The 288,358-nt window shown below is 40.3% G+C and overlaps 1 protein-coding gene across 4 annotated transcripts; it reads right to left on the bottom strand.

Annotated features, from left to right (window-relative positions):
- Window positions 1-58,413: 58,413 nt before the first annotated feature.
- On the bottom strand, window positions 58,414-198,721 carry Meis1 (Meis homeobox 1). 4 transcript variants are annotated; one of them, XM_027388074.2, is made up of 13 exons: window positions 197,133-198,702; window positions 195,030-195,256; window positions 193,119-193,260; window positions 192,549-192,599; window positions 191,697-191,747; window positions 190,242-190,388; window positions 166,794-166,905; window positions 118,576-118,721; window positions 83,816-83,892; window positions 64,674-64,732; window positions 63,491-63,580; window positions 63,089-63,182; window positions 60,864-60,992 (listed from the first exon to the last, which is right to left on the bottom strand). In XM_027388074.2, exons 1-12 carry the CDS (start codon window positions 197,142-197,144, stop codon window positions 63,124-63,126), a joined length of 1,173 nt encoding a protein of 390 aa, XP_027243875.1. In that variant the 5' UTR covers window positions 197,145-198,702; the 3' UTR covers window positions 60,864-60,992; window positions 63,089-63,123. The 4 variants fall into 4 exon arrangements, with proteins under 4 accessions (XP_027243873.1, XP_027243874.1, XP_027243875.1 ...); XM_027388072.2 differs by lacking the exon at window positions 63,089-63,182 and having other exon boundaries at window positions 58,414-60,992; window positions 197,133-198,721; XM_035452884.1 differs by lacking the exon at window positions 197,133-198,702 and having other exon boundaries at window positions 195,030-195,537.
- Between the last annotated feature and the right edge of the window lie 89,637 nt (window positions 198,722-288,358).

Below are 288,358 nucleotides of genomic sequence, written 5' to 3'. Positions count from 1 at the left end.
GCTCCTCAGACTGCTATACTCTTCACAACATGGCTAGAGACTAATTCTCAGACTGAATGCCTCTACCTCTTACACTTCTCAAATCCTTAGACTAAAGGTGTGAATTCTGATTCACTCCTCAGGGTGGTGTTAGACTGCCTTTCTCCTGAGTCCTGTCTGACATCCATAGATTGAGGCTGACTTTCTGTATCCTCAAGCAAGCTTTAATAAATCAGAAATAATATATCACCACAGAGCACTCACACATAAAATAAATAAATAAATCCCTAAAAAAAATCATTGGTCATTAATAGCCCTCAATGTCAATGAAGTCAATTTGCTACCATAATGGATAGGAAAATGTGTCCCAACAGTCTGCTGCATACAAGAAACACACCTCAACATCAAAGATAGACATTATCTCAGAGAAAATGGTTAGAAAAAGATTTTCCAAGCAAATGGACCTAAAAAACCACCTGGTGTAGCTATCCTAACATCTAACAAAACAGACTTCCAACCAAAATTAATCAAAAGAGATGGAGAAGTGCATTTCATACTCATCAAAGAAAAAATCCACCAAGATAATGTCTCAATTCTGAATATCTATGCACCAAATGTAAAGGCACACACATTTGTAAAAGTAGTAGTACTAAAACTTAAATCACACATAGAACCCCACACAATAAGAGTGGGAGACTTTAACACCTGACTCTCACCAATGGACAGATATACCAGACAGAAACTAAACAGAGGAATAACAGAACTAACAGATGTTATAACTCAAATGGACCTACCTATATCTACAGAACATTTCACACAAACACTAAAGCACAACATGGAACCTTCTCCAAAACTGACCACATACTGGGCCACAAAGCAAGTCTCAATAGACACAAAAAAATTTGAAATAACCCCCTGTATCTTTTCAGAACACTATGGATTAAAGCTGGATTTCAAAAACAACAGAAACAACAGCAAGCCTATTAACTCATGGAAACTGAACAACTCATCATTGAGTTACCACTGGGTCAAGGAAGAAATAAAGAAAGAAGTTAAAGGCTTCCTAAAATTCAATGAAAATGCATGCACAATACACGCAAACTTATGGGACACAATGAGAGCAGCGCTAAGAAGAATGTTCATGGCACTAAATGCCTGCATAGTGCTATGAATTTGGAGAAATCTAATATTAGCCTCTTAACAGTACACTTGAAAGTTCTAGAACATAAAGAAGCAGACACACCTAAGAGCAGTAGAAGGCAGGAAATAACCATACTGAGGACTGTAATCAACAAAATAGAAACAAAGAGAACAATACAAAGGACAAAAAGTTGGTTCTTTGAGAAAAACAACAAAATAGACAAACCCTTATCCAAACTAACTAAGAGGCAGAGAGAGAATATCCAAATCAACAAAATCAGAACTGAAAAGGAGACATAACAACAGACTGTGAGGAAATACAGAGAATCATTAAGTCATACTTCAATAACCTCTATTCCACAAAATTAGAAAAATCTAAAAGAAACGGACAAATTTTTGATAGATACCACTTACCAAAATTAAATCAAGACCTGATTTAAAAAAAAAGCTTAAATAGACCAATAGCCCCTAAGGAAATAGAAGCAGTCATTAAAAGTCTCACAACCATGAAAGGCCCAGGGCCAGAGGTTTTTAGCATAGAATTCTATGAGACTTTCAAAGAAGAGATAATACCAATACTCCTCAAATTATTCCATAAAACAGAAACAGAAGAAACATTGTCAAATTCTTTTTGTGAGGCCACAGTCACTCTGATACCCAAACCACAAAAAAACTCAACAAAGAAAGAGAGCTACAGAACAATATCTCTCATGAACATTGACACAAAAAATTCTCAATAAAATACTGGAAAAGCGAATCGAAGAACACATCAAAAACATCATCCACCATAACCAATTAGGTTTCATCCCAGAGATGCAGGGATGGCTCAAAATACAAAATTCTGTCAATGTACTCCACCATACAAACAAACTGAAAGAAAAAAAAACTACATGATTGTCCCGCGCTATGTTCTCGCCGGCAAGAATCACACAGGACACTCGGATCCTTCTGCAGGAAAGCTTTAATGCATCTTGAGAGAGGAGAGCATAAGCTTACCAGAGCGGAGACCCCGAGCCAAGAATCCCGTCCCTAATAAAGGCTGGCAGCAGCCGCCTGGGACGTGTCACCCTATGAATGGCTTCAGCTCCTCAGGCCATATGAGCCACGGGATAGGCAGAGATCAAAGAAATGGATAATTACCCAGCGCCTGCGAAATAATTTACATTCAGTGCCTGCAGGCACCATCATTGTAATGGAGAATGCAGGGACGGCTCCCTACACATGATAATCTCCTGAGTTGCTGAAAAAGCCTTTGACAATATCCAACACACTTTAATGATAACATTCTTGGAGACATCAGACATACAAGGGACATGCCTAAACATAATAAAAGCAATATATGGCAACCCAATTGCCAACATCAAATTAAATGTTGAAAAACTCAAAGCAATTCCACTAAAGTCAGGAACAAGACAAGGCTGCCCACTTTCTCCATACCTATTCAATATAATACTTGAATTTCTAGCTAGAACAATAAGACAACTAAAGGAAATCAAGTGGATACAAATTGGAAAGGAAGAATTCAAAGTGTAATTATTTACAGATGATATATATGATAGTATATATAAGTGACCCAAATAACTCTACCTGTGAACTCCAAAGCTGATAAACATAAAAAGTCAGTAGCCCTTCTATATACAAACAAGAAATGTGCTGACAAAGAAGTCAGAAAATCAACACCCTTTACAATAGCCTCAAATAATATAAAATATGTTGGCATAACTCTAACCAAGCAAGTGAACAACCTGGATGACAAGAACTCCAAGTTTTTGAAGAAGGAAATTGAAAAGGATGTCAGAAGATGGAAAGAGCACCAATACTCATGGATCAGTATGATTAACATAGGAAACATAGGAAAAATGGTTATCTTACCAAAAGTAATCTACAGATTCAATGCAACTCCCATTAGAATCCCAACTCTACTCTTTGCATACCTTGAGAAAAACAATACTCAACTTCATATGGAAAAACAAAAAGCAGGGTAACTAAAACAATCCTGTACAAAAAAGAACTTCCAGAGGTATCACAATCCCTGATTTCAAGTTCCACTAATAAAAACCACATGGTACTGGCATAAAAACATACAGATGGATCAATAGACATAAATCCAGCTATGGACAACTGATTTCCAACAAAAAGACAAAACTTTACATTAAAAAAAAGAAAGCATTTTCAACAAACAGTGCTGGTCTAACCAGATGTCTGAATGTAGAAGAATGCAAATCAATCCATATCTATCATCCTGCACAAAACTAAAGTCCAATTAGATTAAAAAACCTCAGTGTAAATCCAGATTCACTGAACCTGATAGAAGAGGAAGTGGAATATAATCTCAAACATGTTGGCACAAGAGACAACTTCCTGAACAGAACACCAATAATACAAGCACTAAGACTGACAATCAATAAATGGGACCTCATGAAACAGAAAAATTTCTGTAAGGCAAAGGACAGCATCAATGGGACAAAATAGCTACCTGCAGAATGGGAAAAGATCTTCACCAACCCCATATCTGACAGAAGGCTGGTTTCCAAAGTATATAAAGAACTCAAGAAACTAGACAGCAACAAACCAAATAATCCAATTTTTAATAGGTGCTTAGTCTTACTGCAACGTTGATATGCCATGTTTCGTTGGTACTCATAGGATACCTGCCCTTTCCTAATCAGAAATGGAAGAGGAGTGGATTGAGGGATGAGGAAGGGTGGAGGTGGAGGGGGGGGACTGGAAGGAGAGCAGGGGAAGGGAAACTGGCTGGGATGTAAAAGAAATAAATAAATAATATTTTTTAAAGTCTTGTCATGGCAGCACCTGATTGCAGTCCCAGAGCTGGAGAGGTGTAAACAGTCAGATCCTTGGGGCTCACTGGTCAGCCAGCATAGCCTACTTAAAAATCTCCAAGACAGTGGGATCCCTTGCCAATTACCACCAAAAACAGATGGAGCGTTACAGAAGAATGATGCCTGAAGTTGTCTTCTGGCTTCCAAATGCACATATTTACACTTGCATGAACATGCATATATTAGTTAGAGTTTTTATTGTTGTGAAGAGACACCATGACCACAGCAACTCTTATAAGGAAAACATTTACTTGGGGTGAATCTTTTACTGTTTCAAAAGTTCAGTCCATTATCATCATGGTGAGGAGCATGGTGGCAAGCAGGAAGACATAGACTGGAGAGGTAGCTGAGAGTTCTACGTCTTGCAGGCAACAGGAAGTCCACTGAGACACTGAGCATGTTTAACTTCAAAGCCTGACCCAAAAGTAACACACTGCCCCTAACAAGACCATAGCTACTCCAACAAAGTCACACCTCCTAACAGTGCCACTGCCTTTGGGGGCCACTTTCTTTCAAGTCACCACAACACATAAACACATACACAAAATACAATAAATACACAAAAAAATTAGTCAAACAAAAGAGGTATAAGAAATAACTACAAAATGAACAAATTGACAGCAATTAATATGCACCTTTCAATAATAGCTCTAAATTTTAATAGTCTCAATTCCATAGTTGAAAGACACAGACTAGCAGAATGTATTGAAAAACAGGATCCATCTCTTCTACCTTCAAGAAACACAACTCACTATAAATGATAGACACTAGCCTGGAGAAAGTTGTTGCAGGCAAATGGAGCTAGGAAACAAGATGTCACTGTTCTAGTATATGACACAATTGGCTTCAAACCAATACTAGTCAACGGAGGTAAAGAAGTTAACTAATTAAGAAAATATTACAATGCTGAGCATATACAAACTGAACATCTGAAGACAGAGATACCAAATTTCATAAAAGGAATACTAGAGGTAAAGTTATACATTAACCCTAGCAGTCATAATAGGTGACTTAATATCCCACTCTCACCAATTGACAGGTCATCACACACACAGTGTTGGGGGGGAGAAATGTCAATTAAATAAGATCATAGACCAAGGAACTTAATGGACATCTATAGAACATTCCTTCCAAACACTGTAGAAAAACCTTCTCGGAAGCCCATGAAACTTTCTCATAAACAGATTATATGTTAGGACACAAGCAAGTATTAACAAATGAAATAATTCCTCATAGTCTATCTGATTGCATTTGAATAAAACTACAAGTAAACAGCTGAAGACACCATAACACATTCACAAACACATGATGATGTAAAATACTATGAATGATGAATGGGTCCTTGAAAAGTTAAGAAGGAAATTAAAACAAATAATCGAGGAAACACAACACACCTAACTCTCTGGAACACAGAGAAAGCAGTTCTAAGAGGGAAATTTATAACTCTAAGTGCCTTGCATTAGGAAGTCACAGATGTCACTTAATAACTTAAAATGATACATCTTAGTGTCTTGGCAAAATAAAAGCAAAACAAAAATTAGTAGATAGAAACAATTAATATCAGAGCAGAAATTAACAAAATGGAAATTTTTACAGATTTTTTTATTTGAATTAGAAACAAGATTGTTTTACATGACAATCCCAGTTCCCTCTCCCTCCCGTCCTCCCCTACCACTCCCCTCCCCAACCAAAACCCTACCTATCACATATCATTTCTGCTCCCCCTGGATGGTGAGGCCTTCAAAATGGAAATTTGAAAAAGAACAAAAATTCATACAATAAAGAAGTACATGAAAAAGATGAATAAAACTGAAAAACTCTCAGTCAAACTAACCAATGAAAAAATGAGACTCAAATAAATAGAAGAAGAAAGGAAAAGAGAGGAACTGTGATAGAACCTATTGAAATTCACAATCTTTACACCTTACCTTAAGAACATGTATCCCATCACTGAACTAAAATGGCTAAAAAATATAGAGGAGTTTCTAAATGTGAATTAGCTATAAAAATAAACCAAAATTACATAAATAATTTGACAAAAATAGTGAGCAGTGAGATTGAAACAAATTTTAAAACTCTCCTGACTGCAAAAAGACTAGAGCCAGATAGGTACATTGGTAAAATTCTACAAGACTTTCAAAGAAAAACTAAAACCAATGTTTCTTAACCTCTTAAATCAGAAAAAGAGCCAGGCAGTTGTGGCACGCTTAATCCTAGCACTCCAGAAGCATAGGAGGGCAGATTTCTGATTTCAAGTCCAGCCAGGTCTACAAGTGAGTTCTGGCACAGCCAGGGCTGCACAGGGAAACCTTGTCTTGAAAACCAAAACTAAAGAAGAAGACGAAAAGAAAAAAAAAAAAAAAAACAGGAAGATCAGGAAAAGAAGGAACATTGCCAGCCCATTTTTTACAATGTCAACATTTAGTAATATAACAATCAGATAAAGAGACACGAACAAATATGTTGTAAACCAATGTCCTTGAAGAACATAGATGCAAAAATTATGAACACAAACACTAGGAAAGCAAATCTAAGAACACATCAAAAAGATAATTCAGGAGCTAGAGAAATGACCCAGTAGTTAAGATTGTATATTACTCTTGCAGAAGACCTGAATTCAGTTCCTAAAACTTATGTTTAACAGGTTACAGCTCCCTGTAGCTCCAGTTCCAATGGCCCCAACATTGTCCTCATACCTCTTTGAGCTTCTGCACTCATGTGCACATACCCACATGCAGACATAGATGCACAATTAAAAATAAGTCTTTTAGAAAGTTTTTCACTATAATCACAGTGATAAGGAGACGCAGAGATGATTCAATATATGCAAAACAAGATATCTGATATTTCATATAAATGTGCTGAAGGACACAAATTACATAATCATCTTAATAGATGCAGAAAAGGGCTTTCAATAACTTCAACATCCCTTCATGATAAAAGGACTGAAAAAACTGGAAATATAAGGAATATATCTCTACATAATAAAGGGTACATATAATAATTGCAGCCAAATTAGACCAAATGGGGCAAACTCCAGAGCATTTGGACTCAAGTCAGGAACAAGACGAGGGTGTTCATTTTCTCTGTTCTTATTCAATATAGTGCTGGAAGTCCTAGCTAGAGCAATAAGAGAAGCAAATGAAGAGGATATCAACAAGAAAGGGATAAATAAAAGTACACTTACTTGCAGATAATATAATTCTACATGTAAGAGATTCTAAAGGCTAAATCAGAAAATTCTCAGAACTGATAAACACTTTCAACAAAGTGACAGGAAAGAAACTAATATATAAAACCCAATAGCTTTCATACAAAGCAATAATGAACATGCTAAGAAGAAGTGAGAAAAATACTCCCATTCACAATAGTCTAAAAGGTAACACAATAAAGAAAAAAAATGGACCAAACCTTGTCAAGTGTACTGGTTAGTTTTTATGGTCAGCTTGATGCAATCAGCTGGGAATAGGGAACCTCAAGTGAGTAATTTCCATGACTAGATTTCCCTGTGGCTATGTCTGTAGGAGATTGCCTTGATTGATGACTGATGTGGGTGCCCACTGTGGGTAGCCCCATACCTAGGCTAGTGATTCTAAGCTATATAAGGAAGCTAGCTGAGTGTGGGGCAGAGAACTAGTCAGTAAACAGCATCCTTTCATGGCTTCCGCTTTAGGTTTCTCTTCGAGTTCCCCACCTTTGCTTCCCTCAGTGGTAGACTATGACCTGAAGTGCAAACTGAAAACAAGAAAAAAGACTCCAACTCCTATAAATTCCTATAGTCATAGCATTTATCACACCAAAAAAACAAAAAACAAAAACAAAAAACAAAACAAAACAAAAACAACACCAAGGAAGTGAAAAATCTCTCAGGAAAATTTCAAAACACTCATAACATAAACTGAAAAAGACATTGGAAGATGAAAATACATCCCATAATCATGGATTGAAAGAATTAAGATGAAATGTATATTTTACCAAAACAATCTACAAATTGGATGCAATACCCATTTCTAAAAATCTTAATACTACTCTTCACAGAAATAGAAAAATGATCTTAAAAATCCTTAGGAAGCACAAAAGATCTCAGACAGAGCGAGGAATTCTGAAAAAAGAAGTAAGGTTAGAGCTACCATCATACCTAATTTCAATCTATACTATAAAGCCATCATAACAAAACACCATGGTACTAGTGCACAAACAGACACATATGTCAGTGGGACAGAAAGACCCAGACATAAACTCACACATTTGGTTTATTACAAAAATGTCAAAAGTACTCAGCAGAAAGAAGATAGTTTCTATAACAAATTGGAAAACTCTAGAAGTAGACATGAAGAATGCAAATAGATCTTTCTATCTTGGTTTGCATAACCATCAACTTGAAATATAACAAAGATCTTACTGTAAGTCCTGAAACTCTGAACCTGCTAGAGAAAAAGTACGAACACTTCAAGACATAGGTGTAGCCAAAGACTGCCTCCTTTTTATTTGTTTGTTTGTTTATTTATTTGGGTTTTTTGAGACAGGGTTTCTCTGTGGAGTTCTGGAGCCTGTCCTGGAACTTGCTCTGTAGACCAGGCTGGCCTCAGACTAACAGAGATCCACCTGCCTCTGCCTCCCCAGTGCTGGGATTAAAGGTGTGCACCACTACCACCCCACTCTTTTTACTTGTTTTTATTTTATGTGAATTGGTCTTTTGCCTGCATGTATGTCTGTGTGAGGGTGTCAGATCCCTTGGAAGTGGAGTTACAGACAGCTGTGGGCTGCCTTGTGGGTGCAGGGAATTGAACCTAGGTCCTCCAGAAGATAAGCCATTGCTTTTAACTACCGAGCCAAATCGCCAGACCCTTGGCCAAACACTTTCTTAATAGGACACCAAATCCTCAGGAAATACGACCAAGAAAAGTGGGACTTCATAAAATCAAAACCCCTCTCAACAGCAAAGAAAACAATTAAGTGAAGAGATTGCCTACAGAATTAGAAAGAAAAGTCTTTGCCAGCTATCCATCTGATATGTACTATTAGTCAGAATACATAAAGAACTAAAGAGAATAAAACAATAAGAAAACAAAGCAATTAAAAATGGGTTAAGGAAGAATAGGATAGAACCAGGCCCCCCTGAACATGGGTGTCAGTTTGGGGGCCTGGACAGTCTATGGGGCCTCTGGTTGTAGAACAGCATTTATCCTTAGTGTACAAATGGACTTTGGGAGCCCATTCCCCATAGTGGGATACCCTTTCAGCCTAGACACATGGGGGAGGACCTAAGGCCTGCCCCAAATGATGTGACAGACTTTGATGATCCCCCATAAAAGACCTCCCCATTTTATGGAACAGAAGAGGGATGGGATGAGGGTTGGTAGGTGGCATGGGAGAATGGGAGGAAGAGGGAACTGGGGTTGATATATAAAATAAGATTGTTTCTAATTTAAACTAAAAAAGAGAAAAAATGGGGTAAGGAACTAACTACTGAGTTCTCAAAAGAATAGTCAACTTCTGTATCATTCGTTGTACAGCTTGGTTGACAGATACAGGAATAGAGAAGGCTGGAACTGGATGGGATGGGCTCTCTGATGGAGTAGATCGGGGCATTTATTACATACAGTTGAACTGGAAGATGGGGTTAATGCACACAGCTGAACAAAGATGTTGAGATAAACAAGGAAGCAAAGTTACTTCATACAATGAGGCAGGTTTACATAATGTCCATAGGACATCTGTCTCTGTAAGCGAGCACTTCTCAGGCCTCAGTCATCCTAGACGTGACAGCTGTGGGTGAGTTTCTACATACACTGTCAACATTTGTGCTTGGACCGAAGGAAGGTTTTTGCATTCCTCCTAAGCCTCACCAGGCACAGGCCTTTTCAGTCCTATGGGTCTGAGTTATTGGGGTCCTGGACATGGCCATGTCCAAGTCAACACATACACATTCACTCACACTACATTCACTCCTTACACTCAGGGCTTCCTCCACTCCTCACAGCTAACATGTTTTTAAAAGCATTCAATATATTTAGCCTTTGGGAACATGCAAAATGAAGCTCCTTTGAGATTGTGCCTCACCCAATCAGAATGACTGATATCTAGGAAACAAATGACAACTAAGACTGGCAAGGATGTGGGGAAAGAGAAGCCCCATTCACTATTAATGGGAGTGTAAACTGGTATAGCCACTATGAAAACCAATGCTGAGGTTTCTCCAGAAACAGAACTACCACAGAGCTCAGCTATGCTACTCATCAGCATATATCCAAAAGACTCCATATCCTACCACAGAGATCCATACACCTTCATGTTTACTGCCTACCCATTCACCAAAGCAAGAAAATGGAACCAGTCTAGATGTCTGATGATTGATGAATGAATTATGAAAATGTTGCACATAGGCACAAAGGAACTTTATTTAGCCATAAGGAAAACATAAAATTATGATTCTTGCAAGAAAATGGATAGGACTAGAAAATATGTTAAGTAAGGTGAAGCAGACTCAAAGACAAACACTGCATGTTGTCTCTCATAACACAGATCCAAGCCTCTGGTTTTATATATGTATAGAAACACATTTGTGAGGTATAGGTCATGAAACTAGAAAGGGACCATGAGAGATGAAAGAGATGTTACGGTTAGAGAGGAAGAGAAAAGAGGGTGATAAAATATATGTGACATGAAATATAAAGAGGGGATAGTGGGAAAGGAGGCCAGTGGGAAGAGGGACAGGAGTGGGAAAAGAAACTCAATGAAACCAAAGTCTGTGTGGAAATGCCACACACACAAAAAAAGCTGTTCCTTTGTATGATAATTTTTAAACTTAATATTTGAAGTCATCAAGACCGTTTAGTGATCTTGAGACTTGTGTGCATCCAAAGAATACTGTAATGAAAGTCAGAAACAGAACTGCAAGGCCCAAGTGAACTGCTATCACGTGCAGCTATGGAAGTCCAAGGAGCAGAAACAGGGCATGCAACTAACTGCTGAGAGCCATCAGTCTGCATATTTCTGTCAGCAATGGATCTAGAACTTCCATTGTCATCTGATCACTAAGACCACCTGAGAGACACATGTTGCTCTTAGCAATACAATCCCTAGGGATCCTGTGCCCCGAACCCGTGACATTCTGGACTAGCTGTCACATTCTGAGTGGTAGCTGATATGTGGCTGGTGTTTATAACATGTGTGCAATAAGCCACCTCTTCTGCTGTCTGAGCTGAAGGATACAAAGAGAAGTCACTAAGGCAATCAAATGGAAAGAATAGTTCCCACAGCAAAATAGTTGCTCCCCCCAGCCCCTGAGAGTGTCCAATGTTTCTTTAAAGATTCAAACAGACTGCCAGCAGCTTATCACATGGCAGTTACTATTCTGTGTGGTAGGCTTTAATCTCTATAACTAACCCTTTACACAGATCCTATTATCACTCCTATTCTAATGATGAGAAATATAAGCCTGGAAATGTTCAATTACTTCCTCCTGAGGTACACAGTCAAACTAGAAAAGTCTGGACTCAATTACAGGTGGTCTGACCACAGATCTGTGGTGACATCACCCATTAAATAACACCTTTACCAGAGAGGAGGGTCACTCTCTCTATCTTGTTTCTCATGGGGAAGCTATTTACTTCAATGAACTCTTAATTTGCTTTGGTTTTAAGATGCATTATTATTTACGTTGAATAACTCATCATTAAAATGGACTTTGCCTTCTGTATGTATGTGGCATGTATGCATATGTGTGGGTGCACATTTTGCATGTGTGTGGATCAGTCTCCACTGTTACTTATTAAGGTAGGATTTCTCACTGAGCCCAGAGCTTACTGGTTCCTCATAGTTCAGCTACCCAGCTTGCCCCAGGAATCAATGTCTAACTCTCCGGTGCTGAACTTACAAATGGCCACTATGCCTGCCTGGTTTTTAAATAGATACTGGGGGTCCAAAGTTGAGTCTCCATGCTTGCAAGGCAGGCACTTTATCCTGCCCCAAATTATCTTTCTTTTCCTTAAATTCATTGTCATCTTTTTCACAAGGTATTTTCTGAGACTCATTCCTTCTTACTCCCTTGAGGCCAAAATGAGGGTTACTCAACCCCCCAAAAAGTTCCCATTGATTCTCCAACTGCATGTAATCCCCTTGCAAATGTAAGTCTGAACTTTCCAAGAACTTCTTGAGTCTGTGCCTTGGTGAATCTACCTAGCTCTTTCTGCCAATAATGTCTTACCTATTTAGTTTGACTCTGCTTGCTTTTCTATCTCTGTACCTTGGTAATATTGATCCTAAAGAAAGAACTTAACCAGAGGTGACTGGCCCAAGGAAGGGACAAGGGTGGGTGTCTGAGTACCTGTGAGTGTAAAAGTCAGTCCCACAACCTTTCAAATAGGCAAAGCAAAATCCTTGTCCAATGCCATTCTGCTGACAGATTGCACGGAAGGTGTCTGCCATGAGCAGAATTAGCACTAAAGCAATTTCCCCTTTTTTGATGTAAACAATTGCCTATCAGGGTGCAAGCACTCAAGGTGTTTGAGCTACATGCTTATTTTAAGATCTTTAGTTTACTTTTAGATCTTCATAGGTCATTGACATCCCATTTAGCCCTGGTGACCCTGCGTATACAATTTTGATATATATTTAAAAGGTATGGTTGGGGATAACATTAACATCACCATCTCAGTCCACACATCAACAAGCAGGCTTCTGCGTGATCCTATATTCAATCACCCAAAGGTTCCAATGCAAACTGATGCTCAGAGCAACCAGCCTGGCTAGCTTTATTTCTATGCAGATAAAGGTACCAGCCATGCAAACTCCAATGAAATAACTTAATCAAACAATGAATACAGTATCTCAGACTTCAATCAGAGGGAAAAATAAATCACATCTGAGAACAGATAGGGTCTACTTCTTCATTTTCACTTGAAGCTCAGAAGTTATTGCTCCTCTCTAGTGTTTTTCTCCTCTGTAAGAGGAAGGAAAAGAATAATATTGTTGGATTATTTTTATCTTATTTTTTTAGTGAGGTAATCTCCCTTAGACTTGCATCACTAACAAAATACTTGAGAGAAATGGTTTAAAGGAGTGATGGTTTATTTTGTTCATGGATTCAAAGGTTTCTGTTCACAGCTGTCTGGTTGCTTCTAGACTGCATGAGACAAGACATCATAGCCCTGTTGGCAGAGCTGTTCATTTCATGATGGTTAGTAAAGGAAGACACACAAATAGGTGCCTAGGGCAAGATATAGTACCAAACAGACGCCAGTGGCCTACTTCCTTTCACTAGAAAAACCCTCCGCAAGTTTTTATCATGCCTCAATAATGCCATTAAATTATGAATCCATCAAAGAATTCATTGACTAGGTCAGGGCTCCTAACTCAAAGAAGCTAATCACCTCTCACCAGCCTATCACCCTTCACTATATATGGGTCCACCATGAGTGAGCTTCCATAAAGAGAGCCACCTTGAAAGCTGTTCCTTTATGCACACATTGTCAATGTCTGCATTTGTTTGGAAAAACCACATCAATGGTCTGGTCCCCAGGAACAGACTTGGGAACAAAATCCTCCTCCTGACTACATTTTTGGAAAAACTGTTGTAGTCCTTAGAAAATAATCCTCTCCTGGATACTGATACAAATAAAGACTTATCCTATAACTTTAAAAGTACATTATCATAAGGGACTAATCAGAGAAAAGTATTGGTCAGGCAGAATTTAAATGCACAAAACAAGAAAAGTTAAACAAGGACTGCGGAGATGGCTCGGTGGTTAAGCTCATTTAACGTTCATGCAGAGGACCCAAGTTCAGTTCCCAGTGTTCATGTTAGGCATCTTACAACCACTTCAGTTCCAGGGTATTCCCTGCTTCTTCTGACGTATGTGGACATCTGTGCACATGTGCATATACCCACACAGACAAGAATATACTTACCTACACAACTTAAAAATACAATAATGCAAATAACCTAAATGTCCACTAATAAGGATCTGGGGTTTTTTTTCCTCCTACAAATCATGTCAATTAAATAATGCAATTGGGCTGATGAGATGCACCATGGGTCAAGAAACCTGCAGCTAACTAGGCCTTTTGAATCAACATTTCCCAGTTTTGTGCTAGCACACTTTATTTCAAGTGCCTGTCAAAAAGGTCAAGCCCTTTTTAGAAAAGTGTGTGTGTGTGTGTGTGTGTGTGTGTGTGTGTGTGTGTGTGTTGGGGGATGTGCATTCTGCAGCAGAGAGGGGCACTGGAATGTTTGTGTGATGTGTGTGTGTAAGTCAGAGGGCAGCTTTATGGAGTCAGTTCTCTGTGTCCACATCTGTATGGTAACTGGGGATCCAACTCAGGTCTTCATGTTTGCATGCCCAGCTTTACTGAGCTGTCTCCCCAGCTCTCGGGGTATAAGAAAACAATTTCTTATTCACACTGACAAAAAGATATATTCAGAGATAATTATGTAAACTTTTACATGAAATGACAATTTACAAAATATCATGTTTGATTTAATTTCTCCTTTTGGAAAAACAAAAGAAAAGTGGAAATAAATTAAGTGGAAATAGGAGAATCAAGAAAAAAGGCGGCCCGGCGTTGGCCTGTCTCAGAAAAAAAAAAAAGGCAATAAAAAGGGAGAACACATATAATTTCTAGGTATGAAGCAGTCGTGGTTGTTGTACTTCTTTGTTTTCATGGTATTTTTCATGAAGTTCATATTTGTTTTGCAATCAGAAAATTAATAATATTTTTGAATAAAAGAGGTACATGTATTTTTATTATTTTAAGAGAGAAGCATGTACAAAATAGAAAGGTCTTGTAATCTTCAGATATATTTGTGTTTGCACCTGTTTCTTCGGTAATATGTTACCTCCCGTGAGTTAAGCTCACTTTGTCGCTGCTTTGAATGCTGCCTTTTTCCTTCCTCATTATGCATCTGTAGCTACTGGAGTCCCACTTGCCCATTCTAGCACTTGACTCTATTCAGAGAATTACAACTGAATTACATAGAGTGTCCAGAATAACACAGTACAACACCCACAGACCCTCATGGAAGTTCTAGGTGCTCAGATGGAAGAAGCTCACATTATTGGATCATATAAGCTGGCCCTGGGAGAGCCAGCAGCACCAACACATCCACAGAATTCTTCAAAGAGATTGTTAAATCCCACTGAAAGCAGTACTGTTTATTTCATTCTGTTTTCTTTCCTTCTGTTCATTTTCAGCTTCTTAGTCCAATTCATGGGTGTGTCGGTACAGAAATGTGATTTCTAATTTGCAGATGATACAATAGTATACGTAAGTGACCTGAAAAATTCCACTAGGAAATTCCTACAGCTGATAAACACCTTCAGCACAGTAGCCGAATACAAAGTTAATGCACAAAACCCAACTTCCAATATCCAACTGAAAAACTGAAAATGAAATGAGGGAAACAACACCATTCACAAACACCTCAAATAACATAAAATATCTTCACTTACCAAGTGAGTGAAGCATTGGTTTGAATTAGTCTTAATTCAAACACCCAAAAACTTCACTAAATGATGTAATAAGGAAACAAAATAATTACAGATCTGTTCTCCAATGTCAAGTTTTGATTACATATGCTTCAATTTTTCCTCATTGGTACATTATGGCATCATTCATGGGCTCCAGTATGCATACTACAGAGGAGGAACATAACTCTAACCCCTTGATAAGGAAGGGTTAGTCTTTTATTTGATAAATATTAAATTAGTTTCTATATATTTTTCATTTTCTCAATAATTCTAAGTAATAGAAATCAACGCATTTTCTTTTCTTTCTTTCTGTTACTAACAAATAAGTTTTTATCTTTAAGTCATTTAAAGTTACATTTTTCCTTTTTTCTTTTTTATTCTTCTCTTATATAATAATATATCCTGATCACAGCCTTTTGTCCACATTATCTTTTTTAAGGTTTACAGGTGTGTGTGTGTGTGTGTGTGTGTGTGTGTGTGTGTGTGTGTGTATGTCTTTACATGGTTCAAGTGCTCATGGAGGCCAGAAGAGGAGTGCTAGCTAGGTCCCTGAATTGGAGGTATGGTGGTTGTATTGGGGTTTCAGCTGCCAGGCATGAGTGCTTGGAAATGAACTCAGATCCACTGAAAGCTGTTTGAGCTCTTAACTACTGAGCCATATCTCTAGCCCCCACATTTCTTTTCAGGTAACATGAGGTATATTTTAACAAGGTATAATTATATAGTACTGAGTCTTTTAAAACAGATCTTACTTTGTGCCAAAATTGACCTTATGGGCAATGCATATTTCAATGATCTCTTTGCTTAAAACACTGAAAAGTCTTTGCAATATTAGATAGCAAAAAATTCAGTCTATTACTTCAACATTCTGTATCACTACTGATTGAAGATAGCAACCTAATTCACTGTGTATTATCAACAATTGCTTTGGACATGCTTTGAAAAGTAAGCCAGTTGCCAAAGAATAGCAAAGCACGAGTGTTAAAATTCCCACAACTGTAAAACCAAACAAAATATAAGACCAACAACAAAAGCCTGTCACAGACTCTGAAGTACTTCAGAGTATGAAATCTAGCCTCCTCTCAGCTCCAAGACTTTGCAGGAATAAATATGTGGGCTATTTGGTTTCTGTAAGAGACTGATTTTAAAAGATAGCATTGCATTGTGCACGCACGTGTGCACGTACACACACACACACACACACACAGAGATGCATATTACTTATCCATTCAAATGCAAATAGTTTGAAATATAACTGTACGATCACTAAGACTGAACTGAGTTTTTAAATTGATGTCCTCTATCAGAGATTGACACAGGTTGATCTGTATCATGAGAGAACCCATCCCCAAAAGGGAGCCAGAATTTCTGTCATACATTCTGATTTAGTGCCTTGTGAAGTAATGCGATAGAAGACAAGTCTTGCATTTGTCCCCTTCATGATGTAAACCTGCAATAAAGCAGACCATCCACATTTACAGTTTAGAGAGCTGAAAAATGTATGGTGTCCATATGCTTTCCTGCCTGTGTGCCCAGCACATGCTGGAACTAAGATCCCTACGCAGTTCTCAGACAGAAAATAGAAAGGCTTGTCGGGGAAGAAACGTCATGCCATAATGTAATAGAAGCTTTCAGAGACAAGTTGGCACAAACTGTTCCTAATGAAGCCCTTAAGATGCTCAAGACAAAGTCTTTGTGTACCAATGGCAAGAGCATTGGTTTAATATTTCACAGGATGTGACTGACTCCCTCCTTTCAGATAAATCATTGTGAAGGAATGAATGCTTTGAGACTATACTCTCAGAAGCTGGCCAACTACAGTCCAAAATGCAAATTGTATAGACAACCTGAAGTCTGATTGGAACTTAGCCATGCACACTTGCTTATGTTATGTTTATTGCCACTACAAACACAGGGCTGAGTGGCTGTAAAAAAAGATCTTAGAGCTGATAAATCTCCAAGTATTTACCATCTAGTCTTTAATGAAAAGTTTGGTGACACCTAGACCTTGGTGTTTACCTCCTAATGATCAATAACAAACTTCACAGATATTTCCCATTCTATAGGTTAGAAAACTAAGGCAGACTTGCTAGTGCAAATTGAATATTAATACAGCCTGTTTCCCACCATAAAGAAAGACACGTGCAACTGGTGACCTATCATTTCAATTTAGCACCACACCTCTGTATTGAAGACATGCTATGCAATTTATATTTTCTGCCATTTTAGAAGAACAAAGCTTCAACATAAAGACTTAGTCACATTTTTATATAATGTTCTAGCAAAATCATCAAATGAATTACAAATGAGACATGATGAACTGATGTTTAGAATGGGAAGGACATTTCTCACCAGGTGCTAATAATTCGAAGGTAGGTTTGACTGCAGGCTTCCTTGCATTAATATAGCATTCCCTTAATCAAAGGACAGCTTAAAAGAATATGAAATGAGCTGACACATTTTGACATGATTGCCGACTGCAGATCAGTTACATGTGCACTGCACATTGAGTGGAAAGTTTTAATTCCCCTAACTTATGGGTTTTAAATCAGTTCCTGAGATAAACATTTCAAACATAGAAGCATTCAGTTTTGAAACACTCACCCAAACCTGGGAAACGGGACATGTGCACAAAAGCCTTGACCTTCCCTGCATTTCCCCACTTTACTTTGAATTACAAAGTAAACTATAAAAGCGCCAGAGGAATATACACATAACTTTTCGGTTGATAGTGTGGGGAACAATTTTTAAACATAAAAGCAAAGGAAGACGCCATAAAGGAAAGCAGAGCGATTTGATATAGAAAACTCTAAAATATCAGTGTATCAAAAAGCTCCCCGCCCCAAAAAAAGGCTAAAGGAAAAGTAAAGAAAAACATGACATACAATATGAAGAGCTGTATCTTCACAAGATTTTAACAGTTATCAAAAATGAGAAATCGCATATACCGAACTATCCACTTAATGAATTTTAATGAAGTTCCTGCCCTGTGTCTGCTTGAGCTTCCGCAGGTGACCCCTGTTCAAGGGTGGACATGTATCCTAAGCATGTGTGACTTTCATTCTAAAAAAATCAACCCTCGGAGTCAGGCAGGCCTGGATCCTAGTTTTCACAACACCTCTTTGAGCCTCTCAACATCCTACTCCACCAAAGGAGTCTCTCCACTGCTTCTGCTCGGTGACACAATTCCTAGTATGCAGTACAGATTAAATAGCAGTGCCCACGGACTTGCCACTGCACACAAGCTCAGTAACCAGCAGCATCACAACGGTCCTACTCGTCACCTGTCAGCCGTGAAGGCCCACTCCACTGGTTCCTCCTTAATGTCACTCCGTTTATTTCTGTCTACAGAATCTTAGTTGGGGAAATCAGTTTAAAAGAAAAAGCTGCTGAATTCCTCAACAGTTTTTTTCATTGGCCACTGAGGACAAAAAAAACAAAAAACAAAAAAACAAAAAAAAACAAAAACGGACAAGTTTTTGTTTGGGACTTCCATCCAGGCAGGCTCCTTAAAACACAAAGAGTGTCTGGGAAGGGAAAGAGGAGATAAAATCGACAGACATTTGTCCTTGGACCTTCTACTTTTTCCCTACATGGAACACAGACTTCTGGAAGCAAAGAGCATCCCTTGACCTCATAGGTGGCAAGTCCCCACCAAAGGCCTCTGGATGGAAAAATCTCAACTGCTTTCCAGCTGGCACGGAGAAACGCTGACCCACTAGACTTTTTACTCTGTAGGGGGACATTCTCACTTATTTAAGCCACTGTTTCCAGGTGTTAATCACAGCTGAGCAGAACTCCCAACGAGTGTGCCAACACATGCTAACAGAAATGAAAGCAAAGGGTTCAACAGGCAGCATAACAAAGAAAAAAAATGTGTGTGTCGGTAAGTCCAAATGAAATAGTACACAGGACAGCATTCTTACTTAACCATAGAGGATGATAATCCAAATAGCTTACTTCACAATTACCAAATGTAGGGATTAATAACACTATGTTGTATTTTCTTTTAAAATGGTTAAATGCACTAGAAAGTGAAGTTTCTGTCGTCTCCCTTGTTCATGTTCTGCCCCTCACAGATTTTCTCAATACTCCAGAGACAATGTCAATCACCTATCTAGACTCTCATACTTTTATTATATAAGTATGTGCACAAAACAATATACTACATGACAAGCAGCATTTAAGTGTATTGTAGCCTTCATGTGTATGAGTTGTGTCTTTTCTACAAGTTGTCATTTGGCTAGATAACATAATTTTGATATTTATCCATGTGTATACATAGATAATTAGTTGATTCATGATAATATCTCAACACTTTTCCATGATAAGACTGGTTTACTATATATATAATTTTCCTATTAATATGTCTTTAAATATTCTTGGCAACCTCTCTTGTTGCTTCAACTTATGTATCACTATCTTGTATTTATTCTTTATTCCTCTTTTGGGTTTGTTGGTGTTTACAATTTCCTGTTTCTCTCTGGTGCATATTATTTGGTAAAAGTGTTGCCTTTGCTTGCATTGGTAAACTCAAATAATAAGAATATTTAGCTAATTATATATACATTTTTATGAAGTTACTTTACATTTAAAGTCAAATTATTCAAACTTTCCCTTCACTTAACTGAGATTCTATGTCACATAAAACCTATCATTTTAAGGGACATAACTCAGTGTCTAACACCTTCAAAGCTATGCAGTCATCATCACTATTTAATTTTAGAATCTTTTTACTATCCCCCCCAAAGAAATCCCATCCCCATTGCTAACTATTCATTTTAGCCACCCCCTACAAAGTGACAACCACTAATTTACTTCCATATATACAAATCTACCCTTTGAGGATGTCTTATATAAATTCTTAACAATATGAATTCTTTGTCACTGAGCATAATGGTTCCAAAGATTCATGCAGTACTGTGTTCCTTTTAATGGTTACATAGTATTTCCTCATGTGGGTGTGCTAGTTCTTGTTTATCTATTCATAGAAATTGTGGTCTCTTCCACATTTGGGCTACTCTGAGTAATGCTGCTCTAGGCATGCATATACTTGTTTGGAGATGAACATGTGTTTTCAATTCTCTTGGCTCTGTGCCTAAAAGTGGAATTGCTAGGTCATATGGAAACTCTATGTTTAATGTTTTGAGGGAGTGCCAGACTATTTCCAAACAGCTGTTGCATTAACTTTTCCTGGGAAGATGAGAGCAAACGCTTACTCACCCCAGTTAGGACTCCAACAATAGAGCAAAGAAATGATTCCACCCAAGTCTTCTTGAATTAATGGGTTTAACTGGGATTACTTACATTAGCTTGGGTGAGGGGGCACCTACAGAAACATGGAAAAGTTAAAAACATCTATACAACCCGAGAGAAATCCCTATCCCCCAGGCAGCCACTGTATCATCATGAAGGGGTGGGGCTGTATGAGATTGCACCCCATGATAGAATGTTATTGAGCCCAATATTGTAATGATCTCAATTAGGTATTCACAGCTGCTGAGTGTTCGAGAAGGCAACCTCATGTCAGGCTGGAGGACAGCACACCAGAACAGCAGCTGAACAATTTGGCATTCTCATCTGCCACGAATGTAGATTCTAATTTTGACATGTACTCTTCAACATTCCAACTGCCCCTCTTTTCTAATGGAAGCCATTCTTGTGGATGTGAAATAATATGGTGTGTTCAAGTGGCTTTAATTTTTATTTCTCTAGCAGTGCTAACCATATCTTCACTAGCTTAGTGAACATTTGTAAATCTTCTGAGGACAAATATTTATTGCAATCCTTTGAGTTCTTTCAATTATCTTCATTATTGTTTAAGTATTCATTATCCTTATATTCTAATAACTAGTACATTATTAGATATGTTTCCAGGTTTTCTTTGTCTTTTTATGTTACTTCACTGAGTCTAATTTATCTTTTTGCTTTTCCTTCATGTTTGTGCTTTTGTGTAGCCAGACTTTCTTGTTCCACCAGCCTCAAAATAATGACACTGAGACTTACCATTAATGATGAAAGCTGAGCCTTTAGCTTAGGCTTGTTCCCAACTAGCCCTTATAACTTAATTAACCTGTTTTCTGTTCATCTAAATTTTGCCACATGGCTTTTTACCTCTCTTCCATTGTGTATGTCCAAATCCTTCCATGTCTCTCTGATGTCTCTCTTGCATGCCTACATTCATCCTGACTTCCTCTCTCTCCCAGAAGACCTGCCTATTCTCTCCTGCCTAGGTATTGGCTATTCAGCTCACCTCTTTATTAAACCAATCAGAATGTGCCTTAGCAAAGACACAGCTTAACAGCATACATATTTGATGCTGTATTTAAAGAGGCATTGCTTAATTCAAGATAACATATTTATACTAATTTTTCTTCGAGAAGTTATATTGTGTGGGGGTGATAACAGCAATGTGATGAACCCTGTATGAAGATGTCATGATGAAACCCATGATTCTGTATGCTAGCCTAAATCTTAACCTAAAAATAAAAGCACTTCCAGCTCATACATGAGCCTTGTTGTACTTAGTTTTTACTTGTTGTAAGGCACTTGCCCAGCTCCATTTTTCTGCAGGAGACGACATAGCTATCCTTTCCTTAGTGGTCCTGTGATTCCTTAAGAAGTTCCTCAGAATCCTGGCATAACATTTTGCTGCCATTTCCCATAAAAGGATTGAAATTTTGTTTTCCACTTTTATCGTTTTTGATGTCTTGGATTTTGTGATGGTGTAAAGTGGGGGTCATTTTTTTTTCTTTCATCCATTTGACTAACATTTGGCACAGTAGTGTTTGCCAAACTTTCCCTCCATACTAAGCCACAATGCCTCTCTTCAATAATAAATCTCTACACAGGCTTGTATATGCTTCTGGATTATCTAGCTCATTCTACTATTCTGTCTAACATTTAAATTACCATGGATTTACAAAAAGTTACCAAATTTTCAATTTGTGAAACATCTACTTGGCTCTTTTTCAAATATGGCTCTTCTTTTCTGTAGTTTTCAGAGGTTTCTTTTGCCATGCTAATACTTTATCTCACTTCAGTTATTTGCAGTGTCCAGCTTGGGAGCTGTTAGTCTGTTTGGTCTATCTACTGATTCCTGCTTTTGGAAGTCCTCTCTTTATATTTTAGTATCATCCTCTGTGGAAATTTCTTTCTGCGAGAGCCTAGGAATAGGAGAATACCATTAACAAAGAGTTTTCACTTTTTTTAGGGTAACCTGTTTATTTGAATTTTCTACACCATGTCAACAAACCCCCTCCAGAGCCCTTTTTCCTAGCTATGCTGTTTTGAGTTCCACTAGGCAAAGTTTTTCTAGTGTCCCAAGCATATGCCAACATCCTTCCCACTTCTCTGGACATTTTTAGAAAAGGATTAGATCCCTCAGTGGTAGACAAGGCTTTTATGAAGACTTGTGCTACTATTTATTTTTAAGCACAAAATTCACGTAGATTGTAAAGTTAAATTTAAAACACAGCAGCGCAATCAGTGTTTGCACACACTACAGGTGAAAGAATACTATAATACGGGCATTATATTTCTTTATAATAAAGCCATACTGTCATTTTACTTTCAAATTTGATGATCAGGAAAAGTGCCATATGGTAGATCTTCCTCCAACAATGGGTTGCTGAATGATGTCATCTCCCTTCATTTAGAGAAAATGTGCCTATCATTCTGTCTTCTGGCTGGGCAAAGATTTCACACTGCTGGCCAGGCACTGTTCTGACTGGCTACTCTTCATGAGAAGATGCAATGTCACTAGCATCAGGTTATTTAAACCTAGACAACAGATGACAGAATTGGCAAGATAAGTCTTATCTTTTACCTTATATGTAGTGTTGACAGCTGCTATATCATCCAAAGATGTCTCTGGTCCATTCTTTTTGTTTCATTTTATTAAACTTATAGTTGGATATTTACAGCCAATTCTGTTTGTCAATTCCCATCATTCACAGATTTTGTAGTATCTCTAAGGTTTTTTTATAACACTTCTAGTTCTTTTAAGGAGAATTTAGCCATTGAGTACTGAATCAAAAATACCTTTTTTTTTTTAATGATGCAGATGACATACCATACCCATGACATTTCTGACAAGGGAAGTATCTGTGAAGTGGTATACAACTCAGAGAACTACCACTGCTAAAGTTAATCTTGTGAGTCTTTAGTAAATTGTAAGCCATTACTTTATGAGAAAGGTCTGTGTCCTGCTTAGTATGTCTTTCAAGTCTAATACCTCTTTAAAAGCAATTCCAAATGGAAGAACTGAAACCCACATTATGCAACGTCTGTAAGATGCATGAATCCTTTCAGAGACTCTTAGCAAAGTTAGCTAAGTAACTCTAGTAAAGAGAATTTTTTTCCAATCTGTATTATGATTTCCACATAGTAGTCATTATTAATTAATGGAAACTAATCATTTGCCCTTCTGTATTTAAAAAATAATCTATTCAAATTTAGGTGAAAATGTGCTTGATCCAACACAAATCTTTATCACATTTTCATAGAAATACACAGATCAGTAGAAACATAATGGGCAATAAGTAACATTTACTCAAGCTATTAAATTCTTGTAATGTTCTTTAAGAGAGGGAAATATGGAACTAATTTGAGATTATACTTTTAAGAATTCTTATCTGTATCTCTCCAGTGGGTTGTTATTTCTACACATCTGTGACTGTTATTAGAGAACTCTTTCATTTTATGATCCTGCAAGTTAGAACCAAAAAATATGTTTGGGGATTTCTGACATTATAATTGCCTTAGTACAATCAAACTATTAGAAATTTGACAGCTATTCATTCAATATAAGTCTTTTTTGTGTTTAATATTCTTACGGCAGATAAAGTTAAGCCACCCTGATAGTGAACCTCTTGGGGCTAGAGGATGTAGGATCATGGATTATGCAGATGTGTGAGCACCTGGCCCAGTGCTAAGGTTATGGCAGATGAATAATCTATAACTCCAATACTAACAATGCTGGGAATAGTCCAGAGTCCAAAGCCAAATTGAGAACATGAAAGATCAGCAACAGGATGACTCATTAATTGAATCAATTAATAATTTATATAGAGTCTACAGTGTGTTTTGAGTGTTTTAGTCTATAAAAGAAGAGGAACAGGAAAAATAATGCTTAAAGAAACACAAAATCACATTTTAGATAATAGAAAGGTAAAATGAATCTCAAAAGAGGGAACCAATGAGCAAGTAAGAATATTAGATGTAAAATCAGGTCAAATAGCAACAGTGGTTATACTATTTATAGAAATTCACTGGTGACTCTGTAGCAAGGGGGGAAAAGTAAGAAGACCAAATTTAAGACAACAAAAGTTTAGAACCAGGGGAGGTCTCAAGGGCCTGATGCCACATCACCTCACTAGGAAGACAAGACCTAGAAGACAGTACCCAGCCTTAAGGTCCCACAAAGAGGCCTTAGACTAGACTCCAGAGTATAAGATTCCAAGTGGCCACTGGAAGCACACTTCCAGCTCAGGGTTTCCCAGAAAATGACAGAAAGGAAGCTGAAGCCATAAAGAAAATGTAGCTTGGTAAGAGACAAAGGTCTTGAGTAAAGGACTTGGTTACAAACCATGGCCACTAAGGTCTGAATTTCAGGAGTCCAGGCACATGTAAGAAATTGTCCCTTTGATTTCCACATCCCAAGAATGATGTTTGAAGTGCCTGTTTATATGGGATGCTTACTTGACCACACCTGTATCCAGACCTTTTGCTTTTTTCAAAACACATACTTTTTTTTGTTCAAAAACACTAAACTACCATCTGAGAATGTCTATAGCATATCCAACCTTTCTCAGAATCTCCCAGACAAAACTCCAAACCCCCCAGTCTTTCCCATTTTCCATCTCAGGAGTGTGAAATCTTATTTTCCAGTTCTCTGCTCAAATTTAACAAGCCACCTCCTGTTTAACCTTTCCTGTGAAAGCTGAAAGCAGCAGGCTGTCATCTGGTTAACCTAGTGGTCTCTAACTTCTCCAGTATCCCCATCAGGAACCCAAGGCACACGGATTTCGTGTCTCTGATAACAGCAGTTTTCTGCCTTTTGTGTTCCATAAAGCTCAACTTTACAACTTAGCACCTTAGATATTCCAGGAAAGAGCCAACCTCCCACCCGTGTTGAAAACCTTTCTGTACCTCTGTAACTGTCCTCTCACCATCCGACTGAGAGAGAGGCATTGAGATAGCATTTAATTATCTCAGGACTATCAAAGACTGGTTAAATGATTCTATGTTGACGCTGGGGTTTTGTTGATGGTGTCGTTTTACTGCTCTCTGTGAAGATGTGCTCAGTTAAAACACTACGGCTCTCAATTAGGCAGCTGGGTGACGTATAAATATATATTTATGTTTGATGCCTAAGTGGCCGTTGGCTTCCCCACTGTTTTACTTAGCTAACAAAACAACTCTATCAAAGTAAGTATTATTCCAAAACCCAACTTCCTGTGCAGAATGCTCCCACATGCCCCATCAGTCTAGCTCTCTGATGAACTCCATCGTTTCTTATAAACTGTCCATGGCCCATAAATTTTCAAACATAAAGGCTATTACTGTGCTCTGCAAATCTGCTGAGAACCTGGCCCTTTCGACTCTGTCTTACCTGGCTGAAAACGAGACTGTGAAGAAGTGCCACCTGCAGGCTCCCCCTCTGTCCTCCCTTTCCCTTTCACTCAGTGAGAATTATGGAACTTGTACAAGACTGAAACAAGAGTTTGCGCTGGCTAATTCAAAGCAGCTTCAGCATCAAATTAGCATTTTTTGTTCTTGTGAGCACTACATGGAAGAATAGAGAAAGAAAGGGCTCAGGCAGTTTTATGATTAATCTAGACAGTGTAACTTAGCAAATCCATAAGGGAGGGAGGGAGGAAAAGAGGGAGAAAGGAAGGAAGGAAGGAAGGAAGGAAGGAAGGAAGGAAGGAAGGAAGGAAGAAGGAAGGAAGAAAGGAAGGAAGGAAGGAAATCTTCCTTTCACCTTCATTTATATTTTATGTTCATGGGAATTTTGTCTGCATGTATGGCTGCATGCCTGGTGCCCATGAAGGCCAGATAGCTGGGGACTGGAGTTACAGATGGTTGTGACCTGCCATGTGGATGCTGGGAATGGAACTTTGGTCCTCCTGGTGAGTAACTAATGTTCTCAACTGCTGAGACATCTCTCCGGCAAAAGTCCTGTTTTGAAATACAAGCTAAATCATTTGTGACAGTGGTGAGAGGAGACTAAAGGGAGCACACCTTATTATCAGTCTGCTGCAGCACGCTAAATAAAAGACCCAGAGACAGATATTGGAGTTCAAGCTTCAAGCTGAAGCTCAGAGAAGCAAAGCAGCCAAGTCGACAGCTCTTATCTCTACCCAGCTGAAAGGGCAATGCTAGCTAGTATGGCTGCTTTGTTATTTTGATCTCCAGTGGCTTTAATAAATCATAAACAATATGTCACCACAGTCTACATTACCAAGGACTGAGTAATTGGAAAGCAGAGACATCATCACCTGTGCCTGTGTGTACCCCATGGTTGATAATCATCCCCTAGAAAAGATTGATATTTGATTGAGTACAGAAGGTTCAGAATAAGGGGTGGGAACTGACACACCTGTGTCTCTGAGATTTCATTTTAGTTTATCACTGACTTCATTGATGTACTTTAATTGTTACAACAATGATTGTGTTGGTAGTTGGTTAACTCTCTAGGACAACAGTGGTATTAGCATTTTGCTTCAGAGAAAATTTAATACAAATGGATGTTCTCCAACCCAAAAACCAGTTAAATCCATCAACGTTAGACATTATGGTCTCAAAAGAAAATTGCTATATTTTAGGATTTTTCCCCAAGCAAAATATGGAAGAGGTACAGAAGACAAGAGAACGTGTGTGGGGGATTCTGTTTGATTCAAGCATCTTCAAGGGCTTTTTCCTATGCTGAAAGGGGTCCTCATCTCACCAGCCTCTACCCAGAATCTGTCTGTCCACCTTCACCTTCCATTCCCATCTCATTAAGTAAACAGTGAGCTGTTCATATCATCTGTTAGCCTTGTTGACAGAGAAATACAGTGTTCTGTTGAAGAATTCTTCTGGCAACATAAGCCAGAATAAATAAAAAAATAAATAAATAAATAAATAATTAAAAAAGAAAACTGTGGATGTTTTTATACATGTTAAACATCAAATGGGCCACTATATTCTAGGGGAGAAAAGACAGCCTCTGCTTAGTTACATTAAAACTTCCTCTCCTGGGCAGTTACAAACCAGATGCGAAAATATTCATCAAATAAACCGACCCTATCTAATCTAACGAATTTGAGGTAGAAGGGAACAAAGAAATGGAAACTCAGCAATTTGGTGTCTGAGATTAAATATGTCTTTTACCAAGACCCCATTGCTAAATTGCTACCAAATCCAGCACATAAAGGCAGCTTTATCTTTCATTTCTTGAAAAATATTTGCTGGACTAGGCATCAGAAATGGCACGATGTAATTTTCCCTGCTGTTTATATAAAAGATTTCCACCAAAAATTCTTTCCAATGGAAGTAATCAAGATTAAAATATGGTTCATTATCCACCGTGTGTTGCTGAAGCCCTTTTCTGAAACAATCCCAGGAGCCTGACGAAGATGTAAAGTGAGTATAGGAAGTTCACTGTTTGCTCAGATATTTGATTGTTTATTCAAAGTGCTGTGTGTTGTATAAGATGGGCTCATTGTCTTGTGCAAGTTTTCATTTTAGAAGATCATAAAACCTCCTGGACAACTTTTAACTGAGGAGTCATACGTAGCCATGTGTCAGATTCTTACACACAATGGTGTGACACTCTGCATCCTGACATATGTCCAGACAGAAGTGTAAAATTTAAGTTCCTTAAAAAATATTGCCTTAACTTTGGGAAGCCCCTTCTGGGGGCCTTACCCTGCCTGGGGAGTGGTGGGGGGATGGCTAGGGGCAGGTGGGATATTGGGGGGGGAGAGGGAGAAGGGATTGACATGTGAAGCAAGCTTGCTCCTAATTTGAACTAATAAAATAAAAAAATTGCCTTAGTTTTATAGAAAAACTATCTTGGAATCATTTACTGTGTCAAAGACACTCTTTTACAATTTTACTGTTGACAACTAATACAACAGACAGATGAGCCATTGACTTACACAGGGCTTTCCACGAAAATTTGATCAAACCAAAGAAGAAAGCAGATCCATAAGCAGTTCTTTTTCTTGTATGCTCAAAGTCATCTTCACCATTTACTGGCCTTGTGGACAGTCAGAAAACACAATTTCCCACTTTCATTATCCGCTTGGTTTGGATCAGGGTAGCAAGCAACTTGATCTTGAAGAGGAATCATTAACCTTGATAGCAACAATAGCTGGGCTATGTTAGGACACATCTAAAACCTTACCCTAACTTATTGTTTCACACACCATGACACAACTGCTTCTACAAATGTGATGATTGTTTTCAATTTAAAGTTAAGTTAGTTGTGAAATGATTGTCAATAAATTCGGTGTCTCCAGTTTCCTACATTTTAGACCCTGGTTGAAACTGGTTAACCTCCCCATGCTCACTGCGGAATTACTTAGGTAGCATGGTTAAACAAAGTCAGCTTGACGGAGAACTGGTCTTATTACAAAGGGCTTACAGGTGGAGCAGTTAAGTTAATCAGTAACCAAAAAAAAAAAAAAAAAAAAAAACAGATAAACCTAAGGTACCTAGTTTATTGCTGATGAAGGTGTGGGGCTTCTGAATAAATGCCCCTGGAAGCAAATCCTACAGAGATAGCCTACTTCAGTTGAAAACAGCTCAGATTTGGCTTGATGTGTGTTACTTATCTGTCCTTATAAGATACTTAAGTTAATTTGCTTTGGTATCACTGTATAGTTCCTTATTTCCATTTTTCTACAAGGCTTACTGTGCTGTCACTCAAAATCATGGAAGTCTTTCACCTAACCAATGACTCGTAGGCATATAACATCAGTAATTTTCAACAAGGTCAGGACTTGCTAGAAGGTTTTGATATTGAAATCCTGTTAAAAATGTTTTGCACGTGTGTCTGTGTGTTTGCGTGTGTATGTATGTATGCACATATATTCTGTGACACATGTGCAGCACTCAGACTAAGTAGGAAGTACCTTTGTCTGCTGCACCATCTTACCAGCCATGATATTGCAATCTTACTTGGTAAATCTTAACAGAAAAAAAAAAAAAAAAAAACCTTGAAAGAAACACAATTAAAGCCAAATTCAAAGTAACTGGTCAGTTCCTCTTTCATCCATAAGAAGATTTTAGTAAATACAATGGAAAGTATAAAATGATAATCCTTGTGGGCCTAGGCCCTATCCCAAAGGATAGGATAGACTCTGATGACACCCTATGACTCTATGTCATAGAGTCATAGACTCTATGACACCTAGCAGGGTCTAAAATGTAGGAAACTGGAGACACCGAATTTATTGACAATCATTTCACAACTAACTTAACTTTAAATTGAAAACAATCATCACATTTGTAGAAGCAGTTGTGTCATGGTGTATGAAACAATAAGTTAGGGTAAGGCCTCACTCTCCAGGGGGAGCAGAAAGGATCTGTGATAGGAAGGGTTTTAGTTGGTGGGGGGTGAAAGGGGAGGAGGAGAAGGAGAAGGAACTGGGATTGACATGTAAAACAATCTTGTTTCTAATTCAAATAAAAAATCATCTGCAAACAAAATAAAATAAATTTAAAAAATTTAAAAAATAAAATGATAGTCCTTTAAAGGTAGAGTATGTGTACAAAGTGTGAGTGTTTTAGGAATCTCTGTGTCTCAGTTTACCTGTCTTTAAAATAGTGCTTGGGAAGAAAAGAAAAGTGTTATATAGATTATAACCAAATTCCTTGCACATGCTTAAAACATGGGATCCTCTGAGTCCATTAACAGTCCTCAAATAACTCACAGATCGTATTTGTAACTTCAGAGTCAGTGCAACACCTCACAAATGGTCTATTTGTTCAATATCTGTATTGATTACTAGGTAGCTACAGACAACTTCCCACAACAGTAAGAGGAACATAAAACTGGAAAATTCAGTTCAATATATGATGAATATGGTTAATCAAGCTTACGCAACTAGTAGATTTCCCATGCTCCAGTGGACATTCCCACACCCCTCCACATGTAAACAGCATCAATTAGACCTAGATGGTTGATGTTGGAGGGGGCATAATGAAGAGATGGGTATGGGAAGAGTTGGAGGAGGGAAATAATGTTGTGGAATATTTCTTTACAGTGTGTGAAGATGTGTCACTGTGATCGGTTTAATAAAGAGATGAATGGTCAATAGCTAGGCAGAAAGAAGTTAGGCAGTACCTCTGGGGAAAGAGAGGTCTTGGGAAAGAAGAAAGGCAGAGTCACCAGCCTGACACAGAATCAGGACTTGCAGGAAGAGAGGTAAAAGCCATGAGCCATGTAGCAGCACACATATTAATAGAAATGGGTTAATTTAAGTTATAGGAGCTAGTTAGAAACAGGTGTAAGCTAAGGCTAAGCTTTCATAATTAATAATAAGTTTCTGTGCCATAATTTGGGGCTGGCAGTTCAAAAAAGCCTACTATAGAAATAGGTGGTAGATATGATTATATTTAATTTTATATGCTATTGTCTTAGTTAGGGTTCCTATTGTTGTAAAGAGACATCACGACCATAGCAACTCTTGTAAAGGAAAACATTGAATTGGGATGGCTCACTTACAGTTTCAGAGGTTCAATCTATTATCATCATGGTGGAGAGGGTAGCACACAGGCAGACATGGTGCTAGAGAGGTAACTGAGAGTTCTACACCTTGCACAGGCAACAGTAACTGGTCTGGGACACTGGGCATGGCTTTGGCATATATGAGACCTCAAAGCCTGCCTCCACAATGACACACTTCCTCCAATAAAACCATGCCTACTCCAACAAGGCCACACCTCCTAATAATGCTACTACTTTTATGGCCATTTTCTTTCAAACCACCACAATGACACCTAAAATTTTCAAAAATAAGGAAATGATAAAATTTAAAAAGTACATACATATACAGAGTAAAGGCTCAGGATATACCTCAGGTATAGAGAACTCCTCAAACATTAAGGGCTTAATTATTCTGATAGTTGATAAATTTCCTCTTTCTTTTGCTGTATCTTTAAATACATTCTCCATAGTAATTTTTATAAGACTTTGGTGTGGAGTTTGGTGTTTCATCTTGAGGGCAGGCAGTAGTTAATTCTGATTATCAGCTTGGTTGGGTTGAGAGACACCTATAAGGTTACAAGACACATTTCTGGGGGTGTTGGTGGATCATTTAATACATTGCAGGATATAAAATAGAGTAGACTGTAGGAGGTGATAACAGCTGGGATCTGAATGAAGAAGTGGGTCCTAGAGGTGGGGGACCTTTGGAGGGTAAAGCATGCACTCCCTCTGCTCCTTTCTTCCACTCTCTCTGCTTCCTGGCAGCCATGAGTGAGCAATTTACTCCACCACACACTCCTGCCTCTTCACAGATTAGAAACAACAGACCCAGCTGACCACAACTAGAATCCCTCTGCCACTGTAGTCCTTTCCTCCTCTAAGTTGGCTTGCCCAGGTTTTAGTCACAGCCATAGAAAACCAGAATAACACAAAGGAAATCTTCTTTTTAAAAATTATTTTTGAGAACTTTTAAAAGATTTATTTATTTACTTATTTATTTATTATGTATATAGAGTTCTGCCTGCCTGTATCCCTGCAGGCCAGAGGAGGGGACCAGATCTCATCACAGATGGTTGTGAGCCATCATGTGGATGCTGGGAATTGAACTCAGAACCTCTGAAAGACCAGCTCGTGTTCTTAACCACTGAGCCATCTCACCAGTCCTGTTTTGGGGGACTTTTTACAAAAGTATTATAGCCACATCACTCCCACCCCTCTCCCCCATATTCACAACTGACTGACTCCATTTAGTATTGCTTATATGCACATGTGTTCAAGACTGACCACTTGGCACCGGATGTCCTATCAGGAGCAAAGATAATTCTTCCTTTCTCAGCAGTCACCTGTAGCTCTCCATCTAGGGGTAGGACTATATAGAATTTCCCCTGCCCATACTGGCATGTCAACTGCTGTTGTCATTCTGCTGGTTTTGTTCAGGCAACCATATTGTTGAGATCTCATGGGTACAGTCCTTGTGGTGCTTAGTGGACACTATCTAGCAATCGGAGTTTTGGTCCTCTGACTCTTACAATTTTTCTTCCCTTTCTTCTGCAATTTCCCTTAAGCCTTAGGTTTAAGGGCTACTGTGGGTTGGACATCCCACAGTCCCTCACTCTCTTCATTTTGTTCAAAGTTGTAGATTTCTATAAAAGTCTCCATTTGTTGCAAAAAGACACTTTTTCATGAGGGATAAGAGATGCATATATTTGTGAGTATAAAGATAAATATAAGTATTTGGAATACAGTTATAAATTATGTTCTCTCTGAAAGGTTCTCTTTTCAGGTCCGTGACCTCACCAGCTTTGGCTAGGTTTGCAGTACCAGGCATAGTCCCTCCTGCTGAGTGAGTCCAATTAGACAGTGGTTGGTTACTCCCGAGATGAACATACCATCATTGCCCCACCAGGGGTATCTTGCCAGTCAGTAATCCTATCCAGCTGTAAAGCTTACCAACCATATCATCAGACTGGAACCTACTTAACTCTGAGAAATGACTGAAATGACATCCCCAGGTGTAGTGGTTCAGGTTAAAATCACAGCAATTCAGGAGGCAGAGATAGAAAGATTAAAAAAAAAAAAAGTCTTCCCCACTTATAGAGTGAATTCAGGGCCAATACCGGCAATTTAATGAGACTCTGTCTCAAAAGAAAATAAAAAGGGAGCTAGGAGCTAGGGACAGAGCTCAGTGACAGATGCTTGCTTGCCTGGCATGCTTGAGAACCTCTGTTTAGCCCTCTGCTTGGAGAAAAGAAAAGATAAAAGAATGAAAGAGAAAGAAAAAAGGAAGAAAGAAAGGGAGTGTGAGATGGTATACAAAAAAAATATTTTCACTCTAATAGTGTCTTTTAGTAAAACAAAAATAATTATAAATACAGTAAGCAGAATACAATGACATCTGGAACTTAATCTGTTGTTTTGAGACAAAACTCTTTTCCACCTGCCTGCTTCCTGCATTCAAGTGCAAAACCATGCTTTACTCATGAGCCTTTCATTTGTGTTCAACTCTGTGTGTATCAGGAAGTCAGAACTTTTACCTCTTGCTTGATGCTAGATACTAAAGTGAGAGTTAGAGAAAGATATGCTACTTAGAACAAATTTTAAGTTTTGTTTGTTAACATTAATTTCATCATAGAAATAGCATGCCTGTTTCAAGTATGTTTGCAACATGATGACAAAGTTTGTACAATCTCTGGGTTACCTGATACAAATGGCTTTAGAGGGTGCTCTGCTGAAGCATCCATTGAGTTAATAACAAGGCAATAAACATGAGGACTACACTACTAATGTGTTTTAACCACTAAGCAATCTACACTCCCCAAAATACCAATGGGCACAAAAGCTGAAGAAATTCAACAGTGTATATTTCTATACACTGAAGTTTGTGTGCAAAACTTTAGAGAGTAACAAACACATCAATAGGGAGGTAAGCAGATTTATGGAAATATCCATTTGAATTTGTTGGTTGCTTGCAGTGGGAGAGGGAGCAAAGGGAAAGGAATAAAAGGAGGAAGAAGGAGGAGAGGAGAGGAAGAGGAAAGGGAAAAGGGGAAGGAAGGAGGGGGAAAGAGGAGTAGGAAGTTAGCGACCTCCTTGTATAAGAATAGAATCATCTATCCTGGACTAACAGGGACTCACAGAGACTGAACCAACAAGCAGGGAGTATGTGACAGTTGTGTAACTTGGTCTACTTTCAGGGCGCCTAACTTTGGGATCAGGGCTTTCCCTAATACATTGTCTGGCTTTTGAGAACCTATTCCTCAGGCTTAGTTGCCTTGCCCAGTCTTAATACAAGGGAGGTGCTTAGTCTTACTGCAACTTGATATGCCATATTTTGTTGATATCCATAGGAGGCCTGCTCCTTTTTGGACAGAAATGGAGGAGGGGGGGGATTCAGGGGAAGGGGAGAGGTAGGGTAGGTACTGGGGAAAGAAGAGGGAGGAGAGACTACAGTCAGCAAGAAAATAAATAAATGAAAAATAAATAAAACAACACAGGTAGACAGGTCAACATTGGTAAAATGACTTCAAGAGATCCAAGCTTCTGGTTTTCACTACAACATCCTGCCCTGTGGTGTAGTCACTGAAGTCATCCATGGTTCCTGGCTTTCCCTTCTGCCTTGGTTATCACATCCCACTCTAACAAAGTAGAAGTAACAGACAGATGAAAGAAGGGTTTCCATCTAACTTAACAATCTCCTGTTCAGCCTTCCCAGAACTGCAAGGAACACTTCTGCTGCAGTCTCTTTGGGCAGAGCTCAAATAACTCTCAAATAACTCTCAAATTTGCTCAGTCACATAACTACTTAGCTGCAAGACATGTAGGGAAGGTGGAAAATTTTTCTAATTCAGCCAGCGTTGCAAGAGGAAGTGAGCCATACTGTAAGCAGCTTTATGAGTGGTAATGATTGCTACATTGTTAGAAGAAAAGGGGAGAAAAAAGAAAACTCGTGCGTGAAGAGCCTCCTCTATGCTCTACACCAGAGCTATAATTTATAGGAGAGATTTATATAGCTTTTATTCCTTGCACTAATCCCACAAGCCTCCCTACAATTCAAGCTCAAACTTAAATCTTCAATGCAATTTACCATGAAGTGGGGACTTTAGAGGGGGATTAAGTTATGAGGAGAGGGCACTCATGAATGAAATTAGCTGCCTTAAAAAAAGGAAGAGAGTAAATAGCCGGGTACTGTTCTATCCATCCACTCTCTGCCACATGAGTATACAGGGATCCTCTTCTACAGCTAACCAGGACTAGGCACTCGCTTGCTTATGGATCCCTCAGCCTCCAGAACTGGAAGAAATAAAATCTTTACTTATGTATTTCATTAAAACAACATGGAAAGCCTAAGCAATATCTATAGAGATGAGAAAAGGGATTCTCTGAATAAGAAAAAGACTTGCCAAAGATGAAGAAATAATTTACCACAGTGGCATTATTTGGCACTAGACTGATGCTAGTGACAGTTGCATTTATCCCATTCAGTCCCCAGCAAGAAGCCGGCATGCCAACCTCAAATTCGACCTTTTGATACACCAGAGAGGCCAAGCAAAGTTTAGGACATAGGTTATGATGATTTTCAGAACTGCACTGACCTCGAAAGAATGTTTCTGCCTTTGAAGTGAATAGTAATTCTTCTTTTACTAATGCGTTTATAATTCAACATATTTTAATGTCAAAATGTCTCAATTACAATGGAATTTGAGAAAACCTACTGCCAGTGTAGTTTTATTAAATCTCAGTGTTCTTTATATTGTGGGTCACCAAATTAACAAGTTTCTCTTGCACAACTGTCATTCTGATATTATACACAGTTCTGAAAGAGTTAAGTAAAGTGAGCATCATTTTTAATGATGGCTTTCATGTAAGAAACATGTGTATTTATGGATCTTCTGGTAATTCTCTGCATTAATTGCTTGACCTCAAAGTGACCGGAGAAGGTCAAAATTCCTGTAATGTCTCCAAGTGGCACATTTTCATGTCTAACTTAGCTGAAAAGTATATAAAAGCTAAGGCAGCCTGAAAGCACCCAAATAGCTCTGCAGTTGAAATGACCTCAAAATGCAAGTTAATCCCTCCAAGGTCAATTGTAATTTATGTTCAATTAACTGGCTCAAGAAACCTGTTTCAGACAGAAGCCAGAAATTAAGAAGTCCATTGCCTGACTTTTCGATGGGAAATGCTTTTTGTAATAGCCACCATCAGGGGACTTGAGTGAGAGGCTCTTGATAGCACTGTCCCTAACAGGGCAGCTAATTCTTCTCATGTTGGCCAACTAACTGCACTGCCTTGCTCTGGGGATGGTCTAAAAGCTTGAAGGTTTCAGATGGAAACTCTATTATTTCTGTCCTTACTTCACTGAATGTGAACAGATGAGCAAGCTTCAGTCTATTTCAGCATGGGATATATGAAGTTATGCATCCTTTATGATGCATCCAAAAGCACAGAAGTCAGGTTTGGAGGTGTTTCAACTGAGAAAATATAAGAAATTTGAACATCAAAATAAATAATGGTATCATAAATAATAATCCCTAAACAATGAATCCATTTGTCCATTTTAATAGAAATAAGTAAAGAAATATGGTCAGAAAAAAAAGCAAGACACTTCCTTAGTATAAAATGTTAAGTTATAAATAATATTAGAATTACAAAGTATTAGCTATAAATACTATAGAATATTAAGTACAAAAGTTGGTGGATACTACAAGATCAATGTGGATATTAATAACAGGGAGTAAAGTTTGATGAGGAATTGAATACTTACAGAAATGCTCCACAAATGCATTCCATTCTCCCAACAACATTTTATTAACACAGTGATCAGTCAGTGTCACCCATATGAGGACACACAGACATGATGTGTTCGTTGATACACATGCTAAGGCTACAGCACCTCTTCTGGGCACTGCTGTCAACAATACATAACCTAAGTCCAACCATAAGGCTGAAAAGACCAGCTACAGGATACTCACAAAACAACTGGATATCATGAAACGGGACGAAGGATAAAAACATGCCTCAGAATTAAGAATACTAGAAAGGCATGACAAGTGAAATGTAACATAAGACCTTAAGATTAGAGCTATAAAGATTGGGAAAAGATGACAGAAAGGACATTGTGACAACTGATGACATTTGAATATGGGATATGCGTTAGGTAATCACATTGTATCCTTGTTAAATTTCCTAAGTTGGATGATCATTCTACAATTGTGTTTTAAAAATTGTCCTTTTTGTAACATATACAGTGAAGTATTTAGTAGGAGGAGAGTATAACATCACCAAAATATTTGCAAATAATTCACTAAAAGAGTATATGAGTTATATGAAGAAAAGATTTTTCAGTTGAATAATATACAGGGAATAACATCTACATAAAGTCTAAAAGGAATATTTTCACTGTTGCTGCTACTTCTGTAAAATTTTAAGCATACATCATAAAGCTATTTAAATTGTTGCTAAAGTTGTTAAAGATCATAACATTAAAACTACGTCAGAACAAAGTCATTATTACTCCACATCTTGGCACAAATAAGATTGTGTAGAACCACAAGTTGTATCTGGTGTTTGGTTTAAAATACCCAGGAGAGTGGACAGTGGAGAAAAATGAGAGAGGAGAGAGGGTAAAGAAGGCAGAGAGAGTGGACTTGGAGGCACACACCTTTAACCCCAGTACTCAGGAGGCAGAGGCAGGCAGATCTCTAAGTTCGAGACCAACCTGGTCTACAAAGTGAGTTGCAGGATAGCCAGGGTTACACAGGGAAACCCTGTCTCAGAAAGAGAGAGAGAAAGAAAGAAAGAACGAAAGAAAGAAAGAACAAAAGAAAGAAAGAAAGAAAGAAAGAAAGAAAGAAAGAAAGAAAGAAAGAAAGAAAGAAAGAAAGAAGAGAAGCGTAAAGGAGAGAGGAGATAGAAGATAAATGAAGGAAAGAATGTAGGGAGGCAAACTTTCCAGGGTGCATTTTATTAGGCAGTCTCTCGATGTTTGTAACTATCTGAAAACTTTCTGTAATAGAGAAATTTTTAAAGTTGTTTTCCCTAAATCGAAGCCCATTCTCAAATTCTCACTCTGTCTACCTCCCCACAGTTCAGTATTTCCCAAGAATAATGGCCACAAAAATTCATGGGAGACAAACACATTTAGTGAATATCCCTCTACCTGAAGTAGAATCCATGCTCCACCTACTACTGTTTCTGAAGCAGACTTTGCAATAGACATGGGTGATTAGAAGCCAACAGCTACAGACAGGCTTTCAAATGTCAGATCTGGTTTGGGTCATCGGCAACATCTTCAGCAGACTCTGTCTTCAAACAATATTCACAGAAGTGCACAGTTGAACATCACTGGCATTCTTCTGTCGACACTATCATGAGCCAAGGAATATTTCAAAATTACTTTTAATTAAAAGTGCTAAATACATGAATTTTTAATTTAAAAAAGACTAAAAAAGAGAAAGTAGGGAGAAGTGGGGAAGAGGGGGAAGAAGGAGAAGGGGAGAGAGGGGGAACTGGGACTAGCATGTAAAATGAAAAAAAAGTTAAAAAAGACTCTAAAAAGGTGCCAAATGTTAGAATTAACCTGATATTCCTAAAATACTGAACAGAATTAGCCATATAGGATGACTGAACCAAAATTAGCCATACAGATGGCTGAACAAAAATAGGGAGGTAAAGCCATGAATTATACTTTCTGTTCAATGTCTAATTCTCATTAGAAACAACAGGAACACTGCCTTTAGACTTTAGAGTCAAGCTTCATATTAACTCATCTTATCATTGTCAGCATGATACATGAAATGGTCTGGCAGAGTTCTTGCAGAAAGCAGATGCATGGTGGGGCTAAGCAAAGCCAGCAAAGATGGAGAAGGCCATGGTACATAGTGCAGAGGTGTTTGGTTAGCAAAGAAAGACAGAATGAATGGCAGTTCTCTTAGAATGCACCCCTGTGCTAATCTTTCTATGGTTTAGAAAATGGATGCCTTCACTGTTTCTCACCTTGGAGAGGAATCCAACCTCTAAACCTCCCTGTGTTCAGTTACCAGGAGAGCTGTAATTGGGTGACTTAAGCAGGAGAAATTTGTTCTCACAATTCTGAATGCTGGACTTCTGAAATCAAAGTATTTTCAGGTTTTTGTTGGTGGTGATTGTTGTTGTTTTCTGGGATGCTGTCTTTGGCTAATTGGGGTCTGTCTTCTCAGTGCCCTCACCTAAATTTCCTCTTCTTATAAAGAAAGATAAGTCATTATCATTATCCACCCACACCCATTTAACCTTAACTCCCCTGTAAAGATAATATACAGTCACATTCTGAGATGTTGGGGTAGGACTTTAACTCTGAGGGGACTCAACTCAGTCCATAGTACTCTCATTATCTGAAGACGTGGCCAATGCATAGCAAGCTTTGAGCCAGGGTCATCAATTACATTTCATTATCTTCATCAATGCAAGCAAGTGTAAAACTTTCAACAAACTCCTTGGTTTGAGTTCTTTCTGTGCTGTTTTCTTTTCCATGTTATAAACTTAGATGTGACACTTTGCTGCCCTAATTACAGAGAAAGAAATGGGAGAAAAGTATTTAACATACATGGGAGCTATTTGATTGTATTTGTTGAGAAGGAAAGAAAGAGGGGGAGGGAAGAAAAGACAGAACTCCAGCAGTTATTTAAATAAACTTCTTAGAGCTCACTGCCCATTTGCCCTCTAATTAGCTAGAGAGCCACACATTTACTTTTTCATTTGTCTATACAACCAACAGGAGGAACTGCTACCAGGCAAAAAAGTGGATCAGTTAGTAAAGGACATTAGCAAATCACTCCCATGGGGATAAACCTGTGGGTCCAGAGGATGTTCAGGATCTCCCCACATGTCTGAAGACACTGCTGTTCTCATAGCTACTCCATCAGAAAGAAGAGATAGATTGTTTGAGTTTCAAGGTGCCTTGAGATATGGCGCAGTGTTGTAACTCTGCCGTTTGTTAGCAAAGCTGTGCAAACACCAAGAAATAGTGTCGGTGTGCACCAGTGGAAGGCAAGATCTTTGTCCTGCATCTTGATACTGAATTTTGCCTTCATTTTCTATCCCTACAACAGGGACTCAGAGACTGCACACTTGGGACTGTGAAACATATTCCAAACTTACATCTGTGACTCACACATTGTCATGGGAGGAAAACCTCAATAAGCACTGTTGACCAAATTCATGCAACATGCACAAAAATCTGTGGATTACTCTACAGTTGAATCTGAGTCTCAATGTCAGATAACAAGTTTTGCATTTTAGTCACCACCCTCCCCTACTTCTCATGGTGATGGGTAACCCTTAACATTTACCTCAAGACCTTTTTCTACATCTAGTGGGGACCAAGTGAAAAAAGTGTGTCCCCTTCTGCTCTCTCACCTACCCTTCACATGACATTCCTACTCTGTGTTGTAAAAAGATGCCAACAGCTCCTCAGATAGGGTTGGAACTTCATGTCAGGATTTAATCTGACTTGAGCTTGTGTAGGACTTTGCATATTTTCACAACTGTTTGTTCATATGTGTAACAGTCCTGTTGTGTCAGACCATACCATTTCCTTGAAGTCATCCAACATGTGTTACAATCTTTCTTTCCTCCCCCACCTGCAATGATCCCTAAGCTTTAAGGGGAGAGGGTGTGATAGTGATATGCATTTTGGGAATGATGAATCCACAATTTCTCAGTCTCTACACCTTGGCCAGTTGTGGGTCTTGGTGTTAATTACCATCCATTGCAAAAAGAAGCTTTTCTGATGAGAGTCTAGAGATGTGCCTCTCTATGGGTGCAAGGATAAGTCATTAGTTTTATTATTATGGCCACTTAGTAGAATTACAAAGCTAGGTTTCCTATAGGGCCTATGACTTGCCTTGCCACCAGTTCTTGGCCCCAATAATAGTACCAGGTATGAGTTTCATCTCATGGATGGGGCCTTAAATCCAATCAAAAAGTAGTTGGTTGCTCCCATGACATTCACAACACTATTTTATCAATGGGTGTGTCTTGTTAGGCAGGTAGATACTATAACTAGGAAGGTTCACAGATGGCTACAATCCATGATTAATTTTCTCCTCTGATAGTGTGTATAGCATCTTCTAGCACAATTAAAACTAGCCAGTAAAGGTACAGCTTTCAGTTCAGTAACAGCTTGAATTTTTGATGTTCTATGTGGTGTTTTTAGAAATAGTCTCTTACTATCAAGTTCTTGAGGGTAACAAAGCATTGTCAATAACCAACGATGTATGAGTGGGGGGTCTCTAGGACCTCACTAACCAACAACTCAAAAGAGGTACCCAATTCCTGCCTTTGGGCTTTTTATTTATTAACTTATGTTGTGTAGGATAAAACTCTGTGTTTATTATCCCTCTTTGTATCCCTTCCTCTACCCTGCCATTTTGTTCCCTCCCTCATTTAATCCTTCCTATTTCATTATTTTCCTTTACTGACAATTAATACCTGCTGAGGGCATGAAAGTCAGTCTTCCTTAAGGATAGGATACTTGGTAGGTGACCATGCTCCAAAGGAAACATGGACTTAATGGGTTTGAAAAAACACAAACAGAGGATAAAGAATTGAGTAGGTAGAGAAGAGGGTCTGGATCTGAAAGGAATTGGGAGAAGGGTGAATATGACCCTACATTCATTCTGTTACATAAGTGCATTGTATAAAATTTTCAACTAAAAAGAAATAAGATGACAACTTCATGATGAACTGCCCTCATAGTCCATATTTACCACCCATCTGGATGTCAATTTACCTTCACTTCTGGATGCTAAGTTCTCTCACTGTTGACTTACAGATCCTTCACCCACCTTAATGGATCTTTTCACTACTGGATCTGTCTTTCCTTAAATTTGAACATATTTGTCTTTTCCTCAGGTAGCCAGTCTTGTAGTGAGCACCTTTAAGCAGTGAGACATCTCGACAGTCTAGTAGAGTGGGCTCTTTGGTGACACAGTCTTAATTATGCCAGGTAATGTAAGTGACATAAATAAACTTATTCATTCATGAAGCTAGATTTAGAAAGAACCATTTTTGGTCTGTTGTTGGTATATTAACTAGGATGAACAGACATTTGCTTGCCTCTCCCTAGGAATAGCTAAGCTCTATAATTTGTGCCCAAATAGAAAATTACTGAACCAGAGTTCAGAAGGAGCAGTTTCATGGCTCCTGAAATGGATGACAAGACATGAAACTGAGGTTACATGTATGTGGGTGGAACATTTGTGAGGCAGTCCACATATGGCTGCCTTTCTCCATATAGTATGGGGTAATAGTAACCATTGCATGTTTTCTGTGAAGGTGGTAAGATACGGAACGAAGGCCTGTAAACATGGAGCATCCTTCAGGGGAATTCCTGGATGGCCATCTTCCTCTATATACTACACAGTGGCATGTCTCTGTGATTATTGAGATCTGCCACTTGAGCATAGAGATAGTCCCCACATGGCTGATGGATTTATATATTGCAATCCCTGAAAGTGGCATTTGGGATGGGCTGCTAATCAGGCTGTCTGGACTTTGCTGCAGGTGATGATATATAAACTTAGGCTTGGATGTCGACTTCTAAAAACCTTGCTTCAGTGTGGAGTAATTACAGTGGGGGAAAACAGACAAACAAAACATGTGGATACTATCCTATGGATTTAGCAGAAATGGAAAAAGAGGGTGATGAAATAAAAATGTTAGGTTGCTAATTCTTACAGATGGCAGGACATAAGGGAGAGAGAGAATTCAGAATAGGCCTGTGTTTAAGACCCTTTACTAGAATCCAAAAGTGTGGAGCTATGGGAAGAACTAAACATTGATGGGTAAAAGAGAAAGATAGAGGTGACATGAGACACCCGTGGACCTAACCCATACAGAAAAGGGAAAGTTGTGAGAAAGACAGATCTGAATAACTTTGACATGTCAGTCAAGCTTATTAAGTGCTGTTGAATCAACCAAAAGGGAAGAAGAGAAAAGCAAAGGAGTTAGTTAATTAAAGTCTAATATAGCATGAAAAAATAGGAAAACAGTAAAACAGCAGCAACAGCAATTAAATAGTTTGCATAAATTCTTAATTACCCTGTATGTGTAATAAAATGCATTTCCAGGTGACTGGCTAAGAGCTTAGTACCAGTGATCTGATACCCAGCTGAGTTGTTGGTCAAGCAGATATCTGAGGCTCCATTCATAGTACAGGCTATTGCCACTGCTATGGATTGTATATCACAACTACATAGTATGACTCTATTGATGAACACATTGGCTTCATGACATGAAGAAATCATCCAGAAATAAGTTGCAAGATTCTTTTATGCTGCTTGTGTTTGTAATAACAGATGGTATTCTACAGGCTGCTGGAGGAGATTGTTAGGAAAAAAAAGTCCTGCATGGATAAGGACCCTGCATGGCATATTACCAGCATGTCAAGCAAGATCACCCATGAGTGCTATAGTGGCATAACTAATATGGATGCAACCAAATTCTTTCTAATTGCATTTAAGACCTGCTTTACAGAAGAGAACTTATGTATGGTACTGAGCAAGGGCAAGAGCCCAAGGATGGGAAGGTCACAGACCCCAGTAGGAAAGCAACTGCTTTTTTTGTCAAACTGATGATTTGCCTGTCAAACTTCCCTCTAAACATCTGCATTTGCACACATAGATTATTACTTTTATCATCAGTCATGAGGGGAAATTTTTTTCACAGTGGATGGTGGTTAATATGGAGACTCATAACCAGTCAAGCTGCTGAGAATAGTTGTTGCTGTGGCATAGTGTCCTAATGCTCAGGCATAAATGGAATAAAATAATCAGACATCTCCAAGGCTCAGGAAATATCACAGAAAGGGGTCTAAGAGATGTAGGAAATGATGGTATGTTATAAATCTATTTCATTTGAATAGAAACATTGCCTCCTAAAAGAAAAAGGAAGTTTCACATTTAGGAAGCTAAGAAAAATTAAAAGGCTCAAGAACTCATGAAACTTCAACATGGGAAACTGAGAGATATACAAAACTCATAAGACTCATGATCTCTGTCCCCAAATTCATATAAGCCATGAACCATTTCAGGATAAAAGAGGCTCTCGGGAGAAGCTGCCTGGAAGGATTGGGGAGACCTCCAGTTGACTCAGCTTCCCCAAAGCACTTGTTGAGATAAGCTTTTTGTGGATGAACTGCCTTTGACTCACTGAGGTTCTGGTAAGTAATCCCTTATCCACATTCCTGTAAGTGACCCTAATAAGCTCATTGGGTCACCAAGTTAGACTTGGATAGTTTCTTTGATTTGTCATTCATTCTCTAATCCTGGGTGAATAGTCATCTGTCCACATTTCCTAGGAAATGTCACACAACATCATGACATATCCATGTCCATAACTATATCCATATATCCTTGATGGCTTTTATGGAAAGGCAATTGTTTACTTTTCCTTCAGTCTTGAAAAACATGGCAAATTATCTTAGCTACTAGCATAATTACTTCTAAATTTTTATCCCTGGCCAAAACCTTTCCACTAAATACAGAGTCAGTTTTTGATCATTTTAATAACCATCTCTAATTTGATAATCCAAAGCTCAAATGATGACCCAAAACTAGCTTATCCTTTTTATGTCTTACCTTTCCCTTTTTCTGAAGTTACTGTCCCAGAAAATAGGATCACAATTCCCCCCAATATTCCAAGTAAGAAAGGGTATTATGACTCTGGTCTTTATGATTCTTGTCTATACTTGTACCCATCTTTTAAGTGTCTTCCTATTCATCATTCCTATCACCTGTCTCCACCATTATCACAGCAGCATTTTACTTTTACTGTTCCCTGAGCTCTCCACTTTTATTTCCACTTCCATCATGGTATCACTCACAAACTAGAGGCCTGTAAGGTCATGGACAGACCTATTCCTTTTATATGTACTGAGCAATTCTATTACCTAGGAATAAACAAAAGAGTTGATCTAGGCTTCTAAACACCAAACTATCTACAAAGTCTCCTTAGGGTTACTGAGCAGTTCTAGTTTGTTCATGAAAATGACTCGATGGCTGTCCCAACTTGTTTTGTGACTGAATAGAATCCCAGTATAAATTAACTGAAGGCCCTCCAGCAAGCTGACTGCACATTACCTGTAAAAAATGCCATTTGTTTGTGGGCAGCATTACATAGTGTGAACCCCTAAAATCTGTGCTGTGAGAGTTAATTGTGCTAAATGGTTGAGATTTTGCAAAAGCACTAAGCTATCTTATACCTTTAGCGCTAACAGTTTTCAATTTATGTCCATCAATGTCCTACACCTATTGTTTGACTTTGACTTCTTTGGAAACTTTCTCTCGTGATTCACTGCCACTCCCTTGCCACACACCTTCTTCAGCATTCACAAATAACCACATTCAGAGATTAACAGGAAAGCTTTGCATTTAGAAACACAGGATGTCCACCAAGAAGCCACATTGTTTCTGGAACATTTGCCTCAGATGTTCTTGCTCCTCTGCATTCTACTCCATATTACAAACACTCCAGAGTATGCCTCATTTCTATTTTTCTCCCACCTTTCCATTGAATTTACCTGCTGGGATCTGCTAACCTTGCACTTTGTGTCCAGTCTAGGTGTGGTAATGGCTTCCTGCTATTTATTCACCTCTGAGCTGACATGCTAACATCTGGTTGGTCTCTGTGTATCCAATTCCATGCATTAAATTCTTGACGTTGAATAAATGCAAAAGAATTCCTGCTCAACAATTGAAATCTAACCTAAAACTATCGCTTCAGCCCAAAAAAAGCATTGGTGGCTCCCTTCCTTCTGGTTGTTGAGTTAATCTCTGTGTGCCCATGGCATATACTGTTGTAGGTTGGTGTTGTGATTCCTTACCAGTTCTACCCCATAAAGAGCTCTCAGGACAGGAACAATAGCTTAGTAATCTCAGCCATCTCCAATGTCCTACCATTGCTTAGTATACATACTGGATTCTCATGCTTTTATAACAGAATTTTTCAGCCTTTTAAATAATTTCATGTGATATGCTAAAAATTTGTAAGGATTTAGGACAAACACTCATATTGAATAACACAAAATTGAAAGGAAAGTTAAGCATTAGCATTTCCTTTCAAGTTCCAGAGAGATAAGCGGTGGTAATAAGGCTGGAGTTGCCTTTGCTCTTTCCTCTTTATTGTATGGCGTGTTGTTTCAATCTATTGGATTAGCACCCAGCCATTGGTAAAGTCACTGTCTATTCACTACAGCATGCTAAGTGACAATTGTAATAAGTACTCTGAGCATTTGCCTCCGGTAACTGTGCTGGTAAAATCAAAAGAAAGTGTTTTCAAGTTCTAAGAGAACCTTAGAACTTAGCGAGCATTGTAGTAGTTCCCTCTGAGTCCCAGTTCCTCTGGAAAAAAAAATTCTAAAAACTCTAAAATTCATAGAGTGCTATGGACTGGAGCATTATAACTCAGTATTCTTTAAAGCAATTTTATCTTAATTTTCTGTGGGAAATAATTCTCAAAATAAAAATTTCTCAATGTTATTTAAAGATTGGGAAACAGATCCACAAGTGATAGGATTCACATGTTCTATTGAGTCAGAATTACTGGCCAGAGTGCCTGGAAATCTAGTCACTAAGCTGGACATCTGAAAGTGGTCCCTTTTAAACTAATTCACAGGTATGGCACAACAAGCACTTTTCTAAGTGTATTGTGTTAGTGTGAACATTTTAAATTACATGTTATGAAACTCTTAACCATTAAATTACAACATCAAACAATCATTGTGCCCTTTAATACAGCAATATTTTTACCACAAGGAAATCAGAAAACAGAATATTAATCGTCCTCAGAAGATTATGGCAGGGTGTGCAAGAATAATTCATTTTTCTTAATCATAGCAGCATATTAACATTACAAATTTGCCTAGAGTTGACTTCCTGGGCTGGTGTGAATCACTATAGCTGCTGACTTGGCAAGGTATGGCCCTTGTGTCCTGTGAAATACTGCAGGTGCCAATTGCAACAAAGTCACCATTGTCTTTCTTTAATGAAGCCAGTAGAAACAGCTAAGTGTCCACAAGTGAATCCCAGGGTGTCTGGTGTCAGAGAAGGTCAATTACTGCAAGGTGGTAGACAATTGGAAATGCATTACCACTAACTGACATGCTTTTACGTTTCTTTCCAATAATGCACTGTTAGTTTATTAGAATAAATGAAAATTATTAAAGGAGAGATCTAAATTGTCAGACTTTATGTAAAGACCACAAAGCAATAGAGATTCTGGGTCATAGTCTCCACCAAATTTTAAATTGTAATTTAAGAGGAAATTTATCTGAAAAACTATGTTTGGTTTTATTTGTTATTTAGCATTTTGTTGCTTGTTTTCTTCATTTTTGTTTCATTGTTACTATGTTAAGAGTGGTCGAAATCCTTTGTTTGCTACTCATGATTTTTGTGGTCAGCAGCATGAATACTGAACAACACCCACTGTAATTTGTCCAGATTTTTTTTTTTTTACTGCAAATAAAATCTTATGGGCACTTACTAAGTTTTTTCACTTTACATCTTGTTGTTGTTCTTTGAAGTCATTTCGTCCCAACATGAAAATTCTATTGTTTTTTAAATTATTCATGTGAAAATGAATCGGTATTTTTCTATGTCAAAGAGTAGAGCTAGGGCAATGCTATGGAAAGTCACATTACAATAGTAAATATTGCCAGGTGTGGTAACTCACACCTATAATCCCTGTACTCAGGAGGCAGAGGCAGGAGGATCACAAGTTCCAAGCCAGTCTAGTCTACACAGATGGTTCCAGACCAGCCAGCGCCATACAGCAAGAAAAAACACTAAAGCTAGAAGTAAAATAGTAAATCATTACATGCATTACAAATGTCTGCTAAAGTGTCATATATTTTGCTCAACTTTACAAAATAATTAACCACTTCTTCTAAAGTCCTAATTTTTAAATGATTATTGTTTCATTCCTAATTAGTGCAAATCTAATTACTTTTAAAATAACAAGCATGGGATGAGATATATACAATTAACTATAATAATATCTTTCAAAAAGTTTGTAAATATTCTCTTTATCTTAATCTATGATCAAAAAATCCATTTTACATTGCAAAACTCAAACTCTTAACATTTTTTGGCTTTCATTGCCTTGTTACCAGATGCCAAAATTTGGCCTGTAAACGATGGAATTCTTTAGAGTTTTAATTTTCTTTCTGGAATTCTATAAGTATAGATATATATCTCATGTCTCTGATATTTAGATGAATTAAGTTGACTGAGTCTTTAAAAATCAACTTTTGAAAAGGTTAGCTCTCTTTCTCATGTTTTAGTCTCAGAGACAATTGCATCTCCATTTTCCTCTCATCTCCCCCAATGACTTCCATGTATCACAGAGAACTCTATCGACTTACTTTTTCCAGGGCTTTTAAAATGAAAATAATCTTCATTTTTTAATTATTAAAATCTGGGTCTCTGAAGATTTTTCTCAGGCTAGTCTCAGTAGAAAGTTCTGTGAATAGAGCTGTTACATCAATTCCCTGAATAATAGCTTAATTACTTATAAACTCTGGAAGCCATTACTTTATCATCCTTTGAAGTGCACAGGCAACTGGCCAGGCTGAGAGCAAAACACTTGTTACTTTTTCATGTAATGAGCTTAATTTCTTTTTTGTTATTTTTCGTTATTTTGAGAAGGAAACTTGGTGGGAGATACTTTAATGTTCGAAAGATTAAAAGATGTGTCATTTTGCTTCATAAATGGCCTCTGCAATTCACTTACAAAATACTCAAAGAAATATTGACGGATCTGCAGATAATGATTTATGAGCTTTTGGAAATCTTGGGAATTCAAAAGATAAAGCTGTGTCTGAATGACAACAATATTGTAAACAATATTGTAAAAGAGGACTGTCCTAGCTTTCTGCCTCTTAATTCATCCCTCATACACCCTACAAAGTTACAAGAGCAGCCTGCCTCTCTCTCCCGCAGCTGGTCTCAACTTCCTCGTTCCCTTCCTCCTCTGGCTGAGGCTTGAGGTTGCTGGGGAGTTGAGCCTGCAGCAGGCGAACCTTCCTTGGGGGAATCCTGGGTCCTCCCCACCCATTTTCTCTGTGGGTCTTTTTTCCCTTCCAGTTCATTGTCAGGTGTATTTTCCCTCTCTGGCAGAACATAGATCAACGAGAGTCCTGAACATAAGTGGTTATTGTGAGGTTGAAACACTGTATGTCTGAATATTATCCCAAAAATGAGGAAGGAGAAAAACAGTATGAAGGAGGGGGCTGGGGATTCTAAATTCATCTAGGCAAGATGGTGACGCTTCTGATGCGTGGCAGGTTCAGGTGGCGCAAAACCCATCTGGAAAGACAAGTCTTCTGAAAGCCTCTTCAGTCAGGCTGTACCTGAGACCAGCGGCTACCGTCTGACCTTGGTGGTCTTTGATTCCGTAACCTCCCTGGAGGAGTGTGTTTGACCACCAGTTTTAGGGAAAAGAAACCAAGGAGGGTGCACAAGCCACAAGGAGTCCAGAGGCTCCCTCATAGCTACCCAGTTGATGAGGGCCTATACCAGATTTGGGACTGCAAACTTCCGGACCATTTCAAATATTTCAAAATGCTATCGGCATACTTCTGATATTGCCTCCCTCCGCTGTACATAGTAATTGCTAGCCACCTTCCCTTTGTCAAACTCAATCCATCTAAGCATCCTGCTTTGGGGACCCATTTTACATTCTGCAATGCCCCTATTCCTCCCAAGACATATATGTCAAGGAATAAGGAGTTGAGACATGACATATTAATGTTTTTATCTGGGGACTCTATGCTCCCACGGGAAGGGAGGGAACCCAAGAGCAGAGGGCGGCGGAAAGCAAGCGAAAAGGAATCACTCCGAAGCTCCTGCGGAAATTCATATTCCGCGTATGTTCCTCCTTCGTCTAGAATAAATCCTGCAGGCCTCCCCACGCAAAGCCGGCAGCGTTTATTTATTTGCATGTCATGCTTATAATGCGGTAGAAAGCAAGACGGATCTTCTAAGAGGGAGGCGACGACGCTCACCTTTCAGGCTCTCTCCCCTAAATAAAAAAGAATTGACCGGCGGGGCGCCTAAGAATTTATCTTGAGTTTGCGGTCATTACCTCTATTATATGGCCCCAGCAATAAATAAGTCGGGTAGTTACTACCCAACAATAAAACTGTAGTGTGTGGGACACCTTACTATTACTTTCTTAATAATCTGCCGCTTCTTTCCCTTTAAATCTTCCAGTCTTGTCTTTTCACCCTTTTACAAGGATCTATCTTCACCCCTTGAGGTACAAGCTCTCTCGGATCATTTTTATATTTCGTGAACACAATATTTTTTTCCTGTCCTACACTTACTATTTTTCCTATTTCTGACTGCCTAATCTGCTTCAAGACAAAGAGTCAGCTGGCCCAGATCAAATGTCTTTTTCTCTCCCCTCTCTTATTTTAACTGCGTTGTGCGTCCCATTAACAAGGCGCCCCCACCCACCGGTGGAGGCTCTGGGAGGAAGGATGGCACTCAAGTTCGGCGTGAGGTGGCAGGTCCCATCGAGAAGGTCTGAGTCCACTCTCCCCTACATCCTCAGGCGCGCATCCAGGACCAGGCAGAGAGAGAAGACTGCCCAGAGTAGTTCTCTCGTGTGGCTGTGTGGCCATTCTTGGGGATCCCAACATTCCCACTTTCCAGGGCTAGCGCTCCACGCGGATACAGTGCGCCACGCATAGACGCGAGAGCCAGCAGCCCGGACCGTCCTGGGAAGTGGGACCTTGCCTCACCGCGCTTCCCTGGCAGCCGCCGCACCCCAACCCCAGCACCCCGGCTTGGGCCCGGAGAGGACTGGGGAAGGAGGAGGAGCGTTCACACCTGAGCTCACCCGGCACCCCGGCGGGCTTCCTGGCTCCAGCCCCAGCCGCCACCCACAGCCCGACGCGAGGCGCTGTCCAGTCCCCGCCAGAGCCCCGGAGAACCCCAGGGGCCCTCCGCCCCGCGGGGACGAGGAGCTCAGTCAAAGACCCGCCGGCGACTTCCCAAAGCACCGCCACTCTTGGCCTCGCTGCAGCGCCAAAAGTGACGTGCACCCCTCGGAGAGGACCGCTAGAGCCCCTACAAGCTGGGGTGGCCTGTGAGGAGAGGGCGGGAGATTAGGGGCAACCAGGCGTTTTGCCGGGCAAGGGAAGAAAGCCGACGGACCTGCGCGGTTTTCCCTATTGTCTCTACAGTGTAGGTCCCTCGACAGCAGGTTCACACAAGCAGCCCCCAACCAAGCAAGGTTTCTGTTTGTGTGACTTAAATCACAAATTAACCAAAGCAGGGTGAGGAGAGAGAGAGAGAGAGAGAGAGAGAGAGAGAGAGAGAGAGAGAGGAGAGAGAGAGAGAGAGAGAGAGAGAGAGAGAGAGAGAGAGAGAGAGAGAGAGACTAAGGGTGGAAGGATGGTGAACTTCTCACCTTTCTTTAATTTAGGTTCTATCTATCCACCCCGCCGGTGTGTGTGTGTGTGTGTGTGTGTGTGTGTGTGTGTGTGTGTGTGTGGAGTGTCCTTGTTAATTGCGTTTTGCTGGGGTGATCCTTAAGGACTCGAAAATCGTCTGGGAAAATATTCACGTTTGGGACAGAAAACATTTTTTATTTATATCCTTGACATTTAAAAGAGCAGAATTAATTTGTTCTGTCTACATTAGCATTGAGAGAAAGTTTCCGAAATCCACCCAGGGGAAGTGGAGGGGGGAGGAGAAAAAGAAAGCGCAGAAAGGAAAAGAAAAACGAGGCTTGTTTTTGTGTGTCTTCTCCCCTCTATCAGATCTGTAATCAATCACTGAAATAGGAAGCAGCAAAATTGTAAAGATTCGATAGATTAAAATGCAAATGGAAGGTAGAAAAAGAAACATTAACGCGGCCACCAAAGATTTAATAACCGTAAATCAAGTTTTTTTTTTCTGTTGCAGCTGCAGTTTGTGTGTTTATGTTTTAATCATGTTCACTCCATAAATAAATAATTTCTGAAACGAGACTAATTTTTCATTATTTTAACCGTGGGCTATAACACTAAATATTAAAAATAGAAAATGTACATAATGCCACATCCCCAACACAGTAAGAGAAAGATTTTGCACGACTGTTTTAAAACCAAGAGATTTCACTTGTGTGTTTTGAAAATCAAAGTACTATGCTAAAAACCTCCCTCAACTGACAAAGCCCAAAGTTTATTTCCCCTTTAATATTTTATGTTAACAATGCACAATTTATTCTAAAGATATGTGTGGCTCCGTATCCATTTCGGTTTCAGCATTTTCAAGGGAGGAAAGTGCCAGAATATTTAAATAACACAAAACACCATTTCAGAATGCCTTGATAGTTTCTGAGTAATAATATTTTATGAAAGATTCTGCCTTCTAAGTCAAGAAATAATTGATGGGCAACACAGTTAAAACTTTTCTTAGCTTTATCATTAACATTATTTTTCCATGTGGGGATATCTTATCTCTTTGTTTTATGATCATTCAATTTAAGCTTGTATGTCAAGGTGTCAGATTATTCAAGCTAACTTTTATCTAAGTAGTCTCTGCGTTAACTATGCTCAAAGTTTTCCATTTTGCTTTTTCACTTATAACATTAACTTCTTAATTTAGAATTTTACCATTTAATAAAACACCGGGATTTATTCTTTCTGTTCTTTTCCTCTTCCCTCCCTCCCCCCTTTGATCTTATTAACATAATAGAGGGCATTCCTTTTCAACATAGAAACTTTTCCTTTTGGTTATACAGCCTTGAAATGCTTAAAATAAGCTTTTTGCTCAATTCCGTACTTAAATGTGTTACAGTAGTCTCAGTGCCTCCTCTTCCTACAAATTACAAAAATAATCAAATCCTGGGCACACAATTCCTTCCTAAAACCTTGAAGTTAAATGTGAGCTGAGTGGACGTCCACCCTCCCCAATCCAGACAAGCAATCCTGTTTTCACTCTGACAACCCAATAATGCATTTAGTTTGAAATTACACTTAGACCTTTTCTTCTTTGTATTTTTCATTTACTCCACTGCAACGAGATGACTTGATTTTCATGGGATTACATGAACTCCATTGAGTATTAGTGGGGCATTTCTACTCTGCTAAATACTGCCTAATGGGCAAATGAACTTTTTCTTTGCTTGACTTTGTAGGCGGTTTTAGAAGTAGAATATGAAACTGATTTGGTTATTGTTGAGGATCGAACAGGCACAGCAGTCATTCATCTAAAGGGAAGAGAAGTCTCTGTAAAAGGCAGAAGGAAGGTCAGAATTATGGGGAATTATTTCAGTTTATTGCTCTTATTAATTAAACCGGATGTGGTTTTATTCTACACTTTTAATACCGACCTTGTTAGAAGCTCTGGGCTGCCTTGCTTCCCTTCACTCCCAATCCTTTTCATTCATTAGGTCCCTGTTTGATGGGGTTGCCTTTCCTATATTACACATCTTACTAGTTACAGTGGAAAATCTCACGTGTCTTCGGAAGATCACGCCCCTCCCTCCCCTGGGAAAAACAACACAAAACACGGTAGAAGAAGAAAAGCAAAAGACGCTTTTCGCACTCTCCTTCAGCATTTGTTTCGTTGAGATGCAAGACAGGTACTTGATTTAGCATTTAAGCAAAAGGTTACACAAACCGCGTTTTAGAAAGTGTTGGGGTGTACGGCAGGGTCAGCCCCAGATCAGATCATTTTTCGAATGCAGACCTAAAGATAATGAGTACTTGTTGTATTAAAGGGGACAAACAGTACTTTGGCTTCCTCTGACCCCAGAATGCACGGCTTGGTTTCATTGATCATCTTCCTTTATGAGATAATGCAATTACAAACATCAATAAGGGGCTGCAAGGGGAATCATTATGCGGTGACAGTGATAAATGACGGTGCAGAAATAGCATGCTTCCCCCCCTAACAATCCTGGAGCCCAGGGGCTCCGGGGGCTGAACACAGTCGCCAAGGAAACAGATGACATCCCAAACGGCACCAAAGGAAAAAATAAAATGAACAGTCTTTCTTTGCCTTTCACTCTTTTCCGTCTTCGGAAGAGTTAGTTTTGGCTCTAGCAGCAGCTGCCACACAGACATTTCGTTATTGCAGACATTAAAGACTGGAGTGAGCAGTGGGAGACTCCTCCCCTTCATCCACCCCCACCAGACACACAAACCTCGCTGTTCACACTTTAGAACACCTGAAAATGCTCGTCTCAAAGTCGTATTTGGGTAGGCTGAGGGACTAGGGGGGTTCAAGGTTTGCACAGCCATCACGTTGTTTACCACCCCCACCTCCCATTTTTGTCCAAGGGAAACTAAGTCTCCGGGGCAAAGTGGCGCCTCGCGGGTCGGCCAGGAAAGGGACTGTGCTAGTGGCTGGGCTCCATCTCCTCGCCGCGGTGCCAGACGCTGCTCTGTGCCAGGGGCCGGCGGTGGTGGGAGCAGGCGGCTGCTTGGGGAGTTTGCTGCCGCACTAGGTTTCTTAGAGATGAAGTTATCAGTGGGTTAGGGAATCGGTCTCTTTGAAACCCCAGGATATGCCCAGCGAATTTTCAAGGGGGATCTCTCTATACAATCAACGCCCACCCAAGTCAAGAAAAGTGGGTGAGGTCCGCAGGCATGATCTGGAGCTGGTTGCAGCAATTGTCCTGCGCCCCCCCCCCCACACACACACCCGTGCACCTGCAGGGACTGGGAGGGGTTAGACTCGGGTCTACAGGTGAATTAGGAGAACCTACCAGTTTTAGGGTGGAGGAGGAGAAACGTGCAGAGGTGTAAGGGAGGCCTAGGCAGAAAGGCGAGAAACAGGGGAGAAGAGACTGCCAGCCAGCCATCTCATTAGTCCCTCAGGTCTTCAACCCAGAGAAGGCGGGCACTATTTTCCTGACCTCCTTCTGGCACACTCTACGTGGAACCAGGGACTCATGCAGTGTTTAGCCACAAAAAGATGCCAGGGAGAGGATCGGGACCCGTGGGTGTATGAAGCAGGTGACTTTATTCTCTGCTCTCCTCATGGGCGATGTCCTAAGACTAGTTTTCTGTCTGGAGATTAAAATCACAGGTCGCAATGAACACAATGCGTTAGGGTAGAGGTGAGTGTGTTTGTGGGTGGTCAGGGGTAGGAATTATACATCCGATGGAAGGAAGACTAGCTCAAAATTAAATCCAGGACATCTCTGTCGGATTTCCATGAGATGGACTGAGCGCGTGGGCAGAGCAGGAGTCACTCACGGGCAGCTAAAGCCAAGGCCTTAAAAGTGCCTCCCATCTCCCTATAGAAATCCCTATTGTACCATTTTTAGGGCAAAGACTCTTTACAACGCAAACCTCTGACGGATTGCCCAACATATTGTTTGTGTTTTCCTTTCAGCTCCGCCTTGGAAATGAATGTTTCAAACGTGTTTGAAGGCTGGTTCGATGCAAAAGAGAGCCCTCCCCTTCCTATTAGTTGGGGCTTGGGCCTAGCCTGACCCCCAACTCTCCCTCCCAAGCGCTCCCCCCAAGACTCCTAGCCTCGGCTTTGTGTGCACCCTTGGCGCCACGGGTAGCCAAAGGGCCAGTGGGTGCCGAGTAGCACAGAAAAGATCAGAAAAGGTGCAGAACCGGACTGGGCGCCCCACACCCAAGCCCACGCCTCTCCTCTGTGTCCGAACGCCCACTGGGAGCTTGAATCATCAATTCCTGTTTTAACTGTCTTTCTAAGGGCCGGCCGAGGGCCTGCGGGATGGGGCGGGGGGGGGGGAATGCAGGGCTTTTTAAAGTAATCCCAAGGAGCTCCTGCCTAACACACCTGGGTGTTATACTACTCTCTGGAACTCCACCCTCCTGCCCAACCTGTCTGTCCCAGGTACCCTCCTGTCCCCAGGCTCTTGCTCCCTGTAGCATCGTGGGATTCGGAAGCCAGAGCTTCCTCTGGCAAAGTCCTCAGTGGTCAGGCAAACACAGACCACTCTGAGAGGTTCCAAGGGAAGGGACCCAGACTGTCTCAGAAAGCATTCTCTGCACACGCTTTCCCTCTGACCCCTGGACACCCAGTCTCCAGAGACAGTCAATCACTTCCTGACTTTGACTTTCAGGTGGGGGATGGGGAAGGCGTAGTACTCTTGTGGCCCGGAGCAGTGTGGGGTGGCGAGACCCACCGCCCACATACCCGACCCAGGCCAGACATCCCGCGTGGGGAAACTCAAGGGCGGCTGAGTCGCGGCTGCAGCTGGGTAAGCGGGCCGCTGCGGTTTCCTCAGGGACCCGGAGCCTGGCCCTGCCAGAACACTCGCAACTCCCCCCAATCCCCTCCCCACCACCACCCCGCCTGCTAAGGTGGAGCTGGAAGCGTCACTGAAGACTCAGAATCCCAGCGAAAGGGAGCAGCTTTCCCCTTTCCCAACGTTTGGACTTTGTCCCGGGAATTGCCCAGTAAGTGCTTCTGCCAGGAGTGAGATCCGGACACCCTCTCCTAGCCGGGCCAGGATCCCTGCACCCCGGCCGCTGCCTGCGTCCCGTGCCCGCCCCAGGGCTCCACAGACGACACCTCTCCCGGTGGCAAAACTCGCAGGCCCGGTTCCCTGCGAGGAGACAGCCTCCCAAGGAACTCCTAATACCATCCATACAGCTTTAATGCGCTTATAATTCGATAAGTGATTTCAATTTGAAATTGTTAGTAACTAATTTTATGGGTAATTTTTCCACATCAAATATTTAAGCATCAGATTAAGGGCGCCAGTTCCGACGCAGGATCATAAGGGGGTTTCTCCCCACCCACCCCCACCTCTCCATCCCCACCTCTTCATCCCTGTGCTCCGCCTCCCTCCGGCCTCCTACCGCGTCGTTTTTCCAAATCCCCAAAAGGTGGCAGTCGAAGCCGACTTTCCTCTTTTCCTGCTGCTCTAAAGAAAGAACTCGGGTGGGGGACGGCGGGGGAGGGGTGGAGCGAGAAGAGGGCCGGGAGGGACTGGACCGTGCCTGGACTTTGCAAGCTGAGCCTTTAAAACGTTTTCACCACCGCACTAGCAAGAACAGCGGTGAATTTCCTGGAAACATCTCAAGCCAAAGCAGCGTGCCTGGCGGCCTTGGTGCGAGCGGCTCCGCACACTCGCACTCAGCCCTCAGCCTTGAACAGAAGGAGAAGCAGTGAGGGACCCACCGACTTCTTCCCCCTCCCTTTTTTTTTAAGCTTAATATTGTCTATACTGTACAACCAAACTTGGTCCTTCGAGGCCCGGCTCTGCGAACTGCATAATGGGGGGGGGGGGGTTAAGGGCGGACAGACTGAGGAGGGAGGAGGGGGCGCAGCGGATGAATTGCAGAGCAGTTGCCAAACTTTTTTTCTCCCTGCTGCCGCTGCTGCGGCTGCCGGTGCTGCAGCCTTTGCTTTGAATGTGTGTAACTAGGAAACAGCAAGCCGTCTGAGAAGACGGAATTTCCAACGTGTAAAATGTTCTTAACGGAACCATTGAGCGAGTGCAATAAGGCGTGAGGGGGAACTAATCTTCCCATTTAAATGTTTGTGGCAATTTTATCTAAATGAATTTTAATGCTAAACGAGGGTAATTCCCCATTTGTAGCGCGTTTGCTTCTTTCCTGTGCTTCTAAAGCAGTCGAACATCGTGCAATGAACAATAACAATAAAAATACTGCCAAGGCATATTATTCATTTTGAATGTGTTATAATTACATTTGATTAAATATGATCGGGTAACATATTTTTTTAATTTTTGGAAAAAATACTTAAGTCCTTCTACAGTCTCATTCAGCCAGCGGACCTCCCCCCCCCACCCCACCCCAAAAAAAGCCTGTACAATTGCGTGCCCTGTTTAGGGGAGGGCGTTTTGTTTTTGTCCTTTAAGAAACATCAAAAACACTCTCCACACCTCTATTATTTCCCTCCTTCCGATAAGTGTCCTCAATAACCTCAAAGCTGGCTCTGAAATTTACAAGAGGAAAAGCTAAAACAGCATTAAGCAGGAGGGTGTCGGGGGCAGAAAGAGCGAGACCTAAGGAGTGAGGTTCACACAATCCGCACACCGAGGGGGGAATCCACGATACGATACAAAAGGTTGTTTTATTTTTTTCTGATTCCTGGACATTAATGATATTGATTCTTTTTAATCTCCGTGCCCCCCCCCCCTTTGCTTACACTCACTCTTTCCCTCCTTAAACCCTCCCCCTTTCCTCTCTTTTGCTCCCGTTCAGTTCCCCCTCCTCCCCCCATTAGCCAAGAGCCTCCAGAAAAATCAAGGCTGACTCCACCGGGCATGTACTGGGGAGGCAGGAATAAAAGGATAGTTAGTTTATAAAGTTTATTATTAATTTTAAAAGTAAATAACTGGTACTAACACATCACAGAAAATGATTTCACTAACATGGACTACTTAATGCAGCCATAGAACTGTCTCGGGGGGGGGCATGATAGGAAAGTTAAAGGACCCCATCATTGAGGTGGGGGCGAGGTGGGTGGCAGCGCTGGGACCAGGCTGCATGCAGTAGGTTAGGCCTCTCTCTTGCACATCCACGTGTTCTGAAACAAGGCCCCATAAACAAAAGGTGAGAGCCCACACCACTGCTCCAGCAGGTGAGGCGGGGCGGTGACTCACAGTCACCTAGTAAAGGCAGCCCACAGCTGGTTTCTCTTTCCAAACAGAAAACAGGATTACTGTGGGCGGGTTTATAAGGTGACAAGGGCCTGAATGTCAGACTGGAGTTTAAGGCCTCTGACCCATCCTTTGTTCCCAAAGCAACCAAAAGGCTTATTTTTAAAAATGAATTTGCCTTAATTAAAATATTTGTATATTTCTCTTAGCTTTTCGAAGCACTTTTTTGGAGCAGCGATTTTATTTAAGTGAAATTATAAGCTATTGCAGTTTAAACATGTTATTTTGAACCATTTAGCTGGCTGCCATGCAGAAATTCTGTACAGCTGTTCTGGAAAATTGGTTAATAACCAGTTTTATCCAATGAGAACATAGAGCATATTTATAAAAATTAGATTTTGAAGTCTGGCCTCTTCAATTTTATATAGTTAATTTCTTAATAAACATGTACTGCTTGTCCTAGATTACATCCTTGGTGAAAGGCTGACTGTGGGCTTTAGCTTTGCCACTGTATGCAAGCATAATTTCAACGATAGTGCAGGTGAATAATAATCTGAGTCTACAGCTAGTTTAGTGACTTTAACTCTTAATTTTGCTGATATTACCAGTTCATTAAGTCATCTTAAACCAGTGGTTACTGTTAAATAATTTACTCAGTGGTTACAATTTTCAAATATATGTGGCTCAGGAAGCTAATTGTTATATTTACTGTACTAATCATAAAGAATTGGGGGAGGCATATTTTTTTAAGTAGTAAGTCAGAATGACAAAAATAGTCGGGTTTTTATTATGGATTCTGATTTCATTTCTGTGCTCCATGACTACAACTGAGCTTGGAGTTCTCATACAATCCAAATTCCATCAAAATGCTAAGACTCATTGTGCCATGATTGTTATTAATAATTAGCTCCTTGTTGTCTTGATAGAAAAAGGCTATTGACAAGCATTTGTTTATCCACAACAAAAAGTATAATTAGCTTATCCCACTTAGTAAACCTTGTATGCATGCCAACTCATACCAAACTGCTACTTTTACAAAAAAATTGCAATAATACAGTTCATTTTTCCAGTCCTTTTTGCACAAAATTTATTTACAATGTCTACATAAATGCTCCAAGGTGGGACTATGGAAAAATACACACATGACCAATGCTTTGCTGAGAAATAAAGTCAACATATTAAAAATAAATCTTCAGTCTATGTTTTTGAGCTGCACAAAACAGGAAGTGATGTATAAGGTGATGGTTGTTGTCGCATGGGGACAATGATGCTTGATGTGACAATTAGGCTTCTAAACACACGGCCTTTTGGTTTCCATGCCTCCTCCTACCAGTCTCCTTAAGACACTGCCTGCAACAGCTGATTAATCATTGTTGATGACTGCAGTTTTTCCCATCCTTCCCGATTTACATCTGTTCAGGCCAATTCAAATATGGTGAGTAAATGAATTAGACATGCAAATTCAAGCCCCAGGCTAGAGAGAGGGAGAGAGAGGAAAAGAGAGAGAAAGAGAGAGCGCACATGGCTGAAATCCTAGGCAAGAAGAAAGATTCTTCTGCCTGATAGTTATTTTAATGCTCTAAAAACCCTGCAAATCAGACCTTCCTGTCCCTTGCAGGATAACTGTAAGGCTTTTTAATGTAAAGGAGGCTTCTGGAGGAAGTGAAGAGCTATGGAAACAACACACATAGTGTGGAAAAATTTCACATTTTTTTTAAAAAATCTATAAGAAACAACGTAATATGGATAACAGTATAATAGCATTTACAATATTTCACTCTTTGTTCTTTTAATGTCTTATATAGTTATTTTGCATGTCCCCCAAATTGACTTCAGTTGGTTTTCCTGCATTTTAAGAGTCCCTATGAAGAATTAGGGATGCTCCTTGGTCCAAAGTAGATGTCAAGAATGGAACTCCATAGTCATTGCAGAAAAAAAACATGATTTGAAATCAGTCACCATTGCAGACAATGCATAGTCCCTTAAGCTACTGAGCATGAATGTCCATGACTTGTCCACTCATTGTCGGGTCTCCTGTATTAAGAACCGAGGGGCTTGATGCTGACATTGGCATTCCAGGGTGGGGCGGTCCTCCATGCATCATCACTGTTGGGTGGTGAGGGTGTCCAGGAATGTACGTATGCATGGGGGGCCCATGACGCAGCTGAGCAGGATGGGGGGGCATCTGGGGCTGGGTATAACTTGGCTGTCCCATACTCACACCCATTGGACCACCCCGGGCTACATACTCCCCTGGCATACTTTGCAGCCCTGTAGAAATTCAAAGAAAAAAACAAAAAGAAAATATTATGGAAAAGCAACAGTGTGGTTCTGACTTTGGCAATTCTATGAAAACCAGGGAACATTGTGATCAAGGGCCTTGGGAAACATTCTTTTGATTCATGTAGAAGAAAACAAAATGAGAGATGTCAAAGCTGGGTATTTGAATTCACCACTATTTCCCTTGCACTGCCATCATTATCAGTCCTCCTACCAAGTCTAATTTAAAAACAAACTAACAACAACAACACAAAATCACCTACTAGTTTCTGATCTAAAGAAACGTTTTTGTCCCCTGAAGTATACTCTATCAAAAGTGTCTACACTGATGAGGTCACTCGGTGTTTCACAGGAAGCAGAACTAGGCAAGCTCACTAATGGTGACCACTTAAAATCCTGTACCTTTGGAAAAAAAAATCAAAACAGTTATCAATAAATTTCTTCCACATGGCCTCTTAGAGCTGGAGGAAAAGAAAAGCTTAACAGAATCCTGTCTACCTTACAATGATTTTGAGAACAATAAGAAAAATTGGACCTAAAACAATACTCCTCTTGCTTTGAGGGGGCCTCTTGTCTTCTGCATGGATTGCTCTAGTTGATGGAAACTGACGGGTGTATTGTTTCTGAGAGCCATAAGCTCCATCATCATCAAGGGTGAAAGGCATAACGCCATTGCTAAGTATGTTCAATTGGCTTTAGTTCTAAGTAATAGCGCACTGTGAATACGATGAACACCTTCGAATAAGGTCTCCAGGCTCTGGCAATGAATGGCTGCTTAATCTAGCCTAAAGGAACATTTTTGAACTAATGAAAATTGCTTATAAAATATACTGTACCCACAGCTCTTTAATCAAAAAAGATGATAATATTTTTTGTAATAACCTATTAATTTAATTGGTCACGAAGCATAAAATACATCATTTAAATTTAATTGACCCAGAAACTAAGAAACAATATTTAAATTAACTAAGCTGGAGAATTCCATGATGAGGTAATAAGACTGTTGATTTCCAAGCTCAATGGAATGCTTTCAGAGTGAATTGTTAAACTCATATTGGACTCCCACCCAGAGAAGACGACCAGCGTGCATTACCCTTGGCCTCAGCAAGAATTTTAAATAGTGTGTTAATATAATCAGGGGCACATCCAAGACTCTGAAATCGTGGCTTTTAATTTCAAAAAGGAAAGCTGGAGCAATGCTGTTGGGGTGATTTAGGAGATGAACTAGGGCTTTGGAGTTCAAAACAGTTTTAGTTGTTTGAACTCAAATTTCTGGGGTGTCTTTTTAGGGGAGAAAATGTCAGAATGAGAATCTGGGACAGTTTTCCTAGGCTCACTTCACTAGGCCTGCCACTGAAGATTGCATTAATGATCTCTATTTTTGTATACTGAATAAGTCAAATCCATTTGTCACACTGCAAGTGATGGCATACTTAATTTGGATATAGTCAATTAGCCTGGGCTAAGCCCTGAAGCCTGCTGTGCACACCTCTATTTTGTATTCTCCCTTTTTCCATTGCCACACGTAATCCCATTATGATGGACAGACAAAGGAACAAACTAAGAAAAAAAATCAAAGTTTAGTTGACTGAAGCTCAAAATATGCCTTTACTTACCCTAAGTAAAGCTGTGTTTATTTTACGTAAAAGAAGTTCTCTGTTTGGCTTTTTGGTGTCTTGCAGGTTAGTGTGGAAATGTAACTCATGCATCAACTGCGGTTAGACAGATTTATGGCACTTTGGGGACATGCTCTTTCCTCTCCTTGCACTGCTGCAGACTGCTTACATTTTGCAAATCAGTCTGTTGCTATGACAACCCACTCCCCCACCTCCTGACTGTTTCTTGTTTTGTCATGTGGTCAGTACTGTACAATGGCAACACACAGGATAAATGTATATCATACACAGAATTTATAAGCTTAAAACCTTGATCAAAACCAACAAGAAAATGAAAGAAGCAAGAAAGAAGAATTTAATGGAAATAATGAACAAGCATGAAGCTATGGGCAAGGAGAACATGAGAAAATGCAAGAGGAAAAAAAAATATTCCTAGGACAAAGTGAAAACAAAGACCCCATTTGTACTTACTTCCCCCTTGCTTTCGATTGGTTAGCTAGATGAAGTTACATGTAGTGCCACTGCCCCTCCATGCCCATATTCATGCCCATTCCACTCATAGGTCCTAGAAGGGAGATAAAAATCCAAGAAGAGGCCAGAAAATGAGCAAAGTCAACAGATAGTGCCAAAAGACCCTTTAACAAAACAGGTTCTAGACGCCAGCCAAGAGGCAGTGAGATCTTGAGCACATATAAAGGTCCTGGCTTCCCCTTTGCAGCGTCTTAGATGCACAGATGGTAAAGCAAGGCCAGGCGAGGAGGCAGGCAGCTTGAGAAAGCAGAGGGTGGGCTGGGTTTACCTGTGCTGACTGGGACTCGGGGAGGAGGACACTTTTGGAATTAAACATGAAAACCACACAAAACCGTGTCTCACCTGGAGCCCTGATGCCCATGTGCTGCTGGCCATCCATTACAAAGCCTCCCATTGGCTGTCCGTCAGGGTTATAAGGTGTTCCTTGGCTGACTACAAAAGTACACAGCACAGCTTCTTAATAACAGGAGGGGGAGGGGAAGGGAGAAGAGGGCAGGGGAAGGGAGGGGAGGAGACCGGAGGAGACACAGAGAACATACCAGCAGATACCATTTTTAAACCAAAGTTAATTATTTCTCTCAGACAAGTTCTATGCACCTCAGTGACTTGAGTTTAAAGTGCTATGTTCAAGGAACAGGGTATATAAAAAAGAAAAAAAATTATACTCGGGATTTTGTCTGGTAGCTCCATAACGGGCTTTGAAAGAAAACAGAGTTACTGGAATGTGACTAACCGGCAACTGACTCAGTACGATACTAGCAGAGCTTTCAATAGAGCTGAGAGATATTTCAGGGCAGAGCGGACAGTCCAAACCTGTATCAACCCCCCTTCTCGGCAAATTTGCTTGCTGCTTTTGCTACCATATTATAACACAAAACAAATCCTAGGGCTCATGACTGAAAAACAGAAAAGCTGTTACTTTTTAAAACTGGTAACACCAGAAGACAGATACTAATGAGCTAGGTCATGAGACTAAGAGCTGTGTATTTATGCCACTAACAGAATCCCAAGTTTTAACTGTACATGAAAAGCTGTTTCAGAAGTAAGCTGCCTTGGGTTATTAGAGCACACAAAAGCTCTACCTCACTGAATGTCTTTGAACTTTACTGAGTCCCACAAGTGATCCTGACCCCCTTGACCTTTTGACAGGTAATAAAGTTTACAGCAATTCCACACCAAGCCATGCACCAGGGAGTGGTCATAGTAGCAGAAAGCTGGGTAGGCAAACTCAGGGGAAACAAAATAACATTAATATATCCAATGTTTACAAAGAAGATTATAACTGAGCACGTGGTTTAAGAGTTACTTTTCTCCATTGGCTTTTTATTTCCTGCTTTCTTCAAACATTTTATAATGATGTTAAATTGATTAGTGTTGTTACAAAAGAAAACTGGTTTAATTTCCACGGCCAGGCACTCCTAGTACTCACTCCCAGTTCATTTACCGGGTAGAAGTTCTCCTGGTGAATGGCTTGAGGATGGCTTTCGCTTGCCTGACCTGAACACAGTCACTAGAGGGGACTTGCCTGCTCGGTTGGACTGGTCTATCATGGGCTGCACTATTCTTCTCCGAGCATTAATAAACCTGTAACCAAGAAAGCAAAGCATATCATTATTGAATAAAACATAAACAAATGGTAGAGGAAGAGATGAGCCATAGTAAGGAGAGTTTTGGCAAGCTGAGCCTGCCTCCTTTCTCTCCCTTCTGGACAGCTTCGAAAGCTACAAAACCTGTGACCCCGTGACCTCTGAGTACCAGGCTTAGGTTTCTGAGTTGATTTATGTTTGCCTGTTTTACCACAGTTGGACACTTCCATTTCATCTTTTCATGGGGGAATTAGCAGAGTTTTCAGGAAACAATGCTTGCCACCACTCTTTTCAGGAGGCAGGGCGGGGGTTGGAGGAGATAGGGAAGCTACGAGGACATCTGCGACCTCCCAATTACTGACATTTCAATCTTACATCCTCTGACTTCTTTTTCACAGTTTGCTTGATCCAAACCTCCCCTACCTTTTGCAAACCTAGTTTCATCTTTATGTCCACTGCTAAGATAACAGACCAAGTTAGCAGTACACCATCAGTTGAAGGAGCGTCTGGAGTTTATCACTATTAACTCACACTTCTGGGGACTTTAGAGAAATGCATTCCTTGGAGAGATTTCTTGTCCTGACTTTTTTTTTCTCTTTATGCAAAATCCGAAGTCAAGACAAGGTCACATCTACACAGCCACTGAATTTTGCTTTCTTCAGCTACTACTGAAAATTATAAACATCTTAAGATATTTAAGTTGCTCTGAGTTTATTTAAGAAATTGGTACAAGTCTTTTCATAGCTCCTCCATATGTCAAGTCACTGAAATAAAAAAAAATTGCAGCTAACTCCAAAGCCATCTTCACAAGATTCTAACTCTTAGGACCTATTTGTCCTGGGTTATAAGAATTGCATACCAAATCCAGAAAATAAAGAGTATGTACTAAGTTTTGAAACAGGAAGTTACCTTTAGTTCCCAACTCAATTCTGAGCAGGACATCAAAACTATGATAAAAGTTCAATAATGCCCTATTAGTAACTGAAGGACCCTTGGTCTTAAATAGTTTGTACATCTCTCTATTTGAGCAAGTAAAGCAGTTCTGAAAATCAAAACCATTACATAGTCAAGGATGTATCTTTAAAATAAAGATCCATACTTCATAGCATTTTGGATTCTCAGTACCCTAGATCTGTGTGTTCTTTCTGAGAAGTAACTAAAGTGAATGATGGATCTGATTCTTACTGAAAGGTACACTGTTGATGCTGACTATTAGAGGCCATGTATTGTATTAGTTTTCACATATGAAGTTCCTGAACTCTAATAAAAATATTTAAAATACAGATCTACAACAAATTGTGTTGCAAATCAGGTTATCATTATCTTATATAAGCCATGAAAATTGGAATCATGTGAGCAGAAGGTTAGATTAATTCTCCAGTCTCATTATAAACACAGGTGTAGCACAAACACCATGTGAAATAACCAATTAAAATGAAAAAAAAATCTGCCTTTTCATTAGCTGCCTGCACTGCATGACCAATTAGAAAATTATTTAATATTAATATTCTGCATATACCAAAAGTAATTTTCATAGTAACTAATATAGGTATGACAGCAAAGCATAGCTCTTTATGCTACTGTTCATTATCTCCACTGTAAGAAAAGAAACAGGGGTAAACTTTCTGTTTCAAATATTTTTAATATTATGGGTAGGGAGAGCAAATTTTTGTTGTTGTTTTTTTGTTTTTTGTCTTGTTTTGTTTTTGTGAGACATGTAACTCTGGCTGTCCTAGAACTAGCTCTGTAGACCAGGCTGGCCTCAAATTCACAGAGGTCTTCCTGCCTCTGCCTCCCGAGTGCTGGGATTAAAGGCATGCGCCACCATGCAAGGCTAGGAAAGCAAATTTTAACAGATGAGGAAAATTTTTAACAAGGCTCAGAGAGACTGAATGACTTATTTCATGTCATGTGCTACCAAAGAGATGTTAAGAGTTTACTGATGACACAAAGCACTGTAATCAACAAATTCTATTTTTTAAGTAATTTTTTTATTTAAATTAGAAACAAGCTTGTTTTACTGCTACAACTACCACACACCCATTGATGCATCACCCTCTAGAATACTGCATACTAAGCAGACATCTGAAAAGCAGCTGCTTCTGAGCCAGTTACCACTAAGAGCAACACTTATGCTAAGACAAGGAATAAGCATGATAATGAATATCTCTATGGCTCTATGAGTCCCTATGGCTGCCTAGCTTGAGTATACAGATAAAGATGAGGCTACTCAAAAAAGATTCTGAGACTCGGGTTTTCCATACTCCAACCTTGGCCTCCTCTACACTCAAACATGCAGACTCCCAAAGAACAGTGCATGGTACCCAGCTCAGGTTACCAATCCATGATCATTCATCCCACAGCACCAGAGAAAAACTGTAAAGCAAGTTTAGGAAGTGCTTTGTCACCTAGCTTGGCCATTGGCATGGATCTCCTCTATAAAATCCTACCAAATCAATGCCTAGCTCTTCTGGACTGAAGCCAACACAGCACAAACCATTTTCCCTGAAAGCGTGAACAGAGTGAGCTGCCGGAAGGTCTTGTTCTCCAACTAAAATCCTGCCATGGCACAGCGCTCTGGGGCAATTGAAATCATTTCAGTCAACACTTGAACATAACTATCATGTCCTCTAGGCTTCTTTCTCTTTTCCTTGGGTTAAACATCTATGGTTTTTTTTTTTTTTTTGAAAGACCATATTCTTAAAAGTTGTTTTTGTTTTTTCCCCCCTAGAGGTAAGTACCTCTCATATTTTAAGCCTCCTATACCTCAGGCCACTCTATTCAATTTCCTGAAATTATTTGTGTCTCTATGGAGGTCTGCAGAGGCACACTGGTCACATTTATTCCAGGCCTGTTCTGGTCCCCATGTGAAGGAGAAATTCATTACCACATCCTCTTAGCTCACCACACACAGGCAGTAGGTACTATTTACCTCTTTTTTGTGGAGGAGATACCTGGTTTTTTTTTTTTTTTTTTTGGTATGCAGATGTAAGAGATTCATAGTTATGTAGACACCAGGATGAGTGTCCTGTCATTAAAAACAAATGGAAATACTTGAAATCAAAGAAAACTCAACCACTTTAAATTGTTCAAAGAGGTTACAAGGTCTACATAGAACTTTCTTTCTTGTTCTGAGACAAGGTTGCATGGAGCTCCTGCTGACCTCAAACTTGTTTATAACTCAGGAGGATGACCCTGAACTCCTGAATGCTGAGATCACAGGCTTCTTAAATATGCCTGGTTTATGATGTACTGATGGATTACATCCAGGGCCTGGTGTGTGCTAGGCGTGCACTCTACCAACTGACCTACACCTTCAGCCCAACTTGATCTTTCTGAAAGCCATCATTTAAAAGCATTTCAATATAACAAAATATTATCAATATATTTAGTACACAGTAAATTCTTGTAACATTACTATAGTCTCTGTACTGCTATGAACAACTTGTGTCATGGTTTGAGGTCCTGGTGAACATCTTTACCTGGAAGTAACAAGTTAAACAGCAAAGTATTTCATTTTCTAAAGGAACACTTCATTTATATGTGGCATCATTTCACAACTTGATTCTCCTTGGTGTATTTTATCGCCATCAGAGACAACCACAGGTCTTTCCCCAAAAACTTCTCTCTTTGGAATTAGCTGCACGTAGCAGAGCTGTATTTAGAAGGCTTGGGGCGCGAATCCAGATACAAAAACATTTTCCTTCTGGGCAAAGCAATAAAATGGCATTCTCGCTCCTCCCACCATAAGTCAAACTGAGGTCAGCTCCCTTGTCCCACTATCTGTTTAAATAAACTGGCCTGGCTGTTTGTTTCTCAAGCGCCCTTTGACCCGTGTCTCATCCTCCCTGCTTTGGTGACAGAATGCTTTACTTTTCATTGTGAAAGAAGGAAAATTATCAAGAAACTTCCAAACCTGAAAACCAACAAATGCCTTTAGATTGAATGTGAACATAAATGGACTTACTTTTCTTCTTAAAACACTGTTATTTTAGGAGAAATCAGTAAAATAATTAATATATATATATAATATGTATATTATATATACATATTGAAATTACATCATGTAGTTAAAGAAAATAGTGTTTCTGAAGAGAAGGAAGAGAAGGATAAAACCCAAATTAGAATGTATAATAAAAAGACATTTTCTAATTGCTACAGGACAAGTTTTTGTTTAACAAATTCTATTCAAATATAACTGAGATGTAGATGTCAGGAATGTGACAGTGTGAGCTTGACTCATTCGCTGAGATGGGCAGTTGTACACCTTTTCTTAAAAGAATATAAGAATATAATCAAATATGCTACGATTTAGTTTTTAAAATAAACCTTCGAGGTAAGCAAGCTTTAAAAGCTAGAGATGTTTTATTTGCCCTTGTATATTACTGTACACACACACACACACACACACACACACACACACACATACACACCTTAATTATAAAGTGCTTTCAAGAACTAGACTCCCTTTCTGTAGGGGGTAAACAACCAAATTAAGGAAAGAAGCCCACATCTCCCTATGTATGCACCATAGAATAGAACTTCTGCTTGAGACCCAGTTCTCTTCTTTATCAGGCCAAGCTTTGCAAAGGAAAGTAAGATAGCAAGTTGACCTTCTAGTTTTCCTCCATGTCCAAATAAACAGAGATGTGTTTCTTTCTGACCTGGCCATTTGTTTAGGACCCAGAATCCTTATGGGGAGGAGTAAGAGCTAAAACAGGAAAGAAAATCTCGCAGCATCCAAGGTTTGAGATCATCCATAAATTGAATTTTATGTCTTCCATTTTATAACAACCAGACAAAGGTTGCAAGCTGCATCTGAATTTTTTTTCAACAGGGAAGTTCTGATTTCCTCTCTTCATTTCACTCCCCAGTTGTGTGTGTGTATGTGTGTGTGTGTGTGTGTGTGTGTGTGTGTGTGTGTATGCGGGTGTGTGTGTGTGTGTGTGTGTGTGTGTGTGTGTGTGTGTGTGTGTGTGTGTATGTGTGTGTTTGTATGTGTGTGTGTGTGTGTGTGTGTGTGTGTGTGTGTGTTATGTATGTGTGGTGAGTGTGTAAGTGTGGTATGTATGTATTTGTGTATGTGTGGTGTGTGTGGTTTGTGTGTATGCATGTGGAGTGTGTGTGTGTGTTTCCATTCTGCCACTGCACTTATCTCCTTTCATTTTCAATTTTGGTTCCAGAATGGGTTTCTAAGCAAGAGCTGGTGGTACTGCTTTCTGAAATGGACATTTATCCTTTGTTTACCATCTGCTTTTTGCCCTGGTCCCAAACTTTTTTGCTAAACTGAATTCTCACAAATCAGGAGGATGAGGAGAGCTTAGTGGGTACCTGGTAGGAGCATAGCACAAGGTAGAGTTGCCCAATTTCAAAGCCAACACTGTCTACAGTTTGATCTCCCTTCTGTAAGTCACTGGAATAATAATAAAACTAAAAGAAAAAACTCACCCATTCACCTTGCTATCTTCCCTTTACCAGTTCTACTCCTCGGTGTTTAATGTTAGCTTACAACTAACATAACTAAAGAGAGAGCATTTTTAGTTATTTGGGCATCTTACAGCCAAGCTAGTAATCCACATAAAATCAAAGTGGTTTTCTTTCCAAACAATGACCCACTTCTCTTTCAGTCCTGCAGTTGTGTTTACCAACTAGGGATAAGTAAATAGAATGGGGGTAGACCTGTGTTTATTGTATCATGCATCCTTCTAAGAATGGAGAAATGTCCTTTTCCAACACCCACAAATTCCCAAGAGGATACAATAATCCATAGTTAGGAAATTATTTCATGGGGGCAGATGGCTTGGCCAATTAAATGCTTAGGACAGCCAACAAGGCCTAGTGGTGGATGACTCTGACCTATCCACGCTTTTGCACACTCATGAATGTGAGCCTGCATATACATGCACACACACAAACACATACACACACACACACACACACAATTAGAAATAATCATACCAACTAGAAAGGCATATTAGTAAAAATGCATTGATTAGTATTAGTTCTACTTATAAATAGTTCCATATATATTTAGATAAAAACAAATATAATATATTCCTAAATACAATTTAACTACGGGAAAATTTTGTATATAGTATTCTTTATCCTATTAAAAATAAACAATAAGTACATAAATTATTTAATTTACATGGAATCTATTTTTTCTAAAGATTTTTCTTGTTTTAATTTCAAGAAGCCTGATGAAAACTTTAAATAAAAAAACTGATATTGGAAAACAATTGTAGAATTCCAGAATTTTATCATTTTTCTATAATATGAGCTTTCTTAACACATCTTTGAACCCTATGAGAGATAGTAAAATAAAACCATGTGTACTTTTGAAATAATCAGCATCTCCTTATAATTTTAAGGTATGTTATATAGACAAAGGCTACAGGAAAGAGTTGTAACCATGTTCCAAGAAACTCTTTGTTCTTTCTAGCAAAAAAATCTTTCTAGCTGAAAAAAAATCTTCTACTGAGAATCCTTATTGCAGATTTACATTTATGTATTGGACTTATTGGACTTAATGATCTGAAACTGAGAGTCTTCAGGGTTCAACCTCTCTACAAATCATTTCTTTGTGAAATAAAATTGTATAAAACATGTTAAGATGCTCAAGAAAGTTGACTCAATATCAAGTCAAACCTTATGAAATAATAATTTTGGTACTTTTTCTGGTTTCTTAACCTCCTCCAGACCCAGAAGCTCCCAGGCTGCAATACATCACTCATGTCTGAGGGTGAAGGTGGAGAAGTGCTGGGGAGACAGGGGAAGGGGGAGGCAAGCTCTCCTCCATACCTACTCCAGAAACATAATTTTAGATTGCTCAAAACACAGGAATTCCATCAGAGGATGAGAAGCCAGAGGCAGGGAATTCAGGAAGCACTGATATTGTCTAGCTTGAGCAAAGAAGTTAATTGTACATTGGTTTTCTTCAAAGCAGCCAGTGGAGGGGGTCATCACTTAATAGACAATGACAGTGCAAAGTAATAACAAAATCTATGTGCTATTTTGGACTTAGAACTGAAATAAGTTTAAGATAATTCATCACTGCATGGGTACACTTCATAGAAATTTCCCCTTGTAAACAAATGTCATAATACCATTTGGGTTCTAAAAGCCACAGGCTTTCTAAGAATCCTTTATTCTAGTTTAAACTCATCCTTGATTTCTACTTGCTGTCTTCTAGATCACTGAATTCTGAGGGCTGAATTTGGTGGGATAAATGGTTAGTGCATCTAGATAGGCTTCGTGAAGGAAGATTGAATGTTTGCAAATAACTTAAAGGGGTGGAAATTTGGTTCAGTCAACACAATGCTTGCTACACAAGCATGAAGAGCCGAATTTGATCCCTAAAAGGCACTTTAAAAAAAATAAAAAAAAAGCAGGGTCCAGTAATTTACATCTGTAATCCTATGACTAGGAAGGAAGAGACCTAAGTATCCCTGAGGCTCACTGGTCAATCAGTCTAAGGTGATTCAGACAGCTCCAGGTTCAGTGAGAGACCCTGTTTGACAAATATAAAGTAGAAAATAATAGAGAAAGACACTTGCTTTCATATAAGTACACACATACACGCTCGCAAATTTAAGTATCCATTGATTTTGAATATAGGTAACAAATTGACACACGAATTATCAACCTAAATGTGAAGATTTGAGTTTGCATAACCATCAACATAAGGAAAAATAGTAGTATACTTAAGTTACATTCATTTAAAATCGTTATCAGCACAATGTATGAGCAATTGCTAAAGGTGGTTAAACTTTCTCTACTAAGGAAGAAGCTACAGAAAGCATAAAAATATTACCAAAATGGATGTCACTTTTTATTTAGTAAATGAACACTTTTCTTTTAAATACTAATTTTCTCATTCACAATAAGCCAATAAGGTTATAAGGTTGCATGTAACTGAGCACCCTTAACACATTACTAAATGAATATATATATATATATATATATATATATATATATATATATATTCCTGTTGTTTTGCCAGCCCCCATTTTAAAGATGAGCAGGGATTTTATCACATAAAGTAGGACACCTTTGAGAGTGAAGAGACAATAAGCAATAACCAAGGAGCCACCCAGGCAAGTCAGAGAGGTGACCGTTTTAATGATTAGATAAGCATTATTCTTCCAAAGAATGCTGCCTTAAGCTATCATGTGTTAGAAGTATGACTTCCTCCATCAACATAAGACACCACTAACTTAGTCTTCTAAAGTGCCTCTGAATAGTTTGCTCTCCCCAACCCTTCCTTCAGTTGTCCAAGCCACCCACACCTTCACATGTACCAAGGGAAGGCTTCTCAAAATGTCCCTTGTCACTCAGTTTTTCTGGTCACAGAATTTAGTACAGAGCAGCACAGTCACCATGACCTGTGAATGGAGTTTGTGTTTATTCTTTACAGTGGTTGCTGGAGCACTCTGTTTCAACCAGTAAAACAAGATCTAAACTCAATGCCATGTCACAGTATGTACTGTGTAAACCCTAGAGATGGACATGGAGCTATGAATGCTGAAAGACAACCCTCCCCTCCATGAGAATAGGTGAGCAAACGAAGGAGATGAAAAGGCCTCTGTGTAAAATTTAACAAATGCTTACAAAGCCCTGTTGGTGAAGCTTTGGAGGATGGGTCTTTACTGTTGGGTCACTGGCTGTCAGTGTAACTTTCCTTTTCTTTTGTGTTTGGGTTGGTTTGTTTAATTTTGAGACAGGGTCCCTCTATGCAGCCCTACCTGGCCAAAGTCTATGTAGCCCAGGCTTGAACTTGCAGAGATCTGCCTGCCTCTGCCTAGGAGGGCTGGAATTAAACTCAAGTATCACATCTTCCTCCCCTCCCTCTTTCCCCACTCCCTCCCTTACTTTACTTCTGTTTTCCCTTTTCTCCTTCCTCCTTCCTGCCCTCATTCAAGCCCCTCAACATCCCTCCTTTCCTTTTTCCTCAGAGTCCTCCTCGGCTGGCAGGCTTCAAACTGACTACATAGCCAAGGTTTACCTCATATCTCTGGCTTCCACCTTCTAAGTGCTGTTTAGGATGATAGGTGTTCCCTACCAGACCTGGTATTATGGGGTACCCAGGATTGAACCCAGGACTTCCCGCATGCTAGGTAAACACTCTACCAACCTGATACACCTACAATCCCTATCCTTTAAAAGAAATTATTACCTAGTATCTCAGTCAAAAAACTGGGCTGCTGGCAAGGAAAGTCTAAATGGTGCCTAGCAGGAAGAGCCTGGGAGCTGAGTGGGAATTCGCCGCTGACCAGCTCTGAGATGAGAGCAGCATGTAGGAGTATAAGCCGTGATCACTGTGAAGATACATGCTTTGATAGTTCTAAAACTTCATACAGGAGTTGGTTAGGTTATTGCCATTGTAAGTCTCAAAAATACTTAACAGTATAAAACCCATAGCAGCATAAGCTGGAAATGGCCCAAATGCTCACCAACTAACATAGGAATAAAGTGAATGTGTTTCTGTTCACACAATGCATCACCGCTCAGCCGGGAATGAGGTGCTAATAATACATGCTACAATGTAGATGAACCCTGAAAACATTAAGTGAAAGGAACAATCACGTAAGATCATGGCTTGTACATGCATATGTGTGTGAAAGGCCCAGAATAGGCAAATGTAGAGACAGCAAGTAGCGTGAAGTAGAGTGACTGACTGCTGGGAGCTGCTGAGCTGAGAGCAGGAAATAAGAGGAGAGGTAGTAGCTAAACAGCACCCAGTTTCTTTTCAAATGGCAAAAATATTTTACAGTTGATGATGGGAAGGGTTGCAGAGCTCTGTGAATGCAGCTGAATCGTGCAGGTTAAATGAGTAAATGCTATATGATCTGTGTAGCATACCTAATAACCCTGCTAAGAAAAAGTTCATGATGGGAGGCCTGAAGAGGCACTGGATGAGGAGCCGTCCTGTCCCTGCCTCCTAACTGGCAGCTAGGCAGCACATCACATGCAGGGCCCCATTTGTCAAAAGACAAATTCCCACCCAGAGGCTTGCCCTGTGGCTCGGTAACACTAGTTTCTAAAATTCTAATCCCTGACACCTTGTGTAACACTTCAAAAGTCATGTTTGTAAATTTCAAAAGAAATAGCATGACCGAAAGCAGTATGTAATTTTCAATATGCCTTTCCCCCCTTAAACACCATATTCACTCAGAATGATTCACACATGTCTGTTTCGGTTCTCCAGTCCTCCAAGCCCTAAGGCTGGGAATTCTAGTCACACCCAAGTCCACCTCCCTTTCCATGAACAACCTGCTAGGTGACCAGCCCATGGCTTTTGTACACATACAGTTGATCTCATGGCTTTTGTACACATACAGTTCTTTCCATTAGCTTTTTCAACCCCATACCTCCAGCCATTTCCAACTATGTGTGAATGCTGACCCAAAGGAGGGATCAAACAGCCAGCTACAGCAGATGTTCTTGTAATACAGACCAATACAACCCTTCGGTCAGATAGCAGCCCGCAAAAATACTGCTTTCTTAAAAAAAAAAAAATCAGTACCCTAGAGTAAAAGTACTGAAAACTTCAATATATGTTATTTAATCAGGATGCATTCAGCTTCCATCCATGGGCAATATGTTGTTCTTATTTTTAAAATGACTTCATCAGCATTAAGCCAGATTACACCAATGATGGTATTATTATTATATATTTTTTAGTTACATTTAGGACCCAAGATGGATAATCACCATGAGCCTGCAAGACTTTGAGAGTGTTGAAGGAAGGAAATGGCTTTCCCTTCTTCATGATAGTGTCTAATCCTGAGAGGCCCTGCTTCTTGAGGGTAAGAAACAAAGAGTGTCTTTAAGGCTATCAAACATATCAAGTGTTTTTGTTATTTATTTGCCAGTATGGAGGGGTGACTGACATGAAAGAGTTCATTACTTCCCAAACCAGTAGGCCAGCTTGAAAACTTTGTAAAAATGCAAATAAAATGGAGAAAAACATTTTCAGTGATCCTGGTGGCATTGAATGGAGAACCCCATATTTGTCAAAAATCACAGACACCCATTCTACGTGTTTGTGTTTTTATTTTTAAATGTTGTGCTTTCCTTCTAAAAAAAGTTTTTAATATAAATGAAGATAGTCCTAAATATCTATACAAAGAGCTGTGGTGTCCACACATAGGTGTAAGGACAGACCAGATTCCAGACATTTGTCCTTAAAAATAGCCCTTCCACTGAGCGCCTGGCTCCCCTTCCACTTTTGAGAAAACTTTGATTTAACAAAGAGGCAACATTTGCTCCATTTTTCAGTATTTCAGGCTGACTTTTTAACCACTCAAACATGCTATTTGTTTTCTGTAGGCAGAGCCCTGAAGCAAGGCAGTGATGTAAGTGAGGGAGAGAGGGTCTCAGCCAGCTCAGGGCTGGGTGCTTAATGCTTAATCACCCAACACCAGGCTCAGCAACTGTTGACACAAAATAGGTGGAGATCAGGCCCGTGCAAGCAGAAAATACCAGGAAGGCAAACTATATGTAAACACACTCAAGACAGATTTGACAAGAATAGGCCTAAGCCTGACTTGCTGGGGAACCACTAACGTGCAAAGCTCCACTACCCCTCATAGCTAAATCTGTTTCCCCTTGCAAAGTTCCTGTGAGATAATAAAGAATAACATTTAAAAACTTGAATACATTTACAGAAGACAGCCAAGACATTCGTCCCCTTGATTCACACAGTGTGAGTTTCAAATCTGCTCCTACATGCAGGATTTATGTAATGTAATATGGTTCTTCCACATACACCTGGAGTGGAGCCAAATGAAGGAGGGGGAAAACAGTATGCATACACAACCACAATTCAAAAAGTTATTTCTCCTGACCTACAAAACTCATTCGAAAAAGCAAATGGGTAGTGCTTAAACAATCTTTTAATCTCTAACTGACACCTGACAACCCATTACTTATAGATTATTAATGCACCCACTAAAAAGTTTGTCATGTACAAAATTGCCAGAGAAAAAGATTGAATGCCTGAGGAAAAAACAAATTTTGCTGTACAATAACTTCAGAAATTTCAAGGCTATTATCTGTCGTGCCCTTCACAGTCTCATAGCACACTGCTAAAAACAACTGATTTATCTTTATTATGAATCCTCAAATGACAGCACACATGTTTTTCATGTCTTGCAATAATGTTTAATTTCATCTAGTCTTTATTTTACAGTGTTTGATTTGCTTATTTAAGATGAGAGAAAGTAGCAACTTTTTAATTAATTTTCTGTGTATCTCTTTATCACAGTCCTCTCCCCCTCCAACCCTGCAGTAGAGCTATGATTAGATCGGCTTCACAATGCTTACCTGGTTTCTTAATACACTCTACACAGTCTAGAAAACAGAGCTGTCAGGGGCTAGAGTTCTTACTAACCAGCTTTATGTGTCTACTTTAAAGTACAGGAAGCTGCTACCTGTGGAAATGAAATGACCTAAGTTAAGGGCACACATCTCACTAGTCAGAAATCAGGGGCATGATTAAACATTTGATGCAGTATCAGTTCTTTGATATTCTTTCCTCTTACTTCATGACTTGCCCTGTGTAAGCGTTGTATTCTCATACGGCTCGTCTGTCACCTGTGGAGACAAGCCCTTTTACCTTAGCTATCATGCTTCATAGAACCCACTTCCCATGACGAGTTTTTGATGCCTTGCTTCCAATGCTCTGCTCTAACACACAGGAGTCAGTGCACAGCACTCACTCTGGGGGCCCTCACCACCCATTTCTCTGTTTGACTACATGCCTGTACATCACAAGCCTCTACAGAAGGAAAAACATCACAAACAGAATGAAAACAACAAACCTGGCCTAATGGGGTCTTGCAACATGTACAGCTGACCCATGCACAATGTTCAAAGTCCATCCCCAAGCCATTCCTTTCCTTCGTTGAAAGGAATCACAAACATCCAGACACACTGTGCTCACAGTGAATAGGTCACTCAACTCTGAGCCTCACTCGATGACCTTATATGTCTGCAAACTCTTCCTCAGCCAGAAGCCTGAGCTTCTGATGTGTTGTCCTAATAATCCTGATGCTACCTGCTGCCTGGGAGGAGAAGCAGCAGTTACAAGACACAGGGTTCGTTCTGGTTTCCATGACAGAAAGAGTCGAAGTTCCATCCACCAAGGTGAAGCAATGCCTACCCCTTCTTAAGGAGTGTCGGTCTTCAACAGTGTTAAGGATATGACTTTATACAGTGAGGGAAAGCTCTGAGAAAGCCAGCGATGTGAAACTTTTGCAAACTATACCAAACAGTCAGAGCAGAAGTCCTTTTCTAACAGAATTGTTTGCAGGATTTTTTTTTAAAATCTGCAGACAAAAGCAGTGCCTCTGTTGAACTCCTAAAACTCTGACATGGCAGTACCTGGAGGTTTCTAAACTCACAGGCCTTTGCCCTCAGAGCTATTTGCTCAGCTTTCCTTTCTAATAATTCCCTGACTCTCTGGCATCTCACCAGCCCTGTCTCTGTCAATATGCAAGCTAAACATTTTTGACTGATTTCAATATTTTCTTATGACCAACTAGACAGTATTTTATCTACTGAGTATTTTACTATTGCTCTAATCTAAGCTGAGAGTAAGTATCTGTAAAGGTAATATTATTAGAATTGACACTCAAGGTGAAAAGTATAGCAATTAACTGAGGCTGAAAGACCAACACACAGTGAAATGTTCTTGAGAGTTAGTCTGTTTCCATTTCTCCTTTTTAAAAAAACACTGCACCTGTTACTCCATTGATCAATTAGGCAGTCCACTTTAAATGTAGGTTACTATGCAATTCTCAGAGGGGAAAGTGGAAGCATCCATGTAATAAAACGACTGTGTTGTGAAGTTGCTTCATCCTTAGGTGACTTCCAGACAGGGAAAAAAAATCACTGTACAGTTGCACTTTCATTTTGCCCTTGAGTAGCAAACAAATGACCCCAGAGCCTTTCCCACTAAACACTATTATGAGTTTTTGTTTTGTTTTGTTTTCCTTTTTCTTTCCTTTTTACATCTGCTTTTTCCTTGTCTTTGTGTCATGCCTCTGCTTAGCTTTATTGACAAAACAATCTGTGCCTAATGTTTAAACAACATCTGTAAAATGTATTATTAAATTACATCAGAAGAAAAGCAGAACAATTCTATGGGACCCACTGACCCTTATTGATTTTTAGATCCCAGAAGCTGGAAGGATAATTTGTGAATGTTTTAACATTTACATCTAAACATGTCTCTATATTTATAGAATCTCTGATTACTTATAAAAGTATTTTCTACATTACTACTATAATTCAGAAATAAACTTGACCTTTAACTGTTGAATCTATTATAGTAAAGATCAGATTTTCTAAAAATAAGTTATATTTTTACCTGCCTATAGCAAAAGAATCTAGCTCCCTGGCCTCTATGGGTAACAAATGGAAGGTAATGCCTGACCACTTGGCAGTTTTAAGGGAAATAGATGAAGGGCCTGGGAAGATCCAGTATGAATTCTAAATCTAAAATCTATCAAGGACACTAGTTCTGATATCTTATCAGATGTCAGGGTGCTGTCTGGAATTTTATACACCCAATTGATAAACAGGGGTTTCCTCTCTATCCACATGCCAGATTTCATATATACTATATATTTTGCACAAAATAAAACACAAAGAGATAATCATTTGACATCAGGCCTTTCTAGGAGAGTATGTGCATGAAAAGTAGTAAGCCAAGAAACTAGAACATTTACTCCATGCACTTTGGGCTAAAACACTGCTGAGACAGGAATTGTCTGGGGTTTCTAGCCAGAACTGTACATCAGCTTTTGTTACAGGGAATTCCCTGGTCTGTAGCACACCCTAAAATACATAAATGAGGTTTTATTTGACCATCTTCCACTCACACTTTCAATGTATAAAAGATGATCTACTAAAGATAAAAAGAACCAAATATTGGCTTTGAGTTTATGTATATATGTACATATTTATGTATGTGTATATTTTTTTAAACATCTGACTAGATAGTAGAGAGTCAGGGGTAGATAAAAAACAAGTTGTTTACACTTAGGAAATTCTCAAACAATAAGTAAAAACACATTTGATAAAAGACTTGAATACTGAAATTATATTTTGTGTGTGTCTGTAAAACAGCCCTGGCTATCCTGGAACTCACTCTGCAGACCGGGCTGACCTCAAACTCATAGAGATCCACCTGCCTCTGCCTTCCAAGTGTTGGGATTAAAGATGTACACTACCACCACCTGACTCTGCAATGGCATTTTAAAGCTCTGCCTAAATATTTAAATAAGTAAAGACCTGAAGAGCCATCTACTGCCAAAACTTAAAATATTTCTACCTCAAATGAAAAAAAAATGTTCAGCACATTGACATTGTTCTCAGAAGTATTTGTCACAACAACAATGAGAAAAACAAAGACAGAAAGTTCTCAAATATTAATTTTATCAGTTCTCAATGAGATTATATAATGAAGGAGCAAACAGGTAGGCTACACAAGCATGTGGAGCAGGCTGTATCTCACAATTGATGACACTCTGAGTCTAAACTTCTCACAGCATTGAGGTACCCAGACAATTAGTCATAGCATTTTTGACTTGAAAAAGCCATGCAATATCTCCTTAAATCAAATAATGTATTCAAAATATTTTTAATATTTTAATGTTCTGGACTATTTGAATAATTGCCTCAGATTTCAACAAAACATGTCAGCATAGATTTAGTGTACAGCCTCTCGTGTGATAAATATCTCATTCCATCCCAGGGTTCTAATGCCAGCCATGTTAAGATCCCTATTCTCTATTTTGATTCTGAGCAGTAGAATAAATATGAATATTTGCAATTACATGTTTATCTCTGTTTTCTCTCCATCAAATCCATCTTATTGTTTTTACAGTGAGGTTCTTCCACTTCCTCATTCCCCATCTATTTTAGTTTGCGTCACCTGACATGTAGCATATCCTTTATGTCAACAAAAAGACACAAAACAGGTTTAGTGGTGGTGTGAAGGAGCAGTGCCCCAAAGTCCCTGACGAATTTTCTAGGTGATGCCTCACTGAAGCTGCACCAGCAAAGGTTCCTATGACAAGGTAGCAACAAGACATGAGTTTATAGCTTTTACTTAACATATTGTGCATTTCAATACATTATTTTGCTGCCAATAATTATGACTGATCTACACCCAACCTGCCCTTCAGCATTTTCTGAAACATCTCCGGCAGTGACTCATAGCATATACAAAAATTTACATGTGTGTTAACAAGTTTTAAGAAATCCAAGAAGAAGGACAGAATTTTTTTAAAGTTTTAACTAAATGAAGTGAAAAGGGAGTCTTAAGACATTAATGATTTTTTTTTTTTGAATTAGGATTTCTAGAAGAAAATAACCTCATAGGCTACTGTTCTAAAGAATGAAAGTATTTATTTTCAGGCTCTCAAAAAAGTTTCATGTGTTTTTATTACAGTGAAGTAAAAGGAAAACACACTCTACTTTCTCTGCCTTTTAGTCTTCAAATAGGTCACGCGGTTTAATTCTATGACACCTTTAGTTTTTAAAAGGTAGCATCATTATTTGCATACTATTTTCTACCTAAAGTCTAAAGAAATATATCTATTCCCAACTTTTTGTATGTTTGTTTTGTTGTTTTTTGTTTGGCTTGGTTTGGTTTGGTTTTTTTTAAGACAAGCTTTCTTGGTGCAGCCCTGGCTGTCCTGGAACTCACTTTGTAGGCCAGGCTGGCCTTGAACTCAGAGATCTGCCTTCTTCTGCCTTTTGAATGCTGGGATTAAAGGAGAGAGCACTGCACTATTCCCAGCTTCTTAAAAAGACAAGGTTTGGAAAATGTTTTGAAACTTCAATCAATACATAAATGCCATTACTCATCACACTTAAAGAAAACAACCCATCTAGGATATTCTAGGTTACTTTAGAGACATTCTCTCCAGGAAAGTTGTCAATGAGGTCAGAGGAATTGACAAATGCAAAACAATTGAACTGCAGGGAAGAACTATTTCCACACTCAGAAAGGACAGGGCAAAAGGAGAGCCACACACTCTGTCCCATATGAAAAGGTGATTTTGAAGTTACCTATCTGCAAAGTTGAGTTTCAGCCTTAAGTCTGCACATACTTTGAAAACTGTTTCATAGCTTTCTAATCCCTAGTCTCCCTTCTCTTCCCTAAAACTACAAAAGTGAAGATGTAAAACTGAGGTCATTGACTAAGGAAGACCTTCAGCTCCCTGGTAAGATCTTGTACAGAGAATCTAGGGAATGATGGTTTCTATACATTGCCTGAAACCACAGAAGGACCTTTTGCCCCTGCGTTCACAGGAAACATCCCATCAGACATGTTTTACACAGCAGAATGTGTTGAATTTATTTGGTAACTATGTTTACGAATAGAGTTTGCTAGCAACATTGAGGACGAAGAGAGATGGCATGTATGATAGTCAGCTTTTTAGTGCTTCTTAATTTGAGCTCAGCCTGCCACTCCTTTACATCTACTAAAGAACATTTCCCAAGGAGATGCCCCATTTCAACAGCTTCCATGGCATTATGACTGCTTCACCATCACTTGAAGTCCCAAAACATGATTGTGGGTGCACACTTAAAACTCATGGAATTAGTAAGAACTTCTGAAAGACCAACTTCACACAGGCAGTATTGACAGTCTTGAAGATGTCAAGACAATAGCAAATAAAAATAGGCAAACAGCAAAGCCTCTGAGGCAACAGAACTTAACATATTTAGATACAATAAGAGTTCTGTGGGTTCCCTATCCACTAAGAAGGCTGCAAAAATTGATCTCTGAAGGCTGTGGTAAGGTCATAGAAATTGATAACCCTTACAAGCAAAGCTCATGTGAGTCTGTCTGTGTCTTGCAGATAGTGCACTTTGTATATTAATCCTCCAAAGGCAAATATAGCATAAGTAGCTTGTTATCGCTAAAACACTGAGTTGAAGAATACATGGGATTATATTGACAGAAATTACATTTTCTGTAATGGGGTTTAATATATCTGAAATATCTCCCAAAGGCTCGAGGCTCTCTAACAGTGAAGGGTCTGTTAATGTAAGTACAATGGACATCAAGAACAAATTTATTCACCAAAATGGATTAGGCTATGTAATCAGAGATCCTATAATATTAATCTTTGACACCTATTGAACAGAAAGAAATACTTATGCCTACAAAAAAAAAAACTGTCATTCTCCAGTTTTGTCTTTTCTCCAACCAGGTTTTGATGCTTTCTGGGTTTTATTTCAAAAAAGATAAGATTTCTTCACTATAAACACTGGTCTAAAAATATTAGGCCGATTAATTAGATATCATTAGTTTTAGAGGAGACAGGATTTCAATACCCTTCAAATATGACAGTAGGCCTGACTGATTATCTTAACATGGCTTTTAGCACAGTCACAAAGGGCAATAAATCACACTTTCTCAGAGCCTCGGTGCTATGTTGCTGGACATTTAGTCGGAATATTATTGTTCAGCACTCAGTGCATCACCTCAGTTTTATACCAGATGAGGAATGTACACTTTACTTAGAAATAGCATTGAATAGCCCTCAACTACATCAGGTTGTAAAGACCTTCAGAGAAGAAAACAACTATCCCCTCTTTGGTATTTGAGTGTGAAGAGAACACCAGGTGCCCTTCAAATGGATAACCCTAACAAAAGCTAACTGAACTAGTTTCTCAGTGAATTTAAGACATCTGTGTAGCAATGGTAGATTTTTCTTCTTTTACAGAAAATAGTATGGTACCAACTCTATCAATTATCCTAAAGAGAAAAGCCAAAGACAGTGATAAAGATTTCAGAACCAGGGTGAGTATCCACCAAACACACTTGTCCTGTGCATAAAACCTATTGATTCATAAAGAAGGTGGAAGGCAACACATTCTATTTTCCACATTAGAAAGCACTCCTCCACATTAGTCCAGTTTATTTCCACTTTTGCATCAGCAAGCCACTAGGGAAAGCAGCAGCAACTGGGTGTGGCTTCTTCATGCAATACATTAACTACAAGCTGCCAGAGGGGGGAACAGACAGTGTGTAAACTCTAGCCAAATTACTCACCAATTGTTCACTTGAAGGATGGTGAGGCCTGTGTCTTGTGCCAACTGCTTTTTCTGTTCTTCAGAAGGGTAAGGGTGCTGAAAGAGATCAAAAAAGGTATGTGTACAGCAGGCGATATTTATACCATTTTGTCAATAACGTGTCTAGTGAAGTCTATAATTAAAGGCAAAAATGCTGAGGTGTGTCACTCTTATTAATGGAATACTACATCATCTAATTAATGGCAGTAAAAGACAAGCCAATTACAAAGATTAGTGAAGTGTATAAATTTCTATTTAGGATACTTGCAGAACCTTGATACTGAATTTACCCTTTAACAAGTTTACTTGTTGCAAGGCTAGAAAGTTTACTGTGGTCTTCACTGTGTTTTATCAGATTGTTGTCTCTGTCTCTGTCTCTGTCTCTCTCTGTCTCTCTCCATATATATATTTAATATACTCTGGAGATAGGAGAGAGTGTGGAGACCCAGCCCCAGGCTCCTATAGCTGTGCCTTCCCTTTGGCACCTTTCTCTCCATGATGGACTGTAGCCCCTCAAAATGTGAGCCAAAACAAATCCTTTCCCCAGGAGTTGCTTTTGCCATGCTTTGTTGTTGTTGTTTTTCTTTTGTTTCTTTTATTTATTATTATTTTTTGCTCACAGTGGTAAGAAAAGCAACCAGTACAGCTTGTTTCCACATCTGAAAGTCAACATATGCTCGGATTCTATGTAAAGGCCAACAAAAAGTCAAAGGCCGTATGTTACATACTAAGAACAAACCCAGCTCTGTTTACCATGAAGAAGAGAATACAAAAAGTATTAATCGCATAATTAAATAATGAAATGAATTGGGAATTCTACTGAAATTTGTTTGTGGAAACATTTTCTGTTCAGTTGGCAAGTGTATCTAAGCTGAATCATACATTTCTAAAGTATAGGAGAGCACCTGGGGGTGTGGTTTCCACCTATGGAGACACTGGCTAGTGTGAAAGTCTGTTTTCCTATAAATTCCCCAAGATAAAGTTGTCCTGACAGTCAGTCCTCTATTTTTAATCCCATTATGAATGAGAGAAGGTACTATCAATATTCAATTTAACTGTGTGTATCATGGAAACTAAATTCTGGTCTATTGGATGACAATTAACATAGCTTTTAATCTCATTAATAATGTCCAGTCAGATGTTTAAGAAATCGTTAATGACCACATCAGTGTTTTTACATGTAACTTTAAATACATCCTAGGTCTATAACATGGGATATGCTTGTGGAGAGTGGGGATATAGTGGTTTTTCCCATAAGCATTGTCTTTGATTGCCACTTAATCAATAAATACACAATTAGAATGAGGCTTTGCTTTTGTAGAGTATAGTGCCTTTCTCTAAAGAGCTTCAGGTGTATTTCAGGCAGGATGTAATTAGTCCCATTAGATCCTTCTGAATAACATGAATGGAACCAGCATCCTCTTGTTTTGTAGGTGAGAAAGCCAGTCAGGGGAAAGGATAGCCAATAGTGATAGTTCCTTCTTCTCTCCCAGAATCTAAGTCTTCAAAAAACTCCACACTGCTTACATAATCTACAGAGCCAGCCATCAGCTCTGCCTGTTCAGAGCCATTGAGGTCTCACCTGGTGCTTCTTCTCAGCCACACTGTTCTCATTTCTAACTCTTCCAACACACTAAGGTTCTCCCCACTTCACTTCACCAATGTCACTGTCAGAGTCCAGCTCAAGGTCAGGTGTACACACACACACACACACACACACACACACACACACACACACACACACATATGCACACACAGACACATGCACACATGCATGTACATAGACACACACACACACACAGACACATGAACACATGCATGTACACACACACACACACACACACACACATGCACACATGCATGTACATAGACACACACACACACACACACACACACACACACACACACACACACACACACCATACTCCACCAGACCACATGCATACACAACTCATCTCACATCAACCCTCCCCTCACTCCCTGATGGCAAGTGCCATTCTCTGAAGCCCTTTTTCTGTTTCCTTGCTGGGGTGTCTTCTCACCCAAGTACCAGTTTGAAATGCATTGCTTTACTGTTCATCATCTTTAAAGTCCAGGTAAGTATGTAATGGGAAATTAGCAATAGTTTGAACAAAAAGAATAAGTAAGCTTAGATACTATCTATTCGGATTCAACACCAAAACAGATAATGAAGTGTCTTTCAAAGCCCAGAGAAAGTGTAGCCACCCACACCGGTATTTTCTTTGCTTCAATCCTAAAAGTGGTGTTGACTCATGTATTCAAGCCATAATGAACTAGGACCACACACAACATAAAACCAGGTCTCAGGACCAGTACAGAACTAAACACTACCCAATACCCTACGTTTAAAACTTAATTCCTATTGTATAAAAGCATGCCACACAATTCTCATCAAATGAATCTCTTTTCTTACGAATAGAACACTGAATTAGAATTTTATATATATAGTAGTTCTGTGTCTATACTAGTTGAAAAATTGTATATACTATAAATGACTCTATTAGAGCATATAAATTATGCTGCACTCACTAATTATAAGACTTTGAACATGAACAACTTTTATAACCCTCAATTTTGTTATGTGAGTCCTAGGATCCATTGAAGTTCAAGGCTTCTCTCACTAGCAGCTCTAAACAGTAGTGCCCAATAAGAATTACAAACTAGATTCTGAAATGTGCAATTTTCTTTAAAAAAAAAACCTTGCCTTAATTTTGTGTGTGTGCATTCATGCACATGTGTGTGTGCACCTGTGTGTGTGTGTGTGTGTGTGTGTGTGTGTGTGTGTGTGTGTAGATCCATGCCACTATATACATGTAGAGGTCAGAAAACAACTTGCAGAATTGGTTCTCTTTTTGTACCAAGTGGTATCCAGAGATTGAACTCATGTTGTCAGGAGCTCTTACCATCTAATCAGCCCCAAATACTCAATTTTTAATACCTAGTTGTTGATGGTATTTGCACATAAAGTTATAAGCAGGGACACATGGGCATTCTGGTCTATAACATTTTCCATAATACTATTTACTTACAGTTTTCCAGGTTCTAAGAAAGTTTCTTTCAATTATTTTTCAGTAGAATTAATAAATATGTCTCTCTTCACTCTTCAGCAGAACTGAGTTACAGCATCTTTTGCCTTGTCTTGTTGGCTGCCTTAATGTTAGGACCCAAACTAGATGGAAAAATTAGTATTTGTGCCATTCATCTTAAGCTACTTTGAAAATTGAGAATTGTCACAGCAATTTCCCTGTCCTGTGTTTTTCAAGAGTATTTTTGCATGCTTGTTTGTGAGCAAGCTTTACATACACACTTATAAGACAAATGGAATTCACATTTTATTTATGCAAATGGTGTCAGAAAAATTCTCCTTGGGTCATTAAAATTACCTGAATCATTACAGCTCCAAAGAGCTGCAATGCAGCCCTCCAAATTCCACAGCAAGTATCAGTTGTTTCTTCACATCGTGTAGTTTCTGATTTCATAATTTAAATATCACAAAATGAGAAAGGTCTAGGTTTTTTTCTTCTCCTCTGTCACTTTTCATGTGATCTGATTTTAAGTAATTGGAACAAACTGTGTCTAATTTCATGCAGCATAATTGCTAGGCAGCCCCAAGCTATAGAGACCCAGCACTCTGTCTCCATTAAGCAATTTTCAGCTCTTTGGGATGTATTTTTTATGTAGATATGAATGAGCCTGGATAAAATTAAATGTCACAATAATTTGGACATTATTAATAAGAGATATACATGCCAACCAGTAGGCATTATATGTGTATGTACTAAGTTGAATGTGTAGATAGACAGATAGATAGACAGACAGATAGATGTAGATATAGATACATGTTAAATTGAATATTCTAGGGTATCACACCCAGGACCATGTATACACTGGGATATCTGCAAATTTCTTGTCTATGGTAGAAGAGCCATATGTTTTTCTTTATTTTCCTGGTTCTTGGCCTTGGTATTCCACAAACTCTAAATTCCCTTTTTAAAAGACCTATAATTGCCAAAACCACATGAAAACTATGACTCTATGTAGCTGGCACCTACTCAGCCAAAAATTCACAGAAAAGCCAGGCGTTGGTGGCTCATGCCTTTAATCCCAACACTTGAGAGGCAGAAGCAGGCAGATCTCTGAGTTCGAGGCCAGCCTGGTCTACAGAGCGAGTGCCAGGGTAGGCTCCAAAGCTAACAGAGAAACCCTGTCTAAAAAAACAAAACAAAACAAAAAAATCACAGAAAAATAGACTTCTAAATATAAGCCCTGGTAGTTTAAATATCTCAAATTGTATGAGTCTTGATTACCTAGGCTGTTTGTAGATAGTAAGGTCATGTCTTTGTAGAGGTAGAAAAATGGCCTGGCCAAAACAACAACAAATGAACAAACAGGCAAGATGTCTGTAAAAGCACTCACAGTCCTATTGTGTTTGCCCACAGGATGAGTGAAGACACTCAATAGGCAAAGGCAGAAGCCATTCTGTAAGAGATCAAGGATTCCTGAAAGGTGCCATTTTAGGGAGAAAGGTGGAAATTCATTCCAAACCCATTGCAACTAAAGGCTTCCATTTCTTTTTGGTATTTCTCTGAGCACCTATCCTTTACTGCATCTAAATGACAAGAACACTGGTTGAGGACAGATCAGTGGGTTCTTGTGAAAGAAGGACTTATTGCACTGGCCTGATACACCAATCAACTTAATCACTTTGGGATATCAAAGTAAATTTGACCACCATCCAACAGACAGTGAGGGAGACCTTGCTGTTGCTGTGTACATTAGCCTTGTGCCATTATCTTTTAAAAGCTTAATTATTTGCAAACAATTGATCAAGATGGGAATTTGAGAAAGGATATGCAAGGGCCACTGGGAGACCTGCAAAGCATTAAGAGAGCAAACGAAATTACCTCTAGATCCTACAATAAGAATTAACGATTGCAAAGGGAGAGCTAGGCGGTGTGGTAGCTGCAAGGGCTCTGTCTGGAGTGCTTCCCATTTGATCTGCATTAACACCTCAGGACTGAGTGAAAGCCATAAAACAGTGATTATGTATGGGCCAATCTGACCCTCCCTTCCTGCATTCAACCTGCACACATGCATCAGTCTAGTTTCACTGGGGAGAGCAGAGATGCTGGACTCAAAGGGGAAACCAGTCACTTATGAAGAATGGAACCCAGCAATGGGGAAAAAGCCACAAAATGACCATCATCAATTCCATAATCAGCAGCCTGACTTCCAAACCATTTGCCGCTCTTCATGTATTGCTAGACACACAGAATGACTTCTAATAGTGACATAGTATACAGCAATTGTCTTACAACTTTATCAAAGCACAAAATGATCCCCAGTGTAGTCCTGTATAACTGTAATAAAGAATATCTGATGAAAAAAGAAAAGAAAAGAAAAACCCTAAAAATAGCTTGTATTAAAGTTTAGTCTGAACTGTCATTTTTACTAGCCAAAAGGAATAGAAGATGACAGAAAGAAAATGGCAACTCTCTAAAGAAAATTCATCTTAGCGCAATTCTACTTTTATTTATTAAGGTTGGCATGGGAGAACCTCCCACAGTGATGGCAGTTATCTGGTATTTACGAGTTTACAATGCTTTGGGAGAGAATTTATTTATTTAAACAATCAAGCACCCTTTTCAGATGAGCATCAATGGGAAGAGACAGAAACTTCACAGTACACACAGATGGAAAATGTCCAGCCTTATATCGTAACAACATCCTGGACCAAATGGGCTTCTTTCATCAAAATGTCCACCCCTGGCTGCAAATGTGGATGCCAAGACAGTGATGAACTTTATCTTATCTGCCCTGGAAACCAAGTTTCAATAATGTCCCCTCCCTCATCTCCTTGCCCACTCAAACAGCACATTGTAATGGCAGCAGAAAATCTGAAAATAATCCTCTACAGGGCTCTCCGGTGAGATAATGGAAGGCTACACTGCCCCTTCTCAAGCCTCAGATTAGTAATTTCTTGTGACACACAGTGCCTCTATATGGAAACTGCAAAACAGCTATAACAAAGCAATTGAGGTAGAAGCAATTTTCAAGCAAAATGTTACACACTATACTTTAAAAGGTATGGGAATGGGTACTAGAGGGGCCGATCTAACACGAGGAATTATGGCAACTGTCCAATATCAGCCTTATCAAGGCAATGTTCTGTGGCTTGGCTGAATATGTTGGAAGAACAATTTCAGAACTTCTTTTATCCTTTTTCCTCCAGCCTTGTGCCTCCTCCACAGCTAAGTTTAATGCATTAATATAAGTTGACCTTGAGCTAAACTCTGGTATGTGATAGAGAGATACTCCCTTTTAAGAACAGGGGGGAACTACCATATGGCTTTTAACCATTAGATCTCTGCATTCTGTTCAAACTTGTGAGTTTTCCCTTTTTGCCACTAAGGAACTAGGAGATCCAAATTAAATACCCAGCTATGTGTTTGAGCTCTAAGAAGGTAAGCAGAAATTTGGTAACCAAGTAAAACTATATCTGGTTAACCTGATTTTTTTTTGCCTATAAAAATTTCTTTCACTGTAAATAAAATTGCAGTCATTTTCCCCTTATGCATTGACTATGAATAGCTTACACTGTGACAATTACATTGATCTAGGATACTTTTTTCCTTTAAAAAAATCCATAATGCTTCCCTATTGTCTTTCAGCTTTATGAATTAGTTTTACTGTTTCAGTGAATGCTTTTTTTGTCTTCTGACTGCACATTATCAAAGAGACACTTTGTGCCTGGCATTTACATTACAAAAGCAGTGCCCCGTGCAGTTGAGGAGCCTAAGCTGAATGCATAGTAGTTGCATCCTGCATCCTCACACAGACTGGACTCAAAAGAGAAGGAAGCAGTGCTAGTGCCGGCTAAGAAGCCAAAAAATATCTGGAGCATCATCAGTGACGTTGTAAAATTTTGACCTGTTTTCTTAATGCTCTGTCAACATCTCGAGTTTGCCCTGCCCACTTGTCCATACTAAATGTGCTGTTTATTGTCAGGTACTGACTTTTCTAAAAGTTAGTTGAATCACGCTTCTGACAACCTCTCTGGACATCTTGTCCATCATACAGGGCTATAGTAAATGACCAGTGGAAGTGTGTGAATAGGAAAGTCACCTAAGAGAATCTGTGGCCTTGATCTTATCACTTGAGAATGACAGAAGTAGGGGGAAAGGTGAAATGTTGGAGAGTATTTCCCCAAAATATTTATGTCTTGCATTAATGTGAGCGTATTTTTAATGCCTAGGAAAACAGCTTCATTGCCAGTTATGAGGTCAATATTAAGTGTTTTGCCTGCTTTGCTTAACTGATCTTTTAATTTCTTCAAAATATGAATTAAATGTAAAATAAAATACTGAAAGAAGACATGTGTTATTGGATTGGGATAACATTAGCCCTTGTCCTATTGTTTTTTCTTACAGTCATGACAGTCTAGCATAATGGTGTTTTCAATCCATTCTTCAATAGCTATGCTACAGAAAGCACTTTGAGTGCATGAAGAAAAGATAAAATGTAGAACTCTAAATTAGCAATGACTTATATACCTTCCTAGAAGTCTTAACATTAATGAAAAGTGCTAACATTATTTTGAATGGCTATGATTAATTATCACCCCCTGAATGTTGATTATCTCAGTAGGCAATTATGGAAACAGAAGGAAAGCAAACAGATCATAGGAGGAGCTTGGGAGGTAGGGTGAACTAGGAAGAGAATGCATGTTTCACTTTTGACCAAATCATTCCAACTAGCACCTGATTCTCTTGTGCAGTCTTCAAGGCCCCCACAAGCAGGAGCTATGATCAGCTACTCTTCAGGTCAGAATGTTGAAGCTTGGCCAGGACACAGACCTAGTCCACCCAAGGGTTCCCACCATCTATGCTGGTACATAGGTCTGTCCTGAGTTTCTCCCACTAGGTTTCATTCCCGGTGACATTTTTTTTTCCATTTCCCCCATTCCCTTCTATAACCAATAAATATATTACAAGGGAGAAAGTTACTCATTATAATGCGCAGTGAGAAGACAGCCACTATTTCTTCCCATACCATTCCCTCTCCAATATCCACCCCATACCTGTCCCAGTTTTCTCCAGAAGCAAGTATTTGGACAAGGTTGAAGTGTGAGACTTAGCTCACCAGGACTTTGCCGACACTCTGTCTTGAGCATCCAGCCATAGCAACTTTATTAACTTTATTTAATAAGTAGTAAGCATAGCATGTATTGGAAGGTGGGGATGTCCCAGGCAATGTTGAAAATACTTCATATATGTATTTGTACAAGGAGGTACAATAATTATACTCATTTTCTAGATAAGAAAATAAGTGCAGAAGGATAAATCATTCTCATATTGACACAGCTGGTAAGTAGTAATGCTTGGATTTGAAACTCAGTAACATCTAGTAGCAAAGATTAGCTTCCACCCCACTTTTCTTTAATACAATGAATGGGACAGTCCTGCTCATCCCTAATGAGTTAACCACAGGTGTATATGCTGGTGGCTACTCATATATAAAGAAACTATTATTCTAATATGAATATGTGTCTTTTGTTTCTACAACCCAGACCTGTTAATAGAACTAAACATCAATCTTATTATAAGATTAAAAAAAGTTAATACAATAATCACTACATCCATCATTTTATTGGTGCTTGTAGCATTGCTTATATATGCAGGAATGATGCTAGGTTATATGAGAGGACATGCTTAAGATTCTATAATCAAATGCTTGCTAATCTATCCAACCACATTCAGATATGTCTTAAATTCTCCACTTTGAAATAAACGTGTGTGTGTGTGTGTGTGTGTGTGTGTGTGTGTGTGTGTGTGTGTGTGTTTCCAATTACTTCCATTTCTTACATGACACTTAATCAAATATAAGTTAAATTACATTCAAATTCCCTTCAAATAAATAAAACACTGGTAAAAACAGATCAATGTAATTCCCATTCATAATGCAACTAGCCAAGTTCTGTGCCCAATAAGTAGTTGGTATATGAACGAATGAGAGTTATTGAAGTTAGCAACACCCCTGGAATGCCTTAACTGGCTTTTTGTTGTGGGTTTGTTTGTTTTTTTGTTTGTTTGTTTTGTGAAATTTTTTTGTTTGGTTTTGGGTTTTTTTTTTTTTTTTGGTTTTTGTTTTTGGACAGGTTTTACTATGTAGCTCAGGCTCTCCTCGAATTCACTATGTAGACCAAGATAGCCTTGAACTCACAGAGATCCACCTGCCTCTGCCTCCTAAGTTCTGGGATTAAAGACATGCACCACTATGCTGCTACATACCTGGCTTTTATTAGTAGATTCCTACAGATAAATGTCAAGAAACCAGATGTCCCACTTTAACAAGTATTCATCTTCCTTGCTCAACTCTATCACTTCCAAAACTATAAGTTTTGATCACTTTAACTTCCTATTTCTATAAGCCCTATTCATGGATAATACTTACAGGCATAGAACCTATTTTTTTAAAGTGGAGTTTGGATTTATCAGCTACATGTTTAGATCATTTCCCCCTTACACTCACAGCCACTCTAAGTTGTTGGTGGGTTTGTTTATTGCAAACCTGGGAAGTATGTCCTCCCTCCAAAGTGGTGAAATTCAAGTTCTCAAACCTAAGCAGTGCTCAGAGCAGTACAGAACAGAAGAAAAGACAGAAGAAGCGCTCTCCACTAAGCCTCTTCCAAGAGCTGCACTTTAACAAACTCACAAAGCAACAGCATAATGCACTGAGCCATTTTTCCAGAAGAAAGTTCATGACTGATTTATACAATATACTGTAATAAACTAAGACCCTTTTCACACTATCTTCGCTGATCTCTGCTATTTCCGAGAGCATGCCCACTAAAAGGGACCCATCATCAGCTTGAAGAACACTTTCCACTTTAGAAATCAAAGCAAAAGGGTTCTGAAACTGTAAGAGAAAAGTCAAGGAGGATGAAATACTACTGGACCGTTCTGGAATGAGTTCCCATTATTGTCTGTATCGATGCTCCTATCCAGCGTTAAATAGTCAGGAAAAAAAAAAGAACACCTCCTTGTGTAAAGAATAAAGTATAGGGGCAAAACAGTACATTTGGCAAGGAGGTTTCTGGAGAAAGGCAGAGATGGGGAGAAAGCAATGGAGAATTCGTGCTGTTCCCAATATGACTCAAGACCCCTGGAACTGGCGCTCATTCTCTAGTGCTAATTTTCCCACTTAAATTACAGTGATGGTGTAGCCTCATCTCATTAGAGATCATTGTCCCCAGTAGACAGTTGTGTTTATGGGGGACTCTGGCTGTTCCACACCTGCTGATCAGGTTGCTATGTGATCAAGGCTGCATACAAACAGCAGACTTGAGCTTGCTGGACTGCAACTGATGAGCCCAGGCTAATTCAGGGGTGATTATGTAGTTTACTGGACCACTAAACCTCTTTAAGCTTGTAATTACTGCCTATTTGAGTAAAGAACATTCAAAAGCAATTCACTGCATCATGCCTGCCCCAGCTGGAAGCAGGCTGCCAGCAGTCTGTGGGGACATTAAAATCTACAGGGACGTGGATTGAAGCCCAGCTAGCAGATACTGTGAGGCAGACCTCAGAGCCAAGTGTGCGCACATTTTCTCTCACCTCTCCTGACCAAGCTTACCATTAAAGGTGCAATGAAAACTAGAGAACATCCATAAAGATGACAAATAATGGAAGAGAGTGGTGCAAACTACATTTTAATGATCATCCCTCTTTGTAAAGCTAAAATTAAAAAAAAAAAAAACTTTTCCTAATGAGAGTCTTAGTGTATGTATGTGTGTATGTGAAAGAGACAGATTGAAAGAGAGAGAGAAAGAGAAAGAGAGTAAACATGGCTGAGGTTTGCTGTGTGCTTACTAAGAGTTACATCCAAAGCATATCAACTTGAAGGGGAGTGCCCTCTCTTCACCTCCCCCCCCACCGTAAAACTGGAATGCTTGGAGGTGCAGACATTGTCTACCTACTTGGCCATGTTTATCACCTTCAGTGGGAAATGGTTGTTTAGCCAGTGAACTGACTTTTCCTAAAATCACATGTGTAGAATTTTTGCAGTTAATGAATTAAAATGCCCAAATGAAAGGTATTTCCAAGGGCCAGGAAAGATTTACAGGAAAAAAATCAGTATTTACCAATGTTCTCATTTTCTTTCACTGTCCCCTTAACAACTGAGTTCTTTTGTGTAACAAAGTGTACAACATGCTTTGCACTGCTGTGGTATAATTATAACTTGTCTCTAAGTAACAAAAAAAGACTGGAACTTAATGAGGGGGGATTAAGTTAATTTCTTTTTTAGCTAACAGTTTCCTGTCTCTTAAAATAAAGACCTTGGTGAGTAAAATGTTCGAGGGGGGAAAATTAGGCTTTTCATTTCACTGAAATCTCTGCTTTGGAATACAGATACTAAAATATTAAATGATGTTTATTCTTTAAAAGTCTGTAAATTTGTATTAAATAAAGCCACAGAAATTTCTCCCTGACTGCTACATCTCAACTCCACAGATCCAGGGGGCTTCATAGTTATCTAGACATTGCTGCCATTAATATTCATTAGATGGGGCTGCCTGAATTTTTATAAGCTGTGAGAGAGGCGAAAGAAACAATCAGAATTCTTTAACACACGACATTATCAATTCAACATATGCCAGGCGGTACAGCATGCAGACCCTAAGTCCAGATTCAAACACAGCTTACCTTAGCTAAACCAAGTCTCATGGAAACCTTCCCCCTTACCTAGTGTGGCCTGAGCTATTAAATTATCTTCATTCTCTGCAACATACAGGTCAGCTTTTCATTTTAGAAGCTATTTGCCACCATACTCTGCTTAACAGCAAAACCCTTACCTTGCAACCAAACTAAAGAGACTTTTCCCTTAAGAAAAACAAGCAAGCCAACATATTGTCTAAAAACTTTGTTTTGGCACCAGGATCACCTTCCTCCTTCTGAATTTTCTTTCAAAAGCTCTTAGTGATGGTCATTCACCATCTGTCTCCACAGGTTACAGAAGAGACGACAAATTCCTACTATTATTTCTCAGCTTTTGCGTTTTTTGTTACTGGACTGGAAAAGACTGCGGCAGAGGTAGCTTATTTTTACAAAGTTATCACAGATTGCCTGTGGAATGTCTTAGATGGGTGGAACAAAGTGTTGGACTGGCCATCAACAAGATGATCAAAGAAGTTGGCAAAAGCAATGATAGGTAAATTAATTTAAAGGCCACTTCTGGTCCCCTTTTAAAACTATAACGTGTTGTTGAGTGGACAAAAGGGTAAAACTATATGGCACACTGAGGCTCCCAATGCACCATGACGAATAAAGAGGTATTGGAGAGGTGGCAAAGAGGAGACACAAAGAGGGTTTTATTTGGTTTTTTTTTGTTTTGTTTTTTGTGGGGGAGTTGCTTTGCTTTATTCTTGTTTTTGTTTGTTTGCTTACTTGCTTTGTTGTTTTGTTTTGATTTTTAAAATTTTTATGGGGGGCACTGCAGGGGTGAGGAGAGGATATGGGGGGACTGGGAGGTAAGCAGAATTGGGTGCTTGATGTGAAACTCCCAAAGAATCAATAAAGAAGTTAAACCTTCAAATAAAATTATAACGCTTTGGCTTTGAGTTATGTGATTCCTATACTTACATAATACTGTGCAGTTGTGAATTTTCTTATATTTTATCAGTCTGAATCTCACAGTTACCTAGTGAATACAGAAAGTCACATCGTGTTACACTCACTGTTCAAGAGTAAAAACAAAACTCACAGGGAGCACAGGGCTGGCATGCAGGGCCTGTGGCTGAAGTGTGTCTCCTAGGCCCCAGGCCTCTTCTGGCTCAGCCTAGCTCTCTTTACACTCCACTGAAGCTCAAAGTTTACCTTGTTAATGATAAAGTAAAAACGCTGTAGCCCTATCTGTCAGAGGCAACTGTGAGGCAGGGGGTCCAGCCTCTGTTTTAACCTGTAAGCATGCTTTGCTCTATGCTAGAATGAAGTAAACTGGACCCAGAGAACGCAGAACAACATTTAAAAGGGTTGTCATCATTACGAACAAACTGTGAAACTCAGCTCACAGGTGATGATGCGAGGTCGGACAAGGCAGCATTTGCCCTTTTCAAAACAGGACCTGGGAAATCAGTACCTTTACTAGATACAGCTTGGTTTGTTTAATGCATCTTTCTCTGCTCTCTCATTAGTGACACGGTTGCTAATTATGTATCCAAAAGGGCTAATTTCCCCTCTTCCTCAGTCACTTTTTGAGAGGATTCAGACCTGGGTGTAGAGACTGGAGAACCATCATTAAGACCATGATGCTCCAGTGATGTGGTTACACACTTACAAATGGCAAGTCAAAAGGATAATACCTCAGAGATGTGATTTCAAGAGCTTCAGTTAGAGTATTACAACTGGCTCGTGATAGCTACATGGTCTTTTTAAAAAAAAACTTTGAAAGGATTCATTCATTTTTTATTTTATGTTTTTATTTTTTGCCTTTATTTAAGTATTTGCCTGAGTGTATGCGTTTTTTGCCAGAGTTCAAAAGAGGGCATCAGATCCCCTAGTAACTGAAGTTACAGATGGTTGTGAACTATGTGGGTACTGGAAATCAAACCCCAGTCCTCTGCACATGAACAAGAGCCATCTGTTGAGCCATCTTCCCAGTTCCTGGCTACATGGTCTTTCTGGAAGTAATTCAGTATTTTAATATTTTCTTGGTGAGGAACTATCACTATTTACTTGAAGAAATAAACACCCAGGCCTGATCCTTTCAAAAAGAGACTGAGGAAAAGGGGAAATTAGCCCTTCTGCATTTGTAATTAGCAACTCATGCCACTAATCTCTCTACCTGGACAAACTCATTTCCAGATTCTAGCTGGGGTAGGCTCTGAGGTCAAGCTGTTAGTGTGCTAATGCAGGCCCATCCATAGAAGACCAGGCTGCCTTCAGGACTTTCCATTACCATCATGCAATGATTTGTACAAGAATCTTGGCAGGACCAGGCACACACCTTTAATCCCTGTTGTGGGGAGGCAGAGAAAGGCTGATCTACAACGTGAGTTCCAGGACAACCAAGGCTACACAGAAAAACCCTGTCTCAAACAACAAAACAAGAAGCTCAGCTCTGGACATAGTGTCACATGCCAGAGGGGAGGCAGAGGGCATACAGAACTACATAGTGAGATTCTGTCTCAAAAAAATCTATGTAAAGCATTTACATTCTCCACAAATGACCATTGGTTCAGTGCTTTAGACCCAGCTCTGACTCCTCTTGAATTCATTTGAACTTCACAGGGGTAAATAAATAATGAATGTATTCTTCCCAAAAAAAAGAGTGTAAAAGAGAAAACACTGAAAAGGCAAGGTGTGCCAGAGGTGAAACAGTAAAATAGATGTGGCCAGGCTTCAGAGAGATGAGTCAGGATGCTCCAGTGGCATTCAGATGTCACACACACAGTCTTCGGCACTGATGGAGGTACCAAGAAAATCCTCCAAACCATCAAGTCTCTGGGGAAATATGAGTCATTACTCAGGACCATTCAAGGCAGGAAGCCTTTTTTAGCTCCCTAGACTTGGAGATTGAGGCCTTTGTCTTTCGGTGGTTGGAAGTCAGAAGTGGCCATTCATCTACCTTCCTTGGCAAAGGATAAATGCCACATTTGGCAGAAAAATATGCTCTCAAGAAAGAGTAGCAGAAAATCCTTTGGCCTAGGCTCCAACGAGAGCTCATCTTTGAATGCCAAGCAAACTCCATCACAATTAAAAGCACACCTTTGGAAATGAGGGTTTGGAATTATTTGAATCCCAGTACATTTACAATATGAGCTCATCAATAGCTATAATTAACACATTTGGATGCCTGGTTGGTAAGCAAATGCTATCATCTGTTTTCTTTTTATTTTAGCCCTTTTAAGCACAATCTTTTTGTTGATGGTGATATTGTTTTTTTTTTTTTAAAGGGAATCAGACAAATCTATAAAGAAGAAAACTAAAGATGAGCCAGTGAGATGACTCAGTGGGTAAAGGTGCCTGCTGCTGAGCTTGGTGGCCTGAATTTGATCCCTCATACACTTGGTGAAAGGAGAAAACTCACTCCAAAAGCTGTACACACACACACACACACACACACACACACACACACACACACACACGCACGCACGCACGCACGCATGCACGCACGCACGCACGCACGCACACACAACACACATAATAAATGTAATTTTAAAATCATATATATGCCTAAAACTAAAGAGAAAAGCACATATTGTGTCAAAGTTTCACAAAACTCCAGTGTATTTTGATTCTGTATCTCATATCAAATCTCCTCAGATAAGCCTCATTCTAAAATATGGGAAATCCATCATTTTGGTGATGCCAATGAAGAGCTCAACTACCACATGCATATATTTTGTTTAATGGCTTCGTTTATTTTAATAACAAAGAGAAACTAGATTTTACAGATGAAAGCTTTTTTTTTTCATGGCTCCAGTGCAACTGGGATTTTTTAAAAAATCTGTGATGTTAACCAGTATGTGGTAATAGATCCTCTCAAGGGTCCTATTTTAGACATTTTACACAGCATAAGCCCACACTGAGTAACTCCCACCAGAGAATTCACCCTGTTTTAAGAAGACCCAACTAGGGGTGAGTTTCCAAAGGCCCTAGCAATGGCTCCAGGTGCCCTTTCTCACAGCGGATGGGTGGTGATGTGTTAACTGTGGAAATGCTGGAGCAGCAGGCTTAGCTCACTAAAGACAAGATCTCAAGGATAAGGAAATAATTGCATAGATTTCTTTTCCCTTTGTTCTGAATTCTGCCTACAGCGTTTAATATTTTTGTTGAGAATTGAAAAAATAAATCACAGTTAGTAACTTCAGTTTAATTCTTGCTTGATTTCTTCACTACGCCACCTCTCTATGGTGAATCAGGAAACCAGAAACTCATCAAAATGAATTTCCATAGGAACAAAAGACACACCACCTCCGAACCTCCCTTTCATCCATGACGCCCCCATTTATTCAGAATATAGAGCTAGCAGAAGGAAAAAAAAAGAAACATATGGGAAGGACAGGTTACCCACTGAATCCTCGTGAGAAAAGAGCAAAAGTCTACTTTTGCTACTCTTAGTTTTATTTTTACCAAAACCAACTTTGTGCAGCCAAGTGAATTTTGCAGATACCATCTTTCCTGAAGATGGCTGCTCCTGATCAATGGCTATGTCATCCTGACCCTTCTGCAGCTGGGCCTGGGGTCTGATCCTGGCACATGGACCTGCATCCTCCGCCAATCAGCAGATGTAAGCACACAGGCCCTGTCAGGTTGACATATCATTCTTTCGACAGTGTCACTGAGTATTAATGTTCAATTATGTGCCCTAGAAATGACCGTCATTTTTATGCTGTGTGTGGCTCTGGCCATGGCATTGTGGAAAGCTCAAAAACGAGGGCAGAAATACCCAGTAAATGAATTATCGGCACTCTGCTTCCTAGAACAGCCATGGCATTGCTGTGGAGTACTGAATAGCAAACCAATGTTTAATTCCTTTTCTGATAGGTGTTTGAAGGACAACCAAGCCATTCATTAGTTCATGCACTCATTCATTCATTTTGCTTTAGTCCACTTGCATGTCAGTAGTCTTATCTATTTAGAGAATTCAAATGCATCACCCCATGACACCACAATCACATTGAGCCAACTATCTTTTATATATGACAATGAACAGGTTATTATGTGTAAGGTGACTATTTATTTCACGAAGCCAGGTGTATGTCATCAACTATCAGACCCAAATGACAATGGTAGACTCCTCTGAAACAATGTCAAGATCAATTCAGTGTCAACTTGTAAAGTTAACAGGATCTGTCCAATGCCACCACCTTCTTTTCTCACTGCTGAAACTGAGCTTCTGGTAGATGCAGGATTTCAGAAACATACCTGTGATTACATACATATTACCGTGAGCAGTAGCTTAGATATATTCTAAATGTGTGGGTTTGTACCCATTAAAATTAAAAAGCCCTTTCTCCAAGATACTATGGCGTGGAAAAAATTATCTGAACAGACAGCTGCATCTGTGTGGTTTTCATTGAACTTACACTCAAAGTTTATCAATAACAAGTTCGAAAACTTCTCATAGGACCAGCCCTGGGAGATAATATACAGCAATTGCATGCTAACTTCCCACAAAAGTGAGATAACACCTTTAATGCAGTTTCAAGTTCATGAGCCTACATATGATTGTACAAGCTTAAGTTGCTCAGACTGGGGCTCAACGGATTTTCTCCATGGCAGTAATTTTTAAGGAACAGGAAAAAACTGCAATTATTTCCTGTGGAAAACCATTCAGTGAGAATTTACCATTTTAAGGTAAAGAAAGGTTGATTGTGGGTGTGCTTGTTAGGAGTCCTGGGTCCCGAGTGTCATCTCATTCTAATTCTCCACTGTTTTCAACTGCACTGGTCAAGTCCTGTTATCTTTTACTCTATTTCCCTTTTCCTTGTTCTGCCTATAACATTCCCACAGCCTTCTCCCGTGACCTCCTTCTCCTACAGATCTATCTACTCTGCTTTCCCAGGCACTCATTGGCCTGCTTCCTGTGATTCAATAAAAGATCCAGGAGGGGAATACAGCCCTTGTCCATTTCTCAGAAGCCCCTCCCCCACCTTGGTTCCTTATTGCTAGATTCTCCTTCCGAAACACCATTCTGCTGACTGATATCTTTGTGTTCTTCACCCCAGTTTCCCAGCAGTTTTCACCCTGTTAGCCTGTCCATCTGGACTTTTATCTCCAAAGATTCCTCCTCTCTTGCCAGATTTGACTATACAGCAACAAGCTACATGCAAACTAACAATTTCATGACAACAGCCAGATTCTTTTCTATGAATAACTGTGTTCAAATTTCCCTTTTCCTTGAGTAGTAAAAATGGAAAACCAGCCGGGAGGTAGTGGTGCATAGCTTTAATCCCAGCACTCGTGAGGCAGAGGCAGGCGGATCTCTGTGAGGTCGAGACCAGCCTGGTCTACAAGAGCTAGTTCCAGGACAGTCTCCAGAGCCACAGAGAAACCCTGTCTTGAAACCCTCCTCCCCCACAAAAAAAAAAAATGGAAAACCAGAGCAGGGTATGGTGGCACATGCCTATAACCCTAGCACTTAGTAGGCCAAGGCAGGACAATTGTGAGGTAGTCTGGGGAAGACTAGCCTTCTGGGTTATATAGTTAGTCCATGTCTCAAAACAAACAAAAGTCAGAAAAATCAAATCTTCTGGTTTGGTACCATTGCTTTCAAGTTCCTTCACAAACTGCATCCAAAATTCAACTGCTTCTATTTACTCAAAGCAACATCACTCTGACACACACACACACACACAACACAGTATCATCCTCCAGATGTCTAAAACAGCTCTTGCCTTCAACGGTCACTGATGACATTCTAATCTTCACATTAGGATCATTTCCAACCCTTCAGCTTTCTAGAAGTCTTGGGGTTTGGTCACTAGCATCTTGAAACTTCATTCGTTTATTTGGTGAAAAAAACATTAAGCACCTATGCTTTTCAGTTCTGAAAATACAAGGATGAAAGATTAGATCTTAACATCTGGATAGGGAGGCAGCTCACAAACAAAGATAAGGACCTAGGGGTCTTGTGGTGGGAGTTATTTCCTCTCCTCTGTGGAGGATAGGAAGGACTTCCCCCATCAGTGACAGCTGAGATAAGATGAAAAGGGTGTGGAAGAAAGTGTCAAGAGGAGAAGGGATCATGGAGATGACACATACCAGGCAAGGAAGCAACCATGTAAGGTGCACAGAGTACAGGGCCACAAAGCACCTGTGGGAAAGGGCAAGACTGAGAGGTGTGTGGGCTCTCAAACAGCTTGTCCAGAGTCTTCAGCTTGCATCTGAAGGGCAACAGGGAAATATTAGAGATTTTAAGTGGAAGAAGATGTGGTCAAGTTTTGATTCCCAGAAATCTCTTTAATTGTAAAGTAAGGAGTCAATATTAGAGACAGGGAAAGTCTGCCTCTTTCTTTCTCTTCTCTGAAGAGACAGGGACAGGACAGCTCAGAAGCTCGCCATAGGCCCAATGGCAATGAGAGAAGGGAATAGCATGTAGAAGGAAGAATCAGCAGCCACATGAAGGAGGAAGAATGTGGGATGCCAGGACAATCCCTGCATCCCATGGTGACTCCATCCACTGAGAGGGACATGGAGAGCCAGGATGGAACCAGAGCAGATTAATGTGAGGAATGGAGCCTTGACTCTTGCCTTTGTGTCTTTCTTCTTTTCTTGGAAAGGACCCCAGAAATCATTTCACTCACATCTCCACTTTTGAAAGCTCCACCCCCATTACAGCTCCTTTGCCTCTTTTTGTAAGTTTTCCACTTTTTGGAGACTTTATGAGAAGGTATCCCTCCCCCCTCCCCCCTCCCCCCTCCCCCCTCCCCCTCCCCCCACCCCCCAGTTCCATTCTCTGTCGCCTTTTCTCTGTCAGGATGCTCTAGATCCACGGCTTCATACACATCTGCAGCTCCAATGGAGGTAAGAAAACATAAGCTTCCACCAAGGCACTCCAGCTTTACCACTGACTCATTCCCTTCCACCCATTTCTCTCAACTCTCAGAAGCACAACCAAATTCTCCACACTCTGGTTCTTTCTACAAACTGCAAAATTAGATCTGTTCACATCTAAGAATTTAGGAAACCCCTGATACACGGGGCTTCCCATAGGCTCTCAATAAGCATTTGAACTTGCATAGAGAAACTTTAATGGCCCTATTTATATTATAACTCCATGGATAAGTTTTACCATAGTTGATAGTATAGTGCTTTCAAGTGTTTTAGCTGATGTGTGATGGGATTAAGCTGATGGTGACTATTCTCATCAAACCAAACAAGAATATAGCATTACTGGAGAAGGGTCCAGAATTCACCCTACCACCACCACCACCACCACCACCACCACCACCACCACCACACACACACACACACACACACACACACACACACACACACACACTTTAATCTAACATTCTTGTATCAAAACTAGAAACATCTAGGGAAAGTACAAGTCCTACATAGAGAGCCACAGGTCTGGTTGAACATCAAGCCATGGTGTTTACACTTGAGTAACTGTGGCAAAACCAGGACCCCAGTGAGGTCATATGGATGCCTGTCTCCATTTTTATCCATCAATTGTGTATGCAAGGCAATTTCAAGAAAAAAAATTAATAATTTTAAATGTCAGGGCATAGAGATAGAGAGCTCCAAGAGGTTGGGAGTTCACTGTTCACCCTTCCTCCATCACTGTATACAGTGATCTCTATTAAATCTCTAACGCTTTCTTCCCCTTTTTGTTCATCTGTAAAATGGGGATACAATTATTCATGGTAGGATCATATGCAACTTAACTATTTAATAATAACCTATTTTAAGATCAAGTGAGGTATTTGCTCATACCCTGATTTTTAAAGAATTTAAATACATGTCATTTCATGCCATGTGTGGTTGACCTCTATTTTTCTAAGAAATTCAACCCAACATTTACTCAGTCTCTTTTGAACACTCAAGTGATGAATGTTGCTGAGTGCTTATAGTTCTACTCATATACGAATAACTTTCATGGAGTTAAGTACTGGGTGCCTGTCATCATGGTAATTAATGGTGTTTTCACTTCAGGGTGTGGGCCTGATATTCAGAGGGCTCAATGGAGAAAGTAAATGAATTGACTGGACAAAATCTTCTGCCCAGTACTTCTGATACTCATAACTCATTACTGCCAAGTGGCGGAAGTCTTATCAAGAGGGTAGCTAAACACACACACACACACACACACACACACACACACACACACACACACACACACGCGCGCGCGCGCATGCGCGCGCATACACACCATGGTTAAGTTGATGCATTGATTTTTATTTTCTTTTAATAAATTTAAATGTGTGGCTTATCATCTAAGTTCTGTATGAAGGTTGGGACTTCACTAAGTCCTCGGTGAATTATAAATGCTCACCAAAACAAAGGATAATCTACAGTGCTATCCAATGCATGTATCTCTCCCTGATGTCAGAGTCTAGATCCCACACTGCCCTAAGAGAAAGCATGCAGGGGCACAGGCATACTGTATTTCAAATGGAGAATTTATATAAGCTTATTTTTATAGCGATTCCAAGAGTATCTGCTCTGCTTTTCATCTATGCAAACTGGAAATAAAGTAGGCACCCTGCCAGGTCCATGACAGCAGGCCAGACCCAGGCTGCCAAGGGTGACTCATACAATGACATCTAAAGGGTCCAGAAAAGAACCCTGACTAATGGCTTTTGGATTCCATGTGACCTTTGATCCTCGGTGCCTTAGACCGAAATAAATGACCTAATTCCAAGAAACTACATCCAGCATTTGAACCCTAATGAGTGAAAATTTACCTGCTCCACAGTGATTAATAGGCACTTGCTATTTATTGAAATTCCTTAGATCTTAGCCAAAATAGGGTGCATTTACTTTTCAGATATTCACTGTTGAAAACAACCTTCTTTTCAGAATGGGGAAAATTTGAGAGTGACAGTAGGTAAGTCAGATGAAGTCCACCCTGGAGCCAGCAAGAACTGCACCCTCACTTCTCCCCCAAACATGGCACTGTTGCAATGCTTATTGATGCTGTGATTACTGACAAAAGCCAACAGTCTCCAGGACAGAGGAGGAATCTGGAGATGCCCACAACCAGTGCACACTTTGCCATGACACCACAGTTAACCCCAAGCTTTGAATACCATCATCCGAACACTGAGGAGAGATGGCGGGACATACCCCCTCATCTGTAATGAGACCTTCATTGCAACCTTTCCACCTTCACAGAACTCCCACGTACACTCTTAACAAGCCACAAGAGAGGATTCTCATTTTTTCTGTGACCTTGGCCAAGTGGAAACTTTTGGTGGATTTGACATAATCATTGAAAACTATTTGATACTCAAAGGGGGAGGTGTTACACACTAAAAAATAATTGAGAATTGCAAAGGGAACACAAAATACTTTGGTCTGACTAACACAATGAAAATAATGGAATGTGATTTAAAACTAGAGTTGGGGAAGCTATAAAAATAAAGAAAAATAACCTTCTTATCTAAAAATCTGTCTTTCTGCATGTGTCCCTCAGACCCTAGCAAGGCAGAGTATGGTCTGTGGACCAACAGAACGCACAACACGGGAAGCTTTCTAGAAACTGAAAATTGTAGGTCCCTCTCCTTGAATCAGAATCTATATTTAAAAAAATCCCCAGACAATTTGAATGTTTATTCAAATTTTAAACAGCATGTCTATAAAACAAGCCAAAGTATCTTCAAGTCGGCCACAATTTCGATTTTCCGATGTTTTAGAAGGTAGCCTTTAATTTTTGAAGGATATTCTTTACACTTTCATGAGTATCTGAATGTACACAATGTAAGCCTCATGATACAAATACAATGGGATGCTATGATTGTAAATGCCATGCTGTATGGAAACAAAAATCAAGACAGTGTCTTCTATTAGAAATCCAGACAGTCACTGTTTTGTTTTGTTTTGTTTTGTTTTGTTTTGTTTTGTTTTTCCATCACATCACCTTAGTGACTTTATGTAACACAGGATTACCTTTACATATGATGTTCAACACCCAGAGATAGACTGAACTACATCTGCCTGTCCTAAGTAAAGAAGAAAGAGAGGCATTGACTGCCCAAGTGGGGACAGTATAAGAAGGTAAGTGGGACAATGCAAGCCACCTAGATGATGTCAACACTACATCTGCTTTTGGTTGCAAACATCAGCTTTCTCCTCTGATGATCAAGCCTATGTGAGTCTGCCTCTAACCTTGTCTTTCTTTCCCCAGCAGTCAACAAGCTAATATTATGACACAATATAAATTATTTGTCTTGAAGGTAGTAATTTATTTTCTGAGACAGGCTCTGACATTATATAGCTCTGGCTCTCCTGGAACTTGATATGTAGACCAGGCTGGCCCCAAGCTAACAGAGATCCATCTGCCTCAGCCTCCTGAGTGTTGGGATTAAAGGTGTGTGCCACTGCACCTGACATAATTAATTTTTCTAAACATGAGCAATGGCTAAGAAAGTGAACATTTCCGTGTTGTGGCCAACTGTCTGTACATTCCCAGAAGCTTCTTTCTATCTTTAGATGAACTCTCATGCCATACCCTATACCAGTCAACCTATGTCACACAATACCTGTGTTAGTTCAATTATAAGAGATAGCATTTATAGTCTAAGAAACTAACTGAATTATGACATATTTGAAGGTCATTTTTCAGTCTTTTTCCAAAGGCTCTGAGTATCTACACCTTAATTAAATTTTAGTTTGGTCTCCATGTAGAGTGTTAGAATATTCACCTTACTGTACACATCAGCTCAAAAGACATCACTTACACCTTTCAACTATAGCCCCATGAAGATGTTTCCATGCAGGAGTATTCATGCATGATTTATGGAGCTACTGAAACAACTGAGCAACCAATCTTCCAGTATAACTATAACATAGAACAACCTAACTGAAACATATAAATTCCACATACACTTAAAAATATTATTGTCTGTAATTTAATATAACAGAATGTTTCTAAGCTTACAGCCTTGCATGCAGAAGCAATTTTTCAAGCATTAATACTTAAATGGGTCATAGATACCACATCTGTCATTCTGTCCTGAAGTCTATGAGGCAAAACCAAGACTATGCTGGCCTATTGATTTTTCTAGCATTTGCTTTAATTTACTTAACCATTGAGAAATCCATCAGTACATAAAGGGCAACTGTCCATTACTGCCTCATTTGCAGGCATTCCTTCCCCTCATTTTTTGGTAAATATTTCCCTTCAATTGCTATGTGTTTACAGTGTAAAAATGAATTAGGAAAGTGTGCACACCTGTTTCTGTTCAGTAACGGCTGCACTGAGGTATATGTAACGTGCTTAAAGATAGAATAAATATCTAGACATTATTACATCTGTGTGCAAAGGGTGGTAAATTAGATCCTAATTACATTAACAGGGATTCTGCCTCCCAGCTTAAATTTTACATGAGCACTCTGCGAAGCTGCAAAGGCTCTGCTGTGGTTTCTTTATGAGCTGGTGATTACAGCTACTTCCTATGCGGTCACTAAATATTCTGTTTACAAATAAATGAAGAAGCTTTGAGCCAACTTGCCAGGGTAATAATCTATTTTTTGCTCCCCCTCCCTCGCCTTAACAAACCCTCTCCACACACGCATGGCAACAATCAGGAGCCCTGGCTTCATCTAATTACTCCATCACATAATTTCACAAATTGCCTTGTCACTAGGGAGCCAAGTGCAAAACACGCTCACAGTGGGATCTCAGGCAGCAGCTCCCATTTAGGACTCATTCCTTGTTAAATTAAACACGGAAACACCAGTTGTATGAAAGAAGTCAAAAGAATGGTGGCAAATGAGCCAGACACATATAGCTCCGATTTACCATTTCACCAAATCCATGGCTGGCAACAGGCATCTCAGATGAGAGGATCTACTTGCCTACCCCAGTCCTATTGCAGTGTAGCTGCTCCTATTCACCAAAATGCTGAGAACAAATGGGCTTGTCCAGAAAGGAAACTCTATCACCTACCAGCAGAAACATGGGCACCTAGGAAAAACATGATATTCTCCAGCCCCTCTATTCATTATCCTTTCTGCTACGTGAAATGCTTACCCCTGATCGTCAGGAGAAAGTGCATTTGTAGTAGATGAATGACTCTAAATCCTTTGAAGGTATAAACAGCACGCTGCATTTCTATTCTAGCTAGAAAGACAGACCCAAATTCCACTAATCTTCAGAAATCCTCAAAAACAAAGTTCATCAATCAAGTTTGCCTTGCAGTATTAGGTGTTTCTCTTTTAAGCGCTAATGCTGCACATGTTTCTGAAACACATCAAGATAAATGCTCCTTCATCACAGGACAGATGTGGGTGGAAGGAGAGAGTGTGCAGCCAGTGACATTACTAGAGGGAGTGAACCTGAGGTTACGCTCCTGGAAGCTGACATTTTTATATCAACAACTAAACACAGCCACTGGTAATTAAAGGTATTGCTTTGTGACTCAGGAGCCAGCGGGGTCAGGTACCGTTTTCCATCACAAACCAGTCCTTTATGCATGTAGATTTGCCAGCATTATCTGCACAGGGAGAAGGAGACATTAACAGCAGCTGTCTCTCTGCTTTTACACTGAACATTCTATTCATACAGACAGGTGGAGTAATTTAAAAGCCAATGCGGTGCAATTTCAATGTGACTAATGTCACTGCCGACTAAAATGCCACCATTACCACTGTTTATGGAAACATTACTAAAATTACATTTTATTCATAAGAATTTTCGGATTTTGGTTATTACTAGCTTTAAAATGATCAGCCCTCAGTGTCATACCCCTGAGCAGCAGCTTAATTCTCCAGGGTTTAGCAGCCTTGTCTGCTGAGAAACGACAGTTGGATTGTAGGTTGAAGAGAAATCGGGACTGCATAAGCAGTTCTTTCTATCTCCATAAAGCAAATTAAAGGCATAGCTCTTTGGCATCCTCACCATGTGTCAGGCGAAAGAAAGAAAGAAAGAAAGAGAGAGAGGGAGGGAGGGAGGGAGGGAGGGAGGGAGGGAGGGAGGAGGGAGGGAGGGAGGGAGGAAGGAAGGGAGAAGTCTTCAAGGAGCAGGCTTCTCTGTTAGAGGGTTAGTTAAGATTTGCATGAGGGAAGATAGATTCTTTGCCTGAAAACCTCCCTCAAACATGGGTAGAAGGAAAGATAAGCAGTTAAACTGTGTTTAAAATCTGAAATTCTAACAATCCATAAATTATGAAGATTGTCAAAAACTGTCTGTAACTGTAGCCTTGTCTCTTCATAAAGGTAAATATGTGTGGGAGACAATCTAGGAAAGAAAGACCATCCACAACCCATAGTTACTAGGAACCATTACACTACATTTGTGAAGCTTTGTGGCAAATTCCCTGACTCATATTTTTACATAAACATATACTAATTATCTAGGTATGACATGAGGTTATACTTATACCTTAGAACTCCCAGTGCAGTTAGAACTATCAATGCTACAGTGCAGTTGATATGGTTTGTGTTTGAGAGGAACTGGGTGAAAAAAAACACAGAAATTCAAGTCAGGAGATCCTAGCCCAAGTGTAGTGAGTGGTCAGCATGTGAACTGAGACAAGTCACCCTGCCACATCACAGCACTGTCCCAGAGGCCAGTTCAAATGGGAAAACAGGCCATTACCAATCCCCACAGAGATACACATTAGAATTTATTCAGACCATTGATCAATTATTTTCTTCAGCTGCTTAAAAGACAAAGTGATCCAATGCCAAAATAATCAATAAAGCAACACCATGAAGGGAAGCAACAACAGCCTTTCTCTTTCTTTCTTCCTTTTTCTTTCCTTCTTCCTCTTCCTCTCCCTCCCCCCCCCCCATCTCTGAACTTATTTGTGGTGTTCTTCCCCTGTAACATTTGGAATGTAAAAATTATTCCTAAACTTTTTTGAGCTGGCCTGATTTTTTATATATATACTTTTCTTAGAATGAGTGTTTACATGAACAGACGATCTTCCTGGCCTCTGGGCTTCTCCAGAACTTCCTAAGACACCAAATTCTCAGGGTCATTATTGTGCTAGGACAATGAAAGCTCTTGGGTGGTTCAGGAACTCCAGGAACAATAAAATAACAACTGACCACTAAGATACTTAGAACCAAACAGCAGATTCTAACAAGGGTTAAGCTGGGTGTGTTGCCTTACTCCTTTTTTTCTGAAGAGATAATGCCAAGACATTCACATCTATATAGTTAGCAAAAAAATCTCTATTTTCAATGAATGTAAAAGCAGGTCATTTGTATCTCAACTGCCAACTAACTTAGGGTGTTAACATTTGTGTACATTAAGTTATGTAAGGCCTGTGTTTAGATAAGACATTTTATATTGGAAGCCATGGCCACTGGGCAGTAATTGTTGAGTGAGGGCATTTAGTTGTATCTCCAGAAAGTGAGGGCTTAAGGGGCTTTGAAATGTCAGAGGGTTTGTGGCATAACCTCTTTAGCCCCCAGAGGTTCTCCACTGGCCTACAAGAAAGAGGAGTTCCCAGTGCCCCATCTCAGTTCTTCAGAATTCCCTGTTCTGCTGGGTGTTGCATTGAGGTTCTGGTAGGAGTTAGGGAATGGGGAAGGGTTGCTGCTATTGTTTTGATTTTTGGCTTTGTGTTTTTGAAAAGCTGAGGGTTGAACCTCAGTCCTTATCTGAGCTCAGCAAATTCCTTACTGCTAGAAACAAGCCATTATTCAGAACTCTTCTGTGGCCTCTACTTCAAGTCCTGCCTTGAGTTCCTGCCCTAAATCACTCTTTAAAGAACTATTGTAAGAATAAATCTTTTCCTCCCCAAGTGGCTTTTGGGTGGTAGAATTTATTCAAAGCAATAGATATGAACAGGTTGACATACACAGAAATGGAAAAATTAGGTAACTGAACATGATTACTTAGGAGATTCAAAGAAGCAAAATGGGTCACTTTTCCTCAAGATTGGTAACATGGCAAGAGTTTGAGATTTTGTCCTGCAGAAAGATGTACATACAACTAATTATAAAAATAAACATGTATACAGTCATAGTCGCATGTTAGCTAGAAATACTGAGGTATGAAGAGGATGCTTCCAGTTACGTCAAATGCAGCATTCTAATTTGGTGACATATAGTTTTACTTCTCTCCAAACAACTTAAACCAATCTAAAGCAAAGCATACCAAAATTTACCCTTCTAAAATAAAATCAACCAGCATTTCCCTTAGTAGAACCATTGAACCTCTGTTCTTTCCTTTCTTTGTTTGGTTTCTGGATTTTTTTTTTCTAGACAGGGTTTCTGGGTATAACACTGGCTGTCCTGGAACTCACTCTGTAGACCAGGCTGGACTTGAACTCATAGACATCCACCTGCCTCTGCCTCTGGAGTGCTGGGATTAAAGGAGTGCTCCACCACTGCCCTGCTGAACCTCCATTCTTTAGGGCAAAGTACCTTCCAGGAGCCTTATCTTTTTGGTTTGTTGGTTGGTCAGATTTTTTTTTTTGACACATGGTCTCCCTGTGTAGCCCAGGATGGCCCACACTCTCTAGTAATCCAGGCTCCCCTCAAACTTTCTTGCTTCTGGCCCCGCCTGTGGAACACTGAAGTCCTTGGGTTATGGGTTCTGCAACCACTGCTGGCTTCTAAAACTCTCAGACCCTGAGAAAGTAGTGAGTTGGTCTTATATAAAACAGAATTCCTACAGATGAGATTGAGGTAGTTTAGGGGGGAAAAAGATAGATTCACAAATGAACACATGGTATCCCAATTTTAATTTAATTTCCGTAAAAGATAAATTGAGGAGGTGCAGTTACATGCATATTCGCTGACCAAGTTTGCTATTTTATTTTAGAAAATGTGTCATCATTAACTGGAAAAAAAGGCAGCTATGCTGCTGACACGGGCTTTGAAGTCTGAAGATGGCTAGAGTTCAATCATGTGCATAGCCACAAGCGGCCTAACAACGTGAGCCCACGTGGACACTTGATTTAAACTAAATCTTTATCTAATTAGCCCCAATTAACAGTACATCAGAGGGGTTGGGGGTGTGGCTCAGTGGTAGAGCACTTTCCTGGCATGTGCAGGCCCTGGGTCTGATTCCAAGAAACCAAACATCATGTATTTCTTTCTTAGCTTTGGAAATAAAAGGAAATTTTAGAAATGTTGCTAGCTAAACTCAACAAACAGTCCCACAGAGAAGGGTCCAAGCATCAGTGAAATCAGTGAGCCATCTGACAACCAATGTCCCAGCCACAGTTAGAAAGGAACATAGGACACCCTCCTATTTGAGTCCTGTGTACCTGTGGTGAAGTCACACTTTTGTTTTCACTTTTGATTGTTTTCCCTTTTCTGTCTCCTCATCAACCGACCATAATTACCCCAGGTCAAAGGGGCTCGGCTAGGAGGGGAGCAAGAAAGAACAGGCAATGGGAAGAGGTGGGGAGAGGCTGGGAGAGGGCTCTGCCAGGTCACTAATGGCCTCTGGGGCAAGAACTTGAAGACGGGACTATGCTTCCCCTTTGATCTTCTAATTCACAATGATCATTAGTATTAACTCCAATTCTTCTGGGTGAAGAACTCCAGCTGTAGCCTTTTCAGTTTACCTGACCTAAGAAAATTCATCACCCAGCCATTAGGATTTCAATAACTACCTAAGAAAAAGAAGGCAGTTGCCCCAGAATCTTTTAGCCCCCCCCCATTCTATCTTCATGACTGAACAGAGTTTATATGATGCATACCACAGAATAATTAGGGCATTCCCATTCCTCCAGTAATTAAATAATCCATCCATTTCCCTACAGAGACAGATGATTCCCGGTTGGATGAAAAGCTGTCGGGTTCTTATGGAATCAGAGGTGGAATATGATGCCTTTGTAAAGCAGCAGCTATCTCTTGAGATTCAGAAAGAACCTCACCGGCTGTGCCTGAGTTAGTGCCAGCAAAACCTAGATCTGGTCAGAAGAAGGGCAAGTCCAAGGGGGCAAGGAATGACCATAGAGATGCTCTTTTGTGTTGAAAAGACTTTGTTTTAAATGTGGTCCATGGACATCTGGAAGGAAAAACCCTCACTCCCCCGCTAGTGTTTAAGTGTTTAGTAAGTATAGCAAGTTAACATCTGCAGATAATACTTGATGATTCCTATCTGTAATCCTAGCACTTGGGAGGCTGAGGCAGGAGGATTGCTGGAAGTTGTAAAAAAAATCAAAAATTTGGGTTATAGATATGACTCAGTAGTAGGGGGCTGGCTTAGCACAAGGCTGGGCCTTGGTTTTCACCCCCAGCACTACAGAAAGACAGACAGACACACAGACAGACAGATAGACAGACAGACAGACACACACACACACACACACACACACACACACACACACACACACACACACACACACACGCACGCACTCACCCGAGAGTGCACATCCCATATAACTGCTATAACTATGAACCACTTCCTTTGGCCAAGAATGAAAGTGGACTGAGGTTGGTTTAGATCTCCTTGCTGCAGTACTTTGTATAACCCCTACTGACATCTCGAGCACAAGCTTTCACAAATACAGATGACCTGTCTCTCTGCCTTCTAAAACCTGGTCTACTTCTTTCAGAGCTGGCAAGGCTGGCTAAGAATAGCCACTGCTAAGAAATAAAAATATGAAGAGGAAAAAAAATGCCACCAATAGCTCCCTACATGGATACAGACCTGCCTGCCAACCCTTCTCTTACCTTGGTCAACAGAATGAGCCATAGGGATGTCAATTAGAACTCTCCCACTGCAGTAATTAATTGCGGTGTTTAGAGAGCGATTCTTCCAGAACTGTTAGCAAGACTGACACCGAGATCCTCCAAAGGATCTTGTTACTGAGATCAGAACCAATGGACAACATCTGTCTCTTCTAGAGCAATCAATTCCTAGTCCAATTCCATTTGCTCCATGTGTAGAGTGGCAGACCCGCAGGGCACTTTTCATCTAATAGTGTTTCTATGGAAACACCATTCTCAACCCAGAAGATTCTACAAACCCTCACACTGGCTGTATCCACATGAGGGGAAAGTCTTAGAAATCAGAAATTGAGGCATGAATTTGACCAACACCCATATGAAAATATTTTCCAGGCTAGACGTACACACACACACACACACACACACACACACACACACACACACACACACAATGAAGGAAACAGACACACAGAAAATATTTGTTTTTACTCAGAAACAGCATTTGCAAGGCTTCACCTGAGGAGATCCTGCTATCAGTGGAAGGACTTGGAGTTGGGAAGACTGGCTGCCAGTTAAAGCCAAGTGTTGGCCTTCAAGAGCTTTCTCCATTTGAGTCTGTACCTCAAAAATCTCCACTTCCCCTAACTATCAGAATGCCTGGGACACACAGAGGCTCCAAGCGAGTCCCTTCACATTCTAAATAAGACCCTCATTAATCATTTTTTATCTAGATTATGTTTTTGAAATCTAATATGATCAGGTAGGGAAACAAAAGAAGAAAAAAAGACTGTTGGTTTTAACCTGACATGAATATTTCATACTTTTCTTTATTCCAGGAGTCCCCTGAACATATCTCTATAACACAGGGGAAGTCCTGAGACACAGTAGGCTGTTTACTGTGGGGATGATGCCCAGGAGAAGGGGAAATATCTAGACCTGACATAAGTCCGAAACTTATTCTTACTCACGAAGATATTAAGTAGTTTGAAATTGTGTGTAATAGTCTGTCTTCAGGCAAATGCAAGCATCTACATGAATAAATGCTTCTATTTCTTTTCCTCTTCTCTCTTATTAGCTATCTAAATCATGTCAATCATCCTTTTCTCTTGAAGGGAATCGTTTCTTTTAAGAGACTTTCCCTACTTAGCAGCACTGACAAATGTTCAGGAAGCCTAAGCTGGGGGGATTGACTGCATTGAAATGTCTACTCACGCCATAATCACCAGCGCTTTAGACTTGTCTCCTTTGCTGTTGTTTTTACCATACACAAGAATGTGCAGGTTAGACAGCTAGAGTCCCTAAGTCCAAGAATCAGCCATTAGCTCTCCAGACTAGTAACCTGGCCTGCTGATTAAATCTACCTGTGGCAAACTAAATACCAAGGTGGTTTCCTTCCCCTGCAGCTTGGTGCAAAGCCTTTTCTATGCCTTTGACACACAAATGCTTGAAAGCGTTTTTTTCAACTTTTTAACTGAAGAAACTCAATAGAAGGATTGGTCTATTTCTTTTTTTAAAAAAAAGGAGGAAGAAAAACTAGCAACTTAAATGCTTGAAAGCGTTTTTCAACTTTTTAACTGAAGAACCTCAATAGAAGGATTGGTCCATTTCATTTAAAATAAAGGAAAACAAACAAACAAACAACAACAAAAAAAAAAACACCCTAGCAACTTACTTTCTACAAGGTGCTCCAGGTTATAGAATATGCCTTTTGGTATTTAAGAAAAGTTCACTTACAATTTGCTAATAAATGGTCATTGCAATTTTTTAAACTAGCCAGAGTTTTGATTGTTTTTTTGTGTACAGCAGATTTCTTGAAAGGAGTTTTCAGATAAATTACATTAATCACATAAAAATAATGTGATAGTTTACAATTTGTGACAGTCTTCCAAAGGGACTGTCCCTAAAGAACTACTCCTCCAGGAGTTACCATAGGCTCAGTATTAACACGGAGCAATAATACTCTTTCCAATCAACAGGTTTTTTGTTTGTTTGTTTTTCTGTAGAATTTACTGGAATTTGCTCCTGACTGACTTGGCTAATGTTTCCCAGACATCACAGAGGGAAGGGCATTCCTTGACCATGGAAACTCTTTTGTCTTTCCATTACAGGGGTGGGGTGTGGGTGCTCAATGGGGAAGGAAAGGGGCGAAAAATCCAATGTCTCCTAGCTTTGCTTTCAGACCATGTCACCAGAGCAACTGGCTTTTGAGAAATCACTATTTTTATCAGTATTTCTATATGAGCAGATGGCACTGGAGTGAGTCAGGGTGCGGAAGTCTCCAGTAGAAATTGCAATGCAACTTCCACAGACATTCATAGAAAGCCCAAGAAGCCTGGAGGGAGGACTTCCCTTCCAGGGCAGTGACCAAGGCCAGTGACTGAGGGCAACTAGCCAGGCTTCCAGAAACCACACAGTTTGTAATTTCCATTACAATTGTCCCTATAACACAACTCACATAAGCATTGTGGTTTAGATAAAATCATGCCATTACGAAGGATTTGGTATCTGTCTGGTTCTAATTTCCTTTAGACAATATAGCTCTCTGCAAGGTTCTTCACAAGGGTACAACCTGGGAAAACTGGCAGGTGAGTAACATAGCTTGTTCTTGTCTCTCCTGATTCTATCTGAACCAATATTTGATTATATTTTATTCAGAAAGATCTCAGCATCAAGTCTCCCCAAAGCTCCTTCTCAGGCTGACAGGACCTGAGATATCAAATTCTTTTTCCTGTTAAGATAGGAACTAGCAGTAGTTTGGTTGTAAGTTCAGGGCCATCCTGATTGCACTCTTACTGCAAAGCAGGTCAGCTGCTTGGCTCTCAGGATGAACTTACAGCAACCCTGCATGAGCACCTTGACCCATTCTCACCTCTTCTCTAAATGAATGCTTTCATCACAGGTCCAGGACACCACAGTCCTCCCTTCTCCAATTCAACAGTGGTTGATAATCATCAGTTGGTAAATTACACAAGGCAGATGACAAAAGATTTACCTACATGCAGTGAATCTTAAGTAATGAAACCAGGGTCAGATCTAAAGGAAACCCAATATATTGTCAAAACCATGTTGTCTAAAACCAGTAACCTCCAGTAGTAACCATCTCATGAACTTTACTCAGAATGCTCAATACTGTCTAGACCATGTTTTGAACCATGGAAGATTCAGAAGACAGAAGAGAAAACTATTGCCACTGCTCTCAGCTTTGACTCCATTCACCAGGGCTGAAGAACATGGATTAATTTATATCCTTGAGTATTACTGGAGGCACAGCCCCTATGCAGAACAGCAGAAGTAATTTTGACCAGATACCACTGAGTATGTCCCTTCAGAACAGAACAACTCATGAGGAACATGGTTTGAAAAGTGGGGAAGGGAGTGAGGGTCACCAGGCTCTGGGCTTTCATGTTTAGGGGCAATGGCCATTAAGAAAAGTAACCAAAGTTTAAAAATAGTGAGGCTATTGAAGCCAAAGTCACAAATTTTTAACCTCCATTCATATATGTAGCTCTGTTTTAACCTGTCCATATTAGTCTATAATATTGAAAATGCCCTGATCAAAATTTTACTCATTTTCAGAATATTATTTTATCCATAAATTTTCATTTTGGCTTCTTTCTTAGACATCATTAAATCCACATACACTTACAAAATATCCACCCAAATATTGTGATTATAAATATTTTGAGCATGAAATTCATTCAGAACAATAACCAAACCAAACAAATCCCCTGTTGGCATGAAGCCCTGAGTCTCCTGTTTCTCACATCTCCAGAATTCCTGCAGTGAAAATAGCAGTACTCACACAGACAATATAAACTGCTGTTCTGCTTCAAAAGTCCCCAGGGATTGCACAGGAAGAGTGGGCTGTATATTGCTGTTTTCCTTTACAGTTCTAAATGCAGAGACAACTTTCACTGGGGGCTCTGACTCATAGCACGGTCATAATGGAAGGGTCCATTCAAGTCACTGTGTGGCAAATTACATGATCATTTTGCCATCAAAAGGGAGTTGCCAATTTTTCAGACCATTCACTACAAAGGTCCATGAAAACACTCACTACAGATACCATCTTTGGGATAGGTTCGACTCTCTTCTTAGCTAGCTTTACTAGTTCTAAGTTCTTCAGACTCACTTTGAAAAGCAACTTCATATAATATATACACTTAAAATCACAAGTACACATGGATTCCCAAGCCTTGTAACTTACAAAAATTAACAAAATTAGAATCGTGAACTTCAAATGAAGCTCCTCATTAGGGTATGGGTCAAGGAAATAAGTGCCAGCCCTTTGTTCAAAACTGGGAACACAGTGATGTCTGAAGTCCAGGGGGGTCATTTTTCTCTATCAAAACTGGTTCATTGTCCATATTTAGTTTACATATGTCATTTAGAATCCACTTACTGTTAGATGCTGGAACAGCCACGCCCTCATGATATTGGTGGCTACTTTGGGAAAGATGCCACGCTTTTTGTGACGCTTTTTGTCCTTATCAGGGTCATCATCGTCACCTGTGCTGGGGGAAGCTACACTGTTGTCCAAGCCATCACCTGCAAACATAGTGAATCAAATTTTGACTGATGCTACCTTAACATACTTTATTCAAATAGAATGCCTTTGGATACAAACAAAACCAAAAGAGCAGTTAAATGATTAGTAGTTTCTTCGGTACTTTCATTTTATTCCAAGACAAAGAGAAAGAACAAGGTCTCAGCTCAAAAATCATCATGTCTAAAAAAGAAAAAGGTCTTCCAAAGATCAGTGCTAAACACAAAAGGAATGGAGGGAAATATCCATCTCTCGAGTGGCTTGTTGCCATGGTAATTATTCCATTATATGTAACACCTCTACTGGGGAGTTCAGTGTGGTGGCATTGCTACTGGAGATCTCTGCCTGGGTATTTGAACTCCATACAAAGTCACTGACGTCAACTGGTGACAAGATGCATTTAATACAGCAACTACTGCCATAGGTGATCTATCTTAAGACTGGTTGGAGCAGGATGGGGGAAATGCAGGCAATCCATCACATAAACAATTTGCCGTGGAATGCTTCAAAGAAGATATTTTTCCTAGTGTAGCAACAGCGTCAAGTTTAGTGAGAGAAAACCCCTGATGCATCTTTTAATTAAAAAATAATTACTATTGAAATAAAATAAAGCAATGCTAGAATTGTACTGCACTAATAATCTGGGCAGTTTCTAAAATTTCTTCTTAAAGTATTGCACACTGAGATGTCACCTGGTAACGTATTCCTAATGGATCCTAATTTTTCTACTGATTTTGTTATAAACACTTGAGTTGTATATTTTCAGAAATATTTCAGCTCTGTGACTCAATAAAATGATAATACAGTCTTCCTTTAATAATGCCATATTTGACAAAATGAGGGAAAAAAAGCATTACCCTTATAATCACAGGAACCAAAATAAGTCACAAGATCTAAAATAGAAATACCTACTTTTGATCTTTGCACCAAAGTCAAAGGACAAACAACAGCGGACTAAACCCACTACACTTGATCAGCCGCCATGCTCTGATGGGTCATCTTCTCACCAGGGAGCTACCTGAAACCTCTGTCCTGTCTGTGAATTTTAGTAATGGACTTTGAGAATGGACGGATTGATCTGGGCCCAGAATAAAGAACTCCAGTGGCAAGGCTTAGAAATGCAGTAACAACTACACCCCAGGGCACACTCATCCCATTAAATAAGTCATTGGGAACCTATGGTCCAAAGAACTTGACACTTTGGTAATACAATTTGCCTGATGACTACCTATTGGAACTCACATCAGATTCTTCTTACAAGGCTTCACCTCCTCCATTGCTTGGTTCTACTTCAGGTCCTCAATGCAACAAGAAACCTCTATTTTGATTTTGCTTATTCTGTCATCTATAGTAGTTATAACGCAAATAAGAGCTTCAATTTTTCTTAACTGTTTTCTCAGGAAACCCACCCTTCACCTTGTAACCCGAAAAGTGACCCCCGCCCCCTGTGTTTCTCAATTGCCTTGATGTGCCCTGAGATAAACCCCATCAATAAGGAGCAGATAGAGTCCAACATTTTGACTTTTAGTAGAGCTACACCACACCATGTGTTCTAGCAGAGCTTAGTAATGTAAACTTCTATAAAAATTTATAATTTTAGTGCACTTAACATTATATAAAGTTATGAAAGTTGCCCAAGCTCATAGAATGGGTCTCCCTAGAAAAGATCACGAAGACCTCCCAATTCCAAAGCTATCACAACCCATCCAACTAATGAAGAAAGTATTGTGCTTCAAGGTCACATGGCTGGGCATGCTGATGTTGGGGTTCCTGGTGGACCAGACACCCACACACCTAAGTCAATGCTGCCCACTCTTTATTTGCATAACCAAGTGTTTCATGGGAAATCCCCTTGGGTTTGCCTAATACATTCTTTCAAAGTCCAGTATTTAAAGAAGCTGCTCCTACAGAGAAGCAATTCACCACATAAAATAACAATTCATTAAAGAAACATGAGAAAAGAAAACAACTCCACAGCATTCACATTTGCAATAGCTGATCCACTTTCGATATGCGAAGGGTGGCCAAGGAAAAGAAACATATGACCCGATCAGTGATTAAAAATGAAAAGCTAGCCCAACAATACTGTTTTCACCACCTCTCCATGATAGGTTTCCACCTTCACAAAAATAGCCTTTTTATCCATCTCAAACCCCTTCAGATTAATTTAGCAAGCAATGTCTAGTGCCTGCCTAGGAGAGAATTCATTGATAATTTATGGAAATATCTACCGTAATCCAGTGGAGATGACTTTTTTCCAGCTTTGTGCATTAATAGATAATCAAGGCCTTAAAGCAGCCTTAGCTTCCCATTACCTCGGGCAAAAGAATTCCTGAAAGTGTGCCTTGAGGGCACCTGAATTATATACTCCATTAGCAGAGGGAGGCTTTCTGTATTCCACGTGTAACACTCCCCAGGACCTTTCCTGTTTATTTCTGCTGTATGAAAGCAAAAGCATTAGGGCCAGAATTTTTTAAGTGAAGACTTATGTAGATACAATGGAGAAGCCTTTCAGGCAGGAGCCAGATCACCCCTTCAGTCCCTGGCAGTGACCTCTCCTGAATAAAAGGTTTCTGTTACATCATTAGCTCAAGCCAAAAACAGCCCTGGCTTAATGCACAGTTTGTTCTTCCTACTGTTTTTAGGCAAATACAGCTACTTTACTCCCATCTGGGAGGGAAATTACACTGCTGGGTTGTAATCTAAGACAAGATTTTCATTGGAAGCAAATGCTTTCAATCCAGTGTAAATACTGCTGCATGTTCAGAACGCCTAAAACAATAAACCTTGCTCCTTCCCAACACGGTTAGGGAAATGGAGAAGATGGGGGCTGAGAAGAGCATAATAAAACAGAGTATTCTAAAAGCAAACACTTTCATAGATTTTAATAAATTGTTTAACCTCTTCCACTTTCTAAAATTGAAAATTGATCTCGCAGCGTCTCGACCTCAGAGGAGAGTCTAAATGGTCAATTGTACCTTTAGCATTTCAATTCACTCCGCAATTTGATACAGTCACCTCAATGTGGTCTCGGGAGGATTTATTTCCCTTTTTTTATTTTTAAGATCACTACACAAACTTGGAGAACCACGGCCGACCACACGGCAGCAGGCAGGGGTTCTGAAGCCCATTTGTAAAATGTCAGCGGTGACTTCATTCCTGGTGCTGACTTCTCCTGCCGCCAAATGAAGGCAAACTGAAAAGGTGGAAATAATCATAAAAATGATGCTCCTCCATAAACAAGCTTACGGCCTCATTAGGGTAGCAGTGGGCTCCAGTGGGTGATTTATGCTCGTTTTGCTGATGCTATGAGGAAATGCCACAGGGCGACTTTAGCCAACTGCTAATGGCTTCTGACAGCTTCTTAGCAACTAGTGCAAGCAACGTTGTAGCGTTTGCTAGTGACAGAAACCGAAAATGTCATATTATCTGCCCATGTGTCATGAAGTCCGTGTGGCAATTAACTAGTAGGCCAGTGACTGAGGGGCTAGAGGCTCCTGAAAATGGCCTTTGGCTATGCAGAGGCAGCCATAGCTGCCTTCGTGCACACTGCTGCACGTATGCAACATTCTAATGCAGAAATCCACTCCCTGCAACTTGCCAGGTTCTGATGAGAGCAGACCAGGCCACTCACATTCCTTTTTTTCCCTCACCTATGTGACTTTCTGGGCATAGGATCTGATGCTAGCAGAGGACTCCAGAGGATTCTGCTTTGCTATGATTAATTGGCGGTACCTGGCTTGGTGCTTTTGGACGCTGCATTCTAAGGTGCTAGCTTTTCTGCTCTCTCACAAATTAGTCTAAAAGGATTGAAGATCACTGAAGCAGACTCATTGCCTGTCAGATTCAAGAAGCAAAAGAACTGCACAGCAAAAGGATACTAGTCCACCAACACCAGGCTTCTAACAAGCAGGGGGAGACTCTTGGCCACACTTTGCAGTTTCCAAGCTATCAAAACCACGCACTATATGTCAAACTGTCAAACCTTTCAGCGTGGGCCATTTGCCCTTTCAAATAATATTTAAGGATTGTTTTTACAAAATTTTATAGGCCATGGTCTAGTGAAAGAGGCCAACCAACAAAGAAAGGAATTTGTACTACAATTCTGCTATGGACAGTCTCTGGTGAGACTTGGGCCTATCCCTGTAGAGCAAGGCAGGTGACCTGTGGCAATTCCCAGGCTGCCAGAGAGCTCAGATTTCAAACACACTCAACTCAAACATCCCAAGTTGCCTATTTAAGCATGCCTAGGCATTTCAACTCTGCTATCTCCTCCCTTTCAAGGCAGGATAAAGCGGCATTTATTGTATTCAGACCATTCAATAGGTCAGAGTGGCCAGGTCAGCAGGGAATTCCTCTACAGACAGGTCCAAGCCCTGTTCCTTTTTTTTTTTTTTTTAAATCTATCTCTCCCTTTTCTCCTAGGACTGTCATTCCCCAAAATCTGCCTAAAAGCTTAACTGATGGAAACTCTGCCTGTTAGTGGGTCATCAGGTAAAAATAAAGCGGGTTGTGTGTTACAGGTTGTGTATGACAGAGGCCAAACTCGTAATTAAGGAAGTGAACTTTCAACTTCCAGGGCACATGGAGACATAAGGTTGGGACCCCCTTCTTTTGCTGGAAGTTACCAGACAATCATAGATTCGAGAACATTCTCATTTACAATGTTGTGTGGAGACCCCATAGCTCGGGGTCATACCCTATTCCTTTACTTTTCTTCTCTTACAGCCTTTAGGAATAGCAGTGTCTTGTCCTCAGATGTACCTAGATTCAATACCCAATGTCATTGATAATTATACTTCTCAAACTTGGAGAAAGTTTATTTTGTCCTGAAAATAGTCATTTCAAGACCCACTGAAGATGGCTAAATCTTCCTGCAGAGGGGATCATTGTCATATGCTGTGACTGTGGACAGAAAGAGCAGGACATGAAGAGCTTCCTTTTTCTCTTGGATCTTCCACAGTAAATCTACATAGGGAAAAATATGCCCCACCCCAGCAGAGTGAGTCCAGCCTCCCTTGTCCTCACTATGGAAAATGTCTTATCTATATAGAAAGGTTAGATTTCTTTGCAGGGGGTCAAGTGTTAGGAATGTTAGAAAATGTAAAAACTCACCCCAAACCCACTTCTCTGGATCCTGGGGTATCCAGTTCCCCCCAAAATCAGGTAGAATAATGCCTCTGTGTTATGTTAAGTGGATAAATGGCAAGATTTACAAACACTTCTTCCTCAGAAATTAGCTAGGATATTTCAGAGATCCTCAGGAGTTGTATTGTCTTCATTTCAAAAGCACAGGAGCTGCCAGAATCATTTTCCTAAAATACGTATCTGATCATAGTACTCTGGCACTCATGGCCTTCCCTGGTACCCCTTTGCCCTTAGGATGGAGATTATAACTTTTAGCCTGGCATGGAGGGACTTTCACAGCTTCTTTCCCAAGAGTGTTTTCAGCAAAGATTTTACCAAGACTCAGTGTTCTCAGTCATCCACAGCCTTGTGGTCCTGTGCCTGTGGGAAGCTCTCTGTACTCCATAGCTCTCAGCTCTTTATGGTTCCTTGGGCTGCTTCTTTCACTGAAGTAGGCTTCTCTTCCTTCCTCGAGCATGATGACAAAGCTTCTTGGTGACCTTTAAGGCCACATTCTACTGCTATCTCCCACACGAAGCATTTCCTGGACTCTGGCTGACTTACATTGTCCCTTCCACCCAAAACTGGGTGTTTTTATTTTTTGCCACACATTCACCTCCCTGAATACTTCATACCCTCCTAAGACCACCAACTCTTAGACATGTTTTCATTACAGCAGGGGCCAAGTCATACTTGTGTCTGTTTCTAACCCAGTGTCATCACAGTGTAAAGGGAACAATGTCATCACAGTTTAAAGGGAACAATGTGTTTTAGTGAATGCTGAATATATTTTTTTCCACTGCGCAGAGATAACATGACTTTGATTTCTACCTGTTACATTTCTTTCCAAGATATATATGAGTGAAAGTCTTGGGAAATGCTTACACATGAAACTTGATAAAGTAGAAAGCATAAGAGAGATGCATTCTACAGGATTACAAAGTGTTCTCAGACTCTAAAGCTCATCATGAGCAAAGAACACCTCACAGTCACAGTGTCAGAGAGCTTGAGAATGCTTGCCTTGGCCCTTCAGAAACAGGCCAGTGCTTCCTGTAATTGTCACTGAAAATGTCTTACCTAACTAAAGGATTTTGTGGTTGGTACAATTTTTCTGACTTCAACATTAAAAGGTAAAGCAGAGGCTATTTGCTTCCTCTTTATTTTCCTAATGAAATATGTATAGTCTCTACTTCATTTATTTCCTAGTTTTTCTGTAGCAAAGAAATTCAACTGTCTTTAGCAGACAATTTCTTCCTGGTCTTAAACTCAGGACTCACATTTTAAACATTTGTTGTAAATCTAAAATCCTTGGGACTTTGGATTTTCTCTCCTTTTCCAAGAAATCACCCCATTGTTCCCCCAGCATTCCATACACTTGCCTCAGCAATATGTCAGCAATGAGTTGTGTGAGAACTCAGTGTCTGTGGTATGTCAAGGGTTCCATTTTAGGTGACATTGGGAAGAATTTTCAGCAGACATATAAAAGCATATTCCAAGGCCTAAGTCTTAGTACTTTTGTTGTTGTGTTTTGTTTGTTTGGAAATAAAGTCTTTCTATATAGTTCTGACTGTCCTGGAACTTGCTATTTAGACCATCCTGCCCTCAAACTTACAGAGATCTTCCTGCCTCTGCCTTCCTAGTGCTGGGATTAAAATTTTGTGTTACCATGCCCAGCCTATGTTTTAAATAAAAACAAAGTATACTTCAGGTCTCTTCTAATCAGAATCTAATATTAAAAACAGATAGGGATCAAAATCAGCGATTAACTGTGTGATTAATATTAATTAAGATTCTGTTAATTTCTTGTCTTCCCTTCTATAATTCTGCTCAAACTCAAGTGATTAATGTTTCTTTGTTCTTGGTTCAAAGTAATTCCCACTTGACCAAGAGAAAACAATGAAAAAAAAAAAAAAAAAAAAAAGCAGGTTCTGCTAACGCTAACCCACAACTTCCCTGAAAAGTTTGAGATGATTCTTGTGAAAACCATGATAAGGAGTCAGTTATAGACATGCTATCCCTGAGCCAAACTCTAGCATGTTCTTCACAAATGGTGTATGGTTCAGATACACCAATGGCACTGATAGAAAAGGAGGAGCTAAGCATGAGGCTCAGATCTACAGCCAGGCTCACTGGCACACACTGGATTTACAGCATCTGAAAATGGTGGTGGGAGGACAATTCATTCAAGACCAGCTGGACTTAGATAGTGAGACCCTATCTATCTCAAAGCAACAACAAGGAAACAAATACTAAACTACCTTGAAATACTGGCACTCAGAAATATCTATAAATGTTACCACAACTTGGATCTACTGAAATTGGTTATGAGATTTTGACTTTCTAGGTGAATTTAAGTTTGTTAAATGATGACAAGAATGAATTAATAACTGTGGACAGAGTTCAATTCTATTCTACCCTTTTGCAGACTACAGAAAGAGAAGACAATGACTCAACACTTGCAGAAAAGACTTCCTTCTATAAAGTACCACTCTCACTTTCCCTTTTCACAGTGATCCTCACATACACAACCCCATCATCCACTGCAGCTCTTATTACTGTCAGTGCGTTTAACAAAGAGCACCGCACTCCCACATTGGCCCTAGTACCATGTCTGTGCTGAGCACAGATGGCAAACAACACATCTGCAGTCATACCACTCTGAACAAGCCCCAGCTCATCTCTCTTGGAGGCTAAGCATAGACAGGCATGGTTAGTACTTGAATGGGACACAAACTGTGAACTGAATCAGAAAGACTTTTGGTTTCCATTAAGCATTCCAATCGGAGGGCCCAGAAGCTAAACAGCATAATCACCGTGATAAATATATAGTTGCAAACTCATGGACTTAGTCAGACAGCAATAAAAATCCAAATCCAAGAGTGCATCAAGTAAGAGCACTGACCTAGAGTGAACCTGAACAAAAATCATAGTAGTATTCATAGTAGTGAAAAGCAAGGCAAGAGGACAGAAGACAGCTTTCAGAGGCTATAGGACAGGAAGAATAGTCCAGAAGCCTCATACAGCACAACCCAGCCATAGAACTCACTGGGATAGTGGTACCGATGATACTGGACAGTTGCGGGAAGGAGAGTTACAGCCTTGTGAGTCTCTACAGTTCTGGGAATCCTGAACTGCCAGGGTATGTCTGTAGAGTCAGAGCCTTCTCCATTGTGTGCCAGAGCATCATGCAAGTTTCATCAAACAAAGCTTCACTCCACTGTGTCCCTTTCTAGTTAATCTCACATACTTTCCCTTTCCAAACTAAGGGTGAAGAATGCTGGGTGGGGTTGGAGAGATGGTTCAATGAGTAAATGCACCACGTGCCAAGCCTAATAATCCCATTGTCAACAGCGTGACTCCTACAGGTTGCCTTCTGACCTCCACATGTATGTTGTAGCATGTGTGAGTGCATGTAAACAAACACTAAGGAAATGAAGTAATAAAGCCTTAAAAAATTAAAAAAGAAAGGAATAAGGGATGGAAAAGCAGTAAGCCCATTCAGACAGAATCTAACTTAGACACCTGGCATGCTAACAGGAATTGGTCACTAGGCCTATTGGATATTTGAAGATTATTCCACAGAAATGAAAGTTAAGACTATTGTTAGGATCCAAGGTCAGCTCAGCAAAGGCAAAGCATTAAGTCAAGGAAACGCCCAGTTGCCTGGGAGTCCTGGGCATAGAAAGACAGTGCCAGCCTGAGGAGGAAGTCCATTTCCTTTCACATTTCTGTAAACTGGCAAAAGCTGAACATTACAATTGCCCTTAGCCCTCTCCTTTTCTGTGTCTCTCTCTTACTGTACAGCACCTCTTCCTTGGAACTCCTAAGAGCTCCAACACCTGAGGGAGGCTCTTCTCTTTCTTATACCTATTCTGATCTAAATTTACCTTCATCTTCTTGCATCAGCCCAAATGCTCACCTTTGCATCCTCCTAGAGACAAGCAGAGTGTCAGTAGGAAGCCTGGGAAATTTCACATCAGATGTGAAAGGAATCCCTGACACCATTCTCAAGTTCCTGTATGAACTACGGATTGTAAGGTAAGATTTATTTCTGGGGTAGTGGGACAGGCCAGTATTCCCAGCCCTTGAAAGTGGGGGCAATGGATCAGAAGTTCAAGGTCATCCTCAACTACATCTTGAGGTCTAGGGTGGCATGGACTACGTGAGATCTCCTTTCAAAAGCCAAAAGTAAATAAAGTAAGATGTGTCAGTGAAAGTCAACCTGACTCCTTAAATGATAGAATTTCAGTTAACATAAGGAAGGGTTTCAAAAGCCATAGTTGGCATTGGAAAGAATGACTTTTTAGAGTCAGTCTATACAGTACTCACAAGAGTCCAGTGTATTTCAAAATTGACCATCAGCTCTCACAACCCCCACCCCATACACATATTCCCAATTTACTACCTTCTCTCCTTAATTCCTGACCATATTTAGGGAGCTGTGTTTCTGAACATGCCAGGTTTTTTGTTTTGTTTTGTTTTTTAAGACATTGTCATCACTGTAAATGATCCTGTGGATATAATACAGTGAAAATATGAGTCAGAGAACATCCGTGTATGTATGTAGGTCAGTCATAATTTGGGTGTTTGTATGTTGGGGATTGCCAGCATGTTGAAATAAATTTGGAATTACTTCTTTGGCATAAATAGCACATTCAATTAAGCATCTATCACTTCATGAGTCTCCACTGTCAACACAAATAATGTATAAAATGTAATGGGGTGAGAAATGTGGAAAGAAACCAACCAAATAGCTAAGATCCTGAATGGAAATGTTTATGAATTTTTGTGAAACACACAGACACAAAAACATTCCAAAATCTCAAAGTGCATCTGGTGGGATTAAATAAAGACTGTAAAGTCTCTGCAGTCATAGAATGTAAGAACTGCTCAAACCTGTACTTAGCACATCCTCAAGACCCAGACACAATATAATATATTTGTTCACTGAAATAAAGTACTATGGACAGATGCAACAGAAACTAAGAGAGAAAGTACATTTTCAATGCTTTCCCCACCCATTTGAATCATTGTAATTGGTTCTTTTGAGACAAGAATACTATTTTTTTTTTTTTTTTAGAAATCTAATACATCTGTTTGACTTTACTCTCCCTTAGGGGAACAGTAGCAAATTAGTTACCTATACTCAGGACAATAGCATGAGGAATACAAAGAAAAAATAGATTTTACTCATTTTTTAGCTGTTGAGCATTGTTTTTTAACAACTAAACACCATGGAAAATCCTCACAAAAACTGTAGAACTTCTTAATAGAATTTTGGGCAGTTGCAGATGTGAGCACATTACAAGATATTACAGATATATATATATATATATATATATATATATATATATATATAGAGAGAGAGAGAGAGAGAGAGAGAGAGAGAGACTCTAACCCTAGAACTAAATGGAAAGACCCCCAATTGAACACACTTGCATGTGTGAAAGAAAAGCCATTCAAAACATGTTCTGAATCAGTCACTCAGGGAGTGCACTGAGAACCAAGGCCTTTGTGGTTGTGTAAAGATAGCTTAACATGCCCACCACTGTGTCTTGAAACTGTTTCTCCAAGAAGTGATTCATGTGTTAATGAATGACTAGAAGGCTATATGCAGCCCTGAAAATACATATTTTTGTTTTGTTTGTTTGTTTGTTCAGACAGGGTTTCTCTATGTAGCTTTGGAACCTATCCTGAAACTCGCTTTGCAGAACACACACCAGCCTTGAACTCAGAGATCTGCTTGCCTCTCTGACTGCTGAATGCTAGAATTAAAGGTGTGCACCACCACTGCCTGGCAACAATATATTTTTAAAGGGGAAAATATTATCAAACATGGAATCTTATACACAGGCAAGCAATGGGCACATGTGCATGCACACACACATACTTAGTGGTTATCAAGAATGTGTGCATTTGTGTGTGTGTGTGTGTGTGTGTGTGTGTGTGTGTGTGTGTGTGTGTGTTCATAGATAGAACTTCTTTATCTGAGGCATATAGGATGCACTTGAAAAGTGGTATATAAGCCAGTTTCCAAAGTCTAGCTTAAAGCAAATCTTTTCCACCACCTTGACTACTTACAGACTGATAAGAGCGTTTTTTACAAGCCCCAATCCTTACACAGCACTTGAAACCAACTAAACCAACACTGTATGGTCCAGCAAGAGCTTAACACTGGTGATTTTTACCTAATTAAGTCTGAGAAGCACTAAGTTAGAACCATACATTGTGGCAAAGCTCAGGACCAGAGGATCTATGCTCACTGTAGAAAGGGTTCCTAAAAGCTTTCTCCTCTGCTTTCCTGCCTCACAGTTTGCAGGCTGAAAGCTTTGTAAAACTACAGCATGATAGGGAAACAAAATAAATAAATAAACAAGAACTCACCAAGCAGTTACACCAGGGAATGTCAGCATAGTGAAAAATAGCCCTCTACATGCTTCAGGGGCTTCATAAAAAGAATCACACACCACAGAACCATAACTCATGTGTCTACTGACTTCAAATCATATTAAAATATTTGTTATAGTCACATGTGACAGAACGTATTACAGTCTTAAAATATTTTCACCAAGTAATCTCTAGAAGTTGTAACATTTAAAAAAGAAGATTTCTGTTCATGCGGACCACATCATTCTTGAGTGACACAGAGAAGCCAGGATGACATGGCTTTTGTAGCAGTTTTTCACATGTGTGCTCTCTCTTCCCTACATAGCATGCTGCCTCATGTGTTGCAACTCCACCCTCCAACTCTCTAGCATCCTGGACATCAGTCCTCAAGGTACTCCTGGGTGATTTCCTCCTCCTCCCTGACGCCTTTTCATTGTGTCCTTAGTGGTCAGGAGGTCTGAGGAAAGGTGTGGCACAGGGCCACAGCCATCTGAAGATGAAGCCCAGAAGATGAGAGCACAGGGCTCCACAGCCATCTGAAGATGGAGCCCAGAGGATGAGAGCATAGGGCTCCACAAAGAAAAGAATCCCAGGGCAAGATGCTAGGGAAGAGGAAAGGCCCAGGATGGATAGGGAGAGAAGATATGCCACCCTGTCCAGTTCAATTCATTTACAAGGTAAGTTGGAGCCAAGCTTTGAAATAGGAAGCAGCGGGTATTTGAAGAAGAATTAGGAGATATTAAGTGCATTAAACATAAATCAGGAAGACGAGATGGCTGAGAAGGAGGCTAAGTGAAAGATAAAAACTTAGGACTCTCTACTTGTGAAGCCACCACCTAAAAGATTCAAGAGTTTTCAAAAGCAGAGAATTCCCAGCTAAGCTTGTTCCCTTTGATTAAGGAGGCTCGAGTTCTTTTGTGGAGTTGTAGTGCCACTCATACTAGTGACTCAGTTAATTAGGGACAAGTGCTTGCCTCTCAAAATAAGCACACTGTGCACACTGGCAACTTTGCTTGGGTGGACACAGTAAGTATCCTTACTTATCAAATGCTCCTTCTAGATAAAAATCGGCCACTTCTACTTTCTTGCGCACATAGGTGCCTACAATCTTGTTAGCTACTCTGATCCAGCACATTCCTTATGTTGCCCCAGGGCTTGTAGCTGCTGTACTGACCATTCATAGGGTGTGAGTCTCCTGATGAGATTACAAAGGATCTTTCCCTCTGGACAAATACAGCCAGAAATGTGCTGGGTGATGTGCATACCTCAAGAGAAATATGGGAACTGTCTCTGGCCACTTCGTGTAAAGGAGAACATCCCTGCACCTGCTGGTCCTCATTCTGAATCAGCCCATCAGCAAGGCTGACTGACAGGGTTGTGACATAAAAAGGTGAACCAATCTGTCTCTTAGGGACCTTACAGTCTTCTCCACTCCTTGTGCCTTATCTCACTCCTACTTCCCAGGTATCAAAGTCAGATGATGAGGGTCCAGACAGACTCCATCTTTCCCACTTAGCACCTGCTCTGAGTTATTCGACCTCTTCAAACCCCAAGCCTCTCTTTTACCCCTATGCAAAACAGTGATCCTGGCATTTGTATTTACATCTTAGACTTTGCTGGCCACATGGATAGAAAAGTTCTCAAAACTTCACCCAGCCATCGCATAGCTCACTGAGAGTGTGCATTTGCATTTTCCTATTGGGGACTTTCTCTGAGCAGAGGATACCAATCTACACCCTTCTTCTAGAACTCTAAAGCAATCTCTGCAACTTTTGTCATCTCTTTCTGTCCGTTTACATCCTTAGGAGCTGAATCTCTCCCAAATATCTACACCGCTCTCTTATTGCATGCTTCCTTTTCTGTTTTTCCTTTCCTGGCCCTCCCCACCCCTTCTGTGAGCTTTGTAAGTAAGTGTGCTTCAGAGAAAAATAAATAGCCATGCTGCCTTGACAGCCCATCAGAAAAGCAGGCAGCTGTTGGGGCCAGTGACAATGAGAAGTTTTTACTAGGTAGGTATTCCCTAATGCACACAGGCTCCCCTAGCATTCAGGGAGTCGCCAGGAGCCCAGGAGCTACTGAGCCCTCTCTATGCTCTTCTTTTCTCCTATACATATATCCTTATAATAAAGCTCGACTTGTAAAGCAGGCACCAGAAGAGAATAACAATGACTAATCATGAAATTAAACAACTATAAACAATAGATTGCAATCAAATTCACCCCAGAATTATGAACTGTTTATTTCTGGAACTTTCCACTTACTGTTTTTTTGGAGAATGAATAACTGAAACTATTGAAAGTGAAACCACATATGAAAAGGACCATGGCACAGGCTCTTAGTTCCCTCACAAACCAAGTTAATCCATAAATTTCCTGTTGTTAATGACAGAGGAGTTTTTTTACTAACAAAGTTCTATCATTGAGACAAAAAATTGAGATACACTCTAGAGAAATAGTATTCATCTTCATCTGGATCATAGCTTCTTAAATAATGGCTCATGACCCTATGAGATCATGTGACTGAATGTAGGGATTGTGAAAAACCAACCAAAAAATTTGTTAAGAGTAAAAATTTCAGAACACAAAATCATCAAAACTTTAATCAAACTCAATGTGAAATGAATCTCAGATGTTTCTGGGAGTACTTAACCGTGTTATACTATGCAACTTCACTGCAGCCTTGGCTTGGACACCTGACAAGCACACTTTGTAAAAAGAAAGCTCACAAAGAATGAAACCTGAAACAGTCCACTCAGACTCAAGATCACTGTTAAAAACTACAGTGTTGCCGGGTGTTGGTGGCACACACCTTTAATCCCAGCACTCGGGAGGCAGAGGCGGGCGGATCTCTGTGAGTTCGAGGTAAGCGTGGTCTCCAGAGCGAGTGCCAGGATAGGCTCCAGAGCTACACAGAGAAACCCTGTCTCGAAAAACCAAACAACAAACAAACAAACAAACAAACAAAAACGTCAATGTTTTCAGTGTGTACACGAAGTATTCTGCTCTTATAGAAACATAACAGTTTAGTTGTGGGAAACAAAACACCGTCTTTTCCCTACCATCACTCATCAGCATGCATCACATTAATACACCTCTGGATTATAGTATGTTTCCTTTTTAAAATTGCTGTTTGGGTTGATAACTTGATTTAAAAAAAAATGAGCATCTGCCAGATGGCTCAGTGGGTTGGTACACTTGATGCCAAGCCTGATGCCTCGAGCATCATCTCTGGAAGTCAGGTGGTGGAAGGGGAGAACCAACTCCAGAAAGTTGTCCTTTGACCTACACACTCTTACCACGGTGCTACGCACACAAAATAAAATTAAGCCATAAATATAAAACTAAAAATATCTAAACTATGATGTGGGGTTAGGATACTTCTGCCATTTCATACTATATATTTATGTAAAACAGCCTTCTCAGCATTGGTGATTATAGAGTGAAAAATATCAATCCACTCTGAAAATTGTTGAAGATTCTGCTCCCTGTAGTATCAGACACTCAGCCACAATTTCATTCTTTATAGAAAAGTAACCAAACACATCTGGGTCATGTGTGTGCATTTGTGGTACTGAAGAGTGAACCTAGAGCCAAAGCATGCTGGGTAGTAAATCACCCTTCCACTAAGCCCCACCCCCCAACTCATCCATCTTATGCAAATTCACTTTCATCTTTAACAAAATGGTAAAATCATATGTATACCAAAGAACTGCTTTAGAACAAATTTCTTATGTGATTTATTACTGGCAAATGTTTGGTTAGTATATCTACTTTATATACCTGGGTCACATAAAAATTTCTCCAGCAGAAAGTTGTATGCTGTGGAGAAACTATAAGAAGATTTGGTCTAGATAGTCAGAATGACAGACAATCTGAAAGCAAATGGTCACAGAACACTTAAGGTGTTATTTTCTGAACTGTTTCCTCTCATTCGGGTAGAGATGGGCTGGGAACAGGCTACTGCAGATAAGGGAACACAGATCTTTGTAGATTTGAACTCAGGTCTGACTCCAGCCTAACCCCCTAATCACTCCAGAAACACCCTTCCCTGTTAACCACTTTAGAGGAGATAAGGTCAAACCAGTCTTTCCCTGACCTCTAAAAGCTCTTCAAGGGTGTCAGCAGCCCTTCCCCCATTCATCCCTACAGGCCATCACAGCTTTGCAAACTTCCCCTGAATCTTATCTGATTTTCTAGTCAGGGAAGGAAGATACAGGGTGGTGTGTAAGTGCACCTGCGTTAGAGGGAGTAAAGATAGCTCAGTGTGAAAACCTGGAAAAGGACATAGAAGATAAATGCTAAATAGTCACAGATCTAGAAAGTTCACAAGAACAGGAAGCCACCAGGTTTAATTCTTCCTAAAGCTGCATCAAAAAGCCTGCAAGAATTTGCCTAAACCTACCTCCAAGAAGCAAGGACAAAAATCCTATTAAACAACAAAACAAAACTACAAAACAAAACCCAAACTCCATTTCCAAGGTAGAAGCAGAGAAGGGAAGCTACACAGCTAGAGCACACACCCTTCCTGCTCCAGGGGCCTGGGTGAAGCCACTAATGAAAAAACAAAAACAAAAACATGTCTGTGGACTTGCTAGCTTCATTCTAGCATCTTCAAGGATCTATCCACATCAGAAATCCGAGGACCTGCTGATCAGAAATCCACAAGCCATCTTTCCTCTGACCCTATGACATTGGAAGTTCACACTGGATGTACATGGCAGGCTGAGGTTGTTGTGCATGAGAAGAGGGAAATGAGGGCAGATTGCAAGCTCAATAGTAATTTGGGGGTTGTTTTATTTTAGATTTTCCCAATATCTTTTAGTCACAAGAGGAACCTCACCCCTCCTCCAGGAAGAGTACAGAAATACAAACAAGCTAGCTACATCTTGAAACACCAGCTAGAGTAGAAACTCATGTGTGCCACCATACCAAAAGGCAGTGGTGGTCCCCATGGGAACTATGTTCTGTACAGCCTAAAAGATGTGAAGTTGACAGAGGGGTTTCTGTCTTGATGTCACAGCAACCTGAAATCTACCTGGAGGAAGAAGGTACAGAAACTTCCACTTTGTTGGAGACCCAACTGTGACCCTCCCACTATCTCAACTGGGAAAAAAAGTCTGTTGCATTTCCCTCCCCCAACCCCTCTTTACCAGGGCAGAATGAGCAATGGCCATGTCCTCACAAACAGACCTCAGAATGCCAATCCCAGGCCTGTCTGACTTCTGAGTTGGCCTGTGGCCTAGAATTCCTTGCTGCTGGCCCCACCTAACAGATGGGATATGCCAAAATGCCAGGCCTGAACTTGCTAAACCCTTTGGACACTCTGTCTTGGACCACCCAGCTGTCTGTACAGAGGCCAACTTCTATATCCAGGTTAAGCACTCCAAAGTAGCATTCCTCCTAATATGGAGGTGTTTCAGTTTTGTCCCATCCTTCTCTCTGGGCCCCGTGGCTCTGTGGTGCTGGGTTCTAGTAAGTCCCTTCGAATTCTCACCATTCCCTATTGCCTTCTCACCTGGAATCCAAAATTGATTAATTGTGCCAAATCTGTTCAGAACCAGGTTGTCTGTGAGAGAATTATTTCCATATTGGATACCAAAAGTGGGTGTGGGAAATACAACCTTCCTTTCTGTGCCTCACTGTTACCCAGAGAATTCTGTCTTTCAGAAGCGTGGAGTAGAAATACTCTGTAAGTTCAGCTTCTCTAAAACCACCTGGTTTCCAGTCTCCTCCTGTGTGATCCAGGCCATGCAGGAAGAGCTGTCTGGTCTGATCCAGTTACAGGAACTGTAGACAGTGTGTCTTTGATGGCCCAGAACTGGGTATGTCTCTTTTAGAGAAGAAAGACCCAACTAGGATCTAGTTAAAAAATATCCAATTTTTAAGAATCATGCTGAAAAAAAAAAAAAAGAATCATGTTGTATCGGAAGATAATGGGAAGACAGGGAAACTTAGACACTTCCCAGTTACAAAATATGATTGTCCTCATTTTAAAATTTAAATTATCGTGGGTGTACATGATGACAGGAGTGGGCAGTTATGCATGCCACAGCTTGCAGGTGAAAGTCAGAAGACAACTTCTTGGAGGCAGTTCTTTCTGTCCACCTTTATGTGAGTTCTGGGGATCCAATTCAGGTCACCAAACCTGTGCAGCAAGTGCCTTTACCCACTGACCCTTCTTGCCAGCCCCAAATGAGACTGTTTTAAACGAAATTATGGAGCTGTTATAAGAGGTCATTTTTATAGCCTCTCTTCTATATTTGCTTGTCATTCTTATTAAAAATAATAATATATAATTTTTAGAAAAAGACTGTGGGTGTTCTGTAGCAGCAGGCTATTAAGATGTGGGATGGTGGTAACAGGCAAGGCCTTCTAGAAGTTGGCCATGAATCAAGGACAAATTCCCAAATGGTCAAACAGTGACTTCACAACATTGGACCCTCACCTCTGCAAATACATGAATTCTTGTCTAAACTCCAGGTCACAATTGAGGCTGAAGTCACATGCCAGTCACTACTTTCTGTATCATCCCTTTGAAGTGGCTTCAATTCTACGGAGACTCTCTTTCTTGGGCCATAAAAAAAAATGTTGGCGAGAAGAGACTAGGTGATTCAGAATAGTAGTGTGAGAACTGGTGACACTAAAGATGTAAACACTCATCAATATGTGACATGCTGTAAAGATGTCCCTTTCTATGTGTAAACTTCTAGTATCCCTCAAGACAAGGATAGGTGCCTTTCCCCAGGAAGCAGTATCACATTCCGCCCATGATCTGTTCATATGCAACTCTGCTTACTGGATTCCTCAAGACCCAACACCAGTAAGCAGTGTTGGTTGAAAGAACAATAAACCAAAACCAAATTTACTTATATCTTCTTAAGGGTCTTTAAGGAAGTTTGCAGAGGATGGGGGCCACAGAAAAGAGTCGTAGCCTTTAAAAACTTTTTTCTCTACAGAAAAGTTAAAATTTCTTGTCCTCAGTTTGTTCCATTTGTCACACACACATATATCTGGAACATACAGAAGTCATTATAGGAAAAGTTAGAGAGAATTGGGTCATATATGTTGTAGGAGTTTGCTAAATCCTCATTTCTACATGAGGAACAATGGATGAATGGGTTGGCTCAGCTGATTTCCAGCAGAAAAAATGTTGAGAGCACCTCTAACAGTCTGCCATTTCTTTTCACTACAAATGAACGACTGAAATATTAGTTAGCATCACTCACCTGGTTAAACCTGTATTTCCACGCAGCCTATCACATCACCACCTACATATACTGAAAATAACAAGCTTTCCAGGAACTTCTAAACTTCTGTTCATATTGTCGACAAATGAATACAGATAAAGTGGTAAAGTTTAATGTCTCTCTCTCCTCCCCCCTCCTTAAATGGGTCTGAGTTAGTACTGTATAGGCCACTCAAAAAAAAAAAAAAAGTCAAAATGATCACTTTACATTCAATGAAGAACACTAGCACTTTTAGCTGGTCTCTATATCAGGAACTGTATTAGAGAGACTGATAATAAAAGGCAGTGTGGCTTACAGTTAGTACCATTGTGTGTAGCAAGGTAGAGTCAGTAGGAAATACTCTGTTCCTGTTTATTTGCAGTGGGAAGAAATTAACATAACCAGAAGGTATTCCTTTAAATGACCCCACAGAGGATACATGAAAAGTAACTATAACCTCTTGCCTTATTTTATTATTGCTATTGAGGTGATGGGGAGAGAAAATCAACATCAGTTTTTGAAGATAGAGTTGAAAGAGGAATTGTTTATAAGGAAACCACTACAAGAAGAATAACAAGATGGAAACCGCACAGTCAAGGTGACTTGGGGTCTAATCCATAACTGAAAAACAAGATGCAAACATCACACTCAGAAGGTAGCATAATAAGTTGGAAGGTGACTAGCTGGAATGGAAATGCACTACATGCTCCTATTCAAATGTTAACTCATCGCTGCAAGAGGGGTGGAGGTTCAAGTCCCAGATGTTAAGCCTTCAATTAGATGATGGAAAAGTAAAAAACAGTGTTTCCACCAGTCACAGCTACCATGGAGTAGGAACACTGAGGTTATAGAATTGAGTCTGAATGTCATGGGTCATATACTGATGTGTGCATTTGCTACATGAGCCTTTACCAGCATGGTCCTCAAACAATCTTGAAGTTTAAAACCCACCTGCTAGAGTATTGGTTTCCTCTGACTCTTCTTTATGAAGACAGGACACACACACACACACACACATACACACACACACACACACATACACACACACACACACACACACACACACACACACACACACACCTATGTGTATGTGTATAGATAAAGTTGCAATAGTAGACTCCCAGTAGTACGACTAAGGTACAATTCTAATTCAAGCAATGAGGCAAACTTCTAGTCACACGTCACTAGAACATACATGCAATATCTTCACACTCAAACAGGATGGCACAATCTGCATTCTTCCGAGAAGCTCTCGGTGGCCCTGTTCCAGGCTTCTCCAGCAACAAGGTGAAAGGAATTTGGGATGCTTGGGTGGACCCACCTGAGGACTTGCACACAGGAATAAGAGCAGCCCTCTTAGCTTAGCTGTCTGAGAGGCAGTTTTTCAGGGGCAGGGTAGGGACAAGCAACCAAGTGAAAGCTGCATTGGTCACACACGTGTGGCATCAAACTCAGGAAACCAAGCTGCAATGGGGATTGAGATCACAGAATCCAGTCACAGTTACACCTTAGAAGCCTACCAAAGAGGTCTGTACCCTGTGCTCCTGGGCCCAAACAATCTGCAGGCATGTGCCATTTTCTGATGCCTGGAGAGCCTGTGGGATTGTGTCTGTTTAGGTAGAGCCAATTCACACAGATTCAATGTTTCAGGAATGTGTGACAAGCTGGCTGTCTCCTCTGCTTTTGTGGGACAAAGACTGTTCAAAGACTTCTCACACGTACACACTAGCGTGCCCCTGAAGCCACTCTCTTCTTGACCTTACACACACACACACACACACACACACACACACACACACACACACACAAATTCTCACTTCTTTTGCATTTTAATGACCTTTTTCCTTTCAAATTTATTTCACTGTAAAGCTAGCAGTTTATGACAAATTTGTTATGAGACACCTACAGTAAATTCTACTTTCATAATGCTGTCCATATCCTAGCAGTGTGGAAATTCCTTCAAAAGGGGGACTTTGGTGATATTAATAATCTTTTACGTGGTGTGTGTGTGTGTGTGTGTGTGTGTGTGTGTGTGTGTGTGTGTGTGTGTTTGTGTAACAGGCAATGCACAAGAGAAGGGGATCCAAATGAACTGCTTCCAGCATGGGATTAAAGAGATATGCTAAGCCCCAAACATCCTATGATTATTGAGCCAGGAGTTTAATGGCTGTCAAGTAAGTTTTGAAAGCCAGAACTTGGTAACTCTTAGCCATGCATTCTTATGGTGTTTCTTGGCCTAACTTGACAGATTGGTTCTGAAAACATACACTAATTTTTAAAATTCAAAACAGATCCATTTGTTTGGGGGCCTGCACAAACAGAGGGCCAGGAGAGTGGAAACAGCATAAACAATGTTGTTTATAGCCAAGCCTGAGAAAACCACTCCACTTTCCTCCCAAACTGCAGGAAGTCTCAGAGCAAGCCCCACCTATTGAGGTGGACTAAGATGTACCTTCCACGGGATGAACACTATTATTTTCAAACACAGTGACATGAAAGGATCTCACAGTGAGCAAAAGTAATGAAGGAACGGCTCTTTTCCGACTTGGAATGGAAAAGGACAGGGAAGTCCAACCGCAAACAAGGCCCCAAAACAAATGAAATGAACACAGCATCAGGGAGATGTGAGGCAAGGCACACTAGACATGTCATTGTCTTGCTTCACCTTTGACCTCCAGAGAAGGCGGAGACGGTTCCCACAGCTGTGTACCCATAGAAAGCTGTTAGTAAGCCCCGAGTAGCAGCCCCTTGCTTCTGAGCAATGCTCAGAAGCCACATTGGACTACAACTCTTTCCTACTTCTTTCTCACCACCCCCAAATAGGTTGGCTTCCTTGATGTTTTTGTCTCTTGTTGTAACAAAACTATATTTAAAAGCAACAGGAAGCTTTTACTTGGGAAGTTGAGGTCTAAGCACTCAGCGGCAAACAATGACCCGAGAGATAAAGATGCAACGTAAGTGGTAGGGAACAGACTTCTGCTAGCTTCCTGCCAAAGTTGACTTGTGAGCATGTGTGAGGCCACGATATGACTAACAGTGCTATTTTGCTTTTATTTACTCCCATTTATTTGTTCCTGTGAGAACCTCTATAAAAACAAAGTGTGGGGACAAACAATGGAAGCCTTCCCAACTCCTCCTGGCCAGGGCTTTTATTTGACACACTATCAAATGTTTCCATCAGTGGCAATCAGCCCATTCATTCAACTCTGAATCATAGCCCACATCATAGTATAGGGTGCTGGGGGTCACCTGTGCATGGCCACTGACATTGAAAGAAACAGAGACAGAGACAGAGAAGCAGGGGGCGGGGTCCCTTGGCCACCAGGTCTCTCCACAGACATGTGGACTAAATCTTTTAGAAAGTCAGCTTGCATGTCCTTGCCATCATTTAACCACCATGCCCTCTTTTGGTCCTCTTCCATGTCAAAGAAGAGCTCTTGAGTTGGGGGTTTGTTTGACCTAGGTCACTTGGAGGTCAAGCTTTTCAGCAGTTGTTAACACAAAGCTGCCAGCCAACCCACCCTCAAAAGTCATCTACACAGCCTGTTCTCATCTCAAATGTGCTCTGCACATTGGGTTTTTCAGTTTTTAGGAAGCTAGCAATCCCTTTACTGCGAAGTGGTCTCAGTGACAAACAAATAGGTCAGACACTCTTCAATGAGACTGTAGACCTGAAATGTACCAAATACTGAAAGGTAATAGATTTTGACTTTTTCATTTTTAAAGGGCTTTTTAAAGTGTTATTTTAAACCAGTTGAACAGATCACTTTATTTCTTTATTGGACTCCAAGAGATGCTGTCTGTTAAGTAGTTTTGTGCAGTCCAAACTACATTTTTGCCTCTCTGAAAGAGATCAATATTTATTCAGATTGATTTGTAAGATTTACATGTGAAAAATAGATAAAATTGCATCAAATGTAAACCAAAACTAATTCTGTCAACTCCCATGAAAGTCAATAAAGCCAAAATAAATTTAGCAGATTTCATCTACCTACATTTGAGAATTGTTTTACTTCATTATTTCTTATAAAGCTACTGAGCAGAAATTTGCTTAAGTCTCACCCAAGCTTCCCTAACTGAGACAATAAGACTCTCTATGGAATATTTTGCACTTGAATATTATCACCAGGACAGCATATGGCAGTTTATCTTCATCCTCTTTGTAGGCTAAAATTAGCACAATGCTCTAGCAGCACTCTACACTTGACTGGGACCACAGTGAAATTCTCTACAATGCCCCTGCCTGTTCCACATCCTGCCAGCTTCCAATATTTAAGGAAATTGGCTGAGAGTTTAGATTAACAGTTGCAGATACATCTTAGTGCAGTATAACCCCCAAGAAATGCCAACAGGAGCAATCGGTGTGAAAATTCTTTCTTCATGTTCCACTACACTACACTGCCTAGTGTTTCCATCACAAAACAGTCCAAATCTTTGCACAGGTTACTGTACCAAGTGGGCTACTCATAGCTTCAAAAAGCAAGACACTGTGCCTTCTTAGATAATGAGGGCTTGCTTTGCTATGGTTGCACCAGAGTCAATTTGTAAAAAAAAAAAAAAAAAAAAACCTCTGTTGTAGGAATTAAGTATGCGTTTTCAGAGGATTAAGTGAAAGGGATCTGCCCATAGTATAGTCTCCTCTCTACACTGGAAAGTAGCTACTGGATAGCTCTTTGAAAGGATTACAACACAAACAATGATTTTTAAAAACAATGGAAGGAGTTCAAATAATAAATCCCTTTTAGTCAGTCTGTAGCAGTGTAATTTTCTCCAAATAGTTAAAAAAAAAAAATCAGGAAGAATTAACTTTGAAAACACACAAAGTTGACAGGTAAGCCACAGGGGTATATTTACATTGGGAACTTCTGTGTGTCTTTTATCCTCTCTTTCACTCTTTTATTTATTAAGGCAGATGTTACACCAACATGATTTAGTAGCAGTATTTACTAACTTAAAACAGACTGAACTTTCTCTCACTCCTGTGTGCTGAGATTTATTGAGATGTTACCATAGATTAAATCCAAACTACAAATAATTCTGGAATTGCCAACTGATTTTTATCAATAGGCAAATTATTTATCAATTAGATTTCAGATGTAAAAATTTGTCTTTTTTTCCCTCCAGTGCTGGGGACTGAACTTAGAGCCTTAATGAATGCTATGTTAGACAAGTATTATACTGAGTACAGCCCCAGTCCATTTTTTGTTGTTATTGTTGTTGTTTGTTTGTTTTTATTTTCTAAGAAAAGGTCTCAATGTGTATCCCTCACTGGCCAGGAACTCCCTATATAGACTAGGCTGAACTTGGACTCACAGAAATCCACCTGCCTCTGCCTCTCTAGCTCTATGATTAAAGCTGTGCACTACCATGTCTGGCCTACTGTAAACTCTTGAAGGATCAACAGAAAAAGCTGTTTTCTCAAAAGCTCATCTCACACTGACACTCATATGGTTCTCAGGTTGTGCATTTTGCAAAAGAAGAAAAACATGTAGACTCCACAGATTGCAGAGCAACTCACTATGTGATCTAACTAAGACGATCTTGCACATGATGTAATATATTCATCTGCCCCAATCATTCCAGACCCACACCCCACCTCCTATAGAAAGCATATTGCATGGTGGTGCAGGGCACAAAATGCAGAAACCCAAGTGGGCTAATTCCTGGAAAATTCAGTAGCAATTACAAAGTTCTTTCATATTTTCTAGTTAATCAACTGAGACGTACTAGGGCTTTCTCATCCATAACTGTATGCAGGGGAATGAAATCTCCAGTAGTACCTTGCTCCTAGATATTCAGAAAAGTCTTGGGGATACTCAGTACTTGTCTGAGTGCTGCCATCAATGCTCAGACTTCAATTCAGACCTTCTCCTCCTTGATCAGGAAATTCTGTAGAATGCCTTGACCTTCTTGAAAGCTTCAATCTCTATGTAAAACATGTATTTCAGGGGCTTCACTTTACTGAAGGTGTTTCACTATTTCAGCCCTGAATTACCTGATCACCATCCTTTATTTACAGAATAAATTACATCACAGTAAACTTACACAGCTTGTCTGACCTAAAGCCTGTGGAACTTGAAGTCCAAGGACACTAAACTTCAGAATCTACCATGCAACCTTCAGAAACACACTCAAAAGTCCCCAACAGGAAAGGTACATAAACAGCTGTTTAAAATAGAATTGAAAAGCCAGATGTGGTATAGATTCCTATAATACCGGGACTCTGATTGCAGAGGCAAGCATTTGAGGCCAGTCTGGGACATTTAAGAAAGACAATGTTTCATGTAAATATCAAGCAAATCACAAAACCTCTGATAGACAGTGGTGTCCTGTCTGCAAGATATGCTAGTGCAATGGTGGCAGAAAACTCATTGGAGTAACCAATCAATATCTGATTTGACTTAAGGCCCACTCCATGGGATGTAACAAATAAACAACACCGAATGGGTGACCAAGAATTTGAAATTAGATAGTCCAGGGATCTAGGGGGAAAAGCCAAACACTACTGATCTAGTAAAAGAATGTAGCAGTAAAATGGCTCCTGACGTCATTCTGCTACGATCATAGATCAGTGCCTTGCTCAGTCATCAACAGGGAAACTTCCTCCTGCAACAAATAGAGAGCCAGCAGCCAGACAATTTGTAGAGGTTGAGAGACCTTGGAACACATTTCCCTCAAAGGGATGTATGTCTCCATCAAATCCTTCCCTTCAAGACTCAAGGAGCCCTGCTAAAGTGGAAGCAGAAAGGGCGTAAGAGCCAAAGGGGATGGAGAACACCAAGAAAACAAGACCTAAACACAACAGGACAGACTCACATATGAACTCAGAGACTGAGGCAGCATGCACATGACCTGCACTGAGCTGTGCCAGATTGTCCAAGGGCTGAAGGGAGAAGTGAACATGTCCCCATCCCTCACCCAGAGCCATCTCCAATTGATAATAACATGTAAATGAAAATGTAGTTTTCTCCAAAGGAGTCTCACTGGAGAGCCAAACTACTCTGAAATGTAGCTGCGTGCCCAGCAGTAAATGGGCAACAGAAAATGAACGCAATGGAATCTTTGAAGGTTCCTGGCCTCATAATGTCATATCATGGTTTTCTATTTTTCTCTTTTTTAATTTTACCACTTTTTACTTTTACTTTTTCTCTCTCTTTTTTACCCCATAGGTCTGTGGTGTATATATTATTGCTTCTGGTTTTATGTTTTTATGGGATCCCTGTCTCTGTGTCTATATCTATTCTTGTGCCTTTTTTGGGTGCTTTTCTTTCTGTTTGTTTAATTTCTTCTGTTCTGATGTGTTTGTTTTGGCTTTACCTTATTTTGTTTTATCAATATCCTTTAGAAGCCTGTTTGTTTTCTAAAGAGGGACAGAAATGGGGTAGATCCAAATGTGAGGAATTCTAAGGAGGAATTAGGAGAAGAGAGAGGATAAACCTAAATCAAGATATATTACATGAAAGAAAACAGTCTATCTTTAAGAAAAGAAAAAAATTTAAAAAGAAAAAAGGATAATGTTGCACAAAAACCTTAATCAATTTATTATTAACTTAGAGATAAACAAATGCAGAAATTGACCATAAAGGTCTGATCTAATGATGTTAATAACAGCTGTGTTTTTCTTGTTAAAATTTTGGCTGAAAAATTAATGTTAAAATAGTGGTTTGGTATTAATGAGTGGGGCTATGTCTAGTAGAAATTTCTTCTCAAAAATTGGATTGTTTTTCAATTTCTTACTTAACAAGAAAACATAATAGTATATGCAGATATGTATATATTTGAGTATATAGACAAAGCAAACATGGCAAAGTAAAGGGCTTGTGGTCCATTATGGGTGTTTTATTGTACTATGCATCCTATTCTGCATGCATGAAAATTTTTATACTGAGAAACCAGGAAAATGCTAGCCAATAGCATGTGTGAAAGTCTCAACACCATTGTCTATGAATCTCATCCTCTACCTCTTATTTCCAGTCTAACAACTTCAGTTTTTGTGTAAGGATCCCTGGACACGCTTAATGTATGGTGCCTCAGTAGGATGGAGATCACACATCAGTGTAAGTAGTTCTCTTAAAAATGGACAGAATGGTTAAGAAACATTTATATTCCTTTGAAATGGGATGGTGTGCAGCTAGTATTCAAACTCCAAGCTCAACTGTATCATGATAAAATGGTTAGGAAAGACAATTTAAGACAATGGTTAGAAAGACAATTGTAATTTCTACAATTTTGTGTAGAAAACACAAAATAAGAAATGGACTATGCCAGCCTCATAACTAGACTGCAACACTGTACATATATGGAAGGGCAAGAAAAGACAGAAATAACAAAGTTGGAAGAAGAAGAGTGGGCAGCTCTCACCACCAATAATTTTGAAGTGGGAAGAAGTGGTAAAGCTAATTGACTGTAAACAAATAAAAACCTTCCTGTAAATCTAGTTTTTTTTCTCCCCATGTCCTCCCAGAATCAAGCTAGTTACTCTCAATAGACCAGAGATATTTGGAATTTTATTCACTAATTATAATTGCTATAAAACCTAGTTTTCAAGATACAAACATGTGTGTGTGTGTGTGTGTGTGTGTGTGTGTGTGTGTGTGTGTGTGGATAGTATTTATTAAAGTGTATCTGTTATACTAAGCATTGGCTTGCTGTACCCTAAAAATTTACCAAGTAACCATTAGTATTCTGAAATTCATAGTGTTGATATTTCCCAATAGCCTCTGCAAGGATAAAAGATTACTGTGACAAGATGCAGCCAAAACTGTAACAAGAACTTTGTTGTTGAGCAAATCCATTTCTCATCTTAAGTTGACTCCTCTGAAGAAATTGCCTTCCTCCACCCCGTAGGACACAGAGGTTGCCTAGCCCTAACCCAATCTAACGATCAAAGGGAACACACCATTGGATGTACCTCTCTGTCTGACACTAGGAAAGTCACTTTCTCACAGGCTCTTTAAAATGCAGTGTAGAAAACACAAGCAGTTACTTTTTAAAAGGATCCATGAGTCTAAATCTCTTCTCTATTACTCACATTCTCATTGCCTCCTCAGGTCAAAGCAATGGGCTCGAATGTCACTTGAGAGCAAATGGAGTCCTGTATGAGTGGACATCTCAGTGGCCCAAGGCTAGAGTGACCTCCATCCTGACACAAAAGATCTTTAAGAAATCCCTCATAAAAGTATAACACACTAAAATAGTAACAGATTCTCAATTTCTTCTTATGCCTTCACTCATACTCAGATGAACACTGATGCTAATGAGAGCATCTCTCTCGCCTCAGAGAAAAATAAGTCAGTGACTACTGGTGATCATGCCCACAATGCCGTGTTCTGCCAGATACTGCCATTTAGATACTAATCTTGGCATTCTTGTAAGTAGGTACAAAGAGTATCTTCATTTTATGGGTAAGATTAGGCTGCTCTCTGGCCAAATAAGTTAAACCTCTTTGTGTTAGAGTTTCATTTGTTAGAAGCCTGTTTATCATGAGAAGAAATCAATGGAAGATTGCTTCAGTTTTGACTAGATGCTAAAATCCTCTTAATGTTCTTGAAGAGAACTCACTGTTGAAAGAGATTGGAGGTGACTTGGGAAAGAACAGCATCAGAAAATATATTATCTCAGGAAATTTCATAATTTAGGGATGAGGAGAGAAACAAACACTGAGCTACAAATTCCTTGAGGGTGGGGATTTGTCTTATTCACTTTTACTACCCCAGGATTAGCACAGTCGCTGCTATGTAGGAAGGACTCTGCTTGAGCAAGTGAATGAACAGACAGAAGAATCAAACACAATACACCAAGCAGTAGCTGCTGCCTTCCCTCTAAAGAGCATCCTGCATATAGCCTCCTCTCTCTTTCAAATGAAAGAACTAACTAGAGAGCCACTGGACACATTTCAAGGATAAATGTGTGTTAATTACTGGGTTATTTCTTAACCTAGTGAAAGAATGAGGAGAGGGGTCAACTAGCCTGAGCAATTCCAGTCCAGCTGTTCTCCCACTTACACACAAGCAATTCTCACCCATAAAATGGACATAAACATCTGTCCTGCTACAGCATGGTGTTGTAGAGCTCACAAATTGTAACGTAAAATTATATTTAAATTTTTATGTCATCATGTAGCATTGTATCTGGCACATAGTGGGTGGTGTATAAAAACTTATTAAGCAACAGGATCAGAATGAAAGGGTGTTGTATCTCTGAGTCTCTAAATCCCAGTTCATAAGACTTTTTCTAAAAGGCTCAAAATTATTACAGCCAAATTCAGTGGGAGGAAGGACACGAATCACAGGTAAATGTCATCCACTCTTCAGGTTAACACTTTAGTGGTTATATCTAATGCACATCAAAATAAAGAGGATAGTCAATCAATGAAGAATCAGAACTGATGGAAATGAAGAGAACCTGAGAGTACCAGGCTTGGACATGATGTCAATGGCCCTCAACTCTTGCTCCTTTCTCTGTCTGCTTTCCTCCCAAGCTCCCATAAGACAAACTGAGAAATGGCATTGTCATTGCTGTCATTTTCTTTCCTCTGAAATAGGAACCTGGATTAGTTCTAGCTGGCTGAAGCTCAATTCTGATAAGTCCAAGGCAGTGGTGATAGGCAGCAGGAAGGAATTTGAGGAAGTGACAAGAAATGCTAGTCATTCACCATAAAAAAGTTTCCCACAAAGCGGACTGGGAGTTGACTACATAGTGATGGGTACTCAGAAAAAAAGCAGAAGTCTTTTATAGTCAGGATAGTGAGGTGGCCACAAACAATTCACATCCTTGGCTCACCCTTTAGCAGCTAGTAGCAAGAAAGTGGACAGCCTTTCCCTACCACACATGCCTTTCTACTTCATACAACTGAGAGGCCCAGGTACCCATCTGCAGTGCACTAGGACACTGAAGCAGCAGGCTCACTCTGTTCTTTTCTAAAGTGTCAACTAAGAGTCACCAGCAGTCCTTGGGATGTCGTTTCTACAATGTTCCAGATTGCAATCTTTCTGTGGCAGGGAAGGGTATCTACCATAGACACAAACAAATTTGTGGTAATATCATCTGCCAAGCAATGAACATCACAATAACCCATGATGGTATCTGCCATTGCAAATATTCCCATTGCTCTTCATGAGCATTCTATGGAAAGGTAGAAGGCAGCAAGCAGTTACTTTCTATAGAAGTTTATAAATAAAGAAACAGAACAAAGGGTATGGGACGCTTTGGATTTTTTTAAGACAGGAAGAAAGGAAGGAAGCCACTTTGATTACATATGATGTGACTTTCTTTTCTAATATTTTAAATTTTTGCTCAAATCACCTGTTCTTACTATAATCTATTCAGTATGTGCCTAAGACAGCCATTAAAAATTTTATTTTGAGACAGACTACAAGGTCAAATACTTTCACATAAAGTATATTCTGCTTTCTTGAATAATACTAGTTAGTAGACTATGAAAAAGAATGCATTGGTCTAGTTCTCAGGTTATATATAGCCTAACACATATATTCCATAATCTTCAGGCTCCAAGCTCTGATACAGGTTCTGATATTTCATGCTGCCCTAACCTTTTGTGTAAAGAGAAATTCAAGGCGCCAGCATCCCAAAGATTTCTGAGGGGTCACAGTTGTTAGCAGTCCATATTTTCAAGGGAAATATTTCAAAACAATACATTTTTGTTCAGAATTCTTTGAAAACACACCAAATAGGAAACTATTAGAATAACATTTACTTACCCTCACATATTAGCATTAAATTATTAGTTGTATTAGTGACTCCCACTGACATTAAACTTGCAAATTTTACATACCCTTATTTTCATTCTATGAGCATCTTAATTTTTTCATGCATGCATATCTAATCATTTGCTTACCTCTTATCACTCTAGGAACCTAGAGTTCTTAATTCCATGGATTTCCACAGGGCAAGAATCTAGGCCACTGTTTATGCACAGAAATCAATTCAGCCATCACTACACTCTGCATCAAAACAACATTCGAAGAGCAAAAGTCGAAGCTGCTGGCATTGAGCCAAAGTACCCCTCCACTAGCTGAAAGTGCAGAGGGGATTTAAAGAGCAAATAGGGCAGGTCATTGGCGCTTGATGCCCCACCCAGTGGGAATCCCTAATGCCTACAAGTTTCTGGATTCAAACTAAGACACTATGCCCAAAGAAAAGTACCAATTACCACACACACACACACACACACACACACACACACACACACACACACACACACACCATGCATTCCTGGGTTGCCTCCTGTAAATATTCACAAGATCAGTTTTATCTCTTTGCTCCTAGTGAGACCACACTATGCAATTACACTTTTATGTTTTAATTAGAACCAGAAAGAGCACCATAATTTTGTTGCATGTTTTTTTTTTGCAAAATCTTCATCTGTGAAACACAATTATAATAACATGAGAGTTCCAAAAGAACTCATATTACTGAGTATCATAAATCACAGAAACAGCACTGACTTCCTCACTACCTACACCATTCACAGATTATAACAACTGGTTTAAACATACATTAAAAAGCCATAAGAAGTTTTTTACCCAAATCCTTTCCCCACTGCCCAAATAGAGGCAAATAAAGAAAATCTAACAAAAGGAATATATGTTTATGATAGCTTACCATAGCAAATGGGGTATTTACATCCTATAACTTGGCATTGTCCTTAAACTACTGTTTCCAACCCTTATCAGTCCAACAGCAACAGGATCCCCAAGTCAGATCCCTTCTGGAATGAATTCAAGGTCAACAAGTCCTCCATTTTGTTTATCTTTAGTTCCAATTGCTACTGACATTCAATTGGGCAATAAACTCAAAAGTCTGTCAAATATTCTCAAGGATCAGGTGATCCAAAAGCTATCACAGCACAAGGCCATTGCCAGGTAATCAAACAGTCCTGTTATAACAATTATGATTTGAGTACATTTATTTATAGATGCAAACATCAGTGGATTCTGAATGGATATTGCCATGCCACTCCCACCATGAGAGCAATAAGAATGAGGAAGTATGAGAGGGAACTTGCTAGAATTTCTCACCAGAAATGACATGTGCCCCAAAGAACACAGAATCATATAATGAAAAGGATTTTCTCCTTTTGTTTTTCTATATAAGTGCTATTTTATGTAAGTCTGCACAGCATGGTTTTTACTATTCCAGACAGTTTCCAGAGCCTAAATCATTCTCCTGGCTGGAAAAGCAACTCTATAGTTCTGTGTATGTCTACCTAGAACTATGTGGCATTACTTCTTTAAGACAGCAAGGCCACCACATTTTTAAAAATGATTCATTTTAACTTGGGATGTGCTAGAATTTGCTCAGCATCTTCAGTTCTAGAGCATCTGGTATTTAGATCAGAAGCTACCTAGTTCTTTCAAATCCATCACAAAGCTCACCAGCAACACGAGTCATGCATTTAGATCAGGGCAGCACATGGCTCTACACCATATTTGACTTAAAGATTAAAAATAGAGCCTGCTCTAGCTGCAAAGGAAGATACACTAAACCTTCTGCTTCCATCTGAAGAATGGAAATTGAACCTAAGGGCTGTGACTGGCATCTAAGACAGTGGCATGCACACTGATCCATAGCATGCAAACTATTACCTGCACTTCAATTATGAAAAACCAAAACAAAAGAAATAATTAAAGAGTGTAGATAATGTTCTTGACATACAAAAGTAATGCTCCCTGTCTTGGTGCATAACTTTCAATATTTCATTATTTAGTCAAGCCGTTACTATTTTCCCAAGCTCACTCACCCCTAACAGCATGGAGACATCAATGAACAAAGTAAAGGGTAACCCTTCCAAAAGCATATGAACCCTTTGCTTCAGAATACAACAGAACTAAAAGCCACACAAAGAGTCTAAACATGCAACATAGCCTATGTTTAAACAGAATTTTCCATATAGACATACTAAATCCCAGGTTAAGTTTGAGTCAAATACTGTTTCAGTATTTTAGATATGCCCCATTTTTATTTAACATTCTTGCACAAAAATGTAATTGGTTTAATCAGCGAGCAAAGGCCTCTAGACCATGTATCTCTGTCCTGGATTCTACTAGTCTTAGGTAGGTAATTTGAAGACTGTGTATAAAAGCCAACATTGCAGGTAGAATGTGGCTGAGGCAGTGCAGCACTGGGCTGGGCATCTGCTGGGAGACCATGGAGCAGAGCAGAGCACTGACTCTGGGATATGCAGGAAACACTCATCAGCCAGTTGTCAAGCAGGGGGAAGTCACCTAGTTTCCAGAGCAGTAAATTGATTAAATGAGTCACTGAATTCCCATGATAGCTTGGCCAGCCTCTTCCTTTCTGCCCAGGCCCTGGAACCACAGCAAAGCTGGCCATTTCTCCATGAGACTGCAGTGCAGAGGGGCAGCGGGGTGCTAGAGAGTCACCTCAGATAGGGCTGAAAGTGTCAGTTCTGCCCATTGGGGTACAGAGAAAGACAGCTGGTTCTCTGTCTGAGCGTCCTTTTCTAGATGCCTGAGGCTGAACTCAGGAAGACAGTGGAGCTGGGTGTAGTGGCGTACACCTTTGATCCCAGCACATGAGAGACAGATGCAGGTCAGTATGTGGAAGTTCAAGGCCAGCCTGGCCTACATGGTGAGTTCCAGCATAGATAGAAATACATAGTGAGACTCTGGCTCAAAACAAACAAAATCAGGAGAAGGAAGAGGAAGGTTTTGGTGACAGAGGGGCTGGAGAGATGGTTCTGCAGGTAAAGGGCACTTGCCACAAAGCCTGTCAACTTGAGTTCAATCTCAGAAAACCCATGTGATGGAGGGAGAAAACTGACTCACACAAGTTGTTCTTTGACCTACACACAGACCCCAAGGTGCACACACCACCAACACCCTGACAAAACAAATAAGAGTAAAAACATTAAGAAGGGCTGGAGGAAGCAGAGGAGGAAGGGGAGGGGAAGAAAGAAAAGGAGGAGGAAGCACTCAATGAAAATGCTAGCTGGCCCTTAAAATCCATGCATCCCTCTGGGCATTGGTAGTGCATGCCTTTAATCCCAGCACTCAGGAGGCAGAGGCAGGCGGATCTCTGTGAGTTCAAGGCCAGCCTGGTCTCCAGAGCGAGTGCCAGGATAGGCTCCAAAGCTACACAGAGAAACCCTGTCTCGGAAAAAAAAAAAATCCATGCATCCCACATTCTGAGATCTTGATGCCATTCCAGACATTTCTTCAGGCATGTCTGCATGGTCTCTCCAACCAGCCCAGTCGTGCCCCACTCCAGACTTCTGCTTTATTCAGAGTTTCTACGTTTGAGTGGGCAGCCTTCTTCCCATCTTCTTCCACCCAGATCACTCCTGTACTCAGTCCTGAATCACGCCACAACTAGATTGTATTCAGGGACGCTCTCTTTCTTCTTGAACAAGTACTAGATGTGTTAGGAGCCCATACAGGGCCTTTTGTCTTGGGCCTCGTGTCAAATGTATCCTTCCTTCTATCCTGACCTCTGCTCAGGCTGACAGCTCCAGGGTTATGCCAAGTAGCCACCTTTATACAAATGTTTTCATACTCTCCTCCTCCATCTGTCCCTTCTTTGTATCAGAGACCCACTCTCTTAGAGGAGGAGTGAGGTGGACAATCAGTAATTTAAAACATGTTTTCACCCCTAGAGCCAATTCTGGGGAATGAATTAGTTGCCAAAAACAAACAAACAAACAAACAAACAACAACAAAAAAAATGATGGCACCAATGAAGGGCCAACTTGTGAGTTCCACTCAGGCTTGACAAGAATGCCTGCCACAGAAAAACAGTAGCCAGTGGGGTTACATCTCTGTTATTTCCCTGCATTGAGCTGAGCCCATTCATTCATATACATTTCCCTGCTTTAGGAGAACTCTCAGCTCTTCCATTGAACCTTTAGAATGCTCACATCTTACCACACAGTTCCCATGTACAATCCATGTTCACTGCTCATTAAATTAGTGAACTATCCAGGTGGTGGATGGCACATGCCTTTGATCCCAGTACTCAGGAGGCAGAGGCAGGTGGAACTCTGTGAATTCGAGGCTGGCTTGATCTACAGAGCAAGTTCCAAGACAGGGAGAACTACACAAAGAAACTTCATCTTGAAAAACAAAAACAAAAAAAGGTAGTGAACAAGATCGTTTTTACCTCTCCTACATTTGGAAACATACCTCTCATATCCTCAAGTTTTCAATATATAACAATTCCACCTATTTTGCTAAAATTATTCATTTTATGAAAGGGGATTTTCTTGGTGCTAAAATGTTGTAATGCAAATTCTCACAATCCTGATTTTATTGGGTGAAGTATTCACAAAGAAATTTCCCTTTTAAAGACTGTGGTACCTAAGACCTCCTTCAGCATCTTAATCTCTCTGGCTTCATTAACCTGTCTCTAGGGAACAGAGTAACAAGAATGCTCTTATCCCCTGGCCTGGCCCCAGGGAAAGGAAGGAAAGTCTGAAGAGTGAAGCTGGCTCACCATGAAATGGTCAGAAGGAAATAGATAAGAGGGGAAAGCCCTCTTGGTAATCATAAGATAACAAACACCTTAACAAACACAAAGGTATGAAGAATAGGAAATTGCTGCCGAGCATGCTCATTGTTAATAATAAAGCTGATTGGCCAATAGATAGCAGGGCAGAAAGAGACTTGGTGAGACAGTCTGACACAGGGGGAATGCTGGGAGAGAAGGGCAGAGAGTCAGGGCAGTTGGAGGAGATGCCAGCCAGCTGCCAGGCAAGCAGGACGTCTAGAAAAATGAGATAACAAGCCATGAGCCACATGGCAAAGCATAAATAGAAATATGGGTTAATTTAAGTGTCAGAGTTAGCTAATAACAAGCCTGAGCTCGGGCGGAGCATTTATAAGTAATGTTAAGCCTCTGAGTCGGTTATTTGGGACTGGGTGTTCAGGGCAGGAAACTTCCACTTACAGTAATTGACAGAGTGTGAGCTGCACACCTAGCCAGATCAAGTTATCAAATATTTATGGGATGTTTTTATATTTGTAGCACTGAACTGGGAGTTGACGGCATGAGGAAGAGGCATGCAGATGTTGAGAGTGTCGGTGGCCATCACGCAGGGCTCCCTGTGTGAGGACATGAGGACAATTTCTTTTTGATCACAAGTCCTGTCATTCTGATAACTTCCATATTACTATAAATATTTAACCTATTGTATTTCATGCCTGTGTTGGGGTGTTAGCTGTCTACTTCAAGCTATGACACATGACTGTATATTACACATTCTTCTGTCCTATTCCAGGATTGACAGCTTCTCCTCCTCTGGCCCTCACTTTTAAGAATGGGACCCAGCCAGGCTGCACTCAACCTCACTATGTAGCTGAGGATGACTTTGATCTTCTGTTCTGTCTCTCTGCACTGCCCCAGCGGGTTATGAACATGCACTACAATACAACATCCAGTTTCATGTGGTGCTGGAGATGGAACCCAGGACTTCATGAACACTAGGCCAGTACTCTACCAACTGAGCTACATTCCCAGACCAAAACTTTTGTTTACTTCCTTCCTTTCTTCCTTCCTTCCTTCCTTCCTTCCTTCCTTCCTTCCTTCCTTCCTTCCAGAGCCCCGGCTGTCCTGGAACTCATTTTGTAGACCAAGCCTACCTCTGCCTCCCAGGTGCTGATATTAAAAGCATTTTCCACCATGCCTGGTTTCATTCTAATTTCTTGTGTGTGGGGGGTGGGGGGGATGTTTTGAGACAGGGTTTCTCTGTGGCTTTCGAGGCTGTCCTGGAACTAGCTCTTGTAGACCAAGCTGGTCTCGAACTCACAGAGATCCTGCCTGCCTCTGCCTCCCAAGTGTTGGGATTAAAGGCGTGTGCCTCTACCACCAAGCTTTCGTTCTAATTTCTTAATCTACTTAATTGTACTCTATTTTATACTTACATATTTTGTTAATGTTCTCATTTTTTCCTTAGAATAACATGGAAAATAGATAGGTATCTTGAAGTTCAATACAGGTGACACTAACTTCTGATTCAGCAAATGACTTTTCATCTTTTCCATGGTGGGATAGTGATACATGTTCAGTAGACACTGTATTTTATATCTGGATCTTTTCATGGGCTAGTGGTATGCACTGGTATACTGTCTCACAATGCTGGGTCAGAAGCAGTGAGTCATGTCTCCCAGTCAGCCACAAGAACATGAGAGTGAGCAACTGATACACTAGAACATGTCATGTTGTATGGCTATGAAGCTCATAAGGGTGGGTGTACCAGACACATTGTCTACTTTTGATATTTTCTGTTTAAAGTGAGTTAATCAGGTCATATCCCATTGTACGTCAAGGAACATCTGTGTAGTCTTTTATCCCAAGGTACCAAACTATAAAAGGAATGTCAAGGTATCATGAACACATTTGAATAGGGGTACTCAGGAGTCAGCTGAAACAAACGAACTTCCATAGAGACTACATTGATCAAAGCTGTCTGTTCAGTAACGAATCTATAGAGAAATTAGATATTTTCTGCATTTACTTTTCAGTTCTCTTTCCTTGAAGATATATTATGCTGACTGTCCTGGTTATTTTTATGTCAACTTGACACAAGCTAGAGTCATTTGGGAAGAGGGACTCTCAGCTGAGAAAATGCGTACCTAAGATTGGCCTGCAGGCAAGTCTATAAGGCTTTTTCTTTATTAAGGATTGATGTGGGAGGGCCCAGCTCACTGCAGGCAATTCTACCCCTGAGCTGGTGGTCCTGGGTGCTATAGGAAAGCCATCTAACCAAGTCATAGGGAGAAAGTCAGTAAACAGCTCCCCTCCGTGGCTTCTGCTTCCATTCCTGCCTCCAGGTTTCTGCTCTGTTTCAGTTCCTGCCCTGACATCTGTCTGTCAAGGATGAAGTGTGACCCAGGAATTACTAGCTGAAAAATCTACTTTCTTCCCCAAGGTGCATTTTATCACAGCAATAGAAATCCCAAGACAGTGACTAACTTTGAAAATTGGTTGTGTAGCATCCTATTGTCCTCTTTTTCTGATAGAGAAATAAGTAAAAAGGAGTTGCATACCATTGTTTGTTGTGAGTGATGTCTAGAAGGGAACGTGTATGGTTTAATATTGGTAAATGGGAGAAAGCCAAAGCTAATTGTGCTAATCAGATAGAATGCTTTCAGGTTAAGTAATTATGGAAAATTATCTGCAAGACCAAACTAATCCACAATGCCAGACACTTGAGCAAAACTCAACTTTACCAACTACACTTCAGGGACTAATCAATACAAGAAGCAGACAACACCCACATCTTTCTAAGGAAATTGCTTGGCATAAATTTATTGTTTGGGTGTTTTTTGGCTTTTGGTTTTTGGTTTGTTTTATTGGTTTTGTTTGTTTGTTTGTTTTTTGCCTAGGCCAACAGCCAAAATCTCTACTGCCATTCTTAATTAATGCTAGCATTCATAGGGGAGAGAGAGGTAAACTTGGAGGCAGAGGAAACAATATCTGCTACTAGGGAGGACAGAGGGCATAGGAGCATCCTCCTAGGGTCACAGTTACCCTACTTCCTGCCTCAGAATTCACCCTGCAACAATGTGACTGTCTCCATGCATCTTTTTGTTAGATGCCCATTAGGTGGCATAGGACAATGTCCAGGGGTAGGAATATGCAGAACAAAGAGTCACACAGCTAGAGTGGTTTACAGAACACCTCCAAATACCACCAACTTCAGAAACAGCTTCCCGTGAACTCTTTCCCTCATTGGGGACCCAAACAGCATCTCTGAGACAAGTGTCACTTTGGCATCTACTTACACTCTGACAGACTCCTGTGTGAAAGTATTCATTCAAAGCTATACCACTCCAACTGTGCTGGACACAGGACAGTTAAAGATGAAGAATACACAGCACCTTCCCAGGGATCCCCTGCAGAATGACCTAGGATGCTTGGCTTGCTTCAGCATATGGTAAAGACCAGAACACAGGATCCTGGGGCAGAGCAGAAGAGCTATGATGCTCCAAACCAGGGCCGGGTGGGAAACCTCCTGGAGATCAGGCTTCAGCTAAGTCTAGAAATCCTGACCTTGGCTGAGTGTCCCTCTCTCTGACCAGGAACATCTATAATTAGACTTCTAACTAACTGGAACTAGAAAGGGTTTTACTTTTATCCTCACATTTTACTCTTACCCTCACTGATATTTAATTAGAATTTGTATTTCCTTCATCAGTGTGTGTGGGCAAGTAATAGACTCCAGAACTCTTAGCAGTACCCACGACTTACTCTCAGTGGAAGTCATACTTACATACATGACTATTATAAACATCATCACACAAAACACATACTTTACATTCATCACTACTTCAAAAATGCATTAGAAAAAGGAAGGCCTTATTAGTGAATGAATATTAAAAAAACATGGCTATATTAGAAGATTTTAAATAATGGATTTCAATATTAGTGCCCCATATAATTCTACATAGTTTAATATATTAGCAAAAAAATATTACTCTGGCAAAGTATCTACTGGCTTCTTCAGACTGCTGAATGGGCTCACCCAAGATGTCAAAATCCCCTGAAGAAGATCAGTATAAATTGGCAGCCAGGTAACTAATGGCAACAAAGCAACATTGAGCCCTCGTGTTAGATTGGTTCACCAGGGCTGGACATCATCATTCTGAGGACTAAGTACAGTCATAGCTCCCAAGAATACACAGTATTTAATAACCATCTCACTTCCAGATGCTTGGTTTTGCTGGCAGCACACACAAGCTTCCTAAGGACAAATACAACAACCTGCTCATCCTTGTAGCTCACAGCTGACACCCAGTACACACTTAATCTTTGATGACTTGACTAGAACATATAAATTTACATCCACACCCCTCCATACACCTCCTGGTAATGTTTTGGCATGTCCACAGGACAGATTATAATTCTAAATTCTCTTTTTCTCCTTGGGCTATGGTAAATGAATGCTTCTCTAAAATTAACTTCCTCATGATTGCCTTGCCAAGAATGACACAGTGTGAAGAATCCAGACCTAGGACAATGGATTCTCTCCTCATTTATTTCTTGAGTTAGAAACTAAAACACAGATTTAAACTGTGCCAGGCTGTGTGGTGGCCTTGGAATGTGTAGGAGAGCCAACCTGAAGAGCCAGTTTTTTTTGTTTGTTTGTTTGTTTTTTCCCTGTTTAAGACCCAGTGCAGAAGGTACAGGGAAGAAACAGTGAGAAGAAACAAGAAAAAAGAAAGGCCTTATCCAGGGACTGAACTAAATAATTAGAACTTTAAACCTAGAATTTTAAAGCTAAGAGGAGCATTTTATTGTTTGCACAAAACAATAAAACTCATCTCATTAATATGAGTGCCAAAAATATTTTCTCTATGCAAAGTATTCTTGGAAAATACCTTATAATTTTGGAAAGAAAGGCCAGAATATTATAAACATCAATAACAGGTTCATTACACTAGAAAATATACTCCATGCTGGCTGGACCACCAATGTTCTTCTAAGCAAGAAGCATCCTTTAACTCACAGAGAAGCAAAACTAAGCAATAAATATCCTCTTTTCAGAGGCATCAATTTCTGGCTGCAAAACTAGAGGATGCATTGATATAACAACATGTTTGTAATTTTTACAGTCCATTTTCCCTTATTAAAAATAGTGCATGATTCTTGGAAAACAAAGTGATCAATGCCAGAGAATCCACAGAGTTTGTGCATGATTTTTCAGGGTTTGTAAGTCATGTTACAATCTGTGCCCCTTAAAAGCAACAACAACAACAACAACACAATGCCAACACACGACTTATAGCAATAACTATCTACTCAGATGACACAGGCCAGTGCAAGCAGCAAATTCTGTGACATCACTTACTAAGCATACTAGTCAATCCAAACCAAAAGTAAAATAGAACTGTGGATTTAAAGACACACTTAATAAATAGTGTATCTTTCAAATGGCAAAAAATTAAAATATAAAAGCAGGTCAGAAGTACAGAATTCACACATAAATACAAATGAGCCATCAACAAGAAGCTAAGAAATGACCCTGTTGACTAATGTCCTGTCTTTGCCAATCGAGGGTCAGACCTATTCAAGCCCAATCATACGAGAATGGAATCAGCAGAGGTCAATCAAAGACAAGCTGAAACTTCAGCTATCTAACTGACCTTCAGAGCTTGGGACAAATTGCTATCAGTCAATGTCAACTAATGACAGGAGCTCTTCGGCTAATCAATTGTTCTAAAAATGATCAAGAAAACTACTCACAGGACAGCTCATTTTCACATCAATGCCTGTGAAGTATGAAAAGCTCATTTTTTGAGTTTTTAATAAGCTCATAAGTAAAGCAGTTACTTGGTAACAGAGGTCACCTTACAGAGAAAGACAGAACCTTTGTCTGTCTTTTACATATTCTTTTATTACCATATTATAGTAAAAATATGCCATGGATATGCCAGAGGGCTACATAATGAAGTAGGTAGCATCCCATTCACTTTTGAGACAGAGTTCTATTAAGGGAACTCTATTTGGCTGTCCATAATTTCCAGTGCATTGTTTGGTTATTTAAGATGAAAAACAATGACCTCCAGCTTACCAGTGATATTTCCTAAGAGGTAGGAGATGCACTTCCAGTGAAAATGCTTACAGCCAAGTTCATCCCCTAAAATTCACGTTTCTACTTGAAACGGAGAAGCAATGCTTCTTTAAGATGGCTTGCTTTTACAGCGCTAGACATCAAGCAAACAGAGAAATGAGAAGGACCACTCACATAAATGGGTCAGCAAAAGGAAAGGTAAGTGTTATCACAAGGGACTCTTGGGAAAACACCTCTCTGCACATCTAATCAAGCATATCTGATAAGTTAATACATGGATCTTCTGATAGTGGGTATCATCTGGGAATATAATAACTTCCTCATTCCTTTCTTATACCTGATTTTTCCCACCAGGAAACAACTCCCCTATTCTGCCTGTCACTACATGGAAAGGCCTCGCCTTAGTCTGCAATGGAGTAGCAAGCATAGTCAAAGCAACAGAGTGCTCACAAGCTGAGGGTCAGTGTCTGTGGTCGCAATTCTGTTTCATTCTCCCCTTTTCTCCAAAGTGTTTCAATCAAACTGCATCAGAGCGTCATTGAAATACAAGTAGTCCCAGGAGAGAAGAAATGCTTAGGGAACAAGTACAAACAAATATGATCAGTCAGTCACTCCCTCATCAGATGGAAGAAAGAAAGAAAGAAAGAAAGAAAGAAAGAAAGAAAGAAAGAAAGAAAGAAAGAAAGAAGGAAGGAAGGAAGGAAGGAAGGAAGGAAGGAAGGAAGGAAAGAAAGAGAAAGGAGGGATGAGAGAATGGAGGGAGAGAGGAAGAAAGGAGAAAGGAAGGAAGCATTTTTTAAACTTTTCATTTTCAAAGTTACAAATATTTTGTTTTTAAAACTAGTTGGAATTTCTTTAAATATAACTGTTTCTAAACAAGCAGTATTAACTTGATGTTTTCATCTGAAAAATTGCAAACAGAGAGCAGTTTCAGATTACAACCTAAACCTGAGTAGCTAGGGTACTTTTTCAAATTAAAATATCTTCTGTGGCCTCAACCACTCTCAAGTTGTCCATAGGAAAGAAATAAAGGAGGGAGGGTAACACTTAAGCCAAGCCATAATTGGAAGTATGTGAAAAATGAAGTGTCAGTTTGGTCAATAAAGGGCAAAGGTCAAGGGGAACTGCAGCCCCAACTCTGTGCGAAATGTGCTCATTAAGACATCCAATCAGAGGGCTCCTTCTCACCTATCCCATTATTCACTGGACAGCTGACTGTTTCAAATGCTTGGGTTTGGGCTGTTATTACTTTTCTTCTTCATGTAAAAAAGGCGAGCTGGTATATAAATCCTTGCTCAGTCATCTGGAACACAATGTGGCCCTTCCCCACCTTCCTCCCTCCGCCTCCCCCCTCCTCTCCAGCAGCTCTGCCTGCTGGCCTCACAAGCCTTCAAATTCCCTTCAATAACACAGGGAACTGCCTTCTGCCTCTCTGCTGCCTGAACTCATACAAAAGCTGGTATGGAGGGGGGTGAGGGCAGTGGGAGGCATCACAACTATTGATACTGTATGATATAGAAACAGCAGAGCTTTACAATTGCGTCCTCTTTAAAGAAACATACTACTTTAGCTTTTTTTGTTTTGTTTTGTTTTTCAGTGTTCCTGTTGATTGGAGTCCTTCCTCCAGAAGGAGTTCACAAGGGGTTTTTAGAGCTTCCAGTAGTCATTAAAGTCCTTTCAGGTTGAAATGTTTCTCATCAAATTTCTGTGTCAAAATAATACTTTTTCTCTAGCCTCACAAAAGAGGAAAATCAGATGAGCTTTAAGTGGGAAATGTTCTGCAAGAGAAATATTCTGCCTTGTTTTCTAAGCTCTTATTCTCAATGCAGTATGTCTTTGAAGGTGGGAAATATGGTAAGGATCTTAATACAGAATACAAATTAATCATATCAATCATTGTGCTCCCTTTGGAACTGGCACAGTCATCATTCCTCTTAGAATACAAAGCTAGGTCCTCACTCTCCAGCAAAGCAGTACCCCTGCATCTCACTGATTCAACCCATTGCGTGCCTGTCACCATGACATAGCTCAGCACTAGATCAGTACAGACACAGGAGAAGAGGGACTGTATTGGCAACAGAAAGAAATCTGGCAATTAACCTATTTTCATAAGGCATATGAGAATACTGCATGCCATAGTATGTGGTAGTCAGGAACTTGGGTTCTAAGGTTAGACCAAAAGTGTGGAGCCTCAATTCAAAAAGTAACCAACATGTGAGCTTTAGCCAATCTCTTAGCTTCTCTGTTCCCCCATGACCTGGTCTACATGATGAGGGAATGGAAATACCTAGCCAACCAACAATCCTTGCATCCTGGGCTATTATTTTTATGATCAGATAGTCAGTTCTCTTTACTTTGGAGCAAAGAAAAGAAGACATGCCCAAACTCATAATTCTGCCAGTCATTGCTAAAGCTGCTTGTGAGGCAGAATGGTTTCAGTAAGGAGCTTGGAGCTAGTGGGAAGAGGCACTAGCCTGGCTAGGCCTTCTGCTCCAAACTACTTCCTACAATAGAGCTTTGCTCTGTTCATCAGGGCATCCATGCACAGAAGGAAAAAAGGGATGTATGAAAATGTACACCTGCCAACGTGTACCACCCAATGCCACACTGCACAAGAGTGCTGTTCTAACAGCACACCCTGTTCTAATGCACTGCACAGCCCAGAGTCTAAGATCTCAGGGTTGAATTTGCAGGAGCTGTCTAGTATTTCTCCACTACTCCCTTTTTCTCCTGCAAAACGGGAAGCTATCAAAGAGCCAAGGGGATAAAAAAATTTTTTTCTAATGTCTTTGGAATTTCTTTGAAGGGAGTTAGAGAACAGACAATATCAATGTCATAGTGACAGCAACCGAATCCTCTACCAAACCACAGACGTGAAGCCCTCCCTTCTCAGTGCCAGTTTGAAGGGGTTTCACTGTTAAAGAATTAATTTCTGGAAAGGGTCACAAATGTTAATGTGAAATGAAAGTGGTTGACACAGGAAGAGTTGTCAAGATAAGTAATTTCAGTTGAGGAAGAGATATTATGATTTAAATATGAAATGTCCCCTCAAAAGGTTCAAGTGTTAAAGGTTTGGTCACTAGGTGATAGCTGTTCGAAAGGCGAATAGACATGAGGGCTTGAAACCTCATCAATGGATCAATCCATTGACAAATTCATAGTTGGATGGATGATTTGGAGGTGGGGCCTGCTTGGAGGAATTGGGTTATAGGGCCCTGTCCCTGAAGGTTTATCTTATTGTATCCTTTGTTGTCTTTCTGCAGCCTGTCTACCAACCACAAAGTGACAGACTGCTCCCCACCATGCTGCACGCCATGTTCAACTTCTTCACACACAGGCTCAGAAGCGATGGAGGGGCAAGCGAGCCTGACTTTTTCAAGATTTCAACCCTTGAAAAAGTGAGACAAAATAAAAATAAATCCTTCTTTAAGTTGGTTCAAGATATTTCATCACAGCAACAAAAGAAAAACCAACTCTGATATTTTATGCAAATCATGAAAAAGTCCCTAAACCATAATATATTCGGGATCTTCACAATTATATACTTTATCTATATTTTCTTTTGAATGCCTACACTTGGATTTATTTGTTTGTTTGTTCATTTATCCTTATGCAAATTTGTCCTGAAAATATTTTATTGATTATAGCAGTTATTAATATGAAAAAGATCAGGCATTCAAGAATCACCAAAATTGCTGGAGCTTTAAGGAAGGGACATTGCACCTTCTGAACCTCTCAGGAAGTTAAGATTTTCCTGGATGACTTACTTTCTTTGAAGTTTCCAAAACACAGGACTCATTTGAAATGTGCATTGCTGCTTAGTGACTTACACTGTGCAAAAGATGGGCTATTTAATAGAGGACTAAAGCCAAAGGAACTTTGTCTGTCTGTCTGTCTGTCTGTCTGTCTTTCTGTCTATTCATCCATTTATCCACTTACTTATTTTGTTCCACAGGTACCCAATGAAGTGGTGAAAACTGTTCAAATAATGTAGCAGAGAAAGTTTTGAAATGTGAAATTTGCTGCTGTCTCTGGGGAAAACACCTCTTTGTGTATGGTCTTGAAAGATTGAGTTATTTGTGTCTATTGGGTATATATGAAGACATGTTTACGGCTTTCTAAATCTTTTGGAGAGGGCTGTTATTTATCCAGTTGACTAAAATGGACTCAAAGTGTGTAAATAACTATTTAGGATACATACTATGAGCCAAATGCTGGCACACTTCCACTCCCATGCCTGCCAGAAAAGGCAGACAGGAAAAGTGTATAACACCACTGCACACAGTTAATCCGGAGGCTGTACAAAGGCCCAGCTTCACAGGTCTTGGGATGACGGAACAGGTTTAGAAGGGTCCAGGTTAGCATGGAAATGCTCACAACTTGTTTGAGCAACACCTTCAGGCCTCATTCTACGTTTGGCAGAAATAAGTTGTATGCCAAAGAAAATCCACCATGAAAGCAAAGAAGACTAGAGCTTTGCCTCCTCTTCCTACTGTTTACAAGTTAGAGCGGAAGGGACAGGGTAATTGACTAGGTTCTTTGGTGGGCAGGTGAGAAAGATGGTGGGATGAAAAGACTCTTAACATCCTGGAAATTTGCAACAGGTGGGTCTGCATTGCCTGGGGATGTCAGCATATCCCACACTTTACCTAGCTTGTATTGACTTCCTATGCTTTCTCTGGCACCAAGGTTGTTTCTATTCATTTTTGAAATTTTTAAATTTATTTTTATATATACATTTGTGTATGTACTCATCTGTATGTGCACCTCATGTGTACAGTACTCAAGGAGGCCAGAAGAGGGTGTCAGAGATACAGAGGTCATGAGCTATCTAAGAACCGGTGCTAGGAACGGGATCCAGGTCCTCTGCAAGAGTATCAATGTTCTTAACTACTTGAGCCATTTCTCCAAACCTGGGATTATTTACAAATGATTCAACCAAGGTGATTCAAATGAGATAATTTATATGAAAATGCTTTTTCAAACCCATAGGTGGTGGCCTGTAAGTATAAGAAGTATAAAGAGAAACAGCAGGAGTGGAAAGCTGGTCACATGCAGAGATAACCAGGTCATCATCAACTGAACTTCCGGAGATCACTGATCAAATGAAAGAAACATAGGAACTCTTAATTTCCGGTCACAGCTATAGGGGAAACACCTAGCATTGGATCTTTGCTCTCCAAAAATTCTCTTATCTGATCATGTTTAGAAGCTTGTGCATTACATCTCTAAGTTCTACATTTCCTCAGTCTGCAAGCCTTAATGCCTCAGCTAAATGACCCTCTGATTCTTAGATTAAATATGTTTTTTAAAGCAAGGAACGAAAGCAAAAATGAAACAAACAAAACACTAGGCTGTGACCCCATGTAGCAGTTCTGGGCTATAGGAAAAAAAAATTTAGATTGCATTTACACCTCTTGGAAAACTCATAGTGTAAGTAGAATTCTTCAAGCCAGGCTTCCGATGGAAAATGCTGACACCACCCTCACACTCCAAACAGCAATGCCATAACACATACACACACACTTGAAAGAAAAAAGGCCTCTTGGATTTATGCTGCATATCATTTTCCAGTAAAAGTCAGAGGTCAGAGGTTACCTGCTTCTACCTCAGCTCTGGACTGGTTTACTATTCCAGGCTCCATTTTTACTAGGCTTCTACTTCTGATGAAGTCAGCAACTTTTTTTTAAACAATAAAATGTCTCCAATGCTTAAAATTACATCTGCAGAAGTTATTTCTGGGGGAAATACCACACATATGCCTTAAAAAAAAAAAAGAGCTTTCCTGCTCCTATTTTCCAATCAATCATGCTAAATCCACTGTAGACTTTGTAGTTCTAATTGATGTGTCCTGATTAAGTTAGACAACCACATTCCTTTCTTTGCTGAGTAACACTCCATTAAAAAATGATCACAAAATCAAATTCTAAAACTACCTACTGTGGACTCAGAGGCAGCTTCAGTAAAGCAGTCTTTCATAGTCAGATGCAAACTTTAATTTTTTAACTCTAATTTCCTTAATTACACACAAAACCCACAGGAGTAACACCCTTCTCCAAAATATTTTGATATTGAGTCTCCTTGTTGCTGAAGACCACTATGATGTTTATGCTTTATTTCTAACTAGCTATTGTAAAGCATGTATGTCCATGAACATCCCCATGTAGACAAAAGTATACATCTAAAGTGCAGCACAAAGTAAGTAGATTTCCTCCTGTGTCTAATCTGGCTTTGCAATGAATCTAAACCTCAAAGAAAATAAATAAGACCACAGCCTTAGACCCAGTGCAGAGGGAAACCTACCATAGGTTGCCAAATTGCCTTCTAAGAATTACACCTCAACATGGATCTACTACTTTTGGTAGTGCTGGGTTTGAACTGAGGGCCAGGTGCATTCTAGGCAAGCCCTCTATCTACACTGAGCTGGGTGGTCAATTCTTCCTAAAATCTTTAAATATTGTTAGGACTCTCAATGTAGGTTTCTCTATGATCCTTTGAAAAGCCCCAAGGACATCACACTAGGGTATTGGTGCCATGCTATTTGTACACACTTGAATTTCTCATCTATTTCTCTAATCTTGCCTCAGTTGATTGTGAAGGTGACCAGGTGACAGGGAGGGCACTGAAGAATTGCGCCAGAGACTGAACAAGATGAACAGATTCTCACATTATATGGGATTTGTGTTCTGGGAGAAGCTCTAGGGATAGGAACTGACTTCCTGACATTTTCCAACCCTTGAACACAAAGCAAGAAGCAAGGGAGAATGAGAACCCCTCTCCTACCTTGCTCACTGCTGTTATCCCCACTGTGTGAAGTGTGGCCACCGCTGGAAGGGCCCGGGGTTCCTCCTGAACGAGTGGATGCCGTGTCATCATGATCTCTATTCCAAGAGGGCTGTGGGGGCACAAATCAGAAATCTGAGTAAAAGCCATCTGTTAACAGGGTGTGATCCCATCAGACAATGACAAATTGGGGAGGGCTACAGGGGACAACATTGCCATCATTCCCACTCTTCTACAAAACTGGTCTTAGCTCGGGGCTGCATAGGTATATTCAAAATCTGCCAGTCTCAGCTTCCAGATTATAATAGTTAGTGTGTAAGTAATTGCATGTTTTATTAACAAGGAAACAAAGACATTTCAGACTCAGGGGACTTTTGCTGCCACTTGAATCTAACTATACTTTTAACCCTCTGGTAGAGCACTCTGCTACTCTAGAAATGCAAAGTGGGAGGAATGATCTCTAACACTGTGTTCTCAGAGGCCTCTGCTTCATTCTAGGAGACAAACCTGGTGGAGCTTTCAAGATCTCACAATCTGACCTAGGTCTATAATAGCTAGTGTGTGTCAGCTGTTTGCCTAGTGGTACACAGCAACTGGACCAGGCACAGAGACAAAAAAGAAATGCTAACAATAGATTTACATGGACTGTATACACTCAGCCCCATGCCGAGCCTTCTTGTACTATTGAACAGAAAACAGATGTTGCTTCTTATCACTGGTGCATTTGAAAGTAACATTCAGATTGACTGCAAATTCAATTCTTAGGGAAAACAATCATGGTGATACTTCTTCCAAATCTCTCTTTATCACCAGACAAGACTTGAATGAGCTTTCAGTGCTTGCTTTCAAAACCAGCCTCATGAGTCACTGGTCATCCCCTGCAGTAGGAGTGATGCAGAATAGAGGGCTGGATCTTGGCTGGGAAGTGATGTTTGTCTTCAAGATTATTAGTGGGGAGGCAAGATGATCTTATGTGTAAAATATGTATACATCATTTCAGTCATAGACGGTCATGGTTCGTGACTCTGTTGTAGTGAAGTTTATTGACCCTTCCACAAGTGGGATATGCCTAGCAGAATCACTGCTCTTTGTTTATTTCTTGAAAAGCATTTACCCATCCCAGAGACAATAAAAAGGGCTGAGAAGATCAAATAATTCAGACATCCAGGGCCAAGAAAATGAAGACCCTGCCCACAAGGCCTGCTGTACTGGAACCCCAAGGGAGACTCAATACTCCTTTAATGGACACTTCACCCCACCCTTGGTCTGAAGACTGGTGCCACCCCCAAAATGGATCAAGCCACAGAACATATCACTTGTATGTTTAAATCACCAATTATGCATATTCTCAAAACCAGTGCTAATTGATGTGTGGATTCTGTGATTGAGAGCTATATGAACTGTAAAAGAAGTGTGTTCTGCAGAAACTTATTTTGAAGCATACCAGAAGAACACTCTAAGATGTAATCTGGAACACATGCTCAGAATGCAAACAGTTAATGCATAAATTTTCAGTTTGTACAACTGCAGCTCTAAAAGGGGGACTTGTTTATTCAGAGCTCTGCAGAGAGAATGGTACAGCACCCAGGGGACAGACAATGCCAGGCACAAAACCCCGGTGCCTCGACATGTAAAAGGATGTTTTTCTGTGTGCTACAAATCCCACTTGAAAATATAATTAGAAGGAGAAAATGGCAAACTATTGCATTAACTGTAATTGAACAAAAGACCAGCAAGGCATGTGGGAGGCTGCAGGAGCCCGTGGGAGTCTCAGGATGCATGAGATCCTGAGAGGGATGTCTCCTGGGCACTCTCATTTTCTTTATGTTGTCCCTCACTACTATTGTTGACTGGTGATCTGACTTGTAATTAATAGAAAAGATAGTAATAACAAGCTAAAATACAGAGCAGCAGACTAACCTCATCAGGAACACGTTTGTTAATCTGATTAAGAGCAGGACTCCAGAAAGGTGACGTAGACCCAGAGAATCTTTCCGTGTCAGACAGGAAGCTGTCCTCCTTTCTGCCAGAACAGACCTGATATATTCACTATCTTTTAATGAGCTCCACTGATTTATTCAGTTCTGCTCCACTCCCTCCCCCACTTTTCTACTGTGCAGGATGTAGATTAATTCAATGCTTAATTGTTTAGTAAATTCAATTTTCCACATTCTATTCTGCATAGCTTTAGCTAAGGTTCTTAAATCTTCAGCGGTGAGCCCTGAGCTCAGTGTTTGTGATCTGTGCCTACCTTTTTCATCACCATTTTTCTTCATCCACCACTTAATTCACCATGAAAAGATTTTCCTTGCTGGAAATTCTGATTCCGCTATGATCTGTGAGGCATTCCGATTCATTGCATTTTCATTGTGTTGGGTCTTAGATGCGGGGCTCCTCTTTTCTCACAGCTATGGCCACATTATACAGGCATTCATGCAAGAAGTGTTGGATTCCACCTCAGTTTATCCAAAATTTGTGCAATCTATATGTTTAAATTTGTGTGTTCACCAAAAGTAGGCACCCGTATTTTCCATCTAATATCATTCTTCTCACAGCCGTACTCTTGCAGAAGGCCTGTGAACACTGAATACAGCTCCCTGAAATGAAATCTAACTTTTGTGGTCCTTTCTGGAATTAGCATTGTGTATTAGCATTTCAAGAATGGCGTAGTCACATGAAACTGAGCATCAGAAGAAATCTACGGGGTTACCAAAACAGAACAAGAACTGTGCTTACATCAGTTCATTAAGCAAGATTAAAGTGCAAGTATCAGAAACAGCTCATGAGCTCCTTCAGTATAAATATGTAAGACAGCCCTAATCAGAAAGAACTGCCCCAAAAGTCATCTACCAGGGAGTTTCAGTTAGAATAACACATGTTTCTGACTATACGTGGCCTCACCAAACAGCATCATTATTTGAAAATTAAAATATGTGCATATGATTAAGGACGGAAATCTGTGAAGTTGTGAGTTGCTTGGGGCCACTTAAAAAGTAAGGTTGACAGAATAGAATCAACAGTGCATTGAGCTGGATGTACAGCAAATCTTAGGCATGGTCCTAGATTAAGTCACACATGCTTCTTGGCTTCAGTGTCTGTAATTTCAGAATAAGTGGTGGCTATGCTCTCATCTGTGAGGAAAACCACTAAAATAAAGTCCCTAACCTGAAGTTCTATTACCACCTATGGGATATTTTGGGGATGGGGTCTGTTTTACTAATTCTTGTGTTTAGGTACATGCTTGCTTGTCTAATTCTTATGTTTAGGTACATGCTTGCTTGCAGATTTTTTCCTGGATGGTAATGTCTATAACTGTCCACCAAATTCTCAAGGGAATATGTGACTCTAAAAGTGTAAGACTCACTAACATAGGAGGTAGTTACAGACTAGACACAAAGCCAGAGAGGACAGACTTCTGAACCCACTGAGTCTACACTTGCTGAACAGTGTGCTGGTACACTCCAAACAGGACTGTACTAAGTGGAATGGGGAAGCTGAAAGCAACGCTCCATCAGAAAGTTCCCTTTGGTCGATGTGCAAATATTATGGGTTACATCTAAAATGACTTAACTCCATTCAGGATTTTTTGGGTTTTTTGTTTGTTTTGTTTTGTTTTGTTTTTTCTAATTCTGGGGTTTCAAAAGACAGCAATTTAAAAATATTTGAAGTAAGCCACAGTTTTTCCTATCTTTTCTTACTTCAGCAGCTCAAACACTTCCATTATTTGTTTTGAGTTTTTTGTTTGTTGGTTTCACTTCCTAAGAATGAAGCAAAAACCTCATTTGGCTTGTTCTCTTTCCAGTGTTTCAGTGAAGGTCCTTTCTGTTGAGAGGGGACCTTGCTGTCATCGGGTAGCAGGCAGCCATGACCTCTTCTGACTGTAGGCCATCTCAGGACAAGGAGAGGAGCTCACTCTGCTCAAACTGCTCTTCTAAGAGCTAGAAACAACCCATGGCTGAAACAAATGCTAAGGGAACTAGCTAGAATTGTTGTTTCTTATTTTCCCAGCCCTATCTCAGCAACTGCACTTTTAAAATATACTCTGATTCTTACACCTTAGATTGTGAGGTGCTTTGATGGGCCTTTTCTTACCATTTACATTTTCCTTGAACAATTTCTTTCACTAGTGTAGTGTGTGAATTAGCACATATATTAACTAAACCTTGTATCTAATGCTACAAACAGTTCCTCCTGTTGTAGTGACCCCAAAACATAAAATTATTTTCGTTACTACTCCATAACTGCAATTTTTGTTATGAATAGTAACGTAAATATTTTTGGAGGTAGTAGTCTGTCGAAGGGGTTGAGACCCCCAGGTTGAGAACCACTGACCTGTGGGTTTCTTCTTCGCTTTTTGGTTTATATAAACAAATATATGACAAACCACCTCCATGCAAAGATGTCTACTTCAATCGATACATCCAAGACTGAACTCTTCCCCCAAAGTCTCCAAGTCATTATTTTTCTTGTTTGTTTAAACACAGGGTCTCATTAGATGGCCTGGAGCTCATTGTATAGCCCAGGGTGGCCACAAACTTAAGACAATTCTCCTGCCTTCACCTCCTGAGTGCTAGTATTTCAGGTGTGCAACAGCTTGGTTAACGTGTTCTGTTTTATTCTCCATGCTAATTCGTATCATACCATCCCTCCAATGTAAAAATCCAATAGCTGCCTGGTATGAAGACACATGCCTTTAATCCCAGCACTCGGGAGGCAGAGATAGGCGGATTTTCGTGAGCTCTGAGGCCAATCAGGTCTACAAAGTGAGTTCCGGGTCAGTTAGAGTTGTTACACAGAGAAACCCTGCCTCAAAAACAAACAAACAAACAAAAAAAACTACAGCAAAACAATAACCGCCCCCAAATAAAACGAAAAACCAATAAGCGTCTGTGCCTCTCCCAATTATGAGAGTCATCATGTTTTCTCCATTTTACCACTAAATAACTGTCACATAAATCACCCCAGCTTCGAAGGAGCTGAGTTTCACTAAAACTCGGGCTTCATGGAGGCAGAGATGGCTCTGGTGTCCTCACCTGAGTTGGGTCCGGAGTATCAAGCACAGCTCCGTGCTGGAGCTTAAGGAATAACGCCAATGAACTGTTCCCTACTATCTACAGAGTATCATCTAAGTTCATTTGCCTCACTCCTGAAGCCTGCAGTGCCTCTCTGGGGGGCACTTTTCTTTTTCCTTGGATTCTAGCAAGCCCCGCCACACGTAATCTCTGTAAAACACTCTGTAGTTTATCACTCCAAGCCTCAGCCCACCCTCCGCTGCTTGCCATGACCTGCTCTGCCCTGACAGACACACGCTGTCCCTGGATGAGTCTTCTCGATGGAGCTCTCAAAACACCTCATCCACACCTCTGTCATTTTGTGACCTCATTGCTCTGTGATGACCTGTCGAACCTATCTATAATTCTTTGCAATGAACACTTCAGAATATGCCTTATTGGTCTTTATATCTCCCATCCTAGGAAATAACACATACAAATGCATTTTTAAATATTTTTATCATGTGTGTGTATGTATGTATGTATGCATGCATGTATGCTCTGTGTGGGTATGTGCACCTGAGTGCAGGTCCCTTCGAGGTGTCGGATCCCTTGGAGCTGGAGTTACAGGCAATTGTGAGCTATAGAGCATGGATTCTGAGAACCAAACTCCAGTCCTCTGCAAATACTACATGGTCTTAACATCTGAGCCATATCTCCAGCCTCACAAATATATTTTTGAGAAAATTAATCGATTAATCAATGGACAAGGGATTTCTGTGGTAAAGTGTACATAATATCTTTGTTGCTTATATTAAACATTACAAAACCACCACAAGTACTTGTAAGATTCATTAATATCTAGTTGCAGCGTAGCACATGAAGGGAAGGAAGGGAGGGAGGGTGGAAGGAAAACAGAAAGAATTCAGAATTAGGCAGATCCTAAAACCTTGCTGTACCTAAACAAGTCACAACATCTCTAACCTTAATGGCCTTATCTGTAAAGGGGGAATTAAAAAAACAAAAACTGTCCCCCTGGAACAATTGAAGGGAGGAATTTGCAAGTAGAAGGGATAAGGAAGGACAACAAATGGTGATGGGAAGTGAATATGAGCAAAATGCAATGACATACATATATGAAAATGTCATGCTGTAATCCATTGCTTTTATACTAACTAAAAAACCAATGTAAAAAATACTCTAAAACTGTGCCCCCGCAGATATAGCATACATATATTGCAAGCATGCAGCAGTACTCAATTAAGTGACAACTACTATAGGTTTAATGGGGAAATTCACATTGACCCAGTCAACCCTGAAACATCTACCTACAGATGTATCTAGGTCATAGGATAGAATGCTGATAGAATGATAAACATTTCTGTTGGGCTTTATGCTGGCCAGTTTTTGTCAAGCTGGCACAAGTTAGAGTATCTGGGAAAAGGGACCCTCAATTGAGAAATTGCTTCCATCAGAGTGGTCTTTAGGCAAGTCTATAGGGCATTTTCTTCATTGATGATTGATATGAAAGGGTCCAGCCTTTGTGGATGGTCTCATACCCAAGCAACTGGTCCTAGATTACATAAAAAACCAAGTTGAGAAAGCCATAAAGTTAGTCAGCCAGCAAGCAGTGTTCCACCATGGTCTCTGCTTCAGTTACTGTCTCCAGATTCCTACTTCCAAGTTCCTGACTTGAGTTCCCAGCTCTGTTTCCCTTGATGGTGCCCTGTGCCATGGAATTGTAAGCTCTATAAACCCCTTCCTCCTCCAAGATGCTTTTGGTCATGATATTTATCACAACAACAGAGAAGCAAAGTAGGAAAGGCTATATCCCAGTTGGTATGTTCTCAAAGAATGCAAACTGATCTTATTTTCACCTTGAAATAACATAATTTCACAGTGGTCTGCTTCTTCCCACCCCATCAAGTTTAATTTGGTATCTATTGTTATAAATCACTTAATAGTATTCAAAATAATTTGATGTTTTTTCCCAACTTATCACTCATATCAGAACAATGTCAAAAATCCTCTTTTCTGAACTAAAATTAAATCTCTTTTATTGTAAAAAGCAACAGAAAAAACTTTCCCCTCCTGGTCTCCTTCAAAAATGGTGGACAACTGAGTCTGGTGATCTTGACAGAGAAAAGGTCCTCTGGATGCTATGAAGAAGCCAGAGAAACAAGCAGAGTTCAAAATCTGAAGGCTGTCTACACAGCACCAGGGCTCTCTAGCAAAGACTATCTAGTGACCTAGAAGAGCTGGTGCCTCTCAAAAGGCATAGACTGAGTCCTTCCAGATCAGGAGACTCACCAATACACATGACACATGTGCTTGTGTGCTTGATAGTCATGCACACACTCATTCAAAAAAATCCCCATGTCAACATATACCACACACACACACACACACACACACACACACACACACACACACACACGCCAGTTCACACTTAGTTGTTATCATGGAGGATGGAGTTGCTGGATGGCACCTTTCCACCACACGAGGAGAGCCAGAGCTAATTAACTTTTCACTTTCTATCTCTTAAAAGCACTTGATATCAGCCCTTATGATTCTTGGCAAACCCCTCAACCAAAGAGGACAGAGCAAAGAGGACAGAAACATGCAAATACAGAGGAACGGTATTTCACCACTTCAGTGAGAAAGAGGGTTCTGTTCACTAGTGCAGACTTGAAAGTGGGGACTGAGGGATGCTGAGACACTCCTGGGAATGAGGATTTAGAGTTTGATAAACTGACACTCCTACAGCTATCCTTACCAACCCCATTTGCATCTTCCTCATACACAAAACTCACCATACAGTCACCAAATTCATTCAACCACTGTTTATTAGACACCTGCATTATAGAGCAATTTGGGAGAACTCGTTTGTTCTTCTCAAAACATGTTCCTTTGAGTCTACACCTTCTCAAGCTAAAATATAGGTAATTCAAACAAAGTGTAAACTTTTTGTAGGGATTTGAAAAGATTCCTGGAACTCATTAAACAAAATTGTTTAACCAAAGTCCAGGCAAGCAGTATTCTTTGTTTTGTTTTGTTTTGTGTTTGTTTGTTTTAATGGAGTAAATCTGTCTTGTCCCCTTTTAAGCTTTTAGTTGTTTTTAAATGTCAGAAGCATTAAAAAATTAATGCTTTGATACACAGAGATGCTGTGGAGTGAAAGACCATAGTAAAATGTTTGGGGAGGGGCTAGAGAGATGACTCTGCAGCTAAGAGCACTGACTGCTCTTCCAGAGGACCTGGGTTTGATTCTCAGCACCTATATAGAGCTCCACTCATGGAGATCACAACCATGTGTAGCTCCAGTTCCAGGGGATCCAACATACTCTTCTAACCACAGCAGGCCTGTATGCATATGTGCACAAACAAACATACATGCAAAACATCCATGCACATGAAAAATAATAGTAAGGTTAAAATATTTCAACTGTTTTCAAAAATGTCTGAAACATTAAATAGGACATTTGAGATTAAACATCTCTAGGTCCATAACTCCTGCTGATGGATGACAAAGTGTGGGAAGCAATTGCTGGTGACAGAAGAATACAATCCCTAATGGTGGCCCACACTCTCCTACCGAATGCTAGCTTTACTTTATCTTGCTATATCCCATTTTATTTTATTTCTGTGTGTGCACAGGCATGTGTGTGCATGTGCTCACACACTCACATGCATGCATATATCTGTTTGTCTATATGTACAAGACATAACTGCAATGCCCCCAGGTGTCAAAAGAGGGTATTGTATCCCCTGGGGTTGAAGCTAGTGGGAGTTGTAAGCCGTGGGTGCTGTGAACCTAACCCAGGTCATCTGTAAAGGTAGCAGATACTCCTACATACTAGCTGCTGCCTTTTTAAAAAGATGTCTCCAAGTGCACCTGATCCTACTGTCTTCACCAACTCCCTTTGCTCTTCTCTCTTTCATCTCTTCCTTTACCTCACTACCTTACCTTCCTCCAATCTGTAGGCCTGTGAAGTTCTTTGTTTTTGAATTCTTGACTGTCCTAGAACTTACTATGCAGAACAGGCTAGTCTTGAACACATGGAGATCCACCTGCCTCAGTCTCCTGAGTACTGAGATCAAAGGTAGTTGCCACCACACATGCCTAGTATCTTTTTATGCCCCTATTTAACATGGCAATAAAATGGCCTTTTTAATTTCATTACTAGAGGCTTAGGGTTAATTTTGGTGACTAGAGCAGATGGTAAATCTGTGGTAAGACAATGGAAGTCCAGCATCCTCTCTCAGGGTCTGTGGCTATCATCAAACCATCACACTTCCTCTGTTCACAGTCTAAGCCCTACTGTGTTTGCCACTGTGAACTCTTAATCTAAACAGATATTTAGTTGGCTATCTAGCCATTCCTAAGGCATAACAATCACTACCTTGGTGCTAACTGGTAACTTCACAAAGTGTGACACTTTGATGACTAAACAACTTAGGTCAATTGTTATATACACACACTTTACATTGTGTATATGCTATTTGTAATATAGATAGATAGATAGATAGATAGATAGATAGATAGATAGATAGCCGTGGTGGGTAGGAAATAAGGACAGCATTTGTTGAATTGAGTTCTGTATTTCCCAGTTCACATATACTACAAGTTAGTCCTACAAATGACAGTTTTTCCCAACACTGAATCCCCTATCTCTGTGTAACGAGGTATGTAGAGGAGGAAGAATTTTGTGCTTCTGATTTTTTTTTTTTTGCCTTTAGTAAAAATTCTCCAATGAGTTACTACATATACAAGTGAAGTTTTCTATCAAGTAAGATTGTGTTAGTTCCAGGAGTCATTGAAGTCTAAGGGCACAAAGGCACATGTGTATACACATTAGTGCAAACACAGCAATAGGTATCCACATTGTGTATAAGGCAGAAAAACATGGGGAGTGATTTTAAATGTCTTAAATTACATCATAATGGAATTTACAGAAGCTTGGCCATCAGATAAGATATTTTAGTTCTCCTAACTCTTGTCTACATCACCTTGTCTAGATGCCAATGCTCCATTCTCATCTCAATACCTTGGGCCTGGTTGCCATGACAAGGTAGGAGGAGCAGTAAGTAGGAAGTTCAGATCTAGTATCTTTCCCAATGCTTCTTAAAAACCTGCTTTCCAAAATCTGGCATCTTTCCCATCTCTATTCTGAAATTCTCACAACTAGTAATTACATAGTTGAGTTAATTCATAGAAGAATTTAAAAATGAACAATGCAAAGCAAAGATCTTTAAATGTAAAAGAACACTCAGAATGTTTTGAAAGGCATTTTTGATGAATCCACACAGCACTGATGGAGTCTCTGCCATGCTTCTATCATGTCAGAGAATCAGTGTTAACATCATCCCATGAAGACCTCACTGTGGTCTCACAAGACAACAGGTTTTTACACGAATACATTCAACAAGTTACAAGGCAAAAGAATAATCATGGCTAAAGGGCAATGGACAAGTATTGACAACCAGCTTTACCCAAATCTCGTAACTGGCACAAAGGATAGATGAGTAATTTTGAGAAGATCCAAGTGCACTAAATGTTCAAGTTCTACTAGGTAGGATGTTGGAGGGGAGTCACAGAAGGAAAAAGGAAGCTGGATTACAGAGAGTCTCATAGGGAAAGTCTCTGTTCCAGGAACAATGAAATGTGCCTGTAGTCCCAACAACAGGGGAAGCTGAACACGGGAGATCAAGGCCAGTGTGGGCAACATAGTGATACTCTTATCTCAAAAGTAAACAAATAAAAAAATCATTTTTCCTTTTCTCTGTTATTTTGGAAATCATACCTTGGAACAGTAGTTCACAGAATTTAACCTTTGACTGAAACAAACAAACTAGTACCACTGTATTTGCAAATATTTATCTCTAAATATTTCAAGTCATGCTCTCTATCTAATAGCTTTCTAGTGAAATTTATATTACTTTTCTAGCATTTCTATTTAGCAGTGGGAGAAGATTCTATAACTAAATGCTAGTATACCAGCATTATAAAGTTCCTTTTATAAGATTGTTTGTGTGCCAGTGTTTTATTATCTACTTGAAACCTGAAACTTGCCCTTCAAAGAAATTAAGGTAAACCCTAATATGTCTTTTTTGTTTTGTTTTTGTTTTTGTTTTTTCGAGACAGGGTTTCTCTGTGTAGCTTTGGAGCCTATCCTGGCACTTGCTCTGTAGACCAGCCTGGTCTCAAACTCGCGGAGATCCACCTGCCTCTGCCTCCCGAGTGCTGGGATTAAAGGCGTGGGCCACCAATGCCTGACCCCAAATGTGTCTTTTATGAAACAGCTACAAACCACAACTTTCTAAGCAAGCAGTCTACCAGCAAGAACATCCACCAATGCTTAAAACATTGCCTCCTTAGCACAAGTAGACAAGCTGTACATAAACACAGTGCATTGGCTTCTAGGAATTTGGAAAAAGTACTTAGCACAAGATTCATCCAGTACTGCCATCTGGGTTGTATCATAAGAGGGAGTTTTCAGTGGTTTGTTACAATATCTCAGAAAGTTATCTGAGGTCCCTCCCTTCCTCCTTCTTCCCCACCCCTCACTATGTAGCAGGTTGGCCTCAAACTCACAGAGATCTGCCTGCCTCTGCCTCTCCATTGCTGGGGTTATAGGTGTGTATCACCATATCTTTAGCTGCTTTGATTTTGGGTTTTTGTTGGTTGGTTGGTTGGTTGGTTGGTTGGTTGGTTGTTGGTTGGTTGTTTGGTTTGGTGGAGGGTGGTTTTGGAGGGTTGTTTGCTTTTTGTTTGTTTGTTTGTTTGTTTGTTCTGATACAGCAACTTTCTCTACAGCCAGGCCTCATGCTCTGCATCCTCTTCCCTTACAGTCTCCTGAGTTCTGGGATTACAGGAGTGTGCCCAGCTCAGTCTCTTTTTAGTCCACACTTGATATCAGAATAATAGTGACCTACTCAAAGTAACAATTACATTTTTCTGGAAGCTCTGTAATTATAAAATGTTCTATAAAACAATACCTCCATCAAACAGTACCCAGTCTCTTTTTGTCAAGTCAATTGTTGTTTTTGAAGGATGAGAAGAGTGTAATTAAAAAGAAAGCATGTTGTTTAATACAGTGCTTGGAGGCACTGTTTGACACAGTTTGCATGGTTCTCCTTAGTTCTCATGGTGACTGGGTAAATGGAGATTAACTATTCCCAGTTTCACAAACAACGCAATCAAGGCTCCCCAAGGTGCAGTGAGTTACCCTCTCAAGCAAAGCCCACATTCAAATTTGAGTGTTCTGTCCCTAGACTGTATTTTTCTGGGGTGCCAACTGCCTGAAAGAGGAAGTCAGCAAACTCAGTTGCTTTTTCCCAAGTGTTTCCAAAATTTTACCTTTTCTACTTCTCTACTCTCCTGCCAGAAATGCCCCCAGTTTGTATCTGAGGAAGAAACAAGAAGTAGCTACAGGATGTTCTTGTTTTCTCATCCCATCATGGAAACTTTCACTGAACATTTATGCTTGTGACGAATATGATAAAATCTAGTCTAATTTCCTTACAGAATTGCAGAAACATTTCTTGGTGTTCATAGTTTCAACCAAGTTTGAATCTGTTATTTCCAAGGATTTCTGAATCTTTGAACTCCCTAGAGTTCGGAGAGGATCATCTCAAAGCTTCCTGAAATCGAATTTGAGTTTCTGCTTGCCAGGATGCCCACCTTCTCTATATTCAAGCCCTTAGGTTGAAGGCCAACAAAAAATAGTGTGGGTTCCAGGCCAGGGTCCCAAGCCTTGAGGCCTCCTTGCTAAAAATTCTGAGTAGCTCAGAATATTGCTTTTCAGTCACATACCAGGTTAACAACGTCCTGGGCTTATTCTCACTCTTTTGCATATATAAGTATCAGGTATACTGGACATGAGACAAAGCTTCATAACTGACTTGTCAATGTTTTATTATCCTCTTTTTTTCTATTGGCATGTTCTTTGCATGCCCTTAATAAATATTAAACACTCACACATCTCACTATTAGGGTGGCAAGCAAACCTTCAGAATGTCCCAACAGTGGAGTGAAGAACAATGCACTTAATTGGAAGGGCAGGGTAATTTGGAAAATAAAATTGAGTTGCTACAAATTCCCAATTGCAGAATAGAACTGTTTATAATAAACTCACTCAGATGCCAATTGTGGCTGGATTTGGATAATTATTAGAACAAAAATGTTTGATCATCAACAAAACCACTTGATGAGCACAGAACATGAAACATTAGCAGGCCACTATCATTTTTTGCAACCAGCTACAGGACACAGTGAGTCTATCAGCTTTTTTACCATTTTGTTATTGAACACAGCTTGTAAAACCCTTAAATGTGGTAAATTCATAGGCCAAGTGTGATGAGCAAAACTTGATGAGCAATATTCCTCAGAAATTTTCAGCACATGATAGGGACAGAGAAAACACAGAAAGAAAGGGAGCTAGATGTATCTATTACATCAATTGCTCTCTTTTAAAAAAAAATTATCAATAAGTTGAGTTCAAAAAGTTAAGTTCCTGATTTTCTTTATTAGGAACTATGGCCAAGAAAATCACAATAACTAAAATGTAGATGCCCACCATGTGTGGAGGTGCACACTTTTAATCCCAGCACCCAGGAAGCAGAGGCAGGTAGATCTCTATGGGTTTGAGGCCAGATGGGTTTACATCAGTGGTTTTCAACTCATGGGTTGCAAGCCCTTTGGACAGGACACATATCAGACATCCTGTATGTTAGCTATTTACATTATAGTTCATAATGGTAGCAAAATTACAGTTATGAAGTAGCTACAAAATAACTTTATGGTTGGAGGTCACCACAACATGAGGAACTGTATTAAAGAGTTACAGCATTAGGAAGGTTGCGAATCACTGGTCTACATAGTAAGTTACAGACCAGGCAGAGCTACAGAGAGAGACCCTATCTCAAAACCAACCAAATAACAATAACAACAAGATGATGCTGGCCCCTTCCATGTATTTGCATCTGGAAATATGAAGCATGGATAGGAATGGTTCTGTGAAAGAGGGCAGTATGCATTCTCAGAGGTAATCTTATTATCCACTTAAGGAGATGTCACTTTGAGCAGAAAGGCCATCCCTGTCTTATGAAGAAAAGCTTCATACATTTGGTAGAATTGCAGGGTAATTCCATAAACTATGCAACTATACAAGTGATGGAATATAAATAAATGACACATCTATTGACATGTTCAAGAGTGAAAGGCAAGGTGTCAACTCAGAAGACTCACAAATGACAATTTCAAATAAAAGAAATATTCAATGGCTAGTTACCACAAATCTATAACATAAATTCTCTTCAATGGGGGACTAAAGACAATTCCATATCTGATAGCCATGCTCCACCTAAACCCCAGATGAGCAGCTACATTTGCTGTAGAACCCTCTGTTCTGATTATAGTGAAAGCTGATAACAACTCCCCCACTGGACACTATTTTTAGTTTTGTATATATATTGCTGGTATTTGTGATTAATAAAGATTTAAGATACCATGTATGAGTTTTATCCCATGGAGGACACAGTTTTTGTTTTGGTCTTAGTGACAGGGAGAGTAGCTTCAACACTCCAATAAATAGAAAAGAGGTCTACATTTAAAACCAATCCAAGGAGCTTGTGAGCTCCAGTTAGTTTGCTTTGACTTTACATTATAGAAATCATTAGCCCACCTCCCAGATGGATCTCTCCTTTGAGGCTCTGCAGACAAACACACCACTTCATGTAAACAGTGCAAGTATGCCTTGGAATATCAGACACTGTACACCATTCAGTTTGAAATTAGCTTTTCAACCACTCAGGAATAACTTTTGAATAACAGAAAACACTACAGGGCACAGGCAATTATAATTTACCTATCACATTAAATGAATGTTGGGAAACACATCCAAACAGCGGCAGAGTTTTATGAAGTTTCTATTGTTAAAGAAAGTCTTATTCTTTCATTTCTAAATGTTTTAAAAGAAGAAACACATTTCATAAGTTGAGATGGTATAAGAAAACTCTTAAATTTTCATCAAACTGCTCCTTCCTTTATCCTTTGACAGCTGTGTCAATTTCTTTATAAATTTCATTTTCCAGAGTTTCATAATAGTCCTAAAACACACTTCACTTTAAAGTGTTTCTATGGGACATGATGGGAATGTAAATTCAGAATAAAAAGCAGATCATGAAGATGTGGGAACAAATATGGACATTAGTTAAGAATACAGTCACCAAAAACAGCCATTTGCACAAAGATATAGGAATCTATATCTTCACAACTCCAAAACATCAACATGACTGACACTTTTCACTTTTTTACCTATGAAGCAAACGTTAGCATTATTTGATGGGTTTGGTCTCTGTTTATTCCTATTCTAAAGAAACAGTGAACACCTTCCCTGGAAATAGCCCCACATGTGGTTAATGACCCACAAGGCAGGTCAAGTTCGAATCTCAGGCATAGAAGGTTTGCAAAACAAAACGAGGGGATCTAGACAAGAAAGAATTGCATCTCTGCATCATCACACCAATCCACAACCAGGCATTTACAGGCAGCGCTGCTAGCTTACAGGACTGGACACCCATGATCCCTCTAGGTTACCTGTCCAGCTCCGATGCCAGAATTGCTATAAATTGTTTGTAGGGTAATTCTAAGATCACTGAAAATGTCATTCACTGTCATAAATTCTAAATGTCTCAGAATACCCTCTGCTTAAACCCACTGTACAGTTTAAGAGTGTATGCTAAGTAAAACAAAAAAGAAAGCAGCATAGTTTTAAAACTTGACTAATCTTATTAAACTAATCAAAGGTTGTGATTGTTTCTAAAGGCATACTTTGTACACATGCAAATTGTAATAGTGCTTGACATCTGTAAAAGAACATACTTTAATTTAAGGCTTTCAAAGAGGCACCAAGCTGCATAGGCAAGCCCTTTGCTTGTGAACATAACTCTATGAACTGTGAGTCCTGAAGTGCCAAAAAACCAATTGTAGAAAGGTATTTCTGAGAATGATAAATAATATAAAATTCATTTTATAAGTTATTTATTCTCCATTAGTTTATCCACAAACATTGGTTCATATGTCACAGAAAAATCACAATGGCACCCTTTCATATCTTCAGAAAAGTTCATGACTTGATTCTGATCATAATATTTATTTAACTATATCTACTTATACTAACAATAAATGACAGGTATATAATTGAATAAATCTAAAGATAAGCCTTTTTCACTAAAGGATAAATACTTTATTTTGTGTTTTAGTGGATTTTAGGAATTCTGAAACAAGTGAAAAAAATATCATTTCACAATATCTGTATATATATATATTATATATATATATATATATATATATATATTCTCCTTTAATGAGAGCATATTTTCTAGATTAAGGGATGCTGTCTGGGAAAGTATATTAGGCAGCCCAGTAAAGTACTACCAACTGCTTCAGTTCTGTGCACTTGAATGTATTAAACTGATTGAAATTGGATTCCAGTGACAAATATTTAAATGAATGTATTCTCAGTTACTGTATGGAGTGTACTTTACACCATTTACTAAAAATGTCACATTAGTAATGTGTGGAAAACCTAACAATTGATCAGTATAGGTGTATTTCCTAGAAAGCCTGTTTAAGGGATTACAAAGCTTCCCTCAGTTCCATAATCCTGAAATCATAGCATATTAACTGAGGATATGGGATAGGTGGTCTTTCATCTTGTATACTACATAAAGATTCAATTTCTTTCATTTTTGCAGATTTATTTGTTTATTTATTTACTCGGTTTTTTGAGACTGTTTCCTCTATATAGACCTGGCTGTCCTAGAACTAGTTCTGTAGAACAAGCTGGCCTTGCCTCTGCCTCCAGAGTGATGGGATTAAAAGTATGAGCTACCACCGCCCAGAATGTTTTGAGTATTTTTAATTTTTATTTTGCATAAAAAAAATTTTGGAGTTCTGGGAATTGAACCCAAGGCTTCACACATACTAAGACACGCACTGCACTGTTGAACCACACCCCATTTCCTAGACCATACTTTCTGTTATTTTTAAGACTCATTTAATTTTATATGTGTGAGTGTTTTGGCTACATGTAGGTACACTGCACGCATGTCTGTTATCTGCAAAGGTCAGAAGAGGTCATTGGATCCCCTAGATATGGAGGCACAGATGGTTTTGAACTACCATGTGGATTTTGTGAATGGAACCTGGATCCTCTAGAAGAGCAACAATTGCTTTAACCACTGAGCAATCTGTCCAGTGCCATAGATCCTGACTTTAAACAAGTATCACAGCTTCACAGCTGGGTATGTCCTGCTGAGCAAGAACAGCAAGCCTCCTGTGATTTACAGTTCTCTTTTATAAAGGATGTTTGAAAACCTTAAACATCTGTACAACTGACAGATAAACTGTGTCATATACATCTACTTTCATCTCTTTACTTGTAAAGGAACATTTTCCATAATTGTATTTAATTCAAAATATCGGATTTTTTTTTATCCTTGGGAGAAATAGCAAAAGATTTTGTTTCAATTATAGCATAAATTTGAGTACTATTTCAATACAAATATGACAGATGTCATAATCCAAAAAAGGCCATGTAAAATGTGACAGTTGCAAACATTTAAGACTGTGTAACAAAAATGACTGAGAGCCATATCAGTTTACTGTCCTTCAACTATTTCCTTGACAGTGGAGTCAAATAATGTTGAATTATAGACCTCCTTACAGGAAGTCTTATTTCATGTTCATTTTTTGATTTTCCCTGGTAGGCCCTATAGGAATTTGGCTGCATGCCCACTTTCCTTTAGAAGTTTCTGTATACATCCTTGGGTTTTGTTTGATGATTAAATGATTATTTATTAAAACCTTTAGGGTTGGGGTGTAGTTCAGTGATAGAGCACTTATGTAGGTAGGGTTCAACCACCAGTAAAACACACACACACACTCTCTCTCTCTCTCTCTCTCTCTCTCTCTCTCTCTCTCTCTCTCTCTCAAACACACACATACACTTTACAATTTCACATTTTTGACATGTTTACTTTTCATAAGAAAATACTGCTTTAGCAATGGAAACCATAAGTTGCCAATATGAAAATGTGTCATCTGAATCTATGCTGAAAATACTTTCATTTATGGTGAGAATCTCAATGAAAGTTGTTGTCATCCTTTGCAGTTTCTCCAAATGCACTTGAAGGGAGGCTAAGCTGCCTATATAACAATAGTAAGCCATGCTAATACTTCAGCCCATTTTCTGGCCTTAATAACCAGTTTTCAGCTACAGAAGCACAGTCTATTTTTTGAGTCTGAAGTTTCCATAGTATTTTTCCTTCCATTGCCCAGCAACAGCTGTGTTTTACATCTTTTGGACTATGCCAAACATTTTAAGATATGAATATATGAGTGTCTGAAAACAAAGTGATTCAAAATTTCTAGTCAATCTGTCACTTTTTGTAAAGGAGACCCACATTTCCATCCTTTATTCTTGTTCCTTTTTCCCTTTACTATTTAAATTTCTCCATTTCCTAATGTGAGTCTGTTAGTTAGTTAGCCCAATAGTTACAGTAGGCACAACTATGCTATGTACTTCTGAATGGTGAGCAATGGAGTCATTCCAGTGGCAGAAGTATTGCTGTTGGAGTGACCTATTGCCTCAGAGCTAGTTAAACCAGGAGCAGTAGTTACAGTTATGACTTTGCTTTGTACAAAGTGGCATTAGTATCATTGCTTTCTATTAACTGTGGAACTTGCACTGGATATTTCTACTGGGAGGGGAAGAGGGCAAGAGGGAGGTGGCAAGGAGGAAATGGCGGGGGCAGAGAGGGATTGGAGAGGGTCTAGAAAATTGAAAATGTAGTTGTATATACTACTAGCATTTAAACTTGGTTGACATTTAACAATATAATTGATATCAGCTATTTGCATACACTAGACCCTATACAAGAGTGTTTTCTTAAATGTTTTAAACACCCCTATTAAGAATCAATCTATCTCTACTCAGAAACCATACATAAATATAAAAGCCAAGCAAAAAATAACAATAAAAACATACCTGCTAAACAAGTAACTTTCAATTCAAAGCAACAAAGGATCTGGAATGAGCATCCCAATTAGCCCACGTAGTGACAAGCACTCAACACCTTATTACTTAATCATTAAAGAGAATCTTGCCATAATTTCCCTTTGACATATTTCAAAAAATGAATTAAGGGTACATCACATGACCCACAACAATCCACAGTGACGTTTAGACAATGTCAAGACCCTATATCTTGCAAGGATTGTGTACTGAGAGGTTCAGGAGTGGGTTCTTAAGTGGGACACTATGAAGCATTTACAATTTCTTAAATAGTATATTAAATGTAAGCACTGTGAAACAAGCTACCTGATAAGGGCCCATTTGCCTTCCTACTGTTGGCTGTGTCCATTTTTTTTTTTTTTTTTTTTTTTTTTTTTAGTGGATGAAAATGCTCTGCAGATGTTTCTAGTATTGGTAAACATCTGTGCCTCTTCTCTCCTTTTTTTTTTTCCCTAAGCAGCCTATTCAAGCCATGAAGGACATTAGGTTGTCCCCTTACACGAACCTCTGCCATCAGAACGCTGAAATCTCCTGAGGGTGACTCTCCATGCCACTTTGGAGTGAGGAAGGGCTTTCAGTTATGTCTGACTTCAGTTTTAAAACGCTCAACTCAAACTACGCTCCAGAAAGGTCATTTTGAACTTCGGAAATTGATTTAAAAAAAAAAAATCGCCACCAAAGTTCTCAGTCCCACTGGGAATCTCCGCACTAGCTCAGATCAGGCCCAGATCCTCTAGGCCTAGTCGACTGGCGCCCTGAAGCCTGGGCTGGCCAGGTCTGAGTCTGTGGTGCCTGCCCTCGCCTCCAGGCTACCCCCACTCCAGGGAGCCTGCTAGCACTTGGCTTTTAACCTGCCCGGCCAGCAGGGCTGTACCTCATCTCTGCAAGCCACAGAATTTCTCCCTAGACGTCACGGGCCAGTCAGGATTAACACGCAACAGGGCGCCCTGCTCAAACCGCCAGCTCTGGCCCAGGAGCTGTTAAATGCAGATTGAGAGAAGGACCCCCGGAGAGCTGCTGTTGAATAAAACTGTAATCCAAAGGCACCGTTTCTCAGCGTCCAGCTTTCCCGGTGCTGAGAAGCTGGGCCGTTGCTGATGGCACAGCACAGGCCTGCCTAATCTCTGCTCTCTCCTGAGACTTGGCCACCCCGGAGACTCCCCGTACCTCTCCTTAGTCCTCAGAGAAAGAAAGAAAGAAAAAAAAAAAGCGTAGATTCGGGAATAAAGAGGAACAGATATCTCCGGGAAGGAAGGCAGACGGCTCCTTCCGTGAGTACGGCCTCAGTCCAGCATCTGGGTGGCCCCGCCTGGCGCCCCCGGTTCTACCCAAGACACCTAGTCCCCAGCTCCACCTAGCCTCGACCCGCGTCCTTCCTGGCCGGTGGCCTCCCAGACAAACCCTTGCCTGAACGCCTCCCTTTCTGTCCTCTCCCTGATCTCAGCCCATCCCTTTATTTTCTCCTCCGAGGCGGGCAACTCCTGGTTCTGCTGCCCTCAACCCCTGGGGGTCGCGAGCATCTGCGCCCAGAGAGAGCTTGACAGTCGGGAGAGGGCGCACAGGAGACTGGCGACCACTAGGAAAGGTCAGGGGACCTCCAGATGGCCTCCAAGAGTAGAGAAGACCGAGAACCAACAGGAAGTGGGGGAGAATAGGATTATAACTTCCACTGGTGTCTTAATCTGATAAAAACAAAAAACAAAAACAAAACCTTACATTGTTGTAGGACCTACAACATTACACGACCAAGTGAATCCCCACAGACTTAAGTAGACCTCCAGGAAATCGGCTGGCATCAAAATCGTTGATCCCAGCGCCTGGTGAAGATGACAGCCTTCGAGCCCTCCGATGGGGTGGGGGAAATAAAATAAACTGTACTGCCAGCAGACCCTAGAGGCAGAGCGGTTAATGAGTTAACTAGGCCTTCCTGAAGCGTCAAGTCCCCGAGGACACCCAGTGCCAGTCCCGAGCAGGCTGGGTAGCCTTCCAGGGCAGAGGGAGAAGCCACTCTTCCAGGCATGGCCCCTGAGGCTCCACATCAGAAGTTCGGGACCCTCTGGGAGACCGTCCTAGTCTTCTGAACAAACACTTGGAGACCTTGGGGTGGCTCTGGCGCCTTGACCTTCACTCCTCATCTAGGCAGGGGAGGGAAACCCAGCCCACCTGGCTCCCAAACAGAGCTCACTGCACTCACCTCCCCAGACCCTTTCCAGCCACACTAGCTCCTGCTTTTTAGAACTGGATAAAATGAAAAACTTGCCTCCATTCTGTCCTCGGTTGACAGAGCTGGGTGCGCCCAAGGGGTCACACTGGTAAGCTCACACACCACAAGCCAACAGCGCCAGAAACACAGACAAACCTAAGAAGCCCACATCATACCAGCACGATTCTTTTGTAGGTGGGATGGGAGAATAAAAGGCACATGTTTAGCCGACGCAAATTTTAGACTAATGAAACTGAATAAGGGAAGTTTGTGAATGAGTAGGGAAAATTCAATGACGTTTTATTAATTCTATATCCTCTATGCTCCCCAAACCCCATAACTTTGGTCCTTTATCTTTGACTTTAATAAAATAATGATTCGTGGAGAAAATGGGGTATAAATCTTCATTTTGGAGGCAATTAAAGTGTTGATTTCATTCATGCCCCTAAGCGGTTCTTGTAATTTGCTCAAATAGCTTTATGTACCCAGCACTCCGGAGCTTTTAGAATCCCATTTTCTAGTTCGGCTTGTTGGATTACAGTTTTTACTCAACAGCAGCTACTAGTGGAATCTGCGTTTAACTAGCAGGGCTGGAGACTGAGCCCCTAAAGTGGCTGGGAAGCCTGAGGCACTGGGACTGGGCCGCCTGCGGCCTGCGGTTTTCCCACCTTGATCTGCACATTCTGCGGGTTCTGGGCCCCGGTCTACACCGACCAGTTTCCAACTCTCCAAACAGTAGTGAGGACCTCTCCTGTTGGCACTTTTAGAGTTCTACTTTAAACGTGCCATACCACACATGGGCAAAGAAGACATTCAGCACAAATTGTAGAATCGCGCAGGATTAGTCACGGATTTTGAGAGAATACCTTAAGGTGACACTAAGAATGAAGTTGGGACAAGACAGCATTGGCCGGCAGTGACCATCATAAAACTTACAGAGAAAAACCAGTGGAGTAGCTGCCCTTTGACTTAACAAAGGCAGGTTAGCGTTCCCCGCCCCCTCTCCCCCAAGCAGCCACACATAAGTCAAGCCCCAATAAGAAAGGGCTCTAGGGTTTTGCTGATGGTACTGGAGGCATAGGAGGCCACTGCTTAAGTCTCTAGACTCTTTGCAGCCATCCTCTCCAGAGCTGTCCAGGACCCTGTTTCATCTCACTCACTCTTCAGGTTTTCACTTTCACTGCTCCCCCCCACCCCCACCAACTCATTTGGACCAATCCAGAGACACAGCAACAGGAAAGAGAAACTGGGAGCAAATGGTGGTGCCCCAGTGACAGAGAGAAATACACCCCCCAACTCCAAATAAAAATCATCACCACTTAGACCGCAGCGGAAAAGGAGCCTGGAAGGAAGACTGGAGAGGAGGGGGCAAGCAAAGAGCCGCAGTGGAGAGCAAATGCATGGGCCCCTGCCCTCCACACCCAGGGAGCCGCCAGGGTGTCCTTGACGCTAACCCTGCCAAAAGCTGCCAACGCAGGAAGCCCAGAGCACATACCAGCTGGAGGACGAGTGGAAAGGAGGAGGAGAAAAGTCCATATTTATCTGTTTTTCTAACCTCGGCCTGCTTTTATTTTTTTCTATTAAGTACAATAAAATGGGCGAGCTTGCAGGGAATACCACACAAAGCAATGTTCAGTGAGGTCTAGAAGCGGTCGGCCGGGGAAAACTGACAAGACAGGCTAATGAAGCGTGTAGACAGGGAGAAAATAGCCAGCGTTTGCTAGATTTCAAACCTTCACTGTCTCTCTTAGACCACCTATCTTGGACTTATTCCTAATAAAATAAGAAATAAGCAGACCCTACACTTTTCTTTTCTTCAAGATAGAAGGGAGGAAATGCCCATGAACAAAGCCCTACAAGCAGAGGTGGCCACTGGCGGTTAACACTCCCATTATTATGGAGGGTAAATAAAATAAAGACAAAAATTAAAAGAGACAAGAAACAGGTCAAGTTTGCAGGCGAAGCTTTTACAAGCTCATCTCTCCAGGTCGAATCCCAGAGCCAGCCTTAATGAAGCAATAATAGCCACATTATTCAAAAATTTTCATTTTGATGGAAATGTATCTAAAAGGGACTTAATCATATGCAAATAATAAAGGAGGTGGTAGTGACCCAGCAAGCAATATGCATACAGATTTTTTTCTTAGGGATGTTGAAATTGAAAGTCTCATACCTGGTCAGTTAGATTTGCTGATCTCGTTACATCTTCACTGTCTGATTTTGATCCTCCTTCTCTATCATCTATCACCAAATCGATAGGCATTTTCCCTTTCAAACAGCTAATATACCGGTGGCAGAAATTGTCACATAATTCGTGTACCTACATTATGACAGAAATAAAAAAAATGGAAATATAATCAGGAGTGCATAAACGACATTGACAAGTGTAGTCCACCCCCCTTGTGAGACCCAAACTTCCAAATAGGGGAAACACAGGGCAATTGTCCTCTAGAGACCCCCAGACGCATTCAGAATTAGGAATAACTTTCTTTTCTTGCAAAATAGAGATATCCCAGAAAATTGACAGTGACAAGATGATTCACAGACTACAACATATTCAACACCCATGTTAAATTCATCTGCTCTTGGGGCTGTGGCCATCACAGAAGTGACCTGCATGGGTGACACTTAAGGTAAACTATTTAATTTCATCTGGTTAGTTTACCATAAAGCTTTCCCCAAAGTTTCTAAGGAAAATGTGTGATACTCACACCACACACACACACACACACACATCTGTATTGTGATGACATCAGGTACATGCCTGACAACCCTAATCAAGTTGCCTTTGCCCAATATATAAAAAAAGAAAAATATATAGCCACAAAAACTTATTAAATTGTTTTTTTTTAAAAAAAGAAACAAAAGAATTACTGAAAATATTTAAGTCTAAGTAAATCCGACTCTTACAAGCCCCAGGCATCCCTTACATGCAAAAACTCACAAGAAACCCCGGTGTGCTTGCAATTTAATGTTAGTTTGAATTACAATGCATTAAGTTTTTATTGCTGAGATTTATAGAACAGCTAGCAAAATCAAGTTACCCCACACCCTCTCTTGAGTTTGAAGGTGAGGTGTGTGCTGGATCACAGATTTAAGAACTTGACACAACTATCAAACCTGCTTTGTCTCTGAGCAATGTCTACCATGCCCTCCTCCCCAGGACCCTTCGCCCACTTGTCCTTTCCCCCAACCCCTTCTGAGTTTGACCTAGCACTGATCTCAAATCTTCAAGAAATTCACTAAAACAATTCCCCCACCCCCGCCCAGGTAGCAAAGGAGAGTAGAGGAGTAAGAAAAAAAAAACCACACACAGAGGCATTAACTTGTAAAACAAATTCACTCCGGCATTCTAAGCATGCACTGGGGTGCCGAGCAGTGCAGCTGATGCACAAAGCCAGCAAGGTACACGAGGCTAGAGTGTCTGTGATCCCGGTTTTAGTGGCTGAAATTGTAATTAAACTGCAAAGAGAAATGGACGCTAAGATTGGCCTTGACACTAATTACCAGAAAAAAAAAAGACATTTATGCAAATATCTTGGAAGCCTGAACTTCAGTCTTTCTGAACCCTCCCTTCTGTGTGATTGGGATGAAAGGGAAGTGAAGGGAAAGGGAATAAAGAATTTACCTTCTCTAATTCCAACAGATGAAACCTTAATACTTGTATGGCTTGAATCATCTGCAAAGATACAAAAAGAATGAATACTCCATTCCCAGTTTGCAGAAAATTGGCTGTCACAGTTCTAGCATCTCCAACTCACCCCTTCCCCCCCATAAACAGAGTTATTTTGATTTATGGCAATAACACTAAAACTTAATAGCAGCGACTGGGTACCATCTAGAGGTTTATATTTCTTAAGGAGAAAAAAATAGCTAAATCAACAACAAAACATCTAAGTGGGGATCATAAACACTCTCCTCCCCCATGGCTTCCCCCAACACTGCCCCCAACACAACCCAAAGGGCCACAGTCTAAACTAACTTGTCCTATGAAGAAGTTACGGTAAAGTTTTCCCTAATTGTCCCCAAACAGTGGCTTTGCACTTTGCAAAATTCATCCTGCCTTCTGTCTATGCACCTTTGATACCAATTGGTGGTGGTGGTTGTTGTTTTGGGGTGTAGGTGGGGGGAGGGAGTCGGGACTCTGCCCTCATCATGGCCCTAATGTAGGAGACTCAAGGCTAGAAGTTCGCAAGGTTTAAGCAGACACGCTGACAGGCGGGGAGATAAATCCCCAGGCTGATTAGAGCTATGCCGCCTGGCCATCGTAAAAAACAAAAGCCGGCGCTCCCCAGCCACTGCTCCTGGGCCCTCTCAGATGAGTTTATACCCCGCGATCAAGTCCCCAAACACTTGTCGATGGGTAGAAACACGTTTGCAGTCCACTCGCAGCTATGGGCAGACCAGTTCAGAAAGCTCGGGGCTAGGGACGGGAAGTTGGGTGGACAGATAGGGGAAGGAGTGAGGGGTCAGCTCTTACCAAGTTATCCAGTTCTGGATTCGAAGAGAATAGAGGTTTTTCTGCGCGAATCTAAATACAAGTGAGAAGGAGAGGGGAAAGAAAAAAATGAAATAAAATCTGCTCTCCTCCCTATTTTCTTGCCTCATTTACAGTTAGGGGTAGGCTGTAACCTACAAGTTCGTCCCTCAGGGAAACATTTCAGTGTGAACCCAGTAGGCCTGAGACCAGCCCAGAGCGCTCCCTCACTTCAGCTAGAGCTCCGCTTATGCGGAACGCTGCTCGCCCGCCACTCCAAAGCAGTCACATAGCATGGAGTTCGAGATTTTATTTCCTAGTGAGCTTGTGGATGGTGAGTGGGTGTGAAGATGGGTGATGATCTGCAAACACAATCTCAGGGAGGCAGGAACACGCCACGCGTGGCTGAAGGGAGACTATTCTTTCGGCCTCTTTTGAGAAATTTCTCTTTTATCTATCTCTCTATCTCTCTACGTGTGCTTGTATATGTGTGCATGTGTGTGCGCGGGGGAGGGGAGCAGGATTCTTTTCTTGTTTCTTTTTACTTTTTTAAAAAACATTTATTTTGCTGACCTGTTTGGCGAACACGGCTATATCTTCATTGAATGACTCTGATGAGCAGACGTCCCCGCCCGCCACCCCCGGCTCGCGGGGGGTACAAGTAGCTAATTCACATTTCTCAAAAATCAGTGCTAAGAGAGGGAAGAGGGGGTGTCTGCAAGAAAATACAACAGTCACAAACAACACAATGATTAGTCCGGAGTCACCGAAAAAAGGCGCCCAAGAAAAACAACCCGAGTAGCTCGAGGCAGAGAGACCCTTGGGTGATCTGATCATCGCTTGTGCCCTTTTGCTCACCCCCGCCCAGGTGACGGCTCACCTCCCCCTTGCTTCTAGAGCTCTGAAGTCGGAGGCCCTGAGCCCTGGACCGTGTCTGTGGATCAGTTCAGCATATCTGGCCGGAGAAATTGGCAACATTTGCTACGAATAAAACCCAAGCGGTTCCAGCAGCCATTTTGAATTAAGTTTCGCACCGCGACAAACCCTCGTCCCTCTACCGCACTAGCAGGACCGGGTGCCCGGGGAATGCGCGCGCGGGCCGTGGAGTGGGAGAGGGCCAGACTCTGCCTTCCTCGGAGGCACTGCACAGATCTCCAGGCTCAGGGGATCTCGGTAGCAAACTTGAGGAAAAGGCCTCTGTGGTTACAGGACTGACTGTCACAGGGCAGCACCTACCGACCCTTGTCACACAGCCCTTGAGAAGCAGGGGGTCCTCCAGGGCTCTCCAGCACTGCCCTCCCCTTCACAGACGCTCCCCCATAGTCCCACAAAGAAAGTTCCTTCAAATGCTTACATTTCGTCTAGAGTGGTAAAGTGACTAGCATCTAAAAGGCCTAGATGTCGCTCGGCTCAGCCCATTAAAAAAAAAAAGAAAGAAAGAAAAGAAAAAGACTTTTAATGCTCAAGGAGCCTTTTATTAGCTCTCACAGTCTAGCTGGGAATTTAACAGTTTGGGGTCCCTTTCAAAGCTTCCTCAAATGTTCTGTCCTGGAGCCTAAACCATTTGCAGAAAGGAGGCTGGGATTTAAGCAAGCCCACCGCACAAGGGACCAGAAACTAAAGCAAAAAGACACTCCACACCCCCCACCCCAGCCGAGGGTCAATATTACATATTTTTTAAAAAAAAAAGAGAAAAGCGAAATAAAAGTTATTTATAAAGTTTAAAGATAAAGGTGGGGAGAGTGTCCCCCAAACATCAGCACACAGTAAAGACAAGTAACTTCCAAAGGGGTTTCTAGTGCAGGGTCTAATCGAATGGCCGACTGAAGACAGCTGGCCACAAAGTCTCCCGAAGAAGAGCATCCCATAGCACTTCTTGCTAAATCCTGAAGGTGTTTCGCCTTTGAACACAAAGTGCCAAAGCGTCTAGAAGTTCCTAAACCTCTGTGTCAATTCAGAGCGGCCCCTCTCCTTGACTTCAGTTGAACAAACTCCTTAAGCAAGACATGTCCCCCTTGTCTGACCTGCAGCTGTCCTTCTGACTTTATTGTGCACCAGCAGAACCAGCATACGGTGGCTGAGTAAACTCCACAAGTCAGAACAATCAATGGCTTAAAAGATTTTCCTTAAACTAAAAGTTTCTTTCCAACACAAAGGCGCCTACACTTTGAAACCCCCAACGCTCTGGAGCTAACTCTCAGATCTGCTGACTCGAGTCTGAGAGGGGATGCAGAATCTTTAGGCAGTCACTCTAGCACTAGGACTCCTTTGCGGCCAACGTGGCGGCCAAGCCGGGCGCTAAGCCTGCACCGAGTGCAAATGGAAGTGGGGAGGAGGCTTGCCCGCAATTTCCATGTAATGTGAATGAAAAGCCACCAGTATGTACTTTTAATCTAGAGAGCTCTGACTTTCCACTTGCAAGGGCTCGAGGAAATGGAGGCAGCATCGCGTCTCAAGTACTTAACTCCTGCCCATTATACCTACCCATAAATGGCATCTTTATCTCTCTTTAAAGCGTCATTGACTGAGGAGCCCATGCTGGGGGCCATGGCGTTGGTATGAGCTGTGTGCGGATACTGATGCGAGTGCAGAGGAGGCCCGTGGTTCAGGTGGTGGACCGGCTGCATGGACCTGGCTGCATGCGGGTCCCCATACATCGTGGAGGGGATGCCTACTCCATCCATGCCCCCATAATGGGGTAGGTCGTCGTACTGCATGACAAACAGGAGAGAAAAAAGGGTCAGAGGCCATGCGGGTAAACGGGAACGGTAGGACACCGAGCTTATAAAAGGTCAGTCCAGCTGGATCCTTCTACCCGAATCCCGTGGCCTTACATCTCTAAAGTTGAGCTTTCTATTGTAAAAATTAATTTTAACAGTAAAAAAAATCTAGAATTCTCAGTTAGAGTCATATGAGATGAAGGTTCCTGTCCTAACTTGTGTCCATATAGACTAATTCAAAAATCCAAAATCTTTTGGCAAGGAAGGGAGGAAGGAAGAAGGAACGGCAGAGAGGCATTCTCCCGGAGGCGGAAGGTAAAACACGCATGTTTCTGGAGGAGGAAACCGAAAATCACAACAATAAAACGTGCCGGGACAGTGTAGCAGACCCGCCTAGCTCCACAGCCCCTTCACTTCAGGGGGATTTTTTTTTTTTTTTTTTAAGTTATGATGGGAATACTTGTGCCAAGCACGTGAATTCAGAAAGGCTTCTCATTTTATTTCCCTGCCAGCATGGGATTGGGCAGTCCTGCAAGACACTGCATTTGCTTTGCTTTCCAAAACAAACTCAGCTAAATTATACAAAACGAACTGGCCCCTTATATGTGTGACACTGGAGTGTACACAAGACAGCTTGTGCTGCACTTTACAGCTGAACATGCAACTGGGCAACGTTACCTCCAAGTTTAAAGAAAAACTATAAAGAAGGCAGCTAGCACACTACTTTATTTTCCCCCCACACACAAACTTTCCCCTAGAGTAGAAGTCAGGAGAGGCAATTGTTACACATTACTTTTTAAGCAAATTCAAAAGTAAATACACGAAAGTAAATACTTTGTGGGGGGACTGCTTTCAAATTGATTGCCATTACTGTCTGTGATTAAATTCAGCTATTTGAATTTTTCTAATTGTTTTATTCCAGGCAAGTTCTCTTTCTTTCTAAGATTTGGAAAGGGTGAGAGTGAAATGATTTTCAAAGAAAGGGGAATTGCCACTTTCATCCTCTTCAAGACAGAGGTGTGAAGAGAGTTTGGAAGAATGCTGACATTTGCCTGAACCAAAAGAATAAAGAAAAATGTGTCAGCTAGTAACTTTCTTTTCCATAAAGGGCTTTGAGGGCCAGGACACAAATTATGCAAGGAAGCCTTTTTGCAGACCCCTTTCTTTTAAGAAACCATCTCAGCTGGGTCCTCATTGTCTCAGTTTACTTTCAAGGCATTTCCATTCAAATAGAAATATTGGGGAAATTAGTATTGCATTTTAAAAGTGAGTAGCTGTGTGTTTAGTATCCCATTAGTACAGGACTTATCTAAGAAAAAATCTTCAGATTTATTATCTTGCATAAAAATCCATGCAAATTAAAATTACTTTTAAAAGATGAATGATTTTTCCAACCAAAAATTCACTGTACTATGACAGTTACTTATCTAAAAACGCTACCTACTTCTACTGATATTAAAGATGGGTATAATCGATAATACAGCAGAGGTTCCGGCTGTTTATTTTAATCAAACATAGCTTTAAACTTTTAGTCCCAAATGCTCAAATTATAGCACTGAATATGTAACATGTATTCCCCTTCCTCTTTCTTTTCTTTTAAAACAGGTGATTCCTGGAGCTTGTATTTTTATTTATATAGCTATTGGTTAGGAATCTATAGACAACTAGATCCCTTGAATTAGCAACCACAAGTAACATGCATAAAGCTACAAATGCATTGAGTAAACCTGTCGATTTAGGCCGCGGCTTTAGGAGCCTCATTCAAAAGAGAGAAAGAAAAAAAAAAAGGAAACTTAGCAGTAGTGTCTTTCAGCCACGTTTCAATTTAGTCTCACATTTGAGTTCCACAATTGTTTTTAATACGTACCCTTTGCGCCATCGGCCTCTCTGGCTCCCTTCCTACTTCAACTTCTAATATATCCTCTTTAAGGCCAGTGTGAAAAGAAACAAATATGCAAACTCCCTCGGAAAAAAAAAAAAAAAAAAAAAAAACGGAGCACGGAAAAAAAAATCCCTTTGCGTCTCCAGCAATGTGAGTTACTGGTCCCAGATCTTCGGTCTACCGGACCTGAAGCAAGGCGCCCGCGTCGCTGAGCATAAAAGCGCTCCGGTTCCAAGACAGCAGCGGGAGAAAAAAAAAAAAAAAAAAAGCAGATCTTCTCCCCCCCAAAAAAAATCAGTTAAAAAAAAAAAAAAAGAGCGCCCCTTAGACCCAACTACCAAATCTCATGGCTTTCTGCCACTCCAGCTGTCAATCACAGGCGAGGTTGTCAACGTGGTGAATGAATGATCATCCGCTCTGTCTTCTTCTGGTCAGAACACCTCAAATGTTAATATTCAAATGCACAAAGCCCTAGCGCCCGCTTCCCTTGAATCAGTCCTAATTCCTAATCAGTTTCTCTCTTCTCTCGCTCTCTTTCTCTTTCTCTCTCCCTCTTTGCAACTGCTGCACTGAAGGGAGATTAGAGAGGAGGGTTAAAAAAATGTCTGTCTGAGTTTGTCTTAAAGGAGCCACGATCGATGCTGCCCGCTTGCAGTCGCCGTGCGTGTGTAAAGTGTGTGTTGCACAGGCGGAGAGGTGGATTCCGACCAGAATGCTAGAACCCGGAAGTAGTGGTGGCCATAACAGGTCGCGTCTTACACAATGCATTGGGCTGCAGCAAGTAGGCTCCTCGGCAGGGGTGGGTGCGCGAAGCGAGCTCTGGCCGCACTGGAGAGGCAGAAAGGCGCTCCATGAATTCGCACGCCCAAGCACTAACACCACACACCCAGGGCACATGCACACAGATGCAGGCTGCAGCTCCGGACCGCCGGCTTTCCGTCCCGTGTTCTTTGCACTCCTTCGCCTTCCAGCCTCTCTTCCCAAAGCGGACTCTTGAAATAATTGGGAATAAACGCAGGGCAGGCAGATGCCGGAGTTATTTCTCTCAGAGCTCCTTTCATGAAAGACTTCAAGACTTTCCTCGAAATTATTGGGGTCTGCCAGTATTTTTCGGGGTGGGGGTGATGCCAAAAGTACTGGATTATCTGCTAGACTCCCCAACGAGAAAAGTCAAAGCCAGAGCAAGAAGAGGAGCTGGAGCTGGCTTGGGAAAGGTTCAGCTTAGGAGTCCCGAGAACGTGGGGTGGCGGTCGCCTGGGCGTTCTGCAGACCCAGCTTATAGTTTTTTTTGTTGTTGTTTTGTTTTGTTTTGAGATTTTTCCCCCCGCTGTCAGAAGTGGACGCGCGGCTGGAGGAAAGGAAATGCTTGCATTTTGTCACTCTGAGTCCGGACGCCCCCACCTCCTCTGCCTGGCAGCCCTCAGCCCCAGCGCGAAGTGAGGGAGGAAGGGAGGGAACAATGAGCTGGGCGCGGGGAATGTGCCCCCAGCGCTTGTTTACAAACACCGAGCTATTTATGACCGCCGGAGAGCGAAACTCAACCCCAGCACCGAGCAGCCAGACCTCGCGGATGGCCGGGGCCTGGTAGCCGCGGGACCCGAGGTTCTTTCTCGGTCGCGCTGTCGGCGAGGCAGCTGTGCGCCCGAGGCGCCGCGCGGTTGCAGAGCTCTGCTGAGCTACGGCCGGGGCTGCCTTTGTCTGGGAGACGCGATGGGGCTCCAGCCTCGGCCTTGCCTTGGCCTGGAGAGGCTGCGCACCCCAGCTCCTTCAGTGGCGACGCCCGGCGCCGGCCTCCCAGACCTCCATCCCTCTGCTTTTCTATCTCCGACCCGGCCCCGCCAAAACTCCCAGTTCCAGAGAAAAAGAAATCCACTTCGGAAGCTGAGATTTCAGACAAAAGCTGACCCTGCCCACAACTTGAAGTATCCAAACAGCCACTGGTTTTTAACTTTCTCCCTTGAAATACCACACCCCGGACTTAAAATTCGTTGTTTTTTTTTTTTTTTTTTTTGAGGCTTTTTATCTCACTCCGCTCTTGCCCTCAGTTATTCTATTTAGTGGGGGTATTTTACTCTTTATAGTTCTGCGCCCGGCTCTCATCGCTTAGATAGTGGCTGGAAACCTCACATCCCAGGCAAAGCTCTCAGCTCGCTGGGCTCGGAGAGGATTCCGCCCCCCCCCACCCCCAAGCTGAAACCTCGCAGAAAACTCCCCCTGTGGTCGACTGGAAAATGAGCTCACCCAAATCTCGGTAGGCAGCGGTGGAGAGGGCTCCGCCAATCGGAAGGCGTCCCCGCCCAGGCGGCCGCGCATTGGCTGCGGGGAAAATCAATTATCAAATAATCGATCAGCAGGGAGCTTCGATCTGCTGGGAATGCAAACATCCATTCCGGATTCCCGCCCTGAAGGTGGCCAAAAGGCTCACTCCCTCAAAGCAGCCGGCCCGCGCTCCCACCGCCCCCACCCCCCATCCCATCGCCAGCTGCGGACCGAACCCTCACTCCAGGGGCGGGGGAAGGTTATGCGGAGAGTTCTGAGAAAGATTAGGAGGCTCCCTTCACGCGGAGATTGTTTGGAAAAGGTTAGCATCTCTGAAGCCTACTCTTAGGCTTCAAGTCAAAGACTTCTTTCCATTCTCCAGGCAGGACTCAAGTTTCTACTGAGTAGGCTTCTATGGAACAGGAGATACGAGATCACTAGAACGTCGAGGTGGAATCAGGTTCCATCGAGAGCAAGGGGCCTCCTAGGCAATATCCATAGTTCTTTTTAGCACTCTGCACAAGTCAGCGCCGGGCTGGTTCACTCCTGCAGCCGTGCGTGTCGGTTAAGCTTAGCAGACCAGGCTTGCGGGCCTCCAGCACAGCACCCCGCCCCCAACAATGAACACCTGAAGGGCTGACATGTGTTCCCCCCCCAAATCTTCAATGGGCTTTGCCTTGAAACAGATCCGACTGTTTAAAACAATAAAAGGCCCCACGATCCTTATCGTGTGCCTCTGTGTCTCCCCTCTCTCTCTCTCTCTCTCTCTCTCTCTCTCTCTCTCTCTCTCTCTCTCTCCTCTCGTTTCGACACTCAAGTTTGAAGATCTACTTTTCTCATATTCTTCCGCCCTTTTTTCTTGCACAAACTCTCCGATGTGTCTTTTGGAAGATTAATGCAGGTTTCTGCGTCAAAATCAGGCATGGAAGAGCTGGGTGAATTGCCTCCCGGTCTCGGGAAATAGATTTTCCCAAGTTTTTGGGGAGCTGATCTGGCTGGGCCAGGCAGCACACTTCTCTGCGAATTATAGAACCGATTGAGCTGGGCAAAACATCCTGAGAGCCCTTCTCCAACTCCAGACCAATGCTACCGGCACCTGAATGGTGGTCTAAGCTGCTGGGTCCCGCCGGGTGTGAGTGTCATCACTCCAGGAGGCCTGCCGAGCACCACCACTTCTCCCAGAGGGTGGGGGTGGGAATTGGGAAGGACATTCAAACCAGACACCACCTTGAGCACATTTAAGTTACAATTCTTAAATGAATCGCGAAGGCAATCCTCTAAGTATAATTTAGCTGGGAGAAATTTACTGTAAAATACATATAGATGACCTGGTCTCTAAGAGTCTCAGACCGACTTAAGTGATGGGCTTAGAGCTTCCTTAACTCTGCGTGAAGGTTTTCAAGTTTGGACACGGTCAGTTTTAATAAACTACATATTTTTGAGAATAGGATTTATTTGGGATTCTTGCTTCTCAGTAAATTCTTCTGCTTACCAGACCAAGTGGCAAAAGGAACATACAGGTAAGAAACATTTCACACAAGCACAATCTTCAAAGCAAGGGCAAGGCTGTGGGATTTTAACAGTGATGGGTCAAGTTACCTTTAAAATATACTTTAATTGCCTACCCACAAGTTTTCCCTTAAAGACTGGGATAGTTTGGACTTGTGAGCTTAAAATAAAGCCCTGTTAGTTTTGAAAACTTTCCATTTATGAATGTGAACCTGAACCTAGTGCTACTTCCAGGCCTTCATAGATTACTTCTGAACAATTGAGCGCCTAAAACACTTTACAATGTAATTACAGTAGTATGAATTGTTTGCCCAAACCTCATTCTGGATAAGGATTTTACAATTAGCAAACAGTTATTACAGTTGGGTCTTGCTGGGAGAAATTGCATACGTATGGAGTTGCACTTTAGTAGCCATAAAAAAAAAAACTGTTTTATCAAGTCAGCAATTAATCATCTATTATAAGGAAAGGTGAAGAGGCAGTTCCAGACATCTCAGAAAGTTACTGTGGCATAAATTACTGTTAGATGTGTGCTGCTCTGGAATGCACCTACCCTGAGCTTATTTCAAATGTTTTGTTTTTAAAGACAACAGCATTCTGATTTTGGCAAACGGCTGGTGTTCAGCTCTAGCTGATGTCTCTACTTTTGAAGCTGCAGACCTTTTATTTTCCACTTTCCCTTTATGGCTCCCAGTGTCTTCCCAAAGTTAGAGTGCAGCGACTAAGAAAGAGGCAAGCTGAGTCCTGGTCCCCATTGTTTATCACCTACCCCGTTGGGAGGCCTCTAAAGCAAGCAGTATTCATCTTGGCTGCTAGTAGTCTCAGAGAACCCCCTGCAATTTTCTGTTCTCCTCTGGAGAACTCTGCAAAGTTCATATCCTGAACTGGGCTTTTATTTCAAAAGTTCACACCGATGAGTCAGACCCCAAACTCTTCAAAATTGAAGAGGCACCTCTGAAGGTAATATGTGTGTGTATTTGCCAGCCCAACACAAATAAAGTCTGTTAATCAATGGAGTTTGGCAGCTGTGTTCACAAAATGATAAGGCTTTTATCATCTGGCACCTCACTCTAAGATGCTTGTTAAAATGTTGTGGTTGTTCTTGAGGTTCTCCTGGAGTGTGGGAGCTTGGGATTTGTACTTCAAGAAAAACACTATCAGTCCTCTGCCCTCCAAATAGCACCCCTACATTAGCATTTGCATTTTAAAAAAAGAAATGGGGGGTAGTTTAAAGAAAATGGATTTGAAATCTAGTGGAGATAATAGAGGAATGCAGGAGATAAGAGACTGGATGTGATAGGAGAACAGTACCAAGAATTTAAAGCTAATGGATGACTGTGAGAAAACTGAAATAAACTATTTAGACGGCTATTAAAGGGAGAGACCAGGTTAGGTGATAGGAGAGAGGGCTTAAAGGGGAGGATCAGGAAGGACGTTAATCAAGTGTCCCAAAGCAATCCAGGCCACAAGGGCTGGAAGAATTGTTTACTACATTTTGCTTCAGAAAACAAAGACTGTCTGGGTCCAGTTCAGAAGTCAATGAGAGGTCAGCTTCGGCACTCTGACCATCACAGGGAAAATGCCTGACTCACTGTCTTCAGACTGCCTAACAAAAGTCCAGGAAAAAGAAATGCTGGGAGTCTGGTTGCTTGCCTTACTCTCTATTTCAAATCATTAAAATGCTTTGGTCTCTAGAGAGGGGAAAACTACACTGGTTAACATAATTACCAGCTCTGACATTTTCAGAACTTATAGAGGTCTTTTATTAATTAAATAGAGGGCTTAATAAAATATTCCTAATAAAATTTATGGTTGTCTTAAAACTTTCTAAACAGTGCTATAAATTCTTAATAAAATTAACTGGGAAATGAGTTATTAGCCTACACTTCTCCTTCGCCCAAACTTCAACAGGCTCTACAGAATGGAAAGAAATAGAGGTCTTTTAAAATATAAATATTAGCCAAAGTTATACATTGCACTAGAGAAGGGGCCTTAACTATTATTTCTAAAGGACTTATCCTCCAAAGCCCCACCTCCCCAAAGCTGCACACAAAACTTCAAGAGAATCCCTCTCCATCTTTACAGCATGCTATATATATATATACACATGTGTATACAAACTCATTTAAAATACAGTGTATAATATAATTGTTTGAGGCTGAGTTTTGCTTTGAATATAATAAAGAACATAACAGATATGTTCTAGTAATGAAGTTTTGAAGGCCTAGGGCAAATAATTACCCATTAAAAGCGAAGCAAATTTGAGATGTCTCGTTTTTAAAAAAATTTGATCTGTCAATTTAATTTCCTTAAGGGTAGCTTTTAGTCAATAAAATCTGCAGTGTCTTTGTTTGAACCATTAGTGTATTTTCTAAAGGAAATGTGTTTGTTATACAGATACACAAAAGTGTTTTCATGCCACTCTGTTTCAGAGTTTTGTAAAGTTAATTTTAGTTTTGAGATAGTTCTCTGTGGTGCAAATCCATCCACCCCACCCCACCCCACCCCCACTCCCATCCCAGGCTGACTGGCTCTTTAAAAGAACAGGCTGCTGGCATCCACTCCAAATATAACCAAACCACCTTGGATTGTTCAGCAAAGGCTTGATCTTTTGTGCCGTCTGCTGGACAATAGAAAAACTGCAGCCCTGTTTACTTGAAACTTTTCACTGTCCTGTATTTGGCGAAGGTGGGGGTGGGGAGAGGGACGTGTGCCTGGGGGCGGGGTAGGATGAGATGTGATATTGGTAATTGTCAAGAGAGGATCTTGGGACTCACTGAAAGGTGTTATAGTTGTCTTTTTCAAACCAAGGGATATCAAGTCCAGGTGCATCCAAACTACTTGATTAAAGCACAAGACTAATTCCAAAGTTTAATTCTTATTCCCAACCCACCCCCCCTTTCTCAGCCAATGTGGGAAAAGCCATAGAAGATGAGACACACTCAACCTCTCAGAAAAGACACTGGGTGGTTGCTTGGTGTAGATTTCCTTGACAACTGAGTTAAAAGTTAGCTCCTAACTGGACATGTTAATGCTTGGCACCCAGCATAATATTACTCAGGAGTCAAACAAACAAAAAAAAAAGTCACTTTTAGAAGAGCAAGTACGTAACCAGTAACTAGAAAATGTTTGCACACATCGCTTTGGATGCCTGAAGCAAGTGTAGGGAGAAAGGTCAGTGGCTGTAAGTTGGATGCCTCCACGCAGCAGAGGCTGTTTCTGTTCTTGTAAACATTAAAAGCATCAAATATGTTCTATTTGACTTAAAACTGTGCAGGAATCCCTAACACTGTGGAAGCTTTGGGGTAGGGGAACATATTTTGACCTCTGACATTGACTTAGTTTCTGAAGGAATCTCAATGATAATACAGAAATAATTTTGTGATTTAAAAAAGCAGTACCCTTCCTATCAATGGAGAAGTCAAGTGGATTTTTGAGCAAAGTTGCACAAAACTTTGGTATAAGGGCTCTTCCAAGTGTTCACCTGCTTTTGTGAACTCAAGTCAGGAGCATATGACAAGTTACCAGAGACAACTTAAAAAGCACTTTTTTGTTTGTTTTGGAGACAGGGTTTCTCTTTGTAGCCCTGGCTGTCCTGGAACTGGCTCTGTAGACCAGGCTGGACTAGAACTCACAAAGATCCACCTGCCTCTGCCTCCTGAGGGCTGGAATTAAAGGTGTGTGCCATCATGCCCAGGTCTGAAAACACACTTTTAAAGAAAATGTAATTGTGAAAAAGAAGGGCAGGCATTTTATTGATGCATAAATGCATTTCAAGGATGCATGTCAAATGTATGCTTTGATGTGGCACTGTGTCAGAGTGACATTAAGTATCAAGGTTGTCAGAGAACCAGGACTGACACTGACCATCTTAAGCGTGGAGACTGCTTGCATGACCATCTGAAGGCTGAGGTGGTTTTAGTTCTATGTTGGTAATGGTGGTGATGGGGTTAAAACCTCCAACCACAAATGGTCATTATTTTATCAACTATTTAATTTGTATTTAAAAAATAAACAAAATCCAACTTGTAATAGCTGGGAAACCTAGGTTTTTTTTTTCCGAGAAGTAATCACAAATGAGCTCAAGTCTGATATATTCTACACTAATAATGGAATTACTGAGTGCTGGGAGATGTCTGGCAGGCCCGCTAAGCAGCCAGCAATTGCAAACATTTACCTTTGAAGCAACTGGATGAGGCTGACCGCTCATGCTTAGCATCCATGTTACACAGAATAAAAGGACACATTTTGTGCGAACCTTCGGGCAAAAAAATCCTACTTATTATTCAAAAATAAATATTTTAACATTTCATTGAGTTGTCTAATGAATAAGGAAAACATTGAAGGCTTCCTGCAGATCACAGAGAATTCTAACAGTGCAGAAAAACACTAGGAGAAAAGAACAAGAAACTGAAGGGCGCCTGCTGAGCAATTACTCATTTGTGACTATCTGGAAACGTACTTTTCTGTGCCTTTATTTAAAAAAATGAAAAGAAAAAGAAATACCGTCTTTCTTTCTCTTAAAAAATAGCTTCAGACTACGGTATGGTTGCTGAAAAATCACACTTTTCCGAGAATCTTCTGCTATGTAGGATCAGTTTGAAAACAGGAAGAAGAGCCTACAACCTTACAGGCTCCCCTTCTTCCAGGTCCCAAAGGATAATTTCACTCACTGGCACTTCCTCGGCCACTTCCGGGAATGTGGGGTGGGTACGGTCACCGCGTATCCCTCCGCCTGTGCGGGTGCTTGTGGCCAGACCCTGCCTGCACCCTGGGGATGCGCGCTCCCTGGGTCCGGTGGGTGCAGCAGGCCGTGGGCTTGCAACCACAGGGGCTGGGAGTCTGCTTAGACTGGGCTGGGCGCAAGGAAGTTCTGAGATAAAGCGTTCTTTGGGGGAGAGGACCGGTGGCCTGAAGGTAGCTGCCTGCTATCCTGTGGGGGTTAGCTCAGGCCTCTGCTGGGGGGAGAGGATCGCGCCTGGAGGCTGCGAGTGGCCCGCCCGCCCTGTGCAAGGCGATTGGGAACCCGAGGATAGGGTGCGCGACTCTGGCCTCTGTCTTCCGCTGCTGGAGGCTGAGCGCCTTTCTTGCCAGCGGGACTGAAGGACTCCTGAGTGCTCGGCCCGGGTCTGATTCTAGAAGCTTCTTGCCTCTGTTCCTGGACAATCCTTCCTCCGAGGCATCACTCGGCCAGGCAGTCGGTCCTGTAGTTCATGTGCTCAGAGATCAGAGCCGCAGGAGATGTGGAGACCCGGTGCCTTGTGCCGCGGTCCCCTCGGAAGAAAGAACTGCACCAGCTGAAGTTAGGGTTTCAGGTGCTCAGATGAGCCGCGTGAAGACCCACGCGTGTCCTTGTCCCGGCTTCCTGCTGCCGCGAATGGATGCGGAGACGCCACCGGGACCCGGGAGTCCCCGAGCTACTGGGCTCCGAGTGCAGCAGAGCCGGCGGGAGGAAGGACCGCAGGGAGCAGCAGAGCCGGGAGAATAAGGACAGGGACAGACGCCATGGGACCCGGGACCGGAGACCCAGAGGGGCTCAGACTGGAACCACGCTAAAGCTGTTGTCTGTCCATGGCCGGGCTCTACTCTGGAAGATGCCAAAGGCGGGAAATGAGTTTGTCCTCTTCAGCGCGAGATCCGGGTCAGATTTGCACCGTCCACCTACAGAAATATCTAGGCAAAGCCGCTTGCGTTCCCATGCTCACATTTACAGATAGAAATTCCCTTGGGGCGAGGAAGCAAAAGAAAGTCTGTGGGAAGGCAGGGGGCGAGTAATAGTGAGGGCCAGGCAGACACGTCTGGGAGAAAAGCATCGCCTTCCTCAAGGCAATGAAAAATCACAGCCCTAGTGAGTTGGGTGAAGAGACCTGAGGCCCCCCTTTACCAACCTGTTCTCCCACACAGCCCTTTGAGGGCTCAGTTGTCAGGGCACTTATTTGCCCATTTCACAGATGCATAAGCTAAGATCAAGAGAGGTTAAGTGACACCCAGTTTCTTTTCTGTGTGTTCAATATTCTTTTAATCACCCTCCTTCAACTCTTGGGGATCACAACTACACCAGAAACCTGTACTGTTCTTTCCTAAGAAGGCTGGAGGTGGGTGTATGCTAGCAGAGCACGGGGTGTTTATGGTGGTGGAGAGTGGTGTACTAGCTTGTGTAGCCGGCTGATGACTCCGTTATTGAGCTACTTTCTGTGAGCCATCCTCCTAAGTTGCCGAGGACCCTGGGGCAGAGAGGTCAAGACAGGAAGAGATGAAGGAGAGCTTGCATTTGATGGTGACATAGGACTCTCCTGGGGATTGACCCTTTCTAGGGCACCCCACCCCCAAACAACAACTACCACAGCAGCAACAACAACCAAGAGGAAACACAACCGCCATCAAGCTTCTCCACTGACTTCCTGGGCTCCCACTTAATCAGTTCCTTTGGGATGGGGCAAAGAAGGGTCTAGAGGTTTGGGATGGATTCCACACAAAGACTGACTCTAAGGTCAGCTGGCTGGGGTCCCAGAGCAGGGACATTCAAGGCAATATTTACTCTGGTACCTCAGGTCTTCTGGCCCTTCCCCCATTAGCGGTTTGTCTTTAAGAACTTAAATATAAACATCATAGATTTCAAACAGACGTAATATCTCAATGTTAAGGTGTAACAACATTGTATTCTACCTCTCTGCACCCCAGTGGTCATCCAGGTTACCCTAACCCTGTGCAAGGGAGGCCAGTATGCATAGTGAGTTAAGCATTGCTCCTGCTAAAAATCTTTATTTTAACCTCAAAATTTGTTCTAAAAACAAATATTTATTTCCATTTTCTCTCCATGTCTTGTTTATCTTTAGCCTTCTAGGCTAAGTTTTTGATTGCCTTGGTGTTTGTCTTGGACATTGGGTAGAGAAAACTTGGAGGTATTCGTATCTATGGCCATGCATTTTGCCATTTCTTAAAAACCCTATGCAGTTTAGTGTTTGTTTTTTCCCTCTGCTTGTTGAATAGTAACAAAAAATAGTGCAACACCCTAGGGAATAAACTTCAGTACTATTCTGTGTCCTTGAACAGCTCTGAAGACACTTTATTGCTCTCTTAGATACTAGTTGATTCACATTTCTTCAAAGTCCCTTGAGGGACCCAGAACTTTGTGATGCACTCACTGTATTGGAAGTTGTTTTATTTGTGAACATCTAGGGTTATTTTGTAGACTGACACTGAAGAATAATTGCAGAAATTAGAAAAAAAAAAACCCTTGCTTGGGCAGATATTCCCAGGCAAGAGTCACCAAGAGTGGCAGAGAGAGGCTGTTTGGCTCATGACCATGGTGAGTGACTAGTGCCGATTGAACTGAAAGAAGTTAGCCATATGCAATATACATTGATCACATTATTTTGATGTATTATTATTTTTATTGAGATAGAGTTTCACTATGCAAACCAGGATAGACCCAAACTCACAAAGATCCACCTGCCTCTGACTCTCCAGTGCTAGGATTAAAGGTGTGAATGATCATGACTGGCTTATTTTGATTTCTAAGTGTATTTTTTTTCATTTAAGGACTATATACTATTAAATTACACAGACAATGTCATTTCAAAATTCTACAAAATACTTATTACTAGAAATGATAATGAAATATACTTGAGAGCTTGATGCTTCAGAATTTGGTTGGGAAAAATTATTCTAAAGGACTATTTCTCTGATTTGACATTGGCTATTTATTTACATCTAGTTTTACTGTTTTTGCCTTGCCTGAAAGACATCTGAAGTCTGAATTACTATTTATTCTGTCTGTCAGTCTGGTTTTTTAAAATATATTTTTGTTTGTTTGTTTGTTTGTTTTGAGACAGGGTCTCTCTATGTAGTCTTGGCAGTCCTGGAACTCACTCTGTAGACCAGGCTGGTCTCTAATGCATGGAGATCCTCCTGTCTCTGCCTCCTGAGTGCTTGGATTAAAGGTTTGTGCCATAATACCTGTGTCTACTGTTTACTCTTGCTAAAACCATTTCACCTAGAACAAATTGTACAAATATATTTGAAAGTGAAACTTCATATCATATCATATCATATAATGAAAGCATGTCTTTTCCTACATTCTTCCTCATATAGAGTAATGAATGTACTAACACATTTTTAACAATTTTCTGAGACATACACCCAAATCTGTTTGTTCTTACTCTGGGAAGTTATCATTTCAATAGGTCTTAATCAGTGAAGTATTTCAGATTTTAAGCAGGTTCTACTTCGAGATCAGCATGACCAAGTATCACTCAGCAAATACCACATAGTGACCAGGGAAAGAACATTCCATAGAGAAAAAATGAACAGTCATGATCAGGAAAAAAAGAACTCCAATGTTAGGAAGAAACTAAGCCAATGGTTTGCACTTCAATTTTGGTATGCAAAGTTAAACTGCATCTTGTAAAACTAACTGCAAAATTATGCATGTCAGTAAATTCTATGAAATTTCTATTTTACAAGGCACTGTTTTGAAGTATAACCACCACAACTGGAGACATTTTAAGATCCAAGATTATGATAACAATGAGTGATTTTAAGAAAATATAACTAGTTCTTCAGGAATGAGAATAATTTCTCATTAAAAAAACTTTAAAATATTGCAATCTGAAATCCACATGTTTTGTATTCGCAAAAAGAAAGCTTAAATGTTTCTACTTTGGTTTAGTTTTGTTTTTTAATTAATTCACTTTCTCAGTTACCTCCATTTTTTGAAATTTTCCTGGCAGGAAAATCAAGTGTCAAAAGTCTTTCTCAATACCTCCAGGCACAGTAACCTCTATATATTGGTTTGCACATTTGAAAATGACAGTTGAGGCCTTTGCTGAAAGGCAACCTGAAAGCTGTCAAAAGCTCAGGCTCCTTCAGCTACCCTTTTGATTTGTCTGGATGCCTCTTAGTATTTCAGACATCAAAACACCCAATCCTTCCTCCATTGGCCAGACAAGGGCTGGAGGTTCTTCTGTCACCCCTGACTTCGTACTGTCTTCTCTTGGTGGCATTGCAAACCAAGTTTGTGAAATAAGAAGGAATTTATACATGGATTCCATTTCTTAATTTTTTAAAAATAAATTTTGTTTAGATATTTTTGTGTCTGTGAATGTGAGACATTCTCTCTTTCTCTCTCTCTCTCGCTCTCGCTCTCTATCTCTGTGGTGATAAAATATCACTGTGTGTGTGTAAGTCAGAGGACAGACAAAATATGTGCTGCACTTTCTCTACCATGTGGGTCCCCTTGTGTGGTCAGCCTTGGCAGCAAGCACCTTTAGCTGCTGAGCCATCTCACTAGCCCTATATTGCATTTATTTACAGCTAATAATGGTCATGATTCTTAGGAAACCAAAGGCCAGTTACTTGAAGGTTTTATTCCAGTATATTTATTTTCAACATAGAACTGAGTTTAAATAAAAATTTGTAGAAGCAATATAAACACTTGACCATGTTAAAAAAACAAACTAACAAACTAACAAAAGCTAAGGAAGATGAAACCCAAAGGAATTGGGACAACCTGAGTGCTTAAGGACCAGGAACTTCAGAGCAGAACAAGGAAAGCTGTGGCTCTTTTGATGCCTGTGACTATATAGTGAATCTCAGTTGTCACCCAAGCACAATTCAGAGTGTGACTTAGCTTACATGCTCTGAGAATAACTACTTCAAACACCAAATTCTGTCGTTTTAAAATTCCTGTACTAAAGCAATTGCTACTGGTTACATGGGACATGCTATCCCCTACCCAACAGCCAAACCTGGTAAGAACCAAATTCCTGACAGCCAAACCTGGTACGAACCAAATTACCATGATGATGATGCTCCCTAGATCACTTACCTTTATGTTTTTCCCTTGAGTATTAATATCTTTTTCATTTTGTGCCTTTATTATGACAGGTAGGCTATCTCAAACTTCTTGCTTTTAGACTTGGAAGTTCTGTATTTTCGGTGATTTCATTGGCTGCTTTCTTAGGCATGTTTCTTGAAAGTGCCAAACAATGCTCCTCCCCAGCACGTCAGCTTTTTATTCTGAAAGACAAGATTTTGAATGTGTTTCCAAATTTTCCTCTTTTTAATTTTCATTTTCTATGAGTCTGTAACTCAGTTCTGCTGACATAGTTGGTTAACCCCATACTGGGAGATGATTAAAAACACTTTCGAAAAATGCCTATTCGTATTGCTGGGATTAGCATTTCCCCCTATCACTTTTTTCTTTGGGTTTGCATCAAAACCTTTCCACTACAGTAATTCTATGTGGGCATTGTTATAGAAGTTTGTCCAGTTGTTGTTGTTGTTTTTGTTTGTTTTTAACATGACTCATTCCCACTAATGTTGTCTCTAATGTACCTACTATGGAAGAACATAGTCTCTAGCATATCTACTATGTTAGAGCAAGTCCAGACTCAAAAAATTCTGTCAAGCCATCCATGACCCAGAAACAGATGCTCAGGGTCATTGGAAGCCTGTGAGTCAGGTGTGTCCTCCTTGTGCTTTGAAGGCCCATCAGTTGCACAATTGCTATCTTGTCTATCAGAGACTCTTCGAAGTTGTCAGAGATTGGCACAGGGAAGTGCTCAGGGCCATTTACACACTTTAAACACTCCAGTTGAGCCACATACCTTCCCAGCCCTCAACCTCTGTTTTCTCGGAACAGAGGAAGTTGTTTAAGAATACAAGTGCCCCAAAGAACTGTCTCAGAGGATACCTGTTTTTCTCACTGTTGCTGATGGCTTTTGATAAAAAAAAAAAAAGTCAAATCTATTGTAGATATCATATCTGTTCCACTGTCAGGCTGTCCTCACATTTGTCCCATACAGCTTCAGTTTGACTCTGTTTTACTAACTTTTGGGTTTTGTTCCTTATAGTGGGTACCTTCTACAGCTTTTTTATTTGATTTTCTTTGGTTGAAGTGGCTTATCAGTCCCCCAAAATAATAGTCGGGAATAAAACTGAAAATGGTATTTGTATCCTTAATTTAATAAAACACTATTATGTGCAAAGCACACCCCAGATCTGCTTTCTTCCTTTACATCTTCAAGTCCTGGGATAAGGCATCCTCCTCTGTATTACAAAAGAGGGAGGTTTAAGGACATGCATGGTGTAGGATTCAAGGCTGCGTCTGGGAACTCAATGTACCGAGTTCTGGTACTAATCTGGGGGAAAAAATCCCTATGTATGTATTCTGCTAAATATTTGGGGATGGAACATGAGAAAACATTCTTTTTTGCTTAAAATTTTAAATTCTTTTCTCCTCCTTTCCTTGTTGTCTACTTCACAATTAGAAATATTCAGACTTCTGGAACACATCGCCAAGAGTTTCCCTCCCTCGGCCGCGTGCAGGCATTTTGAACTGATTATTCACATTCACTGAAAAATGTTCACTTCCTTTTGTTTTAAAGTCACTTTTCATTCAGCAAATAATGTTTATTTTTGAAAGAACACACTCAAATTTACATTTAAATTTGATTATTAGATGTAATATAGTGCTTTCATTTCATAAGCAAAATATTTATTTGGTTCTTAGAGTTGATACATCTTTTCAAACTTTAAAACGCAGCAATACTTTATAACATAAATCGGTTTATGAAATATAATAATGCAATTTCAAGAAGACAGCTATTCAAACTTTCCATTTAAAGAGAGGGACAAAACTGCCTTCAGGAAAAATTAGTCAACTGGCAGAAGTCCTTTTCTGAGCACAGTTACCATGAGATTGACAAGTATTTGCCAATTACAACAGTGTACTAATTATCTGCTTTTTACAGCTCATCTCTGTCTTTCTGTCTAGATCCACTTCTAATTATATGGTATCATTTTTGCATGTGACATACTTATGACTATGGTGTCTATGGAATATGAACTCGTTTGTTTGGAAATGTTAAAGATACACTTTCATTTCCAAAAATATTTTTCTTCTACTATGTAATGAAATCTCTGATTGTGGGTTGAGGAAGGAGTTCACCATGTCGAGAAAGGCTTGAGGTGGAGAGAGTGGTGTAACCAATATTTAAATACTAGACATTTGGCATGTTCCAAAGAGAATAGCAAAATTAATCCATCTTGTCATAGTTTCTATTTTAAAAATGCAGTTGGTTGAGCGAAGACACCCTGTCTACACTTCTTTATCACATTCTTTTTGTTTCTTTACTTAACTTATGAAACTGCAAGTGATGGGGAGATCTGTGAAGGCAGTGTAAGGATGGTCACTGGGCATCAGAACTGCTTTATACAATGGCTTTATTTCCTGGATCATGGCAGTCAGTTTAATAGCAAAGCCACAGCAACAAACAACAAAAAACAGATTTGTGATTTGATTAAGAGAGCAAGTCTGGCTTACCTCCCCAAAGCAGGGATGCTGGTCAGCAAGGGTATGCAGATCATCCCTGCATACCTGTATCTGTATCTCAGGGAGTTCTTCCAGGCTTTTTCCCAAACACAAGTTCACCTGGAAGCTGTTAATCTGACTAATGTGTGCGTATACAGCTTCCTCTGACTTCATGCATACTTAATTGATTATAATCGTCAAGGTACACATATTCATGTTAGTAATTGTTTTAAGGCCAAAGAATAATTTATTAACAGTTAAAAGAAGTATCTGATAAGGGTGTGTTAAGCTGTGGCAAATACAGTCAGAATCTTCTTCATAGTTGTTAAGGCACACAGAGGTACATGGACCATGTCATTTCATATCTCAGTTTCTGAGGTGCATAGAGGACTGGGGAGGGCTGATTAGAGGAAAAGACAAGCATTCATGGAGGGCTGAGTCTAGAGTGGATGCTTTCCTATACATTGTTCATTTTGATAACATCTGAGTCTATTGAGGGTGGTTACAGCTACCATATTAGAGCTTTAGAGTTGTAGTGTGTGTGTGTGTGTGTGTGTGTGTGTGTGTGTGTGTGTGTGTGTGTGTGTGTTGGATTAAGCTAAAAATTTTATCGGTTTGCCATCACTTTCACTTTTCGCAGAATTATTCACACCACCTCAACTCAAGTTGTTCCACTGCCTCACACATTCAGGAATCAAGCCCTTAGAGTCCCTTGTGGGGGCTTGTTGTATAACCAGAGACATTTTAACAATGGTAGAGCCTCTTCATTGTTTGGAATGAGACCCCTTTCATCTTTCATTCCCTCTTGGGCCCAAGGTTTCTCATCTGGAAATAAGAAAGACTTTACTCCACTTTTTTGATATTCCTTCCACATCCAGTGACTTTTGAATTTCATGTTTGATGCCAAATGTTTATAACTGGAAAATGGAAGGCAGACTAATTATAAACAGAACTTGTCCAGCTAAAATCTCCGGGGATCAAGAGAAAGAATTTGAATATTTTCTGATTCTAAAAAATCAAACATACATTCTTTTGTGGTAATTATAAGATATGCTGGGAAATAAACTTTTTCCCTCTTTTGTCATTTTAGTTATGTCATGGAAGTAAGATGTCCCAAAGCTTTGTAGTCTTATGGAACAATAGTCCTGACATTGAGTCAGGCAGATTGGGATTGTTTCCTGACTGCTTTGTTCTGGAATAGGCAATCATCCTTCTTTGGGTTCAGTATAACATATTAATATCATTTCCTTCAGAGTGGTGTGCTGATGTTTAATCAATGTTCATAAATCTCTTCAAGACCCTTCAGAGATCACTGTGACATAAAGTATAAAGTATTATTCTTGGAATGGGGTAATTTTGTCCAATTAAATCTCTTCTGAGCTATCACCTGAGCAGGAAACATTGTTATTACTTTGCAAATGACTTTGCACTGTGCTTAGCTTTCCTCTGGTTCCCTCACCAGAAGCTGGAGGCCCATCAGAAGGATCAGAATGTTCACAACATTGACTTTGATGGGGCATTACAAAAAGGGGCAGCATGCTCTAGTGAGATGGCTAAGGGCAGGGTGGAAGGGCCTAACTCTCCGGCAATACATCCTGGGCAAAGCCATCAGCCATTCTAACAGCAGCAGTATAATTAAAAACTGGATACAGCATGCCATTAATTTGGATGAGATCATTGTAGACTTTAAGTTTTTAGGTCAAGTTGGTCTGTGAGATTTACCCTGGGTTCTAGAGACTGGACTCTTGTAATTGGTCAGTAGAAGTAGCATTTTTCAAAGCAGCAAGCCTTTCAAAACAAAAGCCAAATGCATGGAATTGATACTCAGTTATCCTTGCTAACACTAGTACTTGTTACGATCTAAATGTACCAGTATAGACTTTAATTTCAATTAAGTGTATATTTAGACATTTAATTTATTAAAACACTTATCAAAAATTATTTATTAAGTTGTCCATTTGCTGAGACTTCAGTGAGAATGTGCACTTTCTGCCCAGTTGAAGTGTGTGTTCCCAAAATATCATTATTCTAGAGAGGTATATGTCTGCACTGAAAAATAAAACAAACACGAAAACAGAATACATACAACTCCAGGCCACCAAAATGCCTCAGGAGGTAAAGGTACCTGCTTCAAAATTTGGCAACCCCCGGGGATTACACAGTGGAAGCAGAGAAATGACTCTCTCAAGTTGTCCTCTGACTTCCACCTGGGCACCACACCCTAACATGTTAAAAGTTTCTGCAAGACATTAAAATTTTAATGAATATTATGGTGAGTTACCTGTCAGCACTGAACCCAAAGGTCTGAATATTTTTCTCTCAGTTTACAGAGAGAAACAAATCTTTAAATTTAAAATTGCATTTTATTACATTCCAGCTGTAGCATATAACTAATTGGTAGTTATTTTTCATCCTTTTTTGAGTTGTCCATTTTCTTTGTGAATATCTTTATTAGGAATACTGTAGCTTTGAAGTTTTATGTTGCTTTTGAAAAAGTAATAATAGAGTTTAAAGTGATCATAAAATAATAAGAAAAGGTAAAAAACAGTTATTATAATCAAACATATAGTCAAATATATGTGGGAAAAGTGAAAGTGAATATATATAGTGACTGTGATTATAAGATTGTGAATAATGTTTACTTTCTCTACTTTTGTACATTTTCAAGATTTCCAAAATGAAAGTGTACTTTCTTTTTTCCGTTTTCTTTTTTTTTAATTGCAAAAAGTAGTTAGGAGATGTCTTTTTACTCAACGTTTTTACTTGTACCTTTTCAAGTTCTAGAGTTCGGTTAAAAATTTGCAGGAAGAAGCACACTTGGAGGTGGCGGGCAGTGAAAAGGTATGTTCTGGGGATTCTTTGTGAAACTTAACATTATAGAAAAGATAGCTGGGAAAGAGGACAGTTGTCCCCTGCTCTAAGGAGGCAAAGGGTCTTTGACCAGGATCGGGGTCTGGGTGGAGCTCAGCAACCCTTCTGGTTGTTCCCAGTACCCTCCATTTTGAGACTTGGTGCAGTAGGCTGTTCTGCTCACATTAATGACGCATCAGAGCTGAGAGGGGCACACCAACACATGCATAGATACACATTTTTAAGAAGCCTGTCCTTAGTTTTAAAACTTCTCATTTTGCATACATGAAACCTTAGAATTTCCATGTTTCATCATCTAATCTAGAAATCTGTTGTTGGCAGAAGAAATAATAAGGACAAATGACTTTGAATTTCTCTCTGACGAACACGACAGCTGGAATCTGGCTGTTCATCTCATCCACTGGCAATAGCTCCACACTTTACCTGGCAGGGCTGTACTCACATCAGAGAAATACCCGAGTTAAGAATAACCTCTTGGCAAGCAGAGATTTAGTCTCCCTTAAGATTGATTTCTAAGAATGATGCAGGGGAATATTACAGTTCACAATACCTTGAAGTGTCCAGAGTAGACAAGAAAAGTTCAAAAGAGTGTCACAGAAAACATCAATTTATTTATTTCTCTGGGGTGTAGGAATTCGGTCCTCTTTATTTTAGTTTTCCCCATGAGAATGTGTGTGTTGTGCTGTGGGACCTGGCACGTGTTGCATAAGTCTTCTACAGCTGAGCTCTGGACCTGTAGCCCATGTTACTTTCTAAAAACTATCTAGAGACAAGGTGACAAAAGATGAACAAAGATATCCACTCTTTCCTGAATTGGGTGAGAAAAAAAAGTCACAGTTCTTGTCTTTGAGATAAGAACTCCTGAGAACAGGGTAAATTTTTAAGAAAACAAGTTCACAGGGCGACATTTAAAACTGCATTATAAGACAGTGGAGCTGGTCTGAAACACGAATGCCCAGTCCCAGCAGCTGATGGTCTCCCTAAGAGGACAGAAATGGAGAATAATCCTGGAAGACACATAGGCTTCAAGTCAAAGGGATCCATCCACACACTGGGCCTGAATGACAAGGATATGGGAACACGGAAGACCCAAACACCCTATGTCCAGACCAAAAGAAAGTGTGCTTGGATCTGCCTTCATCAAACCTCAGCTAATTATGATTATGATGAAACCTATCTATGTGATCAGTACATGCCACTTATTAAGACAACACTTGGAATTGCAGTGGAGACAACAGCATTTGTGTGTTGGATAGTGAGCTGCAACCGCATCAGAGGTCCATGAAAACTGGAAGTAGAAAGAGCAGGTACAGAAAGGCAAGCAAAATAAAATAGCAACGTTAATGTCAAACACATTTCACCTTAATACAAAACTGACTGTAAAGTCAAATTTTTTTGTGTTAACTCTTCAGATTATCATTAAATAAAATTAAAACATCTAGAAAAGCAGCAAAAGGCTAGCCATGAAAAAGCATATTTGGAAATGGGATCAGAGCCACAGCGAGAATCCTCATTGTTCTCTAATTCATGTATGTCCCACCCAGCATCACCAATAGGCTCTTCCTCCAAGATGCCTCCCACTTCCTCCTCCTTGAACCCATTCCATTCCAAGCCACGCTCACTCCGGTTTGTTTGGACACCTGGGACAGCCTATGAAGATGGTTTCACTTTCTCATGTCTGTCTGTAATGACTTCTCCATATGACAGCCGAACGTGTTTTGAAAATGCAAATAAAGACACGAATGCTTAAAACCCTCTTCTGGTTTCCTTCACATTTTGTCTCAGTGACTTCATCTCTTACCATCCTCTTCCTTTTACTCTGTTCCATTTTATCCAGCCTTTCAACGGCCATGTAAAATAACAGCACACTGTCAAAGCCATTTTGTTTCTTGTTTTCTCTATCCAGATTCTGTGTTCCAAGGAATTCAAGGGTAGCTTAACTTCAAAATCTTACTAAAATGTTGCTCACTAAGAAACAATTTACAAAACTTAAGAAAGTCTCGACATAGAGAATGTGTTATATATAAGTAAATTGTCACTTATACTTAACAAAGAAAATATTATCAATAGAGAAAGAAAACCAGACTGGTGTAGCTTATCTAGTTAAAAAACAAACAAATAAAGAACATATCTGTATAAACGTTATGCCTAATGGTGAAACAGTCTTCCTCAGAGTTTCAATTGGCTTACACTGCAAAAAGAAAATTATATAATTATTTACACAGAAAAACAGAGATCATATAAACAAAATCTCAGGACTTGCTATGAGGTGTTATCTTATCCCACACCTGAATTATCCTTCCTGTCCCACAGAGTGATTGCACGGGCCAGAACAGCTGGTTCCGGGGAAGTAGTTATAGCAAGGTTTGAGAGTGTGGCCCTGAGCTGATAAGATTAAGATAAGGACACATCATTGACATTCTCTCCCCCTTGGCTGGATGCAGACCCCACATGAAGACATCATATGAAAGTCAGGAAATTATCCCTCCTCTGAAGTCAACCCTGGTAGACCAGATCCAGGACTTTGAGCACTGAGAACCCTGAGAAAATAATCTGTTATTTAAATCTCTCAGTCTACTTTATTTGACAGTTTAAGAAGACTAAGGAGCATGATAAGAATTCAACAAGGAGACCTGTGGTGGTGGCTCATACCTTTAATCCCAGCACTCGGGAGGCAGAGGCAGGCCGATCTCTGTGAGTTCAAGGCCATAGTGGTCTACAGAGAAAGTTCCAGAACACTCTCCAAAACTACACAGAAAAACCCTGCCTCAAAAACCAAAACCAAACCAAAACAAAACAAAAACACAGACAAACAAAAAGAATTCAAGAAAACAAGGTTGGTTGAGATAGTTAATACTTAAAAAGCAGTAATGTTCCATATAATGAGAACATTAAAAATATGCTATGCAGTATCAATAAAACCATAATATAATTAGACATAAATATGCAAAATACAAGTATGATCATGGCAGAAAACAAATTTTAAATTTAAAAATAAATTTAAAATAGAATTTAGAAAATACCAACTAAAAGACTTGGTTCAGACAAAAAGGTAACAATTTTCATAAGGGAAAAATAGGGAAGACAATTTTCCAGAGGAAGAAGAAGACAGGGGACATGAGCTTTTATATTATGACTCATTATTAATTTGTTATCATTAGTTTTAGGTGCAAAAATACTCAATAAAATACTTGCGAACCAAATCCAAGAACACATCAAAATGATCATCCAGCATGATCAAGAAAGCTTCATCCCAGAGATGCAAGGATGGTATAACAAACAAAAATCAATCAATGTAATCCATCATAACACACCAAAAGATTAAAAAAGAAACCTGCTGGGCGGTGGTGGTGCACGCCTTTAATCCCAGCACTCAGGAGGTAGAGGCAGGCGGATCTCTATGAGTTCGAGACCAGCCTGGTCTACAAGAGTTAGTTCCAGGACAGCCTCAAAAGCCACAGGGAAACCCTGTCTCGGAAAAAAAAAAAAAAAAAAAAAAAAAAAACCCACAGGATCATCTCATTAGATACAGAAAAGACCTTTAACAAAATCCAACACCCCTCATGATAAAAACCCTAGAGTGATTAGAGATACAAAGGATATACCTCAATATAATAAAGGAAATTTACAGCAAGCCTGTAGCCAACATCAAATTAAATGGAGAGAAACTCAAGTCAATTCCACTAAAATCAGGAACAAGACAAGGCTGTCCACTCTCTCTATATCTATTCAATATAGTACTTGAAGCCTTAGCTAGAACAATAAAACAACTGAGGGAGATAAAGGAGATACAAATCAGAAAGGAAGAAGTCAAAGTATCTTTATTTGCAGATGATATGATAGTATATATAAGTGACCCTAAAAATTTCACCAGGGAACTCCTACAACTGATAAATTGAAATGGCTGGATACAAGATTAGCTAAAAAACAAATCAGTAGCCCTCATATATAAAAATGACAAACAGAATGAGCAAGAAATCATGAAAACAATACTTTTCACAATAGTCTCAAATAATATAAAATATTTTGAGGTAACTCTAATCAAGCAAATAAAAGCCTTATATGACAAAAAGTACAAGTCTTTTAAGAAAGTAATTGAAGAATACATCAGAAGATGGAAAGATCTCCACGCTCATGAATCAGTAGGGTTAACATAGCAAAAATGGTCATCCTACCAAAAGCAATCTACAGATTCCATGCAATCCCTATCATAATTCCAACAATTCTTTACAGACTTTGAAAGGACAATTTTAAGTTCCATATGGAAAAACAAAAAACCCAGGATAGCTACAATAATCATGAACAGTAAAAGAACTTCTGGAGTTATCACCATCCCTACTACAGTGCTGTACTGACAAAAATTGCATGGCATTGTAATAAAAAAAAGACACATTGATTAATGGAATTGAATTTAAGACCCAAATATAAATCTGGGTTTTAATTGCTATGGACACCTGATTTTGATAAAGGCCATCAATATACATTAGAATAAAATATAGAATCTTTCAACAAGTGGTGCTGGTCAAACTGGATATCTGCATGTAGAAGAATGTAAATAGACCCATACTTATCGCCCTGCACAAAACTCAAGTCCAAGTGGATTAAAGACCCCAACATAAAACCAGATACACTGAGCCTGATAGAAAAGAAAGTGGGGCATAACCTTGAGCACAATGGCACAGGAGACAACTTTCCAAATATAACACTGAAAACACAGGCACTAAGATCAACAATTAATAAATGGGACCTCATGAAACTGAAACGCTTCTATCAGGCAAAGGACACTGTCAATAGGTCAAAAAGGCAGCCTATAGAATAGGAAAATTTTTTTTTTACCAACTCTATTTCTGATAGAGTACTAAAATCCAAAATATATAAGGAACTGAAGAAACTAGATATCAACAACTATATTCCACTTTTAAAAATGGGATACAGATCTAAACAGAATATCCAGTAGAGTAATCTCGAATGACTGAGAAACACTTAAAGACATGTTCAACATTCTTAGCTACCAGAGAAATGCAAATCAAAATTACTTTGAGATTCCATTTTACAACTGCCAGAATGGCTAAGATAAAAAACACAAATGACAGCTCATGCTGGTGAGGATGTAGAACAAGGGAACACTCCTCCATTGCTTCTGAGAGTGCAAATGTGCAGCTTTTGGAATGACACAATTTCTAATAATATTGTGCTATACTTATAGATTGGTGCCTTATCCAATTGTCATCAGAGATACTTCTTCCAACAGTAGATGACAGCAGATGCAGAGACCCACAGCCAGACACTGTGCAGAGAGAAAGTCTGAATTAAGTCTCCATCAGGTCCCTGTCCTAGGAGCTTGCAGGATCCTGCAGAAAAACGGGAGGAAAGATTGTAGTGGTCAGGAGGGATGGAAGACACAAAAAAGAACATGGCTCACAGAATCAACTAAGCAGGGCACATTTGGCTTCACAGAGACTGAATTGGAGTAGGAGTGGGTATGTTTTTTGCTCTTTTGTCTGCTCTTGGGACTCATTTCTTCCTGTTGAGTTGTCTTGTCCAGCCCTGGTGTGAGGGCTTTTGTCTCATCTTACTGAATTTTGTTTTTATTGGGTTTGATTGTTGTCTCTTGGAGGCCTGTTCTTTTCTGAAAGGAAACAGAAGGGCAACAGATCTGAGGGAGTGAGAAGGTGGGGGGAAGCTGGGAGGACTGGAGGGAGTGGTCAGGATATATTGTATGAGAGAAGAATCTATTTTCAATACTAAATAAAGAGATATGGGGGACATGGCAACAGAGGTGGTAGAGAGGATGTGGACCAAAGGGCTTAGAAAATCTGAAGTGAGTGTACAGTTTTGGAGAATGGCTTAGCACAACCTGTTATGTCTCTAAAGCATATTTCTTCATGGGATTAACAATGGCACTAATGCATTTCTTAGAAAATAGCTGTGTCATACATTCGCTGATATGCACAAATGTTATTGCAGAAAGCTGTCATAACAAACACCTGGAATTGTCTACAGAAAGAAGAATCCAGAGTTCCAACTATCAGTTAACTAGAGTGATGCTTATTAAGAAAGATACATCTTAGAAAGTAATGTTGGGTTAAAAAAGATTCATGACCTGGCAAGGATACATAACAGGATAACATTTATATAAATAGTAAAGTCATGTGAAAACAATTTTTAGTATGTTACGAACATAATACACCAAGGGGAAAAAGCCCAACACATGGGAATATCAGTACCACCTTAAGGACACAAATACTTAATTTTCTGGGAGGAGAGGAATGTGGAATTCAAATGTATCTGACATGTTTTCTTTCTTACTGAACATGGCCTATAAGGAAAGCTCATGCATCATGATTTCCAAAGCTAGGTGGTAAATAGATTTGCTACTTACCTGAGAGCCAGCCTCTTGTTGCCACTCCCACAGAAGGTTCACTTTGGATTCCCTGCTTTTTCAATTAATACACCCATGTGCTGAAGCCATTGTTATTTTAATTTCGTGTTGCCTGCAGCATTTAGCTTCATATATTTAAATGTAAAATGAGAACAGAAAAACTAGCTAGCTTATGTAAGAGAAGAGAAACACCTGAAACAAAGTTAAAGAAGAAAGAAAAAGGAGACAGAATACAGGAAGATACATTTGTTTCACAGTTTAGATGTCTGAAAGTATTTCATCATCACCAATTACTCGATAAACAATGAAATATCCATAAGGTCATTAACAAGCTGTGGATAAATGAATATACATGAGAACCCAGAATGAAATCCAGGAGAAAATGAAAATGGAATTGGCCTTGCCAGCAACCGAAGTTACAACACAGTGTATACAGCATTGTGGTTCAAACACCAGAACTGACAGATGTGAACTTCAGTAAACTGAAGAAAAAAGTAGAACTAAACAATAATTAGGATATAATATGCTTTGCTATGCAGGAGAACACAGTGCAGTAGTAAATGCCATTCACTTGATATTTAAAAAAGATAAGTAAAGTTCTCATATCATTCTCTATCCCAAAATACTTTTCACATTTGATTATATATATGAGCAAGAAACCATGAAGGTCCCCAAGCATAATTATGGTACAAGAAACATATAGCAAATCAGTAATGTTGATCCCAGTACTTCACCTTCATTTGAAATAATATCTTCCTTTGTATCCATTCCATCCTTTATACAAGGTCCATGTCTTCTTTTAGTCACCATTGTATCTTGAACACAGAGGCAATGCACAGTACAAGCATGCTAAGTGAATGGGTGGGTGGTATTTGAACAGGAATCCACTATTCTTTACTGTACACAATACCTTAGCCCATGTGAAGATGGCAAACATGGTTTATGGCAGTACTCTTTTATAAAGACTAATTTTTCCAAACTACAACCCAGCTTGCAAATCAAACAGAAATAGTGGAGGGGATACAGCAGAGGAGAGGTGCTTTAAGTAAAATAAATAAATAAATAAATAAATAAATAAATAAATAAATAAAATATTGCAGCAAAAATTACTCTGTTCACACAAAATTCGAGAAACAAAAAATGAGTCATTTCATGTATGGGAGAAAGACTGAGATCCGTTGTTGGTAAGAAATAGATATCACAAAGTTTTTAGTGTTCAACAGCTTTGAATTTAGCATTTCAAAAAGATTGAGATACATCTATGAAGGGATTGTCCTATGAAGGAAAAGAAGGCTAAATGTTGCACTTGAACTAAAAATTTTTCACTAAATAATGGTACAGCCATCAAATAGTATATTGTCAACCCTGAAACACATCAAGCAAATCTGATGTGGCGAAAGAGATCCATTTCATATTGTCAAATGAAAATACCAAGTTGCACAAGCATCGTGTCATTTCATAGAAACCAAATTGCACATGAGCATTCCCAGAAATATCTAGAAAGCTCTTCATATAGTTCTGAATTTTTTAATTCCGAGTTTGAGAAGCATGAACCAACTTTCCCATCATAAGAAAACATTCCAAATGGACTGCCATTAGTATCTACAGTGTATCATACTTTCAGACTGTACATAATGCCAACAGTTTTCTACGTAATTTGGTTAGCATAGCATTCATTCTGATTTTACTTCTCAATTTAATTTTTCTACTACAATTTGCATTGTGAATTTAGTTCATCTAAATCTGTTTCTCCTTTTGTATTTTCTTTGGTGCATATTTCTTATTGCTTCAAGGATTGTTTTCCAAAAGTGTCATTCTCCATTTTACATAGAAAAAACAGGGAGCTACACACCTCAAATTAAAAAAAAAAAAACTATGATTAAATAATTGTCTATTCATTCTGGTTCAAAGATTACCTTGAAATTTCCATATACTTCATCAATTTATTTAACAAATATTTTAATTGAAAGTATTTTTTTATACAATGTGTTTTGATCCTGGTTTCTTTTGTCATTTCTCCTCCCAGCTACTTCCCCCTTCCAACTTCAAGTCTACCTTCTCTCTCTTTTTAGAAAACAAACAAGCAAATTAAACAAACAAACAAACCAGAATAGGAAAAAGAAATCACACACACACACACACACACACACACACACACACACACACACACACCATAAAACACAAAATTGGAAACCATAGTATATAGGCAAAGAATCAGCAAGGCAAAAAATGCCCCAACAAGGCAATATGAAAAAAAAAGTCTCCAAAAATACCATTGAGTTCATTTTGTGTTTATTATTTATTGCTGGTCATGGGCCTGCCCTCAAGTATGGTTGATATACCCACTGAGACTCCATTTGGGAAAAACTAAGTTTTCCTTTGTGAGCATCAGCAGATATTCAAAGTTTATATAATTTTTGATATAAAATTTTAGTAGAAAAGTGTAATGCAAGATGCAATTTCTTGTATTTTCCAAAAAGAAATGAAATAAAATCACTTTAAACTGGGGAAAAACGCATGTGAGTTGATTTTCTCTTTTGAAATTTTTGTCTCCTTAATAATGTGAGCTCTACACATCCATGGGAAATGTCTAAGGAAAATTTGAAATAATAAAATCAGAAAAATCAGGATTTAAAGACAATTTAAACTGCACTAAACTTTAATTTCTACTGTCATTATTGCTATTAACTGGAAATGTAGTTTCTGTTATGAAGTTCTTAGCAAAAATCCCAGAATCTATCTAAAAATCAGAATATATTTTGCTTTGCCCAGACCCTTCCTCTTCCTCTCTTCTGCTTCCTGGCCATGAGCAGGTGATCTCCATGACCTGCCACCATGCTTTTTAGGCCCAAAGCAAGAGAGCTTGGTGATGAGGACCAAAGCCTCAGAGGCAGGAATCCAAGCAAGATCTCAATTTAACTGTTGGTCACATGAGGGCTGAGTGTTATAATCTATAAAACCTAAAAGTTTGATAGACAAATATGAGGAGTTCTGTGGTTGTCTTTTTATTTTCTTGGTAGGATCCTTTGAAGCACATAAAAGAAATAAATTAGTTTAAATTTAAAAGATAGTTTAAACTTTTGTTTTGTTTCACTTTGTTTTTGAGACAAGGTCTTAAGTAAACTCAGGTTGGCAGATGGAAAGTTACTGGGACCAGCTGACAGGATCCTGTGACTCGTCTTCTTCTCTCTCTCTTTTTAAAAATTATTTTTATTTAAAAATGTATTTTTCACTTTACACACCAACTCCAGTTCCCCCTTCCTCCCCTTCTCCTGTCCCCTATCCTCTCCCCTTCCCACCCCCCATCCACTCCTCAGAGAGGGTAAGGCCATCCTTAAGGAGTCAACAAAGTCTGGCAACCAAATCAGGGCCAAGTCCATGCCCCACCCCCACCCTGTATCAAGGCTGAGCAAGGTATCCCATCATAGGGAATGGGCTCCAAAAAGCCAGTTCATGCACCCAGGATAAGTACTGGTCCCATTGCCAGCCCCTCCCCACAACAGATCAAGCCCCATAACTGTTATCCGTATAGGGCCTAGTTAGGTCCATGTGGGTTCCCCAGCTGCCAGTCCATAGTCCATGAGCTCCCACTAGCTGGGGTCAGCTGTCTCTGTGGTTTTCCCCATCCATAATCTTGATTCTCCCTCTCTTCAACTGAACTCCAGGAACTCAGCCCCAGTGCTTGGCTGAAAGTCACTGTGTCAGGCTTCCATCAGTTACTAGATGTAGTTTCAATGGTGACAGTTAGGGGAGTCACTAATCTAATTATAGAGGAAGGCTAGTTTGGACACCCTCTCCACTGCTGCTATGAGTCTTAGCTGCGGTCATCCTTGTGGATTCCTGGGAATTTCCCTAGCACCAGATTTCTCCCTAACCTCATAATGACTCCCTCTATCAAGATATCTCTTTCATTGCTCTCCTCCTTCTATTCTCCCCCAACTTGACCTTCTCTAATCCTCATGTTCTGATCCCCCATCCTCTTCCTTCTACCCCTCACCCTAGTTTATCCAAGAGATCTTAACTACTTCCCCTTCCTGGGGCCCTCCATATGTTCCCCTCTTATGGTTATCCTTTTTTACCTAGCTTCTCTGGGGTTGTGGATTGTAGCCTGGTTATCCTTTGCTTTGCATCTAATATCTACTTATGAGTGAGTACATACCATGTTTGTCTTTATGGGTCAGGGTTATCTTACTCAGGATGTTTTTTGTTTGTTTGTTTGTTTTAGTTCCATCCACTTGCCTACAAATTTCAAAATGTCATTGTTCTTTTCTGCTGAGTAATACTCCTTTTTGTAAATGTACCACATTTTCTTTATCCATTTTCAGTTGAGGGGCATCTAGGTTGCTTACAGATTCTGGCTATTACAAATAATGCTGCTATAAACATATTTGAGCACATGTCATTGTGGTATGATTGTGCATCCTTTAGGTATATGCCCAAGAGTGGTATTGCTGGGTCTTGAGGTAGATTGATTCCCAATTTTCTGAGAAACCACCATACTTACTTCTATAGTGGTTGTACAAGTTTGCACTCCTACCAGCAGAAGTGTTCCAAAAGTACCAGCAGAACTACCAGGAGAAGTGTTCCTCTTACCACATCCTCTCCAACATAAGCTGTCATCAGTTGTTTTTGGTCTTAGCCATTCTGATAGGTATAAGATGATATCTCAGAGTTGTTTTGACTTTCATTTCCCCAATGGCTAAGAATGTTGAGCAATTCCTTATATGTCTTTCGGCCATTTGAGTTTCTTCTGTTGAGAATTCTCTGATTAGATCTATACCCCATTTTTAATTGGGCTATTTAGTATTTTGGAGTCTAATTTCTTGAGTTCTTCTTATCTGTTAAGACAATGCATTGTATTATTTATTCTTGACCATTGAGTTGAACCAGATTTGCATCCTGGACATATATCTCACAAGGTTATCTTTATAATTACTACACAAGCTGTGTTTAAATTGCTAGTATTTTGTTAATGATTTTAGGCTCCTAGCAAATGTCTGTCTACCACTTTCCATTTCTTAAGATTTGATATCAGTATAATTCTGGGCTTACAGGTTGAATGCTGAAAATTTACTCCAGATTTTGGTTCTAGATGAGACTGGAGAATTACATCCTTTTCCTCCTTAAATATTAGTAGAAATCACTGATGAAATCATCTAGAATTGTTGGGCTCTTTTTCTAGATTATCAATTGTTGATTGCACTTTTTTTTTTAAAGGGAATGTTCAGATTGCACTTTCTGTACTGTGACTTATGGTGTGCATCTTTGGAAATCATGTAGAAAGGAATTGGCAGTTTGCATGCCTATTGTTGAGCTTACCCAATTTGGGACAGAGGTTTGAGTGTGGTATTCCCTTACTGTCCCTTATTTTAATGTTCCTGGGTCAGCAGTAATGACAGCTTACACTTCTGACACAGGGTAATTGAGGTCATCCTCTTTTGTTCTCATTAAATTGGCTAGATGTTTATTAGTTGTATTTACCTTTCTGAGGATCAACATTTTTGTTCTATTGTTTTTCAAGGTCATTGCTTTTTTGTCCCTTTTGATTATTTCTTTTCCCTTGTTATCTTTAGGCTAAAATCTCACTGATTTTTCTCTCTAGTTTCCTAGTGCAGAATCTTAGATGATTTGTTTTACCCTTTTGTTTTTTCATATGTACATTTAATTCATAAATTTCCAAGCACTGGTTTGGAAGAATCCTTTAAATTTTATGACCTGTGGTTTTTTTTAAAACCAATTACCAATATTAAAAGATTGCCTTTTTTATGTATCCATTGTACATAACTTGGGATTTCATGAAGACACTTTCTTTTGATCATGTCATATATATTGCTATATTCATCTCCCACTTTCCCCCACTTCACTTTTTCACTGCTGTTATTCTGCACATACCTAGTTTTTCTTTTGTATTCATGTCATACATAAAACTGTTTTGTGTGTCTATGTGCCTTTAAAACAGTTTTGGATACACAAATGAGAGTAAATAGCTAACATTTGGCTTTTTAAGTTTGGCTTATTTCACTTAGTACAGTGACCTCTATTTGAAACAGTTTTCCAACTAATGATAATTTCATTCTTATTTATTTTTAAAAACTCCAACGTGTAACTATATGCAATTGTGTTGCCCTTCTTCCTTCCTTCTTCCCTTCCTTCCTTCCTTCCTTCCTTTCTTTCTTTCTTTCTTTCTTTCTTTCTTTCTTTCTTTCTTTCTGAGACAGGGCAGCCCTGTCTGGTTGGAATTTGCAATGTAGTTCAGGCTGGCCTAGATTTCACAAAAATCCCACTTCCTCTCCTCCCAGGCGCTAGGATCAAAGACATGTGTCACCATGCCTGACCTACCACATTTTTAAAAATAATCCATTCTGTTGAGAAGATCTAAGTTCATAATTTGACTATTGTGAGCAATGCAGCAGTAAACATAGACGTCCAAGTTTCTCTGTGGCATGTTGACTTACAGTCTTCTGGTGTGTACATAGAAGTGTCATAGTTGGGTCATGTGGTAGCTTTATTTATTTATTTTAAGTATCTCCACGGTGGCCATACTACTTTATACCCTTTCCCTACATCCTCACCAGGATTTTTTTCCTTAGTGCTAGCCATTCAGACTGAGGTGAGGTAGAACCTCAAGTTCTGTTTCAATGCACATCCCACAATGGCTAAGAATGCTGTACACCTTTTCATGCTTATTGGCAGTGTGTTTCATCTTTTGAGAACTGTCTCTTTATTGCATTACTCCACTTACTGATTTGGTTGTTTGGCTTTGTGGCACTTAGCTTTTTGAGTTCTTCATATATTCTGGATATTAAACCTCTGCCAGACATGGAGTTAGCAAAGGCTTTCTCCAACTTTGCTGGATGTACCTTCACTTATTTTACTGGATCCCAGTTGTGGATCCTTGGTGTGATTTCCTGAGTGATTAGTCTTTTTGAGAAAGGTCTTGCATGTGCATGGGTATACATTATCTTAGTGAACCAGTTTGTTTATCATTCATTTTTCTCTTCTATATTATTCTGGTCTCATTTTTCACTATACATGATACTGGATTACATGAGTTAATTTTCATATAAATATGGAAAGTACTTTGAGCATAGTCTCCTCCATACTCCATCACTCTGCCCCTTGTTATTGCTCCTTTTCCCTCCCACTAATCCCCTTTGCTTTTCCTTTACAATTTGGCTTATACTCTTGTATCATATATACAGATATGGTTTTCTACACCTATGTAAAATCTAGGCACCACAAATGAGAGAAATCCTAATAGCTGTCTTTCTGATATGGATTTCATTCACCTGATATGACTATCCAGTTGTACATGTTCCTATGAAGGATATAACTCGGTTCTTCATGGTTGAAACAAATTCCATACAATGTGATAGACACACGTTATGCCTGGGTCCTGAAAGACCTCAAATGTGGTCTACTTGGTAATGGTAGTTTAAGGAGAATGTGCATTCCTGCTGCTATGTTAAGGAGTATTCCATAGTCATCAATTATGTAAATTGACTGTTCAGGTCAATTGTATTCATACTGGTTTTCTGCCTGCCCCCACTCTCAGTTAGCAAAAGAGGGGTGTGCTGAGATCTCTAACTAATCCTCCTTGCAGTTCTATCAAATTTATGTTCACATACTCTGCTGTTAGTAAAATACACAGTAAGTTATTACAACTTCCTGGAAAATGGATCTTTTAGCCTGATGCTGACTCTTTTCATGGCTGATGATATTCATTCTTTAATGTTATCTTTGTCCACAATTAGTCTGACTAGATCTTTCTTTCTATCTGTGCCACTTGAAAGTGCATAATTCAAGGGGAACTATGGAAACATTTTAGGATAGAATTTACGTGATATCCTAGGAAAGGTGACAAAAAGGAATTACTTGAAACATTCAGCTGTCCAGAGAAGGTACAAAGAGGGGAAAACAAAGAAAAATGCCAAAATAAAAAGCATGAATACATGCAACAAAAAGGAGCTCGTTACAAACACAGTAGATAGTAACCAAACTATCAGCCACCATTTCAAATGTGAGGGTAATGTTTGTTTGGCTTGGAGGTGGACTGTACTTAGTATTTCCCTGAAGACACAGGTATTAGGGGCTTTGCCTTCTAGTGTTCCTTTTGTTTTCTTCTCCATTGTTGTCATTGAATGTTTCCAAGAACTCTTCCTTAAAAGTGTGTCTTTGAGCTCTTTTCACAGCTGCATGTTTGTGAATATGTTTGGGAGAGAAACAGCACTCTATATAACCTTAGTGTTTGCCTGCCCCTGGGCTGTGACCTTAGCATGTGTGTGTGTGAAGGTTGTTTCTACCCTTCTGTGAGAAAGGAAAGTTGGAACAGACTAGAGTTGGGGAGACAACTTTCTCTCCTTTGGGATTGAATTCACACAAACCTACTTCTGAGATTGGCGCCCCCCCTCTTCCTTTTCCATCTCGACTCACTCTGGCAGAGCCCAAGGACCTTAAAGCTTTTTCTTTCCTCACTCTTGATATGTTGCTCTCTGCTTTTTAATTCCATGGGCCTGCATTTACGAGCTGCTAGAGCAGTGGTTCTCAACCTTCCTAACGATGTGGTCCTTTGATATGGTTCCTCATGTTGTGGTGATCCCAACCACAAAATTATTTTCATTGCTACTTTATAACTGTAATTTTGCTACTGTTATGAATCGTAATGTAAGCATTGATACACAGATGTTCTTAGCTGACCCCTGTGAAAGGGTTGCTCTACCCACAGGTTGAGAACCACTATGCTAGACAAAGAGAAGAGGAGTCAACAGCACAAAACCCTAGAATTTCTTATACTCTGAAATGGAAAGGTTTGCCCAAGTTTAAGCTACCACCTTCTAAAAAAGACTTAGGGGGCCTACAGCGGGGAGGGAAGAGGGGCTGGTGTGGTCTACCCAACAGCAGGGAAAGAGGGAAGGTCATGGGAACAGCTAACATATGCCCAACATAATCTGGAAAGAGCTTTCAGCCTAAATCACACACGTGTGTAGGTCCATCCAGCCCCAGCCCAGGTCAATGCAACCAGACTCTCAGAGTGTCAAGACATGAAGTTTGGCAGAGCCCATCTGATTCTGTCCTTTCTTTTGTTAAGAGTCCCCTTTGCCTCTGCCTTGTGGCACCTAGGTGAGGTGACTATGTGTTGCCTCACTGAGATTATCTTCACTGTGTATGGGTAGGTTTGACAGCTCAATAGCTAACAACTGCTTACCTTTATTTTGGGAATAGCAATCATTGTGAGGTGTTTGCTAACTGTTCTGAGAAAGGAGGGAAAGATAGGCTATGGCTATTTGGAAATGAAAACATGATTTGATGAATGGGGTGAGTTTTCCCACTTTAGCAAAGTAAACCTTAAGTAAATAAAGCATAGGCAATTAAAAACATTTTAAAGTTATTATTTGTAAGCTTGTGTGCAAGTGACATGCACAGATGAGGTCAGATGGCAACTTTGTGAAATCCATTTCCCACTGAGCCATCTTGCTGGCTCAGTGCAGCCAATTTTTAATCCTTTACATCTCTCCTTGATGATTTAGAGCAAGGTCATGGACACAAGCAAGTGCTTGCCATGTTTCTCAACGTGAGTAGGTTTTAAACTGCACATCATTTAACAACTCATGTTCTACAGTTTCCCAAGTTCTCTGAAGCCTGAGATGCCACTGTAGCACTAAAGTGAGTGGAAGGTCTTCCAATGGGGACATTTATAAAGCATCTTTTTTTTCATAGCTATCTTATCAAAGGAACATGTTCAAAAGATATGAAGAAAAATAGAAAAACAAACAAACAAACAACAGGGAGGCTCAGGGCAGTGTCACAGGGACTAACCTCCTCTCTGGTTTCCCTTTACTCTGGGAATATTCCTGCTGGGACAGAGTCATAGGGACCAGCCCCCTTCCTTTCCAGTCTGCCTTAGCTCTGGGGAAGATTTCTGCTGGAAAGTGGCAGTTTCAAGGGCCTTCCTGCACTCACTTCAGGGGCTCAGATGCTCAGTGTCAAATTAAAAGAGGGCTTTAAAAGAATTCTTTTCTCATTTAAATGTCCTTGCTTCTTGAAACATTAATAGCAGAAAAAGGACAGTAAGTGATTGCATATGGAAAATGAAAATGCTCACTAATTTCAGAATGAAAGGTCGGGGGTTCAGCTAATTATGCCTGCATAAATGGGCTCTGAGTTTAGGTTCTGTGTCTTTACAGTTCAGGGAGCTGTATTTCAGATCCCGTGCCCACCATGGATCAAAGTTGTCACTGTCTGTGTATCGAAAGAAAAACGTAAAAGACATTTATTACAGGGCTTTTATTCTTTTGAAAAACAGCATTCTTATTTAAAAAATTACACTTCCTATTAGAGAACCTTCAAATTGGTCATTTGATTGGGAAGTTGTGGGGACACAGAACTTCTTTGTCTAGGTGCTTTGTGTTGATTAAAGTGGTCTGAGATCCCTATACACCAACCGTTGGTGACATTGGAGGCCTTTTGACATTCTGTACCCTTTGGGGACTTAGACTTGGGGTCGAACTTGACCACTTCCTGTGAAGATATAGTCTTCCCTTCACTTCAATATGGATGGATTCTAGGACACTGGTGAACACCAAATTCTCAGGTGTTCAAGTGCCTTATATCAAAGGGCATAGTATATGCATATTGCCCATACTTTTATCTATACAAACAACCCCTAGATTGATTATAATACTAAATATGATGCTATATCATCATTTTTTTCTTATACTACACTGCTTAGGAAAGGCTGGACAGAAAGAAAAATGCCTGTGTTCAATAGAGGCACAATTCTTTTTCCCAGTACTTTTGATCCACAGTGCCTGTGGATCCACAGTGCCACGTTTCTGAGGAATCCTTTTCTCAGAAGGTGTGAACAATTTGCAGTTTCACTGCACAGACTAATGATTAAATATGACATGGAAGCTATAAATTCTACTTATTGCAATTATAATTTCTTTCTTTCTTTCTTTCTTTCTTTCCTTCTTTCTTTCTTTCCAAGTTTATGACAAGCCAAGGTTTGTTTTTATACATTTAATTCTTGGCAGTATGTTCAGAGTTTGCTTGTTTCTGAATATCTTTATACTCCTAACTGGCAGTCCCCTCTGAGGAAGCTGGCATTGCCTCAAGCATGACAGCCAAGTTAAACTCCAGCTCTGCAAGTCCAAGTACTGATCAGAAGAGCAGTAATGGCATGATATTCATATTTTTAACCTATAATTTCATTGAATATAAATACTGAGCAATGATACAATAATGGTAATTTTTGCAATTAATATGGCATTTTTCATCAATAAAATGTTTTATCACCATTAGCTAGTTAACCTCATGCTGCCATTCTGAACTAATTAGTTCAGTTGAGTTCATAGCCATGTCACTCAAAAGGAATTTTCCTATTGTGACTGTTGTAGAGTTGGAAAATACACCAAGGTGCCACTTTTAAACTTAATACTCAAATTTCACACAAAAGCATGTTCAACCCCCATGTGACCTCTTCCATTGAACAGTCAGTCAGCCTGCTAACCTGGAACAAAAAGCCTTAGTTTCATATCTCTCTTTCATCATTGGGAATTGTGTGGCTTTTAGTGAAATGCTTGAGCTTTCTGGTTCTATGTTTCCATCTGTAAAGAGTGACAGCACATTTTCCCTATGTCCATACTGCAGGAAGAGGTTGAGTCAAAATATAGTAATTGACTCTAAACCTTACTTTTTTTTAAAGTATTGATGACAAAGGAACATGATTACTCTAGAATTCTCTGACTTGGTGTTTTCTCATCCTTAGTAAAAAATCATTTTCATGTATCGACATTATCTTTGCTTCTCAGTGCTGTTGGTTGCATGAGTAAATTAAAAAAAAAAAAAAACACCACCACCAACAACAAAATTTTTTGAAACATGCATTTATTTTTAAAGGAGATATTATATCACTATAAATGGGATTTCAGTATTACTGTTCTATATAGAAAGTAGTAAAAGCAAATTAAACAAGTTCAAAGTAATAAAGGTTGCATTGATAATACTGGCTGTTGAGTGTAGCACATTTTGACAAGGATTGATTCAGGTACTGGGGTGGTCATTGTTAGGTTTCAAATGTTCACAGAAGTGACAGTTCTGGGTGCAGCTGGGAGTCTAAGATTCAGCCTAGCCAGACTTCTTCCTGAGCCCAGGTTGCCCCTACCCCCAGGTGATGAATTGGAAGTCACTGGGTTGTGATTCCAGGGGAGTTGGGAGGGAGAGGTCGATGGCCAATTAGACCTTTTCTCCTTCCTTATACATGAGGGATATTTTTGTGGTGTCTGCTCAATTGGAATGTGTGACTAACTGCCAAAGAGGGTCACAGGAGTAAAATAAGAGACGCTGTTAATGCTTCGCCAATAAATAGAGCATTTTATTGGCTCCGGGTCTGTGAGGCATGCTGCACTCTATTTTGAAAAGCAGTGGCAGAGTGCTGTTCTTTGTGTTGTAAAAAGTCAAAGACTCGCTGGCTTGCAAACTGTATCATGTACGATTCCATTTTAAACACATGTAAAACTGAGATCCAGAGATGTAAAGTAAGAGTTAGTAGGGGTTATAGCAGAGGAATTAATCTGTCTAGAGTTACAATTGCAGTTTGAAACTATCCCTCCAAAAGTAGTGTCTTCCGCTCTTCTATGAACTTACACATTCTCTGGGAGCTCTTCTTGTCCTTCCCTCCTCTCTTGTGATTTCAGTTCAGGTTTTTTTTTTTTTTTTTTTTTTTTTTTTTATCAACTTCAATGCCCATATAATTTCTTACTCATTGGAGTTACTTCCAGGAAATAATCTCAGTGCTAACAGTATCTGATATTTCAAGCTTCAAGCAATGTAGCTCTGTGCAATTTGCCAGAGTAAAGTGTGTGTGCTAATTTTCTAAAAACGTAGGGTTATTCTTGTGGATTGGGCAGCCTCATCTGGAGATAGGAGAATGAGAAATCAAAGTATAGCTATCATGGCAAATGGAGACTCTTCTGCAAACATTTTGCAGTTGGACATGGGTATTTTAACACTAGGATTTAACTCTCTCATTTTCATTATTAACTCTTGAAAATTGGTATTTCATTATTAACTCTCCAAAATTAACCCTTGAAAATTATTTCTCAAATAATTGTAGGCATTACTAGTTCCATATAGCTACATATTATATAAACAAATCCCTAAACGTCTAACATTTCCCCCACTTTTTAGTACTTTCTTCAAGCCATTTTAAAAAGAAAAATAATATGCCTAAAAGTCCCATCTCGCTGTGCACAGTCTACAAAGCCACTAGTCCATTATTATTATGCATTAAAGATTCTTCTGTGAAACTTAAAAAATTTTTAAAATCATTTCAAATGCCTAACACTCTATCCACCACTGCATTGCAATCAGTTATAAGAATTTTAAAAATTGCTTCCTTGACATCTGCCTGCTGAAAATTATATTCATTGGCTCAAGAAGCACAAATTAATTAACCTTGTTTTTCAGGGCTGCAGCAGCAAATGCTTTGAAACAAAACTAGCCAAGTGTCCTAGGCGCATTACTAACTCAGAGGTGGGATAAAAATCAGGCTCAACATTAAGAAAACAAATCCTAAGTACAGGGAAAGTGTATCAGTGTCAGTCTTTCTTGGCTACTTATATTTAACTCCTTCTTTTCCTGTTCTCACACATCCTGACTTGACTGAAATTCATCTCGCCTTCCTAATGAACTTATATAACATTCTCTGCATAAGATATTAGTTCTCTCATATTCAGACCTGTCTGCAAGGCTATGTAAAGGCAAAAGACAATGGAAATGATTGTTATTATTCATGATGGAGTTAAAATAACATCTGAAAACCCACAGAGAAATGCTTAAGATAAAGTTGAACAATATGCAGATCATTACAAAAATGATGGAGCTTATTAGCAATATCATTTTAAGCATGATTAATAACGCAAACAAAGAATTAAGGCATCAATTAATTTAAGTGAGTAGCTCTTGCTGTATCTTAGGAATGTGAATTCTACAGAATTGTTCCTATTTAATCACAAAGCTTGAAATGACTCCTAATCCATCATACAGATTTTTGTGAAGATATGATGAATTTCATTGTTTAAATTCAGCTTTATTACTTCACAAAAATTCCCACAAATGATCTTGTAGGATCATTTTCTCCCAAAGTAATACACTAATTAATTTCAATTAAATATATGTAACAGAAGATCTATTTTGAAAAATATGTCTCCCTTGCCATTTGTTAATATATTGAAAAAGTGTAAACCCTGAAACATTTAGCATTGAAAATATTCATTTTTGGTAATTTCTCAAGGGGGTAATTTGTTAAATGAGAGGCTTTTAACATTAGCTAAAAGCAGCCGTGTAAATCATGGGTGTCTTCAAACTGCTTCATCACTTCATTAATTTAAAAGATTATTATATGCGTAGCTGACATACTTTTGAACAATGTTACATGGTTAATTTATTAATGTAGAAAAGCAGAAATGACATGCTAACTTGATTTATTTTTGCAATTGTATAATTTTAGAACTTTTGCCTCTGACTTTCACTAACAGGAGAAATGATTCAGTGTCTCATTGGTGATGTTATGGCGGTCTTTTCCCTGCTAATGCTTTGCCAGTAGTAACGTCTTCTGGTCACTTAATTTTAAAATATATCTCAGAGAGTGCAAGGCAAAGGCATTTAAAAAAAGAAGAAAAAAACTATTTATTTTAAGCTTGGTCATCAGAAGCAGGGCACAATCCTGTCTATAATAGAAGTTGTAAGATTCTAATTTTTGAAAACTATATTTTGGCTTTTGCTATTATCAGGGAAGTGTTATTCTGATGAGTGTGTTATGGATTACCTCCACTTTTCTGTGATTCCCTCTTTTATAAACAAGGATTTATGCAAATCATCTAGCCGATCCTGCATTGTCATGGTCTGATTAGAAGATTCTTTTTTTCTTTTCTAACCACAGAAGACGTTGTGAAAGCCTAAGAAAGTGAAAGAGTCACTTTCTTAAATTGCATCTAGCTCTACTTTTTAGAAAGCCCAAGGAAAAAATTTTTTTTCTACAGTTTGTTTTTATGTCTGGCACAAATAAATGTATTTAATTCTCTTTCTTAGATTTTCTTTCCTATAGTTATAAAACAGCAATTGAGACAACATATACTCAAGTTACATAGCAGGTGATTATAACAATGTATTTTTTTTTTTAAATATGAACTTGCAAAATACTAGTTTAGAGTCTTAGTCCCAGGCAGCAAGGATGGGAATTTCAGCCATTTTGAGCCTTGTGGTAAGTTTCTAAAGATCTTTTGAGTCTACAAGGACAGAGGTCTCAGGACCTGATTTCACCTTCGGAGCACTGAATTTCCCACATGAAATACATCATCACCTTCGTTAATAAACAGATATAATCAAATTAGTTACTGGAGGGGGTGTGTCGAGTCTCTTGTGAGAGTTCAAACAAACCTATGGGAAAAAGCAGTGGAAATGCTAGACATGGTTTTCTGCATTTGGTTTAATGGACACATAATAAATTCTACGGTGACGTCTTTTATGTGGTAAATTTCAAGTACAGTGTGATCCCCTTTCTAAGTTATGAAATCTCAGTTTTCTCAAAAAGGATCCTATATAATTCGATTTTTAGATGGAAATTTACATGAGTGTACAGTTGAAAATAAAAGTTCCCATAGTAATTAAAGCACTCTGATCTAGCTACTTACCCTATCGTGTTGTCCGCTGAGGTCCAGCTCAAGCATAATTTCAGTGCCCTCCTCTGATGGGAACTGCTAACTACCCAGAGGCAGGCTTGGTGGACAGCAGTAATTTATTCAACAATCCACTGTAAGCACTAGAGCCGGCTGTGGACTTTGTCTTCTGTTGTAGTCTCAGGTTGTCCTAGAGAAATCCCTGCTAACAAGTTCGTGTGACCAGGGACAGCTTCCTACCAACAGGGGAAAACCACGGAGGCAGTTTTCTTATTAATTTTGATGTTTCTCCTCACACATAAAGGCGAAGGAGCTTCAAAAAACTATCAAATATTTCCATGAGTGAATTCAGTGAGTCATTTAGCACTGAAGTGTTTTAAGTTGATTATTGCTATTTTGACAAGTTGGATAGGGTAGGAATTGTTTCGAAGGGCGTTAGAGATAGCACGCATTACACAAGTTGTTTGCAAATATTGGTGAATCTTGACAAACTGTCAAATATGGTTAACAGTGTTCTGTGCAAGCCTTACTTTCCTTCTGCTCTATGTCTTCTTTCTTTCTTTTGGCTGTGTGATGGGAAATGTTCACACACACACACACACACACACACACACACCGAAGTTTGACTTAGAAAATTCCTCTCCACTCCAATAATGGCACAGAAGGACAGCAATCTACAAGCATTGAAATTAGGAGCTAGCACAGACAAACAGGAGTCAGCAGATAATGGCAATGGAAAAATCTATTGCTGCTTAAGATTTACTGAACTTGTCAGCTCAGTGTTTGTGCTGAAGAAAACACTGTAAAGTGCATGGTATCTGCCTTGAGGGGTTAGGATCTGAATTAGACAGATGAGACAAGCTGGTCAGGAAGTCCCTGCAAGAGAGCATATGTCTGCAGAGAGAAATACTTTTGAGGTCTATACAATTTTAGAGTTTGAAAAACAGAATGGAATTTGACTGAGAGGAAATAAAAACAAATGTCTTCATTGTCCTTACACCAATTTCTTCAATATGGCATTGTAGAAAATATCCTTCAGTCTCAAGAAAGATGTTTCCACTCTTATGGTGAATTGAGGAAAAATAAAAATTCTGTCTTAACACGTGGTGCCAAGCATACATTTTGTCATGATACCTCTCTGAAAGCATGAACCTCAAGTCACCAACTAGGGCTGCCTTTCCCTTTGTGCAAAGAATGCAGACATTAACACAACTGAGTTGCCTGCCTTCGCTCAGGAAAGATCGGCAATTATGCCAAATTATGTCTAATAGTTTTAGAATGTGGGATAGTGTTTATTAATGTCTGAAGGGAGGTTTTAAATCTCCTTTCCCCTCAAACTCCAGTTTTTAGTTTAAATCATTTTAAAAGATGAAAGAATTGGGCTTCATTAAGCAAAGGAGCCTTGAATTTCATTTTTTAATTTAAAACACGCACACACCCCACCTATTCCTATTTGACAGTCTAATTATCTGTCTGAGTTTGCACCTCATTTGTTCAAGATGTTTTATTAGATGTGATGTATCACTGTATGGTAGAAACCAGCTTTATTTCTTCTTCTTTTGTTAGCCTGTACTTGTTGGCTACCTAGAATTTTTCACTCTTCTTGGGCTTGTAAATTAACATTAAATATTTATGAATTTCATTATTAATTTTGAATGCTGAATTTCTTTTCATAAGCAGTAAACATTGAGCCCTGGAAAGAATGAGAGAAGCACACATAAATCATACAAATAAAATATAGAACTTACAGCTTTTTTTAACTTTCTCATTTGTAGTTTTTCACAATTTTCAGTATTATTTAGATGAATGTAAGATTGCAGACACAGCCACTCTGCATGGGCTCTCCACACAATCTGGATAGTAAGACAAACCTAACATTAAACAATAAGTAGTATTAGACGGAGCAGAAAGATGAAATGGGATGTTATTAGGTGGTTTCCTGTTTGTGTGAGTGAACAAGCTCAAGTGGCTTGGAGGAGGTGAGACTGCTCTAGGCTGAGGCCCTCAGAGAGGTTTGAAAGCCAGTGGAGACCAAAGTGTGCACTGGGTCTACTGGATGAGGTGGGGAAGAAGGGCTTAAGCTGTAAGGCACAGAAGCTTCTCATCTTATTGTAGTCATCTGCTACACTAAAGTCATCTAAATATTAGCAAGAGCTTTCCATGACTATAGAGCCCTTCGATTTGTCCTACTAAGTAGGTGGAAAGTGGGAAGCTCAGCAGAGTGTGTGTGAGAGTGCAGATAAGCTTTGCCCAGTTGCTCACTTGCTTCTCCCCTGACCCAGGAGAGGAAGCCCTGGTAATCTCAGGGAGATCCAGCTTATGTGGGAATGTTTGCACAACATCTGTAGTTGGCCATTTGGGGAAGAAACCAGTTCCTCATGGAAGGCCCAACCTAGGTATGGATGGCAAAGTGCGCTGAGTCTTTTTATTTATTAACTCATAGTTCCATGGTCATGATGGCAGTAGCTTGAGGCCAATGGCCACACAATCAGGAGGCAGAAAGATGGATGCTGGTGCTCAGCTCCCCTCCCTCTCTTTTCAGTCCAGACCCAGCCCATGAAAGGGCACCTCCCATACTTGGCAGTTCAACTACTTCAACTAACCTTATCAAAAGCTGTCATAGACGTGCCCAGTGGCTAACCTAATCTATGTAACCCCCTCAAGTGTGTATCTGGAAGTTTGTTTTCTAGGTCATTTTAGGTACTGTCAAGTTGGCAATCAATATTGGCCATGACAGATGTTACTGTCTTCTCTGACAACTTTGTACATGTACACAATGCATTTAGATCATATTTTCCCTCATGCCTTTCTCCTATCTCTTTCCCACTCCTTTTAGAACCTGTCTTCCTGACTTTGTACTTCTACTTTTATGTCTTCTTTTCTTTTGTAATCCACCAAGATTAATCGGGTATTCTTGAATGTGCATGGGTGTGGGGTTATTTACTAAATCATGAACAACTTGTCAGTGGTTACATCCCAAAGAAAACAACTTGAGATCACAAGCACAGTGACTATGGTGTTCTCAGAAGATGAAGTTTCCCAGTACTCCTCCCCATCCTGCAGCTCTCCTCCCCATCCTCCAGCTCTTACAGTCATCCAATACGTGCCCTGAGCATTGTGGGTGGTGATATAGATCACTCATTTAGGGATGAGCACATAACAATCACTTAGTCTCAGTATGCATGACCAGTTGTGAGCATTAGCACCTCCCATTTCAAAAAGAAGCTTTCTGAGGGCCTGTGTTTCTTTTCCTGTTCCTGTGATAAGATGCGCTCACAACGGGCTACAGTAATGGATCTGCTGTTAGAAGTACTTACTCTTCCTCCCATCATCTGTGTGTGGTGGCTCACAACCGCCTGGAATTTCAGTTGCTCTGCTAACTTGTAAAGCAGGACTGTTGAATTAGATCACAAGCCATATGTGGACAGCTGTGGCTGAATTGTTTGTTTCTGGTGATTGTCTGGTCTGTATTCTGCTTCTCAGTAGACACAGTGCATGAGTGCATGCTGCACAGCAGTATCATTTCCCAGACTTGCAGGACAGTGGACTTGTAACTCTGCTCTTCTCTGGCAGTGGGAGAGCTATCAAGTAGGTTTTCATGAGGGGATTTCTGGGATTTCAATGAATTGGGGTTTCAGAAAAACACCAAGAAATGAAGGATCTTCCTGAGACAGTGTTTTGAACAGAACATGACAAGCTACACAAAGTCCACAGTAGCTACATGGATGGGTCAGTTCTGAGTGGGCGTTTTTTAGAAATAGGAGCTCTTGCTTCAGCCCTGTGGCAGTGCTTATCGCTGTGCCCCTGTGCAGGATTCACAGCACTGAGGACCTCATTTTTGTTCCCAGCACTCACATGGTGGCTCACAATCATCTGTCACTCCAGTTCCAGGAGATCTGACACTCTCTTCTGACATCAGTGGCACCAGATACACATGTGGCCACATACATATGCACAGACGAAACACTCATATGCATAAAATAAATAAATAAACATTAAACATTTTTCTCCCCATGTTCTTCACTGTGCTATTTAAACATTGGTTTTCCTGTATATTGACCCTCCTCTTCTAAGATGGCTTTTGGTTTCAGGAAATCTGATTATCTGAATGAGGGTGCTGTTTTCTATATCACTAAAACCTCCAAGTGTTCTTCTTGTTCTATTCTCAACTTCCATGCAGCTGATTAGGGTGTCTGATCAATAACATGGCAAGGTGGACACAGGGAGTCATAGATAAGTCACAGATTTGGAGCTACCCACTGCTCATTCATCTGTTGTACACATGTCCCATGAACCCTCAAAAAGCTTATAGTTTCTAGAGTGCAGCAGGCCATTCATGATGATGCAGGTATATCTGTAGACATGCCCTGGCAAGAGCTCTGGAGATTAGCTAGAAGGTGTTGTGGAATATTATTTTAAGATATGCTACATTTGTTTATGCTATGGAATGTTTGTTTTAATAATGCAAAATTTGTACATTTTTCTATGTTGCTTTTAACTCTGTGAAACTGTGTTATTTTACCTGTCTAAAACACCTGATGGTCTAATAAAGCACTGAATGGCCAATAGTGAAGCAGGAGAAAGGATAGGAGGGGCTGGCAGGCAGAGAGAATAAAAAGAAGGAAAAATCTGGGAGGAGGAAATCAAGGAATGAGAAAAGGAGGAGAGGAGGACTCCAGGGGCAGCCAACCAGTCACACACCCAGACACGAAATAAGAAGGAGAGAAAAGATATACAGAAATAGAGAAAGGAAAAGCCCAGAGGCAAAAAGATAGATGGGATCATTTAAAGTTAAGAAAACTGACAAGAAGCAAGCCAAGCTAACTGGGCCTGCTTTATAAGAAATGATAAGTCTTCGTGTATATTTATTTGATAGCTGAGTGGCGCCCCCCAAAAGAATAAAGAGGCAAAGAGAAAACAAAACTATAAGAAGGTTGTGAGGGCTTATGGCAAAGATATCTGGATTAATAGAAGAGGGCAGGGCTATGTGAGGTCTCCATATGAAGCAACACTGAAGATGAAACCAGAATAAATAACAGTTTGACAAATATAAAATCACTGTGTGTGTGTGTGTGTGTGTGTGTGTGTGTGTGTGTGTGTGTGTGTGTGTAGTCTAGATAGAGAATAGCTCTAAAGTCAGAGGAAGTGGGTAGGATAGTAGTTTTCAACGTGTTTTTTATGAGATGGTCTAAAGAGGCAGATGTAATAATAAAACCATAATAATATTTCAAATAAAAGTAAGAATTAGGCTGGGTACAATGGTGAATCCCAGCACTTGGGAAAGCAGAGGCATGTAGATCTCTGTGAGATTGCCTGGTCTGCATAGCAAGTTTCAGCCAGTCAGAAAAACACAGTAAGACCCAGTCTCAAAAACAAACAAGCTGAGCCAGTGGTAGTGGCTTTCATCTCAGCATTCAGAAGGCAGAGGCAGATCTCTGTGAGTTTGAGGCCAGCCAGCTCTACAGAGTGAGTTCCAGGACAGTTAGATCTGTTACACAGAGAAACCCTGTCTTGGAAAGAAAAAAAATCAACAAACCAAAAATAATAAAAACAATAAACAGAAAAGAAAGAAAGACAGAGACAGACATTCACCTTCTGTGTTTGTGGTTGTCTGAATGAAAAGGACTGTATAGGCACAGTCCCCAGTTGGTAGTTGTTTTAGGGGGAGTAGGAGGCATGGACTTTTTGGAGGAAGTATGTCACTAAGGATGAGCTTTGAGGTTTCAAAATACTCAGGCCATGTTGAATTAGCTCTCTCTGCCTCCCCAAGTTGTGAGCCCTCAGCTGCTGCCCCAGTTACCTCCATTTTCACTCCTCCATCATAAGTTCCAAGCAAACTTTCTTCTCTAAAGTGCCTTGGTCAAGGTGTCTTATCACTCACAGCAGTGAGAATGCAACTAATACAGCATCCAGTATATGACACAACAATGGTAAGTGCATTTATTTTCAACACAATTTCCCTGACTGGGCGAGTGTCCTGAGAGAAAACCAGAAGTCCTTAGAAGCTCTGGCTCATCCATGGTACTTTCATTTACTCACACAGATTGCAGGTTTCTCTCTATGTGGAGCACAACTGTTGATAATGATGAATACTAATTCTCACTAAGTGAGCAATGGCTTGAAAAGATTTATCCAGACAATTATGGATCTAAGATAGCAGGTAACTAACCCTCAGATTCTCAGAGTTTCATTACAGGGTGAGAGCAACAGCAACTTAGGTCTAGATGAACCTAGAGTCAAGCTCATCAGGAAGACTACTCAAAACACATGTTTGCTCTACTCTGAACCTTCAGCCCATAAGCCTTTGTCACTCTGCCTTGCCAATAGAAGTGGGTCACCAGAGGGAACATTGTGAAAAGATGTGTATTATCATGTGAATTTTATTTACTAAAATTATGGGTTTTTTTTCCTGATTTACCTACTTCAACCCTACAGTTACCAACATATACCCTAATTTGCAAAGTAAACGTATTCTGATGTATCTAAAGACCTCCAGATGGAAAGCTTGTGTGGGCTTTGAACTGATGATGCCTTAGGAAAACAATCACCAGCTCATGTTGTGAAGACATGGAACAAGGGGGGACACTCATCCACTGGTGTGGGTGCACACTTGTACAGCCAGCACGGAAATCAGTATGGCTATTCCTCAGAAAGATGGGGATGGATCTACCTCAAGACCCAGCTACACCACTCTTGGATGTATACCCAAAGGATGCTTCATCCTATAACAAAGACATTTGCTCAACAATATTCATTGATGCGCTATTCATAATAGTCAGAAATTGGAAGCAACCTAGTTGTCTGTAGATGGAGGACAGATAAAGAAAATGTGTTACATTTACACAATGGAATACTACTCTATTAAAAAGATAAAATCATGAAATTCCCAGGTAAATGGATGAAACTAGGAAAATATTATCCTGAATGAGGTAACTCAGGCCCAGAAAGATAAATACATTATATATTCACTTAGATGTGAATGTTAACTATTATGTCCTTGATAAGCAAGCTACAGTCTGTATAACCATAGGTAGACAGAAAGGGACTCGGGGGAAGGAATGGATTTCCCTAGGAAGAGGAAATAAAATAGTTATGGATAGATGAGGTAGGGGGACAGGAATAAGAGGATAAAACAAGGAGGGAAAGGGAAAGTGGATGAGGGAGCAACAACCAAAACTAAGGGCCATTTGAGGGGTCATGTGGAAACCTAATTTAGTAGAAGCTTCCTATAATATAAACATATATGAAGGTAATCCGAATGCAATCACCAAATAGCAGGGGAGAGACAGAGCCCCAAATGAACATCTTATCACCTAATGAAGCTTCCAGTATAGGGAATGAGTTACATCTAATTGAATTGCTGGCCAAAGGAGTCCTATGAGACCACTCCCCCATACAACCCAGGTGTTGCAAAGGATATTGGTGACTCTCTGCAAACTGATGGTAAAGCCCTGTTGCTGAAGACAACACCCATACAACTCACTGAACACTGGGAAGTCAAGCTGGTGCCTACGTAAGGTCTTCACCCCTATGGACTAGTGTTCATGGTACGGGAAAGTACTCCACATGCTACCAAAGGAGAAAGGTAAACACCAACTCTATAACAGACTGACCCTTCCATCTACAAGACTGATCTTCCTGCAAGATACACTGGTGCAATAGTGTCACAAAGCTTGTAGGAGTAACCAATTAATATTTGATTTGAGTAAAGGCCCACTCCATGAGAAGGAACCTATATCCAATGCTGCTTGTGTAAACGTTACAGCTCAGCGGAAAAGTATTCTGGCAATCAGGGAGCCAAGGAGTACCACCGGTCACAGTAAGAGTGGCAGTTTACAGCTCTGCTCCAGGGAAAGTCGTTCCCAATGTAACAGCTCTGCTCAAGCAGGGGACTGCTTCCCCAGCTCAGCTGTTACAGTTAGACTCTATTCCCCTGGAATTATACTCTGCTAAAGTGTTACAACCCTGCTCCCCTCAGTTCTTCCCAGGCTTGGTCTCTGCTCTAGTGAAAAAAGGTCTCTCCCAAATCTCATTCAAGAAAGGGGTTGGGATAGGGGGCTGGTGGGGGGTAGGGGAGGAGGGACGGAGAGGGAACTTGGATTGACATGTAAAAGGAGCTTGTTTCTAATTTAAATTCAAAAATGCAAAAAAAAAAAAGATTTATTAGGAGGGAGGGAAGAATCCAGGAAAGTGGCTGCCTCTGCCAGAGTGGAAGAAGGCAGCAGCAAACTGAACAGGCACAGGGCTTATATAGAGCTTCTTAAGAGCAGAGTTTTTCCAGGGAGAAGATTTTCAGGGTGGGGATTGGTCACATTTCAGTCCCTTGAGCTTAGATTGGTTGGTTTTCTGTTTAGTTGGTCAGGGCCAGATTTAGCTCTGGTTTCAGGGCCAAAGTGTTTCTTTCACTGGCCCTTTTTAGACTTTTGGCTATAATTTTAGAGTTAGGGCATATTTCTTTTACTGGTTCTGATTCTAGGGACAAAGTGTGTTCCTTTGGCACTGGTTTCAGGGTCAGGGTGCATTTCTTTGGCTCTGGTTATAGGGCCCAAGTGTGTTTCTTTGACTCTGGTCAGGGTGTGTTTCTTTGGCTGGCCCTTTTCCCCTACAGCTTGGGTGACCAAGAACCTGAGACTAGATAGCACATGGACCTAGGGAAAAACAAAAATTACTGTCCTGATAAGGGAATGTAGCAATAAGATGACACCTAATGTCATTCTGCTATACACATAGATCTGTGCCTTGTTGAAACATCATCAGAGAAGCTTCCTTCTGCAGCAGATGGGAACAAATAGATACTCATAGTCAGACAATTTGCAGAGAGTGAGAGACCTTGTAGTACTCAGCCTTAAAAGGGATGTCTCCATTAAATCCCCTCAGGGCTCAGGTAACTGTGGAAGAGGAGGTAGAAAGATTATAAGAGCCAGATGCGTGTAATACACCAAGGAATCAAGGCCTTCTGGATGCAACAGGGCTGGCACACATATGAACTCCCAGAGGCAGCATGCACAGGGCCTGAATGGGTCTGCACCAAATGAGGCCCTATAGCTGAAAAGAAAAGCAGACAAATGCCCCCATCCCTAACTTAGAAGCTGTCCCCAGTTGATAGCCACTTGCAAATGAAAAATTCAGTTTCCTCCAATGGAGTCTCACTAGGGAAACAAACCACTCTTAATTGTAGGCTGCATGCCCATCGGTAGATGGCCAACACAGAGCAAACTTGGTGGTCCCTTTACAGGCTCTCTGTCTCACAGTGCTAAGTCAGGGCACTTCTTTCTACCTTACAAGTTCTTTTCATATACACAATGGCTTCCAGTTTGGGTTTTTATGGGATTCTGTGCACATGAAATGTGTCTCTGCATCTATATGCGTTTGCTTTGCTTTTTGTTTTGGCCTTTTGTTGTTGTTGTTTGGTTGTTTTGTTCCATTTCAATTTGTTGTTTTCCATTTTTTATTATTATTCCTTTGACGCCTGTGAGTTTTCTGATGAGAAACAGACAGGGTGTGGATCTAGATGGGAGGGGAGGTGGAGAGGAACTGGGAGGGGGTAATCAGATCCATTGTATAAAAATTATTTTCAATAAAAGGAAAAAAAAGAATACGAATACCTACAGCTTTGGGTTCATTTGTTAGCAGGGGGGACGGGGGGGGGGGCACAGGATGACAGACATTTGCAGAATGTTGGGCAAAACTCTTGATGACAGTGGGGTGTGACCAGAAAGAGCACAGATCCAATGCTGTGGGAACTCTCTCTCCTGGTCATACATGTGCATCTTGACTGAATAACTTCTTTACACTTGATCGACTTGTTTCCAAATTAAACCAAGAGTTTGAATGCTAATAGCATGGTAACAAACTCTACATATTATTTTCGATGGAAGTGGGAGGATTTATTGTTTTGCATGTATAATAGATAAAATTTAAGTTGCTTGCAACACCTTTTTATAGCTGTGTTTACTCTGTTTTATAATGTGTAATTCTTACTTTACAAACACGTATCCACTGATGGTGCATATCCATTTGAAATTGACTGGAGATGCTGGTACCAGCTGCAGCATTAAGAGCTTCTGGAGGGGAAGTGATGCTGGGGTTTCAAGGGTTCCAGAAGAGAGATTCGATCTGTCCATAAGGCATGGAACAGCTGAATCGATAAGCCAATGATCTGGTCATGCTGTGGTACCGTTTATAGCTAAGTATAGATTCCCGATTTGTCATTCACTGCACACAGGGCAATGAACCAACTGCCTGATGATAGTTGGTGATCATAATTTACTAATATTTGTCATTTCTGTTCTCAGGCAAGGTTCACACTTCACCAGGCAAATGGACCATTGATCAAACATTGGTTTGTTCAGGTGACAACTGTGTTATTGGGTCTGTTTATCTCACTGGCACTTAGGAAATTCAGTCCTAAATGGATCCAGATGATCTCCCCCACCCTCCACCAAACACACAGAAGCCAAGAGGCAAACAGAAGTCAACAATGAACAGTATTGAGATACAATGCCAATATGCATTCATGTTTGACCATTCTTCCCACTTAATCCTGGCCCCTCCTTTTTAGGTAGAACTTCCCCCTCAAAGGTATACATTCCAGGTACACAAAGTCACAATCTTCTATGTGTGAGCTCTGAATCAAGGTTAGACATGGCCCCACATCACATCATTTATTTATTTTTTAATGTGTTTTCTTAAGCTGACAAAGAAAAGTTGTCTTTCTAACTGAAAGCATTTCTAGGGGTTTTAGCCTCATTATTTGCAGGATGACTAGAATAAGTCATGAATTACTTTATTTCCTGTATCAAATGATTGGTTCCTGACTGCTCTCCTTGGCCCTTCCAATTCCTTGACTGATGACTGATCCTAGATTTTCAAACATCTCTCTTGCAGATCAGCAATTTATAAGTGACCAGAGCTTGTTCAAATGACCTCACGGCCTTTAGCTTTCTAAAGGAATCACATCCCATTATAGAGTAGTTTTGAGAGATATGGCAGGATTTCTTTTTACAAGTTTAGCTAAATAATTTACTTTCATCCTTCCAGAAAACAAAACTTTATTACAGATAATTATGATTAGTTGCTTTCAAAATGCTTCTTTCTCTCCCATTTTCTTTTGCCTCTATTAAAAAAGCCACAAAGAGAAACTCACTCTACTTTAAAACAAATGCCATTAAAAAGGTATTAGGTTTGTACGTGAAGATCAGAGACACAGATTAAAGTCATCCAACATAGAGGAGCAAAATTAAAGCAGGAACAAACCAAATGAGTAGCTAAATTATAAGTGACTGTTTTGCCAAATAAACAGCTCATTAAAATGCCACAGAGTCACCATTAACAGGCCAGGGCAATATTGAAGAGATAAAATTGCTGGCTCGCTAGACGTTTAAACACAGTGTTAATGTAAATACGTAATTCACCTGCGATCTTTCTTCTACTTTCTCTCTCCTAAAACATATTGGTGAGCCTGTAATAGTGTACATAATAAAGCAGAGAAAGAGGAAGGTCAAATAATTCTAATATTAGTAACAATGTTTAACCTATAGGAAAGCACAAATGCACTGTGAAGAATACTACTTGCATTTTCCTCCATAGAGCAAGAAGAGAAGTGATATTCCTACCAGCCAACACCCTGATGAGTAATGCTTAGGACACTGCATCAAAGCCTCTGGCTCTTGAGTTGGTGTCACTGACCAGTGGACTATCTCACTTCATTCACGTTTATTTCCCAAGGAACAAACATGGAAGCATAGTAGTCGTCCCCCTTCTCCCTGATACCTCTCCTGTTTTAGTGCCTGACCCTCACAAAACAGGTAGCTTTCCTCCTCATGTCTCATACTTCATAATTCCCCACTTCCCAAATGTGCTTTTTCAAATCTGTTCTCCCGTCATCACCAAGTCCACATTCCTGGTCCTCTCAGTATAGTGCTGTGCACAGAGCCAGGCATCACATCTTGTGAAGTTTGAGGGTGAGTTAGTTAGTGCCATGCGAAGCCTTCTCTCCTTTATGTCACAAGGAACCCTGTGTTCTGACTGCTTTGTATTTTTAAACTCAATTCTCCTTATTGGTATGCTTTCTACTTATTAAAATGTTTGAAAGCTGTTAATCTATTGCAAAAGTCAGTTTTCTCATTCAGCTCTCTATGCCAGATACACTTACATATTTTAATTTTATTTCTGCAAGCATAGTGCTGGCAGTTTACATTTGTTTTAATCCTTGCTGGCTTCTTGCTCAGTAACTCTGTAGCTATGTAAATTTCTCTCATCCTTCAGGGTGGGCATCCCTATAACACAGATGCTCTTCCACTTTCTCAGTTTTCTAAGACTCCGTTTTATACCAATGATGGAACTTCATGAATATATAATACCTAGCAAGTAGCAGACATGCAGGAAACCATCAAAAACTGTCAAAATTCCTTGCAGTTCTGAGCAAGTGACTGAGTAGCCCTAGGTATTTCTGAGACTCGGTCTGAAAAGAAATATCCTTGGATTTATATCACCTGTAGCATTCCCAAGATTAGCTCTTGGGCATTGTTGAAAACTCTTTCAGGATAAGTGATGTTTGTGAATGATTTGTGCAAACACACACATGCACACATATATAATTTATTATCCTGCCATTTGCACGATGAGTTATTTTTCTTCTGCTGAATACTCTTCATTTCCCGAGAGCCTAAAGAACAGTCTCATTCAGATTGGGAAGAAAGAGCCAGCAGTGAGGCTCATTCACGCTAATGCTGTTTAGGCACCTCCATTCCCAACACTCCCTTGAAAACACTCAATGTCTCGCTGAAGCTTAGAAATTTGTTTCTGGTTTTTTCTCCCTCTCATAGGTACTTTCATACATATACATATGAATGAATGTGTATGAGATTAAAATTATTGTTAGAAGTACCCAATGCATATTGAAGCACACTTTTCATATGAATAATAGCATTCTGTGACTTATGCATCCAAACTTGCCTTTTCACTTTAACACAGTCCTTTGGAAGCAATTTCATATTTCTATACTATAGACATTTAATGGCTGGGACCTAGAAACATTCTGTCCTTCTTGTAAAATACTCAGGTTTTTGTTTGCAAGTCTTTGCCTCCCAACAAAGCTTCTAAGATACACATAATCCTGGATGACTAGTTAGAACTAAATTATGCTTTTCTGTCAGCCTGTGACGTAAACCCGTAGAGTCCAGGAGAACCTGGACTCTGTGCTTAGAAAGATGGAGCAGATAAGCTCCTTCTCCTTCAGAATGGAGCCAGAAACACAGGATCCTATGAGTTTCTGAGGACTATAAGTGATTCAGGCTAGATATGAAGCTATTATCCTTCACAAGAAAGCAAAGTGATGAGAAAGCAAGACTTGAAGGGTTTCTACCTAGTGACCCAAGAAATCCTCTTTATTATTTAACTTGTTTTGTAGCAGATGTTCTTAAGTTTGTGACATAAAACCTTTAGATGGTTCAGGTACACACAAACCTACCTCATTCTTTCAAAAAAAATTGACATTTATGTATTTGTGTGTGCAAATGCCACCGTGCATATGTGCAGGTCAGAGGGCAACTTGTGGGTTCTGGGGATTAAACTCAGGTCATCAGACTTGGCAACAAGCATCTTTTTAAATTAAAAAACATTTAAAAAATGATTCTTTGAGAATTCCATACCATGTATTTTGACATATTCACCCCACTTTCTCCTCCTAATTCCTCCCAGATCCATCCCCATATTCCCTACCCAATTGTGTGTGTGTTTGTTTGTGTGTGTCTGTGTGTTTGTGTGTGTGTGTCTGTGTGTTTGTGTGTGTATGTGTGTGCATGTGTTTTATAACCTACCAAGTTCAATTTGTGCTGCCCATATCTGCCCATATACATTTTTTCTTGTTTTTTTGAGACAGGGTTTCTCTGTGTAGCTTTGGAGCCTATCCTGGCACTTGCTCTGGAGACCAGGCTGGCCTGGAACTCTGCCTCCTGAGTGCTGGGATTAAAAGCATGTGCCACCAACGCCCAGCACTGCCCATATACTCTTGAGTATGGGGGTTATTCATTGGAGTGTGGTTGACCTACCAGTAACCACACCCTTAAAGAGAACTGACTACAGCCAGGCTGCCTTTAATCCCAGCACACAGGAGGCAGAGGCAGGCAGATCTTTGTGAGTTCAAGGCCAGACTGGTCTACTGAGTGAGTTCCAGAACAGGTCCCAAAACTACACAGAGAAACCCTGTCTCAGAAAACCAAAAATAAATAAGAGAGAGAGAGAGAGAGAGAGAGAGAGAGAGAGAGAGAGAGAGAACTGGTCCTCAGTTAGGGATGACCCCCCCACCCCCAATGTTAGAATGTTGACTGGCTTGATCTTGCAAAGGCCTTGTTCAGGCAACCACAGCTGCTGTAAGCTCTGGCCAGAGGTAGATCCCATCCTCAACAGAGCCCTGATATCCATCCTCAATGGCCTCCAAGGCCACTATAACAGATCAGTTCTTAGAAGTCAAATCACAGATTTGGGGATGAGGTCTTGGCACAAATGAGGAATTTTGTTTGCTTTGCCTTTACTTTTGATAGATTATATTCAGAACACAAAGAATCCCCAAGAAATAGCATCTTTCCAAGAAAAGGAAAACAAGACTTAGATGAACTGCTTCAAAGGTATCTCCAGGGCAACCAGGTCCTACTAGTCTATTTTACAAATGAAGCACTTACTGGAGTTCCAGGCTCGTTAAGGATCTTGCTCACAGCCAGAAGTCTAATCAGAGCAAAGAGTGAAAATCTGGGGTCCTTCTCTACAAGGGGCCTGGGAGCAGAGGTGTTGGGAGTCCAGGTGGGTGAGCAGAGGGGGAGAATGTCTTTACCATTGGGAGTGAGTCTGTTACCATTGGGACCGGAGTGGAGACTTCCCTGTCTAGACAATGACTCTAATGAGAATGGAACCTGAACAACGAACAAGGCTCACCTGCACCCTTAAAGACAGGCGCAGTTTGGAGTTAGTACACTGAGCCAGGAGGTCAGTGCGGCTTCCCATGCTGGGTCTGAATCCACATTTCCCAAGGAGCCTCTGGGTGGAAAAAAGCAAGTGGAATGTTGGTCTTTATTATGTAGATGAGGAGGTGGAGGCCTCTTTGTGTCATCCGAGGGGTCCATGAATAGGTTCTTGCCAAGGTCTACCTAGAGTGTCTGGTCACAGGAATGCAACAGTCAAGGGGCCTTGGAGACCTTTAATACAGATATTTTCCCTGGGAAATGGACAGGATTTACTTTAAATCAAACAAACAAAACTGGTTTGATTTACCTTAGTAAAACAAGAAGTCATATGCATATTTATTTATTGGACAAATTAGAAAAAAACATTTTAATATCTGCATCTTAAATGATCCAATTTCTATTTTTCCTTAATTCAGTAACCCATACAGCTTCCATTCTAATTTTTTTTTTTTTTTTAATTTTGGGAATCGACTTGTTCCTTTCTTATCTCCAAAGAAAACCTGATTTTTTTAAAAAATTAAGTGTAATCTCACTATTTTATTTACTTTTTATATTTTTGGTTTTTGGAGACAGGGTTCTCTGTGTAGCCAGGCTGTCCAAGTTGGCCTCAAACTCACAGAGATCCACCTGCCTCTGCCTCCCTAGTTTTGTGATTAAAGGCATGAGCCATCTGCCGGGCCTCAATTTCTTTAATTTACAAATGAGGAGAGCCCCATTTTGTAGAATGAATACATACAATCTTCACACAGCCTGGTCTTCAGGTTGGTTTTCTGTTTCCTGTGTCAGCCATAATATTGAATCATAGGATTTATTTGTCAAGGTAAATTGTATTTACCAAAGATGAGTCCAATCATCTCTACAAATAATTCTTAAAATAAAAACATCACTTGCTATGATCAAATGAGAGAATAATTTATTTTAGAGTTTGGATGAATATCTATATACATGAAATTTCTAGATAAAAATTTATTTCCAAGTACTGTAAGAGGGCTGGGAAGATGCCTCTATGGTTTCTTGCTCTTGCTGTGTAAGCCTGTGAACCAGACTTTTGGATCTTTAGTGAATTCCTGTAATCCAAGCACTGAGAGGGGTAGAGACAGGAGGATTATTGGGGCTTGCTGGCTGCCAGCAAGTTTCCCATTCAGTGAGAGCCTCTTCTCCAGAGGAAAAAGGTAGCAAGTGAAAAAGGAAAACAACAGATGTCTACCTAGAGCCTTCAGGAATACAAGGTGTGCACACTCACACACAACTAAAAGAAATAGTTTGCTAATAAAAACTTTCAGAAAAAGAACAAATTGGCAAAATGAAAATAGTTGTTATGCATAGTTCATGGGGAAAATGGTGGTTTTTATACTATTTTCTCTACTTGTGGATCTATTCAGACCTTTTACAAAAAGGAAGTATATCCATGCGACAAAATTCTCTTTTAAATTAAAACACATTCACTGATGAAAATCTAGAAGGCTCTGGCCTTTTAAAGAAAGCAAGTAGTCTGTCAACCTTTCTTCCTGTCACACACACACACACACACACACACACACACACACACACACACAATTAATGTTTTGGGTATCTGTTCTTTTCATCGGTATTCTGTGTATAAATTCAAAGATTTAGTTGTAAATGTAGAACACGCACTATAGGCCATTTTGTAATCATTTTTGTAACTTCACATGTAATAAATAGTATGCTACGTTATCATAGTATTTTTATAATTTCTCAGAGATAAATATTGATTTGTCATTATTTGTTGAACCAATCTCCCAGTTTAGGACCCTGGAAGATTTCCCCCAACATGTATTGATTAGTAACAAATCCCTTGGGAGGATTCTCCAAGCATAAGCTACACACATCTATTATTTGAATGAAAAACATGAAATAAAAGAACATGACTTCTCCTAAGTATAAAGAAGATTTTTATTGTTGCTATAAAGGAAAAAGCAGGCAGAGGGAAGATTCTAGGTTGTACAAGCCCCCGAAGACTAAACCAGACAATAAGAAGAGAGAGGAGGAGCCAGAGCAAGGGAGGAGCCACAGACCAAGAAAGGAAGGCTGACTAAGAGACCAAGAAATCAGCAAAGCCAAATGGCTGTTATATAGGGATCAGGCTGGGATAAGAGAAGTAGAAGCCTAGCCCTTGGGAGGGAGAGGTTTAGGATAGGGTATGGGGTGAGAAGTGCTGAGTGAAAATTGTCCTGGGTTTGAGATCTAACATTCCCTCCTTTCGCTGATGATAAGGGGCCAAATAATCCCTTCTATAACTACTTCTTGATGATATCGGGGCATCATTGTCAGGGGACCTAGAAAGGCTGGAATGATAGTCAAAGGACAGAAAGAGAGAGGAGTGCAGGCTGGGGACATCTGTTTTTGCTTGCTGCCCAGGTTCTGTGGGACCATGTGGAATTAGGGAAGTGCAGGCCACTTTGGAGCCAGCTGGGGTATAAGTTCCAAGGAGCACCTGGGGCTGGTGCTTTGCAGACATTTTTGGAGCAGTCTACAGATGATGGAAAACCTGCTGGGTCAGATAGACTAGGGAAAGAAGATAAAGTTAAGGAATTCAGGAGAAAATTTTTATATGGGGTGTACACTTGAAACATCCAGGACCTGGTAGTTGGGGGAGGGGAGTCCCAAGACCAGGGAAAAGGAAGGGAGATCCCACCCTCAGAAATAGACAGGTGGGCAAACAGGAGGCTGGTCAGGAGGAGTACTTAACTGGAGTCCTTTTGGCCTGTGACAGGTGCATCCAAGTCTCATGACTCCCTGAAGCTTACAAGACTTTTCTTTAAAAGTTTATAAAAAGAGATGAGAATTTTAGATATGTTAGCATTGGCAGTGTTTGTAATCTGTACTGCCTTTGAGTCATAGCAAAAGTTTAGGAACCCAAAACTGATTCTGGGTTAGAAGCATTACAACTCTTTCCAGAGGGCTGGATATACAGATTGGATAGTTATGCTTTTAGCATGATTGAGAAGCACTTTTAAGTCTATAGTTAGAAGACAACCAAAGGAAATTTAAAATCTTGAGCTTTGTGACCAATTATAGTACTCAATGCTTTTACCATTGGTTAATGTTGAAACTGTGAACTTTTGAGGTCTTAGCATAACAATAGCATAAAGAGGGAAGGAAATGGCAAACATTTTAAAACCTGTTTTATGAGTGTATCTCTTTCAGAAGTAAGTCTGTCAGCAAGGTAAACTGTGTCTGCCTTTCTCAGCTGGAGACCTGGTAGCTCTAGAAAAAGCAAAGCTTGATCTTACATATGAAATGAACTGCAAAGTCAACTATAGCCTTGGAGAAGGAGCTGGAATATTTGCTGCTAATCTGACAAAGCTACAGTTAGCCATCAACACCATCAGAGGTCTGAGAAGGATAAATTATAGTAGGAAGTATAATCCAAATGGTCTATGTATCAACTAAAATGACAGAGACTTACCACTACCTGGGCATTTCCCTTAAGCTCCCATGGTCTCCATGGCTTTGTTGGGGGAAGTGGTAGGTCTTTGGCTATCACACAGGATGGCATTACATCTTTAACTGTGGACAGCATCAGTGTAGCACAAATTCTAATTGATATTAATAATAAAACCCTGAGACAGATATTGGGATTAAAGCTGAAGATCAGAGAAGCAAAGCAGCCATCTACTAGAGTTCTTACCTCTATTAATGCTAAGACTGAAAGGGTGATCCTGTCCTCAGAATGCTTCTCCTGACTGCTCTGCTCCTCACCAAACCTCAGACTGTACTGAGCTCCTGTCTCCTCCCATCTTATATTCCCCTCTAGTGCTGGGATTAAAGTCATGGGATCTCAAGTACTGAGATGACCTTTGTGTGAGCTCTGTTTCTATTTTAGACTGGATCATTCATGTAGCTCAGGGTGGCCTTGAACTAACAGAGATCCATCTGCCTCTGTCTCGAATACTGAGATTAAAGGTGTGTACCACCACTTCCTGGCCTTTGTAGCTAACTAGTGTGGCTGCTGGGATTAAAGGTGTGTGCCACCACTGCCTGGCCTCTAACTAGTGGCTAGCTTTGCACTCTGACCTTCAGGCAAGCTTCATTTGTTAGATCATAAACAAAATATTACCACACATCAGTCTTCAGCTGCCAGACCCAGAAGGTCTAAGAAATTTTCCTATGGATGAGGAATTTAGGAAAATTCACCTACCTTGACCAGGAAGATTAGAGCAGTCAATACAAAAAGTGTCCAGGATCCTCTTGACAGGTAAGATATGGAACAGTTCTTTGTTCAGAGGTCAAAGTTATCACACTCTAGATGGAGTCAGAAGTGCCCCATCTGCCTTTTTTGGAGACGTTAGGGTTGCTGATAGGAGTTTGTATTCCTGTCTCTCATGGGAAACTTTGTCCTACTTTTTCTTTCTATCTTTCTATCTATCTATCTATCTATCTATCTATCTATCTATCTATCTATCTATCTATCCATTGTACATTGGGGTTTTGCCTGCATGTATGTCTGATAAGGATGTCAGATCCCCTGGAACTGGAGTTATAGACAGTTGTGAACTGCCATGTGGGTGCTGAGAATTGAATCTGGGTCATTTGAAAGAACAGCCAGTTCTCTTAACCACTGAGCCATCTCTCCAGCCCAACTTTTTTTCCCATTAAACATTTTAAATGCCATTTTTAGCATATCTCTGAAGAGTCTGAGAACCATATCTGTTAAGTATACCTGAGTTAAATAAACTTCACTTGCTTTTCATTACTTGTTTTAGGTTTAACCTCAGAAGCACATACAGGAGGCTAAGCTTGTCTCTGTAAATGAATTATGTAACAGTTATATAAGTTAATAACTTTTATAAGATTAGGATTTTTGCAGCTTTTTCCCTATTAAGTTTGAACCTTAAAATTTTGAGTTGAAGATTTAATTGAAGATCCATTAGCATCAAAAATTGTCCTGGGTTTGATCCACTAACATCAAAAATTGTCCTTTGCTTGAGACTTAACATTATTATTTCCTCAGAGGCTTATAGACTCTTTCTTACATGACATGCATTGAAGCCAGGAAGGGCTTTTCACACATTATTTTATTATATCTCCTACCCCTTGAGCAATGAGTGTTTTTATAATTGAAAACAATGCTGAGAAGCATGCATGTAGACTTAAGTCTCAAGGTCCACATTTTGAGATTCTCAAGACACCAAGTTCTCTGCTGATAGTTCTATGAAGCTTCTAGAAATCTGTGCTATCCTGTGGTGATATATTTCTTGCACAAATAAAGCCTGGCTGAGAGATCACAGAGAAGGAGCAAGCCACAGCACACCTTACTTCCTAAACATCTCATCAGAGAAGAGAATGATTTCCTATTTCTCCCTGCTTATATCATGTTTCTACCCAGCTGCATCACTTCCTGTCTGTCTGTACAGACCTCCAGACCTGGATGGTTAGCTAGTGGCAAGCTCCATTCTCTGAGCCCCAGAGAGGCTTTATTTGTGCAATAAAGATATAAATTTAAGAAAGATAACTCTGCAACACTATCCCTCATCAGGTTGTCTTATGAATGGTGGGAGAACTTTTCTTCTTAAGTTTTAATAAAATAGTTAATAAATGAGAGAAAGAGACACACACATAGAAACTGAGACACAGAATGAGGGAGGCAGAGTTGTAGAATGCTGTGGGTGTAAGAGGAAGGCCTTATTGAATGTGGGAACCCACAGAATTGACCCCATTTTGTTCTTTCAAGGTGAAACAACAAAAAATATCTGACCTCAGATGTGGATGCAGCAGGATGTTTGACTAAGATGTGGTCATTACATGTCTAAACAACAGTCTAAACAACATAATATTTAGCTCAGGATATGGTTACTTGATGTTTCAGGTTTTGAAGAGTTAATTACTCTGTTTCTTGTTATCATTGGAATGGAAGTCTTTTGCCTTTTCCCCTTATTTTGATGATGGTAAAATAAAACTTGGAACAACAAACTTAGGTGATTCAATATTCACTGAATGACCTCCCAACTCTATCTCTTGTTTCTTGTCTGTTTCTTTCCTTAATTTGCACTCCCCTTCTCAGGTACAAACCCAGATTAGCTGGCAGGTCCAGACAGATGGCCCATCAATGTGGGGACCAGACAATTGAGGTCTCTTTTCTTCTTCTACCATGTGGGTTTTGTGGATCCAAATCAGATCACTAGGCTTTTAAGTAGTGATCCAGTTTGACAATCTGGCTATTTAGCAAAATAACCATAGTAGATTTCCCAGATTCCCAAACTCTTCTCTTTTGCATGCTTTCAAAATCAGCATCACATGGATGACAATGAGGTCGCTGCCAGGTGGAGCACTAACAGGACTCATTGGGATTTTGGCTGCAGTGACCACTGTTTGCCTGATTGCTTGAGCATGGTAAAATAAATCTTTTTGTTTGTTTGTTTGTTTTTGTTTTTCAAGGCAGGGTTTCTCTGTATAGCTTTGGAGCCTGTCTTGGAACTAGCTCTTGTAGACCAGACTGGTCTCGAACTCACAGAGATCCACCTGCCTCTGCCTCCAGAGTGCTGGGATTAAAGTGCACCACCACCGGCAGTAAAATAAATCTTGAAAAAACTATTTTCTAGGCAGCTCTGTGAGAGTGGGTGCCAGAGAGATGCTTTTCATTTTTTTCAGATTTTTTTATTTGAATTAGAAACAAGATTGTTTTACATGTCAATCCCAGTTCCCTCTCTCTCCCTTCCTCCCCTACCACCCCCCCCAACTAAAATCCTACCTATCAAATATCTTTTCTGCTCCCCAGGGAGGATGAGGCCTTCCATAGGGGGTCATCAGAGTCTATCATATCCTTTGGGATAGTGCCTAGGCCCACCCCCGTGTGTCTTGGTTTAGGAGTATCCCTCTATGTGGAAGGGCTCTCAAAGTCCACGCCTATGCTAGGGATAAGTACTGATCTACTATAGGAAGCCCCTTAGATTTCTGAGGTCTCCTCACTGACACCCACGTTCCTGGGGCCTGGATCAGTCCCATGCTGGTTTCCCAGCTATAAGTCTGGGGACCAAGAGCTCCTCATTGTTCAGGCCAGCTGTTTCTGTGGGTTTCACCAGCCTGGTCTGGACTCCTTTGCCCATCACTTGTCCTTCTTTGCAACTGGATTCCAGTTCAGTTCAGTGGTTAGTTGTGGGTGTCTGCTTCTACTTCCACCAGCTGCTGGATGAAGGCTATAGGATGGCATATAAGTCATCATCAATCTCATTATCAGGGGAGGGCATTTAAGGTAGCCTCTCCTCTGTTGCTTAGATTGTTAGTTGGTGTGATCTTTGTAGATCTCCAGACATTTCCCTAGTGCCTGATTTTTCTTTAAACCTAAAATGTCTTTCTCTATTATTGTATCTCCTAGGAGAATGAGAAGGGGAGAAAAAGAGGGGTGAGGAGGACATGAGTGAGCAGAAAGGTTGAGTTGGGGGAAGAATAGAAGAGAGATGCTCTTCTTAAAGGGAGGTATTTCAGATGAGCATAGACTTTTGCAATCTTGAGCTAGGGTGGGTTTTGCAGACTTAGGAGATGAGCAATGAACCAAGCAATCTTTACTATTTTTTTCAAGTGCAAAATACTTGGCTTTTTCTTTTTAAGGTTTCTAATCTCTCAGACACCAGGGATTCCATAGCCTCAACTATTCTTGGGCTTTCTGAGCAAATTTCAAGTCTTTCAAAGCTTTGTTTTCTGTGTTTTGCTTCTCTTACTGCCTTCCCTTCACTGTGTCATTAGATTAGCATGTACTGTCAAATTCCCAGTAGATTTTTCTCCCATCTGAAGTATCATACATACAGTCTTTACTGTCCATCTTCCTATCAGCATGTGGGTTTTCGGCACATACACCAGTACCACATGTTAAGTTCTGATTATGACACAGTCATGGCTTTCTCTAGCTTACATCTCCAGATTTTTACAAATGCCTCAGGCAGAATAGTTCTAGAGGCTTCTAAATCACAGAGTTAGGAATTGTCACAACAAGCACCCCTCCCTACAGTACCCAAATCAGTATTCATTGGGGTTCCCTAGAGGAGTAGAGCCTTTAGAACAATGCTTATGTAATTATAAAAGGTGATTCATTAGATTACATTATATGACTGCCAGTCATCTACACACTGACAGCCAAGAATCAAAACAAAAACAAAAACAAAATCTCAGTTCAAGAAGCTGGACGCCTTAGCACAAGCAGACCAAGGATGCAACCTCAGTTGTATGCTACTCCAGGACTGGAAACTGACGGGTCATGGTATGCATTTTCTTTCTTTCTTTCGTTTTTTTTTTTTAATTTTTATTTATTTATTTTATGTATGAGTGCTCTATCTGCATGTACACTTTATGCCAGAAGAAGGCATCAGATTCCACTATAGATGGTTGTGAACCACCATGTGGTTGCTGGGAATAGAACTCAGGACCTCTGGAAGAGCAGTCAGTGCTCTTAAACTCTTAGTCATCTCTCTAGCCCTAGTGGCATGAGCTCTAGTTGAAAGTCTGAAGAAGCTGGAGTCTTGTGTTCAGGGGCCTTTCTAAGGAACTTGAATGCACTTGCTGCCTTCCTCTGTGTTATCTGTACCACAGAGCTTGTCTCTTCTTCAGCGTTTTTCCCTTTCCAAATGACGGGGAACATATGACTTAGTTACACTGGGATGTATGTGAAAAACAAGAATAGGTAATGCCTACCCACTGTTAAGTTGGAACTTTGCTTGTTACAGCACCCGTCATTGTCCTAACCACTAAGAAGTCTTCTACTTTACATGGTTTGAAAACTGTTCAAGTCTGGTGCCCTTCACTGATGTGTGTTTAAATTAGCACTGTAGGTCCAATGCTTACTTAGCAAAATGCAATTTTATTGTGCAAGAGTAAAAGGAAAATCTGTCTTTGTGTCTTATTGATTTATTCATTTATTCATTCATTCATCGTATTCTTTTATTTGGCATGTCAAGGGTGGAAAGGATAGTTTATCATTCTTCCAGTTTTTGGTACAGTATTAATATTGGTTTGAAAAATCTCCACTTGTTACATTTTTCTTGTATATCTGATGTTCCTATTGCCTTCTCTCTAGTAGATATACATTTTGAAGTATCCAGTATATTCACTTGAATTTGCATGTGTGTGCATAGCATTGGTTTGTCCTTATATCTCCAATTTACTATTACAGTTTTGCTATAGATCTCATTCCACTACTGTTATCAATTAAAAACAACAATAACTAATCTTAGCTCTAATTTATTAATCTTATAACTACACCTATAATATAAAATTTCATTCTAACCCCTTCTTTCAATTGACTCCCAGATTGCATACAATTCATTATTCTAACAAGCAATGCCAGATGGATGGTACATACCCTTTTATGAGACTGTGCAAGAATTATGCTGAGGAACGTGTGCACACTCAGTGTAGGGGGCTCTCATGGTACCCCAGTCTACTCACTAACTAGCTTTGGCATCTTTTCCACTTTACCCGACTCTAGTAGGTGATGAATAAAATTTGCTGTACTTCATGCATTTCTAATTAACAATGAATACCATCTCTTAAGTAACAGTGTAGATATTTGAGTTGCCCCTTGTATAAATTGCTTGTGTTTCAAAGGCAAAAAGGCAAATTTAATTTCTTCATAGTTCATATGGAAAATCCCTTAGGAAGAATAAAAAAAACTTAACTTCTTACAATATTCAACTCAACTTCTCTCTAGAAATGTTTACAGTCTTTCTATGATCCAGCATATCCTCCATGACTGGACTTCAATTCAAACATCCCATCACCTGCTAGGGATGTCGATGGGATGCCCTTTGGGAAATGGAATGGGGGATGGGACATTTTGTCTTAGAAGAGTAAACATCAATGTAACAACAGACAACTCATTCCTTGATAAATACTCCCCCTTTTCCTAGTTGAATTTTCAGCATCCTTAGTAAGTGTGAGCTGTGGATTGATAGTGGCAACCCAAGATCAAAGGAAACATTTACTACTTCCTAGTGTTCACTCATGTCAAAGCCCAAAAGAAGCATCTTTCCTTAAAAAGAAAACTGAGCCTAGTGGTGGCAGCACATGCCATTAATCCCAGCACTGGGGAGGCAGAGGGGGGTGGATCTTTGTGAGTTCAAGGCCAGCCTGATTACAAACTGAGTTCCAGGGCAGCCAGGGCTACACAGAGAAACCCTATTTTGAAAATCAAAAAGCATCAAGAAAAAAAGAAAACTTTAAGTTTCCAAATGTTTCTACACTATCTATTCTCACAAGGGAATGAAAAAAAATAAACAACCCTATAATCAAATCCACCCCTTCCTATTTTGTAGTTGAAAGAACGAAGTTTAGAGGGATGGGAAAAATCCTCAGTGTAGAACCTTCTGGAAATCTTGCCAGTGTACCATTCTTGTTCCATTTTTGTTTTTTTGTTTTTTGTGTTTTTGTTTTTTGTATTTCATTTGTAATGACATTCATGTATCTTGCTCCTGTGAAATGAGAATGAAAAAAAAAAAAAAAAAAAAAAAAACCAAACCAGCGTCTGGAAAGGAAGAGAAGGATTAGACACAGAGTTCTGCTAGGATGTAGCCATCCTGATTCAATGCACCACTGGCAGCCAGGCTTTGGCTTGGGCATGCAGGATTTCAAGTGCTGGAGCTCCCAAGCACAGCTGGCACTCAGCTGGTTCTGTTACTAACTGCACACTGTCTCGGTGTCTCTCAGAAACTCACCCAGTGCTTTTCAGGCTGCTCCTTCTTCTTTTAAACTTGTAGCACAGGAAATTTTTCCTCAATGCATGTAAGAGTCATTTGATTCCCCAAAGAGAAGGTTTGGCAAGTCAGTTATGAGGGAAGTAGAAGCCGGAACACATGATCACATTTTAACAATATCCAAGTGTAACTTTTATTGCCAACAGTAGACCTGCACTGGAATTTGAAACACAGCCCAAATGCTAGCTGCAGTTGTTTTTATCTATGAGCAGAACACTGTGGCTTCATTCTGGATGAGTCACTTTGTTTCCTTTTATTCTGTTAGTAAATGTATCTGACTTGTTTTCCTTGGGGAGAAGAAAGTGTGTGTGTGTGTGTGTGAATGACAAAATGAAACTTTATTGAAAGGCTCCATAAAGATAAAGCCAACATGTTATCTACCATTACAAGGAAGAGGAACTATGGTCTAGGCATTAAGGAGGGAAGCTTAGAATTTAAGAACCCCAGGACTTTGTAGTCAGTGCCAATAGCATCTTTTACAAGCTGACCTGAGTTGCCAAATCAGCAATATTAAGCCCTTTGTGCTGTGGGTTCTTAATTTTGCCCAGTGTTTTGAGTGATTCCATAGCAAGTGTCTGGGGACACTTACCCACTAAGTTTGTCTAGTTCTGCTCTTCAGTAATGCATCATTGGTTCATCAGTTAAGCCATCAGTTTGATGAGATAGGTTAAGTCAATGCCTGCTACCTGTAGGTGCTTTTGATGGTCAGCTGGTGCTATCACTTCAATGGTACATAGAGGCCAGTAAGAAAAGCTTCAGCCAAGGTTGTATTAATTGTGTATCAATTATTTTTCTCAGTCTTTGGTAGCAAATAAATTGTAACCAAGACAGCAGCATTTCCTCTATTAACTTATTTTCTTCTTATTCTTTCATTTAAGGCAATACTATGTGGGAATGTATTCTATTGATTTTAGTTTTTAATAGAGTTCATTGTATGATAAACAGATATCATACGATGTCATACAATGTACATTTTAATATGTGATACTATCCTCACTAAACAAAAATAAAACAACAAACAAAACAACAACAAATCCCCAAATGGCAACAAAACCAAACCAGTAATAAATGCTCTATGAAGCAGCTAAACCTATTTTGAAAACAAAACATACAAGCACCATTCAGGGTTATTCACATCTGTCACATCTGCTATGTGGGAGGGACATTAAGCCCAAGCTGAGGTTAACTGCATTTTGAGTAAATAGCACAAGAAAAGAGGAAGATAGACACTTTTCCCCACATTGTTTTGCCCCCTCCCTGTCCCATTCTCAGAGCACCAGCACATCAATAGTACAATATACTGCTTTGAATTCAGCAGAATGAATTGTCGTTGTGGTTAGTTTCTGCCAGTGAAGAGTTTATCAGCTTCCATGCCCCATCTTTGGATATCTCTGTGAAGAAAAACAAATCTAGCGAGCAGACTGGAAAGAGTCCCCTGAACCCTGCCTTTACTGGGCCTTGTGTCCCCTTTTCTCATTTATTGGCAAAACTTTTTACTATCTCTTCTTAGTCCCCTATCCTTTGTCAGCTACAAAGAGCAGATTTTCTTTTGTAAATCCGTAGTAATTAAATGAGCACTGCAGTGGCTGTAGCCTTCAATGGTCTGTTTCCTAGGTTTTGCCTTTGACAGTCATATTTTGCAAAGGCTCCTGAGATGACTGGGCACCTTCCCCTACTTAACACTAAAGCAATTGGTGTCTGTGTTCACCGCATGAAGGAGGAAGAGATTCATTAAGGGTACTTCATTAAGGGGCTGAAATGGGAGACTCTAAATGTGCCTGAACCGTTGGAGATCTAGAGGACCTGTCTATTAGAAGTGCCACAAAGACTGTTTCGGAAACTGAGCTCCAGCTCCAGTGGGCGGATTAGGAAGAGTGATGGGATTAGTGTTTAATGACTTGGGGCAGGAGACAAAGGAATTTCCACAAAGAGGCTTAGATATGGAAGAATTAACACTCTCTGTTCCAGCCAGGCCTCCGGTGACTTCCAGCTCTCTTTTCACACTCAAAAGCCAAGGGGGGAAATGAGCAAAGCTGGAATACTTTCCTAACTTTTATTTTCAACAAAAATAAAGAAGAAATAAAGGAACTCTTCCCTCACTCGCCCTGAGCCCTTCTTAAAAATAAGAGTCTCTGGCTGTATAATTAGCCGCTATGAGCTTGTCCAGGCTTCTAAGCCCCGTGCAGACGCCTCTCGACTTCCCAGCACCAGGAAGTAACACCCAAATGTGGACAAAGAAGCAAAAGTCGGTGGTGGTTTACCAAGGCTGTGGTAGAAGCGGTTTCCTCTTCCGGGCTGTTTATATTACAGGTGCAGCAACAGGGTCAGAGAGAAGCGACTTCATGGAACTCTTTGCCTGGCCCCACCTGGCTCGGCTTACAGATTCCAGCCAAGAGTGCTTCACTAAAGAGGCGATTACGCTGACTACTGAGAGGCAAAAGGTGCTTCAGGTTTGAAAGTGCTCTTGAAAGGGAGTCAAGTCAACTTGGGAGTAGTGTGGAGTTTATCTCTAACATTCCCCTGTTCGGACAAGAATACAGTATCATTATCTAAACACGAGCCAAACGTAAGTGGCTGACCCCGGGGTGGAGTAGTATTCGTGAGGCTGCTTAAGTCAACAGCCTCGGAGCACCAAACGCCTGGGAGCCCAGCCTATGATCCCATCCACCGCCTCTGCCGCAGCCCAAGTGCAGGTGCGAGTTACTACGCAGCCCATAGTACAAACGGCGCAGCAAATGAGCCCGCTTTAAACAAGCTCAGCATGTCCTTATTTTCACCCAAACTAAATTACTTGCAGAAAAGCTGAGTATTCATTTCATGTATTAGCTGTACGAAATGGTCCTGGTGCAGTTCTCGACACCAAGGTATTGTTTAGCCGGCGTGGTTTAGTGGGACAAGGGTAGCCCCCTGCCGTAATCCATTCAGGCAACACCAGCAGTCAGTGTGAAATTAAATACATGACAGGGAACCAGTGTAATGCGTTTTATAGGCAGTTGTTCATCCACATCAAACTGCAGCTTTTAAAATCCTAGGATTTGATACCACAACAGGAAGAGTGGAGTGCAGCAATTTAGAGATTTTGAGGAGCTAGACTAAAGAGGCCCAGCCCAGAATTCAGTGGGAAAACACACACACACACACACACACACACACACACACACACACACACACACACAAAAAGTGACCTGCCAGGAACCTTTTAAACCACTCAGATACCAAAGTCCCATCTCCTATTTGATCAAGTAGCTTTAGGGTTTGGACCTGTGTTTACTGCCCCTTGCCTTTTCTACTAACATTTTGACTGTAGGAGCCACCTACCTCTCTCCAGTGCTTCCGAACCGCCTTTTCTTGTGGTGAAATCAAAGAAACGCATTCTGTGCTTCCCTCACCTCCTTTGGTCCCTCGACTCCATTGTGGTCTAGCAGTCTGTACTTCATGTGTAAAAACTTTTATAGAGATTTTTTCAGGCATATGAAAGTTTTGAAAATTGTTCCAACTTTAAAAACAGATTAAAGGGGAAATTGAACAGCTAGTGGGTTTCATTCATATCATCCAGGCAGTTTTCTAGGGGTACTGCAACCAGTCTTCCTCATAAACAAGTGTGCGTGTGTGTGTGTGTGTGTGTGTGTGTGTGTGTGTGTGTGTGTGTGTGTGTGTGTGCGCGCGCGCGCGCGCGCGTGCGCGCGCCCCCGTGCTCGTGCCCGTTTATGCGCTTGTGAGGGGGTTCTCCTGTGCCCTGTTATGTGGCACTCTGAGGCTGACATCCTCTATCAATTTCCATACTACTTTTTTTTTTTGGTTTTTCGAGACAGAGTTTCTCTGTGTAGCTTTGGAGCCTATCCTGGCACTCGCTCTGGAGACCAGGCTGGCCTAGAACTCACAGAGATCCGCCTGCCTCTGCCTCCTTCAGCAAATCCTCCCGGCGTGCGCCACCACAACCGGCCGATACTACTTTTTAAAGAAAGGATCTGTCTTGAACCTGGAACTCACAGTTCTGGCTAGACTGCCTTGCCAGCAGTCCTCCGGGATCTGTTTGTCTCTTCCCTTCCAGTGTTGGAGTAAGAGATTGAACCATGGGGGCCTGACCTTTCTGTGGGCTCTAGGGATCCTACTCCCTATGCTTGCACAGTAAGCACCCCACTCACTGATATATCTCCCTACCATATGAGGTTGCCTTTTTAAAAATTAATTTTTATTTAAATTAAAAACAATCTTATTTTACATACCAATCCGAGTTTCCTCTCCCTCCCATCCTCCCATGGCCCCCAAGAGGTTGCTTTAGTTGTGGGAATTTTCATCACTATTTTTCTGAGTTGCTCTTAGAGTAAAGGGAAACTTTGGTGGCATTTTCTGGTAGAATGTCACTATATTAGTAATGATTTTAGCATCACAGTCAAACAATCCCATGGCCATCAGTCTGAGGACATGGTTCCCAAGAAAGCTCCAAACTGTTCAGCTCCTGGTAGATTCTGAGCAGATCCACTTTTTGGATAGGAATAGCAATCAAAAGGCTCATTTATAGTTCTTTAAAACACATTAAGAGGGGCTTAAGGAATGGCTCAGAGGTTAAGAGCACTGGCTGCTCTTCCAGAAGACTATGGTTCAATTCCCAGCACCTACATTAGCTCACAATCATATGTAATCATACTCCAGTTGCTGAGCAGCCAACACCGTCTTCTGGCCTCTAAGGGCATGACACGCACATGGTGCACAGACATACACAAATATCCTTATTCATAAATGCTTTTGTACTTTTTCTATTCACAGTATTGTGTGAATAATCTAGGAACTTGAAAATACTGATTCCCAGCCTTAGATGGAGGTGCTGGAAGGTTTTATTGGTACATGTCTACTAATCACTTGTATTGTTTTTCTAGAGTCTGTAATTGTTTTGTCATTGTATATTTTCTCAAGCTGTATTAAAGTTCAGCTCTTATCAATAAGGGTGGTAACTTTTCTCTGGAGGGTGTTTAGGGTTTTGTGCAGAACTCTATAAACTTTGAAATCAGAAAATCAGCTCAAATTAGTTAAAGAATAAAAGGTAAACAATTAGCCCTGGAAGTTCCCGAGGAGCTGTGTTGTTTTGCTTGGCTTCTCTGTTAGGCAGGTTTGATCTCTGGGTGACTGGAAAGTCCTTGCTACATTGCTGTACACTTCTGAAGGACTGTGGACCCAAGAGACACTTAAACACCCACTTCAAGCTCCAGAGCAGAGTCATGCAAGGCCCACCCTATTGCACACACCTGGACTAACCACAAAACCTCATGTCAAAGAACGCTGCCTGATTGGTCAGTGTAAACTGCACAGGAAGGCCTGGAGAGGAAGATAAGCATGGTCCTGAGTTACAATATTAAACAGTCTCAAGGAGGGAGGGCAGAACAACTCCCAAGTAAAAAAAATGACGAGTACATGCCTTTCCACAGAACGAGGGGTTTCCTCACATTTGCCTCATATTTGGATGTCTTGAGAACACTGCTCTGGAAGCAGTACTGTTATTTTCTCATGTTTGAATTGGGGTTCCTACCAGTCAAAGTCAGCTGAGCTCAAATGAAACCATTGGAAACATCTCAGAGACACTATCTTTGCAGCCACCCACGACTATGCTTATGTCTTCGAATGCATAAGAAGAGTGAATGTCAGAGAAAGATCTGCCAGGAGCAAAGTTAAAATCCAAACTTCACATTTTCTTTGTAAACTTGAAACAAAATAAACTCGTAACCATACACAGCCCATCACCAAACAGGTACATGTTACAAGGACTTAATTTCTCAAGGCTTAGGGACATTTCCACAGTTCTCTGTCTTTAATTATTGAATTTGGCCTGGGCACCTCAGATGAGGAGAACTACCTTGAGAGACCAGTGCTCAACAGCTTGACTGTCATCATTGCTCTTTCTTCCAAATATCCCTTTCCACACAGAAACCAGCAACTGTATGATCAAGACCCAAGTTGAGTTTGGCCTTTTGCTTTTTTAAGCTCTTACCTTATAGCCCACTTTGACATTGAATTGGTTATCCTCCTGCCTTAGCCTCCCAAGTGCCAGAACTTCAAGCTTGTACCCCTGATTTCTGTGGTTTATTTTCCCCCATTCTCTCTCTGTGTATATATCATTTTTTTTCACATTCACCTTTTCTGTCATTGCCTTTCATTTCCTTCGTTCCCTATACTTTCCTCCTCCTCCTCCTCTTCCTCCTTTTCTGGTGTTAGGCATTAAACTTATGGCTTTGCAGATCCTTGGCAGACTATGTGACCCAGCTACATATCAAGTATATTTTCTCATTCTTTGAAATGAGAACATGTGCAGTGATTACTTTGTTCACCTCAGTTATACAATCAAAACTGGTTTATGTGAAGGGATAACTTGATCCTTATAGTAATAAGGCCATGAAAATGTAAACAAAAACTTTGTTCTTACTATTTTCTGGTCACCCCCCACAAATATTGTTTAAGCCTCCCACAAACTATGGAGTAGACTCATACATCTATGACTCTTTTCTTTGGAGAGTTGTTTACCCCTTTAATTGGTTTCCAATGTTTGAGGAAGGTCTTACAATGTGAGTTTTGGTGAAAATTCCCAGTATAGGACCCAAAATTATTTAGACATTTGTTGTAGGCACATGCCATTGCAGCTAGGATGTGGATACATGATCTATATTTAGTAAATCAGTGGTACCAGCCTAGACTTTGAGGTGGTAGCAAGAAATAGATACAAAAGGGAAGTTTAGAATTTATTACTGCCTTTAATCCCAGAATTTGGGAGGCAGAGGCATGTGGATCTCCATGAGTTTGAGGATAGCCAAGGCTACACAGAGAAACTCTGTTTCAAAAAAAATTTAAAAAGGAAAATAAAGGGAGAGAGAGAGAGAGAGAGAGAGAGAGAGAGAGAGAGAGAGAGAGAGAGAGAGTTTATTTTCCAGGTAAGCCGGGGACTGACTCCACACTTTAGTTCCTACTCTGGAAATGCTTCCAAGGAATTGTGATATTGGGCAAGGTATCAAATATCAGAGACCAGTAGCCCTGGTAAATAAACCCCATTGTTCAGAACGGCACAACGGCAGAACATCTTCTGGCCCAGCTTTGGCTATCAGTCGGCTGTGGCTCTGGCAGTGCTTTTGGCTTTTGGGTCAACCCATTCCTTCTGGCATTTCTAAGTTGATTCTCCAGCATTCTGGATGCTTTTTATAACTATAGGATGCACTATTCTTGGAGTTGGACCAAACAGGATCTTCAACCTTAGCAGGATATAAGCTTCCTCATATCCTAATAATAAGCTACTACTGTCTAACTAGTGTTAGCTTATATTACTTGAAACAAAGAACCCTTACAAGTGGAGGTATCACTTTTCATTTGCTTTATAGATTTGGAAAGTTAGTCTAAAAGAAACAAACATATTACACAAGGTCAAACGAAAGTATAATGGATCAGCTGGCTCGAAAGCCCAGGTTTATCTTTGTACATGCAGAGAGAAGACAGAATTCATAAGTGACATTAGCCTGAATATAATTCAGAAGAGAGGGGTTTTCTTGATACTTTTCAGCTCTGTCTCTGACTGGCACTATGACTTTGGGCAGCCTCTGGTTTATGTAGATAATCTTTCTGTACAGAAAAATTCAACTTCGGTTTACAGTTATTGTTTCTCATTTTTTTTCTGGATAGAATCATGGAGCCATTCCAAAAGGAAATTCCTTAAAATTTTGGATCTCCTTAAAATGTACACACACATGCTTCATCCAGTTTCACCCCAAGCTCATCCTGAGGTGTCAATTATATTCCAAAATGAGAACTCTGGATTATGTTATTTCTCAAATAAAGTTTGGGATGATTCCATTGCGCAGTCCGTTTGCTTTGGTCACTACAATCACCTCCAACACACACACACACACAATTGCAAGTGTTTAGTTTAATTATACTTCCCATTCATTAGCTTATAGCATACTATCATCACTGAGATAAAGTCAAGAGGACGTGGGTCCACACAATAGAACATAAGAAATGAGGCTGGAGTTGTTCCGAATTGAGAAAGGAATATTCTGTCATGATCACTTTTATCAGCACAGGTTTCAGTAGCTGCAAATAACTGAAAAGCCAGTTGAAAGTAACGTGAACAATTCCATGCCAGAATAAGGTTGGAGGTGAATGGTTACAGGGATGATAAATTCATAAAGCTGGATTCCTTTACTTGTTCTGGTCAGTTGGGATGTTAGCTCTTGTTGCCTCCTCTACTATGAGCTGATATAGTTCTTATCAGGTCATGCAGAAAATAACATCAATGTTATCTTAGTTACTTTTCTATTGCTGTGATAAGAAACAAAGACCATCTTATAGAAAAAAAGAGTTTATTTGGGAATTACAGTTTCAGAGGGTTAGAGTCCACGATGGCAGAGCAAAAGCATATTGGCAACAACAGTTGAGAGCTTACATCTTAATCCATAGGCAGGGGGCAGACCAACTGACTGAAGGACAGACAGACAGACACACTCAAAGAGAGAAAGAGAGATAAACAAACAGAGAGACAGGGAAAGACTGGGAATAATGTAAATCTTTTGAAATCTCAAAGCCACCCCCAACTGACACACATCTTCCAGCAAAGCCATACAGAACCCTTCCCAAACAGTCCCACCAACTAAGGACCAAGTATTCAAATATACAAGTGATTTAAGCCACCACACATGGGGAGTCCTGCTTTTAACCAATATAGACTAATTGGTGCTAAATGTGTCCTCATTTGAAATTAGATGTGGACCTGAACAGATACACGGAGCAGTTATTTTCAAGCATTGGATAGTAGACATAAGATCCCTCTGGACCACAAGAGATGGGGAGCACAATAAACAAGCTAGGCATTTCCCTGCAGAGTGAGACACTTAAAAAAGAATTTTTTAAATTTATTTATCTGTATATGCATTTGTCTGTGTACAGTCCTGTGCATGTGAGTGCAGTACTGTTGGAAGCCAGAAATGGATGTCAGATCCTTTGGAGCTGAAGCTTTAGGGCATTGTGAGCCACCCCATGTAGGTTCTGGGAATTGAACACCAGTCCTCTACAAGAGTAGGATGTGCTCTGAACCATGGAGACACTGTTCCAGTCCCATGGGGAAACTTTCTTGCTGTAGCACAAAAAGTGGAGCCCGATAAGAAACTGATATTCCTGAGCAGAGGAAGCAGAGAGAAGCCTTCCAGGATCCAGAGTAGTTGAAAAGTTCTGGATAGGGCACTGGGTAAGAAGGAGTTGTTTTGGGGAACTCCAGAAGTCTGAGTGTGAACTTAGAAAACCTTCTTGGCTGTGAGATGGATTGTAAAGATGAGGGTCAAGTCTCCATAGCTACAGAGTTTCCTTTTAAAATGGCCCCATGACTTCTTGCCCACAAGCATAGACCAAACTCAGACTGCAATAAATAGAAAGGTTACTCTGCATAAACTATGAGTCCCCAAAGTCACAGTGATAGGTGGTGCCAGAGCCGGGATGAAACGAGGCCTGACTCGTTCTGAGTCACATTTGGACTAATATCACTTTATGGGTACTTTATGAATAGAAGGCATGCAGTCTAGGGCTATGGGAACTCAGCCTCAGAGGAGAAAGACAGAGCTGGGTATTTGGGTAAGATCTATGGAAGGTCACCTGTATTGTATTAGTCAGTGCTCTATTGCTTGAAGAGACACCATGACCATGGCAACTCTTATAAAGGAAGACATTTAACTGTGGCTGGCTTACAGTTCAGAATTCAGAAGTTCAGTCCATATTGTCATGGGGGGGGCAGGGGGAAGCATGGTAGAGTGTAGGCAGGCACGGTGCTGGAGAAGGAGCTGAGAGCCCACATCCAGAACTGCAGGCAGCAAGAAGTGAACTATTTGAGCTTCTGAGACCTCAAAGCCTACCCCCAGTGACACACCTACTCCAATAAGGCCACACCTATCAAAAGTGCCAGTCACTGTGAGCCTATGGAACCATTTTCATTCAAGCTATCACATTTATGAAAGACCCTAGAGCAGTGGTTCCTCAATCTGTGGGTTGTGACTCCTTTGGGGGGGATCACATATCAGGTATTCTGCATATCAAATATTTTCATTTCTATTCATAAATTACAGTTATGAAGTAGCAACGATTTTGGGTTGGGAGGTAACCACATCATGAAGAAATGTATTAAAGAGTAGCAGCATTAGGAAGGTTGAGAACCACTTGTTTAGGGTACATGTGCTGCTGTACTGGCTAGGGCTTGTCAGCTAAACAAAAGCTAGGGTTGTCTGGGAAAAAGGAACTTCAACTGAGAAAAATGCCTCCATCAGATTGGCCAGTAAATAAGTCTGTGAAAGCAATTTCTTGATTAATGATTGATGTGGCAGGGCCCAGCCCATTGTGGGTGATGCCACCTCTTTGAAGGTGGTCCTGGGTGGTTTTAAAAGGCAAGCTGAGCAAGCCTTGAGTAGCAATCGAGTGAGTAGTGTCCTGCCATGGCCTTTGCTTCAGTTTATACTTGCTTTCATGTTGGACTGTAAGCTGTGCGCCTAAAAATAACCCTTTGCTTCCAAAGTTGCTTTTAGTTATAGTGTTTATCCCAGCAATAGAAAGCAAACTCAGACACCTGCCTTAAGACTAGAGTAAAAATCAAGACAACAGTCTGCTTTGTTAAGAATAAACCTCACACATAAGAAGTTTTAAATACACACACACACACACACACACACACACACACACACACACACACCAGTGACTAATTATTTAACATTACATGACAAAGGAAGACGATATATTTCAGATATCCTATAGAATATCTTTTACAACATCTAACCTGTAATGACACAGGCACAAACATGTAAAGAGAAAATCAGATCCACGTCCACGTTCAGGGGGCAAAAAGCATCAGAAAGAGAAGACAGGAGGGCTCTTGCTGGTTTAGAAGACAGATTTTATAGACACAGTTAAGAATATATTTGAGGATTTAAAGGAAGAGGTGGACAAACTGGGTCCTCAGGTCTGGCTGTGGCCTCTTTTTGGTGAACCCTGCTGTGCAATACTTCCCTGGGGAGTAGAAACTCAGGGTGAGATGAGTCAGGTCCTCACAGAGCAGTTTAGAGTCGCATTTCCCTTGGGCCATTTCAGGTGTGCTTCTCAGACACTTGCATAGTATGCCCTCTCATGTGCCTCCAGATTCTTCCTTCCAGATTACTGGAAAGGCAAGCCTGTGGACAGACTTGACAGTACTGTGGTGGTTTGAGAAGCTTTCCGTGCAATCCCTTGCCTATGCTCTTGGAAGATGGGAACTGACAGTACTATGGAGGTTCTAGAAGCACCCAATGCAATTCCTTGCCTATGCTCCTTCAAGATGGGAACTGGATACCTGCTGTTGAGGATGCTCTCAATAAATGCCTGTTAAGTAACTGAACCCATATCAACAACAAAAATATTCCACCTAGTCTGAATTTATTAAGAAAAAAAAGGAAAGAAAGAAAAGCTTACTCAATCTCAGCAGTGTCTGAAATTTAGTGACACTCTACACCTAAGCCCTTCCTGTGGAAAGTAAAGGAGCTCCACACAGAAAATCCATCCACACTCACACTCTGAGTCCCTTCTCAAAATCTCATGAAGCAATGCCTTAATTTAAAGCAAAAATGAGTGTAATGGCGTTAACTTGAGTTAAAGCTTTTCCTCCCTCTTTCTTTATAAAATTAAAGCATTGTATTTACACAAAATAAAGAGTTCCATTTTGTTTCTGCACACAAGTGCAGCCACTACTAGGCTTCTGCTTCTTTCTCAAATGGCAAGAACATTCCCTGCTGTTTCTCAAACCCCTTCTGCTAAAAGTATTATCTTATCATTGGAGGTGCTGAAAGAGAAAGACTAAAACACACTCCATCTGCAGTACAGAGAAAGCAACCCTGACACTTCCAGGAGACAGGGAGACATATCCCATCCCCTACTTCTCATCTCCCTTCACTACCTCTCAGAGCCTTCAGTATTCTTGCCCCTTTTCTTGTTTCCCTAACTCCACTTGTTCAGAGCTAGGCATGCCCATTAGCTGCAGGCAAATCTTCTTTGCAATGCAGGAAGCTGTAGGAATTCTCCCCCAGTGGTGCTTTCACTCTTTATGTGAGCCTAATCCAGGGGATTAACAAACGGGTCTACAGGAGACCTCCTCTCACTGTGAAAGGACAGACAAGTTGAAGCAGGAATAGTCCTCAAAAGAAAAGCTCTGGTTCTGCTGGAAGCTGAGAGCCTAGCACTGTAGGCATGGGGCAGGGTGTGTCCTGTGGAGGCTGGGTCACAGAGGACATAGCTTTGCTGACATGATGCTTCTGTTGCTGCTGACATCACAGGACCTCTGCCTAAGTGCCCTGCCCACAACCTGTAGGTACCTCCATCTGTCCTCTGACTTTTCCACAATCCCTGCCCTCTCTTATCCTCTTCAGAACCTACCCAGAATCTGTTTTCTCTGTGCTGTGTCCTGGTTATATAGCATCTTGACATGGGTTGCAAGCAGCAGAATTTGAGAGAGGATCTTGGGTGTGTGACTCTAGGGGGCAAGTGCCTGCAGGATGAGAGAAAGGCTGGGTAGCTGGAGGAATTAAGATCATCAAGGGCAGGGTCTCTATGAGGGACTTGCTTCACTCTGGTCCCGTGAGCAACTCTCTAACAACTGGGCCTAACGTTTTTGCCTATCTGAGGCAAGGAGAGGACAGTGTCCCAGTGAGGCAGCATGCACTCATTGCTGGAGGTGATGCCTCCTTCTGAAGGAGGACTGTGAGGGACATTGTGGCACCTGCTATCCATGGAACCAAAGAGAAGGTGCTGCAGTAACTTTAGTCAGCTGGAGCTCATAACAAAGCACAAGATAACTAGAGTACAGGGTGCCTAGAAGAGAAACAAGCCCCCAGCTCTGCTTTCCATGTACTAATTTAGTAAGCACACAGACACATTTTCTGCCTTTATTTTGTGGAGTGTGACTGTTCCCTACCCCATATTTTATCAAAATAAAAACAGCTGTATTTTTTTTTCTGAGACAGGGTTTCTCTGTGGCTTTGGAGGGTGTTCTGGAAATAGCTCTTGTAGACCAGACTGGTCTCGAGCTCACAGAGATCTGCCTGCCTCTGCCTCCCGAGTGCTGGGATTAAAGTCGTGAGCCACCAATGCCCGGCTTGTAATTTTTAAATTATACATATGTATAGGTGTTTGTGTGTGGGTTTGTGCACATGAATGTAGGTGCTTTCAGAAGCCGAAAAAGAGCATCCATCTGATCCCTTGGAGTTAGAGTTACAAGCAGTTACAAGCCACCTAATTGGGGTACTGGGTGCCAAACTAAAATCCTCTGTAAGAGCAATTCACACTCTTAGCCACTGTACTGGGTGTTTTTGTGTATCATCTTGACACAAGCTAGAATGATCAGAGGAAGGAGCCTCAGCTGAGGAAATGCCTCCTTGAGATGCAGCTGTAAGGCATTTTTTCATTTAGTGATCAATGGAGAAGTGACCAGCCCATGGTAGGTAGTGCTATCCCTGGGCCGCTGGTCCTCAGTTGAGCAAGCCACAGGAAGCAAGTCAGTAAGCAGCTCCCTTCCATAGTCTCTGCATCAGCTCCTGCCTCTGGGATCCTGCTGTGTTTGAATTCCTGGCTGACTTCCTTCATTCAGTGTTGAATAGCAAGGTGAAAGTGTAAGCCAAATAAACCCTTTCCTCCTCAGCTTGCCCTTTGGTCATGGTGTTTGGTTGCAGCAATAGAAACCTCAACCAAGACAGCCACTGAACCATCTCTCAAGTCCCTCTGTCAATTTTTAACAAGTAATAAAATCCAGGTCTTCCATCGTACATAACTTGAAATAAGATCTCTCCTAAAATTCCAAAGAGCATTCCATTCTCCTGGCCATTGCTGCAGTCACTTCTTCAAAGCCAACACCTTAGGCTTTGTCCCTAGTCTTAATCTGCTCCAGTAATAATTATTTCTCTTTTTCACTTAACTATTACCATTCCCAACTTTTCATTTCCTAGTATGAAATATTGTTTCCAAGTTAAAAATGGTTCAAAGTAATTAAAAGAACAAGAAAGAATAAACCACTTGGATACCAGACTTTGATGAATAATCTAAGTGTTAGAATAAGTAGTCTAGATCTTGGATCCCCTAAACCCACTAGTCATGCCCTTCATAGGAAGTCTCTCTCCACCAGTTGTTCTCTTTACCCTCAGCCAGGTGATCCAGAAGACCTGCTCTTTCAAGACTTTATAGCCCCCTGAATATCAGTCTCATATTTACTTCTGAAAAAAAGGGCCGTGGTATATTGAACATATTGCTCATATTTTTAATGTTATTTTAAAATGTTGGTTTGTTTTCTTCATTTTATTTCATATGACTTTATTGATGGTTTCTGTGAAAGCTATTCTCTCTTATATTTATTTTTATGGTGGTTAGATGTTTATGGAATTTTCCAGAGTCTCTTGCAGCTAGATGAGACATGCTGACAAATTGGTTATGAGCAGATTTGCTATGAATCACTTCTCAGTCATATTGGGGAGAAGGAGCATGACTCATCTCCTACATTTATCTCTATTGGCTGTGAGTTGGGTAGGTAGATGAAAATAGCCTAAGGCGTATGCTTTACAATGGTACTTAAGCATACACCACCATCTCATACTCCTCTCATGCCATCACTTTGCCCAGGACTAGGCCTCCAAGAACCAATGAAGGAAAGGGTGACAATACTCTGTCAGAAAGTACTCTAGAGCTCTACACTGTGCTGATGACAGATAGCCCTGGGTTGCTTGTCCTGGAGCGTGAGAGTGAGCAAAACTTCCCTATTGCCTAAGCCACTGCAGTCTATCTCAAACCCAAATATTGGGGTTAGTTCAGCTCTGTTGCTTGTGTTTCAGGGAGCCACCTAATTTAAAGATTAAATAATTGAGTGGAAATCAGGATAACTGACTGAAAGGGGAAGTGGCTGGGAAAGACAGACAACATTTCAAAATGATAAAAAAAATGGAAGAGTAATTGCCCCTATTACCAAATTATAGTTCAGGCAAATGTGATATGGAAAAGTACACCCAAGAGGGGACATGCAACTGAACATACAGCATCACAGAAATAAGCCATTCATTTGGCTAGTCTCCATGTTGTGTGCTTCCAAGGGAAGACAGACTCTGGTTGTGTGCCTACCAAGAATACCATAGTCTGGATGGTTCTACTTGATTTGATGGTGACTCAGCATCTACTCTCTCTGCCTTATTTTTTGTGTTTGAAATTACACTGGCTTAATTTTGAGAGAAAAAACTACCCCTTGATTCTTAGTGTTTAGGTAATCATGGAATCCTTTGACCCACTGTGGCATGATTTTCAAGCTGACATATTGTACCCTTAAAGTGTCAAAAATAATTCCTGCTCTCAGCCAAGGAATTTCGATGTCCACAGTTAATACTTCCTCTTTACTGGTACATTTTAGATTTTATAAAGAAAGACTGTGATAAAAGTTTTGCTAGGCAGCACTATTTGTAATAGTCAGAAACTGGAAGCAGCCTAGATGCCCCTCAATTGAAGAATGAATAGAGAAATTGTGGTACATTTACACAATGGAGTACTACTCAGCAGAAAAAAAAAAAAAAACAATGGAATCTTGAAATTTGCAGGAAAATGGATGGAACTCAAAGAAACCATTCTGAGCGAGGTAACCCAATCACAAAAAGACAAACATGATATGTACTCACTCATATGTGGATTTTAGACATAGAGTAAGGGATTACCAGCCTACAATCCACACTGCCAGAAAAACTAGTAAACAAGGAAAAGAAGGAGGACCCTAAAAGAGACAAACATGGTCCCCTGGAGAAGGGGAAAGGGTCACCATCCCCTGAGCAAATTGAGAACATGGGAAGAGGGGGAGGGAGCTAAGAGAATGAGAAGGGAAGAAAAGGAAGAATGCAGAGGTCATGAGGGAGCAGAAAGGTTGAGTCAGGTGTAGATTAGAAGAAAGGATATGTGATAGGTAGGGTTTTAGTTGGGGGGTGGTAGGGGAGGAAGGGAGGGAGAGAGGGAAGGAGGGAGGGAGAGAGGGACGGAAGGGAACTGGGGTTGTCATGTAATTCAATCTTGTTTGTAATTCAAAAAAGTCAAAAAATAAAATAAAATAAAAAGAAGTATATATTAAGAATATATAGCATCTTACATATTATTTTCAGGGGTGAAATGGGACAGAGTCAGTAGAAAGCATCATGCAATGGGACAGAGTCAGCATGAAGCTAATCAAACACGCTGCACACAGGGAGCACAGGGTATCTCAAGAATATTACAAATCTGACATGGCAGCTTGGTACTGATAACTATAGCCCTGTATGGTGGATAAGGGCAGAGAGGATTAAGAGAGGGTTAAGATTAAGACTTATTCTTGGGTAAGGCCTCTTCTTTATAGGGGACAGTTCCTCCTATGAAAGTTTGAAGCTTCCCTCTGCCCCATGCAGGGTCAGGGAATAGGGACTTGCTTGGTGGGTAATTTGGAAAGAACAATTAGATATGAAAGATTCCATTTTCTCTCGGTGCTCTTGGCTTCTCTGGGTTTCCTGCATGTCTTTGTCCCACATTGCCTGTGTGTTGGGGGATAGAGTCATGATGGCTAGTGGTTACCTTCCTTAGTTATAGTGATAGAAGCTCTATGTATTAGCTTAGTGGAAGTCCATCTAGCTAATGGCCACACTTTCAGATGACCTGGTAGTTAACTGTGACCATGTTACTAAGTTCTAGCCAGTGGGACATGAACAGCATAAAAACTGGATAATTTCAAATGTCAAAAAAAGAGTTTTGCTAGGTTCTTCTTTCTATCTTGAAAAATAAAACAATTATTATGTATCTACTTGTTATGGAGATTTTTGCAAATGTCCTCTAAGTCAGCTAGTCTGTCATCTTTTCCAAAGAGGTTCCTCTTTGTAACACAGTGAAAGTGACTGAGAGCAGAAGAGGACTTGTTAAGCTGGTCCCTTTAGTCGTGCCAGCCTCTCTCCCCCATACACTATGCCCACACCCATGCTCCTGTCTGCATTTTGAGTTCTACTGTCCTCCAAAGTTTCTCTTTGGAAACCTTGTCCTCCCCCTCCTTTTTGGAGTTGTCTTATTTCCATTCTTCATTTTTTTTTTACAAGAACCATGAATCACTGTGTTTCCAGGCTCCATTTCTGAGGTTCATAACTTGTGCTTAGATTTAGCCCTTTGTGATATCATGGATTATACAGATCATACTTCAAATGCATAGTTTTCTGTCTGCAGCTGGAACTCACATATTAACCAGCTTTTGTTTTCTGGAACGAAGTAGGTCCTGGAAGCATAGGAGGTGCTCCACCAAGAGTATTAAGTTGATAGATTGGTTGCTAGGTAATGCATTTATTTATTTATTGACAGGGTTTCTCTGGGTAGCCCTGGATGTCCAGGCTGGCCTGCAACTCGGATCCTCCTGCCTTTATCTCTCAAGCACTGTGATTAAAGGCGTACACCACTATCACCTGGCTAGTTAAAGCTTTTAAACAGCTTTAACTCCTACATCTTTATAACATATCATCAACCTTGGTAAGCATTTATATACATGCACAAAAATATATGTCTTCACTCAGTTCATCAATATGAATTGGGTACCTATTATGCACAGGCATTATGCTGGTTCTGGCTGTGCCATAAAATCCATGTGTCCCTTCCCCTGTGTATCTGAGGGAGAGTCTAGGCAGAATTTTTAGTCAGTGGGGCCTGCTGATTAGGTAGAAGAACAAGGTCTCCTGGGTTTGAGATATGAAGGAAGCACAGTTGTCAACTGTAATAGTGATTCTGCCCGAGGAGTGGAAACTTGGGCTGGGCCTGTCTCTAGGAGACATTTGTCAGGAGATGCCAACTTGGACCATTAGTCTAGTCATTTTTATTTCTTAAAGGATATGACTAGAAAAAAAGGGCTTAGTAACAATCATCTTATATGCCAAATAAATGGTGTAAAAACCTCAAAAATATTGATGAGATGACCTTAAAGTTTTCAAACAACTTTTGTAGATAGGATTTAGAGAAATGGAAGGAATCCTATGGCTGTAATAGGGAAGTTCCCTGTCCATAATTTGAGTGTTGAAATATCAGTTCAGCTTCTTGATCATTGAGCTGGTTGTCAGACGAAGAGAAAGGAGAGTGTGGGCTCAGAACAGACAAGAAGAGCTCAAGGATACTGCATAAGCTTTAGCCCAGGTGCAGCTGCATGCAGGACTCCCACGGTCCCCAGGCAGTCTTCAGGAAAAGGGGCAATAGCTAAAGCCAAGAAATCATGATACTGGCATTGTGCCTATGTGCATCTCAAGACCTGCTGATGTCTCCCTAGACTCCTCAATTGATACCTGAAGCTGCATCACTGGAAGAGGGTGTTTTAAGAGCTTTGCTTTATGACTGCTTGTCCTCAGACCCTTAGGTGGTAGATGAGGTTGGGTACCAGGTGGTATGGGAAAATGTGGTATGGATGCTGTTCATCACCTCAGGGCATCCATTTAACTCAAGATTTTAAGAGGCGAAAAGCAATTTTAAGTTAACATAAGCACTACAGAATAGAATATGAACCTTGCATAGATTCTAAAGATTGCACAAGAGATATAAATGAAGCCAGGCACCTTCTGGTTGCCCTTGGCTGTTTGGTTTTTTCACGAGGCCCCAAGTCACTCTGGTTTAGTTGGGAAGGACTTGAATTTCGTCAAGGTGCATACTGTCTTCACTGGTGGATCTACTGGGCTTCTCACATGTCAGCAGCCAGGATTTTCCCTGTTAGCTAGCAGAGTTCAGTATCTAGTACCTAAAAAGTTCAAGGACCCAAATCAGAGGCTTCTCAGCTGACATGGTGCTGACCATTTCTGAGTTTCCTCCAGAACACTACGTTATTGATGGTTGGGGTAATTTGACATTGAAGGTTTGGGTTCCACTAGTTAAGTAATAAAAAGGAAGCTGGGTGCAGTTTCAGAAGATCTAAGTTCCCCTTTGGGTCATGATTTGAGTTTTGTCTGGAAATGTACAATGTCTAATAGTTTGGACTGGAATAGTTAGTTTTTTTTTTTCCTTATAAACTCCCCACCAAAAGCAATTATTTCCTAAGTTTTAGAGGCAAATGAACCATAGAATAGCAGCTGTAGAGCATGTTGTAAGAAAATACTATAATTACCAAGTTAGACATGTGCTAGGACAACAGTCTTTTGCTGATCAACAGAGTCACTCCTGAAGTAGTCATTGAAAAACATGTTAGGCAGCCAGCTCTCAATTGTACGTGCCAGTGGGAAGGAGTGGCAGTGCAGAGAGTCCCTGGCAGCAGATAATCCCCAAATCACTGCTGTTTGGCCTTAGGAGGTATCATGTGTTCCTTTCTTTCTTCTTCCTCCTTTGGCAACAGATTCCTTTAATTAGATCCCATGCATATTATTGTCAATATTAGCTTGACTTTCTAAACAGATATTCATGGCTGGCAGGAAAGGACACCCTGGGCAACAGGAGAAATTCATTTGGGGATTAAAAATTAGTAGGAGACAATTCTGGCATGGGTAATCCCCATGTGGATAATTGAGTGTTGACTGGCATTTATAGTAATGTGTTGAGGGCAGAGGACAGATGTAAATGAAGTGTGGCTCCTCCTGCTTCCCCTGGTCTACTTGGTCCTTTCTTGAAGACCCAGACTTCTCCCATTTTAATTCAGAAAGCCCAGCATTACTATAAGGCACATTCCTACCCAGTGCCTGTGCATCCTCTAAGAACCTCAGAAACCCTCCATGAGTTTCCCAAGTGTTTCTCAGTTGTCTATCTGTTCCGGTCCACACTCCTCAACTAGCAGAAAGGAAACTGAGTCATCCAGGCATGAAGAGAGTAAGTCCTGAGACTAAAGGCTGGTGAGAAAGAGAAGTTGGGTGCATTGTTACTGGGGAAAGCCTCCCTTGATACTGAGCAGGTCATTTAGAATCTAAGAAAATGGACTCATTTTACACTATATTAAGTGCTGCCAGTTGACACTTTGGTGGGTACCACTTATTCCTGTACTCATTAAGATGTCAGAATGAGCAGCGACAAAACCTCCTAAAAGGCTTGCTGGTGGTGATCTTCCAGAGACGCCTGGAAGAACACTGTTTTCAGTCTGATGATGAAACTGGGCAGAGAGATGAGTTCACCCACGGTCAGACATAGGGACCATTCATTATGAGATCTACAAAGTCAAAGCAGACATGTACACAGATGCACACTGAAAACCTCCTTTAGTTAGTTTGGGAGTGTGTGAGTGTCAGAGGGTGCCTCTCTGGAGTCAGTTCTCTTCTTCTACCATGTATGTCAATAGGATTGAATTTGGGCCATCAGGCTAGGGAAGTAAGAATCTTCACTCACTCTTTCCAGGCCATAAATATGCGTTTATAAAATATATGTACTATAAATTACATATAAAAGTGATGAAATATGAAACTACAAAAAGTCAGACTTCAGAAAAGAAATGTGCTCCTTGAACCAATTCAGCAAAGTTAAATTTGTGTGTGTTCCAGGACCTCTGAAACTTTAAAGGGAGTACAGTGGAAACTGACCCTATTGATGTAAGAATACAGTGGTTGTATCTGACTGTAGTAAGCTTGCCGGCACCTACCCATCTCCCAGGGCTAAAGTGTTTCATTCTGGGTGGCTGGCTTGGTTATTGTCTCATGGCTATGTCCATGCTTTTGACTGCTTGACTAACACAGAGAAATAGAAAACGAAAAAAATTCCCTGAATAGTTGAAGTTTCAAATTAACATTTGCCCAATAATCTGAATATTCTAAAACAATTTATCCCACTTTTCACCTCACTCTGTTGTAGCAGAACATAAAATAAATTGAATTTACATAAGTAAATTTACACAAGTTAATGTGTCTACTTAATGATTCATCTTAAGAGTCAAAGCAGTCCTTATCGAAATCACCCCTCCAGGCCATCTGCACACAGATGAGTTGTGCCCACCCCTTCTGCATCCCCATGAAATCTCCCAAATGAGGCATTTTCACATGTTAGGTGACTAGGAGCTGAAGTCACGAAAACCACAACATCTGGAACGGGAGGAAATATTTCGCTGGAAAGAACTTGACAAACTCTGAAAACAAAGTTCTAGACTTTGCTCATTTATTTTGGCTGCAAAGCCAAGCTCACTGCAAAGCTCAAAGAGGATTTGTCCAAGGCTCCTTTCAAAGACATAAAAAGCCAGCCTGGCACTAAAATTAACGCATGGGCTGCATACACAGTGTAGACAGTTATCTGATACTGAGGGGAGAGAGCCACACTAGGCCTTTGTGTTATTTATGAGATTACTATTGGAGGAAACAGGAGCAATTAGATACCCCCTGCTCTCAGCTCAGGGGAAGGAAAAAAGGTGTCAAACATAGCTTTTCAATTTGTCTCTTGATCATTTCTTTCTCGCTACATCTTAAAATCCAAATATACACATGCCCTGTGCTCACTGGTCTCAGCAGCTCCTTTGCCTATTTCTTTTTTATTCTTTGAAGACTCCATGAATTTTGAATGATGATTATGAACTCTTAAAATATTTTAAAGTAGAGATTGTAACTTAAAACAATAGACAGTTGTTATTTTGTGTGACCATAAAATAACATGTATATGTTCACATATGCATATTTCCACATTATAGATAAGAAATCACACAAGAGTCTAAAAAATTACTTGAATGTGGAAACACTTGTCATTCTTTGGTCTGTTTGGTTTTTGAAGCTCCCACACTTGAGGGTGTTCCCCACAGTGTGAGAGTTTCCAGGAATCAGGGGAGGGTGTGGCATGTACTCTTGCTGCCAGCAGGCATTCCACACTTGTCAGGTGTTTGAACATGCATGGAGTGATACAAAAAGCAGACAGTAAGGACTTCATCTTGATGGTAGGACCAGACACCTCCATTCTCCAGTGCTCATAACTGAAGGCATGTAATGTCTGCCTAGAGCTGGCAATGTCATGCCCAGCTGGGGCAAGCAGTGTCAGGCTGCAGGGGTAGCAGGATTTCACCCTTTGGGTCCTGTGGTATATTTTGGCTGTGGTCTTGCCTACATAGCAGTGTTCCTTGAGGCGTCCCATCTCCCACTTTGTTCTCCAGGCACATCCTCTAGTATCCACTCAGTACATTCCTTTTCCTGCTTAAATTAGGCTGGGAAGAGCTCTGTTGCTTGAGGTGTAGAATCTGGGTAGGCTCTCATTTAATAGTCTCTCAGGATACCCACTGCTAATATTTTAGCACACAGAATTCTGGCCTGTTTTATTGCCATTTTTGAATTCATGCAGCATTCACCACGGTCAGTACAGTCTTGACACATGACTGAAATAGTGGTGGGGAGATTTACCTCCACAGTCCTTGTAGAGAAGCTTGCTTCCCACTTTTCTCAGAGTTACGCACTCATATTGTAATTGCCTTTGGTTTCTGGGTATGGTAGCTGATGAAATGGAAATATCAAGAATAGGCATTAGGGCAGATGATAACTGTGATGTTTGTCTTTAATAACAGTAGGAATCATGATTACGCTTGAGCGCCCACCATGATGTACCAGGTCTTCTATTGATTACACTGGTTATTATTATTTTAACTTTTTCTTTGTTTTTATTAATTTTTTTTCATACATTTAATCATGTCTCTCCATTCCCCTAGCTCCTCTCAGATTCTCCCCACCTCTCTACTCACCCAGCTTTATGCTCATATTTTTAAAATATGCACAAAACCACTAACATGAAAATCAAAATAAAAACCCATGTACTCCTGGGCCTGGAGCTTCTCTGGAATGTGGTTGATATACTTAATAACGTTCCACTGGAGGATACTGATTTTCCCTTTTTTGCCTGGCATCAATTGCAAATAGCTTCTTGGTTAGATCTGGGGGACCTTACATTCACTTTCTCCCCTTAGTACTGGGTCCACATGATTACACAGGTTAGCTCACTTGGGCCTCAAAATTCCTATGGTGATAGATACATTTTAATTAGATCTTTATAATGTCCAATGAAGTAGACATGTTATTCCCATTTATAAATCAGAAAACTGAGGTTTAGCAATGTTAAATAATTAAAATCACAAGTAGGAGGAGGCAGGTTCAGAATTTTTTTCCAAGCCAGGGCTTCTCTGTGTAACAGCCCTGGCTGTCCTGTGGATCAGATTGGCCTTGAACTCACAGAAATCTGCCTGCCTCTGCCTCCCAAGTACTGGAATCAAAGGCATGCACCAACACTGACAGGCCAGAATTTTTATTCAGGCTGATTAATTGCAGAGCCAGCATTCTAACCTCATTGTGGTTGCCTCCAGGTGAATTGCCCAGGTCCTTGGGCCATCAGTAGGCTTGGTTGTGCAATCCACAATACACTTAGTTAATATGAACGTGTTTACTGTAACCCCACTCACAGAGAAACAGGAATCAGAAGGCATCCACTTTAATTGAGTAGGCAAAAGTAATATGCTGCTAGAAAATACAGACCATTTAGCATTTTAATATAGGTCATCTCACTTAATGCCATGAAATGGCTAGAGAATAGTTAGTTATAATGAATAAAGCCAAGATCCTCATAATAACTTGGGGTTTACAGAAGGAAGGAAAGAGAAACAAGGTGAACTATGTGATTCTTAGGAGGCTCTTCATGGTAGCTTTGGTACACGGCAGTGAACAGAGAAGTGGAGGGGATTTCACCACAAGTTCAAGGTATTGTAGTCAGCAGGAATATGCTGAGTTTGATAAGAAATATCTTAAAGTCTGAACTGTGGGGATGAAGTCAGCTCATTGGTTCCTGTTATGATGACCTCATGAAAAGATTGGTTCAACAGAAGACTTGTGTAGCCTGAGCTCAAAGTGTGTCTTCAAGTGTGTATTCAAAGTGTGTCTTCAAGAAGCCAGTGATGAGGAGAAAGATGAGTGGAGAAGAATCTGGAAGATTCTGAGCTGATAGTATCGCTGTGGCTCTGACAGGCTTAGCAAAGGAGGTGTGATGGCAAGCTCCATCTGGTACCTAGCGTGTGCCCTTCTGGTTAGTTATGATAAGGTTTCCTTGTATGTGTGTAAACAGAAAGTCAGACAAGGTTGAAAATTGTGGTCAGAGTTCTTACTGTTACCCACAATTTAAAAGAAGTACAACCCAAGTTGTTGTAACTGATTACATCAGGCTGAGAGAATTTCGTGCTAAAACAGATGGCAATGGGCATGCCTTGTCCTTTTTTATTTTTTCTTTCAAATTGTCCCCCCCAAACAATTAAGTCTGAATAACTAAGTGCAATCAAATGGTGCTAAGTAGAGCCAGGCTCTCCTTTAACGTGTGCCACAATTAGGTTGCTTTTCTTTTAGACTTGAAGGTACATCTTAGGGGTGACAGAGCTGGCTTCAAAGGGAAGCCATTCAGAGAGTGACTCATGGTGCCCTTCCCTTCCCCTGATAGCAGTTTCCTCCCTTGGTATGAATGCAGCCAAGAAGCAACAACCATTTGATGGACTAGGCCAGCTGCCAAATTTGAGTATCTAGTTTTAAATTGAACACAACCCAAGACATTCTAGAGGCAAACATTATTTTTGTCAATAACCAGTGT

This window comes from Cricetulus griseus (assembly GCF_003668045.3).
Source record: "Cricetulus griseus strain 17A/GY chromosome 1 unlocalized genomic scaffold, alternate assembly CriGri-PICRH-1.0 chr1_1, whole genome shotgun sequence".
NCBI lineage: Eukaryota > Metazoa > Chordata > Mammalia > Rodentia > Cricetidae > Cricetulus > Cricetulus griseus.
The sequence above is the reverse complement of the archived record's forward strand: the minus strand, read 5'-3'. Positions and strand labels throughout refer to the sequence as shown.

What these genes read in the sequence shown, in the direction of transcription:
- Meis1 (XM_027388072.2), bottom strand. An exon ending in ATCCAGAACTGGATAACTTG is followed by an intron (nt 191,748 to 192,548) that starts GTAAGAGCTGAC and finishes GTATCTTTGCAG; the next exon opens with ATGATTCAAGCCATACAAGT. An exon ending in ATCCTTCAAGTGAACAATTG is followed by an intron (nt 64,733 to 83,815) that starts GTGAGTAATTTG and finishes TCTTGGTTACAG; the next exon opens with GTTTATTAATGCTCGGAGAA.